Source organism: Ovis aries, chromosome 17 (assembly GCF_016772045.2).
Source record: "Ovis aries strain OAR_USU_Benz2616 breed Rambouillet chromosome 17, ARS-UI_Ramb_v3.0, whole genome shotgun sequence".
Classification (NCBI taxonomy): Eukaryota; Metazoa; Chordata; class Mammalia; order Artiodactyla; family Bovidae; genus Ovis; species Ovis aries.
This window is the reverse complement of record NC_056070.1, coordinates 14,038,117-14,310,518: the sequence shown is the minus strand read 5'-3', so window position 1 is coordinate 14,310,518 and position 272,402 is coordinate 14,038,117. Positions and strand designations below refer to the sequence as shown.

General features: G+C 41.1%; 1 protein-coding gene across 14 annotated transcripts; it reads right to left on the bottom strand.

The window, feature by feature from the left end:
- Window positions 1-77,071: 77,071 nt before the first annotated feature.
- LOC121816918 (mucin-2-like) lies at window positions 77,072-208,317 on the bottom strand. Of its 14 annotated transcripts, none has more exons than XM_042234307.2 (20): window positions 208,256-208,317; window positions 203,433-203,495; window positions 197,534-197,599; window positions 191,495-191,560; window positions 185,463-185,528; window positions 179,436-179,501; window positions 173,417-173,482; window positions 167,392-167,457; window positions 161,675-161,752; window positions 158,741-158,803; window positions 153,145-153,222; window positions 143,127-143,207; window positions 130,658-130,723; window positions 120,800-120,880; window positions 107,772-107,837; window positions 96,424-96,471; window positions 92,565-92,603; window positions 91,486-91,571; window positions 89,994-90,048; window positions 77,072-78,521 (listed from the first exon to the last, which is right to left on the bottom strand). In XM_042234307.2, the coding sequence occupies exons 1-20, from the start codon at window positions 208,290-208,292 to the stop codon at window positions 78,505-78,507; spliced, it is 1,254 nt and encodes a 417-aa protein (XP_042090241.1). In that variant the 5' UTR covers window positions 208,293-208,317; the 3' UTR covers window positions 77,072-78,504. The 14 variants fall into 14 exon arrangements, with proteins under 14 accessions (XP_042090241.1, XP_042090242.1, XP_042090245.1 ...); XM_042234308.2 differs by having other exon boundaries at window positions 77,072-78,518; XM_042234311.2 differs by lacking the exon at window positions 130,658-130,723.
- Between the last annotated feature and the right edge of the window lie 64,085 nt (window positions 208,318-272,402).

The following is a 272,402-nucleotide window of genomic DNA, read 5'->3' as shown; positions in this document are numbered from 1 at the left end:
GGTGTGGGTTGCCATTTCCTCCTCTAGGGAATCTTCCCGACCCAGGGATTGAATCTGGGGGTCCTACACTGTAGGTGGATTGTTTACCATCTGAGCCACCAGGGAAGCTCTTAACAATGCCTGCCTTGACCCAGTGAAGTCTGGATAAAGTCGTCTATGCAAACGCTCTTCTGTGACGTGAATGACAAGCAGGTCCAGAGCCCCGCTTTCTGTATTCTTTCCCATATTCTCCATTGCACAGCGACCTCTGTCCTCTGGGACTGTCCCCTGACCTCTGACCTGACCTGGCTGTTGGGAATTGCCCTGTTACCCTTGGTGCTCTCGGCTTCCCTCGACAAACTGACTCCTCCCTAAGCCTCCCCTTCCCTGACAGATAGACAATATCTGTGGTGGGTTTTTAAATGGTGAATGTTGAACTTGAGGATTTGAGGCATGAGATATGTTGTATTCCTGAGATGAGACATTTGGTAAAGAGCTATGAAATGCTGCCCTTACCATATTTCCTTTTTAACCTTTCAGTGATAACAAAAGATACAGCTTTCACATTACCATTAGACGATGAATTACAGGGAGAACTTGTCTCTGGGTCTCATGTCTGGCACGGAAATTTTACCCAGATTTAGAAAGTCTGCTAGTGATAGTCCAACCTTTATGATTTTTAAATTCAGAAATACATTTTTGAAGAATGATTAAAAATTTTTGAGTCTTTGGTGGAGATAAAAATTTCAGTTCCTCCAAAGGAGGAGCTATTATAATGATAATGCTAATAGTTAAGAATTGATGCTTTCAAGATGAGGTGCTGGAGAAAACTCTTGAGAGTCCCTTGGACTGCAAGGAGATCTAACCAGTCAATCCTAAAGGAAATCAACTCTGAGTATTCATTTGAAGGACTGATGCTGAAGCCGAAGCTCCAATATTTTGGCTGCCTGATGGGAAGAGCCAAGTCCTTGGAAAAGACCCGGATGCTGGGAAGGATTGAAGGCAAATGGAGAAGAGGTTGGCAAAAGGAGAAGAGATGGGTAGATAACATCACTGACTCAATTGACATGAATTTGAGCAAACTCCAGGAGAGAGGAAGGACAGGGAAGCCTGGTGTGCTGCAGTCATGGAATTACAAAGAGTCTGACATGACTTAGTGACTGACTAATCACAATAACAGCAATAGTTAAGAAGGTAATGGAATCTTTGTCTCAGTTTCTATATTTGAAAAAGTAGAAATGAGTTAGAATTTTCACTGTATGTTGGGAGAGAGAATGACAACTAAGCTTTCTAGAATCTGGAGCAAGTAAGAGAGATTATATATCAAGTGTGTGCTAAAGGAGAAATTATTTCATAATTATATCCTCAGTGTGATATGGAAAAGTAATTTAAATCTTTGGGAACAGATAGAAAGAACATGTTTACTCTTTCTGCAAGAAGAGTAGGAACTATAGAATAAAATGAAGTATTTGTAGTTGGGAGTAGACCTTTTATGAAGTATTTGATAATTTGTGTTACATTTGTGAGTAATGTAATCTTCAATGAATTTGTGAAGCATGATTTCATGTGATGTCAGTTTATTGGTAAAAACGGAATAATTTCACTGGGATTAATTAGGCAAAAACATCACAAATAAAATGTGCTGGAGAAAATATTTTTAAAATCTATAAACAGTAAATGCTGGAGAGGATGTGGAGAAAAGGAACCCTTCTGCAGTGTTGGTGGGAATGTAAATTGATACAGCTGCTATGAAGAGCAGTATGGAGATTTCTTTAAAAACAGGAATAAAGTTACCATATGACCTAGCAATCCCACTACTGGGCATGTACCCTGAGAAAACCAAACCGCAATTCTAAAAGACACATATACCTCAATGTTCACTGCAGTATATTGACAATAGCCAGGGCATGGGAGCACTCTGGATGTCCATCAACAGATGAACAGATAAAGAAGTTGTGGTACATATACACAATGGGATATTACTCAGCTATCAAAAGGAAAGAATGTGAGTCCGTTCTAGTGAGGAGGATGAACCTAGAGCCTGTTATACAGAGTGAAGTAAGTGAGAAAAACAAATATTGAATATTAACATGTGTATGGAATCTAGAAAGATGATACTGACGAACCTATTTGTAGGGCAGCTGTAGAGATGCAGACAGAGAGAATGGACTGTGGGCACAGTCGGGGGAAAGGGAGGGTGGGATGAATTGAGAGAGGAGCATTAAAGTATGTACATTTTCACATGTAAAGTAAATAGCAGCAGGAATTTGCTATATGATGCAGGAAGCTGAACCTGGTGCTGTGTGACAATCCAGAGGGATGGGATGGGGAGTGGGAGGGAGGTTCCAGAGGGATGGGACGTATGTATACCTATGACTGATTCATGTTGATGTGTGGCAGAAACCAACACAACACTGTAAAACAACTATACTCCAATTAAAAATAAAAATGAAAATCAAATCAAAACAAAGCAAAATATCTACCTTTTATTATCTGTTGCATGCCATGTTAGCTGAATTTCCATTCGGCTCCTGGTAGAAAGGGTTTTACGGTTTCTTTATCCTTTAAAGCATTTCCCCTTGGCTTTATTTTTTATTTTTTTAAAAATTTTCTCTCTTTCTTTCTTTCTTTATGTTTTTTTACATTTTAATTGGAGGCTAATTACTTTACAATATTGTGCCCATACTCAAAGGAAGGGGAATTTGGCTTTCCCTTTGGAAGAGAAAATGGTCAATAAAAGTATAAGCATATTTTTAAAACTACTATAGTCTGCTCTTTGGCTGTGTTTGTGTGTGTGTGTTTATTGTAGTAAAATAAAACATAATAAAATTTACCATTTTAAGTATTTTTGAGTGTCCAATTCAGTGACATTAAGTACATTCACATTTTTGCATGGTCGTGTATATTACGCCTTCTGTCCACATTCAAACTACACTCACTTCCTCCTACATCCCATTAAGATCTCACCACATAGCTGTCAGCTCTGGGGTGTGGTTTGACCCTCCTGAAAACACTTCAGTCAGCCTGGTTGCTGTTTCATGGATGCTGGATGTGAAAGAAAGACTTTTATAACTCACAGAACAGCAGGAGCAGAAGCAGCAAGTTTACATCAGTTCCCTGGCTCTCTAAGTCCCAGAGAGTGACTCAGAAGGGTCCAGGCGGGCCCCAGGGTGGCAGAAGGCAAATGCAGTGGGTTTCTGTCACAGTTGTGGAACCCTGAGTTTGGGGAATCCACCCTGTTTACATCCAGCTGCTCCTCCTCTGGAGGGAGAGTACTTCATCCCTTCAGGTTGCTTGCTGAAAATACAACCCCAGGAAATGGTCTGGGAACGACTAGTCAGGACTAGGCTTTCCTGATATATCTGGCAGAATAGGACAGGCGCCTTGGGTTTTTCCCCCAGCATCCTTCTTTCCCCATTTAGAGAAAAACTATGGTAAAAAACAACCATTTAGAAAAGCAAGAAGAGAAAACACATAGCAGTTAACAATCCACAGTAAGAGGAAATCATGATGAAGAGGGCTTGACCTGGCTGTGGAATAAATTCTCAGGTTAGATTGACTGGTTCTTCTCTCTGGATGGATACCAATATCTATTTCCCCCAGTCCCCAGCTCTCCACTCTGTGTGTTTCTTCATTTTCTATCGTCCTCCGCACACATATCTGATGAAGATGCTGGAGAATACGCCCTATAAAAGGGGTACAGAACTTCTGTAGCCTGTTTATTTCTTTTCCTGGTGCAGATTTAGGGATGTGTGCAGCTTTACTATTTGAAGGCCTAATAGTTTCAGGTTTTTCTTTAGCCAAGCTTGCTGTTTTCTTGACAATACAATTGCAGTATGATTTAATAATCTTATGGGCTATTTGCTTCCAGTCATTTCCATGTCAAAGGAACATCATTTAAAATTCCCTTCTATTCATGGATTTTACATATTCTAAATCTCATCTTTTTAAAAAATGTACTGGCTTCTGTTCAGATTGTTTCAGCTTCCCCCAAATAAATGGAGACCACCTTGAGGGAGGGCTTTCCTGGTGGCTTAGATGGTAAAGAATCTTCCTGCATTGCAGAAGAACCAGGTTCAGTCTTTGGGTCGGGGGGGATCCCCTGGAGAAGGGAATGGCTACCCACTCCAGTGTTTTTGTCTGGAGAATTCCATGGACAGAGGAGCCTGGAGGGCTATAGTCCCAAAGAGTCAAACACTACTGAGCGACTAACACACACACACACACGCACACACCTTTTGAGGGCATCTGAATCGATCAGCTTGGGTGCAAAGACAATAATCTGGTCTTTCTTTTTCTTTTCTAAATATTTTGGCTGCACTGGACCTTCACTGTGGCGCTTGGGCTTCTCTTGTTTCAGAGCTCGGGCTCTGGATTGCCCTGTCTCAGTAGCTGTGGTGTGCAGGCTTCTCTAGTTGTGCCCTGTGGGTTTAGTTGCCCAGCAGCATGTGGAATCTTAGTTCCCTGAGCAGGGGCTGAACCTGAATCCTTTGCACTGGAAGGCAGATTCTTAACCACTGGACTACCAGGGAAGTCCTACAACAATCGATCTTTATAGCAGGATCAGCTCCCCTTGACCAAGTGGTGATCTTATCTCCTGTTATTTGGGGACCAGTACAGATGGATTTCCTAACCCTTCAAGACACTAAACTGACTATACTACCAGGCCAGCTATCAAGAGCAGGCCTTAGAATAGCTGTGTTTCCTTCTACATCTGCTTGTAAACTGGTTAATTCTTGCCAGAGCTCTTCTCCCTTTCATAATCTCTTTCTAAGAGCAACAAACCACCCACTGGCCTGCTGGCTTTTCCTAACCTCTTCTCAAAGAACACACAGTTTGCATGGGTATGAGTGGCATGCTGTTTAAAACACTGTAGGTGACAGTTTCACCAGTTGCTTGCACAGAATAACAAGTGTCACCAACTTTGCAGCCTGCAATGTTTTTTAAACTGATCAACTGTGGTCTGATATTAATGCCTCTGAAATTCTGTTTCCTCTTTTGTAAAATGGAAATAATAACTTACTACCTATCTCATTAGTGTTTTTATAAGAATTAAACTAGTTAATACACTATATAAAAATCTCTAAGTATGTAGTAGGTACACCATAGACATTGATTTGTTTTTTCTTCTTAGTAGGGTAATGTTTGGGTATTTCATTATTGGTGGTGTTGGAGTAACTTTTAAAATATAAATATAGCAATATAAATAAATAGATAAAAGTTAAAATACAAATATAGCAATATAAATAAATAGATAGATAAAAGTTACTCCAACACCACCAGGAATAAAATATCCAGACATTACCCTACGAGGATGGAAAACCAAGTTAATGCCTGCTGTGGACCTACTATACACTTAGAGGTTTTTAGATATTATACTATCTCGTTTAATTCTTATAAAAACACTAATGAGACAGGTACTAAATTATTATTCCCATTTTACAAAAAAGGAAACAGAATTTCACTATGTGGGGTTCCCTGGTGGCTCAGTCAGTAAAGAGTCTGCCTGCAGCATGGGAGACATGCATGCGATCCCTGGGTGGGGAAGATCCCCTGGAGAAGGAAATGGCAACCCACTCCAGTATTCTGGCCTGGGAAATCCCATGCACAGAGGAGCCTGGCAGGCTACAGTCCATGAGGTCGCAAGAATCAGACTTGACTTAGCGACTAAACCACCATATTAAAATAGAATGTAGTGTATTAATCTATTTTTAAATTGATTTTTATTGGAGCATAGTTGCTTTGCTCTGTTAGTTTCTACTGTAGAGCAAAGTGAAACAGCTGTACATATACACATATCCCCTCTTCTTTGGATTTCCCTCCTATTTAGGTTACCACAGAGCCCTGAGTTTGGTTCCCTGAGCCGTTCAGTAGGTTCTCATTGATTATTATTGGGTAGCTTTTAAAACTACTTGCTCTCAAAGTCTCTCATATTTTTTTATGAAAAATAAATTCAATAAAAGTATAGAGGTCAACTTTGATGACCTCTTTGATTCTATAGAGCTGTCATTACCAACTTTAACCTTTCTTTTCAGCTTTCCAATCCCTGTTCCTCCTACCCTCAACAGAGAAAACTAAGGCCATCAAGCTAGAACTCTCTCAGTCAACTTTTCTCCCTATTATAAATCAGAAACCCTCACCTAAAACTCCCTTACCCCTCTCATCTCCTCTCCTCTTATCTCGGAGGATGTGATGATTCTCCTGTATAGGGTTTAAAATCTAAACTTTCTCTTCTCTGAAACTTTCCTCCCCAGACCATCACCTTTCTCTTCTATTGCCTGCATCACTGAAGCTCCATCAGCATTGTTCCCTCCTTCCTAGCAGGGACTCTGCAGTCTCTTTTATATTAAAAATGTACATCAATCCTGCATCTCTCTTGAGCTCAGCGCCACCTGTAGCTTTCTTTTCCTTCCTAAGTTTTTAAAAAGAGTGAGTGCCTTTCATTTCTCCTCCCTGATTCTTTCCTTAATCCACTGAAATCTTAGCCTCCACTCTGCCTCTCTCTGGCAGTTTGACGGTTTTAGTGACTTTGACAATCTTGATCTTACTTATGTGTTGCTGTGAATCATTCTGGAATTGTTCCTTTGCTCTCTAGAACATCACTTTCTGGCCTATTCTCCCCTTACCCCATGACTATCCACTACTGGTTCTTTTCCACAGTCTCATCTTTATTCGCATGCCATTAAAAGTTGGTGTTTTCTGTGTCTATTCTTGGTCTTCTTTTTTTCTTTTTCTTTTTTATAAAGACTTTATTGAATTTGTTACAATATTGCTTCTGTTTTGCGTATTTTTTTCATTTTGGCCACAAGGTATATGGGATCTTGCATCCCTGACCAGGCACTGAACCCACACTCCCTGCATTGAAAGGCCAGGACTTAACCACGGCGTTGCCAGGGATGTTCCTATCTTTTTTATTCATTTTATGTCTTCTTTCTAGTCTACTTTATCCAATTTCATAGCATCAATTCTCAGCTGTGTATTAATGAATCCCAAGTCTGCACGTCCAACCTAACCCTCTTTCCCGAGCCCAGTTTGTCTAACAGCCGTATGGACACCTCAAAGTCAGTAGGACATCGTGCTGCCCCGTTTGAGTTCTTTCTCAGTAAATGCGCTACCACCCACTGTCTTAGCAGAAAGTCTGGACTCATCAGTGAGTGCTCGTCCCTTTTCTGCATTTACATGTGTGGTTAATCCTCGACTGCTGCGGACTCAGTTCTCTAAATGCTCCTTAATCCTCGAAACTTGTCCATTTATGTCCATCCTACCGCTGCCATTCCCTTTGTCTGAAGTGTTCCCCCCTCCTCTTCCTGCCTAGCAGATTCTTACTCATCCTTCAGATTTTACCTTAAATACAAATTCTCTGCAAAATTTGCCTGAATTTCAGATTGGGTCCACCCCCACTGCCCGATGCTCCTGTAACTCCCCGTATCAGTTTCCTAGAGCTGCCATAAAGAATGCACCACAAATTGGGTGATTTAAAGCAGCAGAAATTTGTTTTCTTTTCAGTTCTGGAGGCTAGAAACACAACGTCAAGGTGTCAGCAGGGCCACGCTGTCTCTAGACTGGATAGAACCCTTCCTTGCTTCTTTCTGGCTTCCGGAAGTGGCCAGCACAGTCGGCATTCCTGGCCTATAGCTGCATCACTCTATTCTCTGCCTCTGTCATCACAGGCCTCCCCTCTGGGTCTCTGCATTCATACGGTGTATTCCTTTTCTTACAAGGATACCTGTTATATTGGATTAGGGCCCACCTGAATGACTTCAGCTTAATTTGATTACATCACCTGCAAAGACCCTATTTCCAAATACAGTGGCATTCAAGAAACTAGGGGTTAGAACTTCAATATATCTTTTTAGGGGGCACTGTTCAATTCAGAAGACCCTCATAATTTTCTTTCAACAAAACTCATCACCCTGTATTGTAATTATTCAATGTTACCTCCCAGGGTAAGCCATTCTTCCCTATTTCAGTGTACTCTCACTGCTTGAGATAATAGAGCTCAGAGGCAAAGTTATGGGCTGAAGACTAGAGAAGCAGGTCAACCAAGAAATTGATGCTGGAAATTTCCAAGCTGAAATAAACAGCAGGGTTCAATCACAAATTGGAGTTAGACACAGAGTGGGCAGAGATGTGGGGGAGGTACGGAGCAGTGTCAACTGGAGTACAAATTTTATAACAGCAATTACTTTTTGCAATTTGCTACCTCTTTTATTTTTTTTGTGTGTGTATGGAGGTTTGCCAGCCTCCTGGGCAGGGGGCAGAGCCTTAAATTTTTGGATTTTTTTTCTCCAGAGTTGCTGAAATATTTTTTCTATGTCCTTATACATCTCTTAGTCTAAAGGGTGTGATTCTGTTCACACAATCTGGGTTCCTGAAAACAAACTTTACGATTCATGGGGAAGAGAACAGAACTCGGAGAACATGCATGATATTTATGAAGGCGTTGTTTTGTTCCTTTAGCTTTTATTTATTGCCTGTTCCTGGAAAAAGAAGCTTGCATGTATGATTCAGCAGCTGATTAATCATGCCCTTGTCTCCCCATGTCTCAGCTCACAAATACTTTAGCTTTCAATTCACTACCTGAAACAATTACAATCAAAGCTTCATGGTACGTGATGTGAAATCTTTCAACTTTTAGTAATTTTAAAACCACTTTTACTAAGGTGCTGGTAAAAAACTGATGCTATTGACTAAAACCAGTTAAAATGTTTTGTCTGTTTACTTTATGTGTAATTTACTTTCATATTAGAATTGATCTAGACAAGGTGAGAATTCAGCTGTTTATTGATTGTAATAGAATTCCTTTTTGTGATTTTCTATAGGACACAGGGATTTGGGGGTCTAATTATAGAAGGGAGAGATGGCAATAAATAATAAGCAAACAAAAAAATATAATTTGAGGGAAAATTTTGAGAACTACTGGTTTAGTTAATGAAGATCTACTGGCCTAATGTTCTCTGAGATAAATCTAACACGTATATGCAGGCATACACGTGTACATATATATGATTATATTTAAACAGGGTAGCTTTGGGGCTTCCTTAGTGTTTCAGCTGGTAAGGAGTCTGCCTGCAATGCAGGAGACCTGGGTTCAATCCCTGGATTGGGAAATTTCCCTGGAGAAGGGAATGGCAGCCCACTCTAATGTTCTTGCCTGGAGAATTCCATGGACAGAGGAGCTTGGTGGACTACAGTCCATGCTGTCATGAAGAGTCAGACATGACTGAGTGGCTAACACTTGAACCCCATAAGCAATCTTACATATGTACATATATATGATTATATTTAAATCATTTATAATTTACGTAAAAGTGCTATTAGGGTAACTTTAGAGCAGTGGTTCTCAGGCAGGGGCATTTTTCCTCCAATGGAACACTTGGTAGTGTCTCAAGACATTCTTGGTTATCACACGGATGGGGAGGAACGGATGAGTGAGGATAGTGCTGGCATCTACTGTAAAGTCCCAGGATGTAAGATGTTATGAAACATCTTATGATGTACAGAACAACCCCTACAACAAAGGATTACTCAACTCAAAATGACAGTGTTGCTGAGGTTGAGAAACCCTGGTTTAAAGGATAAGCATTTAGTTGACATAAAAAGGAATTTTCTATTTGTTTTTCACAATCTTCCCCCACTCCCCTTTTCCCTTTTATTTCCACCACCCTGGAGAGGGAATGTCGACCCACTCCAGCATTCTGGCTGGAGAATTCCATGGACTGTACAGTCCACGGGGTCGCAGAGTCGAACATGACTGAACGACTTTCAGTCACTTTCTTCACTCACAGAAGAGAAGGTGCAGATAACTTTATTTACTGACTTTCAGTCCCTAGTTCCAGTTCTTTTTGAGATTTGACTGTTGAAATTTGCCATTGAATTTTACAAAACATTCTTTTTCTAAAACTTTTATGTATTTGCTTTGTTATTTATTTTTTGGCTGTGTTGGGTCTTTGTCGCTATGAGGGCTTTTTCTTTGGTTGTGGCGAGTGGGGGCTACTCTCTAGGTGCAGTGCACAGGCCTGTCACTGTGGTGGCTTCTCTTGTTGCAGAGCAGGGCTCCAGGGCGTGTAGCTTTCAGTAGCTGTGGCGCTTGGGCTCAGTGGGTATGGTTCACAGCCTCGAGAGCACAGGCTCAATAGTTGTGGTTCAGGGCCTAGTTGCTCCTTGGTGCGTGGGATCTTCCTGGACCAGGGATTGAACCTGTGTCTCCTACATATGCAGGCAGATTCTTTTTTTAAATTTTTTTGGCAGCCAGATTCTTTATAAATGAGCCGCTGGGGAAGCCCAAGAGACATTCTTACATTTCTACTTTTGCTTAAACTTTATTCACTGAGTTTTGTTGATAGTAACCAAACAGTCCCTAAGTTAGAAAAAGAAGTAAAGTTAACACCAAAGAATTTGAAAGCAGAGAAATAAAATGCAATTTATATATATATATATATATATGTATACTTATAAGTAGCATATTAAAATTTGTCCTACATTCTATGGTACACTTTGAAATATGTTTATTCATGATTAGAATTGAAATATGTGATAATGTAAGCTCAATTAAAATAATGAGGATTATATATTCATAAAACTATGAGACTAAAAAGACAACTGAGATCATCAGGTCATCTTATGTTCCCAACCTATTTCTTGTTGAGGGGGCATTATAGACATTGTAATGGAGAAGAAATATTATTAAATATTAAACATTTAAATTTTAATACAAGATTTGATTTCTTCTTGGCTTTTAAGAGGTTCCTTTTAAAACAAGTTATTTCTCAAGGGTTAGAATCTCAGGTGTTAATTTCTCAAGCAGTTATTTGTCAGGTGTTAGAATTTCCCTTGCAATAAGAAGTTGGAACTTCCAAGATCATTTGTTGAATAGGCTCTATTCTACAAACATTTACTAAATGCCTCTGAGCATAGTCCTAAGCCCATTTGGTGTTTAATAGCGTAGGCCCCAGGAAGTTGTTTTTAGGTAAATGGAAAACTTAGGAGAAAGCAAAGTCGGGGGAACAAACATAAATTGCCAGCCTGTGAGGATCAAATTCAGGTCAGATTCTATCTGGGTCAATCTATCTCCTCACTTCCTGTTCGGTTTAGCCAGGGGGGTAAATCTCTGACCTTTAAGTCCAAGGCTCCCAGGAGAGCTAAGACTTCCATATGAGCTCTAGAAAAGAACAGCAATTTGCAGGATGAGAAAATGGAAAAAAATGGTTCTGAAAACTCCAAAGGAGGATAGCTGTGTTTCCTCTCAATAAGAAATCAGCTGGAAATGTGCCTAACCTAAATAGGGCCAAAATCCAGAGTAGAAAGTACAACATCATGACCAGAAAAATAGAAGCATGTGACGTGTGTGCGTAAGACAGATGTAGAGGCGCTATTAAGAATACGAAGGTAAACTATGAAGTGCAGTTTACTAAGCTCTGTAGTGTAGGATATCTTACCTCTTGGAGAATAGAATTCTATTTCCTGCTTTGTTGTAACTGTATAGAAGTGAGAATTGGGAATAGATATCATAGGCCTCTTAAAGTATGCTTTAAAATCTCTAAAGAAGAAAAAATATTGTAAATATTTCTGAGAGGTGGTGTCTGATTACATCTCTGCAATGAACAATTGCAGTCAGGACCCAGCAACCTTGTCTCTATCAGTTTTTCTTGCCTCTCCATTCCTTTTAAAACTCAAGCCTAATTAGTGATGGATTATTGTTTATATGTGAATAATTGTTCATATGTGAAATGATGTGAATATGAATATAATAACCACCCAATAATAAGGCTTGGGGCTTGATAATAGTTTCTTCAATGTAAAATTGATGCCACTTTATGCAGAAACAGGACATTTTTGCTGACTTTTGTAAATTAACCTTGTATCTTGTGCTGTGTTAGGACATTAATTCTAGTAGTTATTTTTTATATTCTTTATAACTTTTCAGGCAAGCAATAAACAATCTAAAAGTAAAGACAGTTTTATTTCTTCTTTCCTCACTTTCTTGAATTTATGTCTTTTTCTTGCCTTACTGGAAGGGTTATGTCAACCAGCATAATGTTGAGTGGAGGAGGAAAGAGTTAACATTCTTGGCATGTTTCTATCTTAGGGAGAAATTACTCAGTATTTCACTGTTAAGTATGGATGGCATCACTGACTCGATGGATGTGAGTCTGAGTGAACTCGGGGAGTTGGTGATGGACAGGGAGGCCTGGCATGCTGCGATTCATGGGGCTGCAAAGAGTTGGACACGACTGAGCGACAGAACTGAACTGAACTGATGATACTAACTTCAGGTTTTCTATATGTAAAGCTTTCACATAAAAAAAAAAATCTGTTCAGAAAAACCTAATTTATATGTTATTAATTTCAGTTTTCAAGTATTTAAGTGATGAAAAACAAGTAATTTCTGTTTCAATAACACTTTTATAGACTGAGCTTCAAAGACAGGAAAAATTAATTTAGAATAATGTGTATTTATTTCCCTGTCCAAAGATATCAAAACCAAGAAACAACACTATAATCACAGAAGTGGTATGCAACAGAAAAGAAAAAAAAATCTTTCAATGTAATGACTGTCTTCTTTGAAAAACAACAACAACAGCAACAACAAAACATATCGTCTTCTGTTGTGCTTCTAGCCAAAGGATATTCTAAAATCTAATGGGCTAAAGAAGAAAAATCAGAGCAGATCTGTTTGGAAATAAAGATAAAGCTGCTTTACCAAATATTTTTAATTCTTGTTTTCTCTGCACAAAATAATTACTAGCACTTGCCTCCTTTTTTGTACAGTGAAACAAGTGGTGTAATACCCAGAAGCTAGCCACAATATGGACGGAGGGAAAGGGAACTGGAGAGAGTACGTGTATGGAGTGAGCTGCTTCTCTGCTGACAAGGCTGTGGGTAGAGGAGCGCAGAAAACCCGCTAACCCTGGGGATCCAAAGAGCAGAGTCTCAGTAGAAAATATCCCACTTTTACTCTTTTCCCAGATCCTGATTATTCCCCTGCCTGCGCCTGCCATTGGCCAGATCTAACTGAAAGCCAAAGCAAAAGGAATCTTCTGATGCAATCTAAACAGCCCAGCCTCTCATTATATAAAGCAGGCTGGAAAGAAAGGGGCAATCTCTTGTGGGTCAAATGAGAATATCTAGCATATTTGTCTTTCTGCAACTTTTTACAATTTTTTTTTGCCCAAAATTTATTTTTGGTATTTCAGATTAATTCCTCTTGGATATATTTCCAATAGTGATATTATTGGCCCAAAGAGAATGAAAATTTTGAAGGCTGCTGATGGACTTGTAAATGCCACATCGGTAATATCTAAAGTTTTGCCTATCATGGTTCTAAAAGCCTATGATTCCTCTGTTTCACCATCACTGTTGACATATATATATATATGTATATATATGTGTGTATATATATGTGTATATGTATATGTATATATATGTGTGTATATATATGTGTGTGTGTGTGTATATATATATATATATATATATATATATATATATAGCTTCCCTGGTGACTTAGTCGGTAAACAGTCTGTATGCAATGAAGGAGACCACCTGCAATGCAGGAGACCCAGGCTCTGTTTCTGGGTCAAGAAGATTCCATAGAAAAGGAGATGGCAGCTCATTCCAGTATATTTGCCTTGAAAAATCCCATGGACAGAGGGGCCTGGAAGGCTACAATCCATGGAGTCTTAAGAGTCGGACATGACTTAGCAACTAAACCACCACTATATATATATATATATATATATACACAAAATATATAACTCCAACACAATTAATTTTATATATTTCCATAGATATCAACATGTTTTTCTTTCATCAGTGGTTAATATTATTGGCACATAGAAATTTTAATTTAAATTGGGGACAAAACTGTATATGACAGGGATCCCCAACCTCTGAGATCTAATGCCTAATGATCTGAGGTGGATCTGATGTAATAATAATAGAAATAAAGTGCACAATAAATGTGATACACTTGGATCATTCCCAAACCATCCCCTCACTCCCTGCTTTATGGAAAAATTGTCTTCCATGAAATCCTTTCCTGATGGCACAAAGGTTGGGGACTGCTCTTATATGACACAAAGGGCCAGGGACACATTAGAAACGAGCATTAGTAAATTTTTTTCTTTTAAAGAAGGAGTAAGTTAAACATACCTATCTATGTATCTACTGGTACAAATAGAGGTTTTTTTTTTTTTTTTAAAAAAAAAGATAGTGGATAAAATGTTTTCATAAACATATGTTAATTTGTCTCACTTTCAAGAAATGACTATGGCTTTAAATGTGTGTTCAAATTGCTTATCTGTGTCTTTAACACTTGCTGGTTATGATAAGTGCATTGCTCATGAAAACTAAGTTGGTAGACTGTTTTTGTGTGTATTCATTTCAGATTTTTTCCAGTAATGGTGATTTCCCTGGTATTGCCATGGGCTTCCTGCTCCTCTTGCCTTTCTTGACCATCTTCACTCCAACTGGAGAATATGAAGAGCTCCGGTGGTTACTGAAGGAAGCCAATGAAGAGGCCGCATAATTTTTAAAAATCCTGCGTTGTTTCTCATTTCACAGAAATAGGCATCTTTTCACGCCACTGAAAGTGTTCTTGCCAAGGTCACTGATGACTCATTTTTTGCTAAATCCAGTGAACACGTTTGAGTTCTTATTTAATTATTTGACCTTCCAGAAGCATTTGGCACTACTGATGATAACCCTTTTCTGGAAGCAGTGTCATCCCTTGGCACTGAAGACACTGCGTTGTTGTGTGTTTCAGGTCTCTGCAGACAGACTGTATGGTCTCAGTTCTGACACTGATTAGCTGCATGACCTTGGGAAGCCACTCACCATCTCTGGGACTCAGTTTCCTCATAACTCTTAGTTGCTCAGTCATGTCCAACTCCTTCCCACCCCATGGACTGCAACCTGCCAGGCTCCTATGTCCATGGAATTCTCCAGGCAAGAATACTAGTGTGGGTAGCCATTCCCTTCTCCAGGGAATCTTTCCAACCCAGGGATCAAACCCATGGGAGATTTTACTGTCTTCTTTACTGTCTGAGCCGCCCAGAAAGCCCCAGTTTTCTCATAGTTCAGAATAATAACAGGACCTACCTCCTAGGGCAGGTGTGAGGACTCATGTAAAAGCGTATGTAAAATGATTTGGAATTATACTTGGTACTTCAGCACCCTTAAGTAACAGCATATGGTGTGCTGATAAACTGACTTTTTGAAAAAGAAAGCCCTGACTTATAGTGTTGACAGTTTCTTTGGTGTAAATACTTCCATCATGGCCTTAAATATGCCTACTTTTCTTTACTGTTTAGCAGTTGGTTTTCCCAGGAGTGGCTCACATGGTAAAGAATCTGCCTGACATGTGGGAGACCCAGATTCGATCCCTGGGTTGGAAAGATCACCTGGAGAAGGGAATGACAGCCCACTTCAGTATTCTTGCCTGGAAGATTCCACAGACAGAGGAGCCTGGTGGGCTACAGTCCATGGGGTCACAAAGAGCACAGCATGACTGAGTGACTATCACACTCCCAGGAGTTGATTTCAGCACGCTCCTGACAGCAACCTTTCCTCTTGACTTTTCAATGTCCTCTACTTGGTTTCCACTGTGGCCTTCTCTTCTTTCATTTCTGAAACATCTTTGTTCTTCAGTGGTCTGTCTGTCTGCTGCTGCTGCTGCTGCTGCTGCTAAGTTGCTTCAGTCGTTTCCGACCCTGTGTGACCCCATAGATGACTGCCCACTAGGCTGCTCTGTCCCTGGGATTCTCCAGGCAAGAACACTGGAGTGGGTTGCCATTTCCTTCTCCAATGCATGAAAGTGAAAAGTGAAAGTGAAGTCGCTCAGTTGTGCCCGACTCTTGGCGACCCCATGGACTGCAGCCTACCAGGCTCCTCTCTCCATGGGATTTTCCAGGCAAGAGTACTGGATTGGGGTGCCATCGCCTTCTCTGGTGGTCTGTCTAGACTTTCCTATTGTTTTACTTCATACATTTTTCTAGGATCAATCTCATCCACTTAAAAAATTGATATATAATTCACAGATTATACAATTCATCCACTGAAAATGTAGAGCTCAGTGCCTTTTAGTATACTCATAGCATGGTGTAGCCATCACCATCTTTAATTTCCAAACATTTTTATCATTTTCCAAAGAAACTCAGTACCCATAAACAATTGGTCACTCCTCATTTCCCCCACTCCTCCCCATATCCAACTATTTAAGCTACTTTCTGTTTCTAAAAATTTGCGAATTCTGGACATTTCATGTAAATGGAATCATATAGTATATGGTCCTTTGTATCTCCTTTCACTCAGCACAGTGTTTTCAACATTCAACTGTGTTCTGGCATGTGTCAGTACTGTATTCCTTTTTTATTGCTGAATAATATTTCATTGTGTTGCCATGCCACTTCTTATTTATTCATCAACTGATGGATATTAGGTTTTTTTCTATTTTTTGGCTGTTACGAATACTGCTGCTATGAACCCTTGTGAGTAAGTTTTTGTGTGGACATATATTTTTTTCCTCTTGGATATATATCTAGGAGTGGAATCACTAGGCCATACAGTAAATCTGTTTGACTTTTTGAGAAACTGCCAAACAGTTTTCCAAAGAGGTTACATGACTTCACCTGCAGGGTATAAGAGATTCGATACCTCCATACTCTTGCCAACACTTGTTATCTATTTTTTTTTTTTTTTTACTATAACCATGCTGTGTTATGTCTTCAGCTACTCAGTTGTGTCCATGGGGTCACAAAGAGTCGGACACAACTGAGCGACTTTCACTTTCAGGCCAGATGAAATTTGTTTGATGTTTATGCCACAGTGACAATCAAGAAAATAGAAAATACATGAAGAGGAGAAATCAGTTTTAGATTTCATGAGGTAAAATTGAGGGATTTTTGAGAAGTAGAACAGTTTTGGAGGAAAAACATTTAAAAATGAATACCTGAACAGAAATGTGTTCTAAAGGATCAAAATTTTGATTATCATAGTATCAGAAAGATCACTGGGCTTAAGAAAGAGGGATCCATGTGTGTGGAACATTTCCTAAGATGTTAATGTTTCTTTGTACTGTGGATAAATATGTGAAGCCATTTTGCCCTGATTTCTCAAAAGTTTAGGAGGAATCAGCTTTCATGGATGTGAGAAGGAGAACAGCAAGATATGTGTGAAATACATGTGAAGTGAGTGAAGTCGCTCAGTCGTGTCTGACTTTTTGCGACCACGTGGACTGTAGCCCGCCAGGTTCCTCTGTCCATGGGATTCTCCAGGCAAGAATACTGGAGTGGGCTGCCGTTTCCTTCTCCAGGGAATCTTCCCAACCCAGGGATCGAACACGGGTCTCCCACATTGTGGGCAGATGTTTTATCCTCTGAGCCACCAGGGAATCCCTGGTGAAATACGTGGGAAATATGTTAAAGTTGAATGCAGAATGGCCAATAGAAATTCTGGGCTCAAGATTTTGTATCTGTAAGATATTGTTGGGTAGTGCCTAGAGAGTTATACAAGTTTATTGACACTTAATTCCTTTTTAACTCTAAGTATCTGATATTATTTTCCTTAACTTCATATTCAACGGATTGATTCCTCTGGCATGTTTGTACAGAATGCCATGTCCTAGAGTCTAAGCTTTGTAAAAAATCTGGAGACATTTCTCTCCTGGGTGGAAAGGTCAGGAAATTGGCATCAACCCCAAAACTTGCAAGCCGTTGCAAGCTTGCTGACAGCTGGCTACATTTCAAATGAACACCTCATTTAAAAGAACAGAGGAATCAACAAATACTATATATTCTGCAAACAGTCGAACCATAGTAGGCTAAAATCTTTTTTTGCCTCACAAAAATCAGTGCATTCTGTACTATGGCTCACCTATTCTCTGTGTGTTTTCTGTAATCTCTCTCTTCATCCTCATATCATTTTCAGCCTAGTATCACTCTGGAATAGTAATCATTATGATATTGTTGGATGACCTGGTGTCTTCTAACCTATTGTGTTCTGTGAACCAGAAAAACCAGCATCATCTGGGGTGGTGTGAAAAATACAGGATCTCAGATTGCTTCATAGATCACCTAAATCAGAATCCTTGTATTAAAAAGATGCCTAGTTTGAGAAGTACTGTTCAAGGCAGTGTTGGTTCTTAGGCAATCCCCCTGGTAATCATAGTAAGAAGACCCTGGCCACCTATTAATTTTTTTAAAATATGGTCTCAGAGGTGAAATAGAATGAAGGAATCGATCATTTATTCAAACAACCAACATTACTAGTCACTTATTAGAGTAAGTCCCCTATATATATGAACCAGTTCCATTTGGAACCATTCCAATTTTTTTGTAAGTCCAAAAGTTAGCCTAGGTACCTAACTAACACAATCAGCTATATAGTATTGTTCTGTAATAGGATTTGATGCTTTCCACCAAAAAATACATAGATAAATAAAGAGACCATTTAAAATCTTACAGTACAGTACCTTGAAAAGTACAGTAGTTCAGGACAAATAGCTGGCATACAGGGGCTGGCACGCATGCTCACATCTTTGCAAACTTTGGAAAGTTTGCAGCTTAAAGGTTAGCACATAGGGGACTTACTGTATATGATAAACACTGTGTCAGAAATATAGAGATAGGGACTCTTGCCTGGAAAAATCCCATGGACAAAGAAGCCTGGAGGGTTAAAGTTTATGGGGTCACAAAAAGGTGGACATGGCTTAGGAAACAAGACATTTAAACAGTGTTAGAAATATAGAGAAAGGGATACAAGTCTATGTAATAGATAATATCTATATCTATCTATACCTATAATATCTAATTATAGATCTATAATATCTATAAATATCTATATGATAAGCACTATGGAAGCATAAAGATAGGGATAGAATTCTTGCCCAAGAAGCCCATATCTCATGGAGAACCAAAGGACTGGAGGTTGCTCCACACATCTCCCACCCTTTTGAAGTCCTTATTCCCTTTAGTGGTCAAAGTAAATCATGTGGCTTCCGCCTATGCTACCATACATAAACCAAAGCCTTCCTTAGTATTTCAGAGGGTTGCTGGGCATACTACATCATCTTCTTCCAAAAGACCTTGAGGACCACTCCCCAGGAATCTCATTTATTTAGAGCTTCTGTCAGCTACTGTTCAATGTCCACCCACTTGGCCCTACATGCATTTCATGGGCAGGACCTCTTCTGCGGAATATGGGGGTGTAAGGTTGGACAGAGGGGAGGAGTTAGAAAGGTGGGAACTGGGCAGAGCTCAGAAGCCTTGCTCTAGTTAAGCCAAAATTCACAGGTGAACACGGCATGTTCTGTGGGTGGTGCAATTGGTGTTGAAAGCAACTGAATAAATATTTAATTATATTGTAAGCATTGGTTTCAGGAAGAGGCTGGAACTTGAAGGGAACGGAGGGCTCATGTCCAGTTCACTAAACATTGCCGATTTTCTCCCAGCACCTCTGACTTTGTCTTTCTGCTTCCGTTTCCTATTGTTTCTCTTAAATTTTAGACTTCCTTTAAAACTATTACTGTGTTCCATTGCTAACCTCTGCTCTCAGGCTGATAGCTGAAGCAGCTGTGTAGAGAAACCACAGGCAGGTTTTATGTGCAAGTCTGAAGCTGAGATGAATTTCTAGATCTACAGGTTTGCATGTGGTGGATAAGCAGGAAGCGCTTCCTATCTGGGGACAAGTGGCATAGTTTTGGACGGTTTTGCGGAATTGTGTGGCAAGGGCAACTGTTTATAAAACAACATGCTGACCCGATTGCACTATGTTTATTTATCCCTCAAATAGAGGCCCGCTTTCTCTCTGAAAGCTGAGGACTTAGAGAATACACACAGACTCAGTCTTCCTAGATACATTCAATGAATGGTGATCGGGCTATAAAATGGAAGTGGCAACCCTTTAGGCCAGGTATTTCAAGGCTGAATGTTTTTCCCAAGGCTGAGTGCTTGACTGAAAACAAGAAAACAGGCTGGCAGTTGCAGACAGTACTTGACACATTTTTATAAATGATGAAGTGCATTGCAGTCCTGTGGTTCATCTCCTTGAGGCATCTGAGAAGCAGTGAGGTGTCTGGGTCACGTGAACCAACCAGCAGCTGGTGGAAACGCAACATTTACCTTCTTGTCATCAGCCGCAGTTTCTGAATAAAATCAAGTGAGCCCCAAACTACCTCTTAATGAGACAAAGTGCCACTTCATCAATTCCAAGTCACTCTACTGGGATACACTTAATTTCCTATTTTCTCAGGAGAAAGATGAGAAAAACAAAGAATTATTGCTCAATACATGAGGTTGACTTTTGCACTAAGCATAAAAGCAAAATCTAATTCCTTCTCTGAACCCCGGGAGATCAAATCTGGGTTTATGCTCTCACCACAAATTGGAAGACACATTTATTTCAGAATTCAACAGAAGATAAAGGAAGATTAATGGGGAAAAACAAATACACGCACAAGGAAAACTAGTACCCTACAGTGGAGGGAGAGATAGATGTCTTTTCACATTGTACATAAGATTGTTTCATACACATTTATGAAAGATTAAAAACTCTTGAGCACATCAAGGCATATCTCTGCATTTATAAGGCATTATCAAGTTATGACTTGGAACTCTGGGCCCTAATCAGATAAGTGATATTGACAGTAGATGTGAAACTTCTGGAAAATTTTCACTTTGAATAAAAAGGCTCTATCTATCTGCCTGTGTATGGACGTGTACGTGTGTGTCTGTGAGCCCCCCAAATAATTATAATCGTTTACCATATAGTCAGATTCTTATTCAGCTAAAATTACACAAACCAGCAGGCTTTCACATACGTGGCCTGAATAAGCCTCCCAGAAAGACTGTTCTCAGTAGCTTCAGTTGTGTCTGACTCTCTGTGACCCTGTGGACTGTAGCCCACCAGGCTCCTCTATCCACAGAATTCTTTAGGCTGGAATACTGGAGTGGGTTGTCATTTCTTCCTCCAGGGGATCTCCCCAACCCAGGGATCGAAACTCTGTCTCGTTTGTCTCCTGCATTGCAGATTCTTTACCCACTGAGCCACCTGGGAAGTCCCACAGTAAGCCTATGAGATGGGTGTTAAGATTATTTCTCTTTTGGAGATAGAGGAAGTTGAGTTTCCCTCCTGAGTGGTTGAGGGTCACGTGACTACTAGGGCAGGACTGGGGTACCTGGATGCAATGACCTTTCACTGTCCTGGGAGCTAGCATCCATTCATTCACCTACCATTAATTCAATACTTCATCCATGTCGTGAGGCTTTGTATGTTGTTTCATGTAATTATTACAACAGCCCCACAAGGTGTGTGTTTCGTCACCATTCCCACTTTACAGAGGAGGAAATCAAGACAGAAGTCTTCAGGGGAGCTTGTCTTTAGGAAGTGGCAATGCCATATTGTCATGGAGGATTTCTGATACCAAAGTAGCTGCTCTTCCTACTATAGCATACTGCCTGAACACGTTTCATAAAAGAACTCTGTCCTTTAAAAGTGAAAGTGTTAGCTGCTCAGTCATGTCTGACTCTTTGTGACCCCACGGACTGTAGCCTGCCTGGCTCTTCTGTCCATGGGATTCTCCAAGCAAGAATACTGGAGAGGGTAGCCATGCACTCCTCCAGGGATCTTCCCAACCCAGCGATCAAATCCGGGTCTCCTACTTTGCAGGCAGATTCTTTACCTTTGGAGCCACCAGAGAAGCCCCCAAAAAGGGACAGAAAGAGAAAAACAAGTCAACAAAACACTTGACAAGTGTCAGACAAGTATAATCATAATGAAGCCAGGTTTATAGTTGGACATAAAAATAAGGGTTATGGGAAAATGTGACTATGTTGGATCATGAGTAGAGGGTGGTTTCAGCTTTCTCATGTCCTCCATTTAATGTTTCTTAAGATCCTGCTTCAGGGAGCTTCCTATAAGTCTAGTCTTTCCTGCAGTTTCTGCCAACATTTTCCTTGGCTAAGGATCAGAGCATTTCTTATTTGCGGGGGGACCTGTGGACATTCAGCAGGGTACAGCTCATATTCCCAGGGAGCAAAGTGAAGGAAAGCATCCTCAATAAAAGTCTGTAGAACATATTTTCTTTGATCCTTCAAAGTAAAAATGCTATTGAAGTTCACAAAATTAATTTTCCATTAATTTAAAAGATGCTAAACAACAGACCATGTCTAATTACTTGGATGCCTGAATCTCATATTGTTGACTTCATTTACTTTTGTAAAGACAAGTATTTCCATGAAACAAAATTCTTCTGCAGAAAACACCAGTTTCCTGAGAGAGGAAACCAAATACCCAAAGCATGAGGAAGATGAAGAAATGAAAAGATCTTCAAAGACATGAGGTCCCAGACCTAAATGGTATCTCCCAAAGACTCCTCACATTTCCTCTCAGCTTCACAGCCCTTTCTTAGAGATCCTACTCTGAAAGCTGCCCCCACTGTTTTTGCTGAGACCCCTAGGGACCACCTCTACCTCCCTGGGTCCAGAGTAGATAATAAATATTTGTTGATTTCCTAACAAAGTAACACACACTTAATGGTTTAAAACAACAAGAATACATTATCCTACATTTCTGAAGGCCAGAAGCCCAAAATGGGTGATGAGATCAAGGTGCTGGCAAGACTGGGTTCCTTTTGGAGGCTGTAGGGATGATTAATTCCCTTGGCTTTTCCAGCTTCTAGAGGTCACTCACATTCCTTGGCTTGTGGCCCCATTTAATAGCCAGTGATGTCAGACCAAGTCCTTTCCATGCTGCCATCTCTCTTGTTCTCCCTCATCTGCCTCCCTTTTTCACCTTTAAGGACACTTGTGATTACATTAGGCTCACCCGCTAGTCCAGGATAGTCTCCCCATCTCAGGGTTAGCTCACTAGCATCCTTAATTCCATCCATAATGCTGTTTCTCCTTTGCCATGTCACATAACATATTCATGCATCCCAGGGATTAGGACACAGACACCTGTAATGAAAAGGAAGAGTGTAGGTACAGATTTCACACCTTGATTAGCTGAATGAACAAGATCAGAAAAAAAAAAAAAAGCTTTGTCTAGTCATCTGTCTTTTTAGTCAAACCATGATTTTGAATTGACAGTGAACATAGACCTAAAATTTAAAAATAGCCCCGAATACTGAAAGGTTGCATTTATCCCTTTGAAAAGTCCATTGACTATCTTGTGACTTAAAAAATAATAAATTGTAATGATACAGGAAGATCAAATGGTTGATGTCATAGAGTATTTAAATCTCTGTGCTATAGGATTAAAAATCAAACACCATCACCAGAAAAAATAAAGTATGCAAAGACTCAAAGTCACTCTATTTTATATCTGGCTTCCTATCATGATAATATAATTAACTGACGGTGGAGATGACCCAAATTCCAGGTATATCATTTCTTATAATCCTTGGATATAGATCCTCATTAGAGCAAAGTCAAAGGAACTGCACTATTTTATCACTATCCTGCCAGGAATACTGTTTAAATATATGTGTTAACAATACATTTTTAAGAATTCCTGTAACGTAGAGCAATGAACTTGCTTCTTTCCTGCAATGCCCTCATTGATACCCATTTCAGTAGAGAGCAAAAAGCTAAGCATTTAGTTCACTATTGCCACTCTTACTCACCTGGATGAGTTTCACATCATAAAATATCTCGGTTTTATACGCTATTCCCAGCAGAGAAACAAAATCCTAGAGAAATGCAGCTTTCTCTATCCAATTTGAAGGGCATGTAAAAGCAGACATTGAGATTCTGCAAGACAGTTAAGGTTACTATGAGCACTTAGCATTTGGCATCCTTTCACATCAAAATAACATTTTGGATGCAGTTTTCCAAAACCTTATCAACATCCTGATTCATTCTGGTATCTGTTATATCTATGTGACAAAATTCACCAGATGAAGAGAAGCAATCACCTTGTTTGGAATTTAGAATCTCACACGATCCCTCTAATATCATCTTGGTTTCGAAAGTCTTTCTTTATCAAGTTTCCTTTTGACATCTTATTGTTGTGGATGACTTTTAGGTTTTAAGGCACAGTTGAAAGCTGCTCTCTTCCTCCCCGCAAAAGAGTGCATACTTTTGCTCATTTGCTTTAGTCATGTCTGACTCTTTGCAACCCTATGGGCTGTACCCTGCCTGGTTCCTCTGTCCATGGGATTCTCCAGGCAAAAATACTGGAGTGGGTTGCCATACCCTCCTTCAAGGGATCTTCCCAACCCAGGGATCAAACCCGTGTCTCTTACGCCTCCCGCATGAGCAGGGGAGTCTTTACCACTAGCGTCACTTGGGAAGCTCCCCAAGAAGCGGGTTCCAGTTAAATTTCTAATCATTGCCATGTAGCTTGTATTTGTGGACCCTTGCTATCTGCCATTCATGCAGGTGTATTTCTGAAAGCCATCAATTTTAGCCAGTAATTTCCCATCTCCCAGATTATCTTTCTTCTTGTTACAGTTCAAATTACTCAGTTAAGAACACCGTGGACTATCTTATTTACTTTAATACTAAGAAAATGATCCTCAATTTACAGATAAAGATGATGAGGCTAAGAAGAATTGATATACTTAAATCTTACTGCTAGTAGTGGTGGAGGACGGACTTTGACCCAGGCCACCCAAGGCCAGCATCTGTGACTTTGAACCAAGTAAATAAACTTGACCACTTCTAGGAGCTAGTATGTTTCTGGCTTATTCTTTTATAAAGAAATGCAATAAAATAATTACTAAATATTTAATATGCTCTATGGAAGAATAAGATCTTTCCAGAAGCTACCCTCAAACTGTCATGCATCATTACTGCTGCTGCTCCTAAGTCCCTTCAGTCGTGTCCGACTCTGTGCGATGCCATAGATGGCAGCCCACCAGGCTCCCCTGTCCCTGGGATTCTCCAGGCAAGAATACTGGAATGGGTTGCCATTTCCTCCTCCAATGCATGAAAGTGAGAAGTGAAAATGAAATCGCTCAGTCGTGTCCCGACTCCTAGCGACCCCATGGACTGCAGCCCACCAGGCTCCTCCATCCACGGGATTTTCCAGGCAAGAGTACTGGAGTGGGGTGCCATCGCCTTCTCTAGCATCATTACTGGTGTACTGTTAACTTTGTTAATAACTTAAATATATCTTTGTTGTTGTTCAGTTGCCAAGTCATGTCCAACTCTTTGAGACCCTGTGGACTGCAGCACACCAGGCTTCCCTGTCCTTCATTATCTCCCAGAGTTTGCTGAAATGCATGTCCATTGAGTCGATGATGTTATGGTAGCAAACAATTTGAAATAAGCAATTCAAGGAAATTCAAGAAAAATTTCAGCCTCTAGATCTTGTAAAATGACAGAATTTTCTCTTTATTTCTCCTTGAATTTTCTAGATTTTACTGTCTTGTTTCAAAAATCACAAATTGATACCCTATGGGACTATGTATCATTTTGATCTTTTAAAATGTAAGCAGGTATGTTATATAATTGTTTGTATTTATATGTGACATATTCAAAAGTGATTTTAATTATAGTAAAAAAATAATTTAAAATTTACCATCTTAGCTATTTTAATTGTACAGTACTGTTAGTTTTATTCACACTGTTGTGCAACAGACCTCCAGTACTTTAATCTTTGCAAAACTCTATCCCTATTAAATTAAAAACAAAAAAATCACCATTTCTCCCTCTCCCCTCACCCCTTGGCAACCACCAATTTATAATCTATCTCAATGAATATGACTACTTCATGTACCCCATAAAAGTGAAACCATACACTATTTCTCTTTTGTAATCCATTAATTTTACCGCAAGCTCCATCCATGCTGTAGCACGTGACTGTACTTTTTCCTGTTTTAGGGCTGAATCTCCCCTTTGTATGCATGCACCACCTTTTGCTTATTCATTCATCTGTGGGTGTGCCCTTGGTTTGCTTCTGCCTCTTAGCTCTTGTGAATAATGCTGCTATGAACAGGAGTGTGCAAGTATCTCTCTTTGAGGCCATGCTTTCAATTCCTTGGATCATATGCTAATTCTAGTTTTTATTTTTAAGGAAGCTCCATACTGTTTTCCATCGTGGCTGTACCATTTTCCTTTCCTGTCAACAGTGCACAGGGTTTCAATATTTTCACATCCTCACCAACACCTATTTACATGCACAAGAATGAAACTGTACTTTCCCTGACACCATTTACAAAAATTATCTCAGAATGGACTCAAGACCTAAAGGTAAGACCTAAAAGTGTAAAATTCTTAGAAGAAAACAAGGGGAATTCTGCACAATACTGGATTTGACAATAATTTCTTGGACATGATACCAAAAGCATAACAAGACAATATGAATAGAATTCTCAAAGAGCCAATTATGTGTTACGGTATTTTGGCCATAGAGACAACTACCCATTTGTTACGGCAGGACTCTGATCTTCAGCAACGCGCTACCTGTTCTGAGGGTTTTGCTTGAATTTAACTTTTACATGCATCTGAAGTCTTATTATTCATTTGTTGGCATACATCTTTTCTTCTTGGAGGGCATGATACAGAATTCTCCTCTGCTCAGAGAATTAAATACTTCAAAGAGGAAGTCAATACATTCTTACATTGTGCTCAAGATGGTAGATACAATACAGGCCAAATAGATCTTGTTGAGTGTCTGACTTAATTTTACAAATGAGAAAAGCTGTAGCTCTTGATATGAATGGATGGAATTGAATCTTTACCTTTTGATTATTTTTAATCAATATTTTGCTCTAAAAAGACCATTTCAGGCCATGTGTAAATGGATAAAAAATACTGAAATGTTAAGACCTTAACTTTCTCAGAATAAATTGTCAAATATGTTATAATCTATCAAGCATTGAATGTTTCTGAAGTTAATTTGATGATTCCAGAGGGTTACTCACAAGAAAATTTAAAATTGCAATTTAAAATAATAAATTTTGAAGCAGCAAAATTTGTATTTTCTTATATTAAATATTTTAATACTTATAAAGATATTACTTACATCTGAAGATTTATTTATAGTTATAATGCCATATGAAGGAAAACATACAAGTTAATAAATAATACTCATTCTTTAACTATATTGGTTGCTCTGCCATATGATTTTGGTTTTTATATTATTTTTGTGCTATCAATTCACTTAATAGTTCAAAAGAGTGAGATAAAGTGAGATAAAGAAGTTCAGACATTTCCCTGAGGTAATTTAAGTTTGAATCTATACAAAGCAAGAGATTGTGCTTTCTCACTACAAATATATTTCCTTAGAACAGGAGATGTTTCCTTAAAGATAGCCTGGGAAACAGACTCAGAGATGCCAAGATGAATTGTTAGTCTTATCTAAGAAACACAAGATCTCACCATTTCAAACAAAAAATAAATTATTTTTATGCATATTTTCATCTCAGAATGTTAATTATATTCTTAGTCAACCAAAGATCTATCTAATCTGAATGTCAAATACTACTTTCTGGTATTACTGATTGCAGATTGTAAGTCAGATCTTATTGTAAGGTTTTTGGTTTTACATCTTTCATAGGAAATACAATTTAACTCCAGTTTTGCCTACTTGCAGGTGCTTGTAAATCTATTGCTAAAAAATGTTTAGAAGTATTGACTGGTTGATTATTGATTACCCTTAGCAAACCACTGGCCTGAAATACACTTAAATCAATCTTCATGCTTGCCTGCTTTGACTACCAATTCCACCACAGACAGATTTACTTACAAAGGCAATGGGCTGTTTGCTTTAAGATTTTAGATTAATTTTGGGATAGCTGTGCTTGACTATGTTAGAGCAGTTATTTTTTAAAAAATTATGAAATGACTACAGTATACTGTAGTCTACGGTATACAGAGTATACTGTAGTCTACGGTATACAGAGTATACTGTAGTCAGAGTATACTCTGAGAACCAAGAATTCAGAATGAGTATTGTGTGCTTTGATTTGTGTAGGAGAAATATGTTTCTCAAAAGGCATAATGATATTATACATTCAGTGTAGGCATGACTTTTCCATAATTGATGTGGGCAGAGATAGGGTTAATAATAAAAGAAAAAAACTTTCTATCGCTATAAAATTACTCCTCCTATTCTATAAAAATCCTCCTATCCTATAAAATCACTGCAGATGGTGACGGCAGCCATGAAATTAAAAGATGCTTGCTCCTTGAAAGAAAAGTTATGACCAACCTAGACAGCATATTAAAAAGCAGAGACATTACTTTGCCAACAAAGTTCTGTCTAGTCAAAGCTATGGTTTTTCTTGTAGTCAGGTATGGATGTGAGAGTTGGACTATAAAGAAAGCTGAGGGCCGAAGTATTGATGCTTTTGAACTGCAGTGTTGGAAAAGACTCTTGAGAGTCCCTTGGACTGCAAGGAGATCCAACCAGTCCATCCTAAAGGAGATCAGTCCTGGGTGTTCATTGGAAGGACCGATGCTGATGCTGAAACTCCAATACTTTGGCCACCTGATGTGAAGAGTTGACTCACTGGAAAAGACTCTGATGCTGGGAGGGATTGGGGGCAGGAGGAGGAGGGGATGACAGAGGATGAGATGGCTGGATGGCATCGCCGACTCAATGGACATGAGTTTGGGTAAACTCCGGGAGTTGGTGATGGACAGGGAGGCCTGGCGTGCTGCAATTCATGGGGTCACAAAGAGTCAGACATGACTGAACGACTGAACTGACCTGAACTGAAGAAGTCACTAAAAATAAATTCCATAGTGTGAGAACTGTCATCTTTTAGGCAAGTAGTTTTCAATTCTTTGAACATTTACTTTATTGAACTATTGAGACAAAGGGGTGTAGTAGTCAATTTAGCTATGGCTTTAAAATTTGAGATAGTATGAGTATAGCAGATAAAGCAGAAAAAAAATCTTTCTGGTCTGAACCTCATTCATTATAAGAGTTAATATACAATTGAATCTCTACTGTACCTTATGCTCATTGCTTTTCAGGCATTAGCTCATTTGATTTTCCAGTTCTATGAAATATGTAACATTATCCCCATTGTATATTGAAGGAAATTGAAACTCAGGGATATTAAGTAGCTCTTCCAAGTCCCAATGAGCTGGGTTTTGTGGGTAAACACAGTGATAAGAAGCTGTTTATGACCAGGATGATATCTGTGGTTATCGTGATTTCAACAGGCAAAGTATGTAGAAAGTCTGAAATAACTGGGAAAACCCTTCTAGCTCCAGCTCAGGTACTCTGACAGAGAATCCTTACGTTCAAGGGCAAATTCAGACACACAGCCTTCAAAGCGTGAAGAGATGGGTAAGGGCCTGCAGTGGAAATTCAACCATCTTTACTAAGTGGCTTATACCCTGGTTTCTCTTCAGATCCTATAAATCTTTTGCCTTTTACCAAGTGGCTTTTCTGAACCCCTTGTAAAGAAACAATGACCCCCTCCACAGGAACTGCAGTCCTTAGGATATCAATTCTTGCAGCTTTGTGGAACATTTAAGGCTATTTTGAAGGGAAACTCAAGAAAGAAGTCAAAGAGAGTTTTCTTCTATTTATGTCAGGGAGATAATCATGTTTACACTTTGTCAACTTTCCTCCATTGTAATAGTGGAAGGAATTAAGTTCATTATATTGTTTTAACATGGAATTGCCTTGTGTTGACAAAATGTTCTGAGAGCTGGCTTGCTAATCCTGTTAAACAAACCAACCGAAAAGGATATATATTATTATGTATTTTAGCTCCAGAGGACTCCAGTGAGTGAGGTTGCATTTTAAAAATATGCCCCTCAAACCCTAGCTGAAGTGAAAAACTAACAGATTTCATATACAGACAGGATGAGAATACATTTGTGATGTTTTTAGTTGATTCTATTCTACCTGATTTTGAATCGCGAAACAAATAATAGAAAAACAAACATTAAAAACTGTTTTTTAAAAATAAAGAGCATTGCCAAAGTTGCCTGTAACCAAACCAGGTTCATTGGCCAAACTCTGAGATGCCAAGATTTTTTGGTGGCAAAGGTTTTTTTTAGGAGGTGGGCAATGGAAAAGAGGGAGAACAAACTTCAAATCTGCCGGCACAGAGGCGAGGGGCTTAGAGTATTTATGAGAAAAGGAAACAGGGTAATCTGAGGTGCAGGGAGCTTGGGTATGTTAGGGAGTTAGACTAGGGAAAAGGAGTCCAAAATGGCGGTGGCTAAAAGACAAGGAAGGGAAAAGCCCGCGAAAATAGAACAGAGGAAGGTGAAAGGAAGGTCCGAGGACCGGAGTGAAGACCTCAGGAACAGCACTCTTGGCTAAGCCCAATTTGCATAGGGCAGGCCCAGGGGGAGGAAAACACTTATAAAAGGAGGAGCCGAAGCACTTTCTCTCTCTCTCCCCCACATATGCGCTCTTTCTCTCTCTCCCCCTAGTGTGTGCGCTCTTTCTCTCTCCCTCTCTGGTGCACGCTGGCGCACTCCTCCACTCTCTTCGCATCTTTGGGTTGGCATGCCCTCACGCCTCGAGGATGGGTTCTCCTGCAATCTTCTAAATAAAATAGAGCTGTAACACTGATTTGTCTAAGAGCTATAACACGGTTTGTCCGAGACCCAAGAGCTGTGATATGCTGAGGGCTTTAATGTCCGTTGCTCCAAATCTTTGTTGTGACGAGACAGAACCGAGGAGCATACACTCGCCTGCCAGGTAGAAGTGATCGGAGATAAGAACAAAGGGCAACTAAGCCACAGACTTCTTCACAGATGGATGTTCAGAGAAGGGCTGTGCCAGCAGGCTCAGAGGGTGGAGATTTGGATTCTCTGATGTCAAAAAGCCACCAATATGAGGATTGCACGTGCCCAGTTGGAGAGTCAGTGGTCCTAACCAATCTTAACTGGCTTGAGCTCAAATTGTTCATAACCGACTCCGAGTTTGTGAAGAATAATTCTGGCAACCATCTTTATTGTTTCTAGGCTATGTGATGGCAAGTTTTTGTGAAACAAAGCCAGTTTGGGCTTGATCAGTTACAGTTTATTATTTATTAAGCAAGTAACAGTTTTAAAGAACAGTTTGTAATTTTTTTTCCACTTCCACTAGAGCTTGAGGGCTGTGTTTTTTGAATGCAGTCTCATTCACAGGAGTTCCTTGGAGCTAAAATACATAACAGGGTCTAACTGATGACTATTCTCGGTTTCAGGTCTTGAATAAAATGTTGTTTTTGTGGGTGTTCGAGAGTGTGTGTTCCACAAAGAATTCATCTGTATTTACTCTAGGAAATAATTTTGAATCAATGCAATTTCATCACCCTGACTTAAAAAAATAACTCTCAAAAGTTTAGAAAGTTTATCCAGTGTTTTCCAAAACTTTTTAAAAATTGCACTTCCTTTATATTGATTTGTCCTTTTGAAAATCTATGCATTTCTGTAGCACATTATTTTGAAAGAATGTGATCATCATTACAGTGGCAGCATTTTCTCATTAGCATTTTAGAACAAGAGAAGAAGCTTCTTGACAAATTCCAGCCATGGAAAATGAAAAAAAAGAAAAGAGAATATGTGTGAGTCCAGTTGTGCCCTAACTGCACTATATTTTTTTAGTTTGTTGGCTGGTGAGTACATCTTCTGCTACAATTCCACTCTCCTATTTCCTTGGGGATAGCAAAGAAGTAATGAACCAATCCTCTAGTGAAATATGAAGCCACAAGTCAGTCAATCCAAAGTTTCCAGTTCACGTTAGGAAAATCTTAAAAAGTAAATAAACTATTGAGTTTGTCTTAGTAACATGAGTCATCCCTGGTGGCTCAGATGATAAAGAATCTGCCTGCAATGCAGGGGACCCGGGTTCCATCCTTGGGTTAGGAAGATCACCTGGAGAAAGAAATGGCACCCCACTCCGGTATTCTTGCCTGGAGAATTCCATGGACAGAGGAGTCTGGCAGGGTGCAGTCCAAATGGTTGCAAAGAATTGGACATGACTGAAGAGACTTAGCATGCATGTATGCAAAAATTATCAAGGCTAAAATTTCACACCAATCAGGTTTTCTTTCTTAAAAAAATTATTTTATAAGTTCCTATATATTTTTAACATGAGTTCTTTGTTATTTATACTTATTGCAGGTATTTTGTCCTACTCTGTGACTTTCTTAATGATGTCTTCTGATAAACAGAGGTTCTTAATTTTGTCACAGTCTAAGTTTTCTGTGCTTCCTCTTATGGCTAGTGCTTTTTATGATCTACTTACGAAAATTGTACCCACCAGAAAGTCATGAAAAATATTTTCCAATATTATTTTCTAGAACCTCTTATTTCTTTCACTTTGGTCTTTAATACAACAGAGTGGAGAGTGTTGTAAGGAATGTTAGGTTGTGTTGTAAGGAAGCATTAATCTTAACAGTTACCACTATGAATTTAATTGACTAAGCATTATTTCTTTAAAAATACAGTTACATCTCCACTGTTTAGAGTAGTAGCTTTGCCATAAATCAAGATCTTGTACATACGTGAGTTTGTTTCTGAATTTTTTTCCTATGCACTGTCATACGTGTTTATTTTTAGTTCTGTCTTAATTACTGCACCTTTGTGACGCATGTTGAAATCTGGTAATGTAGGTCCTCTGGTTTGTTTTTCTTCTTAAATATTATTTGAGTAGTTGTTGGCTATTTGCATTTTCATTTAAATTTTATAATCAATTTGTCAACTTCTATGAAAAATCCTGCAGGGATTATAATTGGGATTACTTGAATTCTATAGAACACTTGAGGGATAATAGACATCCTTAGGATATCAAATGTCTTTCATTTATTAGGTCTTTAAAAATTTCTTCAAGTAATGTTTCATGGTTTTCTTTTTTTTTTAACACAAGTATATGGAATTTATTTTTTTTTCCATTTGATGCACAAACAGCAAAATATTTATTTAATATAGAAGTGGTGGAGTGGTAGATCTCTCCTATATATTTTTTTAATTTTTATTTTTACTTTATTTTACTTTACAATACTGTATTGGTTTTGCCATGCATTGACATGAATCCACCACAGGTGTACATGAGCTCCCAAACATGAACCCCCCTCCCACCTCCCACCCCACACCATCCCTCTGGATCATCCCCACGCACCAGCCCCAAGCATTCTGTATGGAGTTTCACATGTTAAAGTATTGCTAGATATTTGATATTTTTGATGCAATTGTATGTGGTATAATAGAAAATTTTAATTTTTAATTGTTGGCATAGAAATTTACAATATATTTTTATGTATAGACCTTAAACTCTGTGGCTTTTCTAAATTTACTTATTAGTTCCAATAATTTCCCTATATATTAATTTGCATTTGGTTGATAATACAATCTATAAATAATGACTTCTTTCTAATCCTTATACATTTTATTTTTCTTGCCTTATTATATTTGCTAGTATCTACTTCCTATTAATGTTAAATAAAAGTATTGATAAGGGCCATTTATCCCTTTTCCAATGTCAGCAAGAAAGCTTTCAATATTTAACCATTAAATATGATTTGTTGCAGGTTTTGTAAATCCTCTCTATCGTATTATTGAGGGTCCATTCTATCACTAGTTGAGAGTTTTTCAAATTGAAAATGTACACTGAATTTTGTCAAAAATGTTTTTGCATCTATTGAGATAATGATATTTTACCCTTTACTTTATGAATGTAGTAAATTACATTGATTGAAAATTTAAATTCTTTTCCTAGAATAAACTTACTTGGTTGTGACAAATTATTGTTTTTATGTATCAGTGGATTAGATTTCTACTATTGTTATTTTCTTTATTATCCTGCTGTTGCTGCTGCTGCTAAGTTGCTTCAGTCGTGTCTGACTCTGTGCGACCCCATAGACGGCTCCCCTGTCCCTAGGATTTAATAAAACATTCTTGGTTTATTAAGGTCTAAAATAAATGAGTAATTTTACCACTTTTGGACAATCTAAGGAGCTTAGAATGATTAACTTTATTTTCCACTTCCTTTTTCTTTTTTTTCAATTGTTGGTATATATTTTAGTTCTGCATGTATTTTATTCTACAAACCTTTAAATATATTATTTTTATATACATTTAATGTTCATTTAGATTAGTTGATTGTATATTTAATTTTTATTCTCATGCTTTTGTTTGGAATCATTTTTTTTCTGCTTAAAGAAATTCCTTCAGCATTCCTTTTGGTGTAGACCTGCTGGTAACATATTCTTTTAGTTTTTGTTTGTATGAAAATATTTTAATTTAACCTTCGCTTTGGAGGATATTTTTGCCGGATACAGACTTCTAGGAGGCTATTTATTTTCTTTCAGCATTTTGAGAATGTCATTTATTGTCATCTGGCTTCCAATATTTCATTGTGAAATCAGCTGTCAGTCTCATTATGTTCCTTAAAGCAATGTCCTTCCCCCCCCCCCCGCCCCCCAATTATCCAAGATTCTTTGTCTTTTTCAAAATCTTTTATATGTCAAGATGTGATTTTCTTTGAAATTATCCTATCTGGGCACTACTGTATTTCATGAAGGCTTCCCCAGCGGCTCATCAGTGAAGAAACCATCCACAATGCAGGAGCTGAAGGAGATGTGGGTTCTGTCCCTGGGTCGGGAAGATCCTCTGAAGTAGGAAATGGCAACCCACTCCAGTATTCTTGCCTGGAGAATCCCATGGACAGAGGAGTCTGCGACCCACTCCAAAAGGGTTACAAAGAGTTGGATATGACTGAGCAACTGAGCACAGTATTTCATGAATCTGTGACTTGGTTTTTTTTTTTTTACCATTTTGGAAAATTTTTGCTATTATCTCTTCACATATTGCTTCTGCTCCATTCTCTATCCATCTACGACTCTAATTACATGTACTTTAGATCTTTTCACAGTATCCCACATGTCTCTTATGCTCTTTTCTGTGATTTCTCATATTTTTAATTTTTTTCTTCTTGTGCTTCAGTCAGGAATCTCTTTTCTGACTTATTTGCTAATTTCTCTTCAGCTGTTAATCCCATCTATTGGTATCTTATGAAGTGTGAAAGTCACTCAGTCATGTCCTGCTCTTTGTGACCCCATGGGCTATAGCCCACCAGACTCCTCTGTCCATGGAATTCTCCAGGCAAGAATACTGGAGTAGGTAGCCTGTTCCTTTCTTCAGGGGATTTTCCCAACCCAAGGACTGAACCCAGGTCTCCCGCATTTCAGGCAGATCTTTTACCATCTGAGCCATGAGGGAAGTCTACATTGATGTCTTCAGTTCAGCTCAGTTCAGTCGCTCAGTCCTGTCTGACTCTTTGTGACCTCATGAATCACAGCATGCCAGGCTTCCCTGTCCATCACCAACTCCCGGAGTTCACTCAAACTCATGTCCATCAAGTCTGTGATGCCATCCAGCCTTCTCATCCTCTGTCATCCCCTTCTCCTCCTGCCCCCAATCCATCCAAGCATCAAGATCTTTTCCAGTGAGTCAACTCTTCGTATGAGGTGGCCAAAGTATTGGAGTTTCAGCTTTAGCATCAGTCCTTCCAGTGAACACCCAAGACTGATCTCCTTTAGAATGGACTGGTTGGATCTCCTTGCAGTCCAAGGGACTCTCAAGAGTCTCCTCCAACACCACAGGTCAAAAGCATCAATTCTTTGGCGCTCAGCTTTCTTCACAGTCCAACTCTCATATCCATACATGACCACTGAAAAAACCTTTGTTGACTAGATGGACCTTTGTTGGCGAAGTAATGTCTCTGCTTTTTAATATGCTATCTAGGTTGGTCATGGCAACACACTCCAGTACTCTTGCCTGGCAAATCCCATGGATGGAGGAGCCTGGTAGGCTGCAGTCCATGGGGTCACTAGGAGTCAGACATGACTGAGCGACTTTACTTTCACTTTCACTTTTCACTTTCCTGCATTGGAGAAGGAAATGGCAACCCACTATAGTGTTTTTGCCTGGAGAATCCCAGGGATGGGGGAGCCTGATGGGCTGCCATCTATGGGGTCGCACAGAGTTGGACACGACTGAAGTGACTTAGCAGCAGCAGGTTGGTCATAACTTTCCTTCCAAGGAGTAAGCATCTTTTAATTTCATGGCTGCAATCACCATCTGATGTCTTAATTATATTTATAATTTTGGGTTCCTTTTTATGAATGAATAATATTCCATTGTTTATATGCACCATCCTGGAGGAGGGCGTGGCAACCCATTACTGTATTTTTGACTAGGAAATCCCACGGACAGAGGAATCTGACGGGCTACAGTCCATGGGGTCACTGACAGTCAGACACGAGTGAGTGACTAACACTTTCACTTTCAGTGTTACTTCCAGAGGCTTTCTTTTTCTTCTAGTTGAAAGGCTAGGTGCAGATAATGTTATCCACATGGGGACTGAGTTGATTAGAAGGGTCTGTATCTTCATGAGAGCCCTTTTGTTTTCTGGTCACTCTCATTCTGAAGATGAAACCCATTTGGGGTTTCAAGTTTCAACTGACAACCCTGAGCTATTTTGTCTGCTTCTTACTGCATCTGACTGCAGTTTCATCCCTCAGTCCCATAAAACTCCGAGAACATTTGCTCAGTGTCTTCATCTATAGGAGTTGGCAAATGTCTCAAGGAAAAGTGAAATTAAAGGTTAAGCTCACTTCTCTACATATCCTTTCTTTCTGGAATTTTGGTCCCTCAGAATTTTGGAGGCAGGAAGAAGGTATGGAGTGGAGGTGGAAGTAGTTAAGGGAGACCTCAGCAAGCCCAGAACAATCTTTCTTCTCTGGCAAGAGTAAAACATATGAATGGTGTGATTTTTCTCATCCCCTGCTGGGTCATAAATACTGATGGCCAGAGCCACCAGCCCCTTACCAGGGCCTAGAACAGAATTGCTGAACTCTTTGCTCCCCATTCCTAGGTATTCCTGAATATGAATTTTATAGCAGAGTCTAGAAAAATGTGGAACATTTAGTTATAGCGAAACAGACTAAACATAAATTGTGTGGTCTCAGGCTGAGGCTGTGTTCATCTCAGGATGCATACATATCTGGAAGAGATTGCCTAGTACCTTCAGGAAGGGTTAGAAACTCTCCTGGGAAAATGTTTAGTTTATTATTTTTTAAATTTTTATCTTATATTGGAGCATAGTTGATTAACCTGTTGTACTAGTTGATGGTTTCAAGTGTACAGCACAGTGATTCAGATACACACACACACACACACACACACACACACACACATATCTGCTCTCTTTCAATTTTTTCCCCATTTAGGTTATCGAATATTGAACATAGTTCTCCGTGCTATACAGTAGGTCCTTGTTGGTTATCTATTTTAAATATAACGTGTGCATATAATCACAAACTCCCAATCTATCCCTATCTCTGACTCCCCCCGCCCCCCGAAACCATAAATTTGTGCTTTAAGTTTCAACTTAAGTCTGTGAGTCTGCTTCAATTTTATAAGTAAGTTCATTTCTATCATTTTTTAGATTCCACATGTAAACAATATCATATGATATTGTCTTTCTCTGTCTGACTTACTTCATTTAATACTGTAATCTCCAAGTCCATCCATATTACCACAAATGGCATCATTTAATTCTTTTTAATGGCTAAGCAATATTTCATTGTATATATGAAGATCCCTTGAAGAAAGGAAAGGCTACCCACTCCGGTATTCTGGCCTGGAGAATTCCATGACTGTATAGTCCTTGGAGTCGCAAAGAGTTGAACATGACTGAGTGACTTTCACTCTGGACTGTATCTTCTTTACGCATTCATCTGTTTTTGGACATTTAATTTAGGTGGCTTCCATGTCTCGGTTATTGTAAACAGTGCTGCAATGAACACTGGGGTGCATGTATCTTTTTGAATCATGTTTTTCTCTGGATATATGCCCAAGAGTGGGATTGCTGGTACTTCTATTTTTAGTTTTATAAGGATCCTCCATACTGCTCTCCATAATGGATGCACCAATTCACATTCCCACCAACAGTGTAGGAGGGTTACTTTTTCTCCATACCCTCTCCGGCATTCATTGTTTGTATATTTTTGATGATGGCCATTCTGACTGGGGTGAGGTGATATTTCATTGTAGTTTTGATTTGTATCTCTCTAATTCTTAGCGATGTTGAGCATCTATTCATGTGCCTGTTGGCCATCTGTATGTCTTCTTTGGAGAAATGTATGTTTAGGTCTTCTGCTCATTTTTTGACTTTTTAAAAAATATTGAACCACATAAGCTGTTTGTAAAATTTGAAGGCTAATCCCATGTTGATTGCATTGTTTGTTAGCATTTTCTCCCATTCTGTGGGCTGTCTTTTCATTTGGTTAATGATTTCCTTTGCTGTGCAAAAGTGTTTGAGTTTAATTAGGTCTCATTTATTTATTTTATTTTTATTTCCATTATTCTAGGAGATACTTTGGAGAAGATATTGCTGTGATTTATGTCAAAGAGTGTTCTGCCTATGTGGAAAGAGTTTATTTAAAAGAAAGATATAGGGCTTCCCAGGTGGTGCTAGTGGTAAGAACGCTCCTGCCAATGTAGGAGACTTAAGAGACATGGCTTCAATCCCTGGATTGGGAAGATCCCCAGAAGGAGGGCATGGCAACCCATTCCAATATTCTTGTCCACACAGTCACATGGACAGAGGAGCCTGGTGGGCTACAGTCCATAGTGTCGCAAAGAGTGGGACATGACTAAAATGACTTAGCATGCTGGGTCTGAAATAAGGTGTCACTTGAGGGGTGGGATACAGAATCACCTAGCATATCCTCCAGCACAAACTGGTCTGCCAGCCTTGGTTGCCATAGGTGGTGTGCTGGCGCCAGTCTTTGCTTCCACCCCCTTGCTGATGCTCTCTGAAACTGCATGATGCCTCATTAGTACCATGTTTCCTATGCCCACCTTAGAGTAACAATGTCAAAGCTACATGGATTATTGTCTGATGTTCTCAGTCATCGGCCTTTGAGGTGCATAAGGTATTTGTTTCATCTTCTCAAGCGGGTTTCCTACTTTATCCCTTAGGAACATAACAAAGCTTATACCCCGAATTTCACATAGCCCTTCCAATCGGCCCCCCAGCATCTGTCTTTCATTTCCCCTTCTGGTACTCAAGTCCTTTTCTAAAATCTTCATCATCTTCTTTTATCCAAAAGCAAAATCCTTGTACAAACAAGCTTATGCAAATATTATTGTTTCAAACAGCTGACTGTCTCTGCAGTTTGCTCTGTGTAACTAAAGATAATCCCAAATGCCAAGAGTGTATCAGTAGCAGAGATCATGCTCCAGTTTCAAACTGGGGTTCTTGTATCATAAACCTTTGCCATAACAGTAGTCCCTAACCTTCTTAATAGATTCTTATATTGCATTCTTATGTATATATATATATTTTTTCTTTTCTAAATGACTTTTTGAGGGTGTGTGCTTTTGTACATTTCTAGCTGAGAGAAAATAATGCCAGAGCCTCGGGTATGGATGGGGGTGTTGGCGTGGATCTCGGGCATGTGGCCTGCACCCAGGTAGCAACAGGTCACTGATATGCAGGCTGCACCCCACAGCCTTGGAGTTGCCCCCGTGAAGCTGAACCCTCCTAATTTCCACAGAGCTCTTGAGTACATGGCTGCGTAGGTCTCAGGGCTTCATGCTCTGCGCTCTGCCTGCTGCTTCCCTGAGGATGGCATTATAGCATGTTATAAATGCATCTATTGCCCCAAAACCTGCAAGATCTGTATTAAGATACATGACTATTATTAGTGTCTCACCTTGAAAGAGTTTGTTGTACTCAGTCAGAATAAAGGCTAACATTCTGCTTTTATCCACACACAAAAAAATCCACACAAATTCCATGAAATTAGAATGTTTATGATATTTGTTCTAATACTGTGGTGTTAGACTAGGAATACATCAGTTTCCTTTTATGATAAAGAAGGAGTAAATCCTCTTACTTAAAATATTTTATAAGATAAACCATGATGCATTTTCATCAGAAACAGATTGAAGTCCCTCATCATATGTGTATATATACAACCCAAAGGATAAAATATCTGTGTAATGAAAAATAGCATGGTACAGTGGCAAACAGAAACCCCACAAGCCTGGAAAAGGGAGGGGATACACATACATGCCATGTGCTCTGTGAAGTAGCTCAAGAAACGGAATTAATTCTCTGAATTTTGGACTCTTCATATGCCAAGTAGGGATAAATAGCTAAAGGCACTTTGTGAAGATGAAGCTGAGGTAATGCTCGTAACATTTCGGATGCTTGGTAGGACGAATGAAAGGCTGGATAGTTTCCTTCATTCTTGGAAGTTTGAAGTGGAGTTGCATGGTAAGTGTTTCAAACCATCTGGCACTACTACAGTTCTCTTCATTGGCCTTGCAAGGTTTATATTTTAGCAAACTAGTAGAGATATGAATTTCTCTAGAATAATTTTTGGGAACTGCTTTGTAATTTTCTGGTATTTTCTGAATCAAAAGATAGAGAAAGATTGGTCCAGGCAGAGCTTCTATCACTTAGATTTTTATAGGTGAGAGAAAGAGAGAGTAATTTTTGAGGCACCATAAAATAGCAGATAGGTGATCATTCTTCTGCTATTATGATGATTATCATTATTTGCATAGAAATGTTTTTGAGAGTTCTGAAATTAAAATTCTGGGCAATTGGCTGAATGAGTGGATGCAGAGGGGGTCCACGCTTGCTGAATATGCTTGAAAATACTGGAAACAATAACAAATAAAAAAACCAAAAATGATCCTGGACTAACCAGACAAAGAAGAGAGAAATCTTTGGATGCCATAAGCAAAGTGAAGACAAGTGAAAGTGTCACTGGCTCAGTGGTGGCCGACTCTTTGCAACCCCATGGACCGTAGCTCACCAGGCTCCTCTGTCCATAGGGCTCTCCAGGCAAGATTACTGAGTTGCCATTTCCTTCTCCAGGGCATTTTCCCAACCCAGGGATGGAACCCAGATCTTCAGCATTGCAGGCAGATTCTTTACTGACTGAGCCAGCAGGGAAGTCTAAGGAACTTAAAAGTCAGAATGTGTTCTAGGAGAGATATTTTGTAGGAAAACTTTCACATCTTAGGACAAACAGAGTTCCTGGAGAACAATATACATGCGCTGAACATGAACTCATAACAAAACATCAAGGAGACAATGAAAAAGCACCATGAGGAAGATTCAGCAAGTTCACAAACATTTCCTCTCACAAAGGCATTCTAAGAATTGCAGATATTAGAGTAATCTGAAAGAGGCTACAAATTAACTATGTTGGGCAAAAATATGGAGAAAGAATAAAACCTACAATGAAAGAAAGGAACACTAGGGAAAATTTATGGGGTAATTTTCTATATGTCATCCTTTAGAAACATTTCCTCCTGGATTTCTAGTTCCTTTGCATCAACAGATATGTTTGCGCCTTAAGACACCTGTATGTTTTTGCTAGAGCTGCTGTAAAAAATTACCACCAGACTGAGTGGCTTAAATAGCAGATATCTGGTGGTGGTGGTTGTTTAGTTGCTAAGTAGTGTCCGATTCTTGCGACCCCATGGACTGGGAACCTACCAGCCTCCTCTGTCTATGGGATTCTCCAGGCAAGAATACTGGAGTGGGTTGCCATTTCCTTCTCCAGGGGATCGTCCTGACCCAGGAATAGAATCCAGGTCTCCTGTAATAACAGGCAGATTCTTTACCGACTGAGCTACAAGGGAAGCCCTGCTGCTGCTGCTAAGTCGCTTCAGTCGTGTCCGACTCTGTGCGACCCCATAGATGGCAGCCCACCAGGCTCCCCCGTCCCTGGGATTCTCCAGGCAAGAACACTGGAGTGGGTTGCCATTGCCTTCTCCAATGCATGAAAGTGAAAAGTGAAAGTGAAGTTGCTCAGTTGTGCCCAACTCTTAGCGACCCCATGGACTGCAGCTCACCAGACTCCTCCGTCCATGGGATTTTCCAGGCAAGAGTACTGGCGTGGGTTGCCATTGCCTTCTCCACAAGGGAAGCCCAGCAGATAGCTATTGTCTCACAATTCTGAAGGCTAGAAGTCTGAGATCAAGGTTGGTTACTCTGAAGCGCATGAGGGAGAACTTTTTCCACGCCTCTCTCTTGGCTTCTATGCATCTCTATTTTCATCTTCACATGGTGGTCTCTCAGTGTGTGCCTGTCTGTGTCCAAATCTTATAAAGACACAAGTCATATTGGACTGGGGGCCACCCTACTCTGGTATGACTTTATTTTAACTAATTATATATATTGTTGTGGTTGTTCCACAGTTGCTAAGTCGTCTCCAGCTCTTTGTGACCCAATGGACTGAGTATGCCAGGCTCCTCTGTCCTCCACTATCTCCTGGAGTTTGCTCAAAGTCATGTCCATTGAATTGGTAACGCCATCTCCTTCTTCTTTTGCCTTCAATCTTTCCCAGCATCAAGTTCTTTACCAATGAGCTGTCTCTTCACATCAGGTGGCCAAAGTCCTTTTAATGAATATTCAGGATTGATTTCCTGCAAGATTGACTAGTTTGATCTCCTTGTAGTCCATGGGACTCTCGAGAGTCTTCCCCAGCACCATGGTTTGACTCAGTTTTTTGGCACTCAGCCTTCTTTATTGTCCAGCTCTCACCATCCCTACATGACTGCTGGAAAAAACATAGATTTGACTAGATGGACCTTTGTCAGCAAAGTGATGTCTCAGCTTTTTAATACATTGTCTAGGTTTGCCATAGCTTTTCTTCCAAGGAGCAAGTAGTCTTTTAATTTCATAACTGTAGTCTCTGTCTGCAATGATTTAGAAGCCCAAGAAAATAAAATAAAATCACATATGCAGTGACCCTATTTTCAAGTAAAATTACCTTCTAAGATTTGGATGTTAAGTCTTCAGGATAGGAATGAGGGGGCACACAGCATTCCATAGTAACATTCAAATAAATGGTGGTTATTTTTAGAATTTTTCAGTCTTATTAGAGCAAGAGAACTGCAGAAATCCTCCAAACTCCTCATTCTGTACCAAAAATGGATTGCTTTTGTATAGATAAGAGAGATATTTCAGACAACCTCCAAATTTGCATAGTATGTACCATCAAGATGCAAGACTGCCCCATAGTAGCCAGAAAGACAGGAAGCTTCTCTATTATAAACTCTTAGGATTTATAATGTTCAATTCAGTTCAGCTCAGTTGCTCAGTCATGTCCGACTTTTTGAGACCCCATGGACAGCAGCACATTAAGCCTCTTTGTCCATCACCAGCTCTTGGAGTTTACTCAAACTCATGTCCATTGAGTCGGTGATGCCATGCAACCATCTCATCCTCTGTTGTCCCCTTCTCCTCCAGCCTTCAATCTTTCCCAGAGAGAGGACTTATAGCTTTCAGAAAACTACTTTTGTCACTAAGTATTTTCAGAATTCTTGTGTCCAGTATAGATCTGAACAGATAATATCAGAATTAGTAATATATTTAATGTTTTTAAAACAATGAAAATGGACATTTAAAATATGCTTGTTTGCTTTTTATGTCCTAGCCAATGCCTGGATGAAAATATTAATAGTGACTCCAAAACATATATATATATATACATATATATATATATATATGAGATAATTCCATTGCTATTGACCTGACATCAACCCTCTGCTGCAGTAGTCCCCCAGGGTTGTTGTGGTTGTTCATTACTAAATCATCTTTAAATAATAACATTAATAGAGTTTTCTAGAAAGAAATATGGAGAGGGCCCAGTAGGTATGAATATAAAGTTCTTACTAGACTACCTGAATCATAGCAACTGCTCAGCAAATGCTGGCTATTATTCTTAAAATATAGCAGGTATCATATTTAAAAAAATTCTCCGTGATGCGTTTCCTTTTCCTGGTAATATGATTTATTCAGTGGCATTCTTTTGCCATTTTTTTTTCCTCAAAAGAAAGAAGGGTCAACATCCCCCAGGGAAAGGAGAGTCTGTAATATAGTGAAGTCAGAAATGTAAACATAGGATTAAATTATGTGAATAGTCTAGGAAGTGGGGGAACCACTTTGACCTAAAGGGAAAAGGTGGTGGGTCTGTATATGTTAGATCTGGAGGATAAAGAGGGCTTCCCTGGTGGTTCAGATGGTAAAGAATCCGCCTGCAATGCGGGAGACCTGGGTTTGATCCCTGGATTGGGAAGACCTCCTGGAGAAGGAAATGGCAACCCACTCCAGTATTCTTGCCTGGAGAATCCCATGGACCGAGGAGCCAGGCAGGCTATAGTCCATGGGGTCGCAAAGACTTGGACATGACTAAGCAACTTTCACACTTTTACATACATGTATAGAGAAAGAGAGGAACGGGAGAGAATTGGAGAAGCTCTTATCTTGCAGTTTCCATTTTCTCTGTGAGATGTGAAACAAGATCATTGGTAGAAAATTTAAAGTGTAAATGGAGTAAAGAATTATTTTTTCTTTTGGCTGCATGGCATGCGGGATCTTAGTTCTCTGATTAGAGATCAAACTCATGGCCCCTGCCCTGTAAGTGTGGAGTCTTAATCCCTGGACCGAGAAAAGTCCCTGGAGTAAAGAATCTGAGAAGGTTAAAGAGCTGGAACCACTAATCAAAGAATATAAATGTCAGCCACATCAAGAAATTTCTGAGTCCAATTAGACCAAAGAGTCCAATCGAAGCCACCGTTTTTTAGCTGAGACCAGTAAAGACAGTGTTATTTGCTCAACTTTATCCTATTCTGTCTTATCTTATATTCTTGTATCTTTTCTTTCTTTTTTTTTTTTAACTTTGCCCTATTTGATTTAATTGGTAAAGGCAAAGTTGGGTGTCTTGTGGACACAAACTGAGAAGTGATTAGATTCAATCTGGACTGGGTGGACTGTATGGGAGCAGAGGGAGAAGGGGAGGACAAGGGAGCTTGGGTGTAGTTGAAGCCTTTGACTAACCAAGTAGGAGAGTAGGAGTTGATACCAGGATGCTCTGATGGTGGAAAAGCAAATATAATATCTCCATGGAGGAATAACATATTTGATGTCAGGAAAGGGAAGAGGGAAATGGAAGGACAGGACATGTTGCCAAGAAAGTGGGAGTTTTGAATTCAAGAAGCTGAGGTTGGAGAAATTCCAAATAGTTGATCCAGTGTCTGAGATGCGGAAAATGGAGTGTCTCCAGGCAGCCAGAGGACAGGGTAAAGAAGGATGTGATGTCTTAAGAAGAGGTGAAGGTGTTCACAAAGGCAAACTGTCCATTTCCCAGTCTTAAAGTCCCTGGCTGTTCTTCTGTGAGAGTGTGATCTCAAATTAGTTGCTTTCCTTACTTCTCTGTCCTCACCAGCCCCCTGTCTGGCATGTTATATCTTTTCAAGGTCATGTAACAAATCACATTCCCAATCAGGAGCAGCACAGGGACATAAATCAATGTAATTTGTGCTTGCTTCTTTCTTCCTCAAAGACTTGTCTAAATGAAACATTACAATATATTTGAGTTACACAAATTAAATGCTGGCTTAAAAAAACTTAGTGCTTGTACTTTTTAACCTTCAAAGAACTTCATATATATTGAGGTCGTTAATCTTTTAACACTCCTAGAGGTAGTATAATTCAGTCTTTGCACTGAACTTGTTAAAAAGATTAGCACGGAGGGTGAGGAACTATTTGGTTACCAGCTGCAAGAACTGGTCTTGGAGATGGTATTGCTTTGGCCACTTCTGACACTTCTCATCAATTCAAAATCACAGAGGTAGTTTTGACAGGGATTTGTATGACATGTTGGAGTATGAAGGGTAAACAATAGAGGATGAAGTAAGGACGTTCACTGTGTGTTTTGCAGGAACCATGTCCTAAGGAAGAATTAAGACCCCACAGCTGAGATGGGAATTGGTGTCCCAAAGCTGTCAAGTAGAACGAACAAGTGCCTCATGATTAAATAGCCAAAAAATGTACAGTTGCCTCTGTTCTTGGCAGAGGTGGGGAGAACCGTGAACTGCTGGGATGGATCTGCAGATGGGAAGCTTCAGGAATCATAGTGCTGATGAGAGAGGGCACAGTGTAACTCTTCAGAATTTCAATAAATGAGACCAGAACAGCAACCACTGCCCACAATTTCACTCAAATCTTAGTTTTCTACTGTTGTAACTTCTTGTTAGTGAGGCAAGTAGTTGCATATACCCACCTTTTCTGGAACTCCTGGCACAAAGAGGTGCTCAAAAATCTTATTTGACATTAATGGTGCTTTCTTTTCTTTTTTATAGTTTAATTTTAAAATGTTTTATTTTTAATTAAATTAAATTTTATTTTTTTTGGCCACTTGATTCTCATCTGGAGCAGAAGCAAAAGGAACAGAGAATCAAAGTTTTCAAAAAAGAGTTGAAAATGAAACTTCAATTTTTTAAGCATTTGTGTCTATGAAGAAGTAAGAACCAGGAGACAGTGATGGAGGAGTTAGATGCAGTCTCTGTCCTCTCTGGTCAGTGTCTGGAAACCCTTTGATGGTTCCTTGATCACAAAACTCCAACTGGTGGACACTGGAAGGTAGCTAGGTTTGGTGGCATGTCTTTTGTGTGTTGCTCTTCCTGAAAAGGACAGAAACTATGGAATAAACTCACAGGCAGAAAGTGAGAGCAAAAGAATGATTGTGTCAAGCAGCTTGTCCTTGTGAAGAATCAAAGCCAGCTGCTCTTTATCTGTGGACGGCTTGACTCAGGAGACCTGTGAATCCCATGTCCACTTTCCTGATCTTTCTCCTCCTGCCTCCGTTCAGGATGAATAAGAGAGGCAAGAGAGCAAGACAGAAACGAATTCTAATCCTGGGTATGTATAAACCCTATTGGAAATAGATCGTAATTTGCCCTAATTTTAAACAATCACAAGAGTCCAATGAAAAAGTCAATGGTTTAAAAGCGTGACTGCTACAAGCTGTGAGCTATGGGAAGACAGGTTAAGTAACTTGCTAGCAAGAAGAAAACCAGGCTTGGCAACAAATATCACCTACTACAGGGAAAACGTGTCTTGGAGACTGGTATTTTTTTTAACTCCTCAGATTATCAGTATTTAAAAACAAATGATACAATCAAAAGGTTTTTTTGGCTTGCTTGTTTTTTATTTTCAGATTTCCGGGCACAATTTCTTCCAAAGGCCCTGAGAAAGGTACTCAAATTTACCCTCCATTCTGAGTGGGAGAGCTCTCTTGTGTAGGTGGCTGGGAAAGATTGTTTGGTGGTGGTTTAGTCACTAAGTCATGTCTGACTCTTGCGATCCCATGAACTGTAGCCCACCAAGTGCCTCTGTCCATGGAACTTTCCAGAGAAGAATACTGGAGTGGGTTGCCATTCCCTTCTCCAGGGGATCTTCCCAACCCAGGGTTTGAACACCAGTCTCCTGCATTGCAGGCAGATGCTTTACTGACTGAGCTACCAGGGAGGCTCGAAAGATTGTTTCTATCGGTATTTATCTATAGATCACTCAGTCCTGTCCGACTCTTTGCAACCCCGTGGACTGTAGCCCACCAAGCTCCTCCATCCATGGGATTCTCCAGGCAAGAATACTGGAGTGGGTTGCCATTTCCTTTTTCCAGGGGATCTTCCGAACCCAGGGATTGAACCCAGGTCTCAGATGCTTTAACCTCTGAGCCACCAGGGAAGATTGTTTAGTGGTCTTCAATTCCCAGGGTGCCTACCAGGGTAATTCACTTAAAACTGGACTGGCATAATTATTATACCATTTTGGTGAACACTGTAATATCCCACAGAATATTTTTATTGCTATTAGAATGACCACAAAATGAGACATACAGTTCCAAACATACCTAGTCATTTCCAGAAGGGGTGCGAATTATTTTGCATAGAAGATTCAAGGGACTGTCTGTACGATCAGTGAAATTTCCTTTCTGATTTTGCCTGATATTAACATTCCATTAGAGTCCATTCATAAGTGGGTTTTTGGAAAAAGCACTGAGGGTGATTTATTGATATTTCATCCTTAGGTGTAGTGAGAAGAAACTTTCCTCGATTCGAATTTCTGAAGTGAAGGCTCCAGAAGACTCATCAACCTCCCTTCCTCCAACTCTTGCCTGCCAAGGTTCAGACTGAGAACAGGCACAGATTCTCCCACTTAGGACACATGCCATGTGGCCAGGAAAGGGCAAGCTGTGCAAGAGTCTGAGTTACTATTACCAAGCCTCTTTTACTGTGGGAGAGCTGGGTTCCATCCCTGGGGTGGGAAGATCTCCTGGAGAAGGGAAAGGCTACCTACTCCAGGATTCTGGCTGGGAGAATTCCAAGGACCGTATAGTCCATGGGGTTGCAAAGAGTCAGACATGACTGAACGACTTCTGTCCCTTCTTGTGCATTTCTACTGGGTTTTCCTCTGATTAGTGTTGCCACATTAGAATAGGAGCCAGCATCCTCTAGTATGTGTATCAGAGAGAACACCAGAATCTTTGGCTTATGGGTTGGCCACCACCTTGTAACCTTCCCCTGGCCTTCAGAAGCCTCACTTGACAATGGCTGCTTCCTTGAGATGCTTGGAGAATCCTCAAGGGAGAGCTCTGACTCCTAGCTCCATAGTTGTGAATCCACAGTTGGGAATATCAAGATTTCAGGATAGCACTTGGTCATGTTTTTTCTAGGCAGTGGCCAGAAATCTTATATGCTCAGTACCTCTGAACTTGGCAAGATGAAGAGGCTTGAATAGCAGGAGAAAAATGATGGGATATCATCCCCCCTTGCCATAATTATATTGCATTTATTTAGCTTTTCCCAGTTTTCCTTGAAAGGAGACATATGGGAAACTTAAGACCTAATTTCTTCCAAGAAGAGATTTCTAGTTTTGGAAATTTATTTCATACCATAAAAGTAACAAAACTCATCATCCACAATAATAAAAATTATACCACATAAGCTACTTTACAGAATTCTTTGAGGAGATTTTGTTTTATTCTTTTCCTACCTGGCCCTTTTTCCCTCCTTCTGGCTCTGGGTGTCATAAACTCTGGATAATAGAGGGAGGAATATTCATAGGAATTTTTTATTTCATCAGAAGCTTTAAATCTGAGTTAAAAAATTAAATATTTTAGAATTTTTATTATCTATTAGTATGCAAAGATACCTCTGAAGGACTTGGAGGGCCAATGCTTTGAGCCTGGCACTTCTTGGGTGATGGTGCTGCCCACTGATTTCTGTGAGAAACTTGTGGGTTGTAGTTATATCAAAGACTTTTTTCTAAATCAAGGAGATCTTACTTTAGCTAAGAATGTTAAAACTGAGGAGTTTGGATCAAGATGGTGAGGTAGGAAGATCCCACACATTCAACTTCAGAATATTATTTGGTGATACTTACTCAATAGCCCTTTTAAATTACTCATATATATACATATATAATGGAATATAAGCCATAAAGAAGAATAAAATCTTGCCATTTGCAACAAGCTGGATACACCTAGGGGTATTATGCTAAGTGAGATAAGTCAGACAGAGGGGATTTGGGAATTAGGCAAAATATGTGAAGGTGATTAAGAGATACAAACTCCCAGTTATAAAATGACTATTGCTGTTCTTGTTCAGTCGCTAAGTCATGTCCGACTCTTTGCGACCTTGTGGACTATAGTCCACCAGACTCCTCTGTCCATGGTATTTTCCAGGCAAGAATACTGAAGTGATTTGCCATTTCCTGCTTCACCACTATCTCCTAGAGTTTGCTCAAATACATGTCCATAAAAGATGGAATGTAATATACATTCTAGGGAACATAGTCAATAATATTGTGATAAGTTTGTGTGGTGACAGATGGTTACTAGACTGTATATAAATGTCAAATCACTATGATATATACCTGAGACTAATATAATATTGTATGTCAACTATACTTGAACAAAAAAAAAAAATAAAAAGGGAAAAAGAGAGTTAAAAATGTTGAGGCAGGTAATTGGAAGGTGGGTGTGATTGGCCAAAAGGGACTACAGAGAAATTGTGTTATTATAGGTAAGCCAGTGGTTGCCAGTATTTTAAACATTAAGTCATATAATGGAAAAGTGTTTTATACTTTATAATTTTGGAAAACTAGTCATAGCATATTGGAATTTGAAGGATTTTAAAGTTCACATTAAATGACTAATTTGAATTATTGGAGGCTTCGACAGCTTTTATAATCCTATGATCAGTCAAGGTAATTGTCAAGTCTATGAATACTTTCAGTGGTAGGAAATGTACCACTTTCTCCGCTTAATCCTGTTCAATTTAGAGCATTAAAAGCTGTTTCTTGTAATAGCCAAAGTTTGATTCTCTAATATATATATAGATCTTAGATCCATGTCTTCAGCCTTGTAGAACAAATCTACAGTCTTTCAGTTATTTCTAGATTGCTCAGTTCACCCATAGATTTTTTACTTCCACAGAAAACATGTCTGCTTCATATGAAAAGGCTATGCAGTTGTTGGTGATTCTGGTTTCTTTCTAGTTTTCCCAAATCTGGGGATGATCTTTTCACAAGGAACAGAATGGTGCATCCCCTGCCCATATCCTTAGACCTTGGATTTCATTATTGCAACCTAAAATTAGTGAGGGCTTTGGGTGGGGAATCATCAGTGAGTTTTATGTGGAGTAGTGCCATGGTGCGACTTTTAAGTTATCTGGTGGCCTTGTAGGGATCCATTTAAAGAGAAGAGGTTGGAGGGTGAGAACAAGTTACTGCAGTGGGAGAATTTCCATCAGAGAAGCAGCAATGGTGGGGAAAAGAGACTGGATTTTAGAAATAATGGAATATTGAATGTGAGTGAAGAAGGAGAGAAAGGAATCAGGACGATGCCAAGATTTTTAGCTTGGCTGTTTGGTGGTGAGTGATAGCACCACAAAATAAAGAAAGAAATCCCTGGAGAAAGAGGCAGTTTAGGTAAAAGATAAAAATCCTTCTGATTTTATTTAGCTCATATTCCTTCATTGCTCTACAAGAATATAAAGGAAAAACAAACCCTCTTTTTGTTACAAATACACCATGTAGCCACATTCTCCTAATCTACCAACCTAGTGATCTGATTGGAAAAAGGGAGTGGATTTTATTTGACACAACTAAGTTTTGACTGGTCTTTACATTCCTCTTCTGTGTGTTCCTTGATCAATACTAATTGACTGTTATTAAGCACCTAGAGTTTGGAAGTATTTTATATTTATTGTCAAGTGAAATAGTTTGGATTATAATCTGACGATTTTACAAATGTGTTTCTGAGACACAAAAAGATACAGAGCATACCAAGTGCTTTGTGTCCTTACACTTTCGTTAACGACAGCGAAACCAAGGTCTTTATTAGCAAGATAAAGCAAGCCTGGGTTTTTATTGAAATTTTAGGAGACATGAAATTGTTCATCTGAAATCCAATTCTTGCTGCAATTTAAGGGCAAGATGTTTGAAATAATAACACCTTGTAAAGAGGCATTACAGTAAATCGTAAGGAAATGACACAAGAAGCACTACTCTTTCTTAAAGTGGTAAAATATTCTCTATTCTGCTTTTTTTTTCCTGTGGACAGCGTGTTCATACCATTTATATTCATTTCCAAGTCACTTTTTTATATTTGAAACTGTTCATACTTATGCCGATCATTTATTTGCTTTGTGGATGGTAACAGAGGCTTGAGAAACTCTAGTTAGGTAATTTAAACTCATAGGAAGCGTGAGGCTGCTCTCTGTCATTTGGCTAACTGACCTCTAAACAGCTTCCAAGCTCAAGTGTCCATAGGCAAATCAGGGTCTTTAAAATTGTAAAACAGAGCTGGTGGCAACTGCATCCACGTGTCTTTCCTGAAGGCAGCAGCTGCTGGTCATTGTTGTCATGAGGCATTGTGGGGTCGTTTACTCATAGATCTTTGATATTTCAAGGGAAACCAAAACCTTTTATGTGAAGTGTGCCTGCGTGCTAAGTCGCTTCAGTCGTGTTCAACCCTATGTGACCCCATGGTCTGTAGCTTGCCAGGCTCCTCTGTCCATGGGATTCTTCAGGCAAGAATACTGGTGTAGGTTGCCATGCCCTCCTCCAGGGGATCTTCCCAACCCAAGATCAAACCCTCATTCTCTTTATGTATCCAGCATTGGCAGGAGGGTTCTTTACCACTAGCGCCACCTGGGAAGCCTATGGGAAGTCTGAAAGTGAAAGTGAAGTCTGAAAGTGAAAGTGAAGTCGATTAGTCGTGTCCGACTCTTTGTGACCCCGTGGACTGTAGCCTACCAGGCTCCTCCATCTGTGAGATTTTTCCAGGCAAGAATACTGGAGTGGGTTGCCATTTCCTTCTCCAGGAGATCTTCCCGACCCAGGGATTGAACCCAGGTCTCCCGCATTGTAGGCAGATGCTTTACCATCTGAGCCACCTTGCTACTAAATGTTGTCAATTATTCACATTAAACCATGATGTGCAGTCCATGGACACCTTGCCCTCAGACCAAAAATGCCCCATTGGTTTGCAGCATTGATATTAGAACATTCCTCAATATGACCAGTTAAAGAATATGCATCCTTACCATTGTAAGCATTTATGTTAAAGGTTTAGGGGGGAAAGATAGCATATGAACCCTTATTGTTTCGGTCATTTTACTAATTTTGCCTAAAATCAGGGCTGATATTTAGCTGGTCTGCACTGTTATGTCAGCCAGTAATCATTCTAATTAGTTGGTAGTATGTGGTCCAAATGATTAAATATTTTGAATATTATCCATGCTCCAAATTAATAAACAACACATACAACTGGAAACAGTGGCTGACTTTATTTTTCTGGGCTCCAAAATCACTGCAGATGGTGATTGCAGCCATGAAATTAAAAGACGCTTACTCCTTGGAAGGAAAGTTATAACCAACCTAGACAGCATATTGAAAAGCAGACATTACTTTGTCAACAAAGGTCCATCTAGTCAAGGCTATGGTTTTTCCAGTGGTCATGTATGGATGTGAGAGTTGTACATAAAGAAAGCTGAGTGCCAAAGAATTGATGCTTTTGAATTGTGGTGTTGGAGAAGACTCTTGAGAGTCCCTTGGACTGCAAGGAGATCCAAGCAGTCCATCCTAAAGGAGATCAGTCCTAGGTGTTCATTGGAAGGACTGATGTTGAAGCTGAAACTCCAATACTTTGGCCACTTGATGCGAATAGCCAACTCATTAGATAAGACCCTGATGCTGGGAAAGATTGAGGGCAGGAGGAGAAGCGGATGACAGAGGATGAGATGGTTGGATGGTGTCACCGACTCAATGGACATGGGTTTGGGTGGATTCTGGGAGTTGGTGCTGGACAGAGCAGCCTGGCATGCTGTGGTTCATGGGGTCACAAAGAGACGGACATGACTGAGCAACTAAACTGAACCACAGGAAGTCATGTGCAAGTCCCCAAACAGCAAGGAAAGGAGAACCCTTATTGAGAGGAAAAGGAAGTTGGGAGGATTACAATACATAATGAGTCCATGTTGTTTTACTGGCTGAGTTATTGCCAAGAAAGCAGTCTTTTTCCTGTTGGGCTCTGCTATCTTCACAGGGCGTGAGATCTCCCTCTTTCCGTCTCTCAATTTTATTTAACTGAGGTTTTTTCTTATTAAATTTTTTGCAGAAATCATTTAGGATAGTAATGATCTTTGTAGTACCTAAAACATCCAGTCAAATGAGGCTGTAGTGGAAAGAGCCCTGGACTACAAGGCAAAAAAAACATGGGCCTGGTCTCTTTTGCCAGTCAATGTGACTCTCTGGGTTTCTTTAAGCATTATTTTTTAAAAATAATTTAATTAATTTATTTTATGTTGGTTGTGCTGGGTCTTCATTGCTGAGTGGGCTTGTCTCTAGTTGTAGTGATCAGGGGCTACTTTCTAGTTGCTGCGTGCGGACTTCTCATTGCAGTGACTTCTCTTGTTTTGAAACGCAGGCACTAGGGCAAGCGGGCTTCAGTAGCTGTGGCATGGGGCTGGTAGTTGTGGCCCCTGGGCCTAGAGCAGAGAGGCTCCGTAGCTGTGGCCCACGGGCTCAGTTGCTCTGAGGCATGTGGGATCTTCCCGGCTCAGAGATCAGACCTGTGTTTCCTGCATTGGCAGGCAGATTCTTTACCACTCAGCCACCAGAGAAGCCCAAACATTATTATCAGTATTAAATATTTTTAAGTATTATGAGCCAGAGACGTAACTATTTCCATGGTAGGATTTTTATATTTATCGCATACTTGCTTTTCTCAATAAAAAAGAGGAAAACTAGAGTCTCTGGAGTTTGAAGTGTTTGAAACTTATTAACTATTGCTTCTGGCTATAGAGATCAAAGGGAGATTTTCACGCTGAGTTCAGAAGAGCAATCTGTCTTTCTGAGCTGTAGTGTTGCCTGTAATTGTAAATCAGGTGTTACACTTGGGAAATGAAGATATTTGATTACTAAAAAAAAAAAAAAAAATAGAGAGAGTATGGTTTGTAGAGCGTCAACAGCAGGGCTTGGAGCTGTTTACATGCATGAGGGACAACTTCTCAGGTCAGGAGTGATCAACAAATTAAACTTTTCAGACTCTATCCTTCTGTCTTCCAAGACAAATTTTTAAAAAGTGCCTTGCCTCAGGGCTCTCTTTCAACAGCTGTCCGCTATTTGAATCTGGAATGTCCTAACTGGCTTCCCTGGTAACTCAGTGGTAAAGAATCTGCCTGCCAATGAAGGAGACACAGGTTTGATCCCTGGACTAGGAAGATCCCTTGGAGGAGGAAATGGCAACTCACTCCAGTGTTCTTGTCTGGGAAATCCCATGGACTCTGTCCTGGCAGGCTACAGTCCATAGGGTCACAAAAGAGTTGGGTATGACTTCCTGACGAAACAACAACAATAACTATTTCAATGTCCTTTCTTAAATTATATTCCCTGGGCAGCTTGCCCTTGGGTTGTTGGCTTGTCAGCTATTATACACTGATTTACAATAGCTTGAAAAAACATAAAGAATGAAAATTAAAGCCTGCAACTAACAATATGAGAATGGCTATCTGCCAATACATTCTTGGCTCGTTTCCAGGAGGTTGCAATGGTGGTATGATACAGGTATGAACTTCCAATTTGTGCTTGAGTCTGACTCTAGGTCATCATTTGGGATATTTGCAAACCCCAGAGGGAAGAAATTTTATCTGGATCATCTCAGATTCTTTTCCTATTGTCTATTATTTCTCTCAGTTCCTCTTTGTTACTGCATTGTTGATTTGTTTGGCTTACCCAGTATACTTTTATTAACTACCAAGCATTGCATATGAAAATTTGGAGGTGATCAGGATTGTGTTATCTCTTTCCAGAGAGTTTACTGTATCCTCTGTTTGATACATCTGGTGGTGGTTTAGTTGCTAAGTCGTGTCCGACTCTTGCGACCCCGTGGACTGTAGCCCGCCAGACTCCTCTGTCCATGGGATTTTCCAGGCAAGGATACTGCAGTGGACTGCCATTTCCTTCTTCAGGGGATCTTCATGACCCTGGAATCGAACCCAGGTCTCCTGCATTGCAGGCAGATACTTTACCGACTGACCTACGAGGGAAGCCCAAGTGGAGGCAAATCAACCTACTAATCAATTAAACCAAAATCTGGGTTTCAGTTTCCTGAAGATTTAACCACCTTCTTGGTGGTTTTGAAAGAGTGTGTTAAGTGGTCACTATAGCGCCTCTCCCTTGATGGATCATGCATGATCTCCAGTTTTATCTTCTCAACACTGAAAGATTTTTTAAAAATCTGTCTTGATTTGCAGTGGCTTTATGTTTAGCCTTTTAGCTTCTTGCCCTAATTAGCCCAGTTCAGAAAATGTCTTGAAGATGTGTATAACGGACTTTTGGACTCAGAGGGAGAGGAGAGGGTGGGATGATTTGGGAGAATGCCATTCTAACATGTATACTATCATGTGAATTGAATCGCCAGTCTATGTCTGACGCAGGATGCAGCATATGTTTGGGGAAAAAAAAAAATGTTAATACTCAAAAAAAAAAAAAAAAAAAAGAAAATGTCTTGACAAGGAAAACCAACTGAGTATCATGCTCACCTTTTACATCTCTCTCCCCTTCAGTCTATACTCTCAAATCTTGGCTGCCTTGTCAGGACCAAACTTGATTTTTGTTTACTGAGCCTTGTGAGATTACAAAAATTCTTGCTTAGTTTATCTACTTGTGTGTGTGTGTATGTGTGTGTGTGTGTGTGTATGTGTGTGTACTCAGTCATATCTGACTCTTCTGCAACCCCTTGGATGGTAGCCTGCCAGGCTTCTCTGTCCAAGGAATTTTCCAGGCAAGAATACTGGAGTGGGTTGCCATTTCCTCCTTCAGGGGATCTTCCTGACCCAGGGATGGATCCTGTGTCTCTTAAGTCTCCTGCCTTGGCAGGCAGATTCTTTACCACTGTGCCACCTGGGAAGCCCATCTGCTTTTTTAGTGATGGCTAAAGATTCTAAACCTATCTTTTGAAATCTATAATTGGCAGATGCCCTGAGAGGCAAGCAACATTCAGAATTTATCTTACCTTTCTGCATCTCTCTATTCACCGGGATCTTGACCCCTTAAGTGTTGTTTGCCTCAGCAGTGTTCCAGCCTTTAAACAAATTGCTTAAAAAAATTTTTTTTTTAGTTGGCTTTTCTTATTGTTCTTGGCATGAGGGATAGTCTGCAACAAGCAACTTTCATTAAAGGTAAAAGTAAAAGTTCCTGATTTCCAATTTAAGAGTGATCATAGTCATTCAACTGTTGAAACAAATATTTATTAAATATTTGCTCTATTCCAAATAATGTATTAAGTGTCAGAGTTTTAAGGATGAAGAAAATATAATTTATGGCATCAAAAGGTTCATATTTATTTGGAGGGATAAGAACTGAAATCATGGATTATTTTAGTTGGATACTCCCATAGCCCCAGATTAAGCACTGTTTAGGTGGATACAGGTAGATTATGGGGAGAGGAGGATACTGGGAAATTGGAGGGGGAACACTGAGAAGAGTTAAATAGGGAAAGGAAAGAAAATTCAAGGGAATGGGCTAAACTGGGTTACTAGTGTAGGCAATAGGGGTTCAGTTCCACTGGGGTCTCTTATGGGGAGCCATGTGAAATGTTTCAAGATGGCTTGCCCACAGTGTGCAAGAGGGGAATATTTGTCCACTGGCTCTTTCCTCCTGAATGAAGTATTGAGCCAAAGGGGATTAAATTCTCACTCCTTCATATTTTCATATAAGTCAGAAAGCTGAAATGTTCCTGCAGTCACCCCCTACACTGAGGAACAGCAGAAACACAGGGGAAGAAAGCAAGAGAATAGTTAGTATAATAATCACTGGAGAAAAATGGTAAGCCTAGAGGTTGTAAAACAGGGAATAAAAGATTCTCAACATAGGAAGCAAAGAAAGACAAGGGAATTTTAACATAACATGGGTGCATTTGTTCAAATTCATTTAATACTTTAGAACAGATAAACTCATAAATATGAGAAAATACAATCTTGCATCAAAAAGAAAGAGCCCGAGGCATTAAAACAGTAAAAACAAAACGAACAGATGGGTTACCTTAACCCAAATAGTAGTATATAGTGTCTATAATGGTCTATAGTGTCTATTCAGTAAAACTGAAAGGAAAAAAGGAAAGTAATTGTCTGGATTTTTGCATAGTCTTGACCACAGAAGGAAAATATGACGTGTACACACTTGAAAAGAGAAAAAACCCCAGAATTCGCATCAGGGTTTTACAACGCTGAAGGAGAAATTGACTGGGAACCTGCAGAAGTTCCTTCCTGCACAAGGAAGCAATGCAATCAGGACTGTGACTTTGTACTAATATATACATGGATGCGGCCTGGTTAGATGACTTTTGGGATAATACATGTATGTGGCTTCTTTTAATTCTTTCTATTAAAAATTTACATAATTTAATATTTGAAAAGAATTTAAATTGGCATTATCAAAGACTAGCCTTAGGTCAGTTTTATTAGCTCTGGTTGTGGATAGTAGATTGTAGGCTCCTCTGTCCATGGGATTCTCCGGGCAAGAATACTGAAGTGGGTTGCCATTTCCTTCTCCAGGGGATCTTCCAGACCCAGGGACTGAACCCATGTCTCCTGTATTGGCAGGTGGGTTCTTTACCACTAGTGCCACCTGGGAAGCCCCTAGGAGAGTATAATAGACATATGTTTTTCTTGACCAGCCTCTGTGCTCCTTTTTCTCTGATTATTTCATCATTCTGATTATATGGAAAGCCACTTCTTGTACATGGTCAGCCCATGTGATTGGAGGTAGAGCTGACATAGTCCCTGGGCCTGATTGGATGTGGGTGGGTGTGGTAGGCATGTGATCCAGGTTGGCCAATGAGTGTGTGCTCCCTCTCTCTCTGATCAGAAGACTTGGTTCAGGGGAAAAAATGGGTACAAATCAGCACAAAGAAAGTCCAGGCTGGGCTTGTATCAAAGTTCCTGGGAGAAGTTCCCTGATGGTCTAGTGGTTAGGATTCTGGGTTTTCACTGCCGCAATCAGGGTTCAGTCCCTGGTTGGGGAAGTGAGATTCCACAAGCCATGCAGTGTGGCAAAAAATAAAAATGACTGGGAGAGAGGTACTGTTTCATCTGGGAGAATAAACCCAAGTTCCTGGTAGCCTTTTTGCCCCTGTAAGAGTAGGGCCTGTGAGTGGCAGTATGGCAGGTGGAGTCCTCTGGTGGAGATAACAGGGTCTGAACAATATCATTTCACCTCCTAAATTCACATATACCAAGAGCTGGTTTTCCTTCTGAAAGGTTTGGCTATATAAATCAGTTCTTTCTTTTCTTCCGCAAGCCACTTGCAGTGAAAACAAGCCTGACGACATGGAGAGTTTCAGTGGGTGTGAGGCGAGGAGGTAAAGACCTCCTAGGAACAGAGTCAAGAGGACCCGACGACTTGATTGGCCGGATATGGAGGGTGTGGGAAACAAAGAGGAGGCTGAAGTTAAGTTTGAAGTCATTTGAATAGTTCATGATGCTTTTAACCCAAGGAAAGACATGGTTGATGAAGAAGCAATTTTTCCTTTTGCATATCCAATCCACATAGAAAAATATATTTAAATCATAAATTGTGTGCTCAATTACTCAGTCATGTTCAACTCTTTGCAACTGCATGGTCTATAGCCCGCCTGGCTCCTCTGTCCGTGAGATTTTCCAGGCAAGAATGCTGGAGTGGGTTGCCATTTCCTTCTCCAGAATCATAAACTATAATGTAGTAAATGAGAAATACATAGCTGCTTCTCAATAGCATGTTTTTTCTTTAGTTACCATTGGCTTAAAGCTTGGTAGGTTATGTCTCTGAGGTTAATGAAAGTAATTTATTTTTGCACAGTGTCTTGTAGTTTTCAAATAACTCTGTAGCCTCTTATCTCATTTAATCCTCAGAGGAATTGTATGTAGTAATTGGGGGTAGTTATCATCATTCTCCATTTACCAATGAGAGTATGAGGTACAGAGAAGTTAAGATAATTAACTACAGAAACTCAGCATCTAACTTGAAAGAGTGGTGTGAGAACTCAAATTTCCTAATCCAGTGCTTTCCCCATATATCATTCAGCTTTCCTATCCTTAAGAATTATAATTAGTTATATTCAGTGATAAAATTATCATCAGTGATTAAGTCACAAACAGGTGGCACTCAAAAAAAAAGTCATTACTTTTTTTTTAAACATTAAAAATATATTTAATCCAGTCAGAACTATTCTAAAAGAATGCTAATTTGGAGAAATCTTGGATGACTGGCTTGGCCAGAGCCCTGAAATGGATCTGAGTGCTCATCGTGGGTCATTTTCACTGTTCAGCACCTCCAATATTCTCTGGAATTCTGAGAGGGAGAGAGGTGGAAATGGGACAGGATTCTGGCTCAGAGGAGATGGTCCTATAAATTGGGAAAAGTCAGTGTAGGTGAGTAAACATTTTCTTGCTAGAGAAGCAATTCTAATACTCTCTTATCTTCTAGTTCCCAGGAAACACATGTTGTTTCACCTCTTGTTGAGGAAAGCATAAAGGGACCTCAAGGAAGGAGATAAGGGCCAGTTGCCTGCCAAACTGATGATGATATGAGTCAGCCCCAAAGCCAGTTGAGCAAATAGGAGTTATTACATACATGTGTGAAGTTTTGGCCAAGGGAAAAATGTAGATAAAGTACATTGATAAAGAGCCATATATTGAATCAGTAAGCACAGCCCATTATGCGGTCCATGAAACAAAAACACCAGCATCAAAGGAACTCATTTTCCACAATAACCACATGCTGATGTTCAAGCACTCAAAACAGGGGGCTTGATTTCAAGTAATACTGAATAATTTGATGCCATTACCCATTTTAGCTTTTCTGTGGGAATGTAGGAAATGTTGAGGCTAATGCAAAAAGACTTGCTTAGTAAAATTATATGATTTGATATTTTGCTCCTTTAATGAAACTGTTGTTTATATTATGCAACTTCAGAGCCAAAATATAATATTGAATTTCATTTAAGTCATGTAGTTAAGCCCAAGTTTTTAAATGAAACTAATGGTCTGGCCCTTTTTAAAGATATTGATTCTGGATTCATAAGGTTGTGTCAAAATGTGATTACACATTCTCCAATTTCTACAAATCCCTCCCGACCACTAGCTGTAAAGAAATCTTTGGTGTATCGATTCTTCATTTAACCTTAAACTAGTACTTAGGTAAGAAATATGAATGCAGCTCTCTTTCCACTCTTGAAAAAAAAGAAAAGGAATTAATCTAATAAATCAATGTTATCCTAAACAATAGTAAGGTATGGGGAAATGTTTTTCTCATTCTTGTTGTATCCTGTTAACAACAACTGGAGGTGATCTCTGAGTTAGCTGGGAAGCACACATTCATTGCTATCTCTAGAGAGCTCAATTTTTTTTTAACTGCTTTTAAATTTTTATTTATTTATTTATTTTAGGTAGCGCTGGGTCTTTGTTGCTGCTCGTGGGCTTTCTCTGGCTGTGGCCAGCGGGGGCTACTCTGTAGTTGCGGAGCATGGCCTTCTCATTGCAATGGCTTCTCTCGTTGTGGAGCCCAGGTTCTAGGGCACGGGCTTCGGTAGTTGTGGTCCACGGACTTGGTTGCTCCGAGGCATGTACAATCCTCCTGGACCAGGGATTGAACCTGGGTCCCTTGCATTGGCAGGTAGAGTCTTAACCACTGGACCACCAGGGAAGTCCAAACTCTGCTTTCTAACTGAAGCAAACAGTGAGACACACCGAGGGCCTGCAGAATGACATATCTTAATCTGAAAATATCAGGGCTGGCAAGTTTCAGATCCTGGCACTAGAAATGTCTTGCAGACGAGGACATCTTTTCTGTGAACAGCAAAAGGAGAAGATGGACTTCTGCAGTCAGTTTTATGACCTTATGAGGAACCAAATCTGTTTTATTAATATTTCTCTGGGATAGGGAACATAGACATAGTAATCACCTAAGATATTTTCTCGCTGGATCAAGGATCTGTTAGAACTTGCTTATCTATTCCTACAGCAAAGTTTTGTTCCTCTGTTACTGAAGCTTCCCACAGAGTTTTACAAACTCCATATGCTATTTTTCACATACAATTTTAGATCAATCTATCTTTATACCTTTTATTTAGAAGATGACATGAGATTAAAATAGGAAAAGTATCCCATATACACATACTTCTTGATGAACTACACTCTTATGGATGGGGGTAGGTGGGAGGATGAGGGAATAGGGGACCCACAAGAATAAAAAGTGTGAGTAACTATCGTTTTTAACTGCAGCCACTTGGACACCAACTTGTTGCCTTTGTAAGAGATGTGTGCTCTGTTCAATCTCTTTATGTAAAGAACTTGTTCCTATTTCCATGTTCCCACCCACAAAAGTACTAAAAGTTCTAAAGGGTATGAAAGACATAAGAACACGATCTAGTCAATCACTGCTGCTGCTGCTGCTGCTGCTGCTGCTGCTGCCGCTAAGTCGCTTCAGTCGTGTCCGACTCTGTGCGACCCCATAGACGGCAGCCCACCAGGCTCCCCCTGTCCCTAGGATTCTCCAGGCAAGAACACTGGAGTGGGTTGCCATTTCCTTCTCCAATGTATGGAAGTGAAGAGTGAAAGTGAAGTTGCTTCTATTCTTTAACAAACTTAACCCTCATTTTTATATTTTTAATCCCCATCATAACATATTTTGTAATTTCTGTTTAGAATATAGCTAGATGATAGAGTTTCAGTGGTCTGAATTCTACCCCCCTACTCCCCGAGTTAAATGCTTTATTTATTTCAGACAACTTGGGGTCCTGAATGGAGTGTACGGTTTGTGTCTCTAATGGGGACCATTGTGGATATGTCTGAACTGCAGTGTCTTCAGCCTTAAAGTGGGCATGATATCACGGCATCTTTTTTGTTAACTTTTTTTTAGTATAGTAAAGGTCACAAGTCAGAAAGAAACAAACAAGTATCATGCAATTAATGCATATATGTGAAATCTAGAAGAATAATACAGATGAACCTATTTGCAAAGCAGAAATAGAGAGAAACATGGCAAACATATGGACATCAACGGGGAAAGGCGAGGAGGTGGGAATAAACTGGGAGACTGGGATTCACATAAACACACTACTACACATAGAATAGGTAACTAAGGAGAACATCATTTTTAGCACAGGGAAAGTAAAAGAAGATACCATCTGTTTTTAGGACATATATTAAGTTAACCTTTAAAATGCATTGCGATATACATTCTGTGCAGACAAATGCTGTTTGATTCCACTTATATGAGGGACCTAGAATAGTCAAATTCATAGAGTCAGAAAGTACACTCGTAGATGCCTGGGGCTGGGAGGTGGGGGAATGGGATGGGGATGGGGAGTCAGTGTTTAACAGGGACAGAGTTTCAATTTAGGAAGGTGAAAAATTCGGGAGATGTATGATGGTAAGAGTTGCACAGCTTAGTGTCACTGAACTGTATATAGTTAAGCATGCTTAAAATATGCTTCATATCATGAGGGCTGATTTTTTATTTGAAGACTTAGTCAAATATTTAAGGTACGTCTATAGGGCAGAGAAAGTTTGTGTTTTATATTATTGTTGTAGCTCTGGATAACAAGAAAATTTCTGTCCATTGACAGACTATGTATGTGAAAGTAGAAGAATGTGCCCTCCAGCTGGCTTAATCTTAGGAGAAAAACAATGAAGAAGACGAAAGTATTTCAAATTGGTGGCGTAGACATGTAAAGACATGATCAGCCTAGATAATAAAAATCAATTTCCTACCCTTGTACTAAAACCTGGACCCCACACAGCAGCATGATGTAATTCTATTACCATGTTTAATTTCTTGGCATTTGCACTGGGCTTTTTACTTTGCGTTACTATTATTCCTGGCAAATGAATAAATTTCCCTCAGCAGAAATAAATTAGACAGCCTGCTGCTCAAATTAATCACTGTGGTGTTTTGCTTCCCCGACTCAAAAGATAGGCTGACAGCCCCTGGGCATTTCTCTAGCCATTTCTTGATAATAGAGCATCTATTTACACAGGGGTGTGAGGAGAGGTATAAAGGTTTTAAAAGTAATTATTTGGGGGGTCTCCCTAGGATTTGAAAGTCTGATTAAAGAAGATTTAAGACACTGTAAGTCTTACAGAATTAAGTCTACAGAGTGCAGTCCTGTCAGAGCTTGAGATTAAATCCAGAACTGGGTATGTTGAAGAAGATGGAAGAAATGTTTATGTCAGCCAGGGTTTAGTTGCTCACAGCACTGAAATTTCAATAAAATAAATGAAAAGTGGTAGGTGGAGAGACTCAGGGCTATGATTAATCTGAACAAAGAGAACTAAACCCGGATCTCTTTCTCACTGGCTTTAGGAAGATGTCCTGGAACAGGCGTCTGTCAGTGATGGATGCTGTCTTGTGTTGCACCGACCACAGAATGCATATAAGGCCCAGCCGGATGCAGCCATGTAAGAAGGGCTGCATGTATTCCTGTAGATGACATCTGTCCCTGTGCATCAAGCTTGCGCTATCCTGTATCGATGCATACAATTTACTCTTAGAGCCTCTCTTTGCTTTGTTTTTTTTAGGCTACACGTTTTCTTTAATATGTGAGCAAAATCTAATGGTTTAATGTACCCATTATCCTAAGACCTAGAGGATATTAAAAAAGACTGGAAGAACATAGGTAAAAGCCTAGAAGAAGGACTTCCCTGGCCAGCCAGTGGCTGGGACTTTGCCTTCCAATGCAGAAGGTGCAGGTTTAATCCTTGGTCAGGGGGCTAAAATCCCACATGCCTTGTGGTCAAAAAATCAAAACATAAAACGGAAGTAATATTGTAACAAATTCAATAGAGAGTTTAAAAATGGTCGACATCAAAAAATCTTTTTTAAAAAGCTTAGAAGAAAAAAAATCGATAGATTTTTACCTGACAGAAGTTCCATTTTTAAGGTCATTTTGTTGGAAGGTGTGTCTTTGAAATAGCTGGATATATTTCCTTCAGGCAGATGCATTGTGAAATCTTGGGTTAAAAAGATGTAGAAATCTGTGAGAATCATGAGAAGGAAGGAAGGTGATACTTATTAATTTGGCTGAGGTGATGGTAGGCAGATCTGTTTTAGTTTTTGGTGGCAAAGGTTATTTGAAAAGTGTTTATGATGTTATCTCATCTATTTTTCCAAATAATATTCTTCATGTTCTCTAAACTTGGGAAAGCTTCATGGGAAAAAAAAAGAGGACTAAATAGGCTCTGTATCAGACTGGATGATCTTGCTAGTAGTATGACATGCATTTTCTTATATTATTCATATTTAAGGTAAAATTTATTTCTAGATGTCTACATAGTAATTAAATTTTTTTTCTTCACCCTTTTCTCCAATCAGTATGTTGTATAGTTGGAATTATACAGTGTGTCCTTTTCAGAATGGATTCTTTCACTTAATAACATTCATTTAAGGTTCCTCAATGTCTTTTCGTGGCTTAATGGTTCATTTCTTCCTACCACTGCACAATATTACATTTTTTGGATGTACCTTGTTTTATCTATCCATTCACCTACTGAAGGACATCTTGGTTGCTTCCAAGTTTGGACAATTATGAATGAAGCTATTATTAAAATCCAAGTGCAGGTTTTTGTGTGGATATAAATTTTCATCTCCTTTGGGTTGAGTTAAATCCAGGTTTGACACTATCCCAAGAACATTCAGCTATAGACAGTAATGTCAGTGTGGACAGGAAGGTTGAAATTTCACCAGCTTCTGCTATTACCATTTCCACCTCTTGACTCAGGGGCGGTATTTAAAATAAAAAATATAATAGGGCATTTACAAAGTCACCTTGCTGAAGAGATATCTCTAAAGTTTTGTTTGTTCTGCATGTTCACAGCAATTTTTTGAATTTTAATATATGCAAGTACAGTATCTACATGTCCAACTTTTCCTTTGATAGGATCCCTTCTAGAACAGGCTGGAAATCTCAATCAGGAAAATGAAATAAAATCCTGAGCTTTCACTCACCCATATTCTCATGTATTCTCAAGAATCTCACTTTTGTCAGAAACTCTCTTTGTCATCACTTCCTTATCACTCTTTTTGATGACAGTGACAAAATTAACTACAGACAAAATGAATTAATATCCTCTAAGTTTTCTCCTTTGTTCCTGTACTTTCCTATGTTTTTGGAAACATGTTTTGAAAACATCTGCATTGCGACCTCTGGGTTTTTTGCAATGAGTGAAAGAGAGTTATTAAAAAGGTATCTATATTTACTATGCTTTTCCATTTATGCTTTCTGCTCTTGACTTTAAGCACTTATTTCCATGAGGGACAAACCTAATAATGTTCTGAGGCTTACTCTTCTCTCATGACTGGAAGACTTTGATGGTATCCAAAATTACCCTTTGGAGAAGGCGATGGCACCCCACTCCAGTACTCTTGCCTGGAAAATCCCATGGATGGAGGAGCCTGGTAGGCTGCAGTCCATGGGGTCGCTAAGAGTTGGATACGACTGAGTGACTTCACTCTCACTTTTCACTTTCATGCATTGGAGAAGGAAATGGCAACCCACTCCAGTGTTCTTGCCTGGAGAATCCCAGGGATGGGGGAGCCTGGTGGGCTGCCATCTATGGGGTCGTACAGAGCCGGACATGACTGAAGCGACTTAGCAGCAAAATTACCCTTGAAAGGTGGAAGAGCTGCAGGGTTATAATGAAAGACACCTTGGGAGAGGCTGAGTTTCTATTTCTTTCACCTGAATTAGAAGCAAAAAATATTGATGTGTATGCCTTCCCCCCACTAAAGAACAAAAAGGGATCCATTTAAAGAAATAGCTTACCGAAAGGTCATAGCATTTTAGCGCTGACAGAGTCATTCCACCCCCACCTTTTACTCTAAATGAGAAAATGAGGGCCCAGAGGAGGTTCTGGACATTTAAACTGATCATTATGTTATTAGAACGGTTTTGAAACATATGCCTAGTGTCCTCAAACGCTAGTGTGCTATACAGGGGACTTCAGGAGACTCTCTGAACATTTCTAGAGTCCTCCGTGCAGGATTTTCCCCCGGGATCCCCTGCCCTATGAACTCCAGCTGCCTTAGCTTTTTGTTGGTCTCAATTCTGCTTTCCTGTTTTGCACAGACCATGCTGGAGGTTGGGAAATGCTTCAGGCTGTAAGAGCTCACATCCCCTCTCTTGGGAGTTGCTGTCCTGCTGCTGCCTGGGGTCCACTGTCTGAAAATCATTGTTTCATATATTTTGTTTGCTGGTTTGTTTATTTAGTAATGTTTCACTCAGAATAAATCTCAACCATTTTTCTCCATCTTCCCTCCAGCTTTCTGATCCAGGCAGTTCACCTTCTGTTTTATTAACTTCTGCTCTTCATTGTTTTCTTCCTTCTCCTTGCTTTTGGTTATTCTATTGTTTTTCTCCCTAACTTTTAAAGTTCATATCTAGTTAACTTTTAGCTTTTTCCAAATGATGTACTGAATGGTTTAAAAGGTTTACTGTTTTCCTGTTTGTTGCTTTATTTTTTGGTAAACTATTTAATGATTATTTTGACTTCCCAGAAAATTTTTATTTTTAGCATCACATGGTGGTCCTCTTTATCTCTGAAAATGCCTTATTTGTAAGTCTTTTTTGTCTGATATTGATATGGGTGTATCAGCTTTATATACTTTTTATAGTCTCTATACCTTTTTATTGAGGTTTAATATACATACAGCAAAGAGCATGGAGGCTGCTAATCTTCAGGGTTGAGCTTGATGAAATTTTTCTTGTACCTGCAACTTGGATAAAGAGAGAGAACTTTTCCAGTATCCCAGCTAGTCATCAGCCTTTTATTTAACTTGGTAATTTCTGTGTACAACTTTTTCTACCTCTTTACATTCAACCCTTCTGTGTTATCTTTGAAAGATTTTTCTTTTAAATAGTATGACTTTTCCCAAAGTTGTAATAAGTATATATTTACATTCAATCAATAAAATGTTTCTGTTTACAAAATAATCACATGGATCACAGCCTTGTGTAATTCAGTGAAGATATGACCCATGCTGTGTAGGGCCACCCAGGATGGATGGGTCATGGTGGAGAGTTCTGACAAAATGTGGTCCACTGGAGAAGGGAATGGCAAATCATTTCAATATTATTGCTTTGAGAACCCCATGAACAATATGAGAAGGTTAAAAGATATGACACCAGAGGATGAACCCCCTGCCCCAGTAGGTGTCTAATATACTACTGGGGAAGAGCAGAGCTTCTAGAGCTAACACCAAAAAGATGTCCTTTTCGTCATAGGGGACTGGAGTGAAAAACTAGGCAGTCAAGAGATACCTGGAGTAATAGGCAAGTTTGGCCTTGGAGTACAAAAAGGTAATAGAGTTTTGCCAAGAGAACACACTTGTTATAGCAAACACCCTCTTCTGATCAAACCAGTCAATCTTAAAGGAAATCAGTCCTGAATATTCATTGAAAAGACTGATGCTGAAGCTGAAGCTCCAATACTTTGACCACTTGATGCAAAGAGCCGACTCACTGGAAAAGACCCTGATGCTGGGCAAGATTGAAGGCAGGAGGAGAAAGGGAAGACAGAGGATGAGATGGTTGGATGGCATCACTGACTCGATGGACATGAGTTTGGGTGAACTCCAGGAGATGGTGAAGGACAGGGGTAGCCTGATGTGCTATAGTCCATGTGGTCGCAAAGAGCTGGACACGACTTAGTAACTGAACAACAAGATTAGCATTTTGAAATTGAAATTATTTTAACAATAAAAGAGACTAGAGAATTTATTCTCTCTCCAAGAGGTCTCTAAGGAATAAGAAAAATATATTCCATGTTGGGTAAATAAAGAAAAGATTGAATGTTTTTTACCTTACCAGAAGGAGACTTCTCAATAACCAGTTTACAAATAAACTGTACGAGGATAGTCCTAGGGACTGAGTGTTATGAAGAAAACAAAGGAAACAAGAGGTAGAATTGAATAGGGAGGGGAGAGAGGAAGCTGCTTTGCCTCCGCTTGGCTGGGGAGACTTAACTCATTCAGCAACATTTTCTTGAGTTTTTCTGTATCCCACTCTCTATTCCCAGCTTTGGAGATAACAGTAGTAAATAAAGTAGACAAACAGACAAGCAGACTCAACAGGCTCTTGACTGAGTGTGTGAGGGAGGAATGATGTGAAGGTATCATCACATCATTCAAGCCCAGCAAAGGTATGAAACAAACAAGAAAAAAAAAGAATAAAATTCTTGGGGAAGGGGCAAGTGTGCTGGAGTTTCAGGGAAAGGGTTTGACTGGAAACCAGTGAGCAACGAGAGAACTAGAGAGGGATGGGGCTGGCGGAAAAAGCTGGGCAAGCCCGTGAAGGGCACACTGAAGAGTGGGGTTTACTCTGGTGTAATGGGAAGCCCATTGGAGATTTTAAGTATGGGAAGTACACGACATAATTTATGTTCTAGAAAAAGTATTCTCATTGCATTGTGATGGATAAAATGTAAGAAATATGAGTAGAAATGGAAAGACAAAATGTGGCGCTCATACAGATAAACTCACCCATATGTTTCAGTAAGAATAAATGATGTTGGTCATTTTGCAGTGCCCTCCTTTTCTTAATTTCAAAATACCTAAGGAAGGGAGTACTTTGACCTGAGGAAATTAAAATATCCAGCACTTTTATGTTTGAGTGGGCCTAGAAAGGATCTCATTGATTTAGGTTAAGTAAGACTTACATTAAACTGATTGCATTTGATTTAAAGATAATATCCTTCAGGTGAGAATGGAAATAATGCTCATATGGTTGGAAATATTTGAAATATTACTCAACTTCAATTGAAAAAAAGCTCTAAAAATTACTTTATTAGGTTTCCTCAGAGCACATCTTATTACAAATAATACCGCCATGAGAGACAGGAGCCATGAGATGGGTCAAGGACATTCTGTAACTTAAGTAGAGATTGGAATAACATATTCTCCTAATATATGATGCCCTGATCGAATTTGGCAAAATCAATTGGAAGAGACCCAAAGCGAGGCAACAATCCTAGTTAATAAGCTCCACTGAGTGATGTTCATCAACTGATAATGTGAACTCAGGTTGAACTCTAGTCATAGCACTTGGGAAAAGGAAAGTTTGAGAAATTGTGTATTGTTCATTGCAAAATGATTGATCTGAGCATGAGATCAATTCTAAGAACGACTCTAAGGGGGCAGATAAGTTAAAAAAAATAAGAACTACTCAACAGATGTTCATCATCTCCAGTTCTATTCCCAAACTCATATTTACTAAACAACTTTTTGGATCCCCACTGTGGAAATAAAACTCTTGTGTTTAATATGAACTGACATTTTGAATTCTCAGTAAGACACAACTAACCATTCTCTGAAACATTTCAGACATGCAACTGAGTCAAAGAACATAGATTTGGATGATCATTTTTACCAATTATAAATAAAATCCCATGCAGGTTAATGCAGCCTGTCCATTAGACAATGTGCTTAGCAACTGTCTTGTCATGATTTTATGTTTTGACTTTGAAAAAAGTTAATGACTTCTATTGTACTTTTTCTTGAAAAATGTAATACAAGCTTACGATAGAAAATTTGGAAGCTAGAAAAATATGCAAAGAAAGAAACTAAAATTAGTTGTTATATCATCACCTAGATGGACACACACATATACACACATCCATGAGTTCTTTAGGATCTATCTTCAAACATGGGGCTTCCCTGGTGGTTCAGATGGTAAAGAATCTGCCTGCAATGCGGGAGACGAGGGTTTGATCCCTGGGTCAGGAAGCCCTCCCGGAGAAGGAAATGGCAACCCACTCCAGTATTCTTGCCTGGAGAATCCCATGGACAGAAGAGCCTGGTGGGCTAGAGTCCCTGGGGTCGCCAAGGTTTGGATATGACTGAGGAACTCACACACACTTTAAACATATCACAAACATTTTTCTTTATTACTGAATTTAACAAATTACAACATAATGTGACTGTTAGGTCATGCCCTGAGGTTTCTAAATTACTCTAGATTTTATACACTCAAAGTAATGCTTCGAGTGGTCATATATTCAAATGCTGGTCTTGAGCAGCACAGATATGTGATGGTCCTCTTGGTGTCTATCAAGGGGAGCATGTGGCTTGTGGCTAGGGCCTCCTGTCTTTCAGGACAGGAGAAGAGCTGTCTCAGACAGCCCTCAGCCCCTAGTAGGGCAGTCATAATGTGTCTGGTATGTGTGTGGGGAAGGGAGTGCCGCACAAGGTGACTCTAGATCCTATGGTTCTAACTTTCCTTCGTGGACACGTGGGCCTCATGGAGTCCCTAGAAGGCCTCTGACTCAGCATTCTCAGTGGGATCTGCCGTCCTCCCCAGAGCACCTGGGAGGTCAGCCCCTTCTCTGGCTGCTCGCATCCCTCTCCTTGTTCTACTGTTTATGGTTGTAAGACTCTAGACTTCAGCCACGTGAATTATAATTAAGATCAATCCATACCAATAGAAAGTGAAGTCGCTCAGTCGTGTCTGACTCTTTGTGACCCCATGGACTGTAGCCTACCAGGTTCCTCTGTCCGTGGGATTTTCCAGGCAATAGTACTGGAGTGGATTGCCATTTCCTTCCCCAGGGGATCTTCCTGACCCAGGGATCGAACCTGGGTCTCCCCCGTTGTAGACAGACGCTTTACTGTCTGAGCCACCAGGGAAGTCCACTGGAAGACAGTCAGAAACCCTGGCTTAGGGACAGAAATTTGAATAAAACTCAGTTCCTGCCCTCAAGGAACTCACAGTATGAAATACTTGACCAGTGAAGTTTCAGCAGCCAGGCTCCTGCAGTACTTGAATGAATCTTAATTTTTCTGTAACATTCCTGTTGCATCCCCTCCTGTGTGATTCCATTTGCTCTGGGACAGCCGCCCAGCGAATTCAGTCTGAAGCCTTCATTCCCTTTTGCGTGTTCTCTGCTCTTGTCTTTGAAGAGGACTTCATTCCATCTCACCTATCCTACTGCAAAGGGCTTCATATTTTAAAAACTGGATGAAAGTAGCAAATCATCAAGGTAATATATGTACATTTTTTTCAAGAATATATATTTTTAATAATTTATTTTTAATGAATGAAAGATTTAAAAATTCTATAGTGCTTTACAATTTTCAAAAATGTCACACACATAATTTCATATAAACCCATAATTAAGCCCTTTTCCCACCTACCCTTATATTGCTCCCTCACTGTTAACCACTGGTTTGTTCTCTATACCTGTGTCTGTTTCTTCTTTAGTTTGTTGTATTTTTTAGATTCCACTTATAAGTGATATCAAGCAGTATTCATCTTTCTCTGTTTTGCTTATTTCACCTTAGCATGGTAATCTCTGGATCCAAACGTGTTGCTGCAAGTGGCAAAAATTTCATTCTCTTTTATGGCTGAGTAGTATTCCATCATATGTCTATACATCCCATGTTCTCTATCCATTCACCTGCTGATGGACCCTTAGGTTGCTTCCATACCTTGGCCATTGTAAATAATGCTACTCTGAACTTTGGAGTGCATGTGTCTTTTTGCATTAATATTTTTGTTTATTCCAGATACACACCCAGGAGTGGAGTTGCTGGGTCATACGGTAGTTCTATTTTTAGCTTTTTGAGAAAGCTCCATACTATTTTTCTAAATGGCTGCCCCAATTTACATTCCCACATACAGTGCATGAGAGTTCACTATTCTCCACATCTATACATGAACATTTTTTTAGAGACATTGCTCAACATTTTTTATGAAAATTTTTGCTGGTATAGAAAAGTGATTCAGCTATATACATATACAGAATATTTAAAATAGCATATATATACTTTTTAAAATATATATTTTTTCATTGTGGTTTATCACAGGATACTGAATACAGTTCTCTCATCTATACAGAAAGACCTTGTTGTTTATCTAGTCCATATGTAATAGCTAACCCAACCTCCCAGTCCATTTCTCTTCCAACCCCTTTCCTCTTGGAAACCACGAATCTGTTCTCTATGTCCTTGAGTCATTCCTGTTTCGTACATAGAATCGTTTGCCTCCTATTTTAGAGTTCACATATAAGTGACATCTTACAGGATTTGTTTTTCTCTTTCTGACTTATTTCGCTTAGTATGATAATCTCTAGGTCCATCTATGTTCTACAGATGGCATTATTTCATTGAACTCTTTTAAACTAGGATTTGAATGCTGTAAAATTTGTGGAGTTGATGCGAGATTATATACATACCTTCTGCTAACATTACAGCAAGTAGATATACATCTTAATATGAAAAAATAATTTTTAGGACTGCATTCCTGCTCAGTTGTGTCCAACTCTTGTGACCCCATGGGCTGTAGCCTGCCAGGCTCCTCAGTCCATGGATTTCCCAGGCAAGAATGCTGGAGTGGGTTGCCTTTTCCTATTCCAGTGGATCTTCCTGACTTAGGGATTGAACCCAAGTATCCTGCATTGGCAGGTAGATTCTTTTCCACTGAGCACCTGGAAAGCCCAGTTTTTAAGACTACAATACATTAAAAATGTAGGATCATATTCTTCCTAAGGTGTATAGACTAAATTATCTTATTGATAAATTAGGAAATGGAAATATTTCTATTTTGCCCCTTTTCAAACCATTTATTTTTCAAGGACTATTTTTGCTATGTCACCACACATTTCAATCACACTTCAAAAAATGTTTCATGAGATACAGATAATGGTATCCCAAAATGGCTCTGATGTTCAGTTTTGAAACAGAGCTCTAGATCTAACTTAGAGATATTTAGCAGGAACATACAAACATTGGTGGCAATCCACTTTTAAACCAGCAGCCATAATTCTTAAGCAACAACAGGAGGAAAGAAACTGTTGAATATTGGCACCCGTTTTTTTCTGAACTTGTTTATTTATGCACCTGTACTTCTGCTTAGCTCAGAGTAAACATGCTCTGTCTTCTACCTTTCTGCTTGAAAGTGATTTGTGTACACATTTTTGCATGGAAACGGAGTAAACAGACTTGTTAATTTTCATGGCAGTGGAACAGTCTATTTTGTTAATGTACTAACAAGAAAATTATGACTGACATATAGACAGTACCGAGTTGTTAGACATTTGAACTTTTTCATTATTAGCTTCTGCCATGAATGCACAAAATAAATGACAAAAGAATGAATTCCAAATTGCCCTTTTGTGTTTTTATTAGTGCACATTCTTCAAAATGAAAATGCAAGCCAAAATATATGAGCAAATTTTTAAATTTGGGGATACATTTTTCTACTGTTTCCGAGTCAATTTACAGAGTAATTCTGACAATGTGTAAGTGTTCTTTTCATTATGCCTTATCTGTTTTTTGCCAACAAGTCATTCTGCTACATTAATAATTCTATCAGTATAATGACTGGGTCTTCCCTTATGGTTCAGATGGTAAAGAATCTGCCTGCAATGTAAGAGATCTGGGTTCGATCCTTGGGTCAGGAGAATCCCCTGGAGAAGGGATGGCAACCCACTCCAGTACTCTTGCCTGGATAATCCCATGGATAGCGGAGCCTACCAGGCTACAGTGCATGGGGTCGCAAAGAGTTGGACATGACTGAGAGACTAACACACACACACGTAATGATTATATTGAATGAATATGATTCACAAAATAAAATTAAAAATAACTTTATATCTCCTGTGTCATTTAAAATTTAATCTACGGAACTGGTCTTCCACTGTTCCTCTGTCAAAATCTGGGTAGACTCCATTACTGTCTGATCACTATTAAGTAATACCAATCATGCTCCAGTTAGTTATTAAAATATCTATACTATATTACTCAGCAATACCAGATATATATCTGAAAAAAACAAAAACACTAACTTGAAAAGATACTATGACCTCAGTGTTCATAGCAACATGATTTACAATCACCAAGATACAGAACTAACCTAAGTGTTCATCAATGGATAAAGAAGATATGATATATATATATGTATATACATATGTTCAGTTATATATGTTCATACATATGTTATTAGCATATATAAATGCATATATAAAGCATTCTATATTAACTTATAACACATAACACATGCTATATATGTATACATATGTAGCATATGTAGCACATGTAACATGTATCATACATGTTAATAGCTCACACATGTTATTAACATAGGTATATAATATGCTATGTGTGTATATTAACACACGTATGTTATATAACCTGGAGAAGGAAATGGCAGCCCACTCCAGTGTTCTTGCCTGAAAAATTCCATGGACGGAGGAGCCTATAGTAGTAGGCTATAGTCTATGGGCTCACAAAGAGTTGACATATAGCACACGTGTAAATACATATATGCATCAATATATGTTCAGAATATATATACATATATTCATATGTATATACATATATACATATATATACATACATACACACACACTGAACACTATTCAGCCATAAAAAAGAATGGAATCTTGCCATTTGCAGCAACATGAATAGACTTGGAGGGCACTGTGCTAAGTCAAATAAGTCAGACAAAGACAAATATTGTATGGTATCAGCTATATATGGAATGTAAAAACTACAGCAAACTAGTGAATACAGCGAAAAAGAAGCAGATTCACAGATAGAGAGAGCACACTAACAAACTAATGGTTATCACTGGGGGGAAAGGGCAATATAGTGGTGAGGGAGTGGGAGATACTATTGGGTGTAAGATAAGCTACAAGGACATATTGTACACATGAGGAATAAAGCCAATATTTTATAATAACTGTAAATGGACTGTACAACAACTAAAAATTTTTTTATTTTTAGTTGATTTTGATTACCAATGCAGTAATAAAACTTGCCATTCTGATTTTGAATTGATGCTTTTACTCCTTCCACTTCCCCAGCATTAGGAAAGAGATAATCATCTTCCTTCTCCCATCCTACCTGGAGCTTTCACTCCTCTTCCTGCATCTTGATATGTGAAATTTCTGATCCCTCCCCCTTGCACTGGAGCATAGTAAGGGAAAGACAGGTAAGAGAATGGGAAAGTTTTGACTACACCGATATCTTCACAGTGGCCCAGCGTTCTACTCTCAGCAGAGATTTTTCGTTTGAATCTTTCTTTTGTAGGTGCTTTTGCAGGTCATGCAACTTTCCCATCACTGGGGACCTCTCACTTCCCATTCTCTTGGCATTTCTAAATCCATCTCTACCTCAGTTGGTTGCTTTCATCTTGTTAAGTCCTTAGTTGTCTGGATGTACTTCTATTTTCTGTTAAAACCTGTTTCTTCCTCTAGGAAGCCATCTCTGCTATACCCAACAGCACCCTTCCCCCATCTATCCCATATAACGCCCACAGGAAAGCCTTTTCTCATTGCCCCCCCCCCCCACCCCAACTCCAGAAATGCTGTCACACCCGCATTGCTACCCTTCCTGGCTGCACTGTCAGGCAGCACTAGAGCATCTGCTGTTTAGATTTCTCAAGTGAGAATCAGACTTCTATAACGTTCAGAGGACACAAGCACCCCCTTGGTGCTGGCCACCCTATAGACTTCATTTTGAATAAATCTCAAGACATTTTGCAAGGTAGCTATTCTCATCTTCACATTGCAGACCAGGAAACAGAAAATATGTGAATAAATAAGCAAAGATTTAAACTCTGGCATCAAGATCGATTCTCTTTCCACATCATGCTGTGTGAAATCTTTATGATATTACTATGCATAATGTTATTTTAGATATTAAGAAAACTGTCATGAAATAAGAAACAAGTTTTGGGAAGCCATGGAGGAATTATGAAATGAATGAAAGTCCCATCTTTCAATGACACCCAGTTATGGAGGGAGAGAAGTGAAGTTGCTCAGTTGTGTCTGACTCTTTGTGACCCCATGGACTGTAGCCTGCCAGGCTCCTCTGTCCATGGGATTTCCCAGGCAAGAATACTGGAATGGGTTGCCATTTCCTTCTCCAGGGAATTTTCCCAACTCAGGGATTGAACCTGGGTCTCCTGCATAGCAGGCAGACTCCTTACTGGCTGAGCCATGAAGGAAGTTCATTAAGGAGGGGATGGAATTCAAATCATAGGACAAGCAACACATGAGGATTTAGATGCCTTGTTTACAGCTAGCAGCGTAAAGTCCTTTTTCAGTTTCCAGTGGACATATTCCAGCTAAATAGAGCTAAGGGCACAAACACATTAGCACTGGGTTAACATAACAAGAAGTCTATACGTAATACTGGGTAGAATTTTGTATTAATTTTTGCCTAAGTGCTCTTAGGATTTGCTTGTGTGAAATTTGCAGCATTTGATAAGACACATGCTTAGAATAAATCAGAAGATTCTTCCTCGGTTACTATTATGGGCACACTACAATACCCCTTTCACCACGTCATTCCTAGCCTCTCCATGTTCTGCCTTCCAGCATCTTGCCCGTTCTCCATTCATTTTCTGTCCACTGTAGACCCTTTGTTCACACCTATACAAGCAAACACCCAGGCCTGAAGGATAACGTTTTCTAATGAGCTTCACTCACACCCCATGGCTCTAGTTCCAAAGTTTAAGAAGTTCCAAGTTCACCATTTATAGGGTAATGTTAGCTTTGTAGGTAAGATTTCTTTACTATAATCTTATGATGACAATTATAAAAATATGAGAAGTCAAGGTCGTTTCTTCCCACAAACATTAAATTTAAATATGAAAAACTCATCAATAGAAGTACAGAGAAATGGAGGAAAAGTTCAAGGTTACAGTAATTCCTGTTTTAATTTTTCTCTGGACTCTTGCTCTGGTATAGATGGCAGGGCCATCTGATGTCTTATTGTCTCTGACTTGTAAATCGCTTTAGAGACAAGGTTAGTTGCGTGTTCTCTCTTGGTTCAACATTTTGTTTTTATTGAAAAGAATACAATTAAAGTTGTCTTGATGCTTGGGCCATTCACTTGATTAATTTAACACAATAATATTGTCATAACTACTTTCACAATACATATACCAACAGAAATACATTGTTCTTATTCTTTATTTTTCTATAATCAATTTGGTACAACCAACACTCTCTGAACATGCAAGTAGATTAAGAATTAGATTTTTTAACATATAAAAAAGTACATCTAAGCTGCCAAGCTCAAATATGTACATAATACTATTTACTTAATTATCATGCAATAATGAAAAGCCATATGGATGTTTAAATGGAATATCACAGGAATACACAATGGTTTTACATCGCTTTTCAAGTTTTACTACAAATGAGAGATAACTGTACAGTCACAAAACCTTAGTCTCCAGGATTCAGAAATTTCTTTTAAGTTATTTAAACCAATTTCCAAAACTTTATTACAAATAGAAACTAGGACTGGACAGATTAAAGCATTTCATGGAGAATACAGGGTAACCTTTTTACATATTCAACTACATGTCAAATCTGCATATGTTATTGCATGTCCAGAGTTATTCAGAAGTTTCTTTTTGTAAACAAAGTCATTAAGTCCTTTTCTCAGGATACTCTGCCCACTGACATAATTAAATATTCCAGTGGAACACAGTTCATGTCTGTGCCCTGAATGAGTTAGCACTTTAGACTTTCAGACAAGTTATCGTAAATGAGTCATTTATACATGTGTAGTATCCCACTTCTTTTAATAGGAAAAAACTTTTGTGTTGATTTATGCATCAAAGGATGAATGTGTATGTCAATCTATATATTTATATCTATTCCATATCTTTATCTATGTATATGTACATATGTGTATGTATGTGTGTATGTATGAAAGGCATTTCCAAGCACAAGATTGATTAGTGTGATTAAAACATTATCTTTAATGTAACACATACCTTGCCTGTTCAGCAATGAAGGAAATAATAGCTTTTTGCTCTCTTTTTAATTTATTCAAAATAACGAAAATAGACTCATAAGTTTAGAATGAGAAGAAAACTTAGATTTTATCTAGATGTTACAAACCTGTTCATTTAAAAGCATAATCATTAAAATGCCAAAGAATAGAATGTCAGTCTTAAGGAACTGTGGACAAAGCCAACTAAAGTTTTGAATAAGAATGCTAAGTCATTTAATTATAAAAATTATGTTAACATACCAAAGCAAGCATGAAAGAAAACATTTCACTGGACTCATTATGATGAAATTTTTATCCTGAAATCGTACAGCTTGGGAAGGTACACAGCATATTTTTTTTTGACAAGTTCATTTTTCACTTGACCAAAATGTACATGTGTATTTTTCACATGATTGAAGTCTTGTCTTCGAGTTCTTCCAAAACTTGATTTGGTGAACCGACTCTCATTGATTACGGTGCTGAATCTTCTAGGAAAAAAAAAACAAAAAAGTGGTGTAAAACACAATTATATTTAAATGCAACAGGAAATCAATTCATAAAATAAATTTCAGGATTCTATATTCTTACCGAGTTGTCCTTGAGTACAAGTGTTAGGAAATGAAAGGTATTTCCTTTCAGATTAGCTCTATTAGAGTTTTGTGTAGTAAAAAAGAATTTCTTAGAAAATTTATCCCAAAAGCCTTACAACTTAAGGAACAAACATAACTGCTCTTTTCCTAACTTCTGCAGAGATGAGAAACTAACAGGGAACTTGTGAAGGGGTGGAATAGAGTGGGAAAGCAGTAAATGATAAGTGAGTGGAATTACACATATGTTTGAATTTAAGACAAGCTTCCTAGTTTGTAATCTCTTTCAGAAGTAACTGTTTTTCTCTTAGACATAAGCATGGCAAGGCTGTACAGAAACTCACTGCTAAATTCCTGTTTGATACTAGCATATGAAAGAAGGGCTGGCCTCCCCCACCAAGTGTGATGTCCCACTTTCCTTAGCTAGTAGGTTGGATTTGTGTTACTTCCAGAAACTGTGTGAAACAGATGGGCTGAACCTTTGCTGTTATGGAAGCAGAGCATTTCCCATAGTCTCCTCCGATTGGGGAATTACAGGAACGGTGCAACCCCAAATTCTGCCGTGGCAAATGGACTGGACTGGTAGAAGTCACATGTGGCCATCACTGTGGGCAGCTAACTCAGACTCACTTATTCTCATTTCCCACCAACCATTAATCCTGTGCAAGTTCAAGGAGGTAAAAGCAATTTGTTCTTTATACCCCAACATCTCTTGTTTTTGTTGAGATGGCATGATCACTCCCATCTCTTTGACTTGTGAGTTGCTTTAGAGCAGTATTCTACAAAAATAGGGCTAACCCACTTTCTGGAATCTTGTGTGTCTTCCCAAATTTCCTATGAAGTGGGGTCTGATTTTGTTAACCCATTTTGTTAGAGCAGGCAGATAGCTAGAAATGAGCAGACAAAGGGAGGACAGGCCAAATGGCAGGAAACCCCACATCTTATAAACTAAGTGGGTCCTTGGGCAGACAGAAAACAGGAAACCTCTGGACTGATAAGAACCCAGACATTTTGGGGTAACAAGTGCCCTGGAGGCAGACAAAGAAAGGTAGGGAAAGGCAGAATCTCCAGTGTCCCCAATGTAACCTTTTGCTCATTATGTTCTCATTACAATAAAATTAGCCTTGCAGAAGAAGTTTCCATCATGTACTGATGCTGTGACACTTCTAATCAAGACTGAATAAAGACAAAGATCCCTCCTCTCCTTAGAAAGGTGGAGTTGGAAAAAAAAAAAAAAAGAAAGAAAGGTGGAGTTGGGGTGAAAATCAGGAAATATCACTCCAAACCTCTCCCCTCCCAATGAACATTCTGTCCACTCATTTTTACAATCCATATAACCAGCTTGCTAAAGGAATTCAGAGAAGCTACCCACCTGAATGTACTCACGCTCCCCCTGAGAACATCCTATTATTTATTAATAAACCCTTTATTTTCTTGACTTATGTGTCTCGTCTCCTAATTCTTTCTGCCAAGAATCTACTCTCTGGTAACAATTTCACTAACTTACTAAGACATATTTAATAACTTTATTTGCACAAATAAGGAAAGGTGAATTGAACCTAAAATATGATTCATCTCACTTTCTACTGCCTTTATATATATTTGAGACATAAATGAAGAACTGAGGCATTAATCCTGCTAATGTGGAAATGCACACAGTTCCTTGACTACGCCATATTCTGTCTTCTTTTATGCTTTTGCTCAAGCTGGACTTTTGTCTAGAACTGACTTTCCCCTAGAAACGTCTATCCACCCTTTAAGGCTGACCTCTGGTGATTTCATCTGCAGAAGCCTTTGCTATTAATACCTGCCCCAGACTTTTTAGATGCTAATGCTTCTGCTACCTTAAACCTGTTCCCTACAATGACCACAGTCTGTTTCTAATAGATGCTCAGCTTCCAGAGGACAGACTCCTATTGGTATATCTAATAAGTGTGTAGGTGCCCAAACCACAGTAAGCATTTGGAAAATGTCCATTACACTTAAACTTACAAGGATATTTCAATGAACTTTGATGGATTAAATTGTCCCAAATTTTTGTGAGCTATTGCACAGAAAGGCTCAAGATTATATGAAAAAAAAAAGCAGACAAAACATTAAACATTAAAATGGTCACCAAAATAAATCGATAGTTAAAAGCATAATTTAGATAACTAAACATTAGGTCTTGACTAGTAATTGCTCCATTTTAAAAACATTTTCAAACATTTTTTTGGAAACAATGAAGAATGTAGGTAAAAGAAATAACACATATTTGTCCGAGCTGCAAATCCTGTAATGAAGTAACCTTAGTTTAAGAAAGTGAATCTGCTACAGGACTCAAAACATTTGCTGTTTTATGTATCTGCACATTGAGTCTTATTAATCCTGGTAGCTGAGAATGACATGTACACTATTCACCCTTCCAAGCATGAAACTCCCAGGACTAAACAATTATATACTGATCAACTTTAATCTTAAGAACCTACAAGATAATGTGATGAAGCTAGTTCTGCATATAGCTTATATGGCTGGGGTAGAGAGTTGAAAAGTCTCTGTTTTTTATGTCCCCAAAGTCTAAAAAACCTAGCAAGTCCTTTGAAGATAGGTGCTAGGTCTAGGGTTAAATATTGGAATCTGGAAATTTATAGCCTCTAAAATCTGTCATGATTTTTTATAATTATGAGAAAAACTTTAATTTTGTAGAAAGCAGAATCAGTTCCCTTTTGCTCGAGCATTTAAAGCCCATTCTACAGAGACTTGTGTTTGGTGATTATCTCCCCAAACAGATGTCATTTGGGTTCACACCTCAGGCAAAGTTTAATGTTAATAGAACCATCTACTTAATTAGTGAAATTATATAACAGGCCATAATTTAAAAAATTGTAGAGGCAGCAACTACTACTCAGCTCTTGTGAATTGCTCTCATGCTGGTAATGGATGCTCCAGTCTTGTTAGAGTTTACTTTTTTTTTTCCCTGCAAGAAAGTACTAATATCTGGATACTTTCAAATATAAAAATCAGGGGGAGGGAAAGATGGCGGAGGAATAGGACGGGAAGATCACTTTCTCCCTCACAAATTCCTCAAAAGAACATTTCAACGCTAAGCAAACTCCACAAAACAACTTCTGTAGGCTGGCAGAGGACATCAGGCAACCAGAAAAGCAGACCATTGTCTTCAAAAACAGGTAGGAAAAAATATAAAAGATGAAAAAGGAGACAAAGGAGGTGGGGAGGGAGCTCCCTCCCGGGAAGGGAAGCCCGTCCCGGGAAGGGAATTTGAAGAAGAGAGGTTTCCAAACACCAGGAAACACTCTCCCTGCCGAGTCTGTGGCGAGCCTTGGAAACACAGAGGGCAACATAACAGGAAGGAAAAATAGATAAATAATTAAAACCAAGAGATTACAAGCCCACCAGTAAGTAACTCCCCCAGCGGAAAAGCAGCACAGACGCCTGCATCTGCCATTGGGAAGTGGGGGCAGGGCAGGGACGCGCGGGAGGCGCGGGCTGCAGAGCTTTGCAAGAATCTGGCAGGAACGCCCCACGCGCAACCAGAACAATCTAACTTGGGCTAGCTAACCAGACTGTGGGATAGCTACCGCACGAAAAGCTCGAACATAAGACACCGCCACGACCGAGCACAGAACAAAGGACTGAACGGAAAAAGCCGGCTGCAGACCATTCCCCGCCGGGGACAGGCAGCCAGAGCCGTAAGGACTGGAAAGGGGCAATTGCAGACCCGGAGAGACTTTACGTACCTAACTGTAAGCAGGCTCCTTTGCTAAGACTTCTGGGGGTGCTGGACAGTCACAGTCTGCCTCACGGGGTGCGCCAGTGGTCCACCCAGAGAGCTGAGCAGCAGCGGCAGAAAAGGTGACAAGCCGCGGCGATCGCGCTCGCCAAACTCCTGAGCTACTCGGACCTGGGAAGGGCACAAAGCGCAATCCCAGCCACATTTGTGCCTCTGAGGGCTGCCTGAGCGCCGAACCTGAGCGGCTTGGACCGGGGAAGTGCACGCAGCCTAGGGCCGGCCCCAGACGGTTCCCAGCTGAGCATCGTAGAGCTGGAGCGGTTTGTGCGCCGCGAGAAAGGACAGGTCAAGCGGGGCAGAGATACTGTGTACACACGACAGTGCTATTTGTTTGCAGCATCCCCCCTCCCCACAGCGCGACTGAACTAGTGAGCCTAAAAAACCAGCAAACAGAAGAAGTTAAACAGAGGGAACCACCTTAGAAGTGAGCCCACACGGCCCATAACATCAGAGAAGAGCCAGATATATTTTTAATATTTTTAAAATCATTCCTTTTTTTTTTTTGCTTTTGCTTTTTTTCCTTTTTTTTCCTAGCTTTTTTTAAAATTGTTAAGTCTTCTTTTTCTCCTCTAATTTTTATTTCTATAACCTAGTATTACTATTTTTAAAAAAAAGACTTTTTTTTTTTTTTTAAGGCAAACACCATATATACTCTTTGGATGGTTGTTGGTGTTTTGTTTTGTTTTTGTTTGTTTGTTTGTTTGTTTTTTAATAATTCTTTTTTTCTTTCTTCCTTTTTCCTGCTGCTTTTCTTTAATATTGTATTTTGAAAATCCAACCTCTACTCCAGATTTTTAATCTTTGCTCTTAGGTTTTTGTTGTCAATTTTGTACATTTAAAAACCCAAACTTCATTACCCAAGTTTACCTGAGAGCGAGATTACTGGCTTGACCACTCTCTCCTCCTCTGGACTCTCCTTTTTCTCCACCAGGTGGCCTCTGTCTCTTTTCTCCCCCATCTCTTCTCTATCCAACTCTGTGAATCTCTGTGTGTTCCAGACGGTGGAGAACACCTAAGGAACTGGTTACTGGCAGGATTTGTCTCTCTCCTACTCATTCCTCTCTCTTATCCTCCTGGCCACCTCTGTCTACTTCCTCCCTCTCCTCTTCCCCGTATAACTCTGTAAATACCTCTGAGCGGTCCAGACTATAGAGCGCACATAAGGAAGTGACTACTGGCTAGCTTGCTCTCTCCTCTCTTGATCTCACCGCATCTCATTCCAGTTACCTCTAACTACCCCCTCCATCTTCTCTTCTCCTTGTAACTCAGTGAACCTCTCTGAGTGTCCCTCAATGTGGAGAAACTTTTCATCTTTAACCTAGATGTTTTATCATCGGTGCTGTATAGATGGAGAAGTCTAGAGGCTACTGTAAAAATAAAACTGAAAACCAGAAGCAGGAAGCTTAAATCCAAAGCCTGAAAACATTAGAGAACTCTTGAATTCAGGGAACATTAAGCAATAGGAGCTCATCAAATGCCTTCATACCTACACCGAAACCAAGCTCCACCCAAGGGCCAACAAGTTCCAAAACAAGACATACCACGCAAATTCTCCAGCAACACAGGAACACTCCCCTGAGCCTCAATATACAGGCAGCTCAAAATTATCCCAAAACCTTTGATGTCTCATAACCCATTACGGGTCACTCCACTGCACTCCAGAGAGAAGAAACCCAGCTCCACCCACCAAAACTCCAACACAAGCCTCCCTAACCAGGAAACCTTGACAAGCCACTGATAGAACCCCACCCAAAGTGAGGAAGCTCCATAATAAAGAGAACTCACAAATTACCAGAATATAAAAAGGCCACCCCAAACGCAGCAATATAACCAAGATGAAGAGACAGAGGAATACTCAGCAGGTAAAGGAACAAGAGAGTTGCCCACCAAACCAAACAAAAGAGGAAGAAGTAGGGAATCTACCGGAGAAGGAATTCCGAATATTGATAGTGAAAATGATCCAAAATCTTGAAATCAAAATGGAAACACAGATAAATAGCCTAGAGACAAGGATTGAGAAGATGCAAGAAAGGTTTAACAAGGACCTAGAAGAAATAAAAAAGTCAAAATATAATGAATAATGCAATAAATGAGATCAGAAACACTCTGGAGGCAACAAATAGTAGAATAACGGAGACAGAAGATAGGATTAGTGAAATAGAAGATAGAATGGTAGAAAGAAATGAATCAGAGAGGAAACAAGAAAAATGAATTAAAAGAAACGAGGACAATCTCAGAGACCTCCAGGACAATATGAAACGCTCCAACATTCGAATTATAGGAGTCCCAGAAGAAGCAGACAGAAAGAAAGATCATGAGAAAATCCTTGAGGAGATAATAGTTGAAAACTTCCCTAAAATGGGGAAGGAAATAATCACCCAAGTCCAAGAAACACAGAGAGTTCCAAATAGGATAAACCCAAGGCGAAACACCCCAAGACACATATTAATCAAATTAACAAAGATCAAACACAAAGAACAAATATTAAAAGCAGCAAGGGAAAAGCAACAAATAACACACAAGGGGATTCCCATAAGGATAACAGCTGATCTTTCAATAGAAACTCTTCAGGCCAGGAGGGAATGGCAAGACATACTTAAAGTGATGAAAGACAATAACCTACAGCCCAGATTACTGTACCCAGCAAGGATCTCATTCAAATACGAAGGAGAAATCAAAAGCTTTACAGACAAGCAAAAGCTGAGAGAATTCAGCACCACCAAACCAGCTCTCCAACAAATTCTAAAGGATATCCTCTAGACAGGAAACACGAAAGGGTGTATAAACCCAAAGCCAAAACAATAAAGTAAATGGCAACGGGATCATACTTATCAATAATTACCTTAAACGTAAATGGGTTGAACGCCCCAACCAAAACCAAATGGATACAAAAACAAGACCCCTCTATATGCTGCTTACAAGAGACCCACCTCAAAACAAGGGACACATACAGACTGAAAGTGAAGGGCTGGAAAAAGATATACCACGCAAATAGAGACCAAAAGAAAGCAGGAGTGGCAATACTCATATCTGATAAAATAGGCTTTAAAACAAAGGCTGTGAAAAGAGACAAAGAAGGCCACTACATAATGATCAAAGGAACAATCCAAGAAGAAGATATAACCATTATAAATATATATGCACCCAATATAGGAGCACCACAATATGTAAGACAAATGCTAACAAGTATGAAAGGGGAAATCAACAATAACACAATAATAGTGGGAGACTTTAATACCCCACTCACACCTATGGACAGATCAACTAAACAGAAAATTAACAAAGAAACGCAAACTTTAAATGATACATTAGATCAGTTAGACCTAATTGATATCTATAGGACATTTCACCCCAAAACAATGAATTTCACCTTTTTTTCAAGTGCTCATGGAACCTTCTCCAGGATAGATCACATCCTGGGCCATAAATCTAAACTTGATAAATTCAAAAAATTTGAAATCATTCCAAGCATCTTTTCTGACCATAATGCATTAAGATTAGATCTCAATTACAGGAGAAAAACTATTAAAAATTCCAACATATGGAGGTTGAACAACACACTTCTGAATAACCAACAAATCACAGAAGAAATCAAAAAAGAAATCAAAATACGCATAGAAACTAATGAAAATGAAAACAAAACAACCCAAAACCTGTGGGACACTATAAAAGCAGTGCTAAGAGGAAAGTTCATAGCAATACAGGCATACCTCAAGAAACAAGAAAAAAGCCAAATAAATAACCTAACTCTACAACTAAAGCAACTAGAAAAGGAAGAGTTGGAGAACCCCAGAGTGAGTAGAAGGAAAGAAATCTTAAAAATTAGGGCAGAAATAAATGCAAAAGAAACAAAAGAGACCATAGCAAAAATCAATAAAGCCAAAAGCTGGTTCTTTGAAAGGATAAATAAAATTGACAAACCATTAGCCAGACTCATCAAGAAGGAAAGAGAGAAAAATCAAATCAATAAAATTAGAAATGAAAATGGAGAGATCACAACAGACAACACAGAAATACAAAGGATCATAAGAGACTACTATCAGCAGTTGTATGCCAATAAAATGGACAACGTGGAAGAAATGGACAAATTCTTAGAAAAGTACAATTTTCCAAAACTGAGCCAGGAAGAAATAGAAAATCTTAACAGACCCATCATAAGCACGGAAATTGAAACTGTAATCAGAAATCTTCCAGCAAACAAAAGCCCAGGTCCAGACGGCTTCACAGCTGAATTCTACCAAAAATTTCGAGAAGAGCTAACACCTATCCTCCTCAAACTCTTCCAGAAATTGCAGAGGAAGGTAAACTGCCAAACTCATTCTATGAGGCCACCATCACCCTAATACCAAAACCGGACAAAGATGTCACAAAAAAAGAAAACTACAGGCCAATATCACTGATGAACATAGATGCAAAAATCCTCAACAAAATTCTAGCAATCAGAATCCAACAACACATTAAAAAGATCATACACCGTGACCAAGTGGGCTTTATCCCAGGGATGCAAGGATTCTTCAATATCCGCAAATCAATCAATGTAATTCACCACATTAACAAATTGAAAAATAAAAACCATATGATTATCTCAATAGATGCAGAGAAGGCCTTTGACAAAATTCAACATCCATTTATGATAAAAACTCTCCAGAAAGCAGGAATAGAAGGAACATACCTCAACATAATAAAAGCTATCTATGACAAACCCACAGCAAACATTATCCTCAATGGTGAAAAATTGAAAGCATTTCCCTAAAGTCAGGAATAAGACAAGGGTGTCCACTTTCACCGCTACTATTCAACATAGTTCTGGAAGTTTTGGCCACAGAAATCAGAGCAGAAAAAGAAATAAAAGGAATCCAAATTGGAAAAGAAGAAGTAAAACTCTCACTGTTTGCAGATGACATGATCCTCTACATGGAAAACCCTAAAGACTCCACCAGAAAATTACTAGAGCTCATCAATGAATATAGTAAAGTTGCAGGTTATAAAATCAACACACAGAAATCCCTTGCATTCCTATACACGAATAATGAGAAAGTAGAAAACGAAATTAAGGAAACAATTCCATTCACCATTGCAACGAAAAGAATAAAATACTTAGGAATATATCTACCTAAAGAAACTAAAGACCTATATATAGAAAACTATAAAACACTGATGAAAGAAATCAAAGAGGACACTAATAGGTGGAGAAATATACCATGTTCATGGATCGGAAGAATCAATATAGTGAAAATGAGTATACTACCCAAAGCAATTTACAAATTCAATGCAATCCCTATCAAGCTATCAGCCACATTTTTCACAGAACTAGAACAAATAATTTCAAGATTTGTATGGAAATACAAAAAACCTCGAATAGCCAAAGCAATCTTGAGAAAGAAGAATGGAACTGGAGGAATCAACTTGCCTGACTTCAGGCTCTACTACAAAGCCACAGTCATCAAGACAGTATGGTACTGGCACAAAGACAGACATATAGATCAATGGAACAAAATAGAAAGCCCAGAGATAAATCCACACACATATGGACACCTTATCTTTGACAAAGGAGGCAAGAATATACAATGGAGTAAAGACAATCTCTTTAACAAGTGGTGCTGGGAAAACTTTTACAACCACTTGTAAAAGAATGAAACTAGATCACTTCTAACACCGCACACAAAAATAAACTCAAAATGGACTAAAGATCTAAATGTAAGATCAGAAACTATAAAACTCCTAGAGGAGAACATAGGCAAAACACTCTCAGACATAAATCACAGCAGGATCCTCTATGATCCACCTCCCAGAATTCTGGAAATAAAAGCAAAAATAAACAAATGGGATCTAATTAAAATGAAAAGCTTCTGCACAACAAAGGAAAACTATAAGCAAGGTGAAAAGACAGCCTTCTGAATGGGAGAAAATAATAGCAAATGAAGCAACTGACAAACAACTAATCTCAAAAATATACAAGCAACTTATGCAGCTCAATTCCAGAAAAATAAACGACCCAATCAAAAAATGGGCCAAAGAACTAAATAGACATTTCTCCAAAGAAGACATACGGATGGCTAACAAACACATGAAAAGATGCTCAACATCACTCATTATTAGAGAAATGCAAATCAAAACCACAATGAGGTACCACTTCACCCCAGTCAGAATGGCTGCGATCCAAAAATCTGCAAGCAATAAATGCTGGAGAGGGTGTGGAGAAAAGGGAACCCTCCTACACTGTTGGTGGGAATGCAAACTAGTACAGCCACTATGGAGAACAGTGTGGAGATTCCTTAAAACATTGCAAATAGAACTGCCGTATGACCCAGCAATCCCACTGCTGGGCATACACACCGAGGAAACCAGAATTGAAAGAGACACATGTACCCCAATGTTCATCGCAGCACTGTTTATAATAGCCAGGACATGGAAACAACCTAGATGTCCATCAGCAGATGAATGGATAAGAAAGCTGTGGTACATATACACAATGGAGTATTACTCAGCCGTTAAAAAGAATTCATTTGAATCAGTTCTGATGAGATGGATGAAACTGGAGCCGATTATACAGAGTGAAGTAAGCCAGAAAGAAAAACACCAATACAGTACACTAACACATATATATGGAATTTAGGAAGATGGCAATGACGACCCTGTATGCAAGACAGGGAAAGAGACACAGATGTGTATAACGGACTTTTGGACTCAGAGGGAGAGGGAGAGGGTGGGATGATTTGGGAGAATGACATTCTAACATGTATACTATCATGTAAGAATTGAATCGCCAGTCTATGTCTGACGCAGGATGCAGCATGCTTGGGGCTGGTGCATGGGGATGACCCAGAGAGATGTTATGGGGAGGGAGGTGGGAGGGGGGTTCATGTTTGGGAACGCATGTAAGAATTAAGGATTTTAAAATTTAAAAAATAAAAAACTATTTATCTCACACTTTTTAAGGTTGTCTCTTTTTGGAAAACACTACTTAAGTCAATACTATCCTGGGTGAACAAGATACTCCTGCTATTTTTTCCATGTTTATGTATCCCCTTTCCACCTGACAGTGGAAATGATAAGGGAGCCTAGTGACTGGCCATTTGTGCAGAGGTCATTGAGTGTGGAGCCTGCAATACTTATAACAGCTACGAGGCATTGGGTGCTTACTCTGGCCAAGAACTGCTCTAGGCACTCTACTACTTATGGTAGTTCATTCAATCCTCATGAAACTCTGTGAGGTGAACACTATCATTATGCCCATGTTGAATTATCAGCCCACTCACTGGTATTATCTCCATGAGAATAGCTGGCTTAGGGTTACACAGCTGATAAGTAGTGGAATATGGATTTAAACCAAGGTCTGGCTCCAGATTTGGGGCTATTGAACTAGCCCCTTACAGGTTCTCCTATCCTCAACTTTGCAGTTTGGAAAATAAAAAGTACACAAAAGAACTTGGATTTTGCTTTACGTGCAGTATTTGTTTTACTTTTTCTAAAAAAGATAATTTATACCTAAGAGAAAATTTCATTATATTGAAGAGTATAAAAGTAAATCATTAATTTATATTCCTTCCAAAAAGGCAAAAGGCAATAAAAATAGCACCAACCTATTTCTTCTACTTGTTCAGAAGTTTTAGGAGCACTTGTTTGTTCTCGATATCTCTATGAATAAAAGGCAGAAGAATGTTAATGCCACAATTTTATAAACTTAGACACAGTAAGAAATATACCTCAGATTAAAAGCACATTTTTTTGGCTAAAGTTTGTTTTCTTTCAGTTAAAATTCACGTTGTAGAGTTCTTTTGTGGAAAAACCTGTTATTTCATAGATACCTACGAACTTTGGTTTAAAGTTTTATTTCTAAATAGTTTTTGTCATTTCCATAGGGGAACTATTACCCCAAATATTGATGCATCATAGTTCCCTGGTGTAATGAAAAGCTGAATTGATAACCATGACCCAATTCTACTGTATTTGTATGCAAGGTGTTCTTTGAATTTTTCCAACCAAGTATGTCGTTGTCTTTTTCAGATTTAGAGCATCAGCCAAGAGAGAAGACAACTAAATTTGTTGTCTGTGCCCAAAGACAAGGGGATGACTTTGTTCCCAACATTTAAACTGCAAACAAGAGGAGTTATCTTCCATTTAAGTCTTTACAAAATCTCTCATATTAGAGCAGATACTCTCACTTACTTTACTTCCATTAAGAAAATATTATTTAGAGAAGTTAAATTTACATGGAGTAATGCTAATCAATCATAGATTTGAATGATTAGCAAAGTCACCTAACAAAAACAGTTAAAAAAGAAAAGGGCAAGGGAACTTTATGTAGATTTACTATCAATCTTGTTGTTATAGCCCTGACATTGCAGTTTTGTGAGCTCTCTAAAACAAGCATTTTATAAAGAATATATACATATATAGAATGGCTGTGGTATGGAGATCACAAAGGAAGATAAAAATAGAGGGTGAATGAGAACTTCTTTGTATGACCACTCTTTTGTGACTAGGTACTTAATGACCTATGATTATAATTCCAAATTACTAGCATTATAATCACACACACAAATATTGCGTCTGAACTACCTTAAACAGGAGGTTATAGCAAAGGTGATATGCTTTGGAATGCTGTCATACAGACTCAAAAGTATCTTTAGTGATGAAAAACATCATTCATGGCTGAAAATTCATAGGTGGAATTTGAAAAATCTGTCCCAGGAAATAGAATAAAAAAGCAAATATTTTCAGCATTAGTAAATATATCATGTTATTTTAAAGATTTTTCATACGCAAATTAAACTAGATCCTATAATTAGACCTTTGACTATTTCATCCACATCCATCAAAATGTATTAAACCAAATTAGAAGCCTTGGAGGATGTTTCATCGGAAAACAGGTAGATTGGTATTTGCGGATTCTTTATAGGCAAATGCAAATAAAAAATTCTGCTAGAGTAACTCAGTGACTTATCTGTGTCCAGTTGAAAAGATGGAGTTTCATGCAGTTTTGTTTTTCTTTTGAGTTTAGTTGAAGCTGTAGAGTTAAACCCTCCTGGAGTTATTTACACCAGCACCTAAAATTAAAAACTGAGTCCTCACCCTTCTCAGGAGGGAAATAAGGCTGGCACATCCGACGATAATTCCAATGATAGCAGCAATCACCGCAAAAATTATGACTACCGTTACTATAGGAGAAAAACAGAGGAACAAATTATAAAAGTGTGAAGTAAATGACCACACAGCATTTGTAAAATAAAGCAGGTAAAATCAGGGTAATATCACTTTGTCTTTTTATGGGTGAAAGTGATGGGAAGGTAGCTTCCCAACAGTGCTGGGAAGGCAGCTCCCAAATGGTAGCACAGGGTCTAAAATGCACCTGGACTAAGACAGGAAGGATCTGTATTTATCCTGGATGTGCCCACAGTACGTTAGAGAGCTGAAGACATATAACGTAAAATAAAAATGATGATCAGATTATATACTGCTGTTTCTAAAATGTTTAAGGAAATTGGAAATGCCTATTTTGATTCTGAAAAGAGCATATTTTATTTCCTTTTACAATTTGTGTGACTGAAATCAGTAACACTCTTGTGTTTAAAATTAGCTAGTGGTTCCCAGTGGGGAGAGGGAAGAGAGAAAGGCAGTATGGGGGTAGGAGAAGAAGAGGTACAAGCTGTCATGTGTGAAATGAGCTGCAAGGATATATTACTGTACAGGGCTTCCCTGCTGGCTCAGACAGTAAAGAATCTGCCTCTAGTGCGGGAGACCTGGGTTTGATCTCTGAGTTGGGAAGATCGCCTGTAGAAGGGAATGGCAACCCACTGCAGTATTCTGGCCTGGAGAATCCCATGGACAGAGGAACCTGGCGGGCTACAGTGCATGGTGTCACAAAGAGTCAGACACCACTGAACAACTAAGTACAAAACATATAGTGTACAGCACACAGGGAATATGGCCGTATTTTATAACAACTATAAATGGAGTATAACTTTTAAAAGTTGTGAATCATTATATTCTACACCTAGAGCAAATAATAACTATAATTAAAAAATTTTAAAGCAACATCAGAAAGAAAAACTTAAAAAATAAAATTGATGCTTCTAGTTCCAAGGCATTTAAAACTCGCAAGACAAATGTTAAATGGAATGATCATCATTCTTTGTCAAATATTAACATACCTGACTGTGACAAACTATGTTCCAGTACTGGGATTGGTCCTAAAACGACAATATTTGAAAATAAGGTCAGAAAACATATGGCATATTTAAAAAATACCCCTTTGGAATTAGACTGTCTAGTGGATTTTTGTTATTCCTTAACTGTGTTTAAAGAACTACATAGTTCAACTTTCAACAGCGAGCAAGTGAAATATATGAGGTAATGTGCCAGTCTTAACATTAATAATCCCAATATCTATTTTCAGCTGCCCAACAAGTTTCCATTCATCATGAATTAGTAAACTCCCTCATGCACTAAAGGGAAGGATATGAGAAACTATTGGAAGAACCATTTATGGACTTCCACAAGAAGCAGTGCATTTTTGAAAAATGTAAAAATGGTGATCAGAAAGAGACATATTGAGCTGTAATCCCACATGAACATCAGTTCAATCCTCAAAAAGAGCTGGACATGACTGAATATAAATTATGTTGCTATCCATTTTCCACCATCAGAATCCAAACCCTTACTTTGTCCCAGCTGTGTTTTTGCCATCAGTCTCACTGGATTCCTTTCTGTAAACGTTCTTAGTATAGTTGCCTTAAATGGTATAGTCCTAACAGAAACCGAAGATATTAAGAAGAGGTGGTAAGAATACACAGAAGAACTATACAAAAAAGATTTTCATGACCCAGATAATCACGATGGTGTGATCACTCAACTAGAGCCAGACATATTGGAATTGAAGTCAAGTGGGCCTTAGGAAGCATCACTACAAATAAAGCTAGTGGAGGTGAAGGAATTCCAGTTGAGCTATTTCAAATCCTAAAAGAGGATGCTATGAAAGTGCTGCACTCAATATACCAGCAAATTTGGAGAACTCAGCAGCGGCCACAGGACTGGAAAAAGTCAGTTTTCATTCCAGTCCCAAAGAAAGGCATGCTAAAGAATGCTCAAACAACTGCACAATCAGAGGAGAGTGAAAAAGTTGGCTTAAAGTTCAACATTCAGAAAACGAAGATCATGGCATCCGGTCCCATCACTTCATGGCAAATAGATGGGGAAACAGAGGAAACAGTGTCAGACTTTATTTTTCTGGGCTCCAAAATCACTGCAGATGGTGGTTGCAGCCATGAAATTAAAAGACGCTTACTACTTGGAAGGAAAGTTAGACCAACCTAGACAGGATATTAAAAAGCAGAGACATTACTTTGCCAACAAAGGTCTGTCTAGTCAAGGCTATTGTTTTTCCAGTGGTCATGTATGGATATGAGAGCTCGACTATAAAGAGAGATGAGTGCTGAAGAATTGATGCTTCTGAACTGTGGTGTTGGAGAAGACTCTTGAGAGTCCCTTGGACTGCAAGACATCCAACCAGTCCATCCTAAGGGAAATCAGACCTGGGTTTTCATTGGAAGGACTGATGTTGAAGCTGAAACTCCAGTATTTTGGCCACCTAATGTGAAGAGCTGACTCATTTGAAAAGACCCTGATGTTGAGAAAGATTGATGGCAGGAGAAGAAGATGACAGAGGATAACATGGTTGGATGGCATCACCGACTCAATGGACATGAGTTTGGGTGAACTCCAGGAGTCAGTGATGGACAGGGAGGCCTGACACGCTGCGGTTCATGAGGTCCCAAGGAGTCGGACATAACTGAGCAACTGAACTTAACTGAACTGAACACACGCTAATAGAGGAATGCTCAAAATTCTCTAAGCCAGGCTTCAATAGTGTGTGAACCATGAACTTCCAGATGTTCAAGCTGATTTTAGAAAAGACAGAGGAACCAGAGATCAAATTGCCAACATCCGCTGGATCACAGAAAAAGCAAGAGAATTAAAAAAAAAAACCATCTATTTCTGGTTTATTGACTATGCCAAAGCCTTTGTGTGGATCACAACAAACTGTGGAAAATTCTTCAGGAGATGGAAATACCAGACCATCTGGCCTGCCTCTAGAGAAATCTGTATACAGGTCAGGAAGCAACAGTTAGAACTGGACAAGGAACAATAGACTGGTTCCAAATAGGAAAAGGAGTACATAAGACTGTATTCTGTCACCCTGCATATTTGACTTCTATGCAGAGTACATCATGAGAAATGCTGGGCTGGAAGAAGCACAAGCTGGAATCAAGATTGCCAGGAGATATATCAATAACCTCAGATATGCAGATGACAACACCCTTATGGCAGAAAGTGAAGAGGAACTAAAAAGCCTCTTGATGAAAGTGAAAGAGGAGAGTGAAATGTTGGCTTAAAGCTCAACATTCAGAAAACGAAGATCATGGCATCTGGTCCCATCACTTCATGGCAAATAGATGGGGAAATAGTAGAAACAGAGTCAGACTATAAAGAAAGCTGAGGGCCGAAGAACTGATGCTTTTGAACTGTGGTGCTGGAGAAGACTCATGAGAGTCCTGTGGACTGCAAGGAGATCCAACTAGTCCATCCTAAAGGAGATCAGTCCTGAATATTCATTGGAAAGACAGATGTTGAAGCTGAAAGTCAACATCATCAGATATTTTCACCACCTGATGTGAAGAGCTGACTCATATGAAAAGACCCTGATGCTGGGAAATATTGAGGGCAGGAGGAGAAGAGGACAACAGCGGATGAAATGGTTGGATGGCATCACCAACTTGATGGGCATGAGTTTGAGTGAACTCCAGAAGTTGGTGATGGACAGGGAGGCCTGGTGTTTTGCAGTCCATGGGGTCACAAAGTTCGGACATGACTGAGCGACTGAACTGAACTGAAACTGAATGCTCTGCTAGAGATAATCCCCCATTACCAGTCCACAATAGTATTTCTTTTTCTCCTGTCTCCCGATGCCATTTTATGTCATTTCTTGAATTTACTACTAATAACATACTGCACTTCATTACCAGACCTCGTCAAAGACGTGATTATAGTGGGTCATTCTTTAGCCGCTCACTATTCACAGGTTTCAGGGCGTGTGTGCTGTGTGTGTCTGCAGCTGACCCATGAGTGTTCTCTGGTTTCACACTATCATGTTGGCTTCACACTGAAATCACTTTGAAAAGTAGATGATTTAACTGGACCCAGAAGTTAGTAATTGGTTCTAAGCACTTAGCCTAATTTTCCTCTCTTGGTCTCTGTCCTTCGGAAAACCCATTGCTTCCCTTTTTCTCAGTGTTTCCACTAGCTGATGATCCAGTGGCTATGCTAAGTCTTCCTTGAGACTTTACTTTAAATCCAGAGGACCCGGCCAAATCCCACCGACAAAAGACCTTCTTCTTTTCTGCTTTCAACCCGCTCTTTCAAAGTCATCTTCTTCTCCATAGAAGAATAATCAGAGAGAGTGAATGCCACCTGATCATCCTTATCTCAGGACCCAGATGGCTTATAGTTTACTGGGCACGTATGATGTATTGAGCGCTCAGTCAAGCAATTTTACACACATTTTCTTATTTAATCCTTAGAGAAACACTGTGAGGGAGGTATAATGAGCCCTATTTTAAAATTAAGATGGCAGAGACCCTCTGGAGAACTCAGGGTTCAAGCTACTCAGGGTCAGCACCTGGGACAGGGCCAAGCTCAGGGCTGAGTCCAGCCAGGTTTGACCGTAAGCTCCTACTCACCACTGCACTGCTGAATCCCTTTTACCTGGCCCACCATTTCGTGGTCACACTCATCATTTATGTGTTTTGCTAGAATGCTTTAATTTCTTCAATCTACAGTATTATTCTTGTGCAACATTCCAGAAGTGAGAATTCCTCTAGAGGAGAGAGACTTTGTCTATTTTACTTCCATTTCTTGGTCTTTGTCAGTTTCCCTGCAGTAGTCAGTCCCATTACGTAGAGCTGCATCATAACAGTGACTCCAGAGAAAAACTGTTTTAAAACATGCACAAACCTCCTGGTGGTGTATTAACAGCAGGCCCAGGACTGGTCGCAGGTTTAGCTGTACAAAAGAGAAGTTGAGAAAGGGATTACGGCTGAGGTAATGAGTGGACCACAGAGCACATCACAAAAGACAAATTCACCCCACATCTCTCCCAGTGGCAGCTCCAGAAATTTTCATGTGGCAGGGCCTTACAGGTGAAGAAGGCGAGCCTTGACTTCCCCATCTGTATAATGATAATACCTACTTCAACATGTCATTGAGAGGACCAAGTTCGTTTAATATCTAATTTGTGTGCATTCACACACACAATCAGTTAGTATAGTGTGTACTTGGTCGCTCAGTTGTGTCCGACTCTTTGTGACTCGTGGACTGTACCACACGAGGCCTTCTGTCCATGGGATTTTCCAGGCAAGATTACTGGAGTGAGTCGCCATTGCCTTCTCCAGGGAATCTTCTCAACCCAAGGTCTGAATTTGCATCTCCTGCATTGCTGGCGGGTTCCTGACCACTGAGCCACCTGTGAAGCCCCCCCTGATTCATTACATGTATGTAAACAATTGTCACACAAATTAGGTATATGGTGTGAAAAATGACTAGTATCTCTAAGGTATCCTTCATCATTCAGATGCAAAGCTGTAAAATATAATGTAAGGACAAGTGCTTTTCTCAATTGAAATATAGTTGATTTACTATAATTCAAAAATTATTCAGTTATACACACACACACACATATATGCTATTTTCAGGTTCTTTTCCATTAAAGTTATTACCAAATATTGAATATAGTCTCCTGTGCTATACAACAGGTCCTTGTTATTTATGTATTTTACATATAGTAGTGTGCATCTGTTAAGACCAAGTGTTTTTAAACAATAACTAGATCATAGGAATGCTGAGGTGCAGCAACTATTGAGATTAAAACTATGGAAAGAAAGATTTTCATAAAGAATCAATGAAAGTATGTCAAAATAAAGAATAGCTAATGAACAGAAATGATCTCTGTTAGTTAATGTTACTTCTCCCTTTACACCCTTCAGTTCATTCACATTTAGGGCACGCATTTATAACCCGTGGATACCAGTGAGCTTTTCTGAAACAAGCTTCCCTGAGCTCCTAGATCCCAGGCCTGGCGCATTTTGAATCTCTTCCACACTAGAACAGGGCTCTGTACATAGCGGGTATTCAGTGAAACACTAGCAGTTGTAAATGTTTGGCCAATTTCCTTCCTTTTTTAAAAAGATCTTCTCATTTTCTTGAGATATAATTCACATACAGCAACGAACTGTTTGACCAGGTTCTTATGGAGAGACAGGTGGGTGAGTGTCCGGATCGCGCCTGAAATGAATGTACTGATGAAGGAAACAAGCCGCATGCAAACGGGCATGTGGGGAATGCGTGTAAGCGTGGAAACCCGCCTCCAAGCAGACTGATACAATATTTTTGATGTTTCATTAACAAGCACACAATTTTACAACTAGAAGAAAAAAAAATCCCAAAGTAAAAAACAGAAAATTAAAACCACACCAAATTGAAAGTTTTTAAGTAGTGCACGCGTGCTAAGTCACTTCTGTTGTGGCCGACTGTTTGCGACTCTACCGACTGTAGTCCACCTCCGCCCGTGGCATTCTTCAGGCAAGAATTTGGAATTGCTTGCCATTTCCTCCTCCAGGGGATCTTCCTGACTCAGGAATTGAACCCGCATCTCTTGTCTCTTGCCTTGGCAGGAGAGTTCTTTGCCACTAGTGCCACCTGGGCGGCTAAAAGTTTACCTGAAGCCATCAAGAGTTTTGACTGAGTGCGAAGATTGCGCTACCCCAGGCTTTCTGCCTGTCTGAGTCAGGAGTTTCAGTGGTTAGTTAGGGAGGTGTGCTGAGTCTATGGACGGTGCCCCCTCCTCTTTATGAAACCTCCAAGACCCTGCATGCCCCAGCCCCTGCCTGCCTCCCCACCAGTGCTTACAACTTCACTCTCCTTTGGGCTCTAGGCATCTGGGCAGCTCTTGGTTCCTCAAATGCGGCATACTCTTCTCCATGCCCACACCTTTGTACCTAGTCTTCTCTTTGCCTGAAGTATCCTCCTGTGGTCCCCTGCTTGGCTGGCTATCCACTTCTCAGGTCCCAGTTCAAGGCCATTTTTTATTGGGAGGTCTTCTCTGACCTCCCCTACTTCGGTTTAGGCTAAAAACTCCACAAGATCCCAGTGCTTGGCATAGTGGGGTAAAGCTAAATGAAATCTTACAATTGACTGTTTAGAATCCAGATGTATTTCATAGGCCTTGATGGTGTCGAGGAAAAAAAATTTCCTGCCATACAAGTGAACAAAGGATGTTGCGGACACCATGTTTTCAGCCATTGCTGCCACCGCAGACTGCAGACCCTGAGGGGATTCAGGATGCAGAGAAGCAGGCTACTGGCTCTAGACGGTTAACGTGTATATCAAAGGAATGATTGTAGTAAGCCCGGACTCTTGCATCTTCCCATAGAGGGAAAAGCGCTACATTTATTAACTCAAAATGTCTGGCTTTCTTTAATTAAAAGTAATCTTTTGACATTCTGTCTACTTGACTTCTGTTGTAAAACTCATATAAATCCTCCCTTACTTCTTCGATGCAGTCCCTCAGAGCTATCTGAGAGGCTTTTTCTGGGCTTAAGTTCAGAAATTCTGCCAAATAAAACATAATTCTCAACTTTAAGGCTGTTCATTCTTTTTCAGCCAACAATGGTTCCTCACTTGTTTGTTCCTTTACACGAATGTTTAGGCATGTCTCTTTTGTACTAGGGATACAATGAAATAATAAATAATTCATGTTTTATCCATCAAGAAAATCCCAGCTTAGGAAAAAGAGACAAAATTTTAATTAAGTGTAATAAAGTATTTTAGGGGGATGGTGAAGTGGTGGCACAGGAAACAGTGGTCAGTTCTATTCAAAAAAGGAGGAAATGGAAAGACCTCATGGAGGGGTTCTCTGAACTCACCTTGAAAGTGGTCTAGGGTTTCACCCGGCCGACTCTGTGGACATTTAGGTACAGAGTCAGCGGTGACAGTGATGCCCCGGCACTCTAGACATCCTGGTGGGATGCGGGAACCACAGAAATCTATGCGGCTGCACCACAGGGTGTGAGAAGCAGAGAAGGCAGTGATGCGCCAGGTATTGTGGACCACGGCATGAAATTTCCACTGCCTAAGGCAGCTGGAAAGATGAAGTATTTGAACCAGACTTTCATCTGGGGAAGATCACTGTCTATGGCACGAAGGAGGACATAGGAAAAAGAAAGAACAAGCCAAAAAACCATGCCCTGAGCTCTTCATAAGAGGACCCCATCTTGTGTTCAGTAGTGGTCAAGATAAGTCGTTTTGCAGATAGGCCGCTCCTCCTTAGAGAGGGTCCTTATCACTTGTCAGCACAGCCTTTGGTAGAGAAGGCCTGTAGACTAAGACCTTAAAGGGACAGAAAATTGCAGCAAGGTGTAAAAAGAATATGCCAAAGAGCCGACGGTAAGATCTCACACCTCTAAAAACTGGCACTTTCAAGCCTCTAATTTTAAGCAAAGTCAGAGAAGAGGAACATGGTGTTCGCCAGGGATAATCAGCTCTGTGTAACCTTTTTCCTATCCAAATAAGAAAATGCTTAGGGAGAGACAGCTCATTAAAATTAATTTGAACTTTAGCAAAACAATTTTAACACTCTAGCCTGAACCTCTTATGGGCTGGATTCGAGGAAGCATTTCTTTCCTGCTCTTTTTTTCCCCTCTTTTGCTCTAGGCTCTTCCCTTTCTGTTACTTGTTGTTCAGTCGCTCAGTTGCGTCTCTGTCCTCTGTGCTCAGACTCTGTGCGACCCCATGGACTGCAGCCCTCCAGGCTTCCTTGTCCTTCACTGTCTCCCGGAGTCTGCTCAAACTCATGTTCACTGAGTCAGTGATGCCACCTGACCATCTCATCCTCTGCTGCCCCCTTCTTCTGCCTTCTATCTTTCCCAGCATCAGGGTCTTTTCCTGTTTGCCTTGTTCATTGACTAAAAGTCAATCTCAATTTTGTCCTAATTAATTCAGAATATACTTTTACATTTTACCTACAAGTCCCTTGGAACAGTTAATCTAACCTGCTTACTTTATAGATAATAAATTTGAAAATTAAATGATTGGCTCAATTGAACAAAGTAGGTAAAGAATAAAATTGAGACCAAATTCTGCTGTTTTCCAATAATATTCCAACTCCCCAGATCGCCACCTGGTTGAGATCTTGTCAGCAGGATTTCTTCGATGTTTTAGCATATTAGCCAGTGAACACTGGGATGCACTGTACGTCCAAAAATGACAACTAAATTCCTTGAGATTTTCAGATACCCCAAGGGCTAGAATTGATAGAATAATCACGTAGTCTTCATCTTGATGAGTTGTTCACACCAATTTATTGGATTACTTCCTTTATCTCTCTTAGACTTCCCATGTCCTCTTGTTAGAGCCTCTAAGAAAAACTGTTTTCTGCTCTAGCAATATTGACCTAAGGGTCTTTTCCTTAATCGTTTTACCTCTTTTTCAGGAACATATCCAGACTATACCTGAAAAATTCCACCTCTCTCTCCAAGAGAAGCACTTTCACCTTGAGGCATAATGGAAGATATGTACAGTATCAGACTACCTAAGGAACACATGGGTCTTAGACCAACACGGCACATTTCCTTAGCTTCACTGGGCTCTGAAAACTTACTCTGAAGTCCTTACCTTCTGCCTGCTTACACTGAGTCACTGGCTGAAACCTGAAGGGTGGGTAGAGTTTTAGGTGGTAATGTGAACGAGGTCGAATTAAGGTGAAGAAATGACCTTAAAATGTGCTAAAATACGAAGAAAGAGAATACAGTGTGCATTTATGTGGACGTTAGAGGGCAGCCAGTAGGCAAAGATTGGCAAACCTCTCAGACTGACATGAGTTTCATGTTCAAGTGGCAAATTAGTGCAAATTAGAATAAAAGGGCAGGTTTAGCAAGGCCTCAAATTCCTAGTTTAAAGAATTTTTTATAGTGCCCCAATACTAAAATGACATTTGCTTTGGCACTTTGCACAAAGTATGTATTTGTTACTTGGACTGAATCACTTAATTTTAGGTGTCGGAGGCAGGAATGAATGAATGACTATCCCACCCAGAATATTAAATATTCCAAATCTGTGTGGCGGTATCATCTCATCCTTGCATAACATCTGAGTTGTTCCAGAATATTCATCTCTTTTGTCTAGTATTGTCATGGGTCTGACCTCACAGTTGTTCAGAAAAACTCTACCAGCCTGAGATGTCTGGGTATTGCAGGAGGGAGCACGACAGGCCCCCTGTCCCCAGGGTGCGGGAGAGGTGGGTTGACTTGTGGGTTAGAGACACAGTTGGGCGTGGAGATCTAGTCTCCCAGCCCTCTGCACTATGCTCTAACCACTAGGCACACAGCTCTCCCAAACAACTGTCTTTCTAACATGGAATGTCATTAGAAAGACTATAAAACTCAACGTTGGACCAACACCCTGCAGTTTTGCTCTCTGCCCAAATTTCCAGCTGCTGAGCCCCTGTCACGATGTGATAAAGTCATCTCATGCAGTTGTTGGTTTTAGCTTGGTTCCCTCCCGCCTTGCAACTGATGGAAGTCTTATCTCAGCGAAGCAAACTCTTACAAGGATACACCCTGCCTATGAAAGGCCTTCAATAATTTCCAAGTCAGAAAGTGACATTTTCTAAATGTTAGAGTTTTCTGGCAGTGGGGTGACCAGGAAAACTGATTGGTAATGTATTTGTGAAAGTTCTGAACAGCTTATTTGTGGTAAAACTGGGAAAAACTCACATTTGCTGGCTTCCAACTCAATGCCTTTTCTTCCAGACCTTATTTTTTACAGAATGGACAGGGCTCTTCCTTATTCCAAAAGATATTTGGAGAAAATATTGCCATGAAGCAATATTTTAAAAGAAATACTCAGTTTTGCCCTTGAACCAAAGGGTTGACAACATCAATCTGATCAAGTTATGATAATATATGATATTATATGATATATATATGATATTATATATATATATATATGATAATATAGTTAGATGTCCCTTTTGTCTGCTGTTGTTCACTTTATTTTTTTGGAGAGATTTAGTAAGTCAAAGTAGCTAGTTACAATTTAGAAAAATTGAACTTTCTAAAGGATAAAAAGTTGATGGGGTAACATTTGCACTTAGTGTTTTGAATAGCCCTCAAAATTTTGTGTGAAGTCTCTGGTTAATGACTCATAGAGAGCATGTCCACTGGTGCAATCAGTGGGCCAGATGTCAAATGCAATGACCCAGTTTCTGCTCACCTACAGAGTGGCCTGCTTGGACAGTTTCCAGCAGCCAGTGGGTCACAACTCTGCCTTCCCCAGATTGGTAGAGAACAGCTCCTCACTAAGTCTGCCTTGAAGCTGTTATTGCCTAGGAGGACAGTGGTTTCCCTGATGGAACTTCAGAGTCAGGCTATGTCCTGCCCAGACTCTAGTCATTCTCATTGTTCCAAACTATTACTGAACCAGCCAGTGAGAGAGAAAAACCAGCCTATAATCCTAGCCACTGTGCGTTCTTTAGCCTGAACAGATAGAAAGCAAGAGATATTTCTGTTCATTGCCCCAGGGAGAAAGGAGATCAGGATTCTAGCCCTGGCTTTGCCACCAACAGATGGAGACCTGAGTAAGTCACTGAATTTTCTAAGCCTCTGTGTCTCACTTATAATATGAGAGTAAAGACTTAGGTGTCCTCAAAGGCAGGGGTCCCCAACTTCTGGGATCTAATGTCTAATGATCTGAGGTGGGGATAATGTAATAATAATAATAGAAATTAAGTGCACAATAAATGTCATGCAATTGAATCATCCCCAAACCACCCCTCCCACTCCTGTTCTATGGAAAAGTTGTCTTCCATGAAACTGGGTCCCAGTGCCAAAGAGGTTGGGGACCACTGCCTAAGGTACTTCATTATTCCAAAATCATAGACATTTGCATGTCTGAGACAGTAATATTCATAACAAACAAATTGTGTATTAACTACCTTCTAGGCATTTTTTTCTTCAAAACAATTACCTGAGAGTATATTATTATGTATTAATTTATTATGTGTAGAGAAAAAAAAAAAAAACAAAGATCAGAAACATCACCTAACTTGCCTAAGATCATGAAGCTGATAAATGGTGGAGGTGGAGTTTCAATTCCCACCTATTTGACTGCAGAACTGTTGCCAAGTTCTGCCATGATCTATGCAAAATAAAAAGGTTTGAGCACCAAGTAAGTGTCATTAAAAGAAGATGAAACTCTCACTAAGTTATGTAACTAACTCTCAAGTAAGCCTTCCCTTCTAGCAAATCAGGGCTAACTGAAAGATGAAAAAATAATAATTTACGTTGTGCAGAAGCTGAGGGTGGGAGGGTTATTCCCTTAACATAAAGGTAGAATGACCTCCAGTGTCAGATACAGATTATGGAAGGACAGATATTTCTGGTTGGTAATAATTTATAACCTGAAATTTCATTTTTTCCTGCTAAATATCTCTTGGTTTACCATGAATCTTTAGAATTAAAGAAGATTTCACATGTTTTAGATGTGCCAACTTTATTTTAAGGTATGGGCATTTGTGTAGTTGAACTCCCTAAACATATTTGATATGGGATTTAGGAGGGTAGACTGGATGAGAAAAATTCTAATTAAAAATGAAAGTTCTCACAGCACTGATGCTTCTCATCACTGGCTGGATGATAATGAATGGGAAAATAGAAACTAGATCAGCATGTTCACTCTTGATGCTGTGTATTAGAATCATCTGTCGACTCACACATTGGAGTCTAATGCACTGGGCAAGAATATTGCTCCAGACTAGATAAACATGTAGAAATTTCATTTCCCTAATCGTTAGGATCTTTTCTTAAATTTTCAAAGGTTCTAATATGAGTAGTCCCCAGTCTTTCAGGCACTAGGGAACAGTTTCATGGAAGATAATTTTCCCACGGACAAACATTGGGAGAAGAGGGTTTGGGGATGAATCAACCACATTACACTCATTGTGCGCTTTGTTTCTACTATGGCTACACTGTGATTAACCTTTCTGCTAATGATAGTCTCCATTTGCCCCGCAGATCATCAGCCATTAGATTCTCATAAGGAGCACACACCTGGGTACCTTCCATGTGCAGTTCACAGCAGGGTCCATGCTCCTGTGAGAATCTAAAGCCACTGCTGATCCGACACAAGGTGGAGCTCAGGTGGCGCTGTGAGCGATGGGAGTGGCTGTAAATACAGACGATGCTTTGCTCACTCCTGCTATGTGGCCTGGTTCTTGACAAGGGTTGGGGACCCCTGTCTCATATCACCCTTATCTTGTGTTGAATAGATTTATAAAGCAATTGGATACTAGCCTGATTTGCTTGAGAAGCGTTGGATATGACTCAGTGACTGAGCACCTCTCCTGGTCAGACACAGTGCCATTGCCATGGTCCATCTTCCATGGACCATGTTGCCTTCAACAGATGCGCCATGCTCACCTATGTGCTCTGGATTTATTTTCTTTCTTTTTGACTTTTAAATATCATCATGACTGAGAAATAAGTAGCAATACCAAAGGGAGGGTCCTAGATAAAAAGGTCACTTAGCCCAGATAAAAATGAGCAAAAGGTTACCATCATAATAATAAAATTAGGGTTCATTAGCTGTACCAAAAGAAGACAGACTATGAGCCTTTACACAGGCTTCAGTGTTCTTGCCTGGAGAATCCCTGGGACAGAGGAGCCTAGTGGGCTGCCGTCTATGGGGTCGCACAGAGTTGGACATGACTGAAGCGATTTAGCAGCAGAAGCAGCAGCAGCAGCAGCAGCAGCAGCAGCACTTTAGGGAAAGCATGAGTAGAACATTAAGTGACAATGTTGCAAGAGTATGGAAGAGCCAGGACTTCCCTGACAGCTCAGTGGTTAAGAGTCTTCACTTTCAATGCAGGAGGCGTGAGTTTGACCCTTGGTCTAGTATTAGGATCCCACATGCCAAACAGTGCAACCAAAAAGAAAAAAAAAATGTTAAAAAGGAAGAAAAGAATAAGATAGGGCCAACTCAGAACATCAGTGTGGATGATGAATAAGTGGTATCATGTGTGGATGAAATGCACAGACTCTAGAGCCTGAATGCCTGGTTTCAAACTAATTTCACTAGTTATTAGCTGAGACCTTGGGCAGCAGACTTACACTCTATGCTTTTGGTTCATAATTTACAAAATGAGGATAATAATTGTCAATCATGTAGACTTACTGGCTAGTTAAATGAATTAAGTATACACAGATATACTTATATAAAGGTTTACACAAATAGAAAAATTTGGTCTTCAAATTCATATGAAACTTGTAGGTACCCCAAATAGCCAAAATCATCTTGAAAAAGTGCAGAGCTGGATGACTTAAATTTCATCATTTCAAAACTTACTACAGAGCAGTGGCGGTCAAGACGGTATGGTGCTGCCCTGAGGATCAGTGGAATAGAATTGAGAGTCTAGAAATTAACCCCTATATCTGTGGTAACTGGCTTTCATGAAGGGTGTTAAGACCATTAAATGAGGAAAGAATAGTCTGATCAAAATATCAAGGAAGACAAGGCTCTAGACACACTGAGGTCGGAACTCTCCTCCTTCACTATGTACTGGAGGTTGGTATGGTGCTTGGAAACGAGGAAAAGAATGTATAGTGTTTTGTGACTCAGGGCTTTGAGTACTTTTGGAGTCATTTGCTTTTCTGAGACAGACATGGTCAGAACATTGCCTGCCTCCCAAGATGTGGTAGAAGTCTCTCCGTGAATAAGGCTTCCTAAGATTCTATACGCTGCCACTTTCCCACTGCTCTTAGCAAGTAGAGTGTGGCCGCTGGGGATTCTGGATGAGTTACTGTATCATAAAAGAAACAAGTTCTGCAAAAAACAAAACAGAAAATGGGCCTTTTCCAAAGAAGATGTATGTATGGCCAAGGGACACATGAAAGGATGTTCAACACAGCTAATCATCAGAGAAATGCAAATCAAAGCCACAGTGAGATATTATCTCACATCTGTCAGAATGACTATCAAAAAATCTACAAAAGTTGGCGAGGATGTGGAGAAACCAGAATCCTTGTATACTGCTGGTGAGAATGAAAACTGGTGCAGCCATAATGGAAAATACTATGGCAATTGCTCCAAAAATTAAAAATAGAGCTACCATGGGATCCAGCAATTCCATTCCTCGGTATATACACAAAGAAAATGAAAAGAGTAATTCCAAAAAATATATGAACCCCAATGTTCATAGCAGCATTGTTTACAATAGCCAAGGTATGAAAGCAAGTGAAGAGTCCATCAACAAATGAGAGGATAGAGAAGATGCATAACATGCCCCCCCCCCCATACACACACAATACACACAGACAGGAATATTATTCAGCTGCAAAAAAGAATGAAACTCTGCCATTTGCAACAACATGGATGGGCCTAAAATGTGTTCTACTTAGTGAAATAAGTCAGATGAAGACAAATATTTTATGTCACTTATATGTGGAATCAAAAAAAAAAAAACCATAAACGACTATAACCAAACAGAAATAGATTCCCAGATACAGAGAAGAAACTAGTGGTTAGCAGTAGGGAGTGGGGGGCGGGAAGGGCAAAATAGGGGGTAAGGGATTAAGAGGTATGAAATATTATATATAAAATAAATAAGCTAGAAGAATATATTGTAGAGAACAAGGAATATAATCAATATTTCATAAAACTCTAAATGCAGCATCATCAATAAAAATTTTGAATCACTGTGTTGTACACTTGACTACTATATAACACTGTAAATCAACTATATTTCAGTTAAAAGAAACAAAATGGGAAAATATTAACCCTGGGTTATCTCTTATGTCTACTGTCAATTCTTGCTCTTTTCTCTATCAGATCCTTACAATCAGTTTCAGTCTCCATCACAACCAAGTTTATTTGAGCGGCAAATAAGGACAATGAAATGAGCATGCTGATATCTAGGTTTTTCCCTGTTAGTGTTTGTCAGCATTGCTTAATGATAGAGACAGCTTAGAAAGCAGAGGTTGTATGTGTTTGGCTTAATTTGAAAAAATTTAAACCTTTTCCTAATTATATTTTATGATTCATTTCACAGAGAATTTAAGAAGAATTAAAAAGCAGAAAAAAATTACCCCAATTCGAATAGCCAGAGTTAACCCTGAAATGTTTCTTTTCAGTGTTGTTGCTTTAGTTTGACTCATGTATCATAGAAAACCACACAGATAGGTCCTTATTAAATACACAGATATGATACTAATGGCTGGAAATCTATTACCCATCTCCTTTGGTTGGTAACTTACCTGGTGAATCCAGAGCGCCACTTGTCCCTGAAGTCTGTGTTGCAACAGGTTTTGTAAAAATATAACCTATAAAGACATTTGGGAAAATTAACTAAAATGTGCTTCCCCAGTAGGTTCATGGATGTTAGCAGTCATCCTCTAGAGACCAAAGTACAGAGAAATTCATCACGATGATGTTAAATCCAACTTCCCAATTTGAAACCAGTGCACGTTGATTTTGAGATACTGGGCCTCCTTCCCCGTCTTAGGAATCCTTCTCCAGGTGTTCAGAGTGAGTGTTCATTTCTTTCTAAAAACCCAACTTCACACCAAGCTAGAGATCTATAGATCTGGAAACTAGCCTATGGATCCTCTCAGGCGGACCTTTGAGGCATCACTGAAGTTTAGAGATGAAAACCATTTGAGATGCCATCTAGTCTGTGTTTTATTTGATAGGCAGGATGAAAATGGGACCCATGCGAGTCAATCAGGTCTCAACACTTAAGCTAATCTGCAACAAAATTCTGATCATTTGTTATTTCTGCTACTATTATTAATTGAGAGCCTAGGACATGCCTAGCAGGCTTCCCTGGTGGCTCAGATGGTAAAGAATCTGCCTGCAATACAGGAGATGCAGGTTTGATCCCTGGGTCAGGAAGATGTCATGGAGAAGGGAATGGCAACCTATGCCAGTATTCTTGCCTGGAATATTCCATCGACAGAGGAGTCTGGTGGGCTATAGTCCATGGGGTCACAAAGAGTAGGATGAAACTGAGAGACTAAGCGCATACATATGCCTAGCAGAGTCGGGGAGACAAAAATGAACACACAGATTTGGCTTTTAAGAAATTTAGAGTGCAGTGGTCCCTGAATCCCAGTTCAGACTCAGTCCTGTAACAATTAAATTGAGAGAAAAATTCTCTCCCTAGGTTACTGAAGGCAAAGGAGAAGACTTGCTTCTTTGCTGAGTCATTGTAACAGTGTGCCTGTAGGCGTGTGTGGTGAGGTGCACACAGAAAACCAAGGCCTGTGGACCCAGAGCTCTCTCCAAGTGCCGTTTAGCATCAGGACCCTAATCTCAAACCAGAGCTTTGGCTTTTCCTTGAACACACTCTGTCTTCTTCTGCCACAGAATTTTCATCCTTCATCTCCCTTCTACCTCCACCACCCTTCGCCAGATTTTGGCCTCTTCTCATTGTTCAGCTTTCATCAAAATGTCACCAACTCAGAGAAAAAGGTCCTGCTACCCTTCTCTATGTTGGCCTCTCCATTATGTTCATCAGCTTCCCTGGTTTATTTCTGGGTGCTTTTCCCCTCTTTTTTATTTCAGTACTTGTTCTGCTGAATGTCATGTTCCCTCCCTCTACCTGCCCCCACCCGCCCTGAACATGAACTCAGGAGCTCATTCATGTCCCTGTCGTGGCCTTGGAATAGGGTGCCTCATGCACAGTTACTGAATACAGAAATGAGTGAAGGAATTCAGGGATTGGGCATCAAATCATAGAAAAGAAAATTACTCACCAACACGAGGATGACCTCTGATACTTAGAAATACTGGCTTTATCCTTTAGATTATTGGAGAAAGCAAACAAACTCTTTTTTTCCCCCCTTTCCTCACACTTTTCATGTTCTCATCATCTAATGAGTAAGGGTGGTGGCAATCATTTCCAACATCTTCCTATTATTCTATACAGTAGTCACATCAAGAGAGTTTCTTCGGAGGATTCCAGAAATGCAAAGCTGATGACAGCCTTAGCACTGGTTACTAAGGCAGTCTTTGGAGTCACTTAAACTTGCTGACCTGATGAAGTCTCATTAAGGCTTTAACTCACTCTGCCTGAGCATTTGTAACATGAATTTCTTTCTTTTCCAGGAGTCCTTTCCAAAATTGCGTTCCTCCCCTTCGCCAAATGGGTAATGTGTCTACTTCGGGGCAGTAACCCCACTCTGTCCTCTGGAACTACACCGTGAATAGCTCTGGTCTCTGTGTGAAACCTTTACATATACTTGAATATATTTAAATATTATGCCATATTCCTGCCATGTATTTCCTTTTCCTTATTCTATGCTATTTACAAAAATTCGAGGTACTCTGTGCATGCATGCTAAATCCCTTCAATTGTATTCAACTCTGCAACCCTATGGACTGCAGCCCACTTGGCTCCTCTGTCCATGGGATTCTCCAGGAGAGGATCCTGGAGTGGGTTAGCCATGCCCTCCTCCAGGGGAATCTTCCCCACCCAGGGATCAAACCCGTGCCTCTCATGTCTCTTGCTCTGGCACGTGGATTCTTTACCGCTAGGGCCACCAGCGTGGGTGCTAAGTCGCTTCAGTTCAGTCGAGTCCAACTCTTTGCAATGCTATGGACTGTAGCTAGCCAGGCTTCTCTGTCCATGGAATTCTCCAGGCCACAGTACTGGAGTGGGCTCCCATATCCTTCTCCAGGAAGATAACTCTGCTAGTCTTCTGTTTTCCTGGAATTTCCCCCTTCTCCTTCACTTCTCAGAAGTCACCATCCTATACCCACATTTTTTCCTAGTTTATAATTGTTATCATAGCTAAATACCTATTCACTACTGCCAGATGCTGGAGTAAGGATATTACGGTAATTACTTTGTTTAGTCCTTAGGCAACTACTCATAGGCAGCAGTAGGCAGGTACCAACATTTTCTGCGTTTTACAGACAAGAACACTAAGGCTGAGGGAGGGAAAGTAACTTGCCTTAATGCTCCCTGGCTTTCAGATGTGAAGCCAGGTTTGAAACTAGTTCTTCCCTATGTGTGCTTTAACCATTACACACTTTATCCCCTAGTGCAGGGACAGGCAAAAAGTTTGTTCAGACATTTCCATAACATGAACGAGTGCATTTTTTAGCCAACCTAACTGAACTGAACTGAATATCTAAGAAATTCCTGAATTACTCCTCCAATTCCTAGCGGTCTCAGTTGATTATTGAGGCTCTCTGTAATAATTGCCTGCTCCTTATCTAGGTGCTGGGCGCTAGTATTTGTGACACATAAATGCTGTATTTGAGAAGAACTTTTAATCCTAACACTCTCAGGAAGAGGCCAAAAATAATGCTAATTTGATACTTCATAATACACCTATGTTATTTTTTATTTTAATGAATTGATTTCCATTTCTGCCTAAACCACATAATCACTCAGCCAATAAGAGTTCTTTCTTTCTTTCTTTTTGTTTTCTTTCCCTGTATCAAGTCTCAGTAATGGACCACAAAATGGAAAATAACAATACCCCCACCGCCGCTGCCACGGATTCAGGGTTCATACTTGTGGCTTGTAATTTTTTGGCAGGTGAAGGAGGAAACTATAACTTTGGGGAAAACTTTTTGAAAAATAAAGAACATAGACCTACCATCACCTTCATTAACGACTCTAATTTAGAAGTTAAACTCATGAAAATGCCAATAAAGCAACACTTTCTTTCACAGAGACTTGTTTTGCAGAGTATTTGATTACATTGTTTCAGGGCTGGCTAGGCTTACAAATGAATAGCAGGCCTCTCAAGGTGATCCAGCCATGGGTAACTTCCCCCACCTTAACAACCCACTCTCAATAAAAAGTCCATCCACCAGGCTGGGCTGGGGTCCTGGGGGCTCAGTGGCAAAGAATCTACCTGCCAATGCAGGAGATGTGGGTTTCACCCCTGGGGCGGGATGATCTCCTGGAGAAGGGAATGGCAACCCACTCCCGTATTCCTGCCCGGGAAATCCCATGGACAGAGGAGCCTGGCGGGCTATAGTCCACAGGGTCACAAAGAGTCGGATGCGACTGAGTGACTAAACAACAAGATGGGGTCTGAATACTACTCATTCAGTCATTCAGCTAAGTCAGATAGGACTAAAATGAGATAGGTTTTTCTTCTCTCTATAATCCTATGTCCCATATAACAGAATCCTGCTTAAAAAAAAAAATTCCACCTACCTGACAATAGTAATACAAAGATCATTTTTCGGTCCATCCTGAGATCATAAGCTGGGCTTCCCAAGGTCAGTGCAAGAAAACCGCCAAGGATGACTGATGCGACATCTGTGGCCTCAGCCCACACATTGTTATCTTTCAGGCTCACATTCTCTAGGCATCAGTTGATAGGCTGGGTGGCATTTTTAAATGATGCAAAGTTGCACACCATCTGTCCATGAAGATATGTGGGTATCTGCTTAAGCAGGATTATTAAAGCCTTCAGTTGAGTCTCCACTTCAGGGAAGTGGATACATGTTAAAATTACTTTGCATAAACTCAGTGGGCAGTTCAAGGTAATAGCAGTCAGGAGCCACCCCATTGGACAAATGAGAATGAGACTGTGAAGGCCTGAAATTGGGCTTCCCGATGGCTCAACTGGTAGAGAATCTGCCTGCAATGCAGGAGACCCCGGTTGGGTCCCCTAGAGAGGGACAGGGTACCCACTCCAGTATTCTTGGGCTTCCCTGGGGGCTCAGATGGTAAAGAATCCTCCCGCAATGCCAGAGACTTGGGTTCTATCCCTGGGTTGGGAAGATCCCCTGGAGGAGGGAATGGCAGCCCACTCAGTATTTTTGCCTGGAGAACCCCATGGGCACAGGAGCCTGGTGGGCTACCGTCCATGAGGTCACAGAGAGTTGGACATGACTGAGCGACTAAGCACATGCACAGGCCCGAGACTGAGGGCCTGAGTCAGGCTGAGGTCACCAGGACAACTCTGTTTATATGTGGAGATTCTCGTGGGTCACAGAGAAAATGGCTTCTTACATGAAAGAAGTATGTTTGAGAACTGGAATTACTATTAGAGTGCTCTGAGTTTGAAAAACTCTCTAGGTCATGACAAGTCATACAACAATGTAATAATACATGAGATGCAAGAAATCTTGCATAGATTAGAATTATAGAATTAAACAATATTATTAAACAATTCTATTAAACAATAGAATTTGAATGAAACAGCCAGGGCTTACATGAAACTGGTGAGATGATTTCTCTCCAAACATGCCTCATTACGGAGGCATAAGGTGGATAATTAGGAGATTGGAATTCACATATGTAAAATACATAATGAATGGGAACCTACTGGAAAGATCAGAGAACTCTACTCAGTGCTCTAAATGGGAAGGAGAATCCAAAAAAGAGGGGTTATATGTACTGTATAGCTGATTCACTGTACTGTATACTGGAGACCAACACAGTCTTATGAAACAATTATGTGGTGATGGTGTAGTCACTTAGTCATATTCAATCTTTTGTGACCCCATGGACTTGGCCCACCAGGCTCCTCTGTTCATGGGATTATCCCAGCAAGAAGACTGGGATGGGTTGCCATTTCCTCCTCCTGTAGTTGATTCATTTTAGTGGAGACTAGCAGCCATGAAATTAAAAGACGCTTACTCCTTGGAAGGAAAGTTCTGACCAACCTAGACACCATATTAAAAAGCAGAGACATTACTTTGCCAACAAAGATCCGTCTAGTCAAGGCTATGGTTTTTCCAGTGGTCATGTATGGATGTGAGAGTTGGACTGTGGAGAAGGCTGAGTGCTGAAGAATTGATGCTTTTGAACTGTGGTGTTGGAGAAGACTCTTGAGAGTCCCCTGGACTGCAAGGAGATTCAAGCAGTCCAACCTAAAGGAAATCTGTCCTGGGTGTTCATTGGAAGGACTAATGCAAAAGCTGAAACTCCAATATTATGGCCACCTCATGCGAAGAGTTGACTCATTGGAAAAGACCCTGATGCTGAGAGAGATTGGGGGCAGGAGGAGAAGGAGATGACAGAAGATGAGATGGCTGGATGGCATCACCGACTAGATGGACATGAGTTTGAGTAAAGTTCGGGAGTTGGTAATGGACAGGGAGGCCTGTCATGCTGTGATTCATGGGGTTTCAGATTCGGACACGACTAAGCGAATGAACTGAACTGAACTGAACACAATATTATGAAAAAAATTACACTCCAGTAAAAATTAATTTTAAAAAATCTAAGCCATTTTAGACATGTGTCAATCTCAAAATAAACAGACTTGCATTAGCAAAACAAAAGGAAGCATAAACGAATGAATGATGAGACAATAAATGTGAACACTCAGAATCAAAAAGGACGACCCAAAGAACTCGTTGCAACGCAGAGTAAAATGAGACGTATGACAAGGAGGTGGAACAGCAACAACATGAACTGGATCTGAGACAGCCCCAAAGCAGCTGTTTGGATGCTCCATCACAAACGTCCCACTTCCTCTAGGACTTGTGGGAGTCCTTCCTGCGTGACTCAGAGCACGAATTTTGGATCAGCAACTTGTTAGATAGAGTCTACGCCTATTTTCACCCACATATTTTTATTCTTCTTTTTGGCTGTGTTGGGTCTTCGTTGCCGTTGGGCTTCTCTCTGGTTGTGGAGAGTGGGGGCTGCTCTCCAGCTGTGGTGCTTGGACTCCCCGTGCAGAGACTTCCCTTGTGGTGAAGCGTGGGCTCTGGGCACATGGGCTCAGTAGCTGTGGCTCCTGGGCTCTACAGCGCAGGCTCAATAGTTGTGGCAGACAGGCTTAGTTGTTCCATGGGATGCGGGATCTTCCCAGATCAGGGATCAAACCTGTGTCTTCTGCACTGGCAGGAGAATGTTTTACCACTGAGCCACCAGGGAAGTCCCATATATGGTTTTTTGTAAATATAAATTTATTTATTTTAATTGGAGGCTAATTACTTTATAATATTGTATTGGTTTTGCCATACATCTACATGAATCTGCCACGGGTGTACACCTATTCCCTATCCTGAACCTCCCACCCACCTCCCGCCCCATCCCATCCCTCTGGGTCATCCCAGTGCATCAGCCCCAAGTACCCTGTATCATGCATCAAACCTAGTCTGGCAATGCATTTCACATATGATAATAGACATGTTTCAATGCCATCCTCCCAAATCATCCCACCCTCGCCCTCTCCCACAGAGTCCAAAAGACTGTTCTATACATCTGCGTCTCTTTTGCTGTCTCTCACACAGGGTTATCGGCACATGTGATTTTAATGAAAACTATTTATGAAACTGATATTTGCAGCTTCAGGAAATGGAGCCACCGCGAACAATATATTTACTGGGGAAAAGATGGAGATAGATATCTGTTGACATCCCAAGCTCCCTGAAATTGGGGGATAGAGGGGATATTGAGAGGCAGACATGGAGGAGGCTGAGGGGCACAAAGGGGCACCTGAGGACCAGTGCAAAGTCTGAAAGCCCCAGAATCCTGGAGCCTCTCTGAAGGCCCCACCAATGCCCATGAGACAACTGCAGCAAGGTTTACAAATAAATCCAGTATAACCAATCTTCAGCAAACCAATAACTTGCTTAAACTCACTATTTGCTCCCAGGGTAATACCAGAACTTTTTCTCAACAGATAACCAAGTCAAAGAGACCTGAGAGGGAATTAATATGAGCAATAAAGATTAGTTTAGATAGACATTTGCAAGAGGAGAGCAATTAACATGAGCCTTAAAATGCTTATTTCCTTTTGAAAATGGGTATATAAATGAGTAACTATCCTCACAAGAAACTAGTAAACAGCTATTAAAATCATGTTTTCAAAATAGTTGATATGGAGACTCAGGATAAAATAGAGAAGTGGAAAACAGCAACCTCAAAAACTGTATACGCAGAAATAAAATCTTGCTTGATTCTTTTCTGCTTGATGCTGTGTGCAAAGTATATCACCACACAGCATTTATTAAAAAAAAAAAAGCAGTCAAAATCAGGGTAATATCACTTTGTCTTTTTACAGGGGAAATTAGAGTTCAGTTCAGTTGCTCAGTTGTGTCCGACTCTTTGCGATCCCATGAACTGCAGCACGCCTGGTCTTCCTGTCCATCATCAACTCCCAGAGTCCACCCAAACCCATGTCCATTGAGTCGATTATGCCATCGAACCATCTCATCCTCTGTCATCCCCTTCTCCTCCTGCCGACAATCTTTCCCAACATCAGGGTCTTTTCCAGTGAGTCAGTTCTTCTCATCAGGTAGCCAAAGTATTGGAGTTCCAGCTTCAGCATCAGTCTTTCCAATGAATATTCAGGACTGATCTCCTTTAGGATGAACTGGTTGGATCTCTTTGCAGCCCAAGGGACTTTCCAGAGTCTTCTCCAACACCACAGTTCAAAAGCATCAATTCTTCAGCGCTCAGCTTTCTTCACTGTTCAACTCTCACATCCATACATGACTACTGGAAAAAACCATAGCCTTGACTAGACGGATCTTTGTTGGCAAAGTAATGTCTCTGCTTTTTAATATGGTGTCTAGGTTGGTCATAGCTTTCCTTTCAGGAGAAAGTGTCTTTTAATTTCATGGCTGCAGTCACCATCTGCAGTGATTTTGGAGCCCAGAGAAATAAAGTTTCCACTGTTTCCCCATCTATCTGCCATGAAGTGATGGGAACGGATGCCATGATCTTAGTTTTCTGAATGTTGTTGAGCTTTAAGCCAACTTTTTCATTCTCCTCTTTCACTTTCACCAAGAAGCTCTTTGTTCTTCACTTTCTGCCATACGGGTGGTGTCATCTGCATATCTGAGGTTATTGATATTTCTCCTGGCAATCTTGGTTCCAGCTTGTGCTTCCTCCAGGCCAGCGTTTCTCATGATGTACTCTACATATAAGTTAAATCATCAGGGTGACAATATACGGACAATTAGTCAATCTGATAACACGGACCACAGCCTTGTCTAACTCAATGAAACTAAGACATGCCTAATGGGGCCACCCAAGACAGACGGGTCATGGTGGAGAGGTCTGACAGAGTGTGGTCCACTGGAGAAGGGAATGGCAAACCACTTCAGTATTCTTGCCTTGAGAACCCCATGAACAGGGGAAAGTGACAGTCCTCAAATACAGTGCTGGGAAGGCAGCTCCCAACTGGTAGCACAGGGTCTAAAACGCATCTGGACTAAGACAGGAAGGATCTGTATTTATTCTGGATGTGCCCACAGTAGGCTAGAGAGCTGAAGACATATAACATAAAATAAAAATGATGATCAGATTATACACTGCTGTTTCTAAAATGTTTAAGGAAATTGGAAATGCCTATTTTGATTTTGAAAAGAGCATATTTTATTTCCTTTTACAATTTGTGTGACTGAAATCAGTAACACTCTTGTTTTTAAAATTAGCTAGTGGTTCGCAGTGGGGAGAGGGAAGAGAGAAAGGCAGTATGGGGGTAGGAGAATAAAGGGTACAAGCTGTCATGTGTAAAATGAGCTGCAAGGATATATTATTGTACAGGGCTTCCTTGCTGGCTCAGACAGTAAAGAATCTGCCTCTGGTGCGGGAGACCTGGGTTTGATCTCTGAGTTGGGAAGATCCCCTGTAGAAGGGAATGGCAACCCACTGCAGTATTCTGGCCTGGAGAATCCCATGGACAGAGGAACCTGGCAGACTACAGTCCATGGTGTCATAAAGAGTCAGACACGACTGAACAGCCAAGTACAGCACATATAGTGTACAGCACACAGGGAATATGGCCGTATTCTATAACAACCTTAAATGGGGTATAACTTTTAAAAGTTGTGAATCATTATATTCTACACCTAGAACAAATAATAATGTACAGTAACTGTACTTTAATTAAATGTTTTTTAATCAGAAAGAAAATCAATATCAGAAAGAAAATAAAATTAAAATTGATGCCTCTAGCTCCAAGGCATTTAAAACTCACAAAGCAAAATTTTAAATGGAATGATCATCATTCCTTGTCGAATATTAGCATACCTGACTGTGACAAACCATGCTGATGTTCTGGGTTTGGTTCTAAAAAGACAATGTTTCAAAAGAAGCTCAAAAACATGCCGCATGTTGAAAAAACAGCCCGTTGGCATTAGAGTGTCTGGTGGCTGTTTGTTATTCCTTAGCTGTGTTTAAAGAACTACATAGTTCAACTTTCAACAGTGAGCAAGTAAAATATATGACGTAATGTATCAGTCTTAACATTGACAACGCCAATATCTACTTTTAGCTACCCAAAAAGTTTCCATTCATCAGGAATTAGTAAACTCCCTCATGTACTAATGGGAAGGATATGAGAAACTATTGGAAGAACCCCTTATGGACTTCCACAAGAAGCAGTGCATTTTTGAAAAATGTAAAAATGGTGATCAGAAAGAGATATATTGAGCTATTATCCCACATGAACATCAGTCCAATCCTCAAAAAGAGCCTGACATGACTGAATGTAAGTTATGTTGCTATCCATAATCCAAACCCTTACTTTGCTCCAGCTGAGTTTTTGCCATCAGTCTCACTGGATTCCTTTCTGCAAACCTTCTTAATAGTTACCTTAAACGGTATGGTCCTAAGAGAATCAGAAGATGTTAAGAAGAGGTAGCAAGAATACACAGAAGAACTATACAAAAAAGATCTTCATGACCCGGATAATCACAATGGTGTGATCACTCAACTAGAGCCAGACATCCTGGAATGTGAAGTCAAGTGGGCCTTAGGAAGCATCACTACAAACAAAGCTAGTGGAGGTGATGGAATTCCAGTGGCTCTATTTCAAATCCTAAGAGGATGCTGTGAAAGTGCTGCACTCAACATGCCAGCAAATTTGGAAAACTCAGCAGTGGCCACAGGACTGGAAAAGTCAGTTTTCATTCCGATGCCAAAGAAAGGCAATGCCAAAGAATGCTCAAACTACTGCACAATTGCACTCATCTCACACGCCAGTAAAGTAATCTTGGAGCTCAAAATTCTCCAAGCCAGGCTTCAACAGTACTGTGAACTTGTAGATGTTCAAGCTGGTTTTAGAAAATGCAGAGGACCCAGACATCAAATTGCCAACGTCCTCTGGATCATGGAAAAAACAAGAGAGTTTCAGAAAACATCTATTTCTGCTTTATTGTCTATGCCAAAGCCTTTGACTGTGTGGATCACAATAAACTGTGGAAAACTCTTCAGGAGATGGGAATACCAGACCACCTGGCCTGCCTCTTGAGAAATCTGTATGCAGGTCAGGAAGCAACAGTTAGAACCAGACGTGCAACAACTGACTGGATCCAAATTGGAAAAGGAGTACGTCAAGGCTGTATATTGCGATCCTGCTTATTTAACTTCTATGTAGAGTACATCATGAGAAATGCTGGGCTGGAAGAAACACAAGCTGGAATCAAGATTGCCAGTAGAGATATCAATAACCTCATATGCAGATGACACCACCCTTATGGCAGAAAGTGAAGAGGAGCTAAAAAGCCTCCTAATGAAAGTGAAAGAGGAGAGTGGAAAAGTTGGCTGAAAGGTCAACATTCAGAAAACGAAGATCATGGCATCTGGTCCCATCACTTCACGGCAAATAGATGGGGAAACAGTGGCAGACTTTATTTTGGGTGGCTCGAAAATCACTGCAGATGGTGACTGCAGCCATGAAGTTAAAAGATGCTTACTCTTTGGAAGATGTGTTATGACCAACCTAGACACCATATTAAAAAGCAGAGACATTAGTTTGCCAACAAAGGTCCGTCTAGTCAAGGCTATGATTTTTCCAGTGGTCATGTATGGATGTGAGAGTTGGACTATAATGAAAGCTGAGCACCGAAGAATTGATGCTTTTGAACTGTGGTGTTATAGAAGACTCTTGAGAGTCCCTTGGACTGCAAGGAGTTCCAACAAGTCCATCTTAAAGGAAATCAGTCCTGAATCTTTATTGGAAGGACCGATGTTGAAGCTGAAACTCCAATAATTTGGCCACCTGATGCTAAGAACTGATGCATTTGAAAAGACCCTGATGTTGGGAAAGATTGAGGGCAGGAGGAGAAGGGGATGACAGAGGATGAGGTGATTGGATGGCATCACCGACTCAATGGACATGAGTGAGTGAACTCCAGGAGTTGGTGATGGACAGGGAGGCCTTGCGTGCAGCATTGTATGGTTTCACAGAGAGTCGGACATGACTGAGCAACTGAACTAAACTGAACTGAATGCTCTGCTAGAGATAATCCCCCCTTATCAGTCCACAATAGTATTTCATTTTCTCCTGTTTCCCAATGCCATTTTATGTCATTTCTTGAGTTTACTACCTAGTAACGTACTGTACTACATTACCTGACCTCGTCAAAGACGTGATTATAGTGGGTCATTCTTTAGCCGCTCACTGTTCACAGGGTTCAGGGTGTGTGTGCTGTGTGTGTCTGCAGCTGACCCATGAGTGTTCTCTGGTTTGACACTATCCTGTTGGCTTCACACTGACATCACTTAGAAATGTAGATGATTTAACTGGACCCAGAAGTTAGTAACTGTTTCTAAGCACTTAGCCTAATTTTCTTCTCTTGGTCTCTGTCCTTCGGAAAACATATTGCTTCCCTTCTTTTCAGTGTTTCCACTAGCTGATGATCCAGTGGCTATGCTAAGTCTTCCTTGAGACTTGACTTTACATCTTGAGGACCCTGCCGAATCCCACCGACAAAAGACCTTCTTCTTTTCTGCTTTCAACCTGCTCTTTCAAAGTCATCTTCTCCATAGAAGAATAATCAGAGAGAGAGTGAATGCCACCCAATCATCCTTATCTCAGGACCCAGATGGCTTATAGTTTACTGGGCACGTATGATGTATTGGGCTCTCAGTCAAGCAATTTTACACACATTTTCTTATTTAATTCTTAGAGAAACACTGTGAGATAGGTACAATGAGCCTCATTTTAAAATTAGGAGATGGAGACCCTTTGGAGAACTCGGGGTTCAATCGACTCAGGGTCAGCACCTGGGACAGGGCCAAGCTCAGGGCTGAGTCCAGCCAGGTTTGACCCTAAATAAGCCCCCCCTCACCACTGCACTGCTGGATCCCTTTAACCTGGCCCACCATTTCGTGGTCACATTCATCACTTATGTGTTTTGCTAGAATGCTTTAATTTCTTTAATCTACAGTATTATTATTTTGCAACATTCCAGAAGCGAGAATTCCTCTAGAGGAGAGAGACTTTGTCTATTTTGCTTCCATTTCTAGGTTTTTGGGAGTTTCCCTGCAGTAGTCAGTCCCATTAAGTAGAGCTGCATCATAACAGTGACTCCAAAGAAAAACCGTTTTAAAACATGAACAAACCTCTTGTTGTTGTTTTGACGGTTGTATGCTCAGGAGCGAGTGACGTTGCACTAGGAATGGCACTGGTTGCAGAAGTCTCAGCTGTACAAAAGAGAAGTTGAGAAAGGGATTAAGGTTGAGGTAATGAGTGGACCACAGAGCACGTCACACAAGAAAAATTCACCCCACATCTCTCCCAGTGGCAGCTCCAGAATTTTCATGTGGCAGGGCCTTACAGGTGAAGAAGGTGAGCCTTGACTTCCCCATCTGTATAATGATAATACCTACTTCAAAATGTCATTGAGAGGACCAAGTTGGTTTAATATCTAATTTGTGTGCCTTCACACACACTCATCAGTTAGTATAGTGTGTACTTGGTGGCTCAGTCGTGTCTGACTTTGTGACTCGTGGAATGTAGTGCATGAGGCTCTTCTGTCCATGGGATTTTCCAGGCAAGATTGCTGGAGTGAGTTGCCATTTCCTTCTCCAGGGAATCTTCTCCACCCAGGGTCTGAATTTGCATCTCCTGCATTGCAGGCGGATTCTTGACCACTGAGCCTACTGGGAAGTCCCCAGGTAGTATAGTACAGGCATGTAATGAACATTACGTTTAAACCGGCTATTAGTATTATCCTTATAAATGGGGACTTGAAGCTGCTTTTGCATAGCATTTTACATGACTTTGGAAAACTGCCCATGAAAAGAAAGATGGAGACTCATGACAATTATACAGAGACTAATGTTCTGCTCCATGCCTCCCTGCCTCCATCTCTCAGGGACAATCCTACGTTCCCAGTAAAAATGAAAACAAAGACACCATTGAATTTAGTTTTCTTCTAGCTAAATAGTGGGTGAGGCAATACAAAAACCATCCATCATCCCACTACCCAATGACAGACATTTAAACATCTTGGTATACAGCTCTCTGAACTTTTAGCTATTGTGTCTAAATATGGAATAACAGTGCTTAAAGGTATATAAATATGTAAACAGCATTTTTAAAATATATATTCCCTGAGCATATGCCCAGTATTTTGAATCCTCCTCTATTACAAGATTTCTAACTGCTGCATTCTGTGCCATTGTCTGAATATTGTACTTTATCAATCTCTGTGCATTTATGGTGTTTTTCCTCTTATGAAATTTGATACCTCTCTGATAAACATCAGTGCACTGAACTTTGTGATTTGTCTCTGCTCATTCTTTTAGGACACTGTGTAAAGGAACCAGTGCTCAGGTGTGATGCTGTGGGGCTGGAACGACCTCACTTCTCAGGACAGCATCACCTTGGCTCCTCAGCTAAATGTGCATGGATTCCTGGAGAATCCGTAAGGAACAGAAAATGTCGTTGGCACTTCTGCCCAGTCTATGTAAGGACAGATTTCCAAGGCTTTCCTCTTTCTACCAGCTGCCAGCTACTCAGTTCACCCTCAAATAATTCAGACAAGATTCATTGCCCCTAAACTAAGGTCCATCTAGTCAAGGCTATGGTTGTTCCTGTGGTCATGTATGGATGTGAGAGTTGGACTGTGAAGAAGGCTGAGCGCTGAAGAATTTGTGCTTTTGAACTGTGGTGTTGGAGAAGACTCTTGAGAGTCCCTTGGACTGCAAGGAGATCCAACCAGTCCATTCTGAAGGAGATCAGTCCTGGGACTTATTTGGAAGGAATGATACTAAAGCTGAAGCTCCAGTACTTTGGCCACCTCATGCAAAGAGTTGACTCATTGGAAAAGACTCTGATGCTTGGGAGGGATTGGGGGTAGGAGGAGAAGGGGACGACAGAGGATGAGATGGCTGGATGGCATCACTGACTTGATGTACGTGAGTCTGAGTGAACTCTGGGAGCTGGTGATGGACAGTGAGGCCTGGCGTGCTGCATTTCATGGGGTCGCAAAGAGTCGGATATGACTGAGCGACTGAATTGAAATGAACTGAAACTAAACTATCTTCTCCCCTCTTATAAACCCTATTTCCACCTTGTTCCTTACTTGTCCTACTACCTGATTCATTGTTGTGGTTGTTGAGTGGCTCAGTTGTGTTCAACTCTTCTGCAACCACATGGACTCCAGCCTGCCAGGCTCCCCTGTCCATGGAATTTCCCAAGTAAGAATACTGGAGGGGGTTGCCATTTCCTTCTCCAGGAAATCTTCTCAACCCAGGGTCTGAATTTGCATCTCCTGCATTGTAGGCAGACTCTTGACCACTGAGCCACCTGTGAAGCCCCACCCAATTCATTACATGTATATAAACAATTGTCACACAAATTAGGTATATGGTGTGACAAATGACTAGTATCTCTAAGTTATCCTTCATCATTCAGATGCAAAGCTGTAAAATATAATGTAAGGACAACTGATTTTCTCAATTGAAATATAGTTGATTTACTATAATTCAAAAATAATTCAGTTATACACACACACACACACACACACATATGCAATTTTCAGGTTCTTTTCCATTAAAGTTATTACCAAATATTGAATATAGTCTCCTGTGCTATACAACAGGTCCTTGTTGTTTATGTATTTGACATATACCAGTGTGCATCTGTGAAGAACAACTGTTTTTAAACAATAACTAGACCATAGGAATGTTGAGGTTCAGCAACTATTGAGATTAAAATTATGGAAAGAAAGATTTTCAATAGGAATCAATGAAAGTATGTCAAAATAAAAAAGAATAGCTAATGAACAGAAATGATCTCTGTTAGTTAATGTTACTTCTTCCTTTACACCTTTCAGTTCATTCACATTTAGGGCACGCATTTATAACCCGTGGATACCAGTGAGCTTTTCTGAAACAAGCTTCCCTGAGCTCCTAGATCCCAGGCCTGGCGCATTTTGAATCTCTTCCACACTAGAACAGGGCTCTGTACATAGAGGGTATTCAGTGAAATACTAGCAGTTATAAATGTTTGGCCAATTTCCTTTCTTTTTTAAAAAGATCTTCTCATTTTCTTGAGATGTAATTCACATACAGCAACGAACTGTTTGACCAGGTTCTTATGGAGAGACAGGTGGGTGAGTGATGAAGGAAACAAGCCGCATGCAAACGGGCATGCGCGGAATGCGTGTAAGCGTGGAAACCCGCCTCCAAGCAGACTGACACAATATTTTTGATGTTTCAATAACAAGCACACAATTTTACAACTAGAAGAAAAAAAAATCCCAAAGTAAAAAACAAAATAAAACCACACCAAATTGAAAGTTTTTAAGTAGTGCACGCGTGCTAAGTCACTTCAGTTGTGTCGACTGTTTGCGAACCTACCGACTGTAGTCCACCTCTGCCCGTGGCATTCTTCAGGCAAGAATACTGGAATGGCTTGCCATTTCCTCCTCCAGGGGATCTTCCTGACTCAGGAATTGAACCCTCATCTCTTGTCTCTTGCCTTGGCAGGAGAGTTCTTTGCCACTAGTGCCACCTGGGCGGCTAAAAGTTTACCTGAAGCCATCAAGAGTTTTGACTGAGTGCAAAGATTGCGCTACCCCAGGCTTTCTGCCTGTCTGAGTCAGGAGTTTCAGTGGTTAGTTAGGGAGGTGTGCTCAGTCTATGGACGGTGCCCCCTCCTCCTTATGAACACCTCCAAGACCCTGCATGCCCCAGCCCCTGCCTGCCTCCCCATCAGTGCTTGCAACTTCACTCTCCTTTGGGCTCTAGGCATCTGGGCAGCTCTTGGTTCCTCAAATGCAGCATACTCTGCTCCATGCCCACACCTTTGTACCTAGTCTTCTCTTTGCCTGAAGTATCCTCCTGTGGTCCCCTTCTTGGCTGGCTATCCATTTCTCAGGTCCCAGTTCAAGGCCATTTTTATTGGGAGGTCTTCTCTGACCTCCCCTACTTCGGTTTAGGCTAAAAACTCCACAAGATCCCAGTGCTTGGCATAGTGGGGTAAAGCGAAATGAAATCTTGTGATTGACTGTTTAGAATCCAGATGTGTTTCATAGGCCTTGATGGTGTGGAGGAAAGAAATTGCCTGCCATGCAAGTGAACAAAGGGTGTTGCGGACACCATGCTTTCAGCCATTGTACCACTGCAGACTGCAGACCCTGAGGGGATTCAGGATGCAGAGAAGCAGGCTACTGGCTCTAGACGGTTAACGTGTATATCAAAGGAATGATTGTAGTAAGCCCGGACTCTTGCATCTTCCCATAGAGGAAAAGCCCTAAATTTATTAACTCGAAATGTCTGGCTTTCTTTAATTGAAAGCAATCTTTTGATTTTCTGACTACTTGACTTCTGCCTAAGGTACTTCATTATTCTGAAATCGTAGACATTTGCATTTCTGAGACAGTAATATTCATTACAAACAATTGTTCATTAACTGGATTCTAGGAATTTTCTCTTCAAAACAATTACCTGAGAGTATACTATCATGTATTAATTATTATGTGTAGAGGAATAACACAAAGATCAGAAACATTGCCAAGCTTGCCTAAGATCACGAAGCTGAGAAATGGTGGAGGTGAAGTTTGAATTCCCACCTATTTGACTGCAGAACTGTGTGCCAAGCTCTGTCATAATCTATGCAAAATAAAAAGGTTGAGAGCCCCACATAAGTGTCATTGAAAGATGAAATTCTCACCAGTGATGCCACTAGCTCTCAAGTAAGCCTTCCCTTCTAGCAAATCAAGCCTAACTGAAAAAGATGTAAAAATAATAATTTATGTTGTGCGGAAGCTGAGGATGGGAGGGCTATTCCCTTAACATACAGGAGTAGAATGACCTCCATGTCAGATCCAGTTTATGGAAGAACAGGTATTTCTGGTTGGTAATAACCTGAAATCTCATTTTTTTTTCCTGCTAAGCATCTTCCAGTCCAGTTACTCTTGCTTACCATGAATCCTCAGAGCTAAAGATTTCACGTACTTTAAATGGGCCAGCTTTATTTTAAGATATTGGCATTTGTGTAGCTAAACTCCCTATACTTATTAGATGTGGGATTAAGGAAGTTAGACTAGATGAGAAAAACTCTTAAGAAAAAGTGAAAACGTTATCCCAAACTTCTCACAGCACTGATGCTTCTCATCACTGGCTGGACGATAATGAATGGGAAAATAGAAACTAGATCAGCATGGTCCCTCTTGATGTTGTGTATTAGAATCATCTGTCGACTCAGACATTGGAGTCTAATGCACTGCCTGCAGCAAGAATACGGCTCCAGACTAGATAAACATGTAGAAACTTCATTTTCCTAATCATTAAGATCTTTTCTTGCATTTTCAAAGGTTCTAATAGTAGTAGTCCCCAATCTTTCAGGCACCAGGGACCCGTTTCATGAAAGACAATTTTCCCATGGACGAATATTGGGAGAAGAGGGTTTGGGGATGAATCAACCACATTACACTCATTGTGCACTTTGTCTCTACTATGACTACACCGTGATTAACCTTTCTGCTAATGATAGTCTCCATTTGCCCCGCAGATCATCAGCCATTAGATTCTCATAAGGAGCACACACCTGGGTGCCTTCCATGCGCAGTTCACAGCAGGGTCCAGGCTCCTGTGAGAATCTAAAGCCGCTGCTGTTCCTACATGAGGTGGAGCTCAGGTGGCGCTGTGAGCGATGGGAGTGGCTGTAAATACAGACGATGCTTTGCTCACTCCTGCTATGTGGCCCGGTTCCTGTCAAGGGTTGGGGACCCCTGTCTCACATCACCCTTTTCTTGTGTTGAATAGATTTATAAAGCAATTGGATATTAGCCTGATTTGCTGAGAAGCGTTGGATATGACTCAGCAACTGAGCATCTCTCCTGGTCAGACATAGTGCCATTGCCATGGACCATCTTCCCAGTGGCCTTCAGCAGACTTGCCATGCTCACCTATGTGCTCTGGGTTTATTTTCTCTCCTTTTGACTTTAAATATCATCATGACTGCGAAATAAGTAGCAATATCAAAGGGAGAGCCCTAGAGGAAAGGGTCACTTAGCCCAAATAAAAATGAGCAAAAGTTTACCATCCTAGTCATAAAATAGGGTTCACTCAGTTCAGTTCAGTCACTCAGTCGTTTCTGACTCTTTGTGACCCCATGAATTGCAGCATGCCAGGCCTCCCTGTCCTTCACCAACTCCTGGAGTTCACCCAAACCCACACCCATCGAGTCGGTGATGCCATCCAGCCATCTCATCTCTGTCATCCCCTTTTCCTCCTGCCCCCAATCCCTCCCAGCATCAGGGTCTTTTCCAATGAGTCAACTCTTCACATCAGGTGGCCAAAGTACTGGAGTTTCAGCTTTAGCATCATTCCCTCCAAAGAAATCCCAGGGCTGATCTCCTTCAGAATGGACTGGTTGGATCTCCTTGCAGTCCAAGGGACTGTCAAGAGTCTTCTCCAACACCACAGTTCAAAAGCATCAATTCTTCGGCGCTCAGCCTTCTTCACAGTCCAACTCTCACATCAATACATGACTACTGTAAAAACCATAGCCTTGACTTGACGGACCTTTTTTGGCAAAGTAATATGTCTGCTTTTTAATATGCCATCTAGGTTGGTCATAATTTTCCTTCCAAGGAAAAGCGTCTTTTAATTTCATGGTTGCAGTCACCATCTGCAGTGAAAAAGAAGACAGACTACAAGCCTTTACACAGGCTCCACTTTAGGGGAAGCATGAGTAGACATTAAGTGACAATGTTGCAAGAGTACGGAAGAGCCAGGACTTCCCTGACAGCTCAGTGGTTAAGACTCTTCACTTTCAATGCAGGAGGCGTGAGTTTGACCCTTGGTCTAGGAATTAGGATTCCACATGCTAAATGGTGTAACCAAAAAATGAAAAAAAAAAGTTAAAAAGGAAGAAAAGAGTAAGATAGGGCCAAATTCAGAATATCAATGATGATGATGAATAAGCAGTTTCATGTGTGGATTAAGTGCACAGTCTAGAGCCTGAATGCCTGGTTTGAAACTAATTTCACTAGTTATTAGCTGAGACTTTGGGCAACAGACTTACTCTGTACTTTCGTTTCATAGCATATACAATGAGAATAATAATTGTTAATCATATAGAATTACTGGCTAGTTAAATGAATAGGTATATACATATATACTTATATAAACGTTTACACAAATAGAGAAATTGGTCTTACAACTCGTATGGAATCTGTAGGTACCCCAAATAGCCAAAATCATCTTGAAAAAGTACAGAGCTGGATGACTTACATTTCATCATTTCAAAACTTACCACAGAGCAATGGTAGTCAAGAGGGTATGGTGCTGCCCTGAGGATCAGTGGGATAGAACTGAGAGTCTAGAAATGAACTCCTATACCTGTGGTAATTGGCTTTCATCAAGGCTATTAAGACCGTTAAGTGAGGAAAGAATAGTCTGGTGAAAATATCAAGGAAGACAAGGCTCTAGACACACTGAGGTCGCAACTCTCCTCCTTCACTATACTGGAGGTTGGTATGGTGCTTGGAAACCAGGAAAAGAATGTATAGTGTTTTGTGGCTTGGGCTTTTAGTATTTTTGCAGTCAATTACTCTTCTGCGACAGACATGGTCAGAACATTGCCCGACTCCCAAGATGTGGTAGAAGTCTCTCCGTGAATAAGGCTCCCTAAGATTCTATACGCTGCCGCTTTCCCACTGCTGTTAGCAAGTAGAGTGTGGCCGCTGGGGATTGTGGATGAGTTACTATATCATAAAAGAAACAAGTTCTGCCAAAAAAACAGAAAATGGGCCTTTTCCAAAGAAGACATATATATGGCCAAGGGACACATGAAAGGATGTTCAACACAGCTAATCATCAGAGAAATGCAAATCAAAGCCACACTGAGATATTACCTCACATCTGTCAGGATGACATCAAAAAAATCTACAAAAGTTGGCGAGGATGTGGAGAAACCAGAATCCTTGTATACTGCTGGTGAGAATGAACATTGGTGCAGCCATAATGGAAAATACTATGGAAATTGCTCCAAAAATTAAAAATAGAGCTACCATGGGATCCAGCAATTCCATTCCTTGGTATATACGCATAGAAAACGAAAACACTAATTCCAAAACATATATGAACCCCAATGTTCATAGCAGCATTGTTTACAATAGCCTAGGTATGAAAGCAATCGAAGAGTCCATCAATAAACAAGAGGATAGAGAAGATGTATAACACACACAGAGACACACACACACAGAGACACAAACACACACAGACAGAGACACACACAGATACACACAGACACACAGACACACAGACACACACAGACACACAGACACACAGACACAGGGATATTATTCAGCTACAAAAAAGAATGAAACTCTGCCATTTTCAGCAACATGGATGGGTCTAAATGATGTTATGCTTAGTGAAATACGTCAGAGAAAGAAATATTTTATATCACTTATATGTGGAATCCAAAAAATATCATAAATGACTATAAAAAATCAAATAGATTCACAGATACAGAGAAGAAACTAGTGGTTACCAGTAGCAAGTGGGGGGTAGGAAGGGCAAAGTAGGGATAAGGGATTAAGAGGTATGAACTATTATGCATAAAATAAATAAGCTAGAACAATATACTGTAGAGAACAAGGAATATAGTCAATATTTCATAAAACTTTAAATGCAGCATAGTGAAAGTGAAGTCGCTCAGTCGTGTCCGACTCTTTGCGACCCCATGGACTGTAGCCCATCAGGCTTCTCCGTCCATGGGATTTTCCAGGCAAAAATACTGGAGTGGGTTACCATTTCCTTCTCCAGGGGATCTTCCCGATCCAGGGATCAAACCCTCCCACATTGGAGGCAGACGCTTTAACCTCTGAGCCACCAGGGAAGCCCTAAATGCAGCATAATCAATTTTTATTGATTATCAAATGCAGCATCATCAATAAAAACACTGAATCTCTATGTTGCACACTTGAAACTAATAGACCACTGTAAATCAATTCTATTTCAACTAAGAGAAACAGAAAGTGGGAAAATATTAACCTTGGGGTATCTCATATGTCTACTGTCAGTTCTTGCTCTTTTCTCTATCAGATCCCAGAATCAGCTTCAGTATGTGTCACAACCAAGTTTATTTGAGCAGTAATAAGGACAATGAAATGAGTATACTGATATCTAGGTTTTTCCCTATTAACGTTCACTGGCATTGCTTAATGACAGAGACAGCTTACAAAGCAGAGGTTGTATGTGTTTGCTTTAACTTGAAAAATTGTAAAACTTTTCCTAATTATATTTTATGATTCTTTCTCAGAGAATTTAGAAAGTATTAAAAAGCATTACTTTGCCAACAAAGGTCTGTCTAGTCAAGGCTATGGTTTTTCCCGTAGTATGACTACTGGATGTGAGAGTTGGACTGTGAAGAAAGCTGAGCACCAAAGAATTGATGCTTTTGAACTGTGGTGTTGCAGAAGACTCTTGAGAGTCCCTTGGACTGCAAGGAGATCCAAGCAGTCCATCCTAAAGGAGTTCAGTCCTGGGTGTTAACTGGAAGGACTGGTGCTGACGCTGAAACTCCAATACTTTGGCCATCTCATGTGAAGAGTTGACTCATTGGAAAAGACTCTGATGCTGGGAAGGATTGGGGGCAGGAGGAGAAGGGGACGACAGGGGATGAGATAGCTGGATGGCATCACCGACTCGATGGACATGAGTTTGGGTAGGCTCCAGGAGTTGGTGATGGACAGGGAGGACTAGCGTGCTGCGATTCATGGGGTCGCAAAGAGTCGGACACGACTGAAAGACTGAACTGAACTGAACTGAAAAAGCAGAAAAAAAGTACCCCATTACAATAGCCAGAGTTAACCTTGAAATGTTTCTTTTCAGTGTTGTTGCTTTAGTTTGACTCATGTATCATAGAAAACCACACAGATAGGTGCTTATTAAATACACAGATATGATACTAATGGCTGGAAATCTATTACCCACCTCCTTTGGTTGGTAACTTACCTGGTGAATCCAGAGTGCCACTTGTCCCTGAAGTCTGTGTTGCAACAGGTTTTGTAAAAATATAACCTATAAAGACATTTGGGAAAATTAACTAAAATGTGCTTCCCCAGTAGGTTCATGGATGTTAGCAGTCATCCTCTAGAGACCAAAGTCCAGAGAAATTCATCACAGGAATGTTAAATCCAACTTCCCAATTTGAAACCAGTGCACATTGATTTTGAGATACTGGGCCTCCTTCCCCTTCTTAGGAATCCTTCTCCAGGAGTTCAGAGTGAGAGTGTTCATTTCTTTCAAAAAACCCAACTTCACACCAAGCTAGAGATCCATAGATCTGGAAACTAGCCAATGGATCATCTCAGGCTGACCTTTGAGGCATCACTGAAGTTTAGAGATGAAAACCATTTGAGATGCCATCTAGTCTGTGTTTTATTTGATAGGCAGGATGAAAATGGGACCCATGCGAGTCAATCAGGTCTCAACACTTGAGCTAATCTGCAACAAAATTCTGATCGCTTGTTGTTTCTGCAACTATTATAAACTGAGTGCCTACTACATGCCTAGCAGGCTTCCCTGGTGGCTCAGATGGTAAAGAATCTGCCTGCAATACAGGAGATGCAGGTTCAATCCCTGGGTCAGGAAGATGTCATGGAGAAGGGAATGGCAACATACTCCAGTATTCTTGCCTGGAATATTACATCAACAGAGGAGTCTGGTGGGCTACAGGTCATGGGGTCACAAAGAGTAGGATGAAACTGAGAGACTAAGCACATGTGCATGCCTAGCAGAGTTGGGGAGACAAAAATGAAGACACAGATTTGGCTTTTAAGAAATTTAGAGTGCAGTGGTCCCTGAATCCCAGTTCAGACTCAGTCCTGTAACAATTAAATTGAGAGAAAAATTCTCCCCGAGGTTACTGAAAGCAAAGGAGAAGCCTTGCTTCTTTGCTGAGTCATTGTAACGGTGTGCCTGCAGGCGTGTGTGGTGAGGTGCACACAGAAAACCAAGGCCTGTGGACCCAGAGCTCTCTCCAAGTGCCGTTTAGCATCAGGACCCTAATCTCAAACCAGAGCTTTGGCTTTTCCTTAAACACACTCTGTCTTCTTCTGTCACAGAATTTTCGTCCTTCATTTCCCTTCTACCTCCACCACCCTTTGCCAGATTTTGCAAGTTTGGCCTCTTCTCATTGTTCAGCTTTCATCAAAATGTCACCAACTCAGAGAAAAAGGTCCTGCTACCCTTCTCTATGTTGGCCTCTCCATTATGTTCATCAGCTTCCTTGGTTTATTTCTGGGTGCTATTTTTCATTCTTTTTTGTTTCAGTACTTGTTTTGCTGAATGTCATGTTCCCTCCCTCTACCTGCCCCCACCCGCCCTGAACATGAACTCAGGAGCTCATTCATGTCCCTGTCGTGGCCTTGGTATAGGGTGCCTCATGCACAGTTACTGAAAACAGAAATGAGTGATGGAATTCAGGGATTGGGCATCAAATCATCTAGAAAAACTTACGTTCCTCCAGGGGAATCTTCCCGACCCAGAGATCAAACCCATGCCTCTCACGTCTCTTGCTCTGGCACGTGGATCCTTACCACTGGTGCCACCAGCGTGGGTGCGAAGTCGCTTCAGTCGAGTCCAACTCTTTGCAACACTGTGGACACCAGGCTTCTCTGTCCATGGGATTCTCCAGGCCAGAATACTGGAGTGGGCTCCCATATCCTTCTCCAGGAAGATAACTCTGCTAGTCTTCTGTTTTCCTGGAATTTCCCCCTTCTCCTTCGCTTCTCAGAAGTCACCATCCTATACCCAGGCTTGTTTCCTAGTTTATAATTGTTCTCATAGCTAAATACCTATTCACTACAGCCAGACGCTGGAGTAAGGACATTACGGTAATTACTTTGTTTAGTCTTTAGGCGACTACTCGTTGGCTGCAGTAGGCAGGTACCAATATTTTCTGGGTTTTACAGACAAGAACACTGAGGTTGAGGATGGAAAGTAACTTGCCTTATTGCTCCCTGGCCTTCAGATGTGAAGCCAGGTTTGAAACTAGTTCTTCCCTATGTGTGCTTTAACCACTACACACTTTATCCCCTAGTGCAGGGTCAGGCAAAACGTTTGTTCAGATTTTTCCATAACATCTTATGAACGAGTGATTTTTTTAGCCAACCTAATATCTAAGAAATTCCTGAATCCCTCCTCCAATTCCTAGAGTGCTCAGTTGATTCTTGAAACTCTCTGTAATTCAAATTACAACCACATCTGAGGAAGCTAAACACATTTCAAATAAATGCCTGCTCCTTATCTAGGTGCCAGGCACTAGTATTTCTAACACATAAAAACTGTATTTGAGAAGAACTTTTAATCCTGACACTCTCAGGAAGGGGCCAAAAATAATGCTAATTTGATACTACTTCATAATACGCCTCTGTTACTTTTTATTTTAATGAATTGATTTCCATTTCTGCCTAAACCACATAATCCCTCAGCCAATAAGAGTCCTTTCTTTCTTTCTTTCTTTCTTTCTTTTTTTTCCCTGTATCACTTCTCAGCAAGGGACCACAAAGTGGAAAATAATGACCCCCCACCCCCCACCCACTGCCGCTACCATGGATTCAGGGTTCATATGTGGCTTGTGATTATTTGACAGGAGAAAGAAGAAATTATAACTTTTGGGAAAACTTTTTGAAAAATAAAGAACATAGACCTACCATCACCTTCATTAATGACTCTTTAATTTAGAAATTAAACTCATGAAAATGCCAATAAAGCAACACGTTCTTTCACAGAGACTTGTTTTGCAGAGTATTTGATTACAGTGTTTCAGGACTGGCTAGGCTTACAAATGAACCGCAGGCCTCTCAAGGTGATCCAGCCGTGGGTAACTTCCCCCACCTTAACAACCCACTCTCAATAAAAAGTCCATCTACCAGGCTGGGCTGGGGTCCTGGGGGCTCAGTGGCAAAGAATCTACCTGCCAATGCAGGAGATGTGGGTTTCACCCCTGGGGCGGGATGATCTCCTGGAGAAGGGAATGGCAACCCACTCCCGTATTCCTGCCTGGGAAATCCCATGGACAGAGGAGCCTGGCGGGCTACAGTCCACAGGGTCACAAAGAGTCAGATGCGACTGAGTGACTAAACAACAAGATGGGGTCTGAATACTACTCATTCAGTCTTTCAGTTAAGTCAGACAGGACTAAAATGAGATGGTTTTTCTTCTCTCTATAATCCTATGTCCCATATAACAGAATCCTGCTAAAAAAAAAAATTCCACCTACCTGACAATAGTAATACAAAGATCATTTTTCGGTCCATCCTGAGATCATAAGCTGGGCTTCCCAAGGTCAGTGCAAGAAAACCGCCAAGGATGACTAATGTGACATCTGTGGCCTCAGCCCACACACTGTTATCTTTCAGGCTCACATTCTCTAGGCATCAGTTGATAGGCTGGGTGGCATTTTTAAATGATGCAAAATTGTACATTGTTTGTCCATGAAGATATGTGGGTATCTGCTTAATCAGGATTATTAAAGCCTTCAGTTGAGTCTCCACTTCAGGGAACTGGCAGATATCTGTTAAAATTACTTTGCATAAACTCAGTGCGCAGTTCAAGGTAATAGCAGTCAGGAGCCACCCCATTGGACAAATGAGAATGAGACTGTGAAGGCCTGAAATTGGGCTTCCCGATGGCTCAGCTGGTAGAGAATCTGCCTGCAATGCAGGAGACCCCAGTTGGTTCCCCTAGAGAGGGACAGGCTACCCACTCCAGTATTCTTGGGCTTCCCTGGGGGCTCAGATGGTAAACAATCCTCCTGCAATGCCAGAGACTTGGGTTCGGTTCCTGGGTCGGGAAGATCCCCTGGAGGAGGGAATGGCAGCCCACTCCAGTATTTTTGCCTGGAGAACCCCATGGGCACAGGAGCCTGGTGGGCTACCGTCCATGAGGTCACAGAGAGTTGGACACGACTGAGCGACTAAGCACACACACAGGCCTGAGACTGAGGGCCTGAGTCAGGCTGAGGTCACCAGGACAACTCTGTTTATATGTGGAGATTCTCGTGGGTCACAGAGAAAACGGCTTCCTACATGAAAGAAGTATGTTTGAGAACTCGAGTTACTATTAGAGCGCTCTGAGGTTTGAAAACCTCTCTAGCTCATGGCAAGTCATACAGCAATGTAATAATACATGAGATGCAAGAAATCTCTAATTCAGAATAGAATTTGAATGAAACAGCCAGGGCCTACATGGAACTGGTGAGATGATTTCTCTCCAAACATGCCTCATTACGGAGGCATAGGGTGGATAATTAGGAGATTGGAATTGACATATAACCAACGGGAACCTACTGGATAGCTCGGAGAACTCTACTCAGTGCTCTAAATGGGAAGGAATATTCAAAAAAGAGGGGATATATGTACTGTATAGCTGATTCACTTTACTGTATAGTGGAGACTAACACAGTCTTATGAAACAATTATGTGGTGATGGTGGAGTCACTTAGTCATGTTCAATTTTTTGTGACCGTATGGACTTAGCCCACCAGGCTCCTCTGTTCAGGGGATTATCCCAGCAAGAAGACTGGGATGGGTTGCCGTTTCCTCCTCCTATAGTTGATTCATTTTAGTGGAGACTAGCAGCCACGAAATTAAAAGACGCTTACTCCTTGGAAGGAAAGTTCTGACCAACCTGGACACCATATTAAAAAGCAGAGACATTGCCAACAAAGGTCAGTCTAGTCAAGGCTGTGGTTTTTCCAGTGGTCATGTATGGATGTGAGAGTTGGACTGTGAAGAAAGCTGAGCACCAAAGAATTGATGCTTTTGAACTGTGGTGTTGGAGAAGATTCTTGAGAGTCCCTTGGACTTCAAGGAGATCCAACCAGTCCATCCTAAAGGAAATCTGTCCTAGGTGTTCACTGGAAGGACTGATGCTGAAGCTGAAACTCCACCACTTTGGCCACCTCATGCGAAGAGTTGACTCATTGGAAAAGATCCTGATGCTGGGAGAGATTGGGGGCAGCAGGAGAAGGGGATGACAGAGGATGAGATGGCTGGATGGCATCACCGACTAGATGGACATGAGTTTGAGTGAACTCCGGGAGTTGGTAATGGACAGGGAGGCCTGTCATGCTGTGATTCATGGGGTTTCATATTCGGACACAACTAAGCAAATGAACTAAACTGAACTGAACACAATATTATGAAAAAAAATGACACTCCAGTAAAAATTAATTTTAAAAAATCTAAGCCATGTTAGACATGTGTCAATCTCAAATAAACAAAAGGAAGCATAAACGAATGAATGAGGAGACAATAAATGTGAACACTCAGAATCAAAAAGGACGACCCAAAGAACTCGTTGCAACGCAGAGTAAAATGAGACGTATGGTATTCTAACAGCAACAACATGAACTGGATCTGAGACAGCCCCAAAGCAGCTGTTTGGATGCTCCATCACAAACGTCTCACTTCCTCTAGGACTCGTGGGAGTCCTTCCTGCTTGACTCAGAGCATGAATTTGCTGGGTCAGCAACTTGTTAAATACAGTCTATGCCTATTTTCACCCACATATTTTTCTTTTTCCTTTTTGGCTGTGCTGGGTCTTCGTTGCCATGTGGGCTTTCCTCTGGTTGTGGAGAGTGGGGGCTGCTCTCCAGCTGTGGTGCTTGGACTCCCCGTGCAGAGACTTCCCTTGTGGTGAAGCCTGGGCTCTAGGGCGCACGGGCTCAGTAGCTGTGGCTCCTGGGCTCTGGGCACACGGGCTCAGTAGCTGTGGCTCCTGGGCTCTGGGCACACGGGCTCAGTAGCTGTGGCTCCTGGGCTCTGGGCACACGGGCTCAGTAGCTGTGGCTCCTGGGCTCTGGGCACACGGGCTCAGTAGCTGTGGCTCCTGGGCTCTACAGCACAGGCTCAATAGTTGTGGCAGACAGGCTTAGTTGTTCCATGGGATGCGGGATCTTCCCAGATCAGGATCAAACCTGTGTCTTCTGCACTGGCAGGAGAATGTTTTACCACTGAGCCACCAGGGTAGTCCCATATACGGTTTTTTGTAAATACAAATTTATTTATTTTAATTGGAGGCTAATTACTTTATAATATTGTATTGGTTTTGCCATACATCTACATGAATCTGCCACGGGTGTACACCTATTCCCTATCCTGAACCTCCCACCCACCTCCCGCCCCATCCCATCCCTCTGGGTCATCCCAGTGCATCAGCCCCAAGTACCCTGTATCATGCATCAAAACTAGTCTGGCGATGCATTTCACATATGATAATAGACATGTTTCAATGCCATTCTCCCAAATCATCCCACCCTCGCCCTCTCCCACAGAGTCCAAAAGACTGTTCTATACATCTGCGTCTCTTTTGCTATCTCTCACACAGGGTTATCGGCACATGTGGTTTTAAAGAAAACTATTTATGAAACTGATATTTGCAGCTTCAGGAAGTGGAGCCACCGCGAACAATATATTTACTGGGGAAAAGATGGAGATAGATATCTGTTGACATCCCAAGCTCCCTGAAATTGGGGGATAGAGGGGATATTGAGAGGCAGACATGGAGGAGGCTGAGGGGCACAAAGGGGCACCTGAGGACCAGTGCAAAGTCTGAAAGCCCCAGAATCCTGGAGCCTCTCTGAAGGCCCCACTGATGCCCATGAGACAACTGCAGCAAGGTTTACAAATAAATCCAGTATAACCAATCTTCAGGAAACCAAAAACTTGCTTAAACTCACTACTTGCTGCTGGGGTAATACCAGGTTGGGCTGCAGAACTTTTTCTCAACAGATAACCAAGTCAAAGAGACCTGAGAGGGAATTAATATGAGCAATAAAGATTATTTTAGATAGACATTTGCAAGAGGAGAGCAATTAACATGAGCCTTAAAATGCTTATTTCCTTTTGAACATGGGTATATAAATGAGTACCTATCCTCACAAGAAACTAGTAAACAGCTATTAAAATCATGTTTTCAAAATAGTTGATATGGAGACTCAGGATAAAATAGAGAAGTGGAAAACAGCAACCTCAAAAACTGTATACACAGAAATAAAATCTTGCTTGATTCTTTTCTGCTTGATGCTGTGTGGAAAGTATATCACCACACAGCATTTATAAAAAAAAAAAAGCAGGCAAAATCAGGGTAATATCACTTTGTCTTTTTACAGGGGAAATTAGAGTTGAGTTCAGTTGCTCAGTTGTGTCCGACTCTTTGCGATCCCATGAACCGCAGCACGCCTGGTCTTCCTGTCCATCATCAACTCCCAGAGTCCACCCAAACCCATGTCCATTGAGTCGATGATGCCATCGGACCATCTCGTCCTCTGTCGTCCCCTTCTTCTCCTGCCGACAATCTTTCCCAACATCAGGGTCTTTTCCAATGAGTCAGTTCTTCTCATCAGGTAGCCAAAGTATTGGAGTTCCAGCTTCAGCATCAGTCTTTCTGATGAATATTCAGGACTGATCTCCTTTAGGATGAACTGGTTGGATCTCTTTGCAGCCCAAGGGACTCTCCAGAGTCTTCTCCAACACCACAGTTCAAAAGCATCAATTCTTCAGCGCTCAGCTTTCTTCACTGTTCAACTCTCACATCCATACATGACTACTGGAAAAAACCATAGCCTTGACTAGACAGATCTTTGTTGGCAAAGTAATGTCTCTGCTTTTTAACATGGTGTCTAGGTTGGTCATAGCTTTCCATTCAGGAGAAAGTGTCTTTTAATTTCATGGCTGCAGTCACCATCTGCAGTGATTTTGGAGCCCAGAGAAATAAAGTTTCCACTGTTTCCCCATCTATCTGCCATGGAGTGATGGGACCGGATGCCATGATCTTAGTTTTCTGAATGTTGAGCTTTAAGCCAACTTTTCATTCTCCTCTTTCACTTTCACCAAGAAGCTCTTGGTTCTTCACTTTCTACCATAAGGGTGGTGTCATCTGCATATCTGAGGTTATTGATATTTCTCCTGGCAATCTTGATTCCAGCTTGTGCTTCCTCCAGGCCAGCGTTTCTCATGATGTACTGTGCATATAAGTAAAATCATCAGGGTGACAATATACGGACAATTAGTCAATCTGATCACATGGACCACAGCCTTGTCTAACTCGATGAAAATAGCCTTGACGTATGGGGTCACCCAAGACAGACGGGTCATGGTAGAGAGGTCTGACAGAGTGTGGTCCACTGGAGAAGGGAATGGAAAACCACCTCAGTATTCTTGCCTTGAGAACCCCATGAACAGGGGAAAGTGACAGTCCTCAAATACAGTGCTGGGAAGGCAGCTCCCAACTGGTAGCACAGGGTCTAAAACACATCTGGACTAAGACAGGAAGGATCTGTATTTATTCTGGATGTGCCCACAGTAGGTTAGAGAGCTGAAGACATATAACATAAAATAAAAATGATGATCAGATTATATACTGCTGTTTCTAAATTGTTTAAGGAAAGTGGAAGTGCCTATTTTGATTTTGAAAAGAGCATATTGAATTACCTTTTACAATTTCTGTGACTGAAATCAGTAACACTCTGGTTTTTAAAATTAGCTAGTGGTTCCCAGTGGGGAGAGGGAAGAGGGAAAGGTAATATGGGGGTAGGAGAATAAAGGGTACAAGCTGTCATGTGTAAAATGAGCTGTAGGGATATATTATTGTGCAGGGCTTCCCTGCTGGCTCAGACAGTAAAGTATCTGCCTCTAGTGCGGGAGACCTGGGTTTGACTTCTGAGTTGGAAAGATCCCCTGTAGAAGGGAATGGCCACCCCCTGCAGTATTCTGGCCTGGAAAATCCCATGGACAGAGGAACCCGGCAGACTACAGTCCATGGTGTCACAAAGAGTCAGACACGACTGAACAACTAAGGACAGCACATATAGTGTACAGCACACAGGGAATATGGCCGTATTTTATAACAACCTTAAATGGAGTATAACTTTTAAAGTTGTGAATCATTATATTCCACACCTAGAACAAATAATAATGTACAGTGACTATACTTCAATTAAATTTTTTTTAATCAGAAAGAAAATCAAAATCAGAAAGAAAATAAAATTAAAATTGGTGCCTCTAGCTCCAAGGCATGTAAAACTCGCAAAGCAAAATTTTAAACGGAATCATCATCATTCCTGGTCGAATATTAGCATACCTGACTGCGACAAACCATGCTGATGTTCTGGGTTTGGTTCTAAAAAGACAATGTTTCAAAAGAAGCTCAAAAACATGCAGTTGTTTAAAAAAACACCCCTTTGGCATTAGAGTGTCTGGTGGCTGTTTGTTATTCCTTAGCTGTGTTTAAAGAACTACATAGTTCAACTTTCAACAGTGAGCAAGTAAAATATATGACGTAATGTGTCAGTCTTAACATTGATAATCCCAATATCTACTTTCAGCTACCTAACAAGTTTCCATTCATCAGGAATTAGTAAACTCCCTCATGTACTAAAGGGAAGGATATGAGAAACTATTGGCAGAACCACTTATGGACTTCCAGAAGAAGCAGTGCATTTTTGAAAAATGTAAAAATGATGATCAGAAAGAGATATATTGAGCTATTATCCTACATGAACATCAGTCCAGTCCTCAAAAGAGCTGGATATGACTGAATGTAAGTCATGTTGCTATCCATTTTCCACCATCAGAATCCAAACCCTTACTTTGCCCCAGCTGAGTTTTTGCCATCAGTCTCACTGGATTCCTTTCTGCAAACGTTCTTAATGTAGTTACCTTAAATGGTATGGTCCTAAGAGAATCAGAAGATATTAAGAAGAGGTGGCAAGAATACACAGAAGAACTATACAAAAAAGATCTTCATGACCCAGATAATCACAATGGTGTGATCACTCAACTAGAGCCAGACATCCTGGAATGTGAAGTCAGTGGGCCTTAGGAAGCATCATTACAAACAAAGCTAGTGGAGGTGATGGAATTCCAGTTGCTCTATTTCAAATCCTAAAAGAGGATGCTGTGAAAGTGCTGCACTCAACATGCCAGCAAATTTGGAAAACTCTGCAGTGGCCACAGGATGGGAAAAGGTCCGTTTTCATTCCGATGCCAAAGAAAGGTAATGCCAAAGAATGCTCAGACTACTGCACAATTGCACTCATCTCACACGCCAGTAAAGTAATCTTGGAGCTCAAAATTCTCCAAGCCAGGCTTCAACAGTACTGTGAACTTGTAGATGTTCAAGCTGGTTTTAGAAAAGGCAGAGGACCCAGACATCAAATTGCCAACGTCCTCTGGATCATGGAAAAAGCAAGAGAGTTTCAGAAACACATCTATTTCTGCTTTAGTGACTATGCCAAAGCCTTTGACTGTGTGGATTACAATAAACTGTGGAAAACTCTTCAGGAGATGGGAATACCAGACCACCTGGCCCGCCTCTTGATAAATCTGTATGCAGGTCAGGAAGCAACAGTTAGAACTAGACGTGCAACAACGGACTGGATCCAAATTCGAAAAGGAGTATGTCAAGGCTGTATATTGTGATCCTGCTTATTTAACTTCTATGTAGAGTACATCATGAGAAATGCTGGGCTGGAAGAAACACAAGCTGGAATCAAGATTGCCAGTAGAGATATCAATAACCTCATATGCAGATGACACCACCCTTATGGCAGAAAGTGAAGAGGAGCTAAAAAGCCTCCTAATGAAAGTGAAAGAGGAGAGTGAAAAAGTTGGCTGAAAGGTCAACATTCAGAAAACGAAGATCATGGCATCTGGTCCCATCACTTCACGGCAAATAGATGGGGAAACAGTGGCAGACTTTATTTTGGGTGGCTCGAAAATCACTGCAGATGGTGACTGCAGCCATGAAGTTAAAAGATGCTTGCTCTTTGGAAGATTCGTTATGAGCAACCTAGACACCATATTAAAAAGCAGAGACATTACATTGCCAACAAAGGTCCGTCTAGTCAAGGCTATGTTTTCTCCAGTGGTCATGTATGGACGTGAGAGTTGGACTATAATGAAAGCTGAGCAGCGAAGAATTGATGCTTTTGAACTGTGGTGTTGGAGAAGACTCTTGAGTGTCCCTTGGACTGCAAGGAGTTCCAACAAGTCCATCCTAAAGGAAATCAGTCCTGAATCTTTATTGGAAGGACTGATGTTGAAGCTGAAACTCCAAAAATTTGGCCACCTGATGCTAAGAACTGATGCATTTGAAAAGACCCTGATGTTGGGAAAGATTGAGGGCAGGAGGAGAAGGGGATGACAGAGGATGAGGTGATTGGATGGCATCACCGACTCAATGGACGTGAGTGAGTGAACTCCAGGAGTTGGTGATGGACAGGGAGGCCTTGCGTGCAGCATTGTATGGTTTCACAAAGAGTCGGACATGACTGAGCAACTGAACTGAACTGAAACTGAATGTTCTGCTAGAGATAATCCCCCCTTATCAGTCCACAATAGTATTTCATTTTCTCCTGTTTCCCAATGCCATTTTATGTCATTTCTTGAGTTTACTACTAGTAACGTACTGCACTACATTACCTGACCTCGTCAAAGACGTGATTATAGTGGGTCGTTCTTTAGCCGCTCACTGTTCACAGGGTTCAGGGTGTGTGTGCTGTGTGTATCTGCAGCTGACCCATGAGTGTTCTCTGGTTTGACACTATCCTGTTGGCTTCACACTGACATCACTTTGAAATGTCGATGATTTAACTGGACCCAGAAGTTAGTAACTGGTTCTAAGCACTTAGCCTAATTTTCTTCTCTTGGTCTCTGTCCTTCGGAAAACATATTGCTTCCCTTCTTTTCAGTGTTTCCACTAGCTGATGATCCAGTGGCTATGCTAAGTCTTCCTTGAGACTTGACTTTACATCTTGAGGACCCTGCCGAATCCCACCGACAAAAGACCTTCTTTTCTGCTTTCAACCTGCTCTTTCAAAGTCATCTTCTCCATAGAAGAATAATCAGAGAGAGACTGAATGCCACCTGATCATCCTTATCTCAGGCCCCAGATGGCTTATAGTTTACTGGGCACGTATGATGTATTGGGCTCTCAGTCAAGCAATTTTACACACATTTTCTTATTTAATTCTTAGAGAAACACTGTGAGATAGGTATAATGAGCCCCATTTTAAAATTTGGAGATGGAGACCCTTTGGAGAACTCGGGGTTCAATCGACTCAGGGTCAGCACCTGGGACAGGGCCAAGCTCAGGGCTGAGTCCAGCCAGGTTTGACCCTAAATAAGCACCCCCTCACCACTGCACTGCTGGATCCCTTTAACCTGGCCCACCATTTCGTGGTCACATTCATCACTTATGTGTTTTGCTAGAATGCTTTAATTTCTTTAATCTACAGTATTATTGTTTTGCAACATTCCAGAAGCGAGAATTCCTCTAGAGGAGAGAGACTTTGTCTATTTTGCTTCCATTTCTAGGTTTTTGGGAGTTTCCCTGCAGTAGTCAGTCCCATTAAGTAGAGCTGCATCACAACAGTGACTCCAAAGAAAAACCGTTTTCTTGAACATGAACAAACCTCTTGTTGTTGTTTTGACGGTTGTATGCTCAGGAGCGAGTGACGTTGCACTAGGAATGGCACTGGTTGCAGAAGTCTCAGCTGTACAAAAGAGAAGTTGAGAAAGGGATTAAGGTTGAGGTAATGAGTGGACCACAGAGCATGTCACACAAGACAAATTCACCCCACATCTCTCCCAGTGGCAGCTCCAGAATTTTCATGTGGCAGGGCCTTACAGGTGAAGAAGGTGAGCCTTGACTTCCCCATCTGTATAATGATAATACCTACTTCAACATGTCATTGAGAGGACCATGTTGGTTTAATATCTAATTTGTGTGCCTTCACACACACTCATCAGTTAGTATAGTGTGTACTTGGTCGCTCAGTCGTGTCTGACTTTGTGACTCGTGGAATGTAGTGCACGAGGCTCTTCTGTCCATGGGATTTTCCAGGCAAGATTGCTGGAGTGAGTTGCCATTTCCTTCTCCAGGGAATCTTCTCCACCCAGGGTCTGAATTTGCATCTCCTGCATTGCAGGCGGATTCTTGGCCACTGAGCCACCTGCGAAGTCCCCAGGTAGTATAGTACAGGCATGTAATGAACATTATGTTCAAACCGGCTATTAGTATTGTCCTTATAAATGGGGACTTGAAGCTGCTTTTGCATAGCCTTTTACATAACTTTGGAAAACTGCCCATGAAAAGAAAGATGGAGACTCATGACTCCAAAGACTAATGTTCTGCTCCATGCCTCCCTACCTCCATCTCTCAGGGACAATCCTATGTCCCCAGTAAAAATGAAAACAAAGACACCATTGAATTTAGTTTTCTTCTAGCTAGATAGTGGGTGAGGCAATACAAAAACCATCCATCATCCCACTACCCAATAACAGACATTTAAACATCTTGGTATACACGTCTCTGAACTTTTAGCTATTGTGTCTAAATATAACACTCTTGACCACTGAGCCACCTGCGAAGCCCCACCCAATTCATTACATGTATATAAACAATTGTCACACAAATTAGGTATATGGTGTGACAAATGACTAGTATCTCTAACTTATCCTTCATCATTCAGATGCAAAGCTGTAAAATACAATGCAAGGACAATTGCTTTTCTCAATTGAAATATAGTTGATTTACTATAATTCAAAAATTATTCAGTTATACATACACACACACACATATGCAATTTTCAGGTTCTTTTCCATTAAAGTTATTACCAAATATTGAATATAGTCTCCTGTGCTATACAACAGGTCCTTGTTGTTTATGTATTTGACATATACCAGTGCGTATCTGTTAAGAACAACTGTTTTTAAACGATAACTAGATCATAGGAATGTTGAGGTTCAGCAGCTATTGAGATTAAAATTATGGAAAGAAAGATTTTCATTAGGAATCAATGAAAGTATGTCAAAATAAAAAAGAATAGCTAATGAACAGAAATGATCTCTGTTAGTTAATGTTACTTCTTCCTTTACACCTTTCAGTTCATTCACATTTAGGGCACGCATTTATAAGCCGTGGATACCAGTGAGCTTTTCTGAAACAAGCTTCCCTGAGCTCCTAGATCCCAGGCCTGGCGCATTTTGAATCTCTTCCACACTAGAACAGGGCTCTGTACATAGAGGGTATTCCGTGAAATACTAGCAGTTATAAATGTTTGGCCAATTTCCTTTCTTTTTAAAAAGATCTTCTCATTTTCTTGAGATGTAATTCACATACAGCAACGAACTGTTTGACCAGGTTCTTATGGAGAGACAGGTGGGTGAGTGTCTGGATCGCGCCTAAAATCAATGTCTGATGAATGAAACAAGCCGCATGCAAACGGGCATGCGCAGAATCAGTGTACGCGTGGAAACCCGCCTCCAAGCAGACTGACACAATATTTTTGATGTTTCAATAACAAGCACACAATTTTACAACTAGAAGAAAAAAAAAATCCCAAAGTAAAAAACAAAATAAAACCACACCAAATTGAAAGTTTTTAAGTAGTGCATGCCTGCTAAGTCACTTCAGTTGTGTCCGACTGTTTGCGAACCTACCGACTGTAGTCCACCTCTGCCCGTGGGATTCTTCAGGCAAGAATACTGGAATGGCTTGCCATTTCCTCCTCCAGGGGATCTTCCTGACTCAGGAATTGAACCCTCATCTCTTGTCTCTTGCATTGGCAGGTGAGTTCTTTGCCACTAGTGCCACCTGGGCGGCTAAAAGTTTACCTGAAGCCATCAAGAGTTTTGACTGAGTGCAAAGATTGCGCTACCCCAGGCTTTCTGCCTGTCTGAGCCAGGAGTTTCAGTGGTTGGTTAGGGAGGTGTGCTGAGTCTATGGGACGGTGCCCCCTCCTCTTTATGAAACCTCCAAGACCCTGCATGCCCCAGCCCCTGCCTGCCTCCCCATCAGTGCTTGTAACTTCACTCTCCTTTGGGCTCTAGGCATCTGGGCAGCTCTTCTGCAGCATACTCTGCTCCATGCCCACACCTTTGTACCTCGTCTTCTCTTTGCCTAAAATATCCTCCCATGGTCCCCTTCTTGGCTGGCTATCCACTTCTTAGGTCCCAGTTCAAGGCCATTTTTATTGGGAGGTCTTCTCTGACCACCCCTACTTTGGTTTAGGCTAAAAACTCCACAAGATCCCAGTGCTTGGCATAGTGGGGTAAAGCGAAATGAAATCTTGTGATTGACTGTTTAGAATCCAGATGTGTTTCACAGGCCTTGATGGTGTGGAGGAAAGAAATTGCCTGCCATACAAGTGAACAGAGGATGTTGCGGACACCATGCTTTCAGCCATTGTACCACCGCAGACTGTAGACCCTGAGGGGATTCAGGATGCAGAGAAGCAGGCTACTGGCTCTAGACGGTTAACGTGTATATCAAAGGAATGATTGTAGTAAGCCCGGACTCTTGAATCTTCCCATAGAGGGAAAAGCGCTAAATTTATTAACTTGAGATGTCTGGCTTTCTTTAATTAAAAGTAATCTTTTGGCTTTCTGACTACTTGACTTCTGCCTAAGGTACTTCATTATTCTGAAATCATAGACATTTGCATTTCTGAGACAGTAATATTCATAACAAACACATTGTGTATTAACTAGATTCTAGGAATTTTCTCTTCAAAACAATTACCTGAGAGTATACTATCATGCATTAATTATTATGTGTAGAGGAATAACACAAAGATCAGAAACATTGCCAAGCTTGCCTAAGATCAAGAAGCTGATAAATGGTGGAGGTGAAGTTTGAATTCCCACCTATTTGACTGCAGAACTGTGTGCCAAGCTCTGTCATAATCTATGCAAAATAAAAAGGTTGAGAGCCCCAAATAAGGTCCTTGAAAGTTGAAATTCTCACCAATGATGCAGCTAACTCTCAAGTAAGCCTTCCCTTCTAGCAAATCAAGCCTAACTGAAAAAGATGTAAAAATAATAATTTACGTTCTGCAGAAGTTCAGGATGGGAGGGCTATTCCCTTAACATACAGGAGTAGAATGGCCTCCAGTGCCAGATCCAGTTTATGGAAGAACAGGTATTTCTGGTTGGTAATAACCTGAAATCTCATTTTTTTTTCCTGCTAAGCATCTTCCAGTCCAGTTACTCTTGCTTACCATGAATCCTCAGAGCTAAAGATTTCACGTACTTTAAATGTGCCAGCTTTATTTTAAGATATTGGCATTTGTGTAGCTAAACTCCCTATACATATTAGATGTGGGATTAAGGAAGTTAGACTAGATGAGAAAAACTCTTAATAAAAAGTGAAAACGTTATCCCAAACTTCTCACAGCACTGATGCTTCTCATCACTGGCTGGACGATAATGAATGGGAAAATAGAAACTAGATCAACATGGTCCCTCTTGATGCTGTGTATTAGAATCATCTGTCTACTCAGACATTGGAGTCTAATGCACTGCCTGCAGCAAGAATATGGCTCCAGACCAGATAAACATGGAGAAACTTCATTTTCCTAATCATTAAGATCTTTTCTTACATTTTCAAAGGTTCTAATAGTAGTAGTCCCCAATCTTTCGGGCACCAGGGACCCGTTTCATGAAAGACAATTTTCCCATGGACGAATATTGGGAGAAGAGGGTTTGGGGATGAATCAACCACATTACACTCATTGTGCACTTTGTCTCTACTATGACTACACCGTGATTAACCTTTCTGCTAATGATAGTCTCCATTGGCCCCGCAGATCATCAGCCATTAGATTCTCATAAGGAGCACACACCTGGGTGCCTTCCATGTGCGGTTCACAGCAGGGTCCAGGCTCCTGTGAGAATCTAAAGCCGCTGCTGTTCCTACATGAGGTGGAGCTCAGGTGGCGCTGTGAGCGATGGGAGTGGCTGTAAATACAGACAGTGCTTTGCTCACTCCTGCTATGTGGCCCATTTCCTGACAAGGGTTGGGGACCCCTGTCTCATATCCCCCTTTTCTTGTGTTGAATAGATTTATAAAGCAATGGGATATTAGCCTGATTTGCTTGAGAACAGTTGGATATGACTCAGAGACTGAGCACCTCTCCTGGTCAGACACAATGCCAATGCCATGGACCATCTTCCCAGTCGCCTTCAGCAGACACGCCATGCTCACTACGTGCTCTGGATTTATTTTCTCTCCTTTTGACTTTTAAATATCATCATGACTGAGAAATAAGTAGCAATATCAAAGGGAGAGCCCTAGAGGAAAGGGCACTTAACCCAAAGAAAAATGAGCAAAAGGTTACCATCATAGTCATAAAATTAGGGTTCATTTAGTTCAGTTCAGTCACTCAGTCATGTCTGACTCTATGTGACCCCATGAATTGCAGCACGCCAGGCCTCCCTGTCCATCACCAACTCCCAGAGTTCACCCAAACCCACATCCATCTAGTCGGTGATGCCATCCAGCCATCTCATCCTCTGTCATCCCCTTTTCCTCCTGCCCCCAATCCCTCCCAGCATCAGGGTCTTTTTCAATGAGTCAGATCTCTTCACATCAGGTGGCCAAAGTACTGAAGTTTCAGCTTTAGCATCATTCCCTCCAAAGAAATCCCAGGGCTGATCTCCTTCGGAATGGACTGGGTGGATCTCCTTGCAGTCCAAGGGACTCTCAAGAGTCTTCTCCAACACCACAGTTCAAAAGCATCAATTCTTCGGCGCTCAGCTTTCTTCACAGTCCAACTCTCACATCCATACATGACTACGGGAAAAACCATAGCCTTGACTGGACGGATCTTTGTTGGCAAAGTAATGTCTCTGCTTTTTAATAGGGTGTCTAGGTTGGTCATAGCTTTCCTTTCAGGAGTAAGTGTCTTTTAATTTCATGGCTGCAGTCACCATCTGCAGTGATTTTGGAGCCCAGAGAAATAAAGCCAGCCACTGTTTCCCCATCTATCTGCTATGGAGTGATGGGAACGGATGCCATGATCTTAGTTTTCTGAATGTTGAGCTTTAAGCCAACTTTTTCACTCTCCTCTTTCACTTTCACCGATAAGCTCTTTGCTCTTCACTTTCTGCCACAAGGGCGGTGTCATCTGCATATCTGAGGTTATTGATATTTCTCCTGGCAATCTTGATTCCAGCTTATGCTTCCCTCAGGCCAGCGTTTCTCATGATGTACTCTACATATAAGTTAAATCATCACGATGACAATATACGGACAATTAGTCAATCTGATCACATGGACCACAGCCTTGTCTAACTCAATGAAAATAGCCATGCCGTATGGGGCCACCCAAGACAGACGGGTCATGGTGGAGAGGTCTGACAGAGTGTGGTCCACTGGAGAAGGGAATGGAAAACCACCTCAGTATTCTTGCCTTGAGAACCCCATGAACAGGGGAAAGTGACAGTCCTCAAATACAGTGCTGGGAAGGCAGCTCCCAACTGGTAGCACAGGGTCTAAAACGCATCTGGACTAAGACAGGAAGGATCTGTATTTATTCTGGATGTGCCCACAGTAGGTTAGAGAGCTGAAGACATATAACATAAAATAAAAATGATGATCAGATTATATACTGCTGTTTCTAAAATGTTTAAGGAAATTGGAAATGCCTATTTTGATTCTGAAAAGAGCATATTTTATTTCCTTTTACAATTTGTGTGACTGAAATCAGTAACACTCTTGTTTTTAAAATTAGCTAGTGGTTCCCAGTGGGGAGAGGGAAGAGGGAAAGGCAGTATGGGGATAGGAGAGTAAGAGGTAGAAGCTGTCATGTGTAAAATGAGCTGCAGGGATATATTATTGTGCAGGGCTTCCTTGCTGTCTCAGACAGTAAAGAATCTGCCTCTAGTGCGGGAGACCTGGGTTTGATCTCTGAGTTGGGAAGATCCCCTGTAGAAGGGAATGGCAACCCACTGCAGTATTCTGGCCTGGAGAATCCCATGGACAGAGGAACCTGGCAGGCTACAGTCCATGGTGTCATAAAGAGTCGGACACGACTGAACAACCAAGTACAGCACATATAGTGTACAGCACACAGGGAATATGGCCGTATTCTATAACAACCTTAAATGGAGCATAACTTTTAAAAGAGGTGAATCATTATATTCCACACCTAGAACAAATAATAATGTACAGTGACTATACTTCAATTAAATTTTTTTAATCAGAAAGAAAATCAAAATCAGAAAGAAAATAAAATTAAAATTGATGCCTCTAACTCCAAGGCATTTAAAACTCGCAAAGCAAAATTTTAAATGGAATGATCATCATTCCTTGTCGAATATTAGCATACCTGACTGTGACAAACCATGCTGATGTTCTGGGTTTGGTTCTAAAAGGACAATGTTTCCAAAGAAGCTCAAAAACATGAGGCATGTTGAAAAAACAGCCCTTTGGCATTAGAGTGTTTGGTGGCTGTTTGTTATTCCTTAGCTGTGTTTAAAGAACTACATAGTTCAACTTTCAACAGTGAGCAAGTAAAATATATGAGGTAATGTGTCAGTCTTAACATTGACAATCCCAATATCTACTTTCAGCTACCCAACAAGTTTCCATTCATCAGGAATTAGTAAACTCCCTCATGTACTAAAGGGAAGGATATGAGAAACTATTGGTAGAACCCCTTATGAACTTCCACAAGAAGCAGTGCATTTTTGAAAAACGTAAAAATGGTGATCAGAAAGAGATATATTGAGCTATTATCCCACATGAACATCAGTTCAATCCTCAAAAAGAGCTGGACATGACTGAATGTAAGTCATGTTGCTATCCATTTTCCACCATCAGAATCCAAACCCTTACTTTGCCCCAGCTGAGTTTTTGCCATCAGTCTCACTGGATTCCTTTCTGCAAACGTTCTTAACAGTTACCTTAAATGGTATGGTCCTAACAGAACCAGAAGATGTTAAGAAGAGGTGGCAAGAATACACAGAAGAACTATACAAAAAGATCTTCATGACCCAGATAATCACAATGGTGTGATCACTCAACTAGAGCCAGACATCCTGGAATGTGAAGTCAGTGGGCCTTAGGAAGCATCATTACAAACAAAGCTAGTGGAGGTGATGGAATTCCAGTTGTGCTATTTCAAATCCTAAAAGAGGATGCTGTGAAAGTGCTGCACTCAACACGCCAGCAAATTTGGAAAACTCAGCAGTAGCCATAGGACTGTAAAGGTCCGTTTTCGTTCCAATGCCAAAGAAAGGCAATGCCAAAGAATGCACAGACTACTGCACAATTGCACTCATCTCACACGCCAGTAAAGTAATCTTGGAGCTCAAAATTCTCCAAGCCAGGCTTCGACAGTACTGTGAACTTGTAGATATTCAAGCTGGTTTTAGAAAATGCAGAGGACCCAGACATCAAATTGCCAACGTCCTCTGGAATGGAAAAAGCAAGAGAGTTTCAGAAAAACATCTATTTTTGCTTTATTGACTATGCCAAAGCCCTTGACTGTGTGGATCACAATAAACTGTGGAAAACTCTTCAGGAGATGGGAATACCAGACCACCTGGCCCGCCTCTTGATAAATCTGTATGCAGGTCAGGAAGCAACAGTTAGAACTACACATGCAACAACTGACTGGATCCAAATTGGAAAAGGAGTACGTCAAGGCTGTATATTGTGATCCTGCTTATTTAACTTCTATGTAGAGTACATCATGAGAAATGCTGGGCTGGAAGAAACACAAGCTGGAATCAAGATTGCCAGTAGAGATATCAATAACCTCATATGCAGATGACACCACCCTTATGGCAGAAAGTGAAGAGGAGCTAAAAAGCCTCCTAATGAAAGTGAAAGAGGAGAGTGAAAAAGTTGGCTGAAAGCTCAACATTCAGAATTCAAAGATCATGGTCCAATCACTTCACGGCAAATAGATGGGGAAACAGTGGCAGACTTTATTTTGGGTGGCTCGAAAATCACTGCAGATGGTGACTGCAGCCATGAAGTTAAAAGATGCTTACTCTTTGGAAGATGTGTTATGACCAACCTAGACACCATATTAAAAAGCAGAGACATTACTTTGCCAACAAATGTCTGTCTAGTCAAGGCTATGGTTTTTCCAGTGGTCATGTATGGATGTGAGAGTTGGACTATAATGAAAGCTGAGCAGCGAAGAATTGATGCTTTTGAACTGTGGTGTTGGAGAAGACTCTTGAGAGTCCCTTGGACTGCAAGGAGTTCCAACCAGTCCATCCTAAAGGAAATCAGTCCTGAATCTTTATTGGAAGGACAGACGTTGAAGCTGAAACTCCAATAATTTGGCCACCTGATGCTAAGAACTGATGCATTTGAGAAGACCCTGATGTTGGGAGAGATTGAGGGCAGGAGGAGAAGGGGATGACAGAGGATGAGGTGATTGGATGGCATCACCGACTCAATGGACATGAGTGAGTGAACTCCAGGAGTTGGTGATGGACAGGGAGGCCTTGCGTGCAGCATTGTATGGTTTCACAGAGAGTCGGACATGACTGAGCAACTGAACTGAACTGAAACTGAATGCTCTGCTAGAGATAATCCCCCCTTATCAGTCCACAATAGTATTTCTTTTTCTCCTGTCTCCCGTTGCCATTTTATGTCATTTCTTGAACTTACTACTAATAACATACTGCACTACATTACCTGACCTCGTCAAAGATGTGATTATAGTGGGTCATTCTTTAGCCGCTCACTGTTCACAGGGTTCACGGCGTGTGTGCTGTGTGTGTCTGCAGCTGACCCATGAGTGTTCTCTGGTTTGACACTCTCTTATTGGCTTCATGCTGACATCACTTTGAAAAGTAGATGATCTAACTGGACCCAGAAGTTAGTAACTGGTTCTAAGCACTTAGCCTAATTTTCTTCTCTTGGTCTCTGTCCTTCGGAAAACATATTGCTTCCCTTCTTTTCAGTGTTTCCACTAGCTGATGATCCAGTGGCTATGCTAAGTCTTCCTTGAGACTTGACTTCAAATCCAGAGGACCCTGCTGAATCCCACCGACAAAAGACCTTCTTCTTTTCTGCTTTCAACCTGCTCTTTCAAAGTCATCTTCTCCATAGAAGAATAATCAGAGAGAGAGTGAATGCCGCCTGATCATCCTCATCTCAGGACCCAGATGTCTTATAGTTTACTGGGCACGTATGATGTATTGGGCTCGCAGTCTAGCAATTTTCACACATTTTCTTATTTAATCCTTAGAGAAACACTGTGAGATAGGTATAATGAGCTCCATTTTAAAATTAAGCTGGCGGAGACCCTCTGGAGAACTCGGGGTTCAAGCTACTCAGGGTCAGCACCTGGGATAGGGCCAAGCTCAGGGCTGAGTCCAGCCAGGTTTGACCCTAAGCCCCTCCTCACCACGGCACTGCTGGATCCCTTTTACCTGGCCCACCATTTCGTGGTCACACTCATCATGTATGTGTTTTGCTAGAATGCTTTAATTTCTTTAATCTACAGTATTATTCTTGTGCAACATTCCAGAAGGGAGAATTCCTCTAGAGGAGAGAGACTTTGTCTATTTTGCTTCCATTTCTTGGTCTTTGTCAGTTTCCCTGCAGTAGTCAGTCCCATTAAGTAGAGCTGCATCATAACAGTGACTCCAGAGAAAAACGGTTTTAAAACATGCACAAACCTCCTAGTGGTGTATAAACAGCGGGCCCAGCATTGGGTGATTCTATACCAGGAATGGCACTGGTCGCAGAAGGCTTAGCTGTACAAAAGAGAAGTTGAGAAAGGGATTAAGGTTGAGGTAATGAGTGGACCACAGAGCACGTCACACAAGACAAATTCACCCCACATCTCTCCCAGTGGCAGCTCCAGAATTTTCATGTGGCAGGGCCTTACAGGTGAAGGAAGTGAGCCCTGATTTCCCCATCTGTATAATGATAATACCTACTTCAAAATGTCATTGAGAGGACCATGTTGGTTTAATATCTAATTTGTGTGTCTTCACACACACTCATCAGTTAGTACAGTGTGTACTTGGTTGCTCAGTCGTGTCTGACTCTTTGTGACTCATGGACTGTAGCACACGAAGCTTTGTGTCCATGGGATATTCCAGGCAAGATTACTGGAGTGAGTTGCGATTTCCTTCTCCAGGGAATCTTCTCCACCCAGGGTCTGAATTTGCATCTCCTGCATTGCAGGCAGATTCTTGACCACTGAGCCTACTGGGAAGTCCCCAGGTAGTATAGTACAGGCATGTAATGAACATTACGTTCAAACTGGCTATTAGTATTGTCCTTATAAATGGGGACTTGAAGCTGCTTTTGCATAGCGTTTTACATAACTTTGGAAAACTGTCCATGAAAAGAAAGATGGAGACCCATGACAATTATACAAAGACTAACGTTCTGCTCCATGCCTCCCTGCCTCCATCTCTCAGGGACAATCCTACTTCCCCAGTAAAAATGAAAACAAAGACACCATTCAATTTAGTTTTCTTCTAGCTACATAGTGGGTGAGGCAATACAAATACTATCCATCATCCCACTACCCAATGATAGACATTTAAACGTCTTGGTATACAGCTCTCTGAACTTTTAGCTATTGTGTCTAAATATGGAATAACAGTGCTCAAATGTATATAAATATGTAAACAGCATTTTAAAAACATATGCCCTGAGCATATGCCCAGTATTTTGAATCCTCCTCTATTACAAGGTTTCTAACTGCTGCATTCTGTGCCATTGTCTGAATATTGTACTTTATCAATCTCTGAGCATTTATGGTGATTTTCCTCTTATGACATTTGATACCTCTCTGATAAACATCAGTGCACTGAACTTTGTGATGTGTCTCTGCTCATTCTTTAGGACACTGTGTAAAGGAACCAGTGCTCAGGTGTGATGCTGTAGGGCTAGGACGACCTCACTTCTCAGGGCAGCATCGCCTTGGCTCCTCAGCTAAATGTGCACGGATTCCTGGAGAATCCATAAGGAACAGAAAATGTCGTTCACACTTCTGCTCAGGCTATGTAAGGATTGATTTCCAAGGCTTTCCTCTTTCTACCAGCTGCCAGCTGCTCAGTTTACTCTCAAATAGTTCACACAAGATTCATTGCCCCTAAACTGAACTATCTTCTCCCCTCTTACAAACCCTATTTCCACCTTGTTCCTTACTTGTCCTACTACCTGATTCATTGTTGTGGTTGTTGAGTGGCTCAGTTGTGTTCAACTCTTCTGCCACCACGTGGACTCTAGCCTGCCAGGCTCCCCTGTCCATAGAATTTCCCAAGCAGGAATACTGGAGGGGGTTGCCATTTCCTTCTCCAGGGAATCTTCTCCACCCACGGTCTGAATTTGCATTTCCTGCATTGTAGGTGGACTCTTGACCACTGAGCCACCTGCGAAGCCCCACCCGATTCATTACATGTATATAAACAATTGTCACACAAACTAGGTATATGGTGTGACAAATGACTAGTATCGCTAAGGTATCCTTCATCATTCAGATGCAAAGCTGTAAAATATAATGTAAGGACCAGTGATTTTCTCAACTGAAATATAGTTGATATATTTACTATTAGTTCAGTTCAGTTCAGTTCACTTCAGTCTCTCAGTCGTCTACGACTCTTTGCGACACCATGAATCGCAGCATGCCAGGCCTCCCTGTCCATCACCAACTCCCGGAGTTCACCCAAACCCACATCCATCGAGTCGGTGATGCCATCCAGCCATCTCATCTGCCCCCAATCCTTCCCAGCATCAGAGTCTTTTCCAATGAGTCCACTCTTTGCATGAGGTGGCCAAAGAATTGGAGTTTCAGGGTTAGCATCATTGCTCCCAAAGAACACCCAGGACTGATCTCCTTTAGGATGGACTGCTTGGATCTCCTTGCAGTCCAAGGGACTCTCAAGAGTCTTCTCCAACACCACAGTTCAAAAGCTAAAATTCTTCGGCGCTCAGCTTTCTTCACAGTCCAACTCTCACATCCATACGTGACCACTGGAAAAATCATAGCCTTGACTAGATGGACCTTTGTTGGCAAAGTAATGTCTCTGCTTTTTAATATGCTGTCTAGCTTGGTCATAACTTTCCTCCCAAGGAGTAAGCATCTTTTAATTTCATGGCTGCAGTCACCAGCTACAATGATTAAAGGAGAAGACAGACTACGAGCCTTTACTACAGGATCCACGTTAGGGAAACCATGAGTAGAACATTAAGTGACAATGTTGCAAGAGTACAGAAGAGCCAGGACTTCCCTGACAGTTCAGGGCTTAAGACTCTTCACTTTCAATGCAGGAGGCGTGAGTTTGACCCTTGGTCTAGGAATTAGGATACCACATGCCAAATGGTGCAACCAAAAAAAAAAAAAAAAAGATAAAAAGGAAGAAAAGAATAAGACAGGGCCAAATTCAGAACATCAGTGTGGATGATGAATAATCAGTTTCTTGTGTGGATTAAAAGCACAGACTCTAGAGCCTGAGTGCCTGGTTTGAAACTAATTTCACTAGTTATTAGCTGAGACCTTGGGCAGCAGACTTCTACTCTGTACTTTTGGTTCATAATTTGCAAACTGAGCATAAAAATTATCAATCATGTACAGTTACTGGCTATTTAAATGAACTAACTATACACAGATATACTTATCTACAGGCTTACACAAATAGAAAAATTGGTCTTAAAATTCATATGAAACTTGTAGGTACCCCAAATAGCCAAAATCATCTTGAAAAAGTGCAGAGCTGGATGACTTACATTTCATCATTTCAAAACTTACCACAGAGCAATGGTAGTCAAGACGGTATGGTGCTGCCCTGAGGATCAGTGGGATAGAACTGAGAGTCTAGAAATGAACTCCTATACCTGTGGTAACTGGCTTTCATCAAGAGTGTTAAGACCATTAAATGAGGAAAGAATAGTCTGGTCAAAATATCAAGGAAGACAAGGCTCTAGACACACTGAGGTCAGAACTACCCTCCTTCACTGTGTACTGGAGGTTGGTATGGTGCTTGGGAACCAGGAAAAGAATGTATAGTGTTTTGTGACTCGGGACTTTGAGTATTTTTGGAGTCATTTGCTTTTCTGAGACAGACATGGTCAGGACATTGCCCGACTCCCAAGATGTGGTAGAAGTCTCTCCGTGAATAAGGCTCCCTAGGATTCTATACGCTGCCACTTTCCCACTGCTCTTAGCAAGCAGAGTGTGGCCGCTGGGGATCTGGATGAGTCACTGTATCATAAAAGAAACAAGTTCTGCAAAAAACAAAACAAAAAAAACAAAACAGAAATGGGCCTTTTCCAAAGAAGACATATATATGGCCAAGGGACACATGAAAGGATGTTCAACACAGCTAATCATCAGAGAAATGCAAATCAAAGCCACAGTGAGATATTACCTCACATCTGTCAGGATGACTATCAAAAAAATCTACAAAAGTTGGCGAGGATGTAGAGAAAGCAGAATCCTTGTATACTGCTGGTGAGAATGAAAACTGGTGCAGCCATAATGCAAAATACTAAGGAAATTGCTCCAAAAATTAAAAATAGAGATACCATATGATCCAGCAACTCCATTCCTCAGTATATACGCAAAGAAAATGAAAACATTAATTCCAAAACATATATGAACCCCAATGTTCAGAGCAGCATTGTTTACAATAGCCAAGGTATGAAAGCAATCGAAGAGTCCATCAACAAATGAGAGGATAGAGAAGATGTATCACACACACACACACACACACACAGACAGACACACACACATAGACAGAAACACACACAGATATACACAAACACACACACAGCACACACACACAGACAGAAACACACATAGACACACACAGACACACACACACACAGGGATATTAGTCAGCTACAAAAAAAGAATGAAACTCTGCCATTTTCAACAACATGGATGGGTCTAAAGGATGTTATACTTAGTGACATAAGTCAGAGCAAGAAATATTTTATATCACTTTTATGTCGAATCCAAAAAATAACATAAATAACTATAAAAAAAAACAGAAATAGATTCACAGATACAGAGAAGAAACTAGTGGTTACCAGTAGAAAGTGTGGGGCAGAAAGGGCAAAGTAGGGATAAGGGATTAAGAGGTATGAACTCATATGTATAAAATAAATAAGCTAGAAGAATATATTATAGAGAACAAGGAATATAGTCAATATTTCATAAAACTTTAACTGTAGCATCATCAGTAGAAACACTGAATCTCTATGTTGCACACTTGAAACTAATAGAACACTGTAAATCAACTCTATTTCAACTAAGGGAAACAGAAAATGGGAAAATATTAACCTTGGGGTATCTCATATGTCTACTGTCAATTCTTGCTCTTTTCTCTATCAGATTCCCAGAATCAGTTTCAGTATGTGACACAACCAAGTTTATTTGAGCAGTAAGTAAGGACAATGAAATGAGTATGCTGATGTCTAGGTTTTTCTCTATTAACGTTTACTGGCATTGCTTAATGATAGAGACAGCTTAGAAAGCAGAGGTTGTATGCGTTTGCTTTAACTTGAAAAATGGTAAAACTTTTCCTAATTATATTTTATGTTTCTTTTCCAGAGAATCTAGAAAGTATTAAAAAGCATTACTTTGCCAACAAAGGTCCGTCTAGTCGAGGCTATGGTTTATCCCGTAGTATGACTACTGGATGTGAGAGTTGGACTGTGAAGACAGCTGAGCACCAAAGAATGGATGCTTTTGAACTGTGGTGTTGGAGAAGACTCTTGAGAGTCCCTTGGCCTGAAAGGAGATCCAAGCAGTCCATCCTAAAGGAGTTCAGTCCTGGGTGTTCTTTGGAATCACTGATGCTGAAGCTCAAACTCCAATACTTTGGCCACCTCATGCGAAGAGTTGACTGATTGGAAAAGACTCTGATGCTGGGAAGGATTGGGGGCAGGAGGAGAAGGGGACGACAGGGGATGGGATGGCTAGATGGCATCACCGACTCGATGGACATGAGTTAGGGTAGGCTCCGGGAGTTGGTGATGGACAGGGAGGCCTGGCGTGCTGCGATTCATGGGGTCGCAAAGAGTTGGACACGACTGAGTGACTGAACTGCACTGAACTGAACTGAAAAAGCAGGAAAAAATTACCCCAATGACAATAGCCAGAGTTAACCCTGAAATGTTTCTTTTCAGTGTTGTTGCTTTAATTGGACTCATGTATCATAGAAAACCACACAGATAGGTCCTTCTTAAATACACAGATATGATACTAATGGCTGGAAATCTATTACCCATCTCCTTTGGTTGGTAACTTACTTGAATCCCAAGTGACAGGGGTCTCTGTAGGCCGTGTTGCAACAGGTGCTCTGGAAAAATACCCTATAAAGACATTTGGGAAAATTATCTAAAATGTGCTTCCCCAATAGGTTCATCAATGTTAGCAGTCATCCTCTAGAGACCAAACAAAGTAGAAAGAAATTCATCACAAGAATGTGAAATCCAACTTCCCAATTTGAAACCAGTGCACGTTGATTTTGAGATACTGGGCCTCCTTCCCCGTCTTAGGAATCCTTCTCCAGGAGTTCAGAGTGAGAGTGTTCATTTCTTTCAAAAAACCCAACTTCACACCAAGCTAGAGATCTATAGAGCTGGAAACTAGCCTATGGATCATCTCAGGCTGATCTTTGAGGCATCACTGAAGTTTAGAGATGAAAACCATTTGAGATGCCATCTAGTCTGTGTTTTATTTGATAGGCAGGACGGAAATGAGACCCATGCGAGTCAATCAGGTCTCAACACTTAAGCTAATCTGCAGCAAAATTCTGATCGGTTCTTGTTTCTGCAGCTATTATTAACTGAGTGCTTACTACATGCCTAGCAGGCTTCCCTGGAGGCTCAGATGGCAAAGAATCTGCCTGCAATATAGGAGACGCAGGTTCAATCCCTGGGTCAGGAAGATATCATGGAGAAGGGAATGGCAACCTATGCCAGTGTTCTTGCCTGGAATGTTCCATCGACAGAGGAATCTGGTGGGCTACAGGTCATGGGGTCACAAAGAGTAGGATACAGCTGAGAGACTAAGCACATATGTATGCCTAGGAGAGTTGGGGAGACCATAATGAAGACACAGATTTGGCTTTTAAGAAATTTAGAGTGCAGTGGTCCCTGAATCCCAGTTCAGACTCAGTCCTGTATCAGTTAAATTGAGAGAAACGTTATCTCCCTAGGTTACTGAAGGAAAAGGAGAAGGCTTGCTTTTTTGCTGAGTCATTGTAACGGTGTGCCTGCAGGCGTGTGTGGTGAGGTACACACAGATAACCAAGGCCTATGGACCCAGAGCTCTCTCCAAGTGCCGTTTAGCATCAGGACCCTAATCTCAAACCAGAGCTTTGGCTTTTCCTTGAACACACTCCGTCTTCTGCCTCAGAATTTTCTTCCTTCATCTCCCTTCTACCTCCACCACCCTTCGCCAGATTTTGCAAGTTTGGCCTCTTCTCATTGTTCAGCTTTCATCAGAAATGTCACCAACTCAGAGAAAAAGGTCCTGCTACCCTTCTCTATGTTGGCCTCTCCATTATGTTCATCAGGTTCTCTGGTTTATTTCTGGGTGCTATTTTTCACTCTTTTCTTATTTCAGTACTTGTTCCGCTGAATGTCATGTTCCCTCCCTCTAGCCACCCAACCCGCCCTGAACATGAACTCAGGAGCTCATTCATGTCCCTGTCGTGGCCTTGGTCGTGGCCTTGGAATAGAGTGCTTCATGCACAGTTATTGAATCCAGAAATGAGTGAAGGAATTCAGGGATTGGGCATCAAATCATCTAGAAAAAATTACGCTCCTCCAGGGGAATCTTCCCGACCCAGGGATCAAAGCCGTGCCTCTCACGTCTCTTGCTCTGGCACGTGGATCCTAACCGCTGGTGCCACCAGCGTGGGTGCAAAGTCGCTTCAGTCGAGTCTGACTCTTTGCAACACTGTGGACACCAGGCTTCTCTGTCCATGGGATTCTCCAGGCCAGAATACTGGAGGGGGCTCCCATATCCAGGAGTTGGTGATGGACAGGGAGGCCTTGCGTGCAGCATTGTATGGTTTCACAAAGAGTCGGACATAACTGGGCAACTGAACTGAACTGAAACTGAATGCTCTGCTAGAGATAATCCCCCCTTATCAGTCCACAATAGTATTTCTTTTTCTCCTGTCTCCCGTTGCCATTTTAGGTCATTTCTTGAATTTACTACTAATAACATACTGCACTACATTACCTGACCTCGTCAAAGACGTGATTATAGTGGGTCATTCTTTAGCCGCTCACCGTTCACAGGGTTCACGGCATGTGTGCTGTGTGTGTCTGCAGCTGACCCATGAGTGTTCTCTGGTTTGACACTATCTTATTGGCTTCATACTGACATCACTTTGAAAAGTAGATGATCTAACTGGACCCAGAAGTTAGTAACTGGTTCTAAGCACTTAGCCTAATTTTCCTCTCTTGGTCTCTGTCCTTCGGAAAACATATTGCTTCCCTTCTTTTCAGTGTTTCCACTAGCTGATGATCCAGTGGCTATGCTAAGTCTTCCTTGAGACTTGACTTCAAATCCAGAGGACCCTGCCGAATCCCACCGACAAAAGACCTTCTTCTTTTCTGCTTTCAACCTGCTCTTTCAAAGTCATCTTCTCCATAGAAGAATAATCAGAGAGAGAGTGAATGCCGCCTGATCATCCTCATCTCAGGACCCAGATGCCTTATAGTTTACTGGGCACGTATGATGTATTGGGCTCGCAGTCTAGCAATTCTCACACATTTTCTTATTTAATCCTTAGAGAAACACTGTGAGATAGGTATAATGAGCTCCATTTTAAAATTAAGCTGGCGGAGACCCTCTGGAGAACTCGGGGTTCAAGCTACTCAGGGTCAGCACCTGGGACAGGGCCAAGCTCAGGGCTGAGTCCAGCCAGGTTTGACCCTAAGCCCCTCCTCACCACGGCACTGCTGGATCCCTTTTACCTGGCCCACCATTTCGTGGTCACACTCATCATGTATGTGTTTTGCTAGAATTCTTTAATTTCTTTAATCTACAGTATTATTCTTGTGCAACATTCCAGAAGGGAGAATTCCTCTAGAGGAGAGAGACTTTGTCTATTTTGCTTCCATTTCTTGGTCTTTGTCAGTTTCCCTGCAGTAGTCAGTCCCATTAAGTAGAGCTGCATCATAACAGTGACTCCAGAGAAAAACGGTTTTAAAACATGCACAAACCTCCTAGTGGTGTATAAACAGCGGGCCCAGCATTGGGTGATTCTATACCAGGAATGGCACTGGTCGCAGAAGGCTTAGCTGTACAAAAGAGAAGTTGAGAAAGGGATTAAGGTTGAGGTAATGAGTGGACCACAGAGCACGTCACACAAGACAAATTCACCCCACATCTCTCCCAGTGGCAGCTCCAGAATTTTCATGTGGCAGGGCCTTACAGGTGAAGAAGGTGAGCCTGGACTTCCCCATCTGTATAATGATAATACCTACTTCAACATGTCATTGAGAGGACCAAGTTGGTTTAATATATAATTTTGTGCGTTCACACACACTCCTCAGTTAGTACAGTGTGTACTTGGTTGCTCAGTCGTGTCTGACTCTTTGTGACTCATGGACTGTAGCACACGAAGCTTTGTGTCCATGGGATATTCCAGGCAAGATTACTGGAGTGAGTTGCGATTTCCTTCTCCAGGGAATCTTCTCCACCCAGGGTCTGAATTTGCATCTCCTGCATTGCAGGCAGATTCTTGACCACTGAGCCTACTGGGAAGTCCCCAGGTAGTATAGTACAGGCATGTAATGAACATTACGTTTAAACCGGCTATTAGTATTATCCTTATAAAAGGGGACTTGAAGCTGCTTTTGCATAGCGTTTTACATAACTTTGGAAAACTGTCCATGAAAAGAAAGACGGAGACCCATGACAATTATACAAAGACTAACGTTCTGCTCCATGCCTCCCTGCCTCCATCTCTCAGGGACAATCCTACTTCCCCAGTAAAAATGAAAACAAAGACACCATTCAATTTAGTTTTCTTCTAGCTACATAGTGGGTGAGGCAATACAAATACTATCCATCATCCCACTACCCAATGATAGACATTTAAACATCTTGGTATACAGCTCTCTGAACTTTTAGCTATTGTGTCTAAATATGGAATAACAGTGCTCAAATGTATATAAATATGTAAACAGCATTTTAAAAACATATGCCCTGAGCATATGCCCAGTATTTTGAATCCTCCTCTATTACAAGGTTTCTAACTGCTGCATTCTGTGCCAGTGTCTGAATATTGTACTTTATCAATCTCTGAGCATTTATGGTGATTTTCCTCTTATGACATTTGATACCTCTCTGATAAACATCAGTGCACTGAACTTTGTGATGTGTCTCTGCTCATTCTTTAGGACACTGTGTAAAGGAACCAGTGCTCAGGTGTGATGCTGTAGGGCTGGAACGATCTCACTTCTCAGGACAGTGTCGCCTTGGCTCCTCAGCTAAATGTGCACGGATTCCTGGAGAATCCGTAAAGAACAGAAAATGTCGTTCACACTTCTGCTCCGTCTATGTAAGGAAAGATTTCCAAGGCTTTCCTCTTTCTACCAGCTGGCAGCTACTCAGTTCACCCTCAAATAATTCAGACAAGATTCATTGGCCCTAAACTAAACTATCTTCTCCCCTCTTACAAACCCTATTTCCACCTTGTTCCTTGACTTGTCCTACTACCTGATTCATTGTTGTGGTTGTTGAGTGGCTCAGTTGTGTTCAACTCTTCTGCAGCCCCGTGGACTCTAGCCTGCCAGGCTCCCCTGTCCATGGAATTTCCCAAGCAAGAAAACTGGAGTGGGTTGCCATTTCCTTCTCCAGGGAATCTTCTCCACCCAGGGTCTCAATTTGCATCTCCTGCCTCGTAGGCGGACTCTTGACCACTGAGCCACCTCCGAATTCATTACATGTATATAAACAATGTCACACAAATTAGCTATATGGTGTGACAAATGACTAGTATCTCTAAGGTATCCTTCATCATTCAGATGCAAAGCTGTAAAATATAATGTAAGCACAAGTGATTTTCTCAACTGAAATATAGTTGATATATTTACTATTAGTTCAGTTCAGTTCAGTTCAGTTCAGTCGCTCAGTCGTCTACGACTCTTTGCGACCCCATGAATCGCAGCATGCTAGGCCTTCCTGTCCATCAGCAACTCCCAGAGTTCACCCAAACCGACACCCATCGAGTCGGTGATGCCATCCAGCCACCTCTACTGCCCCCAATCCCTCCCAGCATCAGAGTCTTTTCCAATGAGTCAACTCTTTGCATGAGGTGGCCAAAGAATTGGAGTTTCAGGGTTAGCATCATACTTTCCAAAGAACACCCAGGACTGATCTCCTTTAGGATGGACTGCTTGGATCTCCTTGCAGTCCAAGGGACACTCGAGAGTCTTCTCCAACACCACAGTTCAAAAGCATCAATCTTCGGTGCTCAGCTTTCTTCACAGTCCGACTCTCACATCCATACATGACCACCGGAAAAACCATAGCCTTGACTAGATGGACCTTTGTTGGCAAAGTAATGTCTCTGCTTTTTAATATGCTGTCTAGCTTGGTCATGACTTTCCTTCCAAGGAGTAAGCGTCTTTTAATTTCATGGCTGCAGTCACCATCTACAGTGATTAAAGGAGAAGACAGACTAAGAGCCTTTACTATAGGATCCACGTTAGGGAAAGCATGAGTAGAACATAAAGTTACAATGTTGCAAGAGTCCGGAAGAGCCAGGACTTCCCTGACAATTCAGGGCTTAAGACTCTTCACTTTCAATGCAGGAGGCGTGAGTTTGACCCTTGGTCTAGGAATTAGGATTCCACATGCCACATGGTGCAAAAAAAAAAAAAAAAGTTAAAAAGGAAGAAAAGAATAAGATAGGGCCAAATTCAGAACATCAGTGTGGATGATGAATAAGCAGTTTCTTGTGTGGATTAAATGCACAGTTTCTAGAGCCTGAATGCCTGGTTTCAATCTAATGTCACTAGTTATTAGCTGACACCTGGGGCAGCAGACTTCCACACTGTACTTTTGGTTCATAATTTGCAAACTGAGCATAATAATTATCAATCATGTAGAGTTACTGGCTATTTAAATGAACTAAGTATACACAGATATACTCATCTAATGGCTTACACAAACAGAAAAATTGGTCTTAAAATTCATATGAAACGTGTGGGTACCCCAAATAGCCAAAACCATCTTGAAAAAGTGCAGAGCTGGGTGACTTACTATTCATCATTTCAAAACTTACCACTGAGCCATGGCGGTCAAGACGGTATGGTGGTGCTGCCCTCAGGATCAGTGGAATAGAACTGAGAGTCTAGAAATTACCTCCTATACCTGTGGTAACTGGCTTTCATCAAGGGTGTTCAGACCATTAAATGAGGAAAGAATAGGCTGGTCAAAATATCAAGGAAGACAAGGCTCTAGACACACTGAGGTCGGAACTCTCCTCCTTCACTGCGTACTGGAGGTTGGTATGGTGCTTGGGAACCAGGAAAAGAATGTACAGTGTTTTGTGACTTGGGGCTTTGAGTATTTTTTCAGTCAATTACTTTTCTGAGACAGACACGGTCAGAACATTGCCTGACTCCCAAGATGTGGTAGAAGTCTCTCTGTGAATAAGGCTTCCTAAGATTCTATATGCTGCCACTTTCCCACTGCTCTTAGCAAGTAGAGTGTGGCCGCTGGGGATTGTGGATGAGTTACTGTATCATAAAAGAAACAAGTTCTGCAAAAAACAAAACAACACAACACAAAACAGAAAATGCGCCTTTGCCAAAGAAGACATATATATGGCCAAGGGACACATGAAAGGATGCTCAACACAGCTAATCATCAGAGAAGTGCAGATCAAAGCCACACTGAGATATTACCTCACATCTGTCAGGATGACATCAAAAAAAATCTACCAAAGTTGGCGAGGCTGTGGAGAAAACAGAATCCTTGTATGCTGCTGGTGAGAATGAAAACTGGTGCAGCCATAATGCAAAATACTTTATGGAAATTGCTCCAAAAATTAAAAATAGAGATACCGTATGATCCAGCAACTCCATTCCTCAGTATATACGCAAAGAAAATGAAAACACTAATTCCAAAACATATATGAACCCCAATGTTCATAGCAGCATTGTTTACAATAGCCAAAGTATGAAGGCAATCGAAGAGTCCATCAACAAATGAGAGGAGAGAGAAGATGTCTAACACACACACACACACACACACACACAGACACACACACACAGACAGAAACACACACAGACTCACACACACAGATACACACAGACACACACACACACACATAGACATACACACACAGACAGAAACACACACAGACACACACACACAGAGATACACACAGACACACACACACACATAGACATACACACACAGACAGAAACACACACAGATACACAAAAACACACACACAGACACAGACACACACACAGAGACACACACACACAGGGATATTAGTCAGCTACAAAAAAAGAATGAAACTCTGCCATTTTCAACAACATGGATGGGTCTAAAGGATGTTATACTTAGTGAAATAAGTCAGAACAAGAAATATTTTATATCACTTTTATGTCGAATCCAAAAAATTAGATAAATAACGATAGAAAAGTTGGAAATAGATTCACAGATACAGAGAAGAAACCAGTGGTGACCAGTAGAAAGTGGTGGGCCAGAAGGGCAAAGTAGGGGTAAGGGATTAAGAGGTATGAACTCGTATGTATAAAATAAATAAGCTAGAAGAATATATTGTAGAGAACAAGAAGTATAGTCAATATTTCATAAAACTTTAAATGCAGCATCATCAATAGAAACACTGAATCTCTATGTTGCACACTTGAAACTAATAGAACACTGTAAATCAACTCTATTTCAACTAAGAGAAACAGAAAATGGGAAAATATTAACCTTGGGGTATCTCATATGTCTACTGTCAGTTCTTGCTCTTTTCTCTATCAGATCCCCAGAATCAGTTTCAGTATGTGTCACAACCAAGTTTATTTGAGCAGTAAGTAAGGACAATGAAATGAGCATGCTGATATCTAGGTTTTTCCCTATGAATGTTTACTGGCTTTGCTTAATGATAGAGACAGCTTAGAAAGCAGAGGTTGTATGTGTTTGCTTTAACCTGAAAAATTGTAAAACTTTTCCTAATTATATTTTATGATTCTTTCTCAGAGAATTTAGAAAGTATTAAAAAGCATTACTTTGCCAACACAGGTCCATCAGGTCGTGGCTATGGTTTTTCCCGTAGTATGACTACTAGATGTGAGAGCTGGACTGTGAAGACAGCTGAGCACCAAAGAATGGATGCTTTTGAACTGTGGTGTTGGAGAAGACTCTTGAGAGTCCCTTGGCCTGCAAGGAGATCCAAGCAGTCCATCCTAAAGGAGTTCAGTCCTGGGTGTTCACTGGAAGGACTGGTGCTGAAGCTGAAACTCCAATACTTTGGCCATCTCATGTGAAGAGTTGACTCATTGGAAAAGACTCTGATGCTGGGAAGGATTGGGGGCAGGAGGAGAAGGGGACAACAGGGGATGAGATGGCTGGGTGGCATCACCGACTCGATGGACATGAGTTTGGGTAGGCCTCGGGAGTTGGTGATGGACAGGGAGGCCTGGCATGCTGCGATTCATGGGGTCGCAAAGAGTCGGACACGACTGAGCAACTGCACTGCACTGCACTGAACTGAACTGAAAAAGCAGGAAAAAATTACCCCAATGACAATAGCCAGAGTTAACCCTGAAATGTTTCTTTTCAGTGTTGTTGCTTTAGTTTGACTCATGTATCATAGAAAACCACACAGATAGGTGCTTACTAAATACACAGATATGATACTAATGGCTGGAAATCTATTACCCATCTCCTTTGCTTGGTAACTTACCTGGTGAATTCCAAGTGACAGGGGTCTCTGTAGGCCGTGTTGCAACAGGTGCTCTGGAAATATAACCTATGAAGACATTTGGGAAAATTAACTAAAATGTGCTTCCCCAGTAGGTTCATGGATGTTAGCAGTCATCCTCTAGAGACCAAAGTACAGAGAAATTCATCACGATGATGTGAAATCCAACTTCCCAATTTGAAACCAGTGCACGTTGATTTTGAGATACTGGGCCTCTTTCCCCGTCTTAGGAATCCTTCTCCAGGTGTTCAGAGTGAGTGTTCATTTCTTTCTAGAAACCCAACTTCACACCAAGCTAAAGATCTATAGATTGGAAACTAGCCTATGGATCCTCTCAGGCAGACCTTTGAGGCATCATGAAGTATAGAGATGAAAACCTTTTGAGATGCCATCTAGTCTGTGTTTTACTTGATAGGCAGGACGAAAATGAGACCCATGCGAGTCAATCAGGTCTCAACCCTTGAGCTAATCTGCAACAAAATTCTGATTGTTAGTTTCTTCTGCAACTATTATAAACTGAGTGCCTACTACATGCCTAGCAGGCTTCCCTGGAGGCTCTGATGGTAAAGAATCTGCCTGCAATACAGGAGACACGGGTTCAATCCCTGGGTCAGGAAGATGTCATGGAGAAGGGAATGGCAACCTACTCCAGTACTCTTGCCTGGAGAACCCCATGGGCAGAGGAGCCTGGTAGGCTGCAGTCCATGAGGTCGCTACCAGTCAGACACAGCTGAGCGACTTCACTTTCACTTTCCACTTTGCTGCCTTGGAGAAGGAAATGGCAACCCACTCCAGTGTTCTTGCCTGGAGAATCCCAGGGACGGAAGAGCCTGGTGGGCTGCCGTCTATGGGGTCGCACTGAGTCGACACGACTGAAGTGACTTAGCAGCAGTAGCAGCAGCAGAGCCACCAGGGAAGTCCCCAAGCAGTACAGTACAGGCATGTCATGAACATTACGTTCAAACCAGCTATTAGTATTGTCCTTATAATGGGGACTTGAAGCTGCTGTTGCATAGCGTTTTACGTAACTTTGGAAAATTGCCCATGAAAAGAAAGATGGAGACTCATGACAATTACACGAAGACTAACCCTCTGCTCCATGCCTCCCTGCCTCCATCTCTCAGGTACACTCCTACGGCCCCAGTAAAAACGAAAACCTAGACATCATTGAATTTAGTTTTCTTCTAGCTAGATAGTGGGTGAGGCAATCCAAAAATCATTCATCATCCCACTACCCAATAACAGACATTTGAACATCTTGGTACATAGCTTTCTGAACTTGTAGCTATTGTGTCTAAATAGGGAATAGTTGCGCTTAAATATATATAAATATGTAAGCAGCATTTTTAAGAGATATATTCCCTGAGCATATGCCCAATATTCTGAATCCTCCTCTACTACAAGGTTTTTAATGGCTGCATTCTGTGCCATTGTCTGAATATTGTACTTTATCAATCTCTGAGCATTTATGGTGTTTTTCCTCTTATGAAATTTGATACCTCTCTGATAAACATCAGTGCACTGAACTTTGTGATGTGTCTCTGCTCATTCTTTAGGACACTGTGTAAAGGAACCAGTGCTCAGGTGTGATGCTGTAGGGCTGGAACGACCTCACTTGCCAGGACAGCATCGCCTTGGCTCCTCAGCTAAATGTGCACGGATTCCTGGAGAATCCGTAAAGAACAGAAAATGTCGTTCACACTTCTGCTCCGTCTATGTAAGGACAGATTTCCAAGGCTTTCCTCTTTCTACCAGCTGGCAGCTACTCAGTTCACCCTCAAATAATTCAGACAAGATTCATTGCCCCTAAACTAAACTATCTTCTCCCCTCTTACAAACCCTATTTCCACCTTGTTCCTTGACTTGTCCTACTACCTGATTCAGTGTTGTGGTTGTTGAGTGGCTCAGTTGTGTTCAACTCTTCTGCAGCCCCGTGGACTCTAGCCTGCCAGGCTCCCCTGTCCATGGAATTTCCCAAGCAAGAAAACTGGAGTGGGTTGCCATTTCCTTCTCCAGGAATCTTCTCCACCCAGGGTCTCAATTTGCATCTCCTGCCTCGTAGGCGGACTCTTGACCACTGAGCCACCTCCGAATTCATTACATGTATATAAACAATGTCACACAAATTAGCTATATGGTGTGACAAATGACTAGTATCTCTAAGGTATCCTTCATCATTCAGATGCAAAGCTATAAAATATAATGTAAGCACAAGTGATTTTCTCAACTGAAATATAGTTGATATATTTACTATTAGTTCAGTTCAGTTCAGTTCAGTTCAGTCGCTCAGTCGTCTACGACTCTTTGCGACCCCATGAATCGCAGCATGCTAGGCCTTCCTGTCCATCAGCAACTCCCAGAGTTCACCCAAACCGACACCCATCGAGTCGGTGATGCCATCCAGCCACCTCTACTGCCCCCAATCCCTCCCAGCATCAGAGTCTTTTCCAATGAGTCAACTCTTTGCATGAGGTGGCCAAAGAATTGGAGTTTCAGGGTTAGCATCATACTTTCCAAAGAACACCCAGGACTGATCTCCTTTAGGATGGACTGCTTGGATCTCCTTGCAGTCCAAGGGACACTCGAGAGTCTTCTCCAACACCACAGTTCAAAAGCATCAATCTTCGGTGCTCAGCTTTCTTCACAGTCCGACTCTCACATCCATACATGACCACCGGAAAAACCATAGCCTTGACTAGATGGACCTTTGTTGGCAAAGTAATGTCTCTGCTTTTCAATATGCTGTCTAGCTTGGTCATGACTTTCCTTCCAAGGAGTAAGCGTCTTTTAATTTCATGGCTGCAGTCACCATCTACAGTGATTAAAGGAGAAGACAGACTAAGAGCCTTTACTACAGGATCCACGTTAGGGAAAGCATGAGTAGAACATTAAGTGACAATGTTGCAAGAGTCCGGAAGAGCCAGGACTTCCCTGACAGTTCAGGGCTTAAGACTCTTCACTTTCAATGCAGGAAGCGTGAGTTTGACCCTTGGTCTAGGAATTAGGATTCCACATGCCACATGGTGCAAAAAAAAAAAAAAGTTAAAAGGAAGAAAAGAATAAGATAGGGCCAAATTCAGAACATCAGTGTGGATGATGAATAAGCAGTTTCTTGTGTGGATTAAATGCACAGTTTCTAGAGCCTGAATGCCTGGTTTCAATCTAATGTCACTAGTTATTAGCTGACACCTGGGGCAGCAGACTTCCACACTGTACTTTTGGTTCATAATTTGCAAACTGAGCATAATAATTATCAATCATGTAGAGTTACTGGCTATTTAAATGAACTAAGTATACACAGATATACTCATCTAATGGCTTACACAAACAGAAAAATTGGTCTTAAAATTCATATGAAACGTGTGGGTACCCCAAATAGCCAAAACCATCTTGAAAAAGTGCAGAGCTGGGTGACTTACTATTCATCATTTCAAAACTTACCACTGAGCCATGGCGGTCAAGACGGTATGGTGGTGCTGCCCTCAGGATCAGTGGAATAGAACTGAGAGTCTAGAAATTACCTCCTATACCTGTGGTAACTGGCTTTCATCAAGGGTGTTCAGACCATTAAATGAGGAAAGAATAGGCTGGTCAAAATATCAAGGAAGACAAGGCTCTAGACACACTGAGGTCGGAACTCTCCTCCTTCACTGCGTACTGGAGGTTGGTATGGTGCTTGGGAACCAGGAAAAGAATGTACAGTGTTTTGTGACTTGGGGATTTGAGTATTTTTTCAGTCAATTACTTTTCTGAGACAGACACGGTCAGAACATTGCCTGACTCCCAAGATGTGGTAGAAGTCTCTCTGTGAATAAGGCTTCCTAAGATTCTATACGCTGCCACTTTCCCACTGCTCTTAGCAAGTAGAGTGTGGCCGCTGGGGATTGTGGATGAGTTACTGTATCATAAAAGAAACAAGTTCTGCAAAAAACAAAACAACACAACACAAAACAGAAAATGCGCCTTTGCCAAAGAAGACATATATATGGCCAAGGGACACATGAAAGGATGCTCAACACAGCTAATCATCAGAGAAGTGCAGATCAAAGCCACACTGAGATATTACCTCACATCTGTCAGGATGACATCAAAAAAAATCTACCAAAGTTGGCGAGGCTGTGGAGAAAACAGAATCCTTGTATGCTGCTGGTGAGAATGAAAACTGGTGCAGCCATAATGCAAAATACTTTATGGAAATTGCTCCAAAAATTAAAAATAGAGATACCGTATGATCCAGCAACTCCATTCCTCAGTATATACGCAAAGAAAATGAAAACACTAATTCCAAAACATATATGAACCCCAATGTTCATAGCAGCATTGTTTACAATAGCCAAAGTATGAAGGCAATCGAAGAGTCCATCAACAAATGAGAGGAGAGAGAAGATGTCTAACACACACACACACACACACACAGACACACACACACAGACAGAAACACACACAGACACACACACACAGATACACACAGACACACACACACACATAGACATACACACACAGACAGAAACACACACAGATACACAAAAACACACACACAGACACAGACACACACACAGAGACACACACACACAGGGATATTAGTCAGCTACAAAAAAAGAATGAAACTCTGCCATTTTCAACAACATGGATGGGTCTAAAGGATGTTATACTTAGTGAAATAAGTCAGAACAAGAAATATTTTATATCACTTTTATGTCGAATCCAAAAAATTAGATAAATAGCGATAGAAAAGTTGGAAATAGATTCACAGATACAGAGAAGAAACCAGTGGTGACCAGTAGAAAGTGGTGGGCCAGAAGGGCAAAGTAGGGGTAAGGGATTAAGAGGTATGAACTCGTATGTATAAAATAAATAAGCTAGAAGAATATATTGTAGAGAACAAGAAATATAGTCAATATTTCATAAAACTTTAAATGCAGCATCATCAATAGAAACACTGAATCTCTATGTTGCACACTTGAAACTAATAGAACACTGTAAATCAACTCTATTTCAACTAAGAGAAACAGAAAATGGGAAAATATTAACCTTGGGGTATCTCATATGTCTACTGTCAGTTCTTGCTCTTTTCTCTATCAGATCCCCAGAATCAGTTTCAGTATGTGTCACAACCAAGTTTATTTGAGCAGTAAGTAAGGACAATGAAATGAGCATGCTGATATCTAGGTTTTTCCCTATGAATGTTTACTGGCTTTGCTTAATGATAGAGACAGCTTAGAAAGCAGAGGTTGTATGTGTTTGCTTTAACCTGAAAAATTGTAAAACTTTTCCTAATTATATTTTATGATTCTTTCTCAGAGAATTTAGAAAGTATTAAACAGCATTACTTTGCCAACACAGGTCCATCAGGTCGTGGCTATGGTTTTTCCCGTAGTATGACTACTAGATGTGAGAGCTGGACTGTGAAGACAGCTGAGCACCAAAGAATGGATGCTTTTGAACTGTGGTGTTGGAGAAGACTCTTGAGAGTCCCTTGGCCTGCAAGGAGATCCAAGCAGTCCATCCTAAAGGAGTTCAGTCCTGGGTGTTCACTGGAAGGACTGGTGCTGAAGCTGAAACTCCAATACTTTGGCCATCTCATGTGAAGAGTTGACTCATTGGAAAAGACTCTGATGCTGGGAAGGATTGGGGGCAGGAGGAGAAGGGGACAACAGGGGATGAGATGGCTGGGTGGCATCACCGACTCGATGGACATGAGTTTGGGTAGGCCTCGGGAGTTGGTGATGGACAGGGAGGCCTGGCATGCTGCGATTCATGGGGTCGCAAAGAGTCGGACACGACTGAGCAACTGCACTGCCCTGCACTGAACTGAACTGAAAAAGCAGGAAAAAATTACCCCAATGACAATAGCCAGAGTTAACCCTGAAATGTTTCTTTTCAGTGTTGTTGCTTTAGTTTGACTCATGTATCATAGAAAACCACACAGATAGGAGCTTATTAAATACACAGATATGATACTAATGGCTGGAAATCTATTACCCATCTCCTTTGCTTGGTAACTTACCTGGTGAATTCCAAGTGACAGGGGTCTCTGTAGGCCGTGTTGCAACAGGTGCTCTGGAAATATAACCTATGAAGACATTTGGGAAAATTAACTAAAATGTGCTTCCCCAGTAGGTTCATGGATGTTAGCAGTCATCCTCTAGAGACCAAAGTACAGAGAAATTCATCACGATGATGTGAAATCCAACTTCCCAATTTGAAACCAGTGCACGTTGATTTTGAGATACTGGGCCTCTTTCCCCGTCTTAGGAATCCTTCTCCAGGTGTTCAGAGTGAGTGTTCATTTCTTTCTAGAAACCCAACTTCACACCAAGCTAAAGATCTATAGATTGGAAACTAGCCTATGGATCCTCTCAGGCAGACCTTTGAGGCATCATGAAGTATAGAGATGAAAACCTTTTGAGATGCCATCTAGTCTGTGTTTTACTTGATAGGCAGGACGAAAATGAGACCCATGCGAGTCAATCAGGTCTCAACCCTTGAGCTAATCTGCAACAAAATTCTGATTGTTAGTTTCTTCTGCAACTATTATAAACTGAGTGCCTACTACATGCCTAGCAGGCTTCCCTGGAGGCTCTGATGGTAAAGAATCTGCCTGCAATACAGGAGACACGGGTTCAATCCCTGGGTCAGGAAGATGTCATGGAGAAGGGAATGGCAACCTACTCCAGTACTCTTGCCTGGAGAACCCCATGGGCAGAGGAGCCTGGTAGGCTGCAGTCCATGAGGTCGCTACCAGTCAGACACAGCTGAGCGACTTCACTTTCACTTTCCACTTTGCTGCCTTGGAGAAGGAAATGGCAACCCACTCCAGTGTTCTTGCCTGGAGAATCCCAGGGACGGAAGAGCCTGGTGGGCTGCCGTCTATGGGGTCGCACAGAGTCGACACGACTGAAGTGACTTAGCAGCAGTAGCAGCAGCAGAGCCACCAGGGAAGTCCCCAAGCAGTACAGTACAGGCATGTCATGAACATTACGTTCAAACCAGCTATTAGTATTGTCCTTATAATGGGGACTTGAAGCTGCTGTTGCATAGCGTTTCACGTAACTTTGGAAAATTGCCCATGAAAAGAAAGATGGAGACTCATGACAATTACACGAAGACTAACCCTCTGCTCCATGCCTCCCTGCCTCCATCTCTCAGGTACACTCCTACGGCCCCAGTGAAAACGAAAACCTAGACATCATTGAATTTAGTTTTCTTCTAGCTAGATAGTGGGTGAGGCAATCCAAAAATCATTCATCATCCCACTACCCAATAACAGACATTTGAACATCTTGGTACATAGCTTTCTGAACTTGTAGCTATTGTGTCTAAATAGGGAATAGTTGCGCTTAAATATATATAAATATGTAAGCAGCATTTTTAAGAGATATATTCCCTGAGCATATGCCCAATATTCTGAATCCTCCTCTACTACAAGGTTTTTAATGGCTGCATTCTGTGCCATTGTCTGAATATTGTACTTTATCAATCTCTGAGCATTTATGGTGTTTTTCCTCTTATGAAATTTGATACCTCTCTGATAAACATCAGTGCACTGAACTTTGTGATGTGTCGCTGCTCATTCTTTAGGACACTGTGTAAAGGAACCAGTGCTCAGGTGTGATGCTGTACGGCTGGAACGACCTCACTTGCCAGGACAGCATCGCCTTGGCTCCTCAGCTAAATGTGCACGGATTCCTGGAGAATCCGTAAAGAACAGAAAATGTCGTTCACACTTCTGCTCCGTCTATGTAAGGACAGATTTCCAAGGCTTTCCTCTTTCTACCAGCTGGCAGCTGCTCAGTTCACCCTCAAATAATTCAGACAAGATTCATTGCCCCTAAACTAAACTATCTTCTCCCCTCTTACAAACCCTATTTCCACCTTGTTCCTTGACTTGTCCTACTACCTGATTCATTGTTGTGGTTGTTGAGTGGCTCAGTTGTGTTCAACTCTTCTGCAGCCCCGTGGACTCTAGCCTGCCAGGCTCCCCTGTCCATGGAATTTCCCAAGCAAGAAAACTGGAGTGGGTTGCCATTTCCTTCTCCAGGGAATCTTCTCCACCCAGGGTCTCAATTTGCATCTCCTGCCTCGTAGGCGGACTCTTGACCACTGAGCCACCTCCGAATTCATTACATGTATATAAACAATGTCACACAAATTAGCTATATGGTGTGACAAATGACTAGTATCTCTAAGGTATCCTTCATCATTCAGATGCAAAGCTGTAAAATATAATGTAAGCACAAGTGATTTTCTCAACTGAAATATAGTTGATATATTTACTATTAGTTCAGTTCAGTTCAGCTCAGTTCAGTCGCTCAGTCGTCTACGACTCTTTGCGACCCCATGAATCGCAGCATGCTAGGCCTTCCTGTCCATCAGCAACTCCCAGAGTTCACCCAAACCGACACCCATCGAGTCGGTGATGCCATCCAGCCACCTCTACTGCCCCCAATCCCTCCCAGCATCAGAGTCTTTTCCAATGAGTCAACTCTTTGCATGAGGTGGCCAAAGAATTGGAGTTTCAGGGTTAGCATCATACTTTCCAAAGAACACCCAGGACTGATCTCCTTTAGGATGGACTGCTTGGATCTCCTTGCAGTCCAAGGGACACTCGAGAGTCTTCTCCAACACCACAGTTCAAAAGCATCAATCTTCGGTGCTCAGCTTTCTTCACAGTCCGACTCTCACATCCATACATGACCACCGGAAAAACCATAGCCTTGACTAGATGGACCTTTGTTGGCAAAGTAATGTCTCTGCTTTTTAATATGCTGTCTAGCTTGGTCATGACTTTCCTTCCAAGGAGTAAGCCTCTTTTAATTTCATGGCTGCAGTCACCATCTACAGTGATTAAAGGAGAAGACAGACTAAGAGCCTTTACTATAGGATCCACGTTAGGGAAAGCATGAGTAGAACATAAAGTTACAATGTTGCAAGAGTCCGGAAGAGCCAGGACTTCCCTGACAGTTCAGGGCTTAAGACTCTTCACTTTCAATGCAGGAAGCGTGAGTTTGACCCTTGGTCTAGGAATTAGGATTCCACATGCCACATGGTGCAAAAAAAAAAAAAAAAAGTTAAAAAGGAAGAAAAGAATAAGATAGGGCCAAATTCAGAACATCAGTGTGGATGATGAATAAGCAGTTTCTTGTGTGGATTAAATGCACAGTTTCTAGAGCCTGAATGCCTGGTTTCAATCTAATGTCACTAGTTATTAGCTGACACCTGGGGCAGCAGACTTCCACACTGTACTTTTGGTTCATAATTTGCAAACTGAGCATAATAATTATCAATCATGTAGAGTTACTGGCTATTTAAATGAACTAAGTATACACAGATATACTCATCTAATGGCTTACACAAACAGAAAAATTGGTCTTAAAATTCATATGAAACGTGTGGGTACCCCAAATAGCCAAAACCATCTTGAAAAAGTGCAGAGCTGGGTGACTTACTATTCATCATTTCAAAACTTACCACTGAGCCATGGCGGTCAAGACGGTATGGTGGTGCTGCCCTCAGGATCAGTGGAATAGAACTGAGAGTCTAGAAATTACCTCCTATACCTGTGGTAACTGGCTTTCATCAAGGGTGTTCAGACCATTAAATGAGGAAAGAATAGGCTGGTCAAAATATCAAGGAAGACAAGGCTCTAGACACACTGAGGTCGGAACTCTCCTCCTTCACTGCGTACTGGAGGTTGGTATGGTGCTTGGGAACCAGGAAAAGAATGTACAGTGTTTTGTGACTTGGGGATTTGAGTATTTTTTCAGTCAATTACTTTTCTGAGACAGACACGGTCAGAACATTGCCTGACTCCCAAGATGTGGTAGAAGTCTCTCTGTGAATAAGGCTTCCTAAGATTCTATACGCTGCCACTTTCCCACTGCTCTTAGCAAGTAGAGTGTGGCTGCTGGGGATTGTGGATGAGTTACTGTATCATAAAAGAAACAAGTTCTGCAAAAAACAAAACAACACAACACAAAACAGAAAATGCGCCTTTGCCAAAGAAGACATATATATGGCCAAGGGACACATGAAAGGATGTTCAACACAGCTAATCATCAGAGAAGTGCAGATCAAAGCCACACTGAGATATTACCTCACATCTGTCAGGATGACATCAAAAAAAATCTACCAAAGTTGGCGAGGCTGTGGAGAAAACAGAATCCTTGTATGCTGCTGGTGAGAATGAAAACTGGTGCAGCCATAATGCAAAATACTTTATGGAAATTGCTCCAAAAATTAAAAATAGAGATACCGTATGATCCAGCAACTCCATTCCTCAGTATATACGCAAAGAAAATGAAAACACTAATTCCAAAACATATATGAACCCCAATGTTCATAGCAGCATTGTTTACAATAGCCAAAGTATGAAGGCAATCGAAGAGTCCATCAACAAATGAGAGGAGAGAGAAGATGTCTAACACACACACACACACACACACACACAGACAGAAACACACACACAGACACACACACAGATACACACACACACACACACACACATAGACATACACACACAGACAGAAACACACACAGATACACAAAAACACACACACAGACACAGACACACACACAGAGACACACACACACAGGGATATTAGTCAGCTACAAAAAAAGAATGAAACTCTGCCATTTTCAACAACATGGATGGGTCTAAAGGATGTTATACTTAGTGAAATAAGTCAGAACAAGAAATATTTTATATCACTTTTATGTCGAATCCAAAAAATTAGATAAATAACGATAGAAAAGTTGGAAATAGATTCACAGATACAGAGAAGAAACCAGTGGTGACCAGTAGAAAGTGGTGGGCCAGAAGGGCAAAGTAGGGGTAAGGGATTAAGAGGTATGAACTCGTATGTATAAAATAAATAAGCTAGAAGAATATATTGTAGAGAACAAGAAATATAGTCAATATTTCATAAAACTTTAAATGCAGCATCATCAATAGAAACACTGAATCTCTATGTTGCACACTTGAAACTAATAGAACACTGTAAATCAACTCTATTTCAACTAAGGGAAACAGAAAATGGGAAAATATTAACCTTGGGGTATCTCATATGTCTACTGTCAGTTCTTGCTCTTTTCTCTATCAGATCCCCAGAATCAGGTTCAGTATGTGTCACAACCAAGTTTATTTGAGCAGTAAGTAAGGACAATGAAATGAGCATGCTGATATCTAGGTTTTTCCCTATGAATGTTTACTGGCTTTGCTTAATGATAGAGACAGCTTAGAAAGCAGAGGTTGTATGTGTTTGCTTTAACCTGAAAAATTGTAAAACTTTTCCTAATTATATTTTATGATTCTTTCTCAGAGAATTTAGAAAGTATTAAAAAGCATTACTTTGCCAACACAGGTCCATCAGGTCGTGGCTATGGTTTTTCCCGTAGTATGACTACTAGATGTGAGAGCTGGACTGTGAAGACAGCTGAGCACCAAAGAATGGATGCTTTTGAACTGTGGTGTTGGAGAAGACTCTTGAGAGTCCCTTGGCCTGCAAGGAGATCCAAGCAGTCCATCCTAAAGGAGTTCAGTCCTGGGTGTTCACTGGAAGGACTGGTGCTGAAGCTGAAACTCCAATACTTTGGCCATCTCATGTGAAGAGTTGACTCATTGGAAAAGACTCTGATGCTGGGAAGGATTGGGGGCAGGAGGAGAAGGGGACAACAGGGGATGAGATGGCTGGGTGGCATCACCGACTCGATGGACATGAGTTTGGGTAGGCCTCGGGAGTTGGTGATGGACAGGGAGGCCTGGCATGCTGCGATTCATGGGGTCGCAAAGAGTCGGACACGACTGAGCAACTGCACTGCCCTGCACTGAACTGAACTGAAAAAGCAGGAAAAATTACCCCAATGACAATAGCCAGAGTTAACCCTGAAATGTTTCTTTTCAGTGTTGTTGCTTTAGTTTGACTCATGTATCATAGAAAACCACACAGATAGGAGCTTATTAAATACACAGATATGATACTAATGGCTGGAAATCTATTACCCATCTCCTTTGCTTGGTAACTTACCTGGTGAATTCCAAGTGACAGGGGTCTCTGTAGGCCGTGTTGCAACAGGTGCTCTGGAAATATAACCTATGAAGACATTTGGGAAAATTAACTAAAATGTGCTTCCCCAGTAGGTTCATGGATGTTAGCAGTCATCCTCTAGAGACCAAAGTACAGAGAAATTCATCACGATGATGTGAAATCCAACTTCCCAATTTGAAACCAGTGCACGTTGATTTTGAGATACTGGGCCTCTTTCCCCGTCTTAGGAATCCTTCTCCAGGTGTTCAGAGTGAGTGTTCATTTCTTTCTAGAAACCCAACTTCACACCAAGCTAAAGATCTATAGATTGGAAACTAGCCTATGGATCCTCTCAGGCAGACCTTTGAGGCATCATGAAGTATAGAGATGAAAACCTTTTGAGATGCCATCTAGTCTGTGTTTTACTTGATAGGCAGGACGAAAATGAGACCCATGCGAGTCAATCAGGTCTCAACCCTTGAGCTAATCTGCAACAAAATTCTGATTGTTAGTTTCTTCTGCAACTATTATAAACTGAGTGCCTACTACATGCCTAGCAGGCTTCCCTGGAGGCTCTGATGGTAAAGAATCTGCCTGCAATACAGGAGACACGGGTTCAATCCCTGGGTCAGGAAGATGTCATGGAGAAGGGAATGGCAACCTACTCCAGTACTCTTGCCTGGAGAACCCCATGGGCAGAGGAGCCTGGTAGGCTGCAGTCCATGAGGTCGCTACCAGTCAGACACAGCTGAGCGACTTCACTTTCACTTTCCACTTTGCTGCCTTGGAGAAGGAAATGGCAACCCACTCCAGTGTTCTTGCCTGGAGAATCCCAGGGACGGAAGAGCCTGGTGGGCTGCCGTCTATGGGGTCGCACAGAGTCGACACGACTGAAGTGACTTAGCAGCAGTAGCAGCAGCAGAGCCACCAGGGAAGTCCCCAAGCAGTACAGTACAGGCATGTCATGAACATTACGTTCAAACCAGCTATTAGTATTGTCCTTATAATGGGGACTTGAAGCTGCTGTTGCATAGCGTTTCACGTAACTTTGGAAAATTGCCCATGAAAAGAAAGATGGAGACTCATGACAATTACACGAAGACTAACCCTCTGCTCCATGCCTCCCTGCCTCCATCTCTCAGGTACACTCCTACGGCCCCAGTAAAAACGAAAACCTAGACATCATTGAATTTAGTTTTCTTCTAGCTAGATAGTGGGTGAGGCAATCCAAAAATCATTCATCATCCCACTACCCAATAACAGACATTTGAACATCTTGGTACATAGCTTTCTGAACTTGTAGCTATTGTGTCTAAATAGGGAATAGTTGCGCTTAAATATATATAAATATGTAAGCAGCATTTTTAAGAGATATATTCCCTGAGCATATGCCCAATATTCTGAATCCTCCTCTACTACAAGGTTTTTAATGGCTGCATTCTGTGCCATTGTCTGAATATTGTACTTTATCAATCTCTGAGCATTTATGGTGTTTTTCCTCTTATGAAATTTGATACCTCTCTGATAAACATCAGTGCACTGAACTTTGTGATGTGTCTCTGCTCATTCTTTAGGACACTGTGTAAAGGAACCAGTGCTCAGGTGTGATGCTGTAGGGCTGGAACGACCTCACTTGCCAGGACAGCATCGCCTTGGCTCCTCAGCTAAATGTGCACGGATTCCTGGAGAATCCGTAAAGAACAGAAAATGTCGTTCACACTTCTGCTCCGTCTATGTAAGGACAGATTTCCAAGGCTTTCCTCTTTCTACCAGCTGGCAGCTACTCAGTTCACCCTCAAATAATTCAGACAAGATTCATTGCCCTAAACTAAACTATCTTCTCCCCTCTTACAAACCCTATTTCCACCTTGTTCCTTGACTTGTCCTACTACCTGATTCATTGTTGTGGTTGTTGAGTGGCTCAGTTGTGTTCAACTCTTCTGCAGCCCCGTGGACTCTAGCCTGCCAGGCTCCCCTGTCCATGGAATTTCCCAAGCAAGAAAACTGGAGTGGGTTGCCATTTCCTTCTCCAGGGAATCTTCTCCACCCAGGGTCTCAATTTGCATCTCCTGCCTCGTAGGCGGACTCTTGACCACTGAGCCACCTCCGAATTCATTACATGTATATAAACAATGTCACACAAATTAGCTATATGGTGTGACAAATGACTAGTATCTCTAAGGTATCCTTCATCATTCAGATGCAAAGCTGTAAAATATAATGTAAGCACAAGTGATTTTCTCAACTGAAATATAGTTGATATATTTACTATTAGTTCAGTTCAGTTCAGCTCAGTTCAGTCGCTCAGTCGTCTACGACTCTTTGCGACCCCATGAATCGCAGCATGCTAGGCCTTCCTGTCCATCAGCAACTCCCAGAGTTCACCCAAACCGACACCCATCGAGTCGGTGATGCCATCCAGCCACCTCTACTGCCCCCAATCCCTCCCAGCATCAGAGTCTTTTCCAATGAGTCAACTCTTTGCATGAGGTGGCCAAAGAATTGGAGTTTCAGGGTTAGCATCATACTTTCCAAAGAACACCCAGGACTGATCTCCTTTAGGATGGACTGCTTGGATCTCCTTGCAGTCCAAGGGACACTCGAGAGTCTTCTCCAACACCACAGTTCAAAAGCATCAATCTTCGGTGCTCAGCTTTCTTCACAGTCCGACTCTCACATCCATACATGACCACCGGAAAAACCATAGCCTTGACTAGATGGACCTTTGTTGGCAAAGTAATGTCTCTGCTTTTTAATATGCTGTCTAGCTTGGTCATGACTTTCCTTCCAAGGAGTAAGCGTCTTTTAATTTCATGGCTGCAGTCACCATCTACAGTGATTAAAGGAGAAGACAGACTAAGAGCCTTTACTACAGGATCCACGTTAGGGAAAGCATGAGTAGAACATTAAGTGACAATGTTGCAAGAGTCCGGAAGAGCCAGGACTTCCCTGACAGTTCAGGGCTTAAGACTCTTCACTTTCAATGCAGGAAGCGTGAGTTTGACCCTTGGTCTAGGAATTAGGATTCCACATGCCACATGGTGCAAAAAAAAAAAAAAAAGTTAAAAAGGAAGAAAAGAATAAGATAGGGCCAAATTCAGAACATCAGTGTGGATGATGAATAAGCAGTTTCTTGTGTGGATTAAATGCACAGTTTCTAGAGCCTGAATGCCTGGTTTCAATCTAATGTCACTAGTTATTAGCTGACACCTGGGGCAGCAGACTTCCACACTGTACTTTTGGTTCATAATTTGCAAACTGAGCATAATAATTATCAATCATGTAGAGTTACTGGCTATTTAAATGAACTAAGTATACACAGATATACTCATCTAATGGCTTACACAAACAGAAAAATTGGTCTTAAAATTCATATGAAACGTGTGGGTACCCCAAATAGCCAAAACCATCTTGAAAAAGTGCAGAGCTGGGTGACTTACTATTCATCATTTCAAAACTTACCACTGAGCCATGGCGGTCAAGACGGTATGGTGGTGCTGCCCTCAGGATCAGTGGAATAGAACTGAGAGTCTAGACATTACCTCCTATACCTCTGGTAACTGGCTTTCATCAAGGGTGTTCAGACCATTAAATGAGGAAAGAATAGGCTGGTCAAAATATCAAGGAAGACAAGGCTCTAGACACACTGAGGTCGGAACTCTCCTTCTTCACTGCGTACTGGAGGTTGGTATGGTGCTTGGGAACCAGGAAAAGAATGTACAGTGTTTTGTGACTTGGGGCTTTGAGTATTTTTTCAGTCAATTACTTTTCTGAGACAGACACGGTCAGAACATTGCCTGACTCCCAAGATGTGGTAGAAGTCTCTCTGTGAATAAGGCTTCCTAAGATTCTATACGCTGCCACTTTCCCACTGCTCTTAGCAAGTAGAGTGTGGCCGCTGGGGATTGTGGATGAGTTACTGTATCATAAAAGAAACAAGTTCTGCAAAAAACAAAACAACACAACACAAAACAGAAAATGCGCCTTTGCCAAAGAAGACATATATATGGCCAAGGGACACATGAAAGGATGTTCAACACAGCTAATCATCAGAGAAGTGCAGATCAAAGCCACACTGAGATATTACCTCACATCTGTCAGGATGACATCAAAAAAAATCTACCAAAGTTGGCGAGGCTGTGGAGAAAACAGAATCCTTGTATGCTGCTGGTGAGAATGAAAACTGGTGCAGCCATAATGCAAAATACTTTATGGAAATTGCTCCAAAAATTAAAAATAGAGATACCGTATGATCCAGCAACTCCATTCCTCAGTATATACGCAAAGAAAATGAAAACACTAATTCCAAAACATATATGAACCCCAATGTTCATAGCAGCATTGTTTACAATAGCCAAAGTATGAAGGCAATCGAAGAGTCCATCAACAAATGAGAGGAGAGAGAAGATGTCTAACACACACACACACACACACAGACACACACACACAGACAGAAACACACACAGACACACACACACACAGATACACACAGACACACACACACACATAGACATACACACACAGACAGAAACACACACAGATACACAAAAACACACACACAGAAACAGACACACACACAGAGACACACACACACAGGGATATTAGTCAGCTACAAAAAAAGAATGAAACTCTGCCATTTTCAACAACATGGATGGGTCTAAAGGATGTTATACTTAGTGAAATAAGTCAGAACAAGAAATATTTTATATCACTTTTATGTCGAATCCAAAAATTAGATAAATAACGATAGAAAAGTTGGAAATAGATTCACAGATACAGAGAAGAAACCAGTGGTGACCAGTAGAAAGTGGTGGGCCAGAAGGGCAAAGTAGGGGTAAGGGATTAAGAGGTATGAACTCGTATGTATAAAATAAATAAGCTAGAAGAATATATTGTAGAGAACAAGAAATATAGTCAATATTTCATAAAACTTTAAATGCAGCATCATCAATAGAAACACTGAATCTCTATGTTGCACACTTGAAACTAATAGAACACTGTAAATCAACTCTATTTCAACTAAGAGGAAACAGAAAATGGGAAAATATTAACCTTGGGGTATCTCATATGTCTACTGTCAGTTCTTGCTCTTTTCTCTATCAGATCCCCAGAATCAGTTTCAGTATGTGTCACAACCAAGTTTATTTGAGCAGTAAGTAAGGACAATGAAATGAGCATGCTGATATCTAGGTTTTTCCCTATGAATGTTTACTGGCTTTGCTTAATGATAGAGACAGCTTAGAAAGCAGAGGTTGTATGTGTTTGCTTTAACCTGAAAAATTGTAAAACTTTTCCTAATTATATTTTATGATTCTTTCTCAGAGAATTTAGAAAGTATTAAAAAGCATTACTTTGCCAACACAGGTCCATCAGGTCGTGGCTATGGTTTTTCCCGTAGTATGACTACTAGATGTGAGAGCTGGACTGTGAAGACAGCTGAGCACCAAAGAATGGATGCTTTTGAACTGTGGTGTTGGAGAAGACTCTTGAGAGTCCCTTGGCCTGCAAGGAGATCCAAGCAGTCCATCCTAAAGGAGTTCAGTCCTGGGTGTTCACTGGAAGGACTGGTGCTGAAGCTGAAACTCCAATACTTTGGCCATCTCATGTGAAGAGTTGACTCATTGGAAAAGACTCTGATGCTGGGAAGGATTGGGGGCAGGAGGAGAAGGGGACAACAGGGGATGAGATGGCTGGGTGGCATCACCGACTCGATGGACATGAGTTTGGGTAGGCCTCGGGAGTTGGTGATGGACAGGGAGGCCTGGCATGCTGCGATTCATGGGGTCGCAAAGAGTCGGACACGACTGAGCAACTGCACTGCCCTGCACTGAACTGAACTGAAAAAGCAGGAAAAATTACCCCAATGACAATAGCCAGAGTTAACCCTGAAATGTTTCTTTTCAGTGTTGTTGCTTTAGTTTGACTCATGTATCATAGAAAACCACACAGATAGGAGCTTATTAAATACACAGATATGATACTAATGGCTGGAAATCTATTACCCATCTCCTTTGCTTGGTAACTTACCTGGTGAATTCCAAGTGACAGGGGTCTCTGTAGGCCGTGTTGCAACAGGTGCTCTGGAAATATAACCTATGAAGACATTTGGGAAAATTAACTAAAATGTGCTTCCCCAGTAGGTTCATGGATGTTAGCAGTCATCCTCTAGAGACCAAAGTACAGAGAAATTCATCACGATGATGTTAAATCCAACTTCCCAATTTGAAACCAGTGCACGTTGATTTTGAGATACTGGGCCTCTTTCCCGTCTTAGGAATCCTTCTCCAGGTGTTCAGAGTGAGTGTTCATTTCTTTCTAGAAACCCAACTTCACACCAAGCTAAAGATCTATAGATTGGAAACTAGCCTATGGATCCTCTCAGGCAGACCTTTGAGGCATCATGAAGTATAGAGATGAAAACCTTTTGAGATGCCATCTAGTCTGTGTTTTACTTGATAGGCAGGACGAAAATGAGACCCATGCGAGTCAATCAGGTCTCAACCCTTGAGCTAATCTGCAACAAAATTCTGATTGTTAGTTTCTTCTGCAACTATTATAAACTGAGTGCCTACTACATGCCTAGCAGGCTTCCCTGGAGGCTCTGATGGTAAAGAATCTGCCTGCAATACAGGAGACACGGGTTCAATCCCTGGGTCAGGAAGATGTCATGGAGAAGGGAATGGCAACCTACTCCAGTACTCTTGCCTGGAGAACCCCATGGGCAGAGGAGCCTGGTAGGCTGCAGTCCATGAGGTCGCTACCAGTCAGACACAGCTGAGCGACTTCACTTTCACTTTCCACTTTGCTGCCTTGGAGAAGGAAATGGCAACCCACTCCAGTGTTCTTGCCTGGAGAATCCCAGGGACGGAAGAGCCTGGTGGGCTGCCGTCTATGGGGTCGCACAGAGTCGACACGACTGAAGTGACTTAGCAGCAGTAGCAGCAGCAGAGCCACCAGGGAAGTCCCCAAGCAGTACAGTACAGGCATGTCATGAACATTACGTTCAAACCAGCTATTAGTATTGTCCTTATAATGGGGACTTGAAGCTGCTGTTGCATAGCGTTTCACGTAACTTTGGAAAATTGCCCATGAAAAGAAAGATGGAGACTCATGACAATTACACGAAGACTAACCCTCTGCTCCATGCCTCCCTGCCTCCATCTCTCAGGTACACTCCTACGGCCCCAGTAAAAACGAAAACCTAGACATCATTGAATTTAGTTTTCTTCTAGCTAGATAGTGGGTGAGGCAATCCAAAAATCATTCATCATCCCACTACCCAATAACAGACATTTGAACATCTTGGTACATAGCTTTCTGAACTTGTAGCTATTGTGTCTAAATAGGGAATAGTTGCGCTTAAATATATATAAATATGTAAGCAGCATTTTTAAGATATATATTCCCTGAGCATATGCCCAATATTCTGAATCCTCCTCTACTACAAGGTTTTTAATGGCTGCATTCTGTGCCATTGTCTGAATATTGTACTTTATCAATCTCTGAGCATTTATGGTGTTTTTCCTCTTATGAAATTTGATACCTCTCTGATAAACATCAGTGCACTGAACTTTGTGATGTGTCTCTGCTCATTCTTTAGGACACTGTGTAAAGGAACCAGTGCTCAGGTGTGATGCTGTAGGGCTGGAACGACCTCACTTGCCAGGACAGCATCGCCTTGGCTCCTCAGCTAAATGTGCACGGATTCCTGGAGAATCCGTAAAGAACAGAAAATGTCGTTCACACTTCTGCTCCGTCTATGTAAGGACAGATTTCCAAGGCTTTTCTCTTTCTACCAGCTGGCAGCTACTCAGTTCACCCTCAAATAATTCAGACAAGATTCATTGGCCCTAAACTAAACTATCTTCTCCCCTCTTACAAACCCTATTTCCAACTTGTTCCTTGACTTGTCCTACTACCTGATTCATTGTTGTGGTTGTTGAGTGGCTCAGTTGTGTTCAACTCTTCTGCAGCCCCGTGGACTCTAGCCTGCCAGGCTCCCCTGTCCATGGAATTTCCCAAGCAAGAAAACTGGAGTGGGTTGCCATTTCCTTCTCCAGGGAATCTTCTCCACCCAGGGTCTCAATTTGCATCTCCTGCCTCGTAGGCGGACTCTTGACCACTGAGCCACCTCCGAATTCATTACATGTATATAAACAATGTCACACAAATTAGCTATATGGTGTGACAAATGACTAGTATCTCTAAGGTATCCTTCATCATTCAGATGCAAAGCTGTAAAATATAATGTAAGCACAAGTGATTTTCTCAACTGAAATATAGTTGATATATTTACTATTAGTTCAGTTCAGTTCAGCTCAGTTCAGTCGCTCAGTCGTCTACGACTCTTTGCGACCCCATGAATCGCAGCATGCTAGGCCTTCCTGTCCATCAGCAACTCCCAGAGTTCACCCAAACCGACACCCATCGAGTCGGTGATGCCATCCAGCCACCTCTACTGCCCCCAATCCCTCCCAGCATCAGAGTCTTTTCCAATGAGTCAACTCTTTGCATGAGGTGGCCAAAGAATTGGAGTTTCAGGGTTAGCATCATACTTTCCAAAGAACACCCAGGACTGATCTCCTTTAGGATGGACTGCTTGGATCTCCTTGCAGTCCAAGGGACACTCGAGAGTCTTCTCCAACACCACAGTTCAAAAGCATCAATCTTCGGTGCTCAGCTTTCTTCACAGTCCGACTCTCACATCCATACATGACCACCGGAAAAACCATAGCCTTGACTAGATGGACCTTTGTTGGCAAAGTAATGTCTCTGCTTTTTAATATGCTGTCTAGCTTGGTCATGACTTTCCTTCCAAGGAGTAAGCGTCTTTTAATTTCATGGCTGCAGTCACCATCTACAGTGATTAAAGGAGAAGACAGACTAAGAGCCTTTACTACAGGATCCACGTTAGGGAAAGCATGAGTAGAACATTAAGTGACAATGTTGCAAGAGTCCGGAAGAGCCAGGACTTCCCTGACAGTTCAGGGCTTAAGACTCTTCACTTTCAATGCAGGAAGCGTGCGTTTGACCCTTGGTCTAGGAATTAGGATTCCACATGCCACATGGTGCAAAAAAAAAAAAAAAAAAGTTAAAAAGGAAGAAAAGAACAAGATAGGGCCAAATTCAGAACATCAGTGTGGATGATGAATAAGCAGTTTCTTGTGTGGATTAAATGCACAGTTTCTAGAGCCTGAATGCCTGGTTTCAATCTAATGTCACTAGTTATTAGCTGACACCTGGGGCAGCAGACTTCCACACTGTACTTTTGGTTCATAATTTGCAAACTGAGCATAATAATTATCAATCATGTAGAGTTACTGGCTATTTAAATGAACTAAGTATACACAGATATACTCATCTAATGGCTTACACAAACAGAAAAATTGGTCTTAAAATTCATATGAAACGTGTGGGTACCCCAAATAGCCAAAACCATCTTGAAAAAGTGCAGAGCTGGGTGACTTACTATTCATCATTTCAAAACTTACCACTGAGCCATGGCGGTCAAGACGGTATGGTGGTGCTGCCCTCAGGATCAGTGGAATAGAACTGAGAGTCTAGAAATTACCTCCTATACCTGTGGTAACTGGCTTTCATCAAGGGTGTTCAGACCATTAAATGAGGAAAGAATAGGCTGGTCAAAATATCAAGGAAGACAAGGTTCTAGACACACTGAGGTCAGAACTCTCCTCCTTCACTGCGTACTGGAGGTTGGTATGGTGCTTGGGAACCAGGAAAAGAATGTACAGTGTTTTGTGACTTGGGGCTTTGAGTATTTTTTCAGTCAATTACTTTTCTGAGACAGACACGGTCAGAACATTGCCTGACTCCCAAGATGTGGTAGAAGTCTCTCTGTGAATAAGGCTTCCTAAGATTCTATACGCTGCCACTTTCCCATTGCTCTTAGCAAGTAGAGTGTGGCCGCTGGGGATTGTGGATGAGTTACTGTATCATAAAAGAAACAAGTTCTGCAAAAAAAACAAAACAAAACAACACAAAACAGAAAATGCGCCTTTGCCAAAGAAGACATATATATGGCCAAGGGACACATGAAAGGATGTTCAACACAGCTAATCATCAGAGAAGTGCAGATCAAAGCCACACTGAGATATTACCTCACATCTGTCAGGATGACATCAAAAAAAATCTACCAAAGTTGGCGAGGCTGTGGAGAAAACAGAATCCTTGTATGCTGCTGGTGAGAATGAAAACTGGTGCAGCCATAATGCAAAATACTTTATGGAAATTGCTCCAAAAATTAAAAATAGAGATACCGTATGATCCAGCAACTCCATTCCTCAGTATATACGCAAAGAAAATGAAAACACTAATTCCAAAACATATATGAACCCCAATGTTCATAGCAGCATTGTTTACAATAGCCAAAGTATGAAGGCAATCGAAGAGTCCATCAACAAATGAGAGGATAGAGAAGATGTCTAACACACACACACACACACACAGACACACACACACAGACAGAAACACACACAGACACACACACACACAGATACACACAGACACACACACACACACATAGACATACGCACACAGACAGAAACACACACAGATACACAAAAACACACACACAGAAACAGACACACACACAGAGACACACACACACAGGGATATTAGTCAGCTACAAAAAAAGAATGAAACTCTGCCATTTTCAACAACATGGATGGGTCTAAAGGATGTTATACTTAGTGAAATAAGTCAGAACAAGAAATATTTTATATCACTTTTATGTCGAATCCAAAAAATTAGATAAATAACGATAGAAAAGTTGGAAATAGATTCACAGATACAGAGAAGAAACCAGTGGTGACCAGTAGAAAGTGGTGGGCCAGAAGGGCAAAGTAGGGGTAAGGGATTAAGAGGTATGAACTCGTATGTATAAAATAAATAAGCTAGAAGAATATATTGTAGAGAACAAGAAATATAGTCAATATTTCATAAAACTTTAAATGCAGCATCATCAATAGAAACACTGAATCTCTATGTTGCACACTTGAAACTAATAGAACACTGTAAATCAACTCTATTTCAACTAAGGGAAACAGAAAATGGGAAAATATTAACCTTGGGGTATCTCATATGTCTACTGTCAGTTTTTGCTCTTTTCTCTATCAGATCCCCAGAATCAGGTTCAGTATGTGTCACAACCAAGTTTATTTGAGCAGTAAGTAAGGACAATGAAATGAGCATGCTGATATCTAGGTTTTTCCCTATGAATGTTTACTGGCTTTGCTTAATGATAGAGACAGCTTAGAAAGCAGAGGTTGTATGTGTTTGCTTTAACCTGAAAAATTGTAAAACTTTTCCTAATTATATTTTATGATTCTTTCTCAGAGAATTTAGAAAGTATTAAAAAGCATTACTTGCCAACACAGGTCCATCAGGTCGTGGCTATGGTTTTTCCCGTAGTATGACTACTAGATGTGAGAGCTGGACTGTGAAGACAGCTGAGCACCAAAGAATGGATGCTTTTGAACTGTGGTGTTGGAGAAGACTCTTGAGAGTCCCTTGGCCTGCAAGGAGATCCAAGCAGTCCATCCTAAAGGAGTTCAGTCCTGGGTGTTCACTGGAAGGACTGGTGCTGAAGCTGAAACTCCAATACTTTGGCCATCTCATGTGAAGAGTTGACTCATTGGAAAAGACTCTGATGCTGGGAAGGATTGGGGGCAGGAGGAGAAGGGGACAACAGGGGATGAGATGGCTGGGTGGCATCACCGACTCGATGGACATGAGTTTGGGTAGGCCTCGGGAGTTGGTGATGGACAGGGAGGCCTGGCATGCTGCGATTCATGGGGTCGCAAAGAGTCGGACACGACTGAGCAACTGCACTGCACTGCACTGAACTGAACTGAAAAAGCAGGAAAAATTACCCCAATGACAATAGCCAGAGTTAACCCTGAAATGTTTCTTTTCAGTGTTGTTGCTTTAGTTTGACTCATGTATCATAGAAAACCACACAGATAGGAGCTTATTAAATACACAGATATGATACTAATGGCTGGAAATCTATTACCCATCTCCTTTGCTTGGTAACTTACCTGGTGAATTCCAAGTGACAGGGGTCTCTGTAGGCCGTGTTGCAACAGGTGCTCTGGAAATATAACCTATGAAGACATTTGGGAAAATTAACTAAAATGTGCTTCCCCAGTAGGTTCATGGATGTTAGCAGTCATCCTCTAGAGACCAAAGTACAGAGAAATTCATCACGATGATGTTAAATCCAACTTCCCAATTTGAAACCAGTGCACGTTGATTTTGAGATACTGGGCCTCTTTCCCGTCTTAGGAATCCTTCTCCAGGTGTTCAGAGTGAGTGTTCATTTCTTTCTAGAAACCCAACTTCACACCAAGCTAAAGATCTATAGATTGGAAACTAGCCTATGGATCCTCTCAGGCAGACCTTTGAGGCATCATGAAGTATAGAGATGAAAACCTTTTGAGATGCCATCTAGTCTGTGTTTTACTTGATAGGCAGGACGAAAATGAGACCCATGCGAGTCAATCAGGTCTCAACCCTTGAGCTAATCTGCAACAAAATTCTGATTGTTAGTTTCTTCTGCAACTATTATAAACTGAGTGCCTACTACATGCCTAGCAGGCTTCCCTGGAGGCTCTGATGGTAAAGAATCTGCCTGCAATACAGGAGACACGGGTTCAATCCCTGGGTCAGGAAGATGTCATGGAGAAGGGAATGGCAACCTACTCCAGTACTCTTGCCTGGAGAACCCCATGGGCAGAGGAGCCTGGTAGGCTGCAGTCCATGAGGTCGCTACCAGTCAGACACAGCTGAGCGACTTCACTTTCACTTTCCACTTTGCTGCCTTGGAGAAGGAAATGGCAACCCACTCCAGTGTTCTTGCCTGGAGAATCCCAGGGACGGAAGAGCCTGGTGGGCTGCCGTCTATGGGGTCGCACAGAGTCGACACGACTGAAGTGACTTAGCAGCAGTAGCAGCAGCAGAGCCACCAGGGAAGTCCCCAAGCAGTACAGTACAGGCATGTCATGAACATTACGTTCAAACCAGCTATTAGTATTGTCCTTATAATGGGGACTTGAAGCTGCTGTTGCATAGCGTTTCACGTAACTTTGGAAAATTGCCCATGAAAAGAAAGATGGAGACTCATGACAATTACACGAAGACTAACCCTCTGCTCCATGCCTCCCTGCCTCCATCTCTCAGGTACACTCCTACGGCCCCAGTAAAAACGAAAACCTAGACATCATTGAATTTAGTTTTCTTCTAGCTAGATAGTGGGTGAGGCAATCCAAAAATCATTCATCATCCCACTACCCAATAACAGACATTTGAACATCTTGGTACATAGCTTTCTGAACTTGTAGCTATTGTGTCTAAATAGGGAATAGTTGCGCTTAAATATATATAAATATGTAAGCAGCATTTTTAAGATATATATTCCTGAGCATATGCCCAATATTCTGAATCCTCCTCTACTACAAGGTTTTTAATGGCTGCATTCTGTGCCATTGTCTGAATATTGTACTTTATCAATCTCTGAGCATTTATGGTGTTTTTCCTCTTATGAAATTTGATACCTCTCTGATAAACATCAGTGCACTGAACTTTGTGATGTGTCTCTGCTCATTCTTTAGGACACTGTGTAAAGGAACCAGTGCTCAGGTGTGATGCTGTAGGGCTGGAACGACCTCACTTGCCAGGACAGCATCGCCTTGGCTCCTCAGCTAAATGTGCACGGATTCCTGGAGAATCCGTAAAGAACAGAAAATGTCGTTCACACTTCTGCTCCGTCTATGTAAGGACAGATTTCCAAGGCTTTCCTCTTTCTACCAGCTGGCAGCTACTCAGTTCACCCTCAAATAATTCAGACAAGATTCATTGCCCCTAAACTAAACTATCTTCTCCCCTCTTACAAACCCTATTTCCACCTTGTTCCTTGACTTGTCCTACTACCTGATTCATTGTTGTGGTTGTTGAGTGGCTCAGTTGTGTTCAACTCTTCTGCAGCCCCGTGGACTCTAGCCTGCCAGGCTCCCCTGTCCATGGAATTTCCCAAGCAAGAAAACTGGAGTGGGTTGCCATTTCCTTCTCCAGGGAATCTTCTCCACCCAGGGTCTCAATTTGCATCTCCTGCCTCGTAGGCGGACTCTTGACCACTGAGCCACCTCCGAATTCATTACATGTATATAAACAATGTCACACAAATTAGCTATATGGTGTGACAAATGACTAGTATCTCTAAGGTATCCTTCATCATTCAGATGCAAAGCTGTAAAATATAATGTAAGCACAAGTGATTTTCTCAACTGAAATATAGTTGATATATTTACTATTAGTTCAGTTCAGTTCAGCTCAGTTCAGTCGCTCAGTCGTCTACGACTCTTTGCGACCCCATGAATCGCAGCATGCTAGGCCTTCCTGTCCATCAGCAACTCCCAGAGTTCACCCAAACCGACACCCATCGAGTCGGTGATGCCATCCAGCCACCTCTACTGCCCCCAATCCCTCCCAGCATCAGAGTCTTTTCCAATGAGTCAACTCTTTGCATGAGGTGGCCAAAGAATTGGAGTTTCAGGGTTAGCATCATACTTTCCAAAGAACACCCAGGACTGATCTCCTTTAGGATGGACTGCTTGGATCTCCTTGCAGTCCAAGGGACACTCGAGAGTCTTCTCCAACACCACAGTTCAAAAGCATCAATCTTCGGTGCTCAGCTTTCTTCACAGTCCGACTCTCACATCCATACATGACCACCGGAAAACCATAGCCTTGACTAGATGGACCTTTGTTGGCAAAGTAATGTCTCTGCTTTTTAATATGCTGTCTAGCTTGGTCATGACTTTCCTTCCAAGGAGTAAGCGTCTTTTAATTTCATGGCTGCAGTCACCATCTACAGTGATTAAAGGAGAAGACAGACTAAGAGCCTTTACTACAGGATCCACGTTAGGGAAAGCATGAGTAGAACATTAAGTGACAATGTTGCAAGAGTCCGGAAGAGCCAGGACTTCCCTGACAGTTCAGGGCTTAAGACTCTTCACTTTCAATGCAGGAAGCGTGCGTTTGACCCTTGGTCTAGGAATTAGGATTCCACATGCCACATGGTGCAAAAAAAAAAAAAAAAAAAAAAAAAAGTTAAAAAGGAAGATAAGAATAAGATAGGGCCAAATTCAGAACATCAGTGTGGATGATGAATAAGCAGTTTCTTGTGTGGATTAAATGCACAGTTTCTAGAGCCTGAATGCCTGGTTTCAATCTAATGTCACTAGTTATTAGCTGACACCTGGGGCAGCAGACTTCCACACTGTACTTTTGGTTCATAATTTGCAAACTGAGCATAATAATTATCAATCATGTAGAGTTACTGGCTATTTAAATGAACTAAGTATACACAGATATACTCATCTAATGGCTTACACAAACAGAAAAATTGGTCTTAAAATTCATATGAAACGTGTGGGTACCCCAAATAGCCAAAACCATCTTGAAAAAGTGCAGAGCTGGGTGACTTACTATTCATCATTTCAAAACTTACCACTGAGCCATGGCGGTCAAGACGGTATGGTGGTGCTGCCCTCAGGATCAGTGGAATAGAACTGAGAGTCTAGAAATTACCTCCTATACCTGTGGTAACTGGCTTTCATCAAGGGTGTTCAGACCATTAAATGAGGAAAGAATAGGCTGGTCAAAATATCAAGGAATTCAAGGTTCTAGACACACTGAGGTCAGAACTCTCCTCCTTCACTGTGTACTGGAGGTTGGTATGGTGCTTGGGAACCAGGAAAAGAATGTACAGTGTTTTGTGACTTGGGGCTTTGAGTATTTTTTCAGTCAATTACTTTTCTGAGACAGACACGGTCAGAACATTGCCTGACTCCCAAGATGTGGTAGAAGTCTCTCTGTGAATAAGGCTTCCTAAGATTCTATACGCTGCCACTTTCCCATTGCTCTTAGCAAGTAGAGTGTGGCCGCTGGGGATTGTGGATGAGTTACTGTATCATAAAAGAAACAAGTTCTGCAAAAAAAACAAAACAAAACAACACAAAACAGAAAATGCGCCTTTGCCAAAGAAGACATATATATGGCCAAGGGACACATGAAAGGATGTTCAACACAGCTAATCATCAGAGAAGTGCAGATCAAAGCCACACTGAGATATTACCTCACATCTGTCAGGATGACATCAAAAAAAATCTACCAAAGTTGGCGAGGCTGTGGAGAAAACAGAATCCTTGTATGCTGCTGGTGAGAATGAAAACTGGTGCAGCCATAATGCAAAATACTTTATGGAAATTGCTCCAAAAATTAAAAATAGAGATACCGTATGATCCAGCAACTCCATTCCTCAGTATATACGCAAAGAAAATGAAAACACTAATTCCAAAACATATATGAACCCCAATGTTCATAGCAGCATTGTTTACAATAGCCAAAGTATGAAGGCAATCGAAGAGTCCATCAACAAATGAGAGGAGAGAGAAGATGTCTAACACACACACACACACACACAGACACACACACACAGACAGAAACACACACAGACACACACACACACAGATACACACAGACACACACACACACACATAGACATACGCACACAGACAGAAACACACACAGATACACAAAAACACACACACAGAAACAGACACACACACAGAGACACACACACACAGGGATATTAGTCAGCTACAAAAAAAGAATGAAACTCTGCCATTTACAACAACATGGATGGGTCTAAAGGATGTTATACTTAGTGAAATAAGTCAGAACAAGAAATATTTTATATCACTTTTATGTCGAATCCAAAAAATTAGATAAATAACGATAAAAAAGTTGGAAATAGATTCACAGATACAGAGAAGAAACCAGTGGTGACCAGTAGAAAGTGGTGGGCCAGAAGGGCAAAGTAGGGGTAAGGGATTAAGAGGTATGAACTCGTATGTATAAAATAAATAAGCTAGAAGAATATATTGTAGAGAACAAGAAATATAGTCAATATTTCATAAAACTTTAAATGCAGCATCATCAATAGAAACACTGAATCTCTATGTTGCACACTTGAAACTAATAGAACACTGTAAATCAACTCTATTTCAACTAAGAGAAACAGAAAATGGGAAAATATTAACCTTGGGGTATCTCATATGTCTACTGTCAGTTCTTGCTCTTTTCTCTATCAGATCCCCAGAATCAGGTTCAGTATGTGTCACAACCAAGTTTATTTGAGCAGTAAGTAAGGACAATGAAATGAGCATGCTGATATCTAGGTTTTTCCCTATGAATGTTTACTGGCTTTGCTTAATGATAGAGACAGCTTAGAAAGCAGAGGTTGTATGTGTTTGCTTTAACCTGAAAAATTGTAAAACTTTTCCTAATTATATTTTATGATTCTTTCTCAGAGAATTTAGAAAGTATTAAAAAGCATTACTTTGCCAACACAGGTCCATCAGGTCGTGGCTATGGTTTTTCCCGTAGTATGACTACTAGATGTGAGAGCTGGACTGTGAAGACAGCTGAGCACCAAAGAATGGATGCTTTTGAACTGTGGTGTTGGAGAAGACTCTTGAGAGTCCCTTGGCCTGCAAGGAGATCCAAGCAGTCCATCCTAAAGGAGTTCAGTCCTGGGTGTTCACTGGAAGGACTGGTGCTGAAGCTGAAACTCCAATACTTTGGCCATCTCATGTGAAGAGTTGACTCATTGGAAAAGACTCTGATGCTGGGAAGGATTGGGGGCAGGAGGAGAAGGGGACAACAGGGGATGAGATGGCTGGGTGGCATCACCGACTCGATGGACATGAGTTTGGGTAGGCCTCGGGAGTTGGTGATGGACAGGGAGGCCTGGCATGCTGCGATTCATGGGGTCGCAAAGAGTCGGACACGACTGAGCAACTGCACTGCCCTGCACTGAACTGAACTGAAAAAGCAGGAAAAATTACCCCAATGACAATAGCCAGAGTTAACCCTGAAATGTTTCTTTTCAGTGTTGTTGCTTTAGTTTGACTCATGTATCATAGAAAACCACACAGATAGGAGCTTATTAAATACACAGATATGATACTAATGGCTGGAAATCTATTACCCATCTCCTTTGCTTGGTAACTTACCTGGTGAATTCCAAGTGACAGGGGTCTCTGTAGGCCGTGTTGCAACAGGTGCTCTGGAAATATAACCTATGAAGACATTTGGGAAAATTAACTAAAATGTGCTTCCCCAGTAGGTTCATGGATGTTAGCAGTCATCCTCTAGAGACCAAAGTACAGAGAAATTCATCACGATGATGTGAAATCCAACTTCCCAATTTGAAACCAGTGCACGTTGATTTTGAGATACTGGGCCTCTTTCCCGTCTTAGGAATCCTTCTCCAGGTGTTCAGAGTGAGTGTTCATTTCTTTCTAGAAACCCAACTTCACACCAAGCTAAAGATCTATAGATTGGAAACTAGCCTATGGATCCTCTCAGGCAGACCTTTGAGGCATCATGAAGTATAGAGATGAAAACCTTTTGAGATGCCATCTAGTCTGTGTTTTACTTGATAGGCAGGACGAAAATGAGACCCATGCGAGTCAATCAGGTCTCAACCCTTGAGCTAATCTGCAACAAAATTCTGATTGTTAGTTTCTTCTGCAACTATTATAAACTGAGTGCCTACTACATGCCTAGCAGGCTTCCCTGGAGGCTCTGATGGTAAAGAATCTGCCTGCAATACAGGAGACACGGGTTCAATCCCTGGGTCAGGAAGATGTCATGGAGAAGGGAATGGCAACCTACTCCAGTACTCTTGCCTGGAGAACCCCATGGGCAGAGGAGCCTGGTAGGCTGCAGTCCATGAGGTCGCTACCAGTCAGACACAGCTGAGCGACTTCACTTTCACTTTCCACTTTGCTGCCTTGGAGAAGGAAATGGCAACCCACTCCAGTGTTCTTGCCTGGAGAATCCCAGGGACGGAAGAGCCTGGTGGGCTGCCGTCTATGGGGTCGCACAGAGTCGACACGACTGAAGTGACTTAGCAGCAGTAGCAGCAGCAGAGCCACCAGGGAAGTCCCCAAGCAGTACAGTACAGGCATGTCATGAACATTACGTTCAAACCAGCTATTAGTATTGTCCTTATAATGGGGACTTGAAGCTGCTGTTGCATAGCGTTTCACGTAACTTTGGAAAATTGCCCATGAAAAGAAAGATGGAGACTCATGACAATTACACGAAGACTAACCCTCTGCTCCATGCCTCCCTGCCTCCATCTCTCAGGTACACTCCTACGGCCCCAGTAAAAACGAAAACCTAGACATCATTGAATTTAGTTTTCTTCTAGCTAGATAGTGGGTGAGGCAATCCAAAAATCATTCATCATCCCACTACCCAATAACAGACATTTGAACATCTTGGTACATAGCTTTCTGAACTTGTAGCTATTGTGTCTAAATAGGGAATAGTTGCGCTTAAATATATATAAATATGTAAGCAGCATTTTTAAGATATATATTCCCTGAGCATATGCCCAATATTCTGAATCCTCCTCTACTACAAGGTTTTTAATGGCTGGCATTCTGTGCCATTGTCTGAATATTGTACTTTATCAATCTCTGAGCATTTATGGTGTTTTTCCTCTTATGAAATTTGATACCTCTCTGATAAACATCAGTGCACTGAACTTTGTGATGTGTCTCTGCTCATTCTTTAGGACACTGTGTAAAGGAACCAGTGCTCAGGTGTGATGCTGTAGGGCTGGAACGACCTCACTTGTCAGGACAGCATCGCCTTGGCTCCTCAGCTAAATGTGCACGGATTCCTGGAGAATCCGTAAAGAACAGAAAATGTCGTTCACACTTCTGCTCCGTCTATGTAAGGACAGATTTCCAAGGCTTTCCTCTTTCTACCAGCTGGCAGCTACTCAGTTCACCCTCAAATAATTCAGACAAGATTCATTGCCCCTAAACTAAACTATCTTCTCCCCTCTTACAAACCCTATTTCCACCTTGTTCCTTGACTTGTCCTACTACCTGATTCATTGTTGTGGTTGTTGAGTGGCTCAGTTGTGTTCAACTCTTCTGCAGCCCCGTGGACTCTAGCCTGCCAGGCTCCCCTGTCCATGGAATTTCCCAAGCAAGAATACTGGAGTGGGTTGCCATTTCCTTCTCCAGGGAATCTTCTCCACCCAGGGTCTCAATTTGCATCTCCTGCCTCGTAGGCGGACTCTTGACCACTGAGCCACCTCCGAATTCATTACATGTATATAAACAATGTCACACAAATTAGCTATATGGTGTGACAAATGACTAGTATCTCTAAGGTATCCTTCATCATTCAGATGCAAAGCTGTAAAATATAATGTAAGCACAAGTGATTTTCTCAACTGAAATATAGTTGATATATTTACTATTAGTTCAGTTCAGTTCAGTTCAGTTCAGTTCAGTCGCTCAGTCGTCTACGACTCTTTGCGACCCCATGAATCGCAGCATGCTAGGCCTTCCTGTCCATCAGCAACTCCCAGAGTTCACCCAAACCGACATCCATCGAGTCAGTGATGCCATCCAGCCACCTCTACTGCCCCCAATCCCTCCCAGCATCAGAGTCTTTTCCAATGAGTCAACTCTTTGCATGAGGTGGCCAAAGAATTGGAGTTTCAGGGTTAGCATCATACTTTCCAAAGAACACCCAGGACTGATCTCCTTTAGGATGGACTGCTTGGATCTCCTTGCAGTCCAAGGGACACTCGAGAGTCTTCTCCAACACCACAGTTCAAAAGCATCAATCTTCGGTGCTCAGCTTTCTTCACAGTCCGACTCTCACATCCATACATGACCACCGGAAAAACCATAGCCTTGACTAGATGGACCTTTGTTGGCAAAGTAATGTCTCTGCTTTCTAATATGCTGTCTAGCTTGGTCATGACTTTCCTTCCAAGGAGTAAGCGTCTTTTAATTTCATGGCTGCAGTCACCAGCTACAGTGATTAAAGGAGAAGACAGACTAAGAGCCTTTACTACAGGATCCACGTTAGGGAAAGCATGAGTAGAACATTAAGTGACAATGTTGCAAGAGTCCGGAAGAGCCAGGACTTCCCTGACAGTTCAGGGCTTAAGACTCTTCACTTTCAATGCAGGAAGCGTGAGTTTGACCCTTGGTCTAGGAATTAGGATTCCACATGCCACATGGTGCAAAAAAAAAAAAAGTTAAAAAGGAAGAAAAGAATAAGATAGGGCCAAATTCAGAACATCAGTGTGGATGATGAATAAGCAGTTTCTTGTGTGGATTAAATGCACAGTTTCTAGAGCCTGAATGCCTGGTTTCAATCTAATGTCACTAGTTATTAGCTGACACCTGGGGCAGCAGACTTCCACACTGTACTTTTGGTTCATAATTTGCAAACTGAGCATAATAATTATCAATCATGTAGAGTTACTGGCTATTTAAATGAACTAAGTATACACAGATATACTCATCTAATGGCTTACACAAACAGAAAAATTGGTCTTAAAATTCATATGAAACGTGTGGGTACCCCAAATAGCCAAAATCATCTTGAAAAAGTGCAGATCTGGATGACTTACATTTCATCATTTCAAAACTTACCACAGAGCAGTGGTAGTCAAGACGGTATAATGCTGCCCTGAGGATCAGTGGGATAGAACTGAGAGTCTAGAAATTAACTCGTATGCCTGTGGTAATTGGCTTTCATCAAGAGTGTTAAGACCATTAAATGAGGAAAGGATAGTCTGGTCAAAATATCAAGGAAGACAAGGCGCTAGACAAGCTGAGGTCACAACTCTCCTCCTTCACTATGTATTGGAGGTTGGTATGGTGCTTGGGAACCAGGAAAAGAATGTACAGTGTTTTGTGACTCGGGGCTTTGAGTATTTTTGGAGTCATTCGCTTTTCTGAGACAGACATGGTCAGAACATTGCCTGACTCCCAAGATGTGGTAGAAGTCTCTCTGTGAATAAGGCTTCCTAAGATTCTATATGCTATCACTTTCGCACTGCTCTTAGCAAGTAGAGTGTGGCTGCTGGGGATTGTGGATGCGTTACTGTATCATAAAAGAATCAAGTTCTGCAAAATTAAAAAAGAAAAGCAGAAAATGGGCCTTTTCCAAAGAAGACATATATCTGGCCAACAGAAACATGAAAGGATGTTCAACACAGGTAATCATCAGAGATGTGCAAATCAAAGCCACAGTGAGATATTACCTCGCATCTGTCAGGATGACTATCAAAAAAATCTACAAACGTTGGGCAGGCTGTGGAGAAAACAGAATCCTTGTATACTGCTGGTGAGAATGAAAACTGGTGCAGCCATAATGCAAAATACTATGGAAATTGCTCCAAAAATTAAAAATAGAGATACCATATGATCCAGCAATTCCATTCCTCGGTATATACGCAAAGAAAATGAAAACACCAATTCCAAAAAATATATGAACCCCAATGTTCATAGCAGCATTGTTTACAATAGCCAAAGTATGAAGGCAATCGAAGCGTCCATCAAAAAATGAGAGAATAGAGAAGATGTATAACACACACACACACACACACACAGAGACACACACAGATACACACAGACACACAGACACACAGACACACAGACAGACAGGGATATTATCAGCTACAAAAAAAGAATGAAACTCTGCCATTTTCAACAACATGGATGGGTCTAAAGGATGTTATACTTTGTGAAATAAGTCAGAACAAGAAATATTTTATATCACTTTTATGTCGAATCCAAAAAATATCGTAAATAACTATTAAAAAAAAACAGAAATAGATTCACAGATACAGAGAAGAAACTAGTGGTGACCAGTAGAAAGTGGGGGGTGGGAAGAGCAAAGAAGGGGTAAGGGATTAAGAGGTATGAACTCATATGTATAAAATAAATAAGCTAGAAGAATATATTGTAGAGAACAAGAAATATAGTCAATATTTCATAAAACTTTAAATGCAGCATCATCAATAGAAACACTGAATCTCTATGTTGCACACTTGAAACTAATAGAACACTGTAAATCAATTCTATTTCAACTAAGGGAAACAGAAAATGGGAAAATATTAACCTTGGGGTATCTCATATGTCTACTGTCAGTTCTTGCTCTTTTCTCTATCAGATCCCCAGAATCAGTTTCAGTATGTGTCACAACCAAGTTTATTTGAGCAGTAAGTAAGGACAATGAAATGAGCATGCTGATATCTAGGTTTTTCCCTATTAATGTTTACTGGCTTTGCTTAATGATAGAGACAGCTTAGAAAGCAGAGGTTGTATGTGTTTGCTTTAACCTGAAAAATTGTAAAACTTTTCCTAATTATATTTTATGTTTCTTTTTCAGGGAATTTAGAAAGTATTAAAAAGCATTACGTTGCCAACAAAGGTCCGTCTAGTCGTGGCTATGGTTTTTCCCGTAGTATGACTACTGGATGTGACAGTTGGACTGTGAAGACAGCTGAGCACCAAAGAATGAATGCTTTTGAACTGTGGTGTTGGAGAAGACTCTTGAGAGTCCCTTGGACTGCAAGGAGAACCAAGCAGTCCATCCTAAAGGAGTTCAGTCCTGGGTGTTCATTGGAATCACTGATGCTGAAGCTCAAACTCCAATACTTTGGCCACCTTATGCAAAGATTGACTCACCTGAAAAGACTCTGATGCTGGGAAGGATTGAGGGCAGGAGGAGAAGGGGACGACAGGGGATGAGATGGCTAGGTGGCATCACCGACTCGATGGACATGAGTTTGGGTAGGCTCCGGGAGTTGGTGATGGACAGGGAGGCCTGGCATGCTGCGATTCATGGGGTCACAAAGAGTCGGACACAACTGACTGACTGAACTGAACTGAAAAAGCAGGAAAAAATTACCCCAATTACAATAGCCAGAGTTAACCCTGAAATGTTTCTTTTCAGTGTTGTTGCTTTAATTGGACTCATGTATCATAGAAAACCACACAGATAGGTCCTTATTAAATACGCAGATATGATACTAATGGCTGGAAATCTATTACCCATCTCCTTTGGTTGGTAACTTACTTGAATCCCAAGTGACAGGGGTCTCTGTAGGCCGTGTTGCAACAGGTGCTCTGGAAAAATGACCTATGAAGACATTTGGGAAAATTAACTAAAATGTGCTTCCCCAGTAGGTTCATGGATGTTAGCCATCATCCTCTAGAGACCAAAGTACAGAGAAATTCATCACGATGATGTTAAATCCAACTTCCCAATTTGAAACCAGTTCACGTTGATTTTGAGATACTGTGCCTCCTTCCCCGTCTTAGGAATCCTTCTCCAGGAGTTCAGAGTGAGAGTGTTCATTTCTTTCAAAAAACCCAACTTCACACCAAGGTAGATATTTATAGATTGGAAACTAGCCTATGGATCATCTCAGCAGACCTTTGAGGCATCATTGAAGTTTAGAGTTGGAAACCATTTGAGATGCCATCTAGTTTGTGTGTTATTTGATAGGCAGGACGAAAATGAGACCCATGCAAGCCAATCAGGTCTCAACACTTAAGCTAATCTGCAGGAAAATGCTGATCGTTTCTTGTTCTGCAGCTATTATTAACTGAGTGCTTACTACATGCCTAGCAGGCTTCCCTGGAGGCTCAGATGGCAAAGAATCTGCCTGCAATACAGGAGACGGGGGTCAATCTCTGGGTCAGGAAGATATCATGGAGAAGGGAATGGCAACATACTCCTGTATTCTTGCCTGGAATATTCCATCAACAGAGGAGTCTGGTGGGCTACAGGTCATGGGGTCACAAAGAGTAGGATGAAACTGAGAGACTAAGCACATGTGCATGCCTAGCAGAGTCAGGGAGACCAAAATGAAGACACAGATTTGGCTTTTAAGATATTTAGGGTGCAGTGGTCCCTGAATCCCAGTTCAGACTCAGTCCTGTAACAGTTAAATTGAGAGAAGCGTTATCTCCCTAGGTTACAGAAGGAAAAGGAGAAGGCTTGCTTTTTTGCTGAGTCATTGTAACGGTGTGCCTGCAGGCGTGTGTGGTGAGGTGCACAAGATAACCAAGGCCTGTGGACCCAGAGCTCTCTCCAAGTGCCGTTTAGCATCAGGACCCTAATCTCAAACCAGAGCTTTGGCTTTTCCTTGAACACACTCTGTCTTCTTCTGCTGCAGAATTTTCTTCCTTCATCTCCCTTCTACCTCCACCACCCTCCCCAGATTTTGCAAGTTTGGCCTCTTCTCATTGTTCAGCTTTCATCAGAAATGTCACCAACTCAGGGAAAAAGGTCCTGCTACCCTTCTCTATGTTGGCCTCTCCATTATGTTCATCAGCTTCCCTGGTTTATTTCTGGGTGCTATTTTTCACTCTTTTCTTATTTCAGTACTTGTTCCGCTGAATGTCATGTTCCCTCCCTCTACCTGCCCCCACCCACCCTGAACATGAACTCAGGAGCTCATTCATGCCCCTGTCGTGGCCTTGGAATAGAGTGCCTCATGCACAGTTACTGAATACTAAATGAGTGAAGGAATTCAGGGATTGGGCATCAAATCATCTAGAAAAACTTACGCTCCTCCAGGGGAATCTTCCCGACCCAGAGATCAAACCCGTGCCTCTCACGTCTCTTGCTCTGGCACGTGGATCCTTACCACTGGTGCCACCAGCCTGGGTGCGAAGTCGCTTCAGTCGAGTCCCACTCTTTGCAACACTGTGGACACCAGGCTTCTCTGTCCATGGGATTCTCCAGGCCAGAATACTGGAGTGGGCTCCCATATCCTTCTCCAGGAAGATAACTCTGCTAGTCTTCTGTTTTCCTCGAATTTCCCCTTCTCCTTCGCTTCTCAGAAGTCACCATCCTATACCCAGGCTTGTTTCCTAGTTTATAATTGTTATCATCGCTGAATATTTATTTACTACAGCCAGACGCTGGAGTAAGGACATTATGGTAATTACTTTGTTTAGTCTTTAGGCGACTACTCCTTGGTGGCAGTAGGCAGGTACCAACATTTTCTGCGTTTTACAGACAAGAACACTGAGGCTGGGCGGGGGGGGGGGGGGGGGGAGCAGTGTGTGTGTGTGTGTGTGCCGTGGAGTCACCTACATCAATGCTCCCTGCCTTTCAGACGTGAAGCCAGGCTTGAAACTAGTTCTTTCCTATGTGTGCTTTAACCGTTACACATTTTACCCCCTAGTGCAGGGTCAGGCAAAAAGTTTGTTCAGATATTTCCATAACACCTTATGAACGAATGAAGTGTCCAGTAATGAGTTATGAGATGTCAGTGGTTTGGGAGTAACTTGAGCTGCCTGTATATTGAAGCTCAGGGGTGTGTTCCTGTGTTGCTGGAGAATTTGTGTGGTATGTCTTGCTCTGGAACTTGTTGGCCCTTGGGTGGTGCTTGGTTTCAGTGTAGGTATGGAGGCGTTTGATGAGCTCCTATCGATTAATGTTCCCTGGAGTCAGGAGTTCTCTGATGTTCTCAGGATTTGGACTTTAAGCCTCCTGCTTCTGGTTTTCAGTTTTATTTTTACAGTAGCCTCAAGACTTCTCCATCTATGCAGCACCGATGATAAAACATCTAGGTTAAAGATGAAAAGTTTTTCCACATTGAGGGACACCCAGAGAGGTTCACAGAGTTACAAGGAGAAGAGAAGAGGGAGGGGGGAGTTGGAGGTGACTGGAATGAGATGAGGCGGGATCAAAAGAGGAGAGAGCAAGCTAGCCAGTAATCACTTCCTTATGTGCGCTCCACAGTCTGGACCACTCAGAGATGTTCACAGAGTTATACAGAAAATTAAACGACCCAATCAAAAAATGGGCCAAAGAACTAAATAGACATTTCTCCAAAGAAGACATACAGATGGCTGACAAACACATGAAAAGATGCTCAACATCACTCATTATCAGAGAAATGCCAATCAAGACCACAATGAGATACCATTTCATACCAGTCAGAATGGCTGTGATCCAAAAGTCTACAAGCAATAAATGCTGGAGAGAGTGTGGAGAAAAGGGAACCCTCTTACACTGTTGGTGGGAATGCAAACTAGTACAGCCACTATGGAGAACAGTGTGGAGATTCCTTAAAAAACTGGAAATAGAACTGCCTTATGACCCAGCAATCCCACCGCTGGGCATACACACCGAGGAAACCAGAATTGAAAGAGACACGTGTACCCCAATGTTCATCACAGCACTGTTTATAATAGGCAGGACATGGAAGCAACCTAGATGTCCATCAGCAGATGAATGGATAAGGGCTGTGGTACATATACACAGTAGAGTATTATTCAGCCATTAAAAAGAATACATTTGAATCCATTTTAACGAGGTGGATGAAACTGGAGCTGATTATACAGAGTCAAGTAAGCCAGAAGGTAAAACACCAGTACAGTATACTAACACACATATATGGAATTTAGAAAGATGGTCATGATAACCCTGTATGCGAGACAGCAAAAGAGACACAGATGTATACAAGAGACTTTTGGACTCTGTGGGGGACGGAGAGGGTGGGATGATTTGGGAGAATGGCATTGAAACATGTATACTATCATGTAGGAAACGAATCGCCAGTCTAGGTTCGAGGCAGGATACAGGATGCTTGGGGCTGGTGCACTGGGATGACCCAGGGAGATGAAATGGGGAGAGACATGGGAGGGGGGTTCAGGATTGGGAACTCATGTACACCTGTGGCGGATTCATGTCAATGTATGGCAAAATCAATACAGTATTGTAAAGTAAAATAAAAATAAATAAATTTAAAAAAGATGAACGAATGAATTTTTTAGCCAACCTAACATCTAAGAAATTCCTGAATCCCTCCTCCAATTCCTAGAGTGCTCAGTTGATTCTTGAGACTCTCTGTAACTCAAATTACACCCACGTCTGAGGGAGCTAAACACATTTCAAATAAATGCCTGCTCCTTATCTAGGTGCTGGGCACTAGTATTTTTGACACATAAACGCTGTATTTGAGAAGAACTTTTAATCCTGACACTCTCAGGAAGGGGCCAAAAATAATGCTAATTTGATACTACTTCATAATACGCCTCTGTTACTTTTTATTTTAATGAATTGATTTCCATTTCTGCCTAAACCACATAATCCCTCAGCCAATAAGAGTCCTTTCTTTCTTTCTTTCATTTTTGTTCCCCTGTATCACTTCTCAGTAAGGGACCACAAAGTGGAAAATAACGACCCCCTCGCCCCCCAGTGCCGCTGCCGTGGATTCAGGGTTCATATGTGGCTTGTGATTATCTGACAGGAGAAAGACGAAATTATAACTTTTGGGAAAACTTTTTGGAAAATAAGGAACATAGACCCACCATTACCTTCATTAATGACTCTTTAATTTAGAAATTAAACTCATGAAAATGCCAACAAAGCAACACGTTCTTTCACAGAGACTTGTTTTGCAGAGTATTTGATTACATTGTTTCAGGGCTGGCTAGGCTTACAAATGAACAGCAGGCCTCTCAAGGTGATCCAGCCATGGGTAACTTCCCCCACCTTACCAACCCACTCTCAATAAAACATCCATCCACCAGGCTGGGCTGGGGTCCTGGGGGCTCAGTGGCAAAGAATCTACCTGCCAATGCAGGAGATGTGGGTTTCACCCCTGGGGCGGGATGATCTCCTGGAGAAGGGAATGGCAACCCACTCCCATATTCCTGCCCGGGAAATCCCATGGACAGAGGAGCCTGGCGGGCTACAGTCCACAGGGTCACAAAGAGTTGGATGCGACTGAGTGACTAAACAACAAGATGGGGTCTGAATACTACTCATTCAGTCATTCAGCTAAGTCAGACAGGACTAAAATGAGATGGTTTTTCTTCTCTCTATAATCCTATGTCCCATATAACAGAATCCTGCTTAAAAAAAATTCCACCTACCTGACAACAGTAATACAAAGATCATTTTTCGGTCCATCCTGAGATCATAAGCTGGGCTTCCCAAGGTCAGTGCAAGAAGACCCCCAAGGATGACTGATGCGACATCTGTGGCCTCAGCCCACACATTGTTATCGTTCAGGCTCACATTCTCTAGGCATCAGTTGATAGGCTGGGTGGCATTTTTAAATGATGCAGAGTTGCACACCATCTGTCCATGAAGATATGTGGGTATCTGCTTAAGCAGGATTATTAAAGCCTTCAGTTGAGTCTCCACTTCAGGGAACTGGCAGGTATCTGTTAAAATTACTTTGCATAAACTCAGTGGGCAGTTCAAGGTAATAGCAGTCAGGAGCCACCCCATTGGACAAATGAGAATGAGACTGTGAAGGCCTGAAATTGGGCTTCCCGATGGCTCAGCTGGTAGAGAATCTGCCTGCAATGCAGGAGACCCTGGTTGGATTCCTGGGTTGGGAAGTTCCCCTAGAGAAGGGACAGGCTACCCACTCCAGTATTCTTGGGCTTCCCTGGTGGCTCAGATGCTAAAGAATACTCCCACAATGCCAGACTTGGGTTCTATCCCTGGTTTGGGAAGATCCCCTGGAGGAGGGAATGGCAGCCCACTCCAGTATTTTTGCCTGGAGAACCCCATGGGCACAGGAGCCTGGTGGGCTACCGTCCATGAGGTCACAGAGAGTTGGACACGACTGAGCGACTAAGCACACGCACAGGCCCGAGACTGAGGGCCTGAGTCAGGCTGAGGTCACCAGGACAGCTCTGTTTATACGTGGAGATCCTCGTGGGTCACAGAGAAAACGGCCTCCTACATGAAAGAAGTATGTTTGAGAACTGGAGTTAGTATTAGAGTGCTCTGAGGTTTGAAAACCTCTCTAGCTCATGGCAAGTCATACAGCAATGTAATAATACATGAGATGCAAGAAATCTTTAATTCACAATAGAATTTGAATGAAACAGCCAGGGCTTACATGGAACTGGTGAGATGATTTCTCTCCAAACACGCCTCATTACGGAGGCATAGGGTGGATAATTAGGAGATTGGAATTGACATATAACCAACGGGAACCTACTGGATAGCTCGGAGAACTCTACTCAGTGCTCTAAATGGGAAGGAGAACCCAAAAAAGAGGGGATATATGTACATGTATAGCTGATTCATTTTACTGTATAGTGGAGACTAACACAGTGTTATGAAACAATTATGTGGTGATGGTCAAGTCACTTAGTCATGTTCAGTTCTTAGTGACCCCATGGACTTAGCCCACCAGGCTCCTCTGTTCATAGGATTATCCCAGCAAGAAGACTGGGATGGGTTGCCGTTTCCTCCTCCTGTTGTTGATTCACTTTCTTGGAGACTAACACAATATTATGAAAAAAATTACACTCCAGTAAAAATTAATTTTAAAAAATCTAAGCCATTTTAGACGTGTCAATCTCAAAAAAGACTTTGTGCTAGCAAAAAAAAAAAGAAAAGGAGCATAAACGAATGATAAGACAATAAATGTGAACACTCAAAAAACAAACAAACAAACAAACAAACTCCCAAAACCCCAAAAAACTCATTGCAAAGCCGATTAAAATGAGAGGCATGGTCATTCAAAGATCAGTTTTGCAAGAAGGTGGAACAGCAACAACATGAACTGGATCTGAAACAGCCCCAAAGAAGCTGCTTGGATGCTCCATCACAAACGTCTCACTTCCTCTAAGAATTGTGGGAGTCCTTCCTGCTTGACTCAGAACATAAATCTGCTGGGTCAGCAACTTGTTAAATAGAGTCTATGCCTATTTTCACCCAAGTATTCTTAGTTTTAGTTTTGGCTGTGCTGGGTCTTCGTTGCCGTGTGGGCTTTTCTCTGGTTGTGAGGGCGCCACTTGCCGGGGTCCAACCCCGGTGGATCCAGGGTGATTCGAAGGTGGGGACAGAATCGGCGTCCTAGGAAAAATCTTAATTACAGATATAAAGAGAGATTAGAAACGGGTAGTGTAGTAGGAAAATTAGTGGAGAAAAAGAGGCTGAATAACTTGGTTTATGTGGAATAGCATCCATGCTCCAGATGGGAATTCAGCCAGAAAAACGGGGAGCAAGAAAGAAACAACATGGGGGAATCAGTCTTTCCAGAAACTGATCAGATCTCTTTATTTTTCAGGTTTGTTTATATACCTTTTGTTATACATAGGGATGAATACAGAGTCACACGGGGGTCAGCAGACCTGGCCCTTGTCAGAATCAGGTGCTTCATATAAAATTATACAAAGGTCTTATGGGTTTTACATCATTTTATGGCCATGAGGCCTGCTGACATTTTATGGCGCTTTCTGATAATGGCCAGTTAACCAGAAAACTTATTTTTCCAGGGGTGATTTTTTCTTAAATCAGGCGCCACCCTCCAAATAAAGTTGCATTCCTATAGGGTGAGGGTGTAGTGAGTTACAGCTAGGAAAGGAATTTACTTAGCCTAAGGTTTAACATGATTAATCTTAAAGGTTAATACTTATTTTTCCTATATGCTAGTTATATTCATTATAAGGGCAAGGAATATGGAGATTTAGCAGCAAATATTGGCTCAACAAATGAAAACCCTTCACCAGTATTCCCCTAAAGATCTATTTAGTCTTAAGATAGTGATAAAGTTCCATTTTTGCATAGCAAGGACACAGTGATTTATAACAAAGTACAGTGATCTGTAACAAAAGAGAAAATTTATTAACTCAAAAAGTCTAGTATTGCTAACATCAAAAACTACTATATTTACTTTTTTATATTCCAAATACATTGATTAATATATTACCAGGTGCCTAAGGATATGGAGGCCTGGAGGCAATCATTGACTCAACAATGAGAAAAGCCCTATGCTAATACTCCAAACTCTCTGTGCTGTTTATGGTTGAGAGGTTGTCACACAAACTAGTCTGTCAGCACAGAGGTTTGACCTGAGACACCCTTGTCACACCCAGGGCAGGGAATTAGCAGTGATTATTGGCAGGACAAATGAAAAAACCCTTCACCAATATAATTTCGAATCAACCCACTCTACTATACTAATAATTTTCTAACTTCTCAAAAGAGTCTGTATTTAGAAAGTTTTAAAGCATCTCGTGCCTCTAAAGGTTGGAAGGTTATAAACAATCACATGTGGCCAGACAAACCTGATCAGGGAGGCTAGAGGACCTCCAGAGGAATTTCTAAGTTGAAATACTCTTGTCACGCCCAGGAATTTTTATTAACTGGAGTTGCAAGTTAACTCCTTCTCCGAGAGAAATGGTTATGGGGGAGAGCCCCTGTAAAGTCAGAGGTGTAGGTGAGAGCATGAAACAGACTCTGGTTTTGGAGTTGGATGCTCGGGAACAGGGGGTTTCCTGAGGCTTGATCATGCCTTTGCGTATGCCAAGCCTCCTTCCTCATGACCTTTGCCACGGGAGGAGTTCCTCACACTGGCCCCCGGCAGTTGCCGTGTGGGCTTCTCTCTGACTGTGGAGAGTGGGGGCTGCTCTCTAGCTGTGGTGCTTGGACTCCCCGTGCAGAGACTTCCCTTGTGGTGAAGCGTGGGCTCTAGGGCACACGGGCCCAGTAGCTGTGGCTCCTGGGCTCTACAGCGCAGGCTCAATGGTTGTGGCAAACAGGCTTAGTTGTTCCATGGCATGCGGGATCAAACCTGTGTCTTCTGCACTGCCAGGAGAAATTTTTTACCACTGAGCTACCAGGGAAGGCCCACATATGGTTTTAAAGAAACCTATTTATGAAACTGATATTTGCAGCTTCAGGAGATGGAGCCACCACGAACAATATACTTACTGGGGAAAAGATGGAGATAGATATCTGTTGACATCCCAAGCTCCCTGAAACTGGGGGACAGATGAGATGTTGAGATGCAGACATGGAGGAGGCGGAGGGGCACAAAGGGGCACCTGAGGACCAGTGCAAAATCCGAAAGCCCCAGAATCCTGGAGCCGCTCTGAAGTCCCCACCAACGCACATGAGACAACTGCAGCAAGGTTTACAAATAAATCTAGTATAATCAATCTTCAGCAAACCAAGAACTTGCTTAAATTCACTATTTGCTGCTGGGGTGATACCAGGTTGGGCAGCAGAACTTTTTCTCAACAGATAACCAAGTCAAAGAGACCTGAGGGGTAATTAATATGAGCAATAAAGATTATTTCAGATAGACTACGTTTTGAAAAGAAGAGCAATTAACATGAGCCCTAAAATGCTTATTTCCCTTTGAACATGGGTATATAAATTAGCTACTATGCCCACAAGAGACTATTCAGAGGCTATTAAAATCATGTTTTCAAAAACAGTTGATATGGAGACTCAGGATAAAATAGAGAAGTGGAAAACAGCCACCTCAAAAACTATATACACAGAAATAAAATCCTGCTTGATCCTTTTCTTCCTCTGTGCTGTGTTACTTTTGCCTGGAACATGCTTACACTCTTCTCACATGTCCTACTTCTCTTCTGCTTAAGATATCCGTGTGATAGCTCCTCCTCCAGGAAGCCTTCCCTGACTTCCGACATCTGCATCAGGGCTCCCAGGTCTGTACTAACATTGCACTCTTTTTCTCTCTTTTATAGAACATACCATATTGCATTGCAATTATTTTTGTGTCCCCAGTGGACTGTAAGTCCTAAGCAGGCATGCCCGGCCTATGGCTGTCTCATTTACCACTGAGTGTTTGGGAAACAGTTGATAATACTAATGAATACTTGTCAAGTCAGTCAATGGGAAAGTAACTAATCTCAAGCAGTCTTGAGGCGCGGCAACTGTTCTTTAGGTTGGGAAGATTCCCTGGAGAAGGAAATGACATCCCACTCCAGTATTCTTGCCTGGGAATCCCATGGGCAGAGGAGCCTGGCAGGCTACAATCCATGGGGTTGCAAAGAGTCGACACGACTGAGTGACTGAGAAATCACACGTGCGTATATCGAGATAGACAGATAGAAATCAGTCAGGAAATCAGTCCTGAATATTCATTGGAAGGACTGATGGTGAAGCTGAAATTCCAGTACTTTGGCCACCTCATGTGAAGAGTTGACTCATTGGAAAAGACCCTGAAGCTGGGAAAGATTGAAGGCGGGAGGAGAAGGGGACGACAGAGGACGAGATGGTTGGATGGCATCACCGACTCTATGGACATGAGTTTGAGTGAGCTCTGGGAGTTGGTGATGGACAGGGAGGCCTGGCGTGCTGCAGTCCATGGGGTCACAAAGAGCTGGACATGACTGAGTGACTGAATTGAACTGAGATATCCCTATATTATATCTTAGCTTCAAGTTAACTCCTGTATGGGGATCCCTAACAAGGCAGAGAGGAGAAAAGCAAACAGCCCAAAATGCAACTTCCTACCTTACTCCGTCTAAGCTGATTGGCCTTGAGAACACTTTTCTTCATGAGACCTTGTGCTTTCTTGGAGAATCACTTCATTCACCATTCTTGAAGCTGCTGGAGCAGTAACACACACTGGAGTGTTATCATTTGTTATCGGCACAATCCCTTTTATCTGTGGGTCCTGTGACTTTCGTTCTAGTTTCAGCATCTGGCAGAACACGCTGTAGGGCTGAGGGGCAGCCCAGAAATTGCCCTCCGTGCTGGTGACCGGGTGACATAGGAAGCCCCTACATGAACCAGAGGCCACAGGACAGGAACGGACGCTTTGCTCTTGGTCACCGGGAAGGATCAGATAGCTCCTAATGACGTGGGGCGCAGGAACTGACCTGGATCAAGGATGGGTCTGCAGCTTCCTGCAGACAGACATGCCGACACTAGGCGATCTGATTGGAGACAGACTAAACCTGTACAGCTCTCAGAGCAGTAACTGGAGGTGGGACCCGGCATAACACACAGCGTGTGAGGAAGCGAGACTGCATGGTGCCCTCTAGTGGTGCATATGCGTAATGGAAGGAAAAATGTGAATTACGTTTTTTCCTTTCCGGCATTTCCCCAATCTTCTTTATATTCTTATTGAGACCATGTTCAGGATCACCATCAAATCCTACCTGTGAGATATATCGTGCAAAGATGTCAGGCAAATCTCCTTGGAGAATATCGAGTTAATACCTTTAAACCTGGGGATCTTATCCCATTTCTAAGGACTATATGTATACGTCCTTAGGCTATTTTTTCTTATTGTCATTAATCAAGGAAAAGCATGCACTATAATGCTGTATAATGTTGCAAACCAGGAAAGTGAGCTTGGATCTATTAACCTAGCTCAGACTTGTTTTCTGAGAGGGAACAGTTTCTTTTTGTCAGTTCCTTATGCTCCAGCTATTTCACAGTCACCTTCTTCCTGAAGATGGTCGCGGGCTACACTGCTCTGCCTGTGCAGAAATCTGCTTTTCATGTTTTATATGGAGGCTCAGGAAAGTTGAGACATGGTGCTGGCCCCCGTGGTATCTTGTCAACTTAGGAATCTCCAACCTGCTTTCCCAGGGTGGTTTAACTTCTGTCCTTGACTTTCTTTTGTTATCTTATCATTTCAAAATTAAAAGAAAACAAACACAAATTTAGATATATCTGACACTCAAAATAACCCTGTTACAGAGGCAGAACAGATATTATCATTCTCCTCTTATACATAAGAAAACAAAAGGGTGGATAAGATATTGCAAACGTATTCCCTTAACTTGATTTGACCGTAAGTGCTTTTTGAAACATTAATTTAGTTTCCGATATTTAAAAGGAGGTATATTTTAATTTAAAGGGTTAAAGGGTTAAAGTGAAGCCGCTCAGTCGTGTCCGACTCTTTGCGACCCCATGGACTATAGCCTATCAGGCTTCTCTGTCCATGGGATTTTCCAGGCAAGAGTACTGGAGTGGGTTGCCATTTCCTTCTCCAGGGGATCTTCCCGACACAGGGATCGAACCCAGGTCTCCCGCATTGCAAGCAGACACTTTACCCTCTGAGCCACCAGGGAAGCCCCAATATCTTAATTAGAACGTGATAAAGAGTAGATATATGAGTACGTATAACTCAGTCATTTTGCTGTACACCTGAAAATAACACAACATTGGTAAGTCAACTATACTGGAGTATGAAATTAAATTTTTTAAAAAATAAATAGAATAAAAGCAGGTATATTTTAATGAAACATCAGGAGGCGGGGTAATTAATAATCTGGCCCCTCTGAAAGCCCAGAAGATCTGTCAGGGGTGAGCTTGCATTCCTACACAGTGATGCTGCACTGGGGCTGTCCGTTGGGACAGGTAGGCTTTCTTGAGTTAGCCAAGCCCTCTGCCTGACGCTTGCCACAGTGAACTTAGACGACCTTCTCAACAGATAAAATCTCAAAACCTCAGCATCTTACAGCAACTCAGCTTCATTTCCTGCTCACAGTTTGCTTTTATCTGTGAAGATTCCAGATTCCAGGATCCAGACTGAGGGAGCAGCCGCGCATCTGAAATTCTTATTCCAGAGGGAAAAGAAAACACGCCCCAGTGGGATAGTGGCTTTTTAGGCTTCAGTTCAGACACAGCACCCATCATTTCTGCTCACATTCTATCTGCCAAAACAAGCCACAGGCCAAAGTGACAGCAACGGGGCAAGGAAGTACCCTTGCTCCAAAGGTAAATCCTGTAAATTGTACAGCAATGGTGAGAAAACACAAAACCCTTATAGGCAGGACAATGAATAACTGAGAACAATGGTAAACTCAGCCATGTTCATCTATACTCTCTGTCTTCTCCTTTCTGCATTTGGCTGTACAAATCCAGCTTAGATCGTTAGGAGATCTGTCCAAGGTCCAAAAGACACAAGATTTTAACCAGGTCCTGGTTTCCTTTCTTTACAGTTTTAATGCAAAGTGCTGTGTTTTGGAGGTGTGCTCAACCATGCCCTAGAAGTCAGGAGCTCTCGTGTGGTGAGGAGGCAGTGGGCAACAGCTCCAGGTTGCCTCTAATCCCACTGTGTTATTCTATTGGCAGGGGTCATGCATCATCTTTCAGTTGAGGACTAATGGGTCCATTTTGTTTTGAATCCATTTAACTGTCCAATAAATGATTAGTGAACTCCTACCGAGCCCTGGAGGTGCAACCTTCCAAAATTCAAGTTCCCCTCCAGGAACTGACAGCCTACCTGGGGAACAAACGAGAAAGAAGGCAAGTGCAGTATAGAGTGGCCAGCATTTGTAATATGTGAGTCTGGGAGCACATGAATGAGCCTCTGAAATCAAACCTGGAGGTTGGAAAGGCTTTCCATAGCAAGCAAGGACACCTAGAGAATGCATGACCAAGTCAAGGGAGAAGAAGGCACATTCCAGGCAGAGAAAGCAGTGTAAGTAACGGTCTGCACACCTGTTTGAAGTTCTAGCTGCAAATGTGCACATTTGTGCTTTTCAGTGTCTAGGAGGTCAATCCATACTGCCCTTTACCTTTGTAAACAGGCATTTGGCCCTGGTTCTCTACATGAAGAAATACTGGGGACGCATAGCAATAAGAAATAAAGGACAAATATACAGCAATTTCTTACATTTTAAACAATTGAGATGTAACACACAGGTTTCACAGGTGCAATGTGATGGATACACACACACACACATATATACACACATATACGTGTGTGTGTGTGCAATCACCAGGTACATTGAGATATAGAATACTTTTCAACATTCCCACTGTTCTCTTTCTTGCTCCTTCTGGTCAATACCGATCCTCAGTTCAGTTCAGTTCAGTTCAGTTGCTCAGTCGTGTCCGACTCTTTGCGACCCCATGAACCACAGCATGCCAGGCCTCCCTGTCCATCACCAACTCCCAGAGTTCACCCAAACCCATGTCCATAGAGTTGGTGATGCCATCCAGCCATCTCATCCTCTGTCGTCCCCTTCTCCTCCTGCCTTCAATGTTTCATTGAGGTAATTGCGACTGTGTCTTCTAATACTTTTGGTTGGTTTTGTCTGTTCTTGAACATCCTAAAAATTGAATGACGCATTAGAACTCTTTTGTGTCTGGATTTTTTCACTTTTAACATAAAGACTGAGAGATTCACTCAGGTTGATTTTGTGTGGACAAGGAGACCTTTTTTAGTATGGTGGTTATCCAACTGTTTCAGCACCTTTGTTGAAAAGACCATCTTTTCCCAATGCATTGTTTCTGTACTGAAAGTAGTATGTGTTTCTGTCCTCTGACTGCTTTTCAGGTTTTCTCTTTGTCTTGTATTTTTCAGGAGTTTGATTATGATATGATTGTCTGTAATTTTCTTTGGGATCTGAGTTTCTTAAATTTGTTAGTTGATATTTTTAGCAGTTTTGGAAAATCTTGACCATTACCTTTCAAATATTGTCTTTCTCTCCCTTCTGAGATTTTGATCATGCATGCATTAGACTTCTTAACTGTTGCTCACACATATGGGTTTTCCACCCAATCCTTTTTTTTCTTACTGTACTTCAGTTTGAATTCCATTTAATAACCTTTAATAATCCTTCATCTGTGATGTCTAGTCTGCCATCAAATTTAGTCCTATGTAGTAGTGAAAGTCTCTCAGTCGTGTCTGACTCTTTGCGACCCCATGGACTGTAGCCCATCAGGCTCTTCTGTCCACGGGGATTCTCCAGGCCAGAATACTGGCGTGGGTAGCCATCCCTTTGACCCAGGGATCAACCCCAGGTCTTCCACATTGCAGATTCTTTGCCAACTGAGCCACCAGGGAAGCCCAAATTTAGTTCTGTATGTAGTCCTGTATTACGAGTTCTTTGACGCTGATTTTGCATTTTTAATTTGAATGCATGTTTAATTCTTTTTTTATAGGTTCCAATTCATGGTTGAAATTCTACTTACTTTCATTCATTCTGTGTAACTTTTACTGTTATTTCTTGAACATACTCATCTTAATTATTCTGATGTCCTTGTCTGTTGACTGTAGTATCTGGAAATCCATATTTCAGCTTTTATTTATTTATGTTCATTATGATAAAATATGCCTAACTTAAAATTTACCTTTTTTAGTAATTTTAAGCCTGCATTTGAGTGGCGTAATTTGGTGTATTCACTTTGTTACAATCACCAGCTTTTAGTTTTTAAAGTATTGATTATTGGCCACATTTTCTTGCTTTTTTGCATGCCAAGTAATTTTTTCTTTTGTGCAGGACATTGACCTTAACTTTGAAACTTCCTATCCATGCAGCTTCCATGGAGATGTCTTAAGGAAGAGAGTCATCATGGTTTTTTATAGGCCCCTTTCCTTTCATAAAAGGGCTTTGTTCTAATTTTCAATTTAGCTCCCCCAGATTACTGTAGCATTCTAGAACTTAGCGAGTGTCCTGTAGGAGAAAACAAGCTTTGTGGTTGGGCTCCTCTGCTTCCTAATCTGTTATGTTAGCCCTGATGAACCACCAAAAGTTCTGATAGTTTTTCCTCCCACTTCCATAACCTAATATCCCCATGGAAGAAATCAACAAATAGGTAAATTCCCAGGGAAAGAAAAGATCCCCTCTGTGTGATTATGTGGACCCCTGTGCTTGTGCTTGGTCCTCAGTCTCGTCCGTCTCTTTGCGACCCCATGAACTGTAGCCTGCCAGGCTCCTCTGTCCATGGAATTTTCCAGGCAAGAGTACTGGAACAAGTTGCCATTTCCTACTCCAAGGGATCTTTCCGACCCAGGGATCAAACATGAGTCTCTTGAGTCTCCTGCATGGGCAGGGTGGGTTCTTTACCACTAGTGCCACCTGGAAAGCCCATGTGAGCCCCTTTGAAGTCTCATATCTGCACCTGATTACGATACCAGTAACAGAATTTTTCTGATGATAGTCCCTCCTTTCCCTAATATGCCAAATTTGGAGGAGTAGTTGTATCACAGGTTTTAAGTTCAATACAGTGAAGTCGCTCGGTCATGTCTGACTCTTTGAGACCTCATGGACTAGCCTACCAGGCTCCTCCGTCCATGGGATTTTCTAGGCAATAGTACTAGAGTGGGTTGCCATTTCCTTCTCCAGGGGATCTTCCCGACCCAGGGATCGAACCTGGGTCTCCTGCATTGTAGACAGACACTTTACTGTCTGAGCCACCAGGGAAGTCCTAAGTTCAATAAGCAAGTAACAAAGGGTAACTTTTAGTGACAGACTTTCAGTTCTTAAAAACTAATCCAAAAAAAAAAAAAAATACATGTTTGCTTGTTTTTTGTAAGTAAAATTCTAGGATTATAGATCCCAATATCTCTTCTATCTCCCCTTTCTTGGCTGCACTGTTGGGGTCAGAAGACAGAAACTTGAGTGAATTTGTTTAGGCCCTGGAAGCCAACTGAACCCCAAACAACAGATGTGTTTCCAGGTTGTAGTACCATGGGATGCGTACTACACTGTTACTCGCTGGCGCTATTATTCTTGCTTCCGACCAATCCATGATATTAATGAAGATTTATTGAATACTCTCAACATATATAAAAAGCAATCAAAAAATGGGCAAAAGATTCGAAAGGACATTTCTCCAAAGAGGACAGACAGATGGTTAAAAAGCGCATGAAAAAATGCTTAACATTACTAATTATTAGAGAAATACAAATAAAAACTGCAGGGAGGTATCACCTCACCCAGCCAGAATGATCATTATCAAAAAGTCTATAAACAATAAATGCTGGGGATGATGTGGAGGAAAAGGACTCCTCTGGCATGTTGGTGGAAATGTAAACTGATTCAGTCACTATGGATGTCAGTATGGAGATTCCTTCAGTTCAGTTCAGTTCAGTCACTCAGTCGTGTCCTACTCTCTGCAACCCCATGAATCGCAGCACGCCAGGCTTCCCTGTCCACCACCAACTTCCGGAGTTTACTCAGACTCACGTCCATCGAGTCCGTGATGCCATCCAGCCATCTCATTCTCTGTTGTCCCCTTCTCCTCCTGCCCCCAATCCCTCCCAGCATCAGAGTCTTTTCCAATGAGTCAACTCTTCGCATGAGGTGGCCAAAGTACTGGAGTTTCAGCTTTAGCATCATTCTTTCCAAAGAAATCCCCGGGTTGATCTCCTTCAGAATGGACTGGGTGGATCTCCTTGCAGTCCAAGGGACTCTCAAGAGTCTTCTCCAACACCACAGTTCAAACGCATCAATTCTTTGGCATTCAGCCTTCTTCACAGTCCAATTCTCACATCCATACGTGACCACTGGAAAAACCATAGCCTTGACTAGACGGACCTTAGTCGGCAAAGTAATGTCTGTGTTTTTCAATATGCTATCTAGGTTGGTCATAACTTTCCTTCCAAGGAGTAAGCGTCTTTTAATTTCATGGCTGCAATCACCATCTGCAGTGATTTTGGAGCCCCCAAAAATAAAGTCTGACACTGTTTACACTGTTTCCCCATCTATTTCCCATGAAGTGATGGGACCGGATGCCATGATCTTTGTTTTGTGAATGTTGAGCTTTAAGCCAACTTTTTCACTCTCCTCTTTCACTTTCATCAAGAGGCTTTTTAGCTCCTCTTCACTTTCTGCCATAAGGGTGGTGTCATCTGCATATCTGAGGTTATTGAGATTTCTCCCGGCAATCTTGATTCCAGCTTGTGTTTCTTCCAGTCCAGCGTTTCTCATGATGGACTCTGCATAGAAGTTAAATAAGCAGGGTGACAATATACAGCCTTGACGTAGTCCTTTTCCTATTTGGAACCCATCTGTTGTTCCATGTCTGGTTCTAACTGTTGCTTCCTGACCTGCATACAGATTTCTCAAGAAGCAGGTTAGGTGGTCTGGTATTCCCATCTCTTTCAGAATTTTCCACAGTTTATTGTGATCCACACAGGCAAAGGCTTTGGCATAGTCAATAAAGCAGAAATAGATGTTTTTCTGGAACTCTCTTGCTTTTTCGATGATCCAGCGGATGTTGGCAATTTGATATCTGGTTCCTCTGCTGTTTCTAAAACCAGCTTGAACATCAGGGAGTTTACGGTTCACGTATTGCTGAAGCCTGGCTTGGAGAATTTTGAGCATTACTTTACTAGCATGTGAGATGCGTGCAATTGTGCGGTAGTTTGAGCATTCTTTGGCATTGCCTTTCTTTGGGATTGGAATGAAAACTGACCTTTTCCAGTCCTGTGGCCACTGCTGAGTTTTCCAAATTTGCTGGCATATTGAGTGCAGCACTTTCACAGCATCATCTTTCAGGATTGGAAACAGCTCAACTGGAATTCCATCACCTCCACTAGCTTTGTTCGTAGTGATGCTTTCAAAGGTCCACTTGACTTCACTTTCCAAGATATCTGGCTCTAGATTAGTGACCACAGCCTCATGATTATCTGGGTTGTGAGGATCTTTTTTGTACAGTTTTTCCATGTATTCTTGCCACCTCTTCTTAATATCTTCTGCTTCTGTTAGGTCCATACAATTTCTGTCCTTTATCGAGCCCAACTTGGCATGAAATGTTCCCTTGGTATCTCTAATTTTCTTAAGAAATGTATGACCCACCAACCCTACTATTGGGCATATGCCCTGAGAAAATTGTAGTTTTAAAAGATACATACACCCCAATGTTCACTGCAGCCCTATTTACAATAGGCAGGACATGGAAGCAACCTAAATGTCCATCAACAGAGAATGGATAAAGAAGAGGTGGTAGATACATACAATGGAATATTACTCAGCTACAGAAAAGGAAATCATCCCATTTGCAGCAACATGGATGAACCTAGAGGTGGTCATATTGAGTGAAATAGAAACAGAGAAAGATAAACATCAGATGACATCGCTTATATGTGGAACCTAAAATAAGGGTACAATGAGCTTATCTACAAATCAGAAATATAATTACAGATGTAGAAAGCAAGCTTATGGTTACCAGGGTATAAGCAGGGAAAACTGGGATTGACATATACACACTACTATATATAAAATAGATAACTAATAAGGACCCACTGTATAGCACAGGGACCTCTACTCAATACTCTGTAATGACCTATACAGGAAAAGGATATTAAAAGAGTAGATATACGTATATGAATAATTGATTCCCTTTGCTGTACACCTGAAACTAACACACCTTTTATAAATCAACTATACGCCAATAAAATTTTTTTTTAAAGTTATTGAATGCTAAATAAATATCAGGCTCTGTACTAATTATTTCTTGTGGGTAAAGTATTGATCCTCATCATTAAAGTAAGTACCATTCCTCTAGCATATGATAGAACCGGAATCTGAATCCAAGCAATGCGTCACCAGGGCCTAGGTTTATATTCGGCACTACACTCCCTCCTGCCATAGCGCGGAGTGAAAAGTTAATTAGCGTGGTCGGGAGGAGCAGGGAAAGGTCAAATACTAAGATAAGGACATTGTTTCTTAGTTGCATGCAGGGGTAGGTAAAGAACCTTTACATAAAGACCTCTCTGTGCCATGAAACAAGTGTGTACTATTCAGAAAAATGGACTTGGCTCATTATGGCTGGGAAGTAGAGAATGAGAAGTGGCGAGAGATATAGCTAAAGACTGTAGTCTGTGAGACCATAAACTATGTTGGAATTTGAGGTTTTATCCTGTGGACAACTGATAAACCACTGAAAGCTGTACAGCAGTGTGACTCCATGCTGTCCACAGGATGGAGAACAGGTCTTAGGGAGGTAATACTGCTGACAAGGAGAACAAGAAGAAGACCTTAGCAGACATTGGATGTGAGAGTAAAGCCCAATGATTGAATCAGGTAACTGTTACAGACTGAGTTGAACTGATTCAACAACTATTTAGAACTTCATATGGTATGGGCAACTTTGTGGATCACAATAAACTGTGGAAAATTCTGGAAGAGATGGGAATACCAGACCACCTGACCTGCCTCTTGAGAAACCTATATGCAGGTCAGGAAGCAACAGTTAGAACTGGACGTGGAACAACAGACTATTTCCAAATAGGAAAAGGAATGTGTCAAGGCTGTATGTCACCCTGCTTATTTAACTTCTATGCAGAGTACATCCTGAGAAATGCTGGGCTGGAAGAAGCACAAGCTGGAATCAAGATTGCAGGGAGAAATATCAATAACCTCAGATATGCAGATGACACCACCCTTATGGCAGAAAGTGAAGAGGAACTAAAAAGCCTCTTGATGAAAGTGAAAGTGGAGGGTGAAAATGTTGGCTTAAAGCTCAACATTCAGAAAACGAAGATCATGGCATCTGGTCCCATCACTTCATGGGAAATAGACGGGGAAACAGTGTAAACAGTGTCAGACTTTATTTTGGGGGGGCTCCAAAATCACTGCAGATGGTGATTGCAGCCATGAAATTAAAAGATGCTTACTCCTTAGAAGGAAAGTTATGACCAACCTAGATAGACTATTGAAAAGCAGAGACATTACTTTGCCAACAAACAGCTGTCTAGTCAAGGCTATGGTTTTTCCTGTGGTCATGTATGCATGTGAGAGTTGGACTATGAAGAAAGCTGAGTGCTGAAGAATTGATGCTTTTGAACTGTGGTATTGGAGAAGACTCTCGAGAGTCACTTGGACTGCAAGGAGATCCAACCAGTCCATTCTAAAGGAGATCAGTCCTGGGTGTTCATTGGAAGGACTGATGCTGAAGCTGAAACTCCAATACTTGGCCACCTCATGCAAAGAGCTGACTCATTGGAAAAGACCCTAATGCTGAGAGGGACTGGGAGCAGGAAGAGAAGGGAATGACAGAGGATGAGATGGCTGGATGGCATCACTGACTCGATGGACATGAGTTTAAGTGAACTCCAAGAGTTGGTGATGGACAAGGAGGCCTGGCATGCTGTGATTCATGGGGTCGCAAAGAGTCGTAGACGACTGAACGGAACTGAACTGAACTGTGTTGAATTGGAGAAGGGAAATGAGAGGGGTAGGCAAAAGGTTGCTTCCAACCTTTCTAACTTGCATGACTGGGTAAAGTGTAGTCTGATTTACAGAGATGAGAAACTCTGGAGGCATAGCAGCTTTGTGATGGAAACCACAAGCTTCATTCGGTAATAATGAATTTGAGGCTTCTCTGGAAGATCCTAGTGGAGGGGCTAAATAGGAAGATGAATGATTAAATTTGGCATTTGGAAGAGGAATCTGAACTAGAGATAGAGGCGTGGCTGTTACTAGCCGGTACATGCAGAGAATGGAGGTTTTGATGGACAGAAGACAAAGAGAAGTTCGAAATGTATTCAGGTTAAGTGGACTGTTTCCACAATGTCCCAAGCCTCACCTTGGGATCTGGAGACATGGATGGGACCTAAGCCATACTGTTTTAACTAAGTTCCAGGTTCCTGTAGCACCTAACTGGAGCCTTGTAAAGATGCCACTTGTCAAGAATTCAGAGGTGGGCTCATGGTAGACATATAATTTCTTATGTGACCATTAACGTTGACCACGACCAGTGAGCTCATACGTGGATACTTGACAGCACTTGAGCATATCTGATTCCCCACTGGAGGATGTTTTCTTGAGAAACACAGAAGACAGGCAGTTAGAAGTTGAGCTCTATTAGTGATGCAGTTCGGGGGTGACTATCACCCAAAATTTCCTGAGCTCCATCGAACTGCGTGGGTTCTCGCCCTTGGTGACGCCTGGAGTTTGTGAGGTAGTCCAGCATCCTTCCAAGAAATTTTCTTGTTCCATGAAGCTATTTTGAAGTGGGTTTGGGATACTTGTATCCAAAAGAGTCTTAATTAGCACAGGCATTGATGTGCCTAACTAGGGAATCATTAACAGAATAAAGCAAAGGCTGATGCTGAGCTGAACTGGTGGGGGACAAAGACAGATGACTTTATAAGTCCTAAGGCTTGAGGGAAGACAGCGGTGCCCACACTTGGGAAGTCACTGCACATCACTGGGCGGCAGAGGACTGAAGGGCCCTTTTGTGCATGGCTAATCGTGTGGGGATGTTTAGCATGATCCAAATATGCCCCGTGGTCCTGTCATGACACTTCCAGAAGTGAGATGTGAGCCTGCACTGTCTCTTCCAGACAAACCCTGCTGAGTCTTTTTTTTTTTTTTTTTTTTACTATCTGTCTAGTGTAGAAGGGATTCAATTACCCTGTAGCCTTAAAAATATGCCAAAGGATGGTGTTGGCCTTCTGTGGCTTGGAGCAAACTCATATTGCACAAATCTGTTTCTCATTTATGTGGTTCAGCCAAATCACCAGGGTTGTTTTTTCCCTCCTTCACAGAATGTGGCCATAGAGAAGGCCAGCATCTTTTTTTATTTGGGTGTTCTACTCAGATCCTGGACAGAGTAGGGAAAAAGAAGAAATGACTGGAAAATTTTGATATCTATCTTTACAGGACAAAATGTCTCAGATAAAAACTGAGGGGAGAAGGCATTTTTTAAATATTCTGTTAGCTTTCATATTTCTAATATAAATGAAATTATTATAGGTTAAAAATACTAGATTCACATCCTACCAGTGTGTATGATTTAACCGATGAGTCATATGAAAATGTTCTCATGCACTGCCTTCAATACCAAAATTGTGACTGGCACTAGATGGGGTTTAAAAGAAAGTACTGACACAAGAAAAATACAGTGTCGTAAGAAAGCAAACAAGGTTTCTGTCGATAGCTATTCAATATCTTCAATAGCGATTTAGGGATTTATTTGTTTAAATTTGATAGATTATAATGACTCTGCAAAATGCCATAGCTAGTAAAAAACTAGAACCCCAAAATAACCTAAAAGATATTCTTTAAAAAGACACAAGACTTTTAAAAAATGACACGACCTTTATAAAGAAATAGACTTACATAGTAAACAAATTTATGGTTTCTAAAGGGGAAAGGACAAGAGGGGAAGGATAAATTAGGAATTTGGGGTTCGCAGATAGAGATGATTATATGCAAAATAAAACAAGGACCTATTGTATAACATAGGGAACTATATTCAACATCTTGTAATAATCTATACTGGAAAAGAATCTTAAATAGTGTATATATAAATATATACTCCATTTTATATATGTTATATACAACTGAATCACTTTGCTGTACACCTGAAATGTTGTGAATCAACTATATACTTCAACGACAGTAACAACAGAAAAGGCTTGAGACTCTCGATGAGACGCCTAACTGACATCATCAGTCAGTCTATCTTGGAAAACCAAGTATAACATAAATGTCTCACTTTCACAGTAGGTATCACTTAGTAAAGAAAAATGACTTTGGCTCAACACAGCGTCTTTGCCTCGAGTGAGCAGGGTGGAGGAGACACCTGGGCATATTCCTTGTGGTGTTTTGAGCAGGGGGACTCAAACACCGAATGCGATTTGAGATGGTTATTTCCAGCCTTCTAAAAGACCACCCTCAGTACTTTTTCTGGATCTGCTGAGCTACTCTTTTTATTTTTTCATTTTTGTTTTTTGGCTTCATTAGCCAGCATTGATTTATTCAGCTTGAAACCATAAAACTCTAACAGAGCAGAGTAAGGCACACATCATCAGACAGAAGGGGCCTGAAATTCAGTCTGAGGCAATGCCACACCTGGGACCCAGGATGTGCAGATTCTGCCTGGATCCTCTAATCAAGGCATTAGTAGCTTTGTGGCATCCGTGTCCTGTGCTGGAAGAAGGTCAAGCACACAGCCTGAGAGGCCCCTCTCTCTGTGGAGCCTGGGCTTTGGCTGTTATTATTTAATCTTAGAGGAAAGCCAGGGTGGCTATTTGTAGCTAGTAGGAGGTCAGCAGTGCCTGCACAGTGTGGCTTGAGAGCACAGGCCAGTTGGCTGGACCTTGTGACTCATCCTTCAACTTTGCTAATGATGCTTCTACGGCAGGGACCTGATACACATCCACTGCTTTGAAGAGGCGCCTCTCAGTCTTTCTAGCTCATGCTACCCATCCCTTCCGTCTTAGTTTTAATCAATCCAGAAGATGGTATTAAGAAACAAAGGGGACATGTATGTGTCTTTTAAAAAATGACACAGCCCTATGATAGCCTAATATACAGTTCAGTTCAGTCACTCAGTCGTGTCCAACTCTTTGCGACCCCATGGACTGCAGCACGCCAGGCCTCCCTGTCCATCAACTCCCGGAGTTTACCCAAACTCATGTCCGTTGAGTCGGTGATGCCATTCAACCATCTCATCCTCTGTCATCCCCTGTCCTCCTGCCTTCAATCTTTCCCAGCATCAGGGTCTTTTCAAATGAGTCAGCTCTTCGTATCAAGTGGCCAAAGTATTGGAGTTTCGGCTTCAACATCAGTTCTTCCAATGAACATTCAGGACTGATTTCCTTTAGGATGGACTGGTTGGATCTCCTTGCAGTCCAAGGGACTCTCAAGAGTCTTCTCCAACATCACGGTCTAATATCAGGTTGGTCCAAAGGTCGTTCAATTTTTTTCTGTACCATCTTATAGAAAAACCTGAACAAACTTTTTGGCCAACCCATTACATCCTCCTGGGATGTACATGAATACAATACACATCTCTGACCGTGTAAATTCAAGCAGCATATCCAAGAAATGTAATTTATACATTTGAAAAGTATTTCACAAGGTGCTACCCTTACATGGATCATTGCAAAAAAGATATTCAGAAATTCTTTTCTCCCCATTTACGCTTTTGCAAAATTTACTCACCCTTATTTATCTTATACAGAGGAAAAAAAGAGAACTTTGTATTTACCCTGTGAATGCAAAAACCATTCAAACAAATTAAGCCTTCAGCAAACACTTTCCACCTATAACCTTCAGCTGATAGCTGGTGAACGGATACCTTGTGTAAAATTTGAGGTTTTTGCTGATGTGGGAACCTTATGCTTATATGTGTTTACCAAACAGAGTTGCTCAGAACCTGATAAGTCGCTACTTATTCCCCTTTGCCAAGTGGCATAACTTTGCACCAATGGACAAGTGCTATTAGACAGCTCACACATAGTGTTTTGGGTTATTCTTGGTTCCTTCTTCAGCCACAGGCCCTTCAAGGAATGCTTGGGTGGCAGGTCGACACGTAGACCTCCTGCCAAGAAGGTCACCGTCTCCTCCCTTTCGACGGCACTACCATCGTGTCTAGGCAGCCACTTTCTTTAGAATTATCTAGCAATTGGACACTCTGTATTGAGAAACCATTCTAATTTCATGTTCAAGACTTTATCTTATTACTGGAAGAGTTCAAAGCTTTAGCTCCGGGAATACAAGAAAAAAAAAATTAAAACAACCTAAATAGCCAGTAATAGGGACATGCTTTAAAAATATGATGAAATATTATGATCAGTAAAAAGAATGTGTAGAGGAACATTTAAAGACATGGATAGTCACAATATAGTGTTAAAAAACACGAGTTGTAAAGTAGTATATTAACTGTTGTAATATACAACAATATACTATACAATATACTGTATTGTAAAAAATACAAATTGCAAAATAATTGTCCTGTGTGATCTTTTTTGTGGAGAATTACCTACTTTTGTGGAATGCCTGTATATAAATGTAAAGGAACAAGACTAAAAGGAATATACTCTCAAGTGAGGATATTTTCCCCCTCTTTTTGCTTATTAAATATCATGCCATGAAAATACATTGTTGTTTGCTAGTAAAAAGAAAATCAGCTCGTTTATTTATAGAATGAGTAGAAAAATCGCAAAACAAAATATACAATTCTTACCTTTGGAAGATCCTTTTTTAAAAGGAACACATTAGTAAGTTTATTCTGTTTTTTGTCACTAGAGGTCGCTAAAGTCATAAAGATGAGCAGCCTTTTTTTCTTCTTTTCCGTTTTCATTTTGAGTTACAGAGGGATGTTTCTGGCCTCTCCTGTTAGGCAGTTTTGAAGCATTTACTGGAAGACCTCTTGCTGCTTAGACTTAAGGAGAGTAAACTGTTTGGACTAGTTTTTTTCTAATATTAAATATTCCCTGAAACAGACAGCCATCTATCTACGGGACTATTCAAAACAGATGGGTGTTTCTGGAGAATGTGATTTATTTCCCCCTCTGATACCAAAGAGCCTCTTGACTGATTGAGTTCTGAGCCATGCTGTTGAGACAGAACCACAGAACACCCAGCAGCAGGCACACACCGCTTCAGATGAAACACCATGGACCATTTCAAGGAAAAAACGTTGCGCCTTTACTGGTAACATGTGTGGTGTCGGAGGGCTTCAGTGAAGCAGAACATTCGAGAACACCCATGGCATCTTCTTGAATAACAGACCACACTACCTTTTCGCGTGGTAATGATCCTGCACTTTTTCAATTCAACATAAGCCCAAATCCCCAGACCCTAAAATTACAGAGGAAGGGAAGATTCAAAAACTACCTTAGAATCCTGCAAACACTCAAGGAAACTCTGTCTCACTCCAAAGGCTTCATCAAGCAGAGAAAACAAGATGTGACAGCTAATCTCAACTTTCTCAGCCTGCTCCCATTTCAGGAAGGCAGAATTCATACTAAAAGACCAGGTTTCTGTTATTGAAAAAGATGCAGCATGTGGAAGGTGTATGCTTGTCAGGAGTTACGCATGGTGGACAAAGATGTAATAATCGGTGAGAAAACGCTCATATTTTCAATGCTTCAATTACCAAGAGAAAAATGAGTTACCTGGTCGTGCAGATGAGTCTGTGTTTGAATCGATCCCCCGGCAAAACTAAGCAAACCATTCTTTTCCATAAGAACTCCCAGCACTTAGATAACTGACAAGTCTGAGGTCAAATCTTTGGTATAAGCCGTAAACTAGGAGACTTCAAGCCAATATCAACGTGACATATTTTGCAGGCAGGCTTATTCCTTATTCAGTGGACCTCATTTGACTTTGATCTCAGTTAACTTTGAAGTATCCAGGGTTCCCACTTTCCATAAGCTTTTTTTTTTTTTTTTAAGTTAAATCAGACAGGCAGGCAAAGGAAACCTAAACCTTAAAAGAACTGAAAACAACGAGACGCAGTCAGTTATATATTTTCACTACTTTGTTTAAAGTAGCACATTGCTGTACTTAAAACACTTCACATCACTGAGTTATTTATTAAGCTGTAAATAAAAGTCACATTTTCCACTGTATCTTAGGAGACACGTTTAAAAACATGGTATTGGGAACCTGTTGTATGATTCGTGTGAGGAGTTTAGTTAAATGCAAGACTGCAGACTGCAGTTCGTGGTGCCCTAGAAACTATTACTAAGAAAGAGCTGTCAACTCCTAGGAAATGTTTATATAGAAATTCTAATATTGGAGGTCTTATGTCTATAAGCCGGTCTTTTATGGAATTTCACAGAGCACGTATTCTACAGTCTTCTAGGAACTCGGGTTTGCATTTGTATTTATCAAGTGTATTTATCAGAGGTATTACCCATACCTCAAAACACTAATTTTATTTCACTCTTATTATGCTTCACATATATGGGACTATTTTTCTTATTATAATAGAGGCAAAATTTACTTGAAATGAAGTACCTATCCACAATCACACACATATACATGTATTTGTGTATGTGTGTTTGTAAACCATATTTGTGTAAACCATCATTTGGTACAAAATCCATTATGTATTGTTTATAAAATTTGTCTTAGAGGGAATTAAGAGACAAATGTCCCTTTTGAGAGATTTCAAAATTCAGGCCATCCAGGTACCATTTATCCTCTCTTCTGGAACACCTCACTCACCTATCCTTCCTCTTTTGTCTAAATTACAAAGTGGAACTTCGGTCTAGTAAAGGAAACAGAAAATTCATGTTATACCCGGTCATTAGCAGAGTGTCCTGAGGACATTTCATATTTCTATTTCAGTTCTGTCCCAGCAAGTAGCAAAAGGCATGAGTCACATTTCGGTCATCCAGAAGGACTAAATTCTCTCTGGGGTAAGTCTGGTCTTACCAAAGTACAAATCTGATCATTACTGGACATGTAACCTGAATAGTGATGCACGTACGAACTTGGTACAATTGAGTTACCCCTGGGCTTGAGAAACGTTCTGAAGTGGAGTGAAAACTTCACACGTCTAGAAGCAAGAGAGCCCATTTCTGGACTTAGGAAAGAAAGCCAGGAAGGAATTAACTTACTTTTCTGTAAGGGAGAAGTTGAGGGAAGAAACTTTGAAGGAGAGAATGTAGAGATAGAACAATGCCGTGGATAAAGGTGCAGAAGCCTCTCTACTCTTTCTTCTAGATAAAAATTGTTTATGGAATAAGATATCTGATATATGCTAAGGCCCCATTCGGCTTTGACTGTGTTCTTTGGAGTGAGACTGGGGACTACCTTAGTAGGCTGGGTTGTCAGAAACACCAGTAGGGCATACACTGGGTTTTGGACTTTAATACATTCAGCTTGACTTCTAAAGATGTGCAATGATAGATAAGTTATTTAACCTCTTTGAGCCTCAATTTCATCATCTCTAAAACAGAGATAATACATGCCTTGACAGACTGTTGTGAAGATTAGGGGAGAGTCTAATATAATGCCTAGCTTGTGATCAATGTTTAAGAAAAGTTTTGTTTCCTTCCACTGAAAATTGTAGTGTTAAATGTTGTAATATTTATAAAAGCGCTTTGTAAACTATAAAGTGCTAATCACACATCATTCATTATCAAAGTTACTTTAAACTTGTATTTAATATGTACTTATATCTTTGAGAGAACTTCAGGCAAAAATATATGGCCTCAAACTGATATAGGAATTCTACCGTATAATCCAAAGCCAAATTTTAAAGAATATTCACATCCTCCCAAGAAAAATCATATAATGATTTAACAAAGAACTAAGTTGATTATTTGGAATAACTACCATTTCTCCTCTTCTGAACATCAAAATGCTTCAGAGATAGGTAATAAAATACATAGGGTAAGAGTGGAGTGTTACTTGGTCAGTCATGACCAACTCTTTTTGATTTCATGGACTGTAGCCTGCCAGGCTCCTCTGTCCATGGGATTCTCCAGGCAAGAATACTGGAGTGGGTAGCCATGCCCTCCTCCAGGGGATCTTCCCTACCTGAGGATCGAACCCAGGTCTCCTTCATTGCAGGCAGATTCTTTACCATCTGAGCCACCAGGGTCCCATGGAGTGAAGAGGGTAAAAGAAAGGCAAGAGGAAGAACAGGGGGAGTGGAACATTCTACCAGGGGCTGATCAGGTATGGCCTGGGATCCTGATTATTGGGTCAGCCAAAATTTTCATCCTGATTTTTCTGTCACATCTTACAGAAAAACCTTAATGAAATTTTTGGCTGATCCAAAATTTTAGGGAACAGAAAACCATTTTAAAATGTAGTTTAATTTGAAAGACTTTCATTTGATACCTACCAGTAAATAGATATCACGAAATAGTTCTGAGAAAGACTGATGGTTTGGAGTTCAAGAGAGACTTTCTAGGAGCAGCACTTTATTCTGGAAGTTTCTCTGTGTGTGTGTGTATGTAGGAAAAGCTAAAGTTGGGCAAGCAAATCATGGGCTTTTCCTGGCAAAAGCTGATGCCACTTGAGAATGAGACCCGGAGGATGCAGTGCCCTGGAAGAACTACTATTTACCCCGCTAAGCATGCACTGAAAAAAGAAACTGAATGTTTAAGCCCCTAGTACACAGAGTATATACAGGCCTCTCCTGTGAGCAGGAAGCAGTTGGAATTGGTTAAATCCAAGTTAATACTCTGCGGGATGGCTTCATAAATCAGGGTCCTAATGTACAGTGACCTGTTCAAAGTCTTAGAAGATATCTCAGAAGAATCAAAGTCATAGGTCAATCTGATATAGAATGACTAGGCAGAGTCAGAGGAGAAGAAACAGCATCAGGCCAAGAGAACTTGCTCTGGAGTGGAGCCAGCCTGACACTGCCCCTCGCTCTGGGACCCAGTCGGCGTGCACAATGGCAAGCTTCAAGGTTTTCACTTAGAAGATGAAGATAATAATAATCATAAATGCATGACAGCAGTGATGGGAGGATGACAGGAGGAAGTGTATGTACAGATTTTAACTCCGTCCAGCAAATGATAAGTAGATACGACTATGAAAAATATCATGTTAATAAAATACTGACAAAAAAACTCTATCGTGGGGGTAAGGGCCTCCAACCGAGGGCCCTTTGTGGAAATATGTGAGGAATGTAGGGGCTGTCCTGAAGAATGCCCTGTGCTAATTTTAACTGAAAGTGAAAAATGACTGCTTAGATAACAAGAACCAAACAAAATGGGAATCATATTCTAATATGCCCGTTGAATGTCTCTTCAGATAATAGTTACATTAGACTAAGAAGAAACAGCCTCAACCTAGAGGATGCATCTCTTGACCCTGGAAATTGTCTTTGTGGAAATTATCTTTGTGCCCATAGAAATGAAAGCATATATTTGTTTTTAGATCTGGAGAAAGCATCATTTAAAAATATATTTTATTATACACTAGTCAGCTCGGAGAAGGCAATGGCATCCCACTCCAGTACTCTTGCCTGGAAAATCCCACGGATGGAGGAGCCTGGTAGGCTGCAGTCCACGCTAAGGGTCAGACACAACTGAGCGACTTCCCTTTCACTTTTCACTTTCATGCATTGGAGAAGGAAATAGCAATTCACTCCAGTGTTCCTGCCTGGAGAATCCCAGGGACAGGGGAGCCTGGTGGGCTGCCGTCTATGGGGTTGCACAGAGTCAGACTCGACTGAAGTAACTTAGCAGCAGCAGTCAGCTAGAGGAGATACATTAAAAATGTTATATTCTAGTTCAGTTCAGTTCAGTTCAGTTGCTCAGTCATGTCTGACTCTTTTCGACTCCATGAATCACAGCACGCCAGGCCCCCCCGTCCATCACCAACTCCTGGAGTTCACTCAGACTCACATCCATCGAGTCAGTGATGCCATCCAGCCATCTCATCCTCTGTCGTCCCCTTCTCCTCCTGCCCCCAATCCCTCCCAGCATCAGAGTCTTTTCCAGTGAGTCAACTCTTTACATGAGGTGGCCAAAGTACTGGAGTTTCAGCTTTAGCATCATTCCTTCCAAAGAAATCCCAGGGCTGATCTCCTTCAGAATGGACTGGTTGGATCTCCTTGCAGTCCAAGGGACTCTCAAGAGTCTTCTCCAACACCACAGTTCAAAACCGTGCTCAGCTTTCTTCACAGTCCAACTCTCACATCCATACATGACCACAGGAAAAACCATAGCCTTGACTAGACGGACCTTTGTTGGCAAAGTAATGTCTCTGCTTTTGAATATGCTATCTAGGTTGGTCATAACTTTTTTTCCAAGGAGTAAGCGTCTTTTAATTTCATGGCTGCAATCACCATCTGCAGTGATTTTGGAGCCCCCAAAATAAAGTCTGACATTGTTTCCACTGTTTCCCCATCTATTTCCCATGAAGTGATGGGACTGGATGTCAGTATCTCTAAAATATATTCAGACTTGTACTTGATCTTCATTTAGGTCTTTTTGGTCATTTTGGCCAACAAAGTAGATGACCCAGAGTAGACATGGAAATCCCAGCAGATAATCCAAAGTCAAATGGACTGTATTCATTTTTTTCTGGGAGAAAAATTTTATAATAATTAACAAAAACTCAGTTTATTATTTGAAACAATGACCATCTTTCTTCCTCTGAACATTAAAATGCCCCAATGTAAGTAACTGCTGAAAGACAGGGGGGAAATGATGCATCTTATTTTTCCTCGTTGTCTACACTTTGTCTGGCACTGCCTTTGGTCCATGCCATATCAATTGTGAAATCTACTTGGAGGGCTGGAGGCAGTTCTTAGAGGAAGGAAAACAAAACCCCAGCTACACTAAGGCCACTCCATATGAATGAGTTCCATTCTGAGAGTCCAGAAGTCCAACCAAGTCAGCCTAGGTACCCAACTAACATAATAGGCTGTATGCCACTGCTTTTCTGCTTGCTTCTAGACATCCTTGGCTTTAAATAAAGACACTTTACTACTGTACTCTATACAGCTCTATACGGCAAGTACACAAAAGCACAACCACTTGTAGAGGATGCATGCAAATGACAATGTACTTCAGACATGTGAATTAGCTCTTCTGATTGGACAAGTGAATGCACATTTGCATCTTTGAAAGTCTGCAACTTTCAAGGGTTTGCATGTAGTGGTCTTATTCTAGAGTGAGTGTTCTATAGAGGTAGAAGAAGGAATGAGTATCACTCGGGGCAGATTTTGTCTCAACACTGCCGAAATTTACATCAGTTCAGTTCAGTTCAGTCGCACAGTCGTATCTGACTCTTTGCGACCCCATGAATCACAGCACGCCAGGCCTCCCTGTCCATCACAAACTCATGTCCATCGAGTTTGAGTTCACCCAAACTCACATCCATTGAGTCAGTGATGCCACCAGCCATCTCATCCTCTGTTGTCCCCTTTTCCTCCTGCCCCCAATCCCTCCCAGCATCAAAGTCTTTTCCAATGAGTCAACTCTTCACATAAGGTGGCCAAAGTACTCGAGTTTCAGCTTCAGCATCATTCCTTCCAAAGAGATCCCAGGGCTGATCTCCCTTAGAATGGACTGGTTGGATCCCCTTGCAGTCCAAGGGACTCTCAAGAGTCTTCTCCAACATCACAGTTCAAAAGCATCATTTCTTCAGTGCTCAGCTGTCTTCATAGTCCAACTCTCACATCCACACATGACCACAGGAAAAACCATAGCCTTGACTAGACGGACCTTTGTTGGCAAAGTAATGTCTCTGCTTTTCAATAAGCTATCTAGGTTGGTCATAACTGAAGAGATACCCCACGTCCAAGGTAAGAGAAACCCAAGTAAGACGGTAGGTGTCACAAGAGGGCATCAGAGAGCAGACACACTGAAACCATAATCACAGAAAACTATAGTCAATCTAATCACATGGGCCACAGCCTTGTCTAACTCAATGAAACTAAGCCATGCCCTATGGGGCCATCCAAGATGGGCAGGTCATGGTGGAGAGTTCTGATAGAATGTGGTCCACTGGAGAAGGTAATGGCAAACCACTTCAGTATTCTTGCCTTGAGAACCCTATGATCAGTATGAAATTTACATCTGCAACCCTCAAACCCTCTCGGATGATTCACTGATATGGTCCTAGAAAGCCATGCCTTGTTACAGCCAGCAGGTATAATTTGTGGTGATTTTTTTCATGAAAATAAGTATATTCTTTTATACACAAAATATTAACAATATAGTCTTCAATAATGCAGCCGCAAAAGTAGAAGATACTAGTAAGAGAGTAGGGTTGAATAAAATCAAATTATTAATACTATTTCCAAGAGTCACAGGTTCATTGTTATAGAGTACAGCCATGGCTAAGATTGACGATCAAGGTGTAAGGAACAGTCTGGGAGAGAGCTGAAGAAGGACTGCTCTAAGAGAGCAGCTGTGGAGCTCAAAAGGAGAGAGAGGTGGAAAGAGAAGGAGTAGAGGGTGTGTAAGGGCTGAGATCGAGGGAATAGTCTAAGATATATCTCCAGCTTCTAGACTGTGAGGATGGTGAATCTATTCCGAGATGAGAAAAAACAGAAAGAGAACAAGTATGGTGGAAAAGATAATGCGCTTGCATTGGATAGCTGAATCATCAAATATAACCAAAACTCAAATGGATAGTGAGGTCTATTTTGGGGGAATATCCATTTAAAATAAAGGTGATTCAATATAAAGCTAAATTATACATCAAGAGCAATCAGTGCAACAAACAGGTACAATTTAGTCATGCCACAGTTCTGCCTGTTTTGAGTCAGTAAAATTGAAATGGATGAGCCTCATCCATTGTACTCATAAGTACAATCAATTTGGAACATAGTATATAAATATCTCAAGCATTGAAAATATTGTTTTTATTTAACAATTGTGTTTGTAAGAGTCTGTTCTAGAAAAAACTAGTCCTAGATACAGACAATTGCAAACTGCAATAAATAAGACTTCCATGGTGCCTCATAAAGAAAGCTGAGTGCTGAAGAATTGATGCTTTTGAATTGTGGTTTTGGAAAAGACTCTTGAGAGTCCTTTGGACTGAGATCAAGAGAGTCAATCCTAAAGGAAATCAGTCCGAATATTCATTGGAAGGACTGATGTTGAAGCTGAAACTCCAATACTTTGGCCACCTGATGCGAAGAGCTGACTCATTGGAAAAGACCCTGATGCTGGGAAAGATTGAAGGCAGGAGGAGAAGGGGATGACCAAGGATGAGATGGTTAGATGGCATCATCGACTCAATGGACATGAGTTTGAGCAAGCTCTGGGAGTTGGTGATGGACAGGGAAGCTTGGCGTGCTGCAGTCCATGGGGTTGCAAAGAGTTGGACACAACTGAGCAACTGAACTGATGGTGGCTCAGTGGTAAGGAATCTGCCTGCAATGCAACAGATGAAGCGGGAGGTGAGAGTTTGATTGCTGGGTCGGGAAGATCCCCTGGAGAAGGAAATGGCAATGCACTCCAATATTCTCACTGGAAAATCCCATGGACAGAGGAGGCTGGTGGGCTACAGTCCACAGGGTGGCAAAAGAGTCAGACGTGACTCAGTGACTCAACAACAACAATTAAAGGAGAAAAAAACTGAGATCAACCTGAGAATCCAATAATTAAATCATGATACATCATAAGGCAGAATATTAGATAGCCATTAACAGTTTTCTTGAAGCCTCTAAAATTGTAGGCGCACTAGCTTTCTCTTGCTACACCACAAAGCACACCAAAACCTGCTAGCTTAACACAACAGACATATACTGCGTGCGTGCTAAGTTGCTTCAGTCGTGTCTGACTCTGCAGCCCAATGGACTGTAAGCCCACCAGGCTCCTCTGTCCATGAGATTCTCCAGGTCAGAATACTGGAGTGGGTTGCCATGGCCTCCTCCAGGGGATCCTCCCAACTGAGGGATCAAACTCTTATCTCTTATGTCTCCTGCATTGGCAGGCAGCTTCTTTACCACTAGCACCACCTAGGAAAGTGGAAGTGGAAGTGAAAGTTACTCAGTCGTGTCCGACTCTTTGCGACCGCATGGACTATACAGTCCGTGGAGTTCTCCAGGCCAGAATACTGGAGTGGGTAGCCTTTTCCTTCTCCAGGGGATCTTCCCAACCCAGGGATCAAACCCAGGTCTCCCACATTTAAGGAAGATTCTTTACCAGCTGAGCCACAAAGGAAACCCAAGAATGCTGGAGCGGGTAGCCTATCCCTTCTCCAGGGGATCTTCCTGACCCAGTAATTGAACCGGGGTCTCCTGCGTTGCAAGCGGACTCTTTACCAACTGAACTGTGAGGGAAGCCGAAACATAAACATAGGTGAGGCCACCTGGGAAGCCTCAGCCATAAATTACCTCATCCAGTCTCCCAGGATTGACTGAGACGTGGTTTATCTGATGGCCCTGGCTCAGGGTGCTTCCTGAGAGCTCAGTCAGGCTGTCGGCCAGGGTGATAGTTTTTTCACAGCCTGCCTGGGGTGGGAGAAGCCATTCCCAAACTCATGCATGTGGTTGTGGGGAGGCTTTCCGGCTGTTGGCTGGAGGCTTCAGTTCCTCACTGGTCATAGTGTTGCTCACAACATGGCAGCCAGCTCCCCTAGAGTGAGAGAGGAGACACACAGAGAGAGAGAGAGGAGACACAGAGAGAGAGAGAGAGGCAGCCCGCCTGTGTGAAACCTGAAGTCACCTGTGACGTAGTTTCCGAAGTGACAGTTCTTCATTTCTGTCATATGCTGCTGATGGCACAGGCCAGTCTTGGGACAGTGAACAGGGGCTACACAGGGGTGTGCTCAGCCGTACGTAAGATGTCTCAGTGAAGACTAGCTACCACCGTAGGACAATGCTGATGAAGCAGATCACAATAAAGAATATGAAAGAGAATGCAGTTACTCAAAAAGTGAAAGTCAATAATGGGAAGATATCAGAATATTAACTATGCATATCTCTATTGCAGGACTAGAACAGTTTTTTTTCTCTATAATCACAAAATTTTAATAATTAGCCTGTATTTTATTCATTAGATTCTTCATAAATGCCGAAGAACCTCAGAAAATATACTGTTTTTCTTATTTTTAAAATTAATTTTTATTGGAATATGGTTGCTTGACAATGCTGTGTTAGTTTCTGCTGTCCAGCAAAGTGAATCAGCCAGACAGATACATGTATCCCCTCTTCTCTGGATTTCCCTCCCATTTAGGGCATCACAGAGCATTGAGTAGACTTCCTGTGCTATACTATAGGGTCTCATTAGTTATCTATTTTATTCATAGCATCAGGAGTATATATATGTCAATCTCAATCTCCCAATTCATCCCACTTCCCCTCCCCACACCCCAACACCCTCCGCCCCACCAACCCCTGGTGTTCTCACCGTCTGTGTCTCTTAATTCTGCTTTGCAAATAAGATCATCTATTCCATTTTTCTAGATTCCACATGCACACATTAATATATAATATTTGTCTTTCTTTTTCTGACTTGCTTAACGCTGTTTAACAGTCTCTAGGCCCATCCACATGTCTTACAAATGACCCAATTTTATTTTCATTCCTTTTTATATTGAGCTTTTAATGTTAATTATGTTTATATGGACTCACAGTTGTCCCAGTAAAGCACAAGTCATTGACTAAGAAAAGTATTGATGCATTCTACTAATTTAGTACAACTGGTTAGTTAACCTTAGGATCAAGAGATTATACTTTGATTTCTTTTTGAAAAGCTACTATATATTTCCTAGAGTAAGTATTTTATAGAAATTCAGATGTAATAACTGGCATCTAGGTTGATGACCCTTAAGATGTTTTTGCTTTTCAGTTTTCCCACTTCATCAAAGGTACTATGTGCTTAGGCTACAGAATCACTAAGGAAACTTTTAATTCTAAAATTCATTGATTTATAGCAGCTATTTGTTAAAAACTTAAATAAGTACAAGACACAGAGCTTTCTTAGCCAACAGTACAGCAGTCCAACATTCATGAGGAATCTGAAGGTGTTTTTTGGAAAGAAAAGTTGAGGCAACTGTTTATTTTTTCACTTGCACCTTGAAATCTAGGCCTTGCCGCAACACACCAGAAGTTGGCATTTGGAGATGTAAAGGAATAGAGAAATTTTCTGCAGCATTTACAGAGTTTCAATAGCTTGATATATGAAGTAGGGCATATTTGTGGGCTTATTTAGTCCTGAGACCTGTCTGCAGATACCCCAACCAAGGTCTTCCCTGGTGTTTTAACGTTTACTGATATTTCCTTGTGTAGGATATCCACTCTGCTTGTCTTCCCACATGAGAGAGAACAGATGTTCCTGAAAGCATCTCTGCATGGATGTACTTGAAACAAGATGCTGAGAGAAGGGGACACAGCTTGGAGGGAGGTGCTGGAGCAAGGAAGGCAGCTGGGCAGGGCTTTCCAAGCTCCAGGCACATAAGGTTTTCTCTAGGAAATGCCTGTACTTCCTTTTTTATGAGACTGGGCTCTTGCTGTTACAGAAGCCAGAGATGTTCTAATCTGCTTTCAATGTTTCAAAATGCAAATATCCCCATTATCATGATACTCTTGGTTGTTCTGCTTGTCTTATTGAGGTCCTGAGATTGCAATTCAATGTGTTTCAGTTGGTGAGAGTCCTAAACAATTAAGTCACTAAAACGTGTCTCAGAAATAAGAGTGTCTGAGAAATAGTCCTGGAGATAGAGTAGGAAGGTCCAAAGAAAAAAGAAGACTTGTTCTGACCCCCAGCAAATAAAATGAATGAGTGACTACAAAATCTAGTCACCAAAGCTCTATAAACATATCTGAAAGCGCTAATGATAAAGCTATGCCATTGTGAAAATGGGATTCATGATCAGGACTAGTAAGTAATGTAAGTGATGACAAGTGCAAATAAATAGTTAAATGTTTAATAACCTGTGGTTTATTGCACTCTTGAGGGTAACAACGTGCTTCCTTAAAGATGGGAAGCACTGAAATCTACCTCCAGGGAGCTACAGATTTACTAGAGGGGAGAAATGCCTTGACGCTATTGCTGTCAAACAACGAAGTCAAAGAGACGAATTTAGAGGTTCACATTTACAGAGATGATAGTGTCTTCCCCGATGGCTCAGGGGTAAAGAATCTGTCTGCAATGCAGGAGATGCGGGCTTGATCCCCAGGTCAGGAAGATCTCCTGGAGAAGGAAATGACAACTCACCCCAGTATTCTTGACTGGAGAATTCCATGGACAGAGGAGACTGGCTAGTTGCAGTAGATAGGGTCTCAAAGAGTTGGATAGGACTGAGTGACTGAAGGCATGCACACACACTGTGATGATAACATATCCCCCCCCAAAAAAGGGGGGGGACTGAACTCTCAAAATAGCATGGAAAACAACACACACAAAGTAATTCAGATTGACGTTTGTGGGCTAAAGCACATCTGTTCCAATGCAAGCACAGTAGGGCGTCTAGGTATGTATTTCTTCTAAACTAAACCAAATCAGCGTGCCAGTGAATGCAGATGGAGAATCCATAAAGATGAGTCTGAGAAACAAAACTCCACTGGTCTCATCTTTCCCCAGCTCTTTTCCAAAGGACCACCCCCTGCCTCTAAGCTTAAATAAAATGAATGAACAATGAACACAGAGTAGGACGGTCACATCCACCCAATCCCATGTTTCCTCTTCCACAATGAGGCATCATTGCCGAGAGGCAACTGCCCAGTCAAGAGTGACTGTTCCCCGAACCTTCTTGTATATTGGGGCAGCCATACAATTATATACTTTTCTCATGACAGAATATGTTTGAAAGTTGTTTCTGAGTTGGCTTTATAAGTAGGAGTTACACTTTCTAGGTGGTGCTAGTGGAAAAGAACCTGCCTGCCAGTGCAAGAGACACAAGAGACACGGGTTTGATGCCTGAGTCGGGAAGATCCCCTGGAGGAGGGCAGGGCAACCCACTCCAATATTCTTGCCTGGAGAATCCCATGGGCAGAGAAACCTGGCAGGGTACAGTCTGGTATTGTCTCAAAGAGTTGGACACGGTGAAGAAGGCTGAGCGCCGAAGAATTGATGCTTTTGAACTGTGGTGTTGGAGAAGACTCTTGAGAGTCCCTTGGACTGCAAGGAGATCCAACCAGTCCATTCTGAAGGAGATCAGTCCTGGGTGTTCTTTGGAAGGAATGATGCTGAAGCTGAAACTCCAGTACTTTGACCACCTCATGCAAAGAGTTGACTCATTGGAAAAGACTCTGATGCTGGGAGGGATTGGGGGCAGGAGGAGAAGGGGACGACAGAGGATGAGATGGCTGGATGGCATCACGGACTCGATGGATGTGAGTCTGAGTGAACTCCAGGAGTTGGTGATGGACAGGGAGGCCTGGAGTGCTGTGATTCATGGGGTCGCAAAGAGTCGGACACGACTGAGCAACTGAACTGAACTGAACTGAACTGAAGTGACTTAGCACATGTGCGTCTTTTCGGCACTTTTTCCCTTTCCTCCAGCTCAGTGTGGATAATGGAGATAAGATCTTAGGGATGGTGGTCTCTGATTCATGGCACGGAGGAAAATCACCCACTAGGTAGAAGACAGCATTTCAAATGACTGGAAATAAACATCTATTAGATTAAGCCACTGCAAATTAAGGGTTTGTTTTCAATATCTGTGTTACCTACATTTGTAAATAGCTGAGTAAAATTTTTGGTGACAAGGATTTGGTAGAAATACTGAAACAGATTTGTAGTCATTTTGGGCTAGAAGAAATGTCAAAGATACTTTTTGCTTTTTAATTTTCAAAGTTTGGTTTTACAGTCCTGCTAAAAAGAAGACTCTCCTTAAAGAAATCAATACAACTTTTTTGCCTTTTTGATGTATGAACTGGTCCCTACTTATCCACTCAAAAAGCCAAGACAGAAGCACTTACAGGTAGTAGGAAACCTCTAATCAACCAAACCAACTCAATCTCCATCTCATCCTCTGTCGTCCCCTTCTCCTCCTGCCCCCAATCCTTCCCAGCATCTGAGTCTTTTCCAATGAGTCAACTCTTTGCATGAGGTGGTCAAATATTGTGCTTTCAGAATCTATCAATACCTTTCCCTGAACTGTGGTTGAAATCACTGGACTTAGCTGTTTGTGATTCCGCCATCACCCCCACCCCAACCCCGGCCCCAGCCCTGGGAACCAAGGGCTTCCCTGGTGGCTCAGACAGTAAAGAATCTGCCTGGAATACAGGAGACCCAGGTTTGATCCCTGGGTCGGGAAGATCCCCTAGAGAAAGGAATGGCAATCCATTCCAGTATTCTTGCCTGTAGAGTCTCATGGACAGAGGAGCCTGCTGGCTACAGTCCATGGGGTTGCGAAGAGTCAGACATGACTGAGCAACTAACACACTGTGCCTGGAACCGGGTTGTCAGGTTAAATAAAGACAGCGTAGCAGATGTTTTGCACAATTTGTTTTGCTGCTACTTCTGTTATAAACCTTGAAAAGAAGTATACAGTTTTCTGATGCTCATGCCTTGCCTTTTGCTCATCTTGGTGCAGATTAAGTAGGCTCACTGGGAAAGCATCTAGTAAACTCCCTGTGTAATGTGTGAAGGGCTCTGTGCGGGACAGCGGTGTTCTGGTCTCCTTAGCAGCTTGGAGAAAGTATGCTTCTTTGTCCTATGGCTCACCACAAAGCTTACCCTTCCATCCTGACTTGTAACAGCAGCTAGTAAATTAAGGACGAACTAAGGACGCTCGTCTGCATAAGAGAGTTGGCACAGTGTTGTTTCTCAGAATTAGGCAAAATTTGTTTAATGTGGCTCTGTCATTAAGTAAATAAACAGAACAAAGGAAGACAAAAAGAATAACGGAAGCTGGTTAGAGAAGAAATGAACCAGAAGTCCATAGGTTTGATTTTGTCTGCCATCAGCCTCATCTTTCATGATTCTTTCTTTGATCGTATAGAAGATTTATCACAGCTATTTACCCAACCAATATGAACCAATGAGACAAAGCCATTTTCAAAACTTCTTACTGATATAAAATACATATATTGAAATGCATATTTATCATACGCGTATACCTTGATGAATTTTTCACAAACTGGAAAGACTTGTGACATCAGCACCCCTGGTCATGCAGCGGATAAGGATCCACCCGCCTGTAATAGACATGGGTTTCATGCCTGGTCCAGGAAGATCCCACACGCTGTGGATCAACGAAGTCTGTGCACCACATTTACTGAACCTGAGTGCTGCAACTGCTGAAGCCCATGTGCCTAGGGCTGGCGCACCCAGAGAAGCCACCACAGTGAGAAGCACCTACAGTGCGGTGAAGAGCAGGCCCTGCTCGGCTAGAGAGCTTGTGCAAAGCAATGAAGACACAGTGCGGCCAGAAACAGATAACACCTCACCAGCCCCCTCACAGCCCTCCCCCGTTCCCATCTAGTCATAGAGTCACCATCCTGAATTCCGACAGCACAGCTTACTTCTTCCTCTTTTTGCAGTTTATACCAATGGAATCATACAGTAGGTACTTTTTTTTTCATATCTGATATTTTGCTGACTCTTTATATTTTTTTTTTGTAAGAATTACCCTACTGTGTATACCTGTAGGCCATTTATTCTCAATGTTGTATAAAATTCCATGGAGTAAATATGTCACAATTTATTTATACACTGATAAACATCTGGATAATATCCAGTTTGATTTGCATATCCCATTACTATGAATAGCGCTGCTATGAACATTCCAGTGAAGAAGTCTTTTGGCAAAAGCAAGTACATATGTATTTGTGTCTATGTGTATATATATATATATATATATATATATAGAGAGAGAGAGAGAGAGAGAGAGAGGAATTAGTGGAGTGCTGAAGAGTTTTACAGAGTGGTTGTATAAATTCACACTACTACGAGCAGTGTGTAAAGATTTGAGTTGCTTCTATCTTTGCCGATATTTGGAATTTTATGTCTTTATTGCTTTAGTCAGTTTGTTGACTGTTTAACAGTATTATGCTGTACTTCAATTTGCATTTTCTTGGTCCTAATGAGCCATGTATACCTGAGCACGTTTTCACCTTTAACATCCCCTTTATGAAATACCTGTTCAAGTCTTTTAACCCATTTCTCTACTGAGTTGTCTATGTTTTTCTTATTGACTTATTGGAGTTCTTTATAATCTCTAAATAGTTACCTTTTTCTTCCCTGGTAGGTTGAACCTTTACTTTCTTAATGTTGCCCTCTGATGAACCTAAGTGCTTAATTTAATTCTATTGAAAAGTTTTTATTGAAGTATGGTTGATTTACAATATTATATTAATTTCAGGTGTATAGCATAGTGATTCATTATTTTTATAGATTATCTTCCATTAGAAAGTATTGCAAAATAATGATTATTATTCCATTTTGTAAAGTATATCTTTATTGCTTATCTATTACACACACAGTAGCTTGTATCTTTTAATCCTCTACTCCTGCCTTGCCCATTTTCCCTTCCCTCTTCCCATTGGTAAGCCCTAGTTTCTTATCTATATCTGTGAGTTTGTTTCTTGTTTTGCTATATATATTCATCTGTTTTATTTTTTAGATTCCAAGTTTAAGTGATAACATGCAGGGTTTGTTTTTCTTTGTCTGTTTCACTAAGCATAATATTTCCTAGGTCTATCCATGTTGCTGCAAATGGCATTATTTCATTCTTTCTTAAAATTAATTAATTTACTTTTGACTGTGCTGGTTTTTATTGTTGTCCACAGGCTTTTCTATAGTTGCAGCAAAAGAGGGCTAATCTCTAATTACTGTGCATGGGATTCTCACTGTGGCGACTTCTCTTGCAGAGCACGGGCTCTCGGGCACACAGCCTCAGTAGCTGTGGCTCCTGAGCTCAAGAGCACAGGCTCAGGAGTTGAGGCACATGGGCTTGGTTGCATCACAGCATGTGGGATTTTCCCAAATCAGGGATCAAACACGTATCCCTTGCATTGGCAGACAGATTCTTTACCACTGAGCCACCAGGGAAGCCCTATTCCTTTCTTTTTTATGGCTACTATTCCATTGTATATATGTATCCCATCTTCTTTTCCATTTATCTGTTGATGAATACTGAGGTTGCTTCCATATCTTGGCTATTGTATGGAATTGAATACAATATTCCATATGATGAGCAGTGCTCCTATGAACACTGGGTGTGCATGTATCTTTTTGAATGAGTGTTTTCTTTGTTCCAGATATATACCCAGGAATGGAGTTGCTGGAGCATATGGTAGTTCTATTTTTAGGTTTTTGAGGAAACTCCATATTATTTTCTACAGTGGCTAAACCAACTCACAGTCTCACCAACAGTGTACCAGGATTCCCTTTTCTCCACATCCTCACCAGCATTTGTTATTTGTAGACTTTTTGATGATAGCCATTCTGAAAGGAGTGAAGTGATACCTCATTGTTGTTTTTATTTGTATTTCTCTAATATCTAGCAATATAGAACATCTTTTTCTTGAGCCAGTTGACCATCTGTCCGTGTTCTTTTGAAAAATGTCAATTCAGCTCCTCTGACCAGTTTTTGACTGGGTTGTTTGGTTTTTATATCGTCATATGAATAAATTAGTGTCATATGAATAAATAGTGTCATATTGTTAAATATTTATAACCTCAAAATGCTGTTTTCTAGCAGACCATTTTTAGATTTAAAGCTGGTTGTGTTATGGTCTGGGGTTTTCCAGTAGTCACGTATGGATGTAAGAGATGGTCTTTAAAGAAAGTTGAGCACCAAAGAATTGATACTTTTGAACTGTGATGTTGGAGAAGACTCCTGAGAGTCCCTTGGACTGCAAGGAGATCACACTGGTTGATCCTAAAGGAAATCAGTCCTGAATATTCATTGGAAGGACTGATACTGAAGCTGAAGTTCCAATACTTTGGCCACTGGATGCAAAGAACTGACTCATTGGAAGAGACCCTGATGCTGGAAAAGATTGAAGGCAGGAGGAGAAAGGGATGACCAAAGATGAGATGGTAGGATGGCATCACTGACTCAAAGGACATGAGTTTGAGCAAGATCTGGGAGTTGGTGGTGGACAGGGAGGAAGCCTGGCGTGCTGCCGTCCATGGGGTTACAAAGATTTGGATACAACTGGGTGACTGAACTGAACTGAACTGAGAGTTAAAGCAGAGTTTCTAAAAGTTTTTCTTTCAGTCTGATGTCAAGGATTGTGCAGCTGGAATGTTCTTCACTTTGAGGAGCCCCAGGTTCATCGTCTATATCTGCTGTCTCCTCTGGTCCCTGGAGAAAGGACCAAGTACTCTGAATAATATTTGTCCCTTTTTAACATTTCCATCCCAGTTAATTACAGAAAAAGTTTATTATACAATGAAGTGCTATAAACAAACAAACAAAATTGTCATAGGAAATACCTCCAAGAATTATACAGGACTAAAAATAAGAGATTGCAGTGTTTTGCTTCCAGACATGGAAAGATTTGTTTAAAAACCATTGCGTGTGTGCTAAGTCACTTCAGTCATGTCTGACCCTCTGCAACCATATACACTGTAGCCCACCAGGCTCCTCTGTCCATGGGATTCTCTAAGCAAGAATACTGGAGTAGGTTGCCATGCCCTCCTCCAGGGAATATTCCCGACCCAGGAATCGAACCCACCCCTCTTAAGTCTCCTGCATTAGCAAATGGGTTCTTTACCACAAGAGCCACCTTTGAATGTTAGTGTACTTGGTTAGATAGTCAGCGACTCAACAGTAGATCGAGCTTCATTCATCTTTACCAGCCTTCATGATTCCTAGCACATTGCTGCATGTGAAGTCCACACACAATGTATACTTGGCGGACTTTGATTTTTGAAACTGTAAAGGTGAGTTTAAAGTCATCTCTTCTTCATTTTCTATGTACCTAGAACTTGGAAAATGGATCTTTTAGTTGTAACCCTTTCTCTCTAGATTTGTTCTTTTGCTTAAGAAAAATGATAAAAAAAGAAAGGAAAACAAACTCAAAACATTAAAACGATTTCAAGTCCTGAATCTTTCCTCTAGGAATGTGTAAACAGAAAACTTAAGACTGCCTCCTCTTATTTTTTATGGGTTAAATTTTCTCTCAATGTGATCTTGTTTTATTTTGAAATGCAAATATTTTTAAAAGGATACATTGTAAGCAACTGGAAAATTGGTTTTAAGCACATGTGATATAAGATTTCACAAATGTTGAGGGTCATAGTGTTATTTCCATGACTATGAGATTTCATAAACACATCATATAACAAATCTTCGTGGTTTAGTATCTTTCGGCATCACTGAGGTGGCTCATTAAACACAAAGGTATTTTCTGCCCATTACTGTAGATAACTATGCTTTGTTGTATTTTAAATGAATGTTTTACACATAGATCTGTGCAAAGTGTAAATATACCCCCTCGGGTTATATATCTGCTCTAAGTACATCTAGACTGAGCACTGTTTGATCCCAATGAACCTACAGCCAACCCTATGGAGGTAAACTGATAACACACATAAAATCAGTTATTTCCCCTGTGCTACATTTAGAGTATTCGCTGCTCTAACTCCTGAATTAATAGAAATTTCATTGCCTCTTCAACCTAGGTCAGTATTAATTCTGTTGATTGATCTTTAACATACAGTTGAATTAAAACTGCAGAGGAAAATCTCTTTTTCTTATTAGACTGCTGGGAGAAAAAAAAACAAAACAAAACCCTCTCATATTCTGTGATATCTGTTTCTCATTTGTCTTTGGGAAAAGGAATGCCAAAGAGTTGCCTCGTTTCCCCCTTCAGACATTCAGAACCTCACCAAACTGCCGTCAAACCAGGATGCACACCCCAACATGTGACTTTTTTTTTTGTCCTCGGGATCATAGTCAATAAATTTGATTAGTTTGTAAAGCATGCCAAGCCACCAGCCCACAAAGCAGGTTGAGCCAATATCTTCCCTCACTCCCCGTTCCTTCTAGACCACCAGGGCTCTGGTTTGTATTTTTAAACCTGGGTTAAATTGTGGCATAACCACAAACCATTGTATGCTATTAACAGTGGGGTTCCAGGGAATGACTGACAAAATCTTAGCACACAAACTCTACTCCTCTCAATGGTAAACACATGTTATTAATGAAACGTTTCTAACGGGCCCGGGCAGTTTGAAGTCTGTCTTGACTGACAACACCGTATTTTGCTATCTGGGCTAAACAAACAACATAAAACTTTGAAAAATAGTACTATAGAAGAATCTGTTTTGGTGCATCACAGGGATATCATTGGCCACTCCGGATTCTGAATTTAACTTCCTCTTCCTCCAAACCTGGATTAGGGGGTAATATTCATATTTCTCCAGGATTCAAAGACAGTGGATAGTTCCAACATCTTTCTTAAGAAGATCTGGACGGTGCTATTCATCCAAGGGTCTTACATGGGTCACAGCAGGGAGATCCAGGTGAATATCAATTTATGTGCAGTTCTAAGACTGAAATCCAGTTGCTTCAAGAGACTTGCTGCTGGGAGGTAGGATGCTAAATAAAGATCAGATTTGATTCATCCTTAGCTTCCCCTAAGTTCATGAGGTAAGTGAGTGGAGACTTTGTTCAGTATGTTTGATATTTTCCTTTATCAGTAACACTGGCTTCTTAGTGTGTAGGCATCCATGAAAATAGACAGTGAGTCTTTTGTGTGACTTTTCCAAACTCCTGTTTAACATAAAGGGATAGCAAACCCCAAACCAAATAAAACAACACTGGCGTTGCATTTGAGATGTCTTTGAAACATTCCAATGTTTTGGACCACCAAACTCGAACCCACGATGGTTGCATTGCGTTTTGATCAAATTGGGCAGTGCTGCCTCAGGCTGGTTTGCATTTCTTCCTTCCAATTTACCCTGACTCTGTTAGAGTAACCAGAGAATTACACAAGAACAATGTGCTGTTAATCTGCTCTCTAGCCTTCTTTTGAAAAGGAATTGAGTAGCCAGGAGACAACGGCAGGACTCTAATTTCAGAGTGATACCGGTCAAAACAGTTTCTAATGGCAAACGTTTCAGGGGTAGATTGTCACTGTTTATAACCACATCAGTGTGGCCAACCAAAGGTAAATACTTTATGCAAACCACATATCCATGCTGTAAATTATTCTTCTCCCTGAGTTAACTGGGTTACTTGCTTTCCACTGAATTGATCAGGTCAAAAATTAAGCTGCGTGTACCCTAACATAGTTTAAGGGCAACACTGAAGAAGACACATCTAGAATACACACTAATGGACAAGGGTGTCAATGAATGAGTTTAACCAACCCCACCCACTCTTGGCTTCTTTTCTGGTCTCTGTTCCATGATGCCTTATTCCCAACTATATTGCTGATCCGGCTCATAGCGCCATACTTTTTGCACTGTTCGCTGAACCCAGGGTGGGCAAGGCGTGAGCTAAGAAGCTGGAAGGAGACTCCAGGGGCCGTAGGAAGTGCAGACACATTTCTTCTCTCCTGGCTGGCATGGCAGCCGTAACACAGCCTGTCTCCTGGGTGATGTAACAGCTGTAGCAGCAACCGCAGCATGACCATAGCATAATCTCACGTGACATCATGACGCCACTCCAGCGCAGCCCCAGTGCGGCAGCAGCCCCAGTGCGGCAGCAGCCAGGGCTTTCACGGTGAAGCTCATACAGACCTATTGCGCAAGTAGCCCGTGACCCAGCCAGGACCTCGTGACACGCACGCTCAGCACTGTGAGTGATCTCAGCCGTTATCCAACCACGCAGTCGCTGTTGACAGATCGTGGGGTGAGAGAGTGTGAGGGCGTGGGGCGAGAGGGCCTGACTGGCACCATCTTGTTAATTTCCCCATTCCCACCAAGAGGACGGTCTCTGTATTCAGCCTTCCCCTTGCCCAGGTAGCTTGCCTGTGACCTGTGCGATCCTTCTTCTTGCTGCAGTGGTCCTTACTGCTGAATTTTCTCAGGAGATGGGAATCCCGACACTATTATTTTGGTGCCCAGAATCTTCTTCTTGCTCTCAGGGTCTACAGAATCCTAACTTGCAAAGCAGACACTTCCAAATGAAAACATTCTCCCCTTTCCACAATGGTGGACTTGATCACTTAAAAATCCTCAGTCCAAAGTGGTAATGATGAACGCAAACCCTCTGGGGGTGTTTTTTCAAAATAGCGTGTATGGACAGACCAAGCCTGAAAACACATTCACAAGTGAGTAGTAATTGGCAAACGTTGAAGACTACATAAAGAATTAAAGAGGACTGCCAGCTGTCCCTTCCTGCCTTACCCCATGGTTGAGTAACTGTTCCAGTGCTGCCTGAAGCTCATTTAATCGTCTCTACCTGAATTCCTTGTGTTCAGAAATCATACTTTATAGTCTATTTACTCACATTCCCATTTCTCAGTGTAAAATAAAACAAAAAAAACTCCAAATTCTTTGGAGTTTGATTGAAGAAGCTTGCTCTATATTTATTTGATTTGACTAGTAGAAAAAAATAAAAGATGCCTCTATGTTTTATGATAAAGAATTAAAGGATTCCAGAATTTTACAGCTGGTAGGGACTCAAGGAACTCAAGCCAGAGAAATTTAAATGATTCATAACAGAATGAAGACTAGGACCTAAATCTCTCTGACTTTCCAGTTTTTGATGCTTATATGGTATCATGTATTGCACTACAAATTATATTGTGTAAAATTTTAAACCAGGCTATTTGTAACATATTTAATGTAAAAGTGCTTATGTTATTGGTAACTTGATTGAATAGTATAAATCATGATACGCATATATACATAAAGCCGTGGGGAATCAGAGACTTAACTTTAAGTATACTTTCAATTTGTTCTTTTAAATTTGATATGCTTACAAATTTCAGGATAAGCAAAAGCTATTATGTCATCATTTCAGTATTAGGAAACTAGCCACAGTAAAATATCAATATCCATTTCATCCTTGGGTTTTAAATTGATGAGTGCTCTATTGTAAAATTATAAAGCAAATTCAAAGATTTAGCAGAAGATGAGCCTGGATGAGACAAATGTTCCTTCCACGAGTCATTCTCAGATCTTAAGGTAAATGAAACTCTACAGCACCACCGCCTATTTTATTCGTTTATTCATTTCTTAAGCATTTGTGCGGTATTTATTCTAAGCCAGATATCATGCTAGGCACTGAGAGACATACGAAGTGGCATAGAGCATTTATGCCTGGGCAGTGACTGTAATCTCCTAACCGTTATTTGTATTCTCCTCTTTTGTCAGGACGCACAACTAGACCGCGCTTTCCAGTCTCCGTTACAATGTTCTGGCCACAGAATGAAAGTAAAAGTGTTATGTGCCCCTTTCAGGCCTGCTCTATAAATATATTCCTCATATGATTCCCGCATCTCTCTCTGTCTCATCTGTCACATACATGGAGAAGACTCAAAGGACCTAACAGAGAGCGGGGGGATCGCAAGAAAATGGGAGCTTGGGCTCCTGAGCAGCTGAGTAAAACAGAGGTTCTTCCTATCACTATAAACCTACACTGGACTATGACTCAAGCAAACAGTAAATTTCACTGTGTTAAGTCACTAAGATGCATTAACCGTTTGTTAGAGCAATTCGTCAACTAGGCCAGTTTTGCTATACATATAACAGCACCATAATTAGTGGCATAGGACAAACACTGTACTGTGTGTTAGCAATCTGGACTGGGCTCCACAATCTCTTGGGGGCTTCCCAGATGGTGGTAGTGGTAAAGAACCTGCCTGACAATGCAGAAGACATAAGAGACGTTAGGTTCAATCCCTGGGTCAGGAAGAGCCCCTGGAGAAGAAAATTACAACCCACTCTAGTATTCTGGCCTGGAGAATCCCATGGACAGAGAGCCTGGTGGATGACAGTCCATGGAGTCGCAAAGAGTCGGACAAAGCTAAAGCGATTAAGCATGAAGCACAGAAATCTCACTGCTGGGCATATTATTGTTGTTGTTCAGTGGCTCAGTCATGTCCAACTCTTTGCATTCCCATGGACTGCAGGACTCCAGGCTTCCCTGTCCTTCACTATCTCCCGGAGCTTGCTCAAATTGAGTCGATGATGCCATCCAACTATCTTGTCCTGTGTTGTACCCTTCTCCTCCTGCTTTCAATCTTTCCCAGCATCAGTTAGCTCTGTTTAAGTTAGCAAAAAGCCTTAGAGCTCATATAACATTATTGTGTGCCATAATCCCAGCCACCACTAGATGAAGACACTGAAACTGAAGATTAGTCCTTCCTGATGTTGAGGCTTTGTTCTTGATATTCCTCTAAGAAGAGACCAAAGTAATTGTGAAGATGCCTTGTATCTGCAGAGTAATCGCAAATTACCATAGTCACATCACCGCAAAAGCCAGATTCTTCAGACAGACCCAAGAGGTTTATCTCCTGTGGGAGGTTCCTCAGAGACAGGGAAGCAGTCTCCTCTGTTCCAATTACTATTCAAAATAAATCAGCCTAAAATGTAGCAGCTTCAAATTTTTATCATCTCATTGAGTCTGGTGGGTCAAGAACTCAGACAGGGCACAGTAGGCACTGCTCCATGTTGTCTAGTCTTCAACTGGGGAGACCCAGTGGCTTAAGGCTGAAATCATCTAAAGACTCATTCACTCATGTCTGGAGCCTGGACTGGAATGGCTTGAAAGTGAGGACGGCAGACTGGAGCTTCTGTGCTCTTACTTCTCTGTGTGGCCTGGCTTCCCCACAGCATGGCTGCCTCAGGGTTGGCAGTTTCTGGCACCAAAAGCCAGGGTTCTAGGGAAAAAGATAGAAGCTGCATTGCCTGTTTTTAATTCCTAGGTTGTGGGGTTTTTTTGTTTTTGTTTTTAACAATTAATTAATTTGTTTTTGGCCATACCACATGATGTGTGGGACCCTAGTTCTCTGACCAGGTATCAAACCCACATTCCTTGCATTGGAAGGACAGCGTCTTAACTGCTGGTCTGTCAGGGAAGGCCTGAAGCTGCACTGCCATTTATAGCCCAGCCTGAAGAGTCACAAAAGTCACTCCTGCCATTCCCTATTGCTAAGAGAAATCAGAAGGCCATACAGATGCAAGGAGAGGGGACATAGACCTCTATCTCTCAACAGGAGAAGTGTCAAAGGATTTTGGAAGCACGTTTGAAAGCCATGCAATTTTTTTTTCTCATAGCTTATCTCTAATGTTCATTTCGCCTTTTCAGCTCGAGGACTTTGTTTGTCGTTAGTCTGAGGCCCAGGGTGGGGTAAGACGTAAGGGATGAGGAATATTTGCTCTGACTCATGATGTCGTCTTCAAAATATTTTATCCACGCTACGAGTCCTTTCCATTCACCGACAGCCTGAATGTTTTGAAACTCAAAAGCCAGAAAGAGGCAGAAAGAACACTCTGCCTTTTGTTGTTGCAGTCTTTCCCTGAGGTAGAAAGTCTTACAGATAAACCTAACTACTAGAAGGGGTGGAGGACCAGAGGGATAAAGGAAATACTGTGAGAGGGGAAAAAACCAGTTAATGTTATTGAATGGAATTTTATGTGTTTAACATTTAAATGTTATTCCACCAAACCTGCAACAAAACAAAACAAATACACAAATATACGTACTTCTCTTATAATTTTGCTAAATAATACCACCATTCCTGTTTGGAATGGCCTCTTTCTGTGGGTATGACTTTGTCTCTTTCTTTCTTTTTAACTTTTTCTACAATTACATTTTGAAAGATTATTTTGTCCAATTTAATGAGCCCAATGTCCTAGGAATATTCCAGCAAGTCTAAAGTATAGGAATCCCTACCCTTTAAAGTATATCAGAGTCTATGGTGAAATCTCTTCTGCTGATCTCATACCATATGTAATCTGAATATAGTTCAGCTTTTCATCTCTTCACTACACAGATCAGAGATATAAACCTATTTGGGCAAAGTGTGTTATCCAAGGATCTAAATTCTTTGAACTCTCCATAAAAACTCATTGACAAGCTAAGAACAACATGTAGAGGGTTTTGTTTTTTTTTTTTGTTCCCCCTTGGGATCTTTCAAGTCAGGAAAAAAAGCTTCTCTAGAAAAATAAAATGTGAATATTGATCAAAACAGATGTTGTTAGCGGTTGTGTAGCTATTTCATTCTTGATTTCTGAGCTATTCATTGGCCCGTCATGTTTGTACTTTATGCCCACGTCTATTTCTGAGTTGGTTATGGCAACTGGAGAATTTGAATCTATTAATCATTCCCATTCTTGAAACTGGGCTGGCAGGGGCGGGAAAAGGGGTTAGCTTTCTGGAAGACACTTGGCCGCATGACATAGGGGTGAATAGCTGGAGACAAGTAAGACTCTGTCATGGAGGAAGAAATGGGGAGTAGATACAACCAACCATATTCATTGCAAACAATAACACACACACACACACACACACACACACACACAAAACGGAAAACCTGAAGCACATAGCTGGTGGGTCAGTACCAATGGCACGTACCTATAAGCCTAACATTTATTCAAGAGATGGCTAAGCACTGGCTCAAAGAGTGAAGAAATAAACATACTGAGTGCTGCTGATTGGACTCTGTACAACATCAGGGTAAAGGGCAAGGCAGCCAGTGAAGACACCAAAGTGGCCAAAGAGTTGCCTGCCAGCTTGTAGAGATTATCCAGAGGAAAAGTGAATTTCTTGATTGTTGATGTAGACAATACTAGACTCTTGGGAAAATGATGCCTGCTAGATCCTATATCAGCAGAAAGGAGAAAGTGTACCTAGTCTAAAGATACTAAAGAGAGATTCTTACTCCTATTTGGTGCAAACGCATATACATCCATGGCTACATACTTAAACCTATCTTAGACAATCTGGGCTTACAAATAGAACTGCAAACAAATAGACAAATGGTCTTTGAGAACTGAACGTGCGCTTTCATATATGTCGGGCACTGTTCTTTGCTTCAGAGCTGAATGGATCTTTGAAATACCAGGCCCTTTTGGCAAGTGTGAAGCACCAGTGTTGAGAGGCTAACATTTGGGAGCCATTTTTCTTTGGAGCTAGAGCAGGACTTTGAATAAAATCCAGTCTGAGTCAGTTTCTAAACAAAGATGAAATTCAAGTTTACAAAGCTTACTTGCAAGCCGCTTATTTATATATTTTTAACATTTGCCTTAAAAAGAAACATTGGTCTATAACTTCGTGAAATGCTGAGTTGAATACTCAGCAAAAGCAAACTTAAACTGCTTTCAAAACTTGTCTTCCAAGCCGGGCTGGCAGCAGTGCTATGGTGACCATCCGGTACACAGAGCCCTGAAAAGCCCTCCCCCTGGGGCGTTAAGGAACTTTTGTCCTTGGACGAGTCACTTCACTTCTTTAGGTCAGAAAGAGACTCACTTATTAGACAGCATGCCCAAGGCACGGAAATACGTTAATGGGTATTTTCATCTGACTTTTAGAGTTGAGGAATCTGAGTACAGCTAAGCCACTTGTCACCAGTCAAACACTGAGTCAGTAGGCTAGGAATGGTCTGCGTATCCCTTGCCTCCTAGGCTAGGACTCTCTTTGTTCTCTCGTGTCTTTCAGAACGTAGCAGTAAATCTGGCTGTGTCTGATGAAAGGGCATCCACTGTCAGTGCCACCCACAGATAAGCGCTTCTGACTGTAGCTCCCACCTGGTATTTCTAGCATTCAAGAAGGCTTTCCCTGTGGACCCCGCCTGTCTCGGCATCTCTGAAGTACATTCTACAAGCAAGCACAGGACAGAAAAACATAATTTCTTGCAATGAACCAGTAACTCCTAAAACCCTGAACATGCTCAGAGGAGCATCACTTGGATTAGTAGTTTAAATGCATTAGTCTGAATGATCTGACTGACTTTGCATTATGTAATAAGGGCAAACCTCAGAATGATGGAAGCATTACTTTGCAAAGCCAGCTATAGCTTTCAGAAAGAAAGTTTAGTGGTAAGAGAGATGGCTATGTAAAAAGAAAATTTAATCTTTCAGCTAGCCTCTAATGCAATACAAGATACAGCAAGGCAAGTTTTTGATGTACTCAGGGCAGTGGTAATAAAGAGAGGCAATAGGTCCGAGATCCATGATTCCCACTTTAATTTCCTTCAGAGCAGTTTACAAAGATGGTTCGCTTTTACTGGGCCTTGAAAAGCCTGTCTCCTATCCTAAAGTGAAAGTTGCTCAGTCGTGTCTGACTCTTTGCGACCCCATGGATTACATAGTCCCTGTAATTCTCCAGGCCAGAATACTGGAATGAGTAGCCTTTCTCTTCTCCAGGGATCGAATCCAGGTCTCCCACATTTCAGGTGGATTCTTTACCAGCTGAGCCACAAGGGAAGCCCATCTCCTGCCCTAAGAAACCTTCAGTTATGAAAAGGAGCTCACACCACATGTGAAAAGCCTCCACTTCCTCTTTTTCTTTTGTATGGAATGCATTTTATACCTGTTCCACAGCTGAGAGAGGTAGAGTCCTGACCTCAAATGGTCACCATGTAGGATTACTGCTGCTGCTGCTGCTGCTGCTAAGTCACTTCAGTCGTGTTCGACTCTGTGCAACCCCATAGACGGCAGCCCACCAGGCTCCCCCGTCCCTGGGATTCTCCAGGCAAGAACACTGGAGTGGGTTGCCATTTCCTTCTCCAATGCATGAAAGTGAAGTCACTCAGTGGTGTCCAACTCTTAGCAACCCCATGGATTGCAGCTTACCAGTCTCTTCCGTCCATGGGATTTTCCAGGCAAGAGTACTCAACAACTCTATTTCATCGGGAGGATATTCAGTCATTAGGTTCTTGGGGTGATAATACCAGGCTCGCACTAGCTTGTTGCTTCCAGAGCCTGAGCATCCTGAGAAGATGGCTTAGGGTGTCAGACCTGGCCTCTTCCTGGACACTCTCTCCTTCCTTTCCACACATTCAGGGCCAACTGATTCTTCTGACAGGCTCAATATAGTAAGTCCCCTGCACTCGAACCTTCAGGTTGCAAACTTTCAGATATGTGAACATGCATTCCCACTTCCAGTTGTGTAAATTAGTTCATGTATCTGTGAGATTACTGTACTGCAAGATTAAAAATGTTTTCTTTGTCTTTTGTGTTTGTTTTTTATATACCATTTGTGTGAAAGGTAGTATAAAATGATTGCAGTACTATACTGTATAGTTGATTGTGTTAGTTGGGTTCCTAGGCTAAGTTTGCTAGACTTATGAAAAAATTGGACTTAAGAATGAACTCTCGGAAGAGAACTGCTTCGTATATAGGGGACTCACTGTACTGGCTCCTCAGGAGTTAAGTCTTTTTAACCTAACAACTCGGATGTACGTATGTACTTGTGCACGCTCAGTTGTGTCCGACTCTGTGACCCCAAGGACTGTAGCCCGTTAGTCTCCTCTGTCCATGGGATTTCCCAGGCAAGAATATTGGAGTGGGTTGCCATTTCCTTCTTCAGGGGATCTTCTCGACCCAGGGATCAAACCTGGGTCTCCTGCATTGCAGGCAAATTCTTCACCTCTTGGGCCACTGGGGCTTCCCCAACAGCTCAGAATTGGGCCTCAATTCACATGGGCCTGGCCCTGCCCTTGCCTCTCCCATCCCAATGATGAGTTTTGACTTTGAGTCTTGGACATGAAATCTCTTCTGATTTTGCTTACCTGGGACCCAGCACCTTCTCCCTCTGCCATGTTGTTCTCTATCCTCCAGTAGCTGAGAGTATAGGCCGAAGAGTCAGAGAAGCTCAGATTCTGGTCTTTGCTCTGTGTTCATGAATGGAATGACTTCAGGCAGAACTGTTCCTAGGAGTCTGAGTTGCTCACCTACCCAATGGGAACAATAATAAAATGTATCTCAGAGAGTCAGAGAGTTGATATGAAGATGAAATGAGACACAGTATGTAAAGCACTTAGCACCGAGTCCATAAAAACTGCTTAGTTAGCTTAAGCAATTACTGTTAATATCAATACAATATACATAGAAGTATAGCAATTCTATTGCTCTGTACTTTATTCGAATCTTTTTCTCTCAGGTGAAAATTTATATATTTCTCCGAAGCTTAAGATTTTTCTTAATTAATAGGTCAAATAACAAGCATTTACGATGTAATTAAAAATGGTGCAAGATGAGGGGAAAAAAAGGCCTTTTCTCCCAAAATTGGATTGTAGATTGTTTTTTAAGTCAGAAATTATGTTTGAAAGGGTTTTCAGATCTCCTTCACAACTGAGCCAAATGTAAAGTATCTGGGGAGAATGAATAGGGTTTTTGATTGGTTTGAAACCAGAGCAAGGTATAAAGTCATATCTTATGACTAGAACTCAGTTGGAAATTTTGCACCTGCATGCTGAGAAAGGCGGAATAAGTAGTCTTCAGAACGCAGTGACGGAAAACCCGCTCAATGCAGAGCCCATTAACTACATCATGCCTTTAGCCTAGGGCACCCTGACCACTGAGAATAGGACCAGGTGTTTGGCCGGTCCTCAGCTACTATGCCCTGTATGCAAGACTCTGCCTTGAAATCAAGTGCAAGCTGTCGGAAATGCTCAGAAAGAATCGCTCAGTTGATGCACAAAGTATTCTTCAAAACAGTGTAAATAAAACATTCTTGCTTATCATCTTCGATTCCTAATTATTTATCAGGCTATCTGGCAAGGGTAATACCCTAACAGATATGGCTTTTCTCTATCAGATACTCACTGAGAGACAGTTATCAGGGGCACAAAAAGGAGGAACAAGAGGGACACACATCAACCACCAGCAGCAAAAAAACAAGTCTTTGGGTGTTTATGTGTCTGGAAAGTTTTGCGTTTAAACACAATGAAGTTAATAAACACAGATTTATGAAATCCTGTCTTTCATCCACAAACTATGGCAGATTTGAAATACATGGATTCTATTTCTGAGTGTTGAAATTCAAAAGGATGGAAAAATCCCAGGACTAACTCTTAACCATAATCACAATTTTTACTGGTTTGGAGAATTATCTTGACATTTTTTTCCTCAATTATACTTAGGCATCAGACTTCCCTGGTGGCTCAGAGCTAAAGAATCTTTCTGTAACACAGGATACAGATTCAGTCCCTGGGTTGGGAAAATCCCCTTTAGAAGGAGACGGCAACCCACTCCGGTATTCCTACCTGGGAAATCCCGTGGACAGAGGAGCCTAGTGAGCTAGTCCATGGGATTGCAAAATAGCTGGACACAATTTAGCAACTAAATAATGGTAATCCAAGTGTATGTTTTATTCTAGTCTTTTAACTATTAATAAAGTAATCTGCACAGTCTACCCAGGTTGCCTTGGAATGTAGCCAGGGAAAGGAGAGGTAAGACTGTCAAACATATTCCAAACGCTATTAGTAATTTGGGGAACTTGCGTATGTTGTTCTTTTCAAAGATGATCACCAAGAGCATGTATTCTCTGGAGTTGAAATTTTACTCCAGATATTTAAGGGACAACATTGTAAATTCTAGAGGAAGAAAGCGGTTGCTTGGATTGTGCTTCATTGCCTGGCTAAAATGATATTCAGTTATCATTGGCTTTATCGTTTACTGTGAAAGGTAAAGAGTGGATTTTTTTCACATGGTTTTCTATATTTCAAGTATTCTGATAGTTCCCGGATATTTTCATCTATCCCGGTCTCTTTTTCGGGTAATGTTATATTGCCTTTGTTGCAAGGAGTATCGTGCAGTTGCTAAAATCAGGTAAAAGACAGTTTGTTTTGAAAAACTAAAGAGCTTTGCTTTTTAAAAAAAGGTCTTATTCTAATAAACAAAGGTTTGGCAATGTCTGTTTTGAAATATCAGAACTGGCTACCTGAAAGAAGAGTTTTACAAACATGGTTCTTTCAAGCTGATGTGTTTTGTGATATTTAAAGTATCAGATGTAAGCTTGTCGTGGTGATGTTGTTTGACGTGAAGGAAGCAAAGCCCCGGACACTCAGCTTGCTGGCTAGCCACCAGGTAGCGGGTGAGACAGGCAGTTCCCAGGAGGCTCCCATATCATCCTATGTGCAATCGTGAGCATCTAAAGCATGCTTCCTTTAGAGGCCATCTCATACTCTTCGTGCCAGCCATCTTTATGCGTCCATATGTTTCCTTCTAATCTAACCCTCTCATGGGCCAAATAGAGCACCAGGCAACCCACCTGGGCTACACTGTCATTGGAATAGTCTGGAGAGGAATGGGATTCAATAGAACAGCACTCCTGGCTTCTTGCCCCAGCCCTTTCACACTCCTCCTCCCAGTCCATTCCTCTCTTTGATTGGCACATGGCATCTTTTAATCAACATGCCTTAAATGAAAAAGCCTAGGGACTTCCCTGGTGATCCAATGGTGAAGATCCTTGCTTCCAGCGCAGGGGATGCAAGTTCAGTCCCTGGTCTGGGAATTAAGATTCCACATGTTGATCTCACATGCTGCACATGGTATGGCCAAATAAGTAAATAAAAAGTAAATGGCTAGACTATTAAAAAAGTTGGCAGTACTGGGTATTTCCTCTCTTTTCTTCCCTATCCAAACATTCCAGTGCAGCAACACTAGATACTATGGATATATATGTTCACAAAGCTGAAATTCAGGGTAGCAGGGCATAAATGGTGAAGCGAATAAACGATCAAATAAACAAACCAAACATTGGTTACATATCTAAGCCACATCCTCTAACCTAGCTCTCACTTAAAGTTGGTATCTTCATCTCCAACTGACTGACTCCTCTTTCAAATCTTCAGAATTCAGGTAATTGTTCAGAACTCAGACAAGGAAAAGGGGCATCTTCAACTGGGCACCTTCAAATCCTGACAACTTTGTGAATAGCTATAATCCAAATTTTCAAGTTATCCCACCAATTACCTTGGCCTGGAGATTTTCTCAAATAATGGTGTTTCACAGTAATTCTCAGATCGACAGGGTCTGTCTTTAGTAAGCATCTGGAAGTGTTTCCTTTTGCTTCCTTATCGCTTTTATTAGGTGATATTTTAGTGGCTATAAAATATTTGCAGTTTGTAAAACTATGATTATTTTGTCAGAATTAAGCCCTTAAAAAAAATATCCTGTTTTCTACAACATAAAATTTCTCAGGAAAATTCTAGGATTAGACTATTTGTATATTTTCTGTGTCTATCTGCAATCTTAAATTCTTGTAAATGATTAGTGTTAGTCGCTCAGTTATGTCCGACTCTTTGCAACCCCATGACCTGTACCCCCGCCAGGCTCCTCTGTCCATGGGATTTCCTAGGCAAGAATACTGGAATGGATTACCATATCTTCCTCCAGGGCATCTTCCCAACTCAGGGACTGAACCCAGGTCTCCTGCATTACAGGCAGATTCTTTACCATCTGAGCCACCAGGGAAGCCCAAGAATAGTGGAGTGGGTAGCCTATCCCTTCTCCAGGGGATCTTTCTGACCCTGGAGATCTTTACGATCTGAGCAACCAGAAAAGCCTCTATCAATGATTGGGTCCACATGTTTTAACTCTAATTCATTTACTTCACAAATAATTGCTTATCCCATGGTTATCGGAAATCAGCCTCACTGAGTATAAATAAATGATCGGGTTTACTCATACTCACTGGAGCTGGATTTCCAATAACCATGGGATAAGTAATGTTTTGTGAAGTAAATGAACTGGAGTTAAAACATGTGGACCCTTATAGAATGGGCTTGGAGCCATCATTTCACTTTTCTGTATGTGTTCATCCTACCTGGACCTTGAGAAAAATAATATCAATTTGCCTGCCTCGTAACACTTCTTGGAAGGTCTGGTGATGTGAACATTTGATGAAAAGGAAAGCGGTGTGCAAATTTCTTCACTAGTCCTGTGAAGTCTTGTGACTAGCTCTCCAAGTACCATTGCACACCATTGACCTCTCATTTTCTCTTAAATATCGTAATGCTCATTTTCAGGTTTTCTTCTACCACTTTGGTTTCTCCTTTAACATCTACTGAGCTGGTTTAGTGGATCCTTTCCTACCAAGCCATTTTAGCCAGGGTTTCCCTGAAAAGAGCTAAAAGCTTGCAGGCAGATAGTTTGTCTGGGCAGCAATCTTAGGGAGCAAGTTAGAGAAACAGGTTGAGTGCAGAAGGAAAATAAGGAAAGCTGGTGCCAAAATGAGTTGGACACCACTTGGGAAATTAATCAAAGATCCTGCAGAAGCCTTGGAGGAACTTTATAAAAGGCACCTCGGAACTACCCGGGGATGCAGTGGGGAAGCGTTTATCCATCACCTCCTGATCTCCGGTTGGTGAGCCTATGGGCAAGAGGTGCTCTTGACTTTCAGGTTCCACTTGCACGTGTCCTGCGTGGTTCCTGAGAGTGTTCCAGGCAGCACAACAGGGACGATCCAGTGTGGGCTGCTAAGAGATTGTGTCAGCTTGCACCTGTGCAAATCCTGTAGTAGGGAGCAAGGAACCGGTCGCCATGACAGTGGCTGGAATAAGCAAGAGGTGAAGTGAACTAAAGTGGTGCAAAACAGGTGTAGATATATAAATATCTAGATATTGAGATTTCGAGATCCTCTTCTCAATATGTTATATTCTTTCTGAAGTGATCACATCAATTCTTATAGCTGAAATGATCATCTATAAACATGTAATTCTCAAATGTGTATTATTAGCTCAGATCACATTTCTGAATTCCATATTCATTTATTTGATTTTTTGGCAAGGCATCAACTCTGGAATATTTCAAGGAATACGTGTATGTGTAGAAGTAACTCTTGATCTTTCCCTACCAGTCCCTTCCTTTCCTCATTCTCAGAGGCTTAATAAATAGTATTTCCAATTGCTTAAGCAAATACTTTCCTTATCTTTTGCTGTGTAACACATTACCACCAAACTTAGAGGTTTAAAAGAATGATTCAGCTCTCAGTTTCTATGTGTAAGAGATTGAGAAGCAGCTTGGCCTGGTGATTTTGGCTTGGGGTCATGACATTGTAGGCAAGGTGTTGGCGTGGTCTGCAGTTATTCCAAGGCTCGACTAAGGTCTGGGAGACACTCTTCCAAGCTGTACCTCTCATGTGGATCTTAGCCAGAAGCCTTAGTTCCTCGATAGTTGTTGGCAGGAAGCCTCTGTTTCCTGTCACCTGGGTCCCTTCATGGGGCTGCTTTGCCCAGAGTAACTGGCCCATGGGAGCAAGAACAAGGTAGGAGCTACAATGTTGCTTATGACCTTACCTTGGCAGTCACAGCCCATCATGTCTGCCATAATCCACAGGTCACACAGACCAAGCCTATTAAGTATGGAAGGCAGTAACATGGGGTAGGATTACCAGGAGGTAGGGAAAATTAAGGCCCATCAGGAAAGCTGCTGCCTACTGCAGGAACCCTGAGTGTAATCTTTGATCTTTCTTCCTTCTAGATTAATTGTCTCAAGATTTATCTCCAAAACATCCCTCAAATCTGTTGATTTCCTCTCTCTCTTCACTGCTGTGTCTCCAAGCAAGTCCCGTATAATATCTTGCTTGGACTATAGTCTTCTACTTGGATGTTTTTGTCTTTACTCATGCTTCCTTTGAATTTTTTCCTTAGAGTAGCCAGAGTAATTTTTTTTGAGGTGTATGCATGTGTGCACGTGTGTGTGTGTGTGTGTGTGTGTGTGTGCATACGTGCTGTGCTCAGTCATGTCAGATTCTTTGCAATCACATGGACTGTAGCCCACCAGTCTCTTCGGTCCATGGACTTTTCCAGGCAAGAATACTGGAGTATTGCCATTTCCTTTTTCAGGGGATCTTCTCAACCCAGGGATGAAACCTGCATCTCTTGCATCTCCTTCATTGGCAGGAGTGTTCTTTACCACTTGAGACACCTGGGAAGCCATATATACGTTATTTTATAGATTTTTTTCCCATTATAGTTTATTATAAGATACTGAATATAGGTTGAACATAGTTCCAAGTGCTATACAATAGGACCCTGGTGCTTATTTATTTTATATAATAATTAAAAATTTTTTATTTTATTTTATATTGGTGTATAGTTAATTTACAGTGTTGTGATAGTGTCAAGTGTACAACAAAGTGAATCAGTTGTACACCTATCCATTCTTTTACAGATTCTTTCCCTGTATATATTATCACAAAATATTGAGTACAATTCCCTGTGCTCTTATAGTAGGTCCTTGTTGGTTATCTGCTGCTGCTGCTGCTGCTGCTGCTAAGTCACTTCAGTCGTGTCCAACTCTGTGCGACCCCATAGACGGCAGCCCACCAGGCTCCCCCATCCCTGGGATTCTCCAGGCAAGAATACTGGAGTGGGTTGCCATTTCCTTCTCCAATGCATGAAAGTGAAAAGTCAAAGTAAATTTGCTCAGTTGTGTCCGACTCTTAGTAACCCCATGGTCTGCAGCCCCCAGGCTCCTCTGTCCATAGGATTCTCCAGGCAAGAGTACTCGAGTGGGTTACCATTGCCTTCTACATGTTGCTTATCTATTTTATATTTAATAGTGTGTAACTGTTAATTTCTTATGGTACAGTTTCTATCTCTCCCTCCTTATATACCCTCTCCACCAGCCAGCATCACACCTATTCTTTTTGACCAACTTTGCCTAAACATCAGTTATCAGATTAAGTTTTAGGACGACCTTGCCTAACCCCCCAGTTTGGTCCCATTCTCTTAATTTCTAGATCTTTCCCAAGTTTGTGACCATTATTGGTATTTATCATTCGAAATGTTGTTCTGTGTCTGTTTGACATCCTTCTCAGTGGGCAGAATGTTGCCAATTTTGCTCACACGTGTCTATCCACTGACATGCACAATTCTTAGCATAGCATAGTTATTAGCTAAACAGTTGTTGAGTAAATGAATGCTTTACCAAAGAAAGTCTTCCTTTTTTCATAGTTTAAACAAAAAGTGGTCCTGTCTCTCTATGTCAAAATTTCCCATGAGATATGAATGACTGTTTATCAAAGAATAAAGAAGAATTCTGCTAAAGGAAATAAAATCTGGGTCACTGTCCTCATTGCTATAAACTGAATTGAACAAGATACAAGCAACCAGAAAGATAACAAACACAAATAGAGAGAAACAAACAAGAAGATATTTCAAATGAGGCCATTGAGCTCACGAAGCATGCTGTTCTGGATGAAAATGTCCACGTAGAGCTGCGATACAGTTAAGGAGTTCAAGTCAAACTGAAAAATGAATGACTTCACGTGGAATGTTTTGCTTTCTGGATCATTAATCTATCCACAGTGACAAAACAAAGATAAAGCCAACATCTTTGAAAAGTTCATTACTTCAGCTACCATATTCTGAGCCGCTGCTGCTGCTGCTGCTGCTGCTGCTGCTGCTAAGTCGCTTCAGTCGTGTCCGACTCTGTGCGACCCCAGAGAAAGCAGCCCACCAGGCTCCGCCGTCCCTGAGATTCTCCAGGCAAGAACACTGGAGTATTCTGAGCAAGATGAATCAAAGACAATCTTTCGACAAAACAATCCTTTTTTCATTCTTAATGGTGTCAATCTGCGCTTCCCAGGTGGCACAGAGGTAAAGAATCAGCCTGCCAATGCAGGAGATTCAGGAGAAGCAGATTCGATCCCTGGGTTGGGGAGATTCCCTAGGGGAGGGCACAGTAACCCACTCTAGTATTCTTGCCTGGAAAATTCCGTGGACAGTGGAGCCTAGCAGGCTACAGTCCATGGGATCGCAAAGAATTGTACACATCTGAGCAAATGAGCACACGCATCAAGCTGAAGGTTCTCATACACAAAAAACCTGAAATGTTCACACATGATCTTAATACAATAGACCACTCAGGGACCTCCCTAGTGGTCCAGTGTTTAAGACTCTGCACTTCCACTGCAGGGAATGCAGGTTCAATCCCTGGTCAAGGAACTAAGATCCCACTGCTGCTAGGTGCAGTTCAGAAAGATTAGAGAAAAAAAAAAAAGGCCATTCAGATGAGAGCATTTCAAACTTTCACCAAGCTATAGCTTGCTGGAAGAATCCCATCCTCTGTCATCACCCACAAACACTGCTTTTCAGCATTATATAACTCTTTCCCTTTTTTTCAGGAGGATCTGTTTTATTTTTCCTTTAAAATTCAATTACTATTTACACAATGTCATTTGTGTGACAGTAAAATGCCTTAAAATATTATCTCTTCTCTCCTCCCTTCCTCTATCTTCCCATTCACCTCTCTTCATCCCTTTTAACCACCCACACATCAACCTGGGGCATCCTAACACATTTAATGATCATTTTTCAAATTCATCCCTGTACAAATTGTTACGTCTATAAGCACTTAACAAACCTAGCTGATGAAGGGAGGAAATGAACTGCTTTAAACCTAGGAAGGACCAATTATAACCATTTCATCTATATATAACCATTTCATCTATATATAACCAAAATAGATTTCTCTTGCAATTGCTCAAGTGAGAACTAAAACCTCTTTGAGAATATGAACTTTCCGTTTCCTCTATGATTTCTCATAGCTTAAAGAAGCAAACTTTAAAAAAGTTACCTTTCCATGGTCAGTTGAGACCTAACTCCTTGGAATGAACATATAATTTCTTAGAAGGTGATGAAAGAAACAGTAAAAAGAAAATGAATTTCAGCACTTGGTCATATAAAACATCTCTGGAAGCTCTCACTACATCTGCAAAGTTGATCTGGCCTAATGAGCAAGCAAATGTTTCCTTAAATAAAGGGAAATATATATTTTTAAAATTCAGTATGCCATTTAAATTGAGTTACAAATACCTTACAGCAACAGCTGAGGGTTCCAAAACAATTTTTAATGTGTTTTGGAATTATTGATAGAATGAGACCTTAAAAAATATGAAAGGGGACTTGTTGATAGAATACACATGTTACTATGGTGATATTTTTGGATCATACTGTTCGCCAGGAACATGGTGTAATTCTGGCTAATTTCAGTTCCAATTAAATGGTGTTGTGACAAAACAGAAATGTCTCTAGGTCACATCAGTGTGATTTGCACTAGGAAATTACATTATTTTTCATTAGAAACATCAGCTACAAGGCATGACTACACAGCTTCATAAATCTTTATGATTTAGAAATGGAAAAATGCGCTCTTGTAATGTAATCACTACTAGCAAGTGTCCTACATTCTCAGGATACTAGTTTGTAACTAGAAAACAACTTGAAGCTTCACCCATCTAACTACTACTCCAACACCTCCCTATCAGAGTTCCAATTATTAGCTGATGAGTCGTGCAGCCCTCCCAAAGAGCCAGCAAGGGTGGATTCTGGATCACAGCTTTCTTGGAGTACAAGAAGGCAAGATTTCAGTGCAAATCTCGTAAGAAACTTTTCTCATAGGATAGACTCTAACACTGTGCTTTATTTGATGTCTTTGTGTGGGTTTGCAAAAAAACACCAGGGAGATGAGTCTACTGTTTTTGTACAATGGAATGATGAAAGACATTGGTCCCACTATTTACTCCATGTTTGGTGACTGGGTACCCGGGAGCTAATCCAAATGCACACTTACTTGTTGTCAATAAATGTTCAAAATGTTCAGGTGTTAAGAAGGAGGTATAACAGGATGTTGATTTTAATGGTATTTTTTGTTCTCTTCTGAATATGGGCTTCTAGATAGTCCTTTATATTTCTCAAGGATAAACTAAACTGGTACTCCCCAATGCCCTGCAGATGGAAGACATAGAAAGCAATCATATTTGGGCAGATAGATGGAGCTGTTTGAGGTTGAGGTGACCTACTGACCTACTGAAGACTCCAGGCACAACCACCTCCAGGAGACTGAGGTGATCAATATCCCAGAGAGCCCATGAACTGTGACATCTTAGTGTGCTCTGGCTGAAGAATGGAAAGTTCTAGCTCCCAATCTGTTTTCCCATCTTCTCCACAGATGCCTGCAGCTATTTCCTCTGAATCCAAATGAATCACCTGTGCTAATCGGAATTGCACAGCCCATCCAAAATTTACAAACAGCTTATGCCACTCATTTGAGCATTACTTTACTAGTGTGTGAGATAAGTGCAATTGTGTGGTAGTTTGAGCATTCTTTGGCATTGCCTTTCTTTGAGATTGGAATGAAAAGCGACCTTTTTCAGTCCTGTGGCCACTGCTGAGTTTTCCAAATTTGCTGGCATATTGAGAGCAGCACTTTCACAGCATCATCTTTCAGGATTTGAAATAGCTCAACTAGACTTCCATCACTTCCACTAGCTTTGTTCGTAGTGATGCTTTTTAAGGCCCACTTGACTTCACATTCCAGGATGTCTGGCTCTAGGTGAGTGATCACACCATCATGATTATCTTGGTCGTGAAGATCTTTTTTGTACAGCTCTTCATTCTTGCCACCTCTTCTTAATATCTTCTGCTTCTGTTAGGTCCATACCATTTCTCTCCTTTATCAAGCCCATCTTTGCATGAAATGTTCCCTTGGTATCTCTAATTTTCTTGAAGAGATCTCTAGTCTTTCCCATTCTGTTATTTTCCTCTATTTCTTTGCATTGATTGCCGAAGAAGGCTTTCTTATCTCTCCTTGCTATTCTTTGGAACTCTGCATTCAGATGCTTATATCTTTCCTTTTCTCCTTTGCTTTTCACTTCTCTTCTTTTCACAGCTATTTGTAAGGTTCCCCAGACAGCCATTTTGCTTTTTTGCATTTCTTTTCCACTCCTTGGAAGGAAAGTTATGACCAACCTAGATAGCATATTATAAAGCAGAGACATTACTTTGCCAACAAAGTTCCGTCTAGTCAAGGCTATGGTTTTTCCAGTAGTCATGTATGGATGTGAGAGTTGGACTGTGAAGAAAGCTGAGCACCGAAGAATTGATGCTTTTGAACTGTGGTGCTGGAGAAGGCTCTTGAGAGTCCCTTGGACTACAAGGAGATCCAAGCAGTCCATCCTAAAAGAGATCAGTCCTGAGTGTTCTTTGGAAGGAATGATGCTAAAGCTGAAACTCCAGTACTTTGGCCACCTCATGCGAAGAGTTGGCTCATTGGAAAAGACTCTGATGCTGGGAGGGATTGAGGGCAGGAGAAGGGGACGACGGAGGATGAGATGGCGGTATGGCATCACTGACTCGATGGATGTGAGTTTGAGTGAACTCCGGGAGATGGTGATGGACAGGGAGGCCTGGCATGCTGAGGTTCATGGGGTCACAAAGAGTTGGACATGACTGAGTGACTGAACTGAACTGAACTATGCCACTCATTATCAAAAAATCAAACAATCCAGTCAAAAAATGGGCAGAAGATCTAAACAGGTTTTTCTCCAAAGAAGACCTCTGGATGGCCAAAAAAGCACAAGAAAAGATGTTCAACTTCATTAATTATTACAGAAATGCAAATCAAAACAGTAATGAGCTATCACCTCACAGCAGTCAGGATGGCCATCATAAAAAAATCTACAAACAATAAATGTTGGAAAGGGTGTGGAGAATAAAGGACCCTCCTGCTCTGCTGGTGGGAATGCAAATTGTTATAGCTTCTATGGAGAATGGTATGCTGTTGTGCTCTTTATGACTGTTGTTGCTTGAATCTTTATGACTCCATGGACTGTAGCCCACCAGGATCCTCTGTCTGCGGGATTTTTCAGGCAAGAATACTGCAGTGGGTTGTCATTTCCTACACCAAGGGATCATCCTGACCCAGGGAGTGAAGCTGCATCCCCAGGATCCCCTTCATTGGCAGGCGGATTCCTTACCAATCAGCCACCTGTGAAGCCCTCATGAAGAGTGTTATAGAGGTTCCTTAAAAAACTGAAATAGAGCTTTACATTTCTGAGTAGAGTGACACCTACTACTGAACGTAATTCTCTCTTAATTCAGTAGTTAGTGGGGCCTCATATCTCCAAAGAATAAAGGGTATTCTATTCAACTTTATTGCCTACAATGTGTGAATATCATGCTTTCTCTTTTTTTCACAAACACACACACAGTGGTATGGGTTCAGTTTCTGCACATGTGTAACCTATATATATATATATATATATATATATTCACACTCATGCATATATGCATACAATCCTTAATGGGAAAGTATTCTCTAAACAAAATTTATGGAAACAAGAACTCTATAGGTTTCACAGCGATGAGAGATTATAAATTGTATTTATCTTATTTTAAATATTCTTTCTTCCCTTTAGCATTTTTGCTCCATAGATTCAAATGAGATTTAGTACTTTATATTCTTAAGAATAGACAATTCCATGGGTCTCATTTCCTGAATACTCTTGAACCCAATCAGTAAAAATAATTTTATGCCAAAGAGAAAAAACAGACTGTTTCCCAGAGTTTTATAGACAGCTTCATTTCTTTTTTCCCAAAGTACTTCTATCTATGACTGTCTTTATCTGGGAACTGGGCAGACTCCAATGTCATAGGACTAAGAAATTAAAATCAGGGAATGTTAAAACTGGAAAAAAACTCAGAGATTAACTTGTTTAACCCAATAATTTAAAAATAAACTTTAGAGATTAACTTGTTTAACCTTATAATTTTGAAAAAGAGGAAACTAACATGGAGAGATTAAATGATTTTCCCTCTCAGCTAATAGGTAGCAGAACAAGGACAGAAATTTAGATATTCTGGCTTCCAACGTGGAGCTTTTGCTGGTGTACCTGCTCTTTCTCATTACTTGAAATTTAAAGGGTTCAATGAGATGAAAAGATAAGAAAATTAAAAATGTAGTTTTTCACTGTGTTTTTTTCTGAATCTTCTTCTAGTAAGGAATATACTAGCAATATTTACATATTCATTTGTTTATCTGAGTAAATAAATGCTATTTTGGAGAACGTATTTATTGGAAAAATAACCAAAGTAGTCAAACATCAAGAGTTTGTTGGTTTGGCTTGTGTATGAGGACTAGGCATATAATTTGTATCTAGAAAAAGACATAGAATTTGTATCTAGAAAAAGGTTGTGAAAGTTCTAGTGACTTTTAAAAAAATTCTTATGTAATATGGTCTAAGAGAGGATGCTGTGAAAGTGCTACACTGAATATGTGAGCAAATTTGGAAAACTCAGCAGTGGCCACAAGGACTGGAAAAGGTCACTTTTCATTCCAATCCCAAAGAAAGGCAATGCCAAAGAAGGTTCAGACTACTGCACAATTGCACTCATCTCACATGCTAGCAAAATAATGCCCCAAATTCTCCAAGCTAGGCTTCAACAGTACATGAACTGAGAATTTCCAGATGTTCAAGCTGGATTTAGAAAAGGCAGAGGAACCAGATATCAAATTGGAATCAAGATTGCCAGGAGAAATATCAATAACCTCAGATATTCAGACGATACAATGCTTATGGCAGAAAGCAAAGAGGAACTAAAGAGCCTCTTAATAAAAGTGAAAGATGAGAGTGAAAAAGATAGCTTAACACCCAACATTAAAAAACTAAGATCATGGCATCTGGTCCCATCACTTTATGCAAATAGATGAGGAAACAATGGAAACAGTGAGACACTTTATTTTCTTGGGCTCCAGAATCACTGCAAATTGTGATGGTAGCCATGAAATTACAAGGTGCTTGTTCCTTGGAAGAAAAGCTATGACCAACCTAGACACCA

What these genes read in the sequence shown, in the direction of transcription:
- LOC121816918 (XM_042234307.2), bottom strand. Translation starts at nt 208,292, where the DNA reads ATGGACCGAAAAATGATCTTTGTATTACTGTTGTCAG. An exon ending in CTTTGTATTACTGTTGTCAG is followed by an intron (nt 203,496 to 208,255) that starts GTAGGTGGAATT and finishes ATGTCTTCATAG; the next exon opens with GTCATTTTTCCAGAGCACCT. An exon ending in CGTCAAAACAACAACAAGAG is followed by an intron (nt 107,838 to 120,799) that starts GTTTGTTCATGT and finishes ATGTCTTTATAG; the next exon opens with GTTATATTTTTACAAAACCT.